The 248,829-nt window shown below is 46.7% G+C and overlaps 6 protein-coding genes and 1 long non-coding RNA gene across 18 annotated transcripts in view; 4 read left to right on the top strand and 3 right to left on the bottom strand.

The window, feature by feature from the left end:
• LOC132591760 (uncharacterized) overlaps window positions 1–4,277 on the top strand; it is a 4,546-nt gene extending 269 nt beyond the window's left edge. Inside the window, exons 1-2 of the long non-coding RNA XR_009557218.1 lie at window positions 1–1,644; window positions 3,231–4,277. The exon at window positions 1–1,644 is cut by the window's left edge and continues 269 nt beyond it. This is a non-coding gene — a long non-coding RNA (uncharacterized LOC132591760). The remainder of the gene's footprint in view (window positions 1,645–3,230) is intronic.
• Window positions 4,278–8,793: 4,516 nt separating this feature from the next.
• CD63 (CD63 molecule) lies at window positions 8,794–28,256 on the top strand. The gene is made up of 8 exons (XM_035103885.2): window positions 8,794–8,942; window positions 10,288–10,368; window positions 20,268–20,456; window positions 21,435–21,509; window positions 24,032–24,127; window positions 25,983–26,117; window positions 26,212–26,295; window positions 27,553–28,256. Exons 2-8 carry the CDS (start codon window positions 10,303–10,305, stop codon window positions 27,616–27,618), a joined length of 711 nt encoding a protein of 236 aa, XP_034959776.1. The 5' UTR covers window positions 8,794–8,942; window positions 10,288–10,302; the 3' UTR covers window positions 27,619–28,256.
• A 1,730-nt stretch (window positions 28,257–29,986) lies between these two features.
• On the bottom strand, window positions 29,987–45,206 carry RDH5 (retinol dehydrogenase 5). Of its 3 annotated transcripts, XR_004691849.2 has the most exons (6): window positions 42,947–45,206; window positions 36,940–37,275; window positions 35,429–35,687; window positions 32,207–32,370; window positions 31,187–31,396; window positions 30,208–30,339 (listed from the first exon to the last, which is right to left on the bottom strand). XR_004691849.2 is itself a non-coding variant. In XM_035103881.2 (5 exons), the coding sequence occupies exons 2-5, from the start codon at window positions 37,253–37,255 to the stop codon at window positions 30,116–30,118; spliced, it is 963 nt and encodes a 320-aa protein (XP_034959772.1). In that variant the 5' UTR covers window positions 37,256–37,275; window positions 42,947–45,206; the 3' UTR covers window positions 29,987–30,115. The 3 variants fall into 3 exon arrangements, 2 of the variants coding, with proteins under 2 accessions (XP_034959772.1, XP_034959775.1); XM_035103881.2 differs by lacking the exon at window positions 31,187–31,396 and having other exon boundaries at window positions 29,987–30,339; XM_035103884.2 differs by having other exon boundaries at window positions 30,211–31,396.
• A 117-nt stretch (window positions 45,207–45,323) lies between these two features.
• Window positions 45,324–56,794, bottom strand: BLOC1S1 (biogenesis of lysosomal organelles complex 1 subunit 1). Its single transcript, XM_035103886.2, has 4 exons — window positions 56,653–56,794; window positions 54,520–54,592; window positions 47,496–47,628; window positions 45,324–45,804 (listed from the first exon to the last, which is right to left on the bottom strand). The coding sequence occupies exons 1-4, from the start codon at window positions 56,711–56,713 to the stop codon at window positions 45,694–45,696; spliced, it is 378 nt and encodes a 125-aa protein (XP_034959777.1). The 5' UTR covers window positions 56,714–56,794; the 3' UTR covers window positions 45,324–45,693.
• On the top strand, window positions 56,789–128,250 carry ITGA7 (integrin subunit alpha 7). 7 transcript variants are annotated; one of them, XM_060271997.1, is made up of 27 exons: window positions 56,789–56,877; window positions 68,075–68,206; window positions 92,497–92,624; window positions 94,694–94,773; window positions 96,974–97,229; window positions 98,093–98,215; window positions 98,636–98,755; window positions 105,580–105,787; window positions 106,718–106,911; window positions 108,665–108,753; window positions 108,931–109,058; window positions 110,276–110,371; window positions 111,147–111,208; window positions 111,460–111,629; window positions 112,417–112,566; window positions 112,866–112,978; window positions 113,512–113,701; window positions 114,973–115,056; window positions 115,150–115,229; window positions 116,682–116,759; window positions 118,714–118,816; window positions 119,759–119,935; window positions 123,478–123,579; window positions 123,785–123,898; window positions 124,400–124,498; window positions 125,167–125,292; window positions 127,541–128,250. In XM_060271997.1, the coding sequence occupies exons 1-27, from the start codon at window positions 56,789–56,791 to the stop codon at window positions 127,718–127,720; spliced, it is 3,471 nt and encodes a 1,156-aa protein (XP_060127980.1). In that variant the 3' UTR covers window positions 127,721–128,250. The 7 variants fall into 7 exon arrangements, with proteins under 7 accessions (XP_060127980.1, XP_034959770.2, XP_034959769.2 ...); XM_035103879.2 differs by lacking the exon at window positions 98,636–98,755 and adding an exon at window positions 125,946–126,096 and having other exon boundaries at window positions 127,541–127,680; XM_035103878.2 differs by lacking the exon at window positions 98,636–98,755 and adding an exon at window positions 125,946–126,058 and having other exon boundaries at window positions 127,541–127,677.
• Window positions 128,251–134,972: 6,722 nt separating this feature from the next.
• On the top strand, window positions 134,973–151,264 carry MCRS1 (microspherule protein 1). 4 transcript variants are annotated; one of them, XM_035103887.2, is made up of 14 exons: window positions 134,973–135,058; window positions 137,017–137,146; window positions 139,893–140,031; window positions 140,281–140,439; window positions 141,445–141,554; window positions 142,241–142,349; window positions 143,831–143,969; window positions 144,064–144,139; window positions 145,511–145,539; window positions 146,403–146,495; window positions 147,717–147,799; window positions 148,907–148,994; window positions 150,072–150,199; window positions 150,775–151,264. In XM_035103887.2, the coding sequence occupies exons 2-14, from the start codon at window positions 137,037–137,039 to the stop codon at window positions 150,859–150,861; spliced, it is 1,350 nt and encodes a 449-aa protein (XP_034959778.1). In that variant the 5' UTR covers window positions 134,973–135,058; window positions 137,017–137,036; the 3' UTR covers window positions 150,862–151,264. The 4 variants fall into 4 exon arrangements, with proteins under 4 accessions (XP_034959778.1, XP_034959781.1, XP_034959780.1 ...); XM_035103890.2 differs by having other exon boundaries at window positions 134,979–135,058; window positions 137,033–137,146; XM_035103889.2 differs by lacking the exon at window positions 134,973–135,058 and adding an exon at window positions 135,942–136,754 and having other exon boundaries at window positions 137,033–137,146.
• A 1,930-nt stretch (window positions 151,265–153,194) lies between these two features.
• Window positions 153,195–219,732, bottom strand: KCNH3 (potassium voltage-gated channel subfamily H member 3). The gene is made up of 15 exons (XM_035103891.2): window positions 219,657–219,732; window positions 185,021–185,254; window positions 183,633–183,767; window positions 176,875–177,005; window positions 176,413–176,665; window positions 170,891–171,048; window positions 168,309–168,516; window positions 164,829–165,095; window positions 162,824–163,023; window positions 159,786–160,035; window positions 158,690–158,904; window positions 157,623–157,909; window positions 156,430–156,533; window positions 156,223–156,290; window positions 153,195–153,956 (listed from the first exon to the last, which is right to left on the bottom strand). Exons 1-15 carry the CDS (start codon window positions 219,730–219,732, stop codon window positions 153,354–153,356), a joined length of 3,189 nt encoding a protein of 1,062 aa, XP_034959782.1. The 3' UTR covers window positions 153,195–153,353.
• Between the last annotated feature and the right edge of the window lie 29,097 nt (window positions 219,733–248,829).

Raw genomic sequence — 248,829 nt, 5'->3', positions numbered from 1 at the left:
GTCTGTCAGCATCGCAATAGCTCACCTGTGCAAGATGTCTTTTCAAAGTGATTCCATGCTAATTGTTTTCATGCTTCTAGAGAAATAGACCTTGGAAATGGCTTCAGGGTTAGTTACCACATCCCAAGGCTGTAAACAGAGCGAGGAAACTTATAGCATAGGAGGTGTTGCCACAATTAGCTGTTGTATCTAAAAATAACAAAGCTAAGTGAGAACAAAGATTCACCCTGGCTACACACATTACATTTTAAACACTAGAAGGACATTATTTCCCTCAAATAATTCTGGGTCCTGCAGTTTGTTAAGGGTTGCTGAAAACCGTAGCTCTGTGAGGGGTAAACTCGAGTGACCAGAACACTTGGAAGGAAAAATATGCTTCAAATACTCTTTAAAGCTACTTATAACGAACAAGGCCTTCTTAATGTACTTGGCGTCTTTTGGAAATCTCTAATCGTTTCTGCCAGCTTCAAAGATGTCGGATATATGCAACCACAGGAGAGTTGCAGTAAATGTCTTCTTTAAATATTTCAGTTCTAATCTGCTGAATCTACCAATGGAAAGAAAATGCTGAAACCCACAATCGCATTAGATCTCCATTATAGATTAAAATATTTCGAAATACTTCAAGGGTAAGCACCCATATGGAGAAAATCACATTAACATGGCAGTCATGTGGAGTTCCGCAGATGGTCCGGGAATCGGCATGTTTTTACATGAGTAGAATGTGACCTTTTATTTAAAATGCATCTCTGGGTTATTTGTGGGGCATAGGAATTCGTTCATTCCCCCCCCCCCAAAAAAAATAGTCCGGCCCCCCACAAGGTCTGAGGGACAGTGGACTGGCCCCCTGCTGAAAAAAATTGCTGACCCCTGTCCTATAACAAGGGATACACTCCCTCACAGTACACAGCACTACAACACTATTTGCGATGCTGTTTGCTTATTAAGCAGTTTTGTGTTTTTTATATTGTAGCTTTATGTTGCGAACAGCCCTGAGATCTGCAGATGAAGGGCAGCATGCAAATTTAATAAACAATAGTAAGCGAGAGCAGCTACCGGTATGTGGGAAGTGTTGCGTTCTTACAGCGCAGTGCTTAGGCATGTCTGCTCAGAAGAAAGTAATTGACCGAGACAGGGAAATATTTCCTTATGGCCAAATAGTGTATTAATGGCAGAGGTGAGATTTGAACCCAGGACTTTGGGTTATCGTTCCATCAGCCACTATGCTACACTGCTTTTATGATGTAGAATCATATCATTGAAGAGTTGGAAAGGTACCACAAGGGTCATCTAGTCCAACCCTCTGCAATGCAGGAATCTTTTGCCCAATGTGGGGCTCGAACCCACAACCCTGAGATTAAGAGCCTCATGCTCTACCAACGAAGCTATCCCAGTTCCATTCTCAGAGCTGCATTGCTATTGCAAACAGAGGGTTCCCACTCTAGAGACTGTTAAGTGCACCCCACTTGCCTGAGCAGGAAGAAGTTCCAGAGGCAATGCTGCAGGCTTGAGTTTCCTTTGATGCGAGAGCACAGAAGGCTTAGGGTGTCTTCGTAATATTTGCTTTATTGATAAATACACACAGAGCATAAGCGGAGGCAAACAGACTCCTAAGCAAGGTTACAAAACCCTGGCCCTGCATCAGTAAGTACATTGATGATAAAGAGATTGTACTGAAAATCTGGGAGATAATTATTTGTATGGCTTTAATGTACTGCATTTTAATATATGTATATATAGAAAGTTTTGATTCTATCAATGTTTAATTGGGTTTTAAATATTTCCCCCCTATGTTTCTAGCTGTTCTTATTTTTATCTGTAAGCTACTATCTTGAGTCCCTGACAGGGGGAAAAATAGATGACACTGAGTACTAGATTATTTATCTGCATGATTATTATTCCTTCTTTGCTGCTTTGAGAGATTTTGCCATCCTATGTATAAAAGTCCAGTTGACTTTATAATACATACATCAGCATATGTATATTTTACCCAAATGTGTAGTTTGTCTTTTCACTACTAATTTTTTATTTCAGCAATTTGTATCACAGTTTTCTTTGAGTGGTGTACAGGAGAACCAATACAGCAAGACTAAAAATGAGCTAAAACTTTAAAATCAGAATTCAATAAAAAGAACCATAAATTCTTCTGGAACAACAATGGCAAAAGCCTTCAGTAAGTGCTGGGAATTCAGCAGGGAGCAGGGCCCTGTTTGACCTCCCTTGTAGACCTCACCAGTGGTGTATCCTGCAGGGGGGGGCAGGAAGGTCAAGGTCCTGGGCCCAAATTTATGAGAGGGCACAATGAGGCACCCCCACGACAGGCTCCTTCAAACCGGGGCCATGGGGAGGCAAGCAGTGTCCAGGTGGGGCTGTGGCAGCAGCAACACCACCTTTTCATGACCGATGATGCCGGCATGCGCCCCGCTGCTGGGCCAGCCAGGAGGGAGAGGGCACTGCCACTGCTGCCACCCGCCGAGAAAGGAGGGAGGAAAGCACCTGCAAAGACAGAAGGGTGAGGCAACACAGCAGTGCTCCTGGCTTTGTGTTTCTCGGCCTTATCTCTGCTCCTAGGTTGGGGCCAGTTTGCAAGGAGACACTCCCTTGATTAGACACTGGCCAGCGAATGGACTGACTGCTCCCCAGTCCAATACTTGTCCTGCCCTGCCCTCCGGCAACCCACGCTATGCCCCTGGACCTCATAAATTGAGTAGGGGTGTAAGGGGTCAGGTAGGTTAATAGCAAAACCATTCAGCAAAGTTCCTCGGCTATCTGCTCGCCCTAAAATAGTGTTAACATTTTGCAGTAGTTTAATGAAATCTAGTGAACCGCTTCTTAAACAAGAGTGAAACTCTGCCAATTAAAATTACACGCCGGTCAGGCTGGTTTACCCAGCTACTGTTCGATAACATTGGCACAGATAAGCAGATAACTTCCTCTTTGCATTCTTTATTTGCTTCAGCTTTTGTATTCTTTGCTGACCATATTACCAGTTAAATCTCAGTCTCACTTTCCCAGCTACACTCGTCATGCCTTTATTACATAGCTAGGTATGTAAAGGGTCCAGAAAACACCACCCTTAAAGATAACTCAGAGGGTATCTTGCCACGGATTGTGTGCTTTGCATCAATACCGTTCCCTGTCAAAGTATTCCACATATTTTGTTGGTATGGTTAGCAAGCATCCAAAAAGCTGCCCTGTGGCTCACTTTCCACCCACCTTTCATATTTCAGGTCTTTATCATTCCCCTCCACCCTGCATGCCACATTGGAATTCCTGAATGAGATCCCAGAATGCAGCTCACCCCCACACTTGTGAAATACCGAATTGTTTTGGATGGTAGTGGTGGCAGCCTAGAGTGGGTTTAATGCAGGTACGTTGGCCCTTCCCCTTCATATAGGGGAAGCTGTTCCATTCAGTGGCGTAGCGTGGATTGCCAGCACTTGGGGTTTGGTCCCTGGCACCTCCAGTTATGAGGATCAGGAAGCAAATGATGGGAAATAACTCTTCCTGAGATGCTGGGGAGCTACTGCCAGTAAGAGTAGGCAATGCTGAACTAGACGGACAAATAATCTCACCTGCTATTAGTTGGCTTCCTGTGTACAGTGTCCCATGCGTAGCCCAGCATCCCCATCCTTGATAGCATTGCTCTCTTCCTACATATTAGTGGTGGGGAACCACTGGCCCTCTGGATGTTGCTGGGCTACAACTCTCCCCGACTTTGTATGGGAGCTGCCCTGCTTGACCAACATACAGGCAGGGCCGCCTTAAGCATATCCGGCGCCGTAGTGCAAAGCTCCCTCCGGCGCCCCCCAGAGTTTTTTTTAGGGAGGACGGCGCTGCTGGTGGGGCTGGAGGAGGTGGGCAGTGGCTGGAGGGCAGCTCCTCCGGCGGGGAAAATGCGGAGGCTGTATGCGGCACCTCCCGGCTCAGCTGGCCACTTCATGTCGCAGTGGCCACAGCAGACAGAGGCTCCGGGCGCAGCGCTGCTTCGGCATGGAGGCGGGCAAGGGCAGCGAGCTGATGCCGGGAGGCACTGCGTCCAGCCTCTGTTTCTTCCCTGGCTCCCTCCAGAACTTGGCGTCCTGGCGCCCCGCACTACTAGCCTCTATGGGTAAGACGCCCCTGTATACAGGGTCTTTTTTGAGAGGAAAGATGGACAGCCTGTGACAACAAAGCCAAGGGATTCCAAGGGCCGACTCTAGGCCCTGGCGGGTGCCTAGCAATGCTGGCCGCTGCTACCAGCCCCACAGGTAGGTGCAGCTTGGGAAAAGCAGGTTTAAGAAAAGCTGCATGCAGCAAAATTCCATCTTCCGCACAACAGCTATTAATATACTGCTTTCATTCCAGAACGGCTTCTAAGCAATTTGCAAGCATAAAACCAGTTGTAGAATCGATACACAACAAAACAATCTCACCAGAACATTAAATATTCATATTTAAATTATACAATAAAACAAACCCATAAAAATCAACACTTTAAAAAGTTGGCTCAGGGTGGTCAGGGGAATGCTTGAGTAAACAGGTGCATGTTCAAGATACAAAAATAAGCTAGCTCGGTGTTCCCAAATAGTCTTCAAAAGGTAGAGAAAATATATACTAGCTCTGCCTTACTTTGGGGCAGGTCACCCTACCTATAATGATTTCTGATAACTTTCCGTACACCTGAAGCAAAGTTTTCTGCCAGAAAGCGGGGGAATCATTTTACGCACAGGGAAACTTGAAGCTAAATCTAATGAATACTTGATTCCTTGGTATGGGCAACTGAAAGATCAGACTTGTCCTCGCCTGAGACGGAAAAAATAGAACAAGCAACTAAAACTGCATCTGCACTATCCACACCAGAGGCACCACCCATAACTCTTCAGAACCTTCAGCAGACATTTCCCACAGGTGTTGCTTTGCAAACACATGTGGGTTACAAACTTGCCATTTTCAAAATGAAGGCCATGCTTTCCAGAATACTTACCGGTAGTTCTGAATGCAGAAGCCCTAGATTCCCCAAGAAACTCTGGCGAAATGGGTAAAACTGGAATCTGACACACTCTGAGGGTGCTCAGACAAAAAACAAGGGTAACCACCACCCATACCAACAGCATGAAGAAACTGTCTGGTGTTATCAGGGTAGGATTTTGGGGGAGATGTCCAGGGCCCTTGTTAGCAGGGACACCCCATCTCACAAGCAGAGCACATTTTGAAGTAAGCACAGCAATGCACGTTACCATCTAAAGCACAGCTTCCCAAACTTTTCATGTTGGTGGCACACTTTTTAGACATGCATCGATAAAGAAAAAACCAGAGCTCTACCTATTAGGTTTATTAAGTGAAGAGATCCCCCAAAAGAATAAGACAGTGTTCTTGTACGCGTGCACAGCAGCCAGGGTTCTAATAGCTACTTATTGGAAGACATCCAAAATACCAACAAAAGAAGAGTGGATAAACAAGCTTAGTGAGTATTTATTAATGGCCAAGCTGGCCAAGCTGACAGTAGCCTTGAGAAATCAACCGAAACAAATATTAAGAAGCGAATGGGAAAGTTATGATGAATATATAAAAAAATACTTTTTAAAAGAGGGCATGCTCACATGCTTAGAATAAAAAGATATGAAGGGATATAAAAATAAAGAGTGGAGATATAAGATAAGAGTGATAGAGGAATACAGGAAAGACAGAATGCATGCAGAGAATATATGTAAGTGATGGATTATACCTAGAAAATTGAAGCCGAAGTGAAAATAGAAGTCTGGTAAATAAAGGAGGGAAGCTTGTGGGGGAGGGGGGTAGGTGTTGGGGGGTGATTGGTATTTGGTGAAATTTTGTTGTTTTTTTGTTTGCTTTTATCGTTGTTATTATTATTATTTATGGATATTACGGATTATTCTTTATGTTTATTGGTTTACAGATTATTTGTTTATTGTTTATGTTGAATTGTATAAAGATTGATGCTCAATAAATATATATATATATATAGACATGCATCCTTTTGTGACACAGTAATTCAGTTTTACTAGAGAACTGGAGGTTAAACTAACCCCTTTCCAGCCTTGGAAGGCACGTGGGGAGTATTCACATGACACACCTACACCCTGCAGCCGACACACTTATGTGTCACAACACCCAGTTTGGAAAGCTCTGATCTGATTGCATATATACAGAAGCAATGTACAAAGGTTAATACAGTGGTACCTTGGTTTACAATCTGTTCCGGAGGCCCGGTTGTAAACCAAAACAGGTTGTAACCCAAGGCGCACTTTCGCCAATGGGGCCTCAAAAAAAAAAAAAAGGGTTGTAATAATAAAAAAGGGACATGCACTTCCGGGTTTGATGTGGTTGTAATCCAAAACGGTTGCAAACCAAGGTACCACTGTACATTAGCAGTATTTTAAAATACTTATAAAGACTGGACAATAAGTAATTTTAATGATTTTCTAATTTAAAATGGACATGCTGTATGATGACAAACAAATGGAAACAGGGAAGGGAATAGGGGGAAGTCAACTCTATTTTTTTCTATGTTTGAATATGTATTGTTTTAATTTTTTTGTTTTTTGGAAAATTAATAAAATAATATTAAAAAAGGAAAGCTCTGGTCTAAAGGGGGCAGCTCTATAGTGCTGGTTTTGACCTATAAAGCCTTAAATGGCTCAGTACCGCAATATGGAGTTGGATTTAGAGGAGTGCGACCATTTGGCCACATTGGGTGCAGAGCCTTGGGGACGCCACAACTACCGGTATGAGGTAGAATGAAAGGCGAAAGGCAGGAGTACCAAATTTTGGCGTCACACGGTGCTGGTGAAATTTGAGACCCCCCAGGTGTTCCAGTGTGCAATAGCTCAAGGACTGCCTCTCCCCATATGAACTGACCTGGACCCTGCGATCACCATCTGAGGCCCTTCTTTGTGTGTGCCTCCTCTGTGAGAGGTCCGGCGAGCGGCAACACAAGAACGGGCCTTTTCTGTGGTGGTTCTCTCATTTGTGGCATGCTCTCTCCCCAGGGAGGCTCTCCAGGTGTAAACATTTCTATTTTTCCAGGCCTTTGGCTAATTATCTTGTCCTTTTTAACTGTATGTGGGGGGGGGGGACTATTGCTTTTCTTTCTTACTATGACATGTATTTTAATGTTTTTATATCGTAAAGTGCCTTGTGATCCTGGATGATGGGTGGCATGCTGTTGTTGTTGTTTAGTCGTTTAGTCGTGTCCGACTCTTTGTGACCCCATGGACCAGAGCACGCCAGGCACTCCTGTCTTGCACTGCGTCCCGCAGTTTGGTCAAACTCATGTTCATAGCTTCGAGAACACTGTCCAACCATCTTGTCCTCTGTTGTCCCCTTCTCCTAGTGCCCTTAACCTTTCCCAACATCAGGGTCTTTTCCAGGGAGTCTTCTCTTCTCATGAGGTGGCCAAAGTATTGGAGCCTCAGCTTCACGATCTGTCCTTCCAGTGAGCACTCAGGGCTGATTTCCTTCAGAATGGACAGAAAATGAATTGATTGATTGATAGATAGATAATAATAATTAATATACAGCTTGGGACCAGGATACCTGAAAGATTGTCTCATCCCTTATATTCCCCCTCAACCACTGCGCTCTACAGACGAGGGCCTCCTGAAGAAACCATCTTACTGGAAGGTCAATTTTGCACAATGCTTTTAGCCTTGAGACACCCGCCCTGCCCTGTGGAATCGCCTCCCCACAAACATCCGCTTGCTGCAGACCTTCCTCTTCCAACAAGCCTTTCCAGCTGAGAATCGTTCCCAGTCTGTGCCTGGGACTGGTTTAATTTTAGTTTATTTTAATTGTTTTATCACTGTTGGAGATGCAATAGGGATAATGTTTCTCTACTGAAAGATTTTTGGCAGAAGGTAACTGTGAAACTATCAACAGAACTGTGCGGAGCAACCTTACATTTACAAAGCAAAATATCCTCTTGAATTATATACCCAGCACATGGAACCTTACAAAAGGACAATAGGAGTGGATTCTCCGCGCCCTTACCACAGCAGAAAGACTGATCCTGATGAATTGGAAAAATAAAAACGCGGCTCCCTTCTATGATTGGATTGAAGACTCATACAAACTCGGAACATATGAACAACTTGCATACAAACGCAGACTTGCCATGGGCAAATTCAACTATACTTTGAATACATTCTGACAAATACTGTAATTGGTTAGGATATGGTGAAGTACAATAACAACCCTGAAAAGTATAAAGTTTGGGGTCGTCCCCCCCTTCATTTTCCCTTCTGCAGGGTACTCTTTTCTCTTTCTCCTTTTCTTTTATTTACGTCTCACTATGTTTAGTGCACATATAATTATGTACTTCTTGAACTTTCAATATAGATGTTTACATTTGTTGTTTTGTTTTATCACTTATTTGTCACCCTGGGCAACTTTGGGAAGGCTCTCTACACCTCATCAATCCACAAATAAAACGCACACCTCCTCCTCTGGGGGAAGCAAATCCCATCAAGTGCAGAGGGTACAGAAAAACGGCGACACACACACACACACGCTCCACCGAGAGAAAAAGCAGGGGACTTTCTCGGGGGGGGGGGGTTGCTAAGGCGGGCGCGGGTGGCGGCGGCAACAAGTGAAAAGCGCAAGGGAAAGTGCGCGCTCGCGCCCAGCTCGCTGCCTGTGGGGCCCCTGGAGTCCCTCCTTTCCTGTTGACTCCAACAGAGCCGCTTCTGACTGAGCCCGGCCCCTTCCCCTTCCCCTCCGCCCCTCACACTTTCCCCCGTTTCCATCACATGACGAGCAGCTGTGTGTGTGGGGGGGGGGGGAATGACCCGAGTTCTGGAGAAGTGTGACGCGAGAGGCGGAGCCCGCCAGTATAAGACGCTCCGCCGACGCGGCGCTCCGCTTACTTGCTACCAAGTTGGGAAGCGCGCTCTGCTGTTTGTTGGCTCGACGGCCCTTGGGGACGAGGAAGTCGTTGGACGGTAAGAGAAGCAACCCCCCCCAACCCCCCCAAAAACCCCCAATGCAAATGACGAGAAGTTTCTCTTTGACGTGAGGGAGTGGAGCCTTTGCTCTGCGGGCGGGAAGCGCTTTTACGCGGAGAGGGAGAAGCGCGGACTAGGTAGTGAGGGGCCTGAGGTGGCGCCTCAGAGTTACTCAAAAACGGCCTTTTTGTGAAATTTCCAAAAGTTCGATAACTTTGGGCAAAACTATTTACAAAAAAAGCTCAACAACTTTGCGCCCCCACCCCCAAAACGAAAAACCTCAAAAACTTTCCTGTCACTGTTTGGAATATGGCAACCCTCCGGGTCTGGAGTTTCCTACCTCCCTTCGTCGCCACGCCTTGAAGGCTCTTGAAATCTGCTTTGCCTGGGGAGGAAGGGAAGGTGGGGTGAGGTTGGGAGAGAGGAGCCTTTCCCCGCCGTGAGCCTTCGACGAACCCAGAAGCTGTTGCTAAAACTGTGCGAAGCTTTTTTTGTGGCTAAGGAAAAGGGTGGGCTGCTGCACACCGCCTAAATAAGCTAAAGGAAGGGACCCTTTCCTCTTCCCCTACCCCTCGCCGTAACGACGAGTACTGTATAGATTTGGCCTTGTGTGTATTTTGCTGTTAAGGCTGGCCATGTGACTGGCTGAGGGGGAAAAGAACGGGGCGGACTCCGGGCGGCGGGGTGGAGTGGGGGGCAGCTGCCCCCACCTAAATCAAGTAAAATAAAAATAAAAATGCTTAACTAAAAGGGGAGTTTTTAATCTCTGTTTTATCGTGATTTTAATAATCTGTTGGGAGCCACCCAAAGTGGCTGTGGTTAGGTATAAGTAATAAAATTATTATTATTATTATGGAATTTGGAGAAATATTTTTGGTGGGTTTTTCTGAGCGCTTGGGGTCAGAAGAAAGAAATTTTAGCTTTTGAATCTGCTAGACAAAACCAGACAGAGGTTGGTGACAGGTGGGTGTCCTGCCTCCCCCCCCAACATAAATCCTGGCTACGCCCATTGGGTGGAGGGAATTGGGGCAGAGAAAGAACAGGAAGGCTGGGCGCAGTCCTACTTCCTTTTAACAGTATTTCTAGGCTGATGCACTTGTGAAGGACTTTCCCTCCCTGGAGGGAGTTGTGTCTACAATGACTGGGATCATATCCGCTTTCTTCTCCCCCCCCGTACCCCGTTCAAGGCTGACTCCTCCAAGCTTCCTGCTTTTCTGTGTGGTGCCCCCCCCAACTTCCCTTGTGTTCATAATCCCCACCTCCTCCTCCCTGATATGTACCTTCCGTGCAGGTTATGCTGCCTGAGTCTGTGGATTCTGACTTCCTTCTTTAAACTTTGCAGGGACAGATACGCAAAATGGGGGTCGACGGTGGTATGAAATGCGTTAAATTCCTGGTTTTTTTCTTCAACTTCATTTTCTGGGTAAGTTGATTTGGAGGGCCTTGGTGCTTCAAACAGGCGAGGAGTAGCAGTTACTTCTTGCCTGCTTAAGAAAAAAAAGGTGGTGTTCGTACAACAAAATTTATGTATCTTGACTGCTGGTATTTTCTATTTGGCAGAGAAGCTGGATAACGGGCTTATAGAGCCTTAACATGACTGTTTTAAATTCTGTTCATTTTCTTTTAACTTTTTTTAAATGGCTTGACTATACTCCTTGTAGGGGCTACTTGTTGCCAAAAGTCTCGGGCTTCAGTGAGCACTGGCAAACTTTCCTTCCGAGTCCTGCCAGACTTGAGAGGTAGTGTGTCTTGAAGAGTCTGGCTTGGCTTCCTTGGTCTGCATTACATTTTTATCGGGCTTTCCTGTCAATGATATAATCAGAGGCATATCTAAATTACATGGCTTAGCCTTCTCAAACCAGTAGCTGCCATGGCTTCCTCTCAAAGACCCTGGGAGTTTAGATTAAGAGCTGCTGATAATCTTTCTAAAGAAACAGGTAGGAGCTTCACTGAGCTTTAGTCTTCCCCCCATCCCACTTCTCCAGGATGGTTTGGGAGTCTGATAGACAAAACTGATGTTCCTGTTGATTGAGAAAACAATAGTGTGTGTTATTCATGTCTAAAGGCACTCATGGTTTCAAGCAAGTAGCTTGCTGGCACACAGGGCTTCCACACAGCTGGAACCCAGTGATGTGGCAAACCTAACTCCCATCAGCTGCTTGCAGTACTAGGGGCTCCCTTTTAGAGAACTGTGTTCCATGTGTGTTAAAGAGCAGAGCTAGTGTAGGATTGTGATGTTGGAGGAGGATGAGAAGCGTGGTTCCCCCCTCCTCTTGAAAACATAGGTGTCCTATGTGCAAGAAATGTGTGAACAAGGCTATGGCTCCATGACCCTGGGATGTTTTTTATCTGGGGTTGGTGATTGCTTGCTAGCAAATGTAATAAATGTCAAGGGGCAGTTCAATAAACAAGTACACTGGTTATCTGGCACTTTCTAGGAGGGAAAGTGTTAGTGGGTTCTTGTAATTCATAAAATCATAGAGTTGGGAAGGTCATCTAGTCCAACCCCCTGTAAAAATTGCATATGGAATGCAGGGTATGCAGCATATGGTGTGTATTAGAAAATAAAGAACAAACTTTCGTTAAGGATCAGTTCAGTCCTACTCCCACTTAACCAGAGATGTCAGCTCCTGGGGGCCGAGCCCTTTGGGGACCTCAAAATATTTTTGAGGTAGCGCCCCCAAATGTCCAAAAAGGGAAGCACGGCTCCTCCTGCTGCCACGGAAGGGAAGGAAGGTCGAAGCAGCATTCCACTGGTGGTGGTACCATCAGGAGCCGCCCACCTGCTGCATTTGGCTCTGCTCCAGCTCCTCCTGAAATCATGATGTCGATGCCACACATGGTGTCACACACTTGACATTGCTCCCCCTCCCAATCACCCTCAAAAGCTGACATCTCTGCTCTTAGAGCTGTGTTGGTGAAGGGCTTTGCTTGCCAGATGGGCGGGGTACAAATAATACTTATTATTATTATTATTATTATTATTATTATTATTATTATTATCCCATGTCAGCTGTCATGGCCATCTAGGACTAGTGGGAGCTGACATATGTACACATAGTGGACAGCAGCTTCTGGTGGTGGAGCAAAGCAGACAGGGTTCCTTTGCAATGCCTTCTGTACTCTGGAAGGTGAGGTCAGGGTCTTAATGCACTTTTAATGACGCAGGATGAATCACCCACCCACATGAAATTTGTGGAAACGGCCTTCCTGTTGCTCAACAGCAGTGCCAGTCTCACCTCACTGCTCCTAACAGACACCAGTTATTGCTCATTCTGATGAAATTCCTGTGTTGCATGGAGCCAGGGGTAGTCAGCTTGCTGCCTTCAGATAATTCCCACTTCTCATCAGCCCCAGCCATTATGACCAATGGTCAGGTCTATTGAATTCTTCTCACAACAGAATGTTCCAATGCAGTTTAGAAGAATAATTTACTTGGGGTAAAATGAGGTGACGAAAGGAGCTGTAGTCCAGAAACATCTGGAGGGAACCACATTAATTCTCCCTGCCATCAAGGTAGTATGGGAGCCAGGAGAGAGGATAAACGTAAAAACAGAGGATGGAACACTTCCAGTAGAATTGGAAGAGGTCTGACTTGGGTGTCAGGAATCATGGACAGAATTTTTAGTGATGCCCTGTGATGGGTTCAGCATACAAGGAAAATATTTTTCTCCTCTTTTTCTTGATTGTTTCTCCCATGTCACGAACAGCCTTTCTCAACCTTGGGTGCTCAGATGTTATTGGACTGCAACTCCCATCATCCCTAGCTAGCAGGACTAGTGGTTAGGAATGATGGGAGTTGAAGTTCAACAACATCTGGGGATCCAAGGTTGAGAGAGGCTTCAGAATGGCAGGTGTGGCAAGGGTAGGAGCGTCCACCGAATGGATGAGTGGGGTGAAAAGAGTGAGAAGAGATTGGAGGAGAAGATTTGCAGCAGGAGTGGGAAACTGTGGTCCCTTCAGGTGTTGCTGGGCTATGGGAAGAATTCAGCATCTCACTTAGATTATTGTTCCATCAAGGTAAGTATTTTGGCTTGCTTGATGGAAAACACACACACACACAGCCCTCTCCTGTCTCTGTGAACTGTTCCAGGGGCTTTCCCAAACCCCCCACCCTGAGCCAATTTGGGGGGCTGCATAAGGGGAGGAGGAGAAGCCAAATTGCAAAAGCAGAAGCCCTTCCACAGGGCTTCCATCGATGAGACTCGTTGGTTGAATCCCGCCCTCTAACTCCCATCCTGCTTGACATTGGCCATGGCAGATGAGGCTGACGAGAGTTGGATCACACCTGGAGGACCACTGGCTTCCCATCCCTGGTTTAGAATCTTTATATGCAGTTATTTTTGGCGGGTGGCCACTTTTAAGAAGAATTTGGTTGGGGTGACAAGGCAAGAACAATTTCAGTTTCAGTCTCTTAGTTCTGTAGCTATGATGGAAACTGAAGCCTAAGATTATGTACTGGCATCTTGACCTGATCTCTAGTGGTGTCTGTCTGTCTCTGTGTGTCACATGGTATATCACATGAATATACCAAACTGAAGGATGCATTCACCCAGCTATATTTGCCTACTTAACTTGCTTTCGTCAATTGACAAAGAAAATGTCTCACAAAGTAGTCAAGTCTTATTGCATAGGACCCTCACCTCTTTCTCTTTTGCTTCTGGGCAGCAACTGGGCATGGGAGCGGGCACAGCTGCCACCCACTGAATTGACTCAAAGGGCTCCCGTTGTTGTTCCCTCTAAACCTGGAATCTTTTGGAATTATTCAAGAATGTTTTACATCTGTCTTATTACACAGGGGCCAAAGTGTTCCTTGCCAGGTGCATCCTGTTGCTGCTATCAGGCTAATCACATTATTATCTGTAGTCAAAACGGCAACCCTGATGGGGAGCTATTATGCTGGGAAGAGGAGAACCAACTTTTTAAAAGTCACATGGCTTTAGTGTTGGAAAAAGATTGACTAGCTATGCTCACATTTTCACCTTTCTTTGTGTCATGCTGACCAGGTTCACAGATGCGAAGGTGAACCATGACTTGGCATGAACATGCAAGTCTGTGGGCTCTGGGAGAGTACACTGCTCTTCTGTCTTTTTGCTGTTATGTCACAATGAGATTAAGCCATGGTTTGGCTTAGCATCTTGCCCAGACCTGGGCTTGTGGTTTAGCTCACCTGAGAAACCATGAGCTGTAACCCATTGTTACAACTCATGGTTAGTCTGGAGAACACTTAAGTCATGAACCTGAATTCAGATAACACATTACTGTAATTCGAACCACAGCTTAGCTCAGTGTGGTACAGCAGCAAAATTTTGACTTGGGCAGAAGTGAAGCAGCTACAGTCTCCTCTCTAGGTGCCCATGCATCTGAGTTCAGCTGCGGTTTGGCTAAGTGTGACGTGCAAACCAAGCCAGTGTTTGTTTTGCCAGTCATAAAGATGGGCGAGTTAGCAACCTGTTTGGTTTCCCTTTTAAAGTGATCAGAATGGTAAATACAGCCTTTGCAAATGGAGAAGGGGTGGTGGTTACATGTAACTCTGCTGAAGATAATGGATCTAGAATCCAAGCTCCATCCTGGACCCTAGACTCTGAAATGATTTGTTCACTTGTTCCTAGTATACACACCAAAACTTGAATTCCCGAAACCCTGTTAATTCTAAGTTCTAAATGTGTGTTTCCATTAGTTTTAGGCAGTATATCTTGTGGACTCGGAATCCCATGCTTCGAAAACTATAAAGTATACATACAAACTCCAAACTCGTATTATATTTTAGGTCTTTCGAAATGTTATGTGATTAGTATTCGTTAGGATCCCACTATTCAACTAGAGCTGAAAGAACTGAGCTTTTCTCGCGTTTTCTGTTTTGCATGTAGAAACCATATGAAAATACAGTGGTACCTCGGTTTACAAACACAGTTGGTTCCTGTACTTAACCTGAAGCGTACTTAACTTGAAGCGAACTTTCGCATTGAAAGTAATGGAAAGTGGATTAATCTGTTCCAGACGGGTCCACAGAGTACTCAACCTGAAGCGTACTTAACCCGAGGTATGAGTGTAATTGATCCGGAAGTCCGTACTTAACCTGAAGCAAACTTTCCCATTGAAAGTAATGGAAAGTGGATTAATCCGTTCCAGACGGGTCCGCGGGGTACTTAAACTCAAAATACTCAAACCGAGGAGTACTTAAACTGAGGTATGACTGTATAGGCTGTTGACAGTTTCAATGTACCAAATAAAAAAGTGTTTATGCTTGCTATTGTTAGGATGCCATTTGGTGCGATCTGTGTTATGATACAAGCCAGGAAGTGGCAGAAACTGTGGCTTTGCCCCTGCTTGGGTAACGGAACAGCAGTGTGAAGCATTTCCTGGGTTCAGAGGGGGGAATCTTCTGTATGTGCTCATTTTATAGGCACCTCTCTCATATTTGGCCTAGCTGCTGCTGCTGTGCCTTAAATACCAGAGCAGTCAAGGTTGTTTTATACATGTTTCCTCTCTTCAATGGCAGAAGTGTAGCTATTTTAGCTATGACAGCCAGCTTAGCTAGAGTCCTGGGGAACCTTAAGGATTAACCACCTCACTATGTCACAATATTTTGTTCGGTAGAGCCTTATTTGCCACACCCAGAAGTCTTATCCTCAGGCTATTTATTTTGTTAAGCAATCACATTTCTATCCCTTCAAGGAGCTCAGGCAATGTCCGTGGTTCTCCCTTCGTTTTACCCTGTTAGTCATTCATCCCATACTTTTAAATGCATTTCAACGTCACTTTCCAAATTGCAAAATGTCTGGTTTTGTGTTTTTTTTTAATTTATATTCGTTGTACTAGGGTGACAGAGCACTTTAATGTCCCAGCATGCACTTCAATCCCTCTCACATAGCAGTGAAAGTCTGGAGGGACCCTATATGTTTAAGTTTATTCATCTCACCTTACCAATTCTTCACCAATGAAAAGTGGATCGCACTCACCTTGATTGGGTCTCATTTACACCTGTGTCTGTACACCTGATCTCTGAATTGCTGGACTTTCTGCCCTAATTTTTGTAAACATTTCCTCCTCTGTGTGTGAGTGAGAGAGATGAATATACCTCACCAGTTCAGGACAACTCTTCATAGTAGACTGCAAACCACAAAAGCTTATTTAAAGATGCCACAAGACCTTCCTTTCTTCTAATTGCTAATGTGAGAAATGGAGGGAACTGACTTGGCATTGCTTGTGAAAACACCCCCATGTTATAAAAACAATTATGCTTGGAGTTAGCATATGGCTTAGGAAGGATGAGGTGGGGAAATGAGTGTTTGGACTAGGACTACTTGCAGAAATTGGCTTAGACTGGGTTTGTTTGTTTTTTTTGTTGCGAGTGTACGGTGCGCTTAGCTGCCCTTCCCGTTTCCACTTCCTGTGCCTTGGGAAAGCATGCTTTCCCCAGAAAACATTAACCCGAGTCGGCATTCGATCAGTGGAGTTGATGGGATGGTTTGCTTTGGTCTAATGTAAACAGCAGCCAGGTGTCCTTTGGATCTGCGGGAAAAGACTTATGAAGGAACAAAGATATTAGCCTGAAGGGTGTGTCTTGGGGGCAGAAAGCCAGTAATTCCCACTTACTTTCTGTGGTGACTGCTGCTCCAGAAAAGGTTTCCAGCATAAAATGCCCTATTGTTGCGTCCAGGCGGCATCTTCTGTAACATGAACAGGAAAAGGTGTGACAGAAGAGATAGCAACTAATGAAACTGCTTAGTCTTCGGGTAACCCTTCCTGATTGTGTGAACAAGTGCTGTACTGCCTGCACTGTGGCCTGTTTGGCGCAGGAATCATGTGGAGGTTATACAGAACAGAACAGCTGCAGAGTGCAAGTGAAGTAGGAGGAGGGATTTCTGGAGACACCCTAAAGCTTATTCTCGCACACAGGGGAAAAAAAGGAAACTCACTAAAAGCTTTTGAACCGTGTGCTCCCCTCACACCTGTTGCAATGAGGCAAATAATAAAAACCATTTTCTTTTGACATTGGCTGTTTGTCTTCAGGAAGGAAAGGGGGAAATTGCATGTGTGGCTGAACCACTCCTGCAAGACAAACGGGCACCGCCCTGTTTCCAGTGCCTCCCAACAGTTTATGCATTCTCTGGTGCTCTTTTGTGAACACCCTTCCATCCATCCACATACCCACCTCGGATCAGAGTTAGCCGATCTTTACCCTCATATTGAGCCAGTGGGAATATCCAGAACTTGCCACCAGAGTTTTCCCCTGGCAAGTGATGGGGGTAATGGATCTCTGCTGATCTGCCTGCAAGTTCAAAGCTTGCTGTGGGTAATCTGGAAACTGGGCTTGGGCCTCTTTGCCTTAGGTGGATCCACCCTGCTGTGATAGGGCAAGGTAAATATCAGCTCCAGGAAACACAGCACCTATTTGGGAACTGGGTGGGAATTTGTCCCTACAGCTGTGCTGACTCAGTCCTGAGCTAGGTGCCTTCATCTGATCTTGCTTATAATGGTCTCCGTTTACTCTGACTCTCTTGGTACCTCTCCCTGATAAATAACTGCCCTGTTAAGACTATTTTGCTACAGCTGTCATTCTTCGGTTTTGGTCTCTCTTTCTCATATATGTGACCTGTTGCCAAGTCTACAGTAACTTTGTGGGTGGCAATTTGATGCTACTGCACGTGGTATCGGTGCCAAATTGCCATGTATTAACATACTCTGCCATTTTTAAACTGATGTATTTTATTGAATTTTCAAAAGTTTCACATAAACATTCCAATACATAATAGGTTTTTCTTTTGTTTTGTTGACTTCCCATCCCATTTTTCATGGTGTTTTCTTTATTTGTCCCCCTTGCTGCACACTCTGTCTTCTCTCTCTTATATCATAACAATAATACAATAATCTCCAATTCCTTCTGTTGCTCATAGTTCACGTCCTGCTCATGAATTCAACATGCTAGCATATTTCTTTACATAGTCCAAAAAAGGCTTCTGTTCTTCCATAAAACAATTCCCCATAATCCATAACTTTACTTATCCATTCTTATTTGGTGGGAACTTCTCCATCTTTCCATTTTTATGCATAAAGAATCCTAGCTGCTGTCATTACATACATAAACAGCTTAATTGTCTTTTATTGAACTTCTGTCCCTATAATCCCTACCCTGTCTTTTTTACAAACAAACAAACCCACAGCAGCTTTGGCTTCCTCTGGACTATTAATTATGGTGACCCTATTATCATAACTGTACCCTGCTAGTATATCTTTCAAGTAAAAGAGCAAGCAAGCAGGGTATTATTAAAAAGCACGTGACCAGGCCCAAACTGCATCCAGTTGCAACATACCAATGTGCTCCTTCCCTTCTCATTCCTCCATATTCACAGACCCTGAGAGTAAATGTCACTTAATGAGTTATCTTTTTTTGAAAGAAGGAAAGGGAGAAAAAGAAAGAAAGAAAAAGAAATGGCTTGGTCATGAAAGCCACAAGAGCAGGATATTGCAGAATAAGTGTACACAGTATCTGGGGTGGAGAAGCCTTTATTATAATCGTTCTGTTTTGATTAGGGGCAGGGAGACTGTGAGCTTTGTTGTGGAAATGAAGGTGTTTTTAAGAACACAAATGCGTCACTTTACCTGTGATTGTTGGGAATGTATGCCTTCAATAGTATTAAAACTCTAGGACAGGCTTCCTCAACCTCAGCCCTCCAGATGTTTTGAGACTACAATTCTCATCATCCCTGACCACTGGTCCTGCTAGCTAGGGATCATGGGAGTTGTAGGCCAAAACATCTAAAGGGCCGAGGTTGAGGAAGCCTGCTCTATGAGCTGAATTCATCCTCATTCCAGACCCCTATTCAGTTCTAAGCCTACACGCTTAGAACCATGTGAGGCAGGGATAGGAAACTTGTAATGCCCTCCAGATGTTACACTCCACCTGTCATCACTGGCCATGCTGGCTGGGACTGGAGGGCTGGAGGTTCCCCATCCCTGATGTAATAAGGAGAGAGCAGTGCAGAGGCACATTTGCTATCCCCATCCCCTTCTGTCATAGTGCCAGGGGCCTGGACCTGCAATCCCCCACCCCAGCCCCATGCCTTTGAGCCCCATTTATGCGCTTGGGGAGACCTGCTCTTATTTGGCTCCCTGCTGAGTTTAGAACTTCAGGCACACAGGCTTCTAAACTGTGTGGGGAACAGAGAACAGCAGGCTCCCTGCTGCAGATCTTCACCCTCTGAATACATGGTGGAACAAGACAATGAGGATGCGACATGAGTCCTTTAACACCTGATAGCACTTTCCACCCCTTCTAATTCAGATGCTTTAATGCTGGCAGAAACACTTGGTGGAACCTGCATTTAAACATGGATGCAGGGTTGGAAATTACCAGGGCGCCAGGCAAATTTCGTGCCTAAAGATTCTCCATTTGCGAATGCCTTAAAAAAGTGGCTGCCATTTTTTGTGCCTGGCTGACACTCAAGGATTACTGAAATGTATGTGCTTTGAAGCCTCAAAGTGTATGTTAAGGATAGGCAATATGTTAAGGAGTTTAACAATAAACAGTAGAGTGTTTTGACTACTGAAGTATGGTAGGTTTTTTTCAGACAGCAAATTAAACAGTATTAAGTTTTAACAATGTATGTTAAAAATGTCATATTAACAATGTGTCACTTGTATGAACTGCGTATTGGTACAGGGTTATCAAAATAAAGTGTTACCAACCCCACCCCCTAAATGGCGACTAGACATTCTGTTTTGGCGCCCCACAACCCAGGTCCCAGGAGCCATTTGGCTCCTAGCTTTTCTATCCCAGTTTCTAACACCGCATAGATGGTTTATTTAAGCCCAGCTTCAGTTGTTAACAGACTGTTTACCCCCCCCCCTTTATTACGAAGCTTTGCTGAAGTGTTGTCTTGGCATCTTCCTTTTTATTTGAAACCACGATGCACATCTTAAGGTCAAATCAATGGTGTTTTCACACTGCAGAGTAGCTGGCAGTGCAGGTTTTACTTCAAAATGAAAAGCAAATGTTAACTCTGTTCTAGTTTCTTGTATAATAAACAATACCTGTAAAGTTTTTTGTACTTTTACTTCATTATATGTGTTGGAAGCTGCCCAGAGTTGCTGGGGCAACCCAGCCAGATGGGCAGGTTATAAATAATATATAAATAAAAGAAACAGAATAAATAAAAAAATTATTATTAGTTGTTATTCCTTTCCCCCTCCCCTCACCCCTCTTTTGGGTAATTGTGAGTCTTGATGCAATATTCTGCCCGACTCCAATGGTGCAGTTCTTCTGTTGGTTATGCGTGGACAATTCCGCCACTAATGGTTGATTTCTCTTCCACACAGCTCTGCGGCATTGCTCTGATTGCCTTGGGCATTTATGTACAGATTGAACTCAAACACACTCTGGTGATGACCAGCGCCTCTGCTTCGGGCCCTCCCATTGTCATCCTGGCTGTTGGAGTTATAGTCTTCTTCATCTCCTTCTTTGGCTGCTGCGGAGCATTAAAAGAGAACTACTGCATGGTCACCACGGTGAGGAGAATGAAGGGGAGCTAGGCATTGGAATTGCAGGGTGGGAAACTGAACTCTTAGATCTGACTGGCTGGAAGGAGCTAATATAGCATAATAGTCGGGATCACAGCCTCTAAAGTTCCATCTAATCCAGGCATCTGAGCCTTTGGCACCCTATCCCACCCTTTCTAGAGCTTGAGAAATGGAAGGCAGTAAGGATAGCGAATAAACCGTGCTTGCCAAGTACATAAGTTACGCTTCATCTTACTGCTGATCTAAGACCTGTGTTGTTAACCTTGCCCGGCTACAGGTCTCAAAACCATCTTGCCCAGGGGTAGTCAATATGTTGCTCTCCAGATATTGTGCTATGGCTGCCATCATCATGATAAACGGTTTCATAATTTTTGACCTGGCAATATATCACGAAACATGGGGTGTGTGTACGCTATGCAAAAATCACAAAGCAGGAAAAACAATGGATCATCTTCATCCTTATTTCAGACATTGTGATACTTCAATGTATTGCAGTGTTTAGCTGGTGATCTTTCACGACAGCCAGCTATCACTCAGACGTGGCCTCGGTAAGCATGGCCAATGGCTGATCAGGGACATTGGGAGTTGGGGGGCACCACATTGGCAACTATTGTTCTAGCCTGGTGTCATCGTTCCCCATTTTGAATATTGGAAGTCAGGATGGGGCAAATCACTGGCTTCACAGTACAAATTTGATAGGCTTTGAATATGAATGGGTTCTGTCTCCTCTGGCTGGCTAGGCCACTGTAGACAACAGGGTGGGAGAGTTATTTAGGCAAAGCTCTCCTTTTCAGAGGTAGGGCTGCTTCTTAAGTGGACACAGTCTTTGGTGTCAGAAGGTGAGATTCATATGGGTGAGGGCGGACTATTTTCTCTTACCGCTAAGCCCAAAATGAAGGGTGGCAGTGAGGTTGGGATCAACAAGCACTCCATAGGTATTATTAATAACTGCATTTCCTTCAATAGTTTGCTGTGCTGCTGACACTGATCTTCCTGGTGGAGATTGCAGCTGCCATTGCTGGCTACATCTACAAAGATGAGGTAAGAGGTGCCTCTGGATCCCGTGGCTGTGGGCAAAGGGTGGTTCTGCTGTTATCTCCTGATGTTTGCTGCAACCCCCTGGAGTAGTGGTAGCCAACATGGGGGTCTCCAGAGGTTTTAAAAAAAACATTTTTTCTTCCATATTTTTTATTGATTTCAGAGGTTTTACAAATTTACTGTACTTAAATTTCAATATGTTTTATTTAAAATTTTGACTTTTTACATTTTTTATGCAATTTTCTGTTTTACAATTTAGAATATTTATTTAGACAACCTTAAAATATCAATGACTTACCTTCTCTTTCCATGGTTCATTTTGCATAGCATAAACCCCTGCCTGTTTTATATAAACTAAACCATTCAGTATTTCATTATTGCTTCTATCAAAACTTATTTACACTTGAATTTATCTTAACATTGCCAGCGTTTTCAAGTGTGCACGATTTCCCCCATATATTCAATAAATATTTTCCAATCTTCTTTAAATGTATGTTCTTCTTGCTCTCTAATTCTATACGTTAGATCCTCAAGCTGCGCATATACAATCAGTTTAAGTTGCCATTCTTCTTTGGTTGGGACCTCACTCGTTTTCCATTTTTGGACTAACAAAACACAGGCCACTGTATTGGCATACATAAATAAACCTTTTTTAAAAAATTTTTTTTACTTCCCACCCTTACCTCCATGATGTTTTTATTCGTACCCTTTATCTACTGCTTTATATACCTTTTTTTCCTGATGCAATTATCCTCTATTTCACTTATCACTGTTTTCATTCCACTGCTCATAATTCAAACCCGGCCCTCTTTTTAATTTGACTGTAGCAGTTCTTCATAAGGTCTCCACTCTTTCATAAACTGTTCATCTCTTTGATCTGCTATTTTTGCTTTCAGTTTCACAATTTCCACATAGTCCATTAACTTTTGAAGTCATTCCTCTTTGATTAGTACCTTTCCTTCCTTCCATTTTTGCACATACAGGATTCTGGCTGCTGCTTCTGTTGCATACATGAATAGTTGAACCATCCTTTTTGGGACCTCCATCCCTATTATCCCTTGGTAGAAAATCTTCGGGGCTTTTGGGAATAACCAATTTGATTTTTTTTCTTCAATTCATTATGTATCATGTCCCCAAAGCCTTTAGCGTTTAATACATGTCCACCACATATGAAAAAACGACCCTTCAGTATGTTTGCATTCCCAACAATTATTTGACACATTCTTACACATCTTAGCCAGTTTGTTTGGTCACCAGATGATCTTTAGCTAGAACATCCCTCAATTCTGCCATTGGCCCTCCTGGATGAGGTTGATGAGAGTTGGGAGTCCCAGCAACGACTACAGGTTGTATGTTGGCCACACCTGCCCTAGAGAGAGATAGGCAGAGGGAATATCTAAAGGGAAACACTTCTTTTGGATCACTGGATTGACCCTGAGATTGAAGACCATCACTAGAGAATTCATCAAGCAGTTCCTCATGTTCTCAAAAGGGGAGGAACTTCCCCCGGAATGCTTAATTTACCCATGTTTTTGGTCTTGGCTAAATCTTAAGGAGGCTTAATCACCCTTGTGACAGAACAGAAACTGTTCTGTTATATTTTTGTTTCGCAACCGACCTATTGAAGGGTTAACCCAAACTCCTGGTTAACTGACAGCAACATTCCATGGGAGGCGTGACCTGCCGAGGGTTTAAATAGAAAGGGCAACCGTTATGTCAGTTGAGAGGGATTTGGTGTGGGAGTTTGGGAGGTTGTGAAGAGAGTAGATTAGAGTAGATGTGGTATTTGTTAGGTTATCTGATATTTGCTTATTAGGAACAATACCAATGAAACTAAGTTTGTACTAATAAAACCCGAAAGCAACCATCAAGAAATAATACAATAAATGTGCATAGTTGAAGTGTTATACAAAGTGTGCATGCACACGAAAGCTCATACCAAAATATAAACTTAGTTGGTCTTTAAGGTGCTACTGAAGGAATTTTTTTATACAAACCATTGTCTGTGATATTTTTTCCAGCATAGGTATCCTGAAACTCATTTGGTGGGAATACTCTTTTTAAAGACAAAACAGCCTTCAGGACTAGAAGGATTAGTTTGTGTCTAAGAGTGCACCAGGAGGAGGGGACAGGAAGGAGACAGGTTCTGGGTTGTGTTCAAAGTTACCTCAGGAAGGAGGAAAGCTTTTCAGTAGGGGAGTTTCTAGTGGAGTGAACCTGTTATCTGTGTACACAAGGAACTGTCTCACTTATAGCCCTGGGTTCATTAAGGTACCTGGCCACGTACGTGCTGGAAATACTACTCGCAAATTATTCTAAAACCCCAAGAGTTATAGGGGTGTGTTGTAAGACTAAAGGGAAGCGTGGGAGGTTTTTTATTTTACCTCATAAACCCCTGTTAGTACTTCTTTTAATTTGAGAGGTTTGAAGAAGTAAAGGCGAAAGGCAGAGGCCAATCGTCGCAACCCTCATCAGATGTCCTTTTTAATTCTTCCCTCTCCTTTTCTGCTTGCTCCCTCTTCCAGATCAAAGCAGTGATTGACAAAGAAATCCGGGCAGAAATAGCAGTCTACAAAAACGATGGAAAGGTTGCCAAGGTGTTGGATGACTTGCAGGAGAAGGTGAATGTAACACAGAAGCCCTACTTCCTAGATCTGATTGTTGGCGAGGCAATGCTCGCAGGGGACCGTCCTTGTTTTCTGATGGCAACTTCTGCTAAGAGCTGGGAACAAAACCCTACCCATAATTTGAAGGGTAACTAAACATTTTCAAGGGCCAAGGTATACCCAATGGGATTCTTCACTTCTTGGCAGATCCCCATGTCATATCACAGACTCCTTTCTGAAAGTGCTCTCAGTATTATAATAGTTTTGCCATGTAAAGCTGTCTTGGAGATAATGGATCTGTCGGTACATTAGATCCTTCCATTTTAAAAATGGCATTGCTGCGTTAAAAGCCCACCTTTCCTCTTTAAAGACAGTAAGTCAACCACTGAAAGGTGGAATCAGTGCTGGGGTGGAATCAGTGGTTGTGGTGCATGTTGGTGTCAGTGACATGGGGAAATAAATGGAAGGTCCTGGAAGCGAAATCTAAGTTGTTAGGTAGGTTGTAGAAAGCCAGGACCTTCAAAGTAGAGTCCTCTGAAATGCTGCTGGTTCCACACAAGAGATTGCTTTCTGAAACCTTTGTCTACACAAACAAGCAGGTACAACCAGGCAGAAATGGCCCAGTTTCTTTTGGGGTGACAATAACAGCTTTGTACCCTCGGCCAATAACGCGAGATGAGCGCCGCAACCCCAGAGTTGGTCAGGGGTCCCTTTATTTTATTTTAACACTGCAAAATAATAACAATGAAAAAGGAGTTAGATTAAATCACTACAGTAAATTGGTGATTCATAGGTTTAATTTGAAATCAGGCTGGATTTGGTATCTCTGCTAACCTCTCTGTTAATGTTGGCTGTATGATCTGTATTGTTTTATTGGTACTGTTGCTGCAGATTTGTTATGGCCTTTGGCTAAAACAATAAACTTATATTGATATATGTAATGGACAATTGCCAACAAAGACCAATAGAAGTCACATTTGAATTCTAAAAAAGAAACTTCCCGAAAATGAGGGGTCTAGTAAAAAGACGGTGAAAGGGAACCTGGTGGAGATAGTTGTTCTTCAACAGTATGCTATTTTTATGGTTGACAATCTACATAATTGATATAGAGTATGGGCACAAAGCAGAATGGACAACAAGAAGAAATTAGACTCTTGTCAAGATGAATGACGTGACGGTGCAGGCCCTGTACCGGCTTTTGACGAAAGTGAAGCTGCCATCGGTGTAAATGAGATGGCGAAATAACAAAGAAATGTTATAGAAAAGGGCAACCAAAATTATCAAGGCAGTGGCACAATTTGCCTATGGTGAATGGTTACAACATGTGGTGCTTTTCAGTTTTGAGAAAAGGCAACTAAGGAGGAGGCATGTATACGTTGATGCCTGGTGTGGAGAAAGAGAATAGAGAAGCTTTTCTGTCTCATAACATTAGAACTCAAGAGACACCCAATGAAGCTGATCATTGGAATATTCAGGGTGGACAAAAATATATATATTCTGCATGCCTCTGAATATCAATTTTTGGGAATCACAAGTGGGAAGTGAGTGCTTGCCCGCTTCCTCTGGGCATCTGATTGGCCGCAGTGATAGTAGTAGGCTGTTGAACTATAATGGGTCTAGGAAGGCTATTATTATGTTCTTAAATGCTGTTGGACTAGAACCTGGATTCAGTGATTAAACGGGTAGTTTTGTGCAGATCACTACAGTTGCCCTCTGTTCCCTATTTGCAAAATGGGAGTGATAATGGATTACCATGCGGTGTACTTGGGTATGTTAAGGAAATGTTCTCTGTTCTGGGAGTTAACAATCCCTGTTGGCCTGGAAGATATTAATCTCTCTCTCTCCCACCCTCATATCTCTCCAATTGTAGTATAGCTGTTGTGGAGCCTTCAATTACACGGATTGGTTTAATGGAACGACGTCCTCAAATATACCTCCATCATGCTGCAAACGCAATGACACCGATTGCCGAAACAATCCAACCGTGGACAGAATCAACCAGGAGGTATGGATGGATGAGTGCGGGGAAAGGAGAGCTTTGTTCCTAGCATGAGGGTTCTGGCAGATGCTGTAAAACCTTGTTCCCTCTCTCCCTGCAGGGCTGTGTGGTAAAAATAGAAGCCTGGTTGAGAAAACACATCATAATTGTAGCTGGAGTGGCATTGGGCATTGCCTTCTTTGAGGTACCAAGAATTATAATAGATTATGGGGAACTGTGGCTGGGAGGGTGAGTGCGCATGCACGCACATCTGCACCATGATGTTACGCTGGGGCAAACTAGTAACTACAGATCTGTCTGTATTCAGTGCTTTTCTTTTTTAAAAAAGGAGTTTGACATTAACATCTTAATCTTTCAACCCAGATAAGTGATCTGGGTTAAATTTTTCATCATCCTGGATTTTAGTGTCTTTAGTTAGCAGCAATGGAATCTGCAGGACTCTAAAACTCAACTTTTGGCTTCTGGGCAAGCCTGCTTTTGGGACTTCACCCAAGCATTGCCCACCTATTTCTCCAGAGTTTGGTTCACAATCTTAAAATGTTTAGAAACAGCTCTCCCTGTCATCCAAACAAAAGGAGAATATACTTGAACTTGGCACCATAGGTCCATGTAGAACTTAGGATTCAGTAATCCAATGTGCGTCTGATGTACACAGAGTGTTGCATTGTATCCTGTGTCTCATCTGTACTGCTGACTAGCAGACTAGTGTGTAGTGTTAAGCTGCGAAGTAATGCTATTTGGTGTTCTGCAAAGCTCTTCCATGCCACTTTGCTCCAGCTCAGAATATTCCCCCAGCTTGTCAAGTCTATACTGTGGGTGGTAGAAATGTGTTGGCCCACGTTCGATTCACTAAAGCAAATTGCAAGCACTGGAGAGATACTGGTACTGCTTGCTGTCATTACAACCGTGGTGGATTGTGCCCTTCATTTGGCAGTCTAGTGCAGAGCTCGGGGCATGGGGATTGTTACGGGGAAATGGGCTATCTTTTCCTGCCAGACATGCCTGCTGCACTGAGTGAACAAAAGTAGCTTGTGAGCTATATAACCGGTTCTTGTGGCATGTGCATACCGAAGGAGGATATTGCAGGCTTGAGCTGTTTAGACTGTAGAGGGATTACCTTGCTGCCAGTTCCCCTTGCCTCCAGAGTTATGACTGCCTAAACAATCACCTGAAGTGGAGACTTAAAGGACTGTAGCTCAGTAGGAGAGTATCTGCTTTGCATGCAGAAGGTAAGCAAATAACGGCTCTGCATGTAAAAATTAAGCAAATTTGGTGGTGCCTTTCAAAGAGCTGAGCAGGAGAAATTTCTTGTACACACGCACCCTAGGAAGTGGTTGCATGGCCTCTATTCCTTGTAGGGTCACTGTGTAGTGAAACATTCTCTTACTTGCAAATTACACCTTGCAGCTGAATTTTTTTTTCTTGTAACTTCTTTCCTCAGCTCCTGGGCATCATTTTTGCTTGTTGTCTCATGAAAGGAATCCGCAGTGGCTATGAGGTTATGTAGCCACATCTCAACTTATCGCATCTGGTTACTGCAACAGCAATCACAGAAACCCTGGGATATTTCTGTCTCCTTTTCTGGGGGTGCAACTGACCATTATATATGCCTGTAGAACAGGCGCTGGGTGAATGTCTCCTCTTCTGTTGCCTTTCTTGAACACGTATGCCGCCCTCCCAAGGATTCACATGTTGCCTTATCTCCCCCCCCCCCCAAATCCCCTAATGGGATGTTTCCCTCAAAGTTCCTGTCTTCTCATTCAACACTCCATTCCTACTTCAAAAGTTGTATTAGCTTTCATGCTATATCACGATCTAGTGGGCATCTTGTGATACACGACTGCTTTTGTATTCCAGCAGATTTTTTTAGTCCCTTTCATAGGCCTGAGCGAGGGCCTTTGAACTTTTGCTTCTCCCAGATTCAATCTTCAAGACTTCTGGACTGCAGCATTTTCCCTGACACCTCACCTAATAAGTAGACTGCTATATACTTTAGGATGCTCCTTTTTCCCCCCTTGGAAAGAGTCTGTTTAATCAAGTGAGAATAGTTGTTTTGGAAACCACAATGGGATGGAAAATTGTGGGGATTTTGTTTTTTAGCCAGTAATTCACTATTTGGAAAATAAAGACATTGTTTCTCCCATGTGTTCTGGCTTATTTATGTGCTATCTCCATCCTGATTTGCATTTGTCTGCATTGTGGATAGGTGGCAAGCTACAAAAAGAAATTCCCTTGCATTTGTAATTACGTATTTAAATCTTCCTGGTACCTCTTTGATTTCTCTGGGAGCCAAATCACTCTATAACCTTAGACTTCTATCACCTCCTTACCTCTTCCTGGTTTTTAACTGGCCTTTAGTTCTTGGCAACGGATCGCTTTTGTTCCCACGTTCTGTCCAGTACCTTCCTTGTATTATATCAACTGTGTCAATATATTGCCACACTGACCTTTAACGTAGCCTACAAAAGCAGACAGAACTTGGGCTGAGTTCTGTCTGCTGCGATGAATAAGTAATTTGCAGCCTGCTAGGAGGAACTTCTGTGTAGCTGAAATCTCCCTTGGTTGAGGTCACAGGAAAAGGAACTATAGCTGTTCTGGAGAACACATGAGCTCTTATTTGCAAATAATAATAATAATCCCCTAGCCACCAGCTATTTCTCATGTGATGAATAACCATGCCTTCTTACGTGAAGCACAGTTACGCATTTATGGTAGGATTATTTATGCTTTTTATGCCTTTGGGTAGCCTGCCTCTCCAAAATTATGAATGAGTGCACACATGCTTCAGTAGTGATATCCCTCTAAAAACCATGCTCTTTGGGCTAACTTAGCTATTGATTGAGGCCCCAAATGAGACAAAAAAAAGCAAGCAGTACAGGTCTTGTTGCTTCCCCTCATTCTGTGCTTCACTGGTCCTGTTCACTCAGCACCTTGTAGCTGGGATGTCTTCACACCTTTGGGGGAAAGACCCATGTCCTGCTGCTGCAGTGGAGAAATGAAGGGCTTCAGCTTGGCTGGAAATTCCGACTCCCTAATTCTGCATATGTCAAAAGCAAGCTTGCCTTTAACCTAGTGGTGATATGCTCTGCCTCTGCACAGGATCAGCCCCTCTTGCTCATATTCAGCTGGGGTACAGTCTTTTTATGTGTGTTAGCCAACTTAAATTTATCTATCCCATTCCCAAGCAGATCCTGGCCATCTTAAGATGAGGTGGGGAGCCTTTTCTATATCAAAGGCTGCATTCTTTCTTGTGTGCTATTTCAACCACCCGCATGCATTTAAACGGCCCTGGGCCCCCACAGGTTTCCACTTGGTGTCTCACACGTGGCTGAAACATTGCCGCAAGCAGCTAACTTTCAAGCTATATTCCGTAGTCTGGGTTAATCCCTGAGGTCCTTTAAAAGTTTGAGGGGGGTGTGTGTGGAAGAGAAAGAAGAGTTTGAGTTTCCCTGAATCGGCTTCCGCACTCTGCAACTATTGCCTTGTAAAAGCCCACCACCCTTAGCAACTGCCCTGTATAACGTGTTCTTGATCCTCAACCTTCGAGGATTGAATGCCAAACTGTCAAGAGCACCTCTTGCAAAATGTTGCTTTAGAAACCTTTTTTAAAAAACCACTTCCCTAGACAGTTCAGCTGCTGCAATATCCTCTGCTTCTAATTTTGCACTGGTTGACCAGCTCACAATGAAAGCTGCAAGTGTGGATTCTCCCTAATCGTGCTTCCAGTCTGGATTATTGTTTCCTTATATATGGTTGGTACCTGGCTTAGAAACACCATGATCTATAATATCATCATGGTTTTTTGGAGTACTATTGAAAGTTTCCATAACACCCTTTGATCTGCGGAAGAGGAGCAAGTAGACTGGGCAAACAGCTTTTTTCCTACTGACAATGACACTTTTATTTGTTCATAGTTCTTGCGAAGAAATGTGGTCGGTCTGATTGACAGCTGGTCCACAGGCTTGGTCCTGGAGAGAGGCGAGGTGTGAGGTTCGGGGGGGGGTCTAGCGGGCCCGATGGGCTGGCTTGGGTAGGATGGTAGCCAAAACAATGTCCACCATGAAGGCAGGTAGATAAGAGATTGGCAGCCACAAAAACTTGGCATCCCAGCCAGCGCTATAGCGGGTGCGGGGGTATTTGGCCTGAAGGGCATGCTCCATGCAGTTGGTCACTTTGCTGAGGTCTGGGTCGCAGATGATGTTCATGATGAACTTCTGGACTTTCAGGTCTGTGGAGAGGCAGGTATGATTGCAGTCATTAAAAACAAAAAGAGAGGGACCATTTTATGAACTGCCTGCCTTTGCCTGCCCAGTGCATCCATTCCATCCTAATTACTATCTACCCTCTTCCTCCTCCTCCACACCTGGTTCCTGGTTTCCCTGGTCTTGGACCTAGTACTTCAGATCAAAATCAGAACTTTTAGGCACCTGCTTGGCATTTTTATTGATCTGCATCTATGTTGGAAGAGTCACCTGCACAATCCTCTCTCTCTTTTTTTGGAGTGCATGTAACACTATGGCTCCAGAGTACTTTGATGGCTTCCGGAACACTTAAATTCAGAGGAACTAGTAACTTGGCTCTACATGCATTATGAAACACGTATCTTGGATTGCACCATGTGTGGGTTTTGCCCAGGGGACATGACCTCTTCGTATCTGTGTGGTGTAATGGTTAAAAGTGTTGGACTGTGACCTGGGTGACCAAAGTTCGAATCCACACTCCGCCAGGAAGCTCACTGGGTGTCCAGTCACTGTCTCTTGGCCTAACCTACTTCACAGGGCTGTTGTGAGGATAACATGGAGATGGAAGAACCTTGAGCTCCTTAGTGGGGGGGGGAAGGTGCTATATGAATGAAATAAGGAAATAAATAAAAAATGCAGTTGCCCCTCCTGTAGCAGTTGATTTCCCCCTAATCCCATGCCTCTAAATAAGTGTACACCAAGGATTTGATCCTTTTATAAGCCCCATTATGAAACTGGCTGATACCACTATGCCTGAGCTGAACTGCCCAGCTCCACTTAGAAGGTGAAAGATTTGCTTGAGCTTACAAAGTATGTCTCTTCCCTCCTACCCACCTCATATGAGAAGCTGTGCATGCCAAGACATTACCACCAAAGGAAGGAAGGAGGGAGGGAACTCTGCAAGCGCCAGCCGTCCTAGCAGGTTGTAGTGTGGGTTTAGGGATCCAGCGCTAGCTCATCCCTAGCCGTATTGGGAGCCTCTACCAAGGAACTAAAGCAAATACTTGAACCGTGGAGAAACCATTGCAGGTTTGTGCTGCTTAGCTGACAGGTGAAAGATAAAAGTGATGGTTAAAAAGAAGCTGAAACAGGGTTGGAATTTGCTGCAAAACAGAAGTAATGGGGTGTGTGGGGGGGAACTATCAATAGGAAAACTGGCCTTCTGTGTGTTGTTGGACTCCATCCTCCATTAGTCCTGGCCGGCATGGCGGATGGTTTGGGTCTATGGGAGTTATAGTTGAGCAGCATCAGGAGGGTCTCAGGTTAGAATCATAGAATCTTAGAGTTGGTAGGGACCCAAGGATCATCTAGTCCAACCCCCTGCAATGCAGGAATCTCAGCCAAAGCATCCATCACAGATGGCCATGCAACCTCTGCTTAAAAACCTCCATGGAAGGAGAGTCCACCACCTCCCAAGGGAGACGGTTCTGCTGTCAGACAGCTCTTACTGTCAGAAGGTTTTTCCTGATGTTTAGTTGGAATCTCCTTTCTTGCAACTTGAAGCCATTGCCTCAAGTCCTACCCTCCAGAGCAGGAGAACACAAGCATGCTCCCTCTTCCATGTGACACCTCTTAAGACATTTGGAGATGGCTATCATATCTCACCTCTGTCTCCTCTTTTCCAGGCTAAGCATACTTTGCTCCTTCAAGCGTTCCTCATAAGGCTTAGTTTCCAGACCCTTGATCATCTTGGGTCTGGGAACTTAGGTTAGTCATTCTTGTGCTAGGGCTTGAATTAAGTTCTTGCTGTTCTGTGCCTGTTCTGTTCCTTTGTACAGCTAATGGCTCTGTATTTCAGAAACGAGATCTAAACTTGCTTTCCCTCCAGCAGTCAGTGACTGCACTGGTACTCACAGTTTGGAAAGAAGTCTTCACCGTAGCTCTGCCGAGTCTCGGGGCTCATTCGGTCCCAGAGTTGCCTTAAGGAGGCTTCTATTGTTTCAAGGTTGGTCACAGCCGTCTTGAAGAAGCCCGGCTCCACAATAGAGACCTTTACCCCAAAATGGTACATATCCCTCCTAAAAAAAGAGAAAAAAGAGAGGAGTTTCATATTCCATACTCACCATTGCAAGGATTAGGAACACGCTCCATGAGCTTGCCATGCAGGGGTTGAATGGAGAAGCCAGTATGTTGCAATTTCAGCTGAATTTGGGGAAACCGCTTGAAGCATCCTTTGTGACAAGCTATTTCAATTGCTTTTTGTTTGATTTGCTCATTGCAAACAGCTGAAAGTCTGTAAATTGTGACAATAAACCTGATTTGCAATGGAGGGGAGTTGAATAAATTTGATTGCAACTGTAAGGGTAAACATTAGCCTACATCAAGTGATCATGAACATGTCTTTGTGTGTACATATGTCTTCCACCTTTTTTTTTTACTGGCTGGGCTTCTACCTTTACTTTTCACATAAAATAAGTTTTAGAGCTCTTATTTCCATTATGGGGGGAAATGCAGCCGCTGAACCTATTATTGTGCAGTGGCTAAAAGTACAGGATTGCTGCCAGCAAAAAAATAACTTGGCAACTCCAATATGCAGCCAGCACAAAGAGGGAAGCTCAACACCCAAGCAGCTTCCTGTTGTGGGAAATCTGCCTCTCTGTGATGCCACATTTGACTTTTGTCATCAAAACAATTCCTTTTTCCTATATTACTTTACGTCACAGCTTAAAATAATTTGGAAAACTAGCGTGATTGCACTGCTAGAACCTGGATGAAAACATGGGTAAAGGCCATGTGAACCTTCTCCTTCCTAGCAATTGAAGCAGCTGTCGCATGGGGACACAAGATGGAAAAGGTGATGAAGACGTTTCTTGCACACTTCCATATCTTCTTTTTTTAAAAAAATGTGATGTGATGTTTGCATAATGTTGTAGGTCTTACCAGCTATATACTAAGAAGTTGTTATGTGATTTCACTCCTGCTCTCCTGTTAGGTTCTGGCTTAGCCCAGGATGGTGATGCAGACAATTGATACACTAATTAATCGGCAACCAGAATAGAAGATCAATTCCACCTGTTTGGATGGGGGTGCCATGCTGAGACTCGCTGAACTGCAGGATGGGAAGAGACTGAATTGGCTTCCCCTAGCTTGAAGGTGCGGAGTATGTAGAACGAGATCTGAAAAGGCATAGCTTGAGAGTGGGCTTTGTCTCAGCATCAAGTATGCTGAGGACAGGCACCAAATGGACTGATGCCTTTCCCAATTGCAGAAGTCTGAAATCCATGGGGTTGCATCCAACATTAGTCACGCTCATAGAAGACCTGTTGAAAATAACTAATTTAAGCCCATTAATTTCTTAATTAAGCCCATTAACACTTAGTTGGCTACAACCCATCCTTTCTAGATGTGGGACACTGACCGTGTTCAGATGTGATGTTAAAGCCATGGCTCGGAATGAGCTACAGCACATCAGAACTGGGCATTATCCTTTTAAAGGCAAATATTACTCCTTTCCCACCAGCAGGAGGAGCAGTTGATCTAAGGCAGGCATGTCCAAAATCCGTTTCGTGGGTGTAATCCGGCCCACTGGTCGGTTTAATCCGGCCTCAATGGCAGTTTATTTCCTGGGGTAAAAATCCTTTAAAAAAAGGTCAGCAACTTGAATCCTAAAAAAAGGTCAAGAACTTTGGTCGGCCCTCATGGCCCTTCACATCATTAAATCTGCCCCTCTTTGAAAAAAGTTTGGACACCACTAATCTAAGGTGTTTGTCCCCTCTGTCTGTCTGGCTGCTGACAACATGCAGCTATAAAAGGAGCTTGAGGCTGAAGGAATTGTCAAAAGCTGCTGAGGTGGCTTTTTTAAAAATTAAAAAATAAGGTTTTTGTTTTGACACTGCCGACATGGGTTGCCCTACATCCGGATTCTCCTGGACTTTTTTCTTTCTTTGTCTATTTCCACCCGAACACTGCTTTCAACTCCAGTAAAAAGGTAATGGTAAAGGACCCCTGAACGGTTAAGTCCAGTCAAAGGCGACTATGGGGTTGCGACGCTCATCTTGCTTTCAGGCCGAGGGAGCCGGTGTTAGTCCACAGACAGCTCTCTGGGTCATGTGGCCAGCATGACTAAACCGCCTCTGGCGCAACGGGACACCGTGACGGAAACCAGAGCGCATGGAAACACCGTTTACCTTCCTGTCACATCGGTACCTATTTATCTACTTGCACTGGTGTGCTTTTGATCTGCTAGGTTGGCAGGAGCTGGGACAGAGCAACGGGAGCTCAGCCCGTCAAGCGGATCGAACCGCCAACCTTCTGATCGGCAAGTCAACTGCAGTATTTCGGCTATGTTTGCGAGCTTCCAGCCGTATGGGGTGCCACAGAATTGAGCAGAACAGAAGGCAAGAGGTGGGGGTGCCAAGGGCAAGGACAGGGCACTGCTGAAATCTGAAAGACCAAAGTCCACCCCTGATTAAAGAAGAGAGGGCCCGGCTACCTCAGGACATTTTGTTGCTTGAGGCAACTATCTCTATGGCCTCTCTCTCTGCTCAGATCCATGCCCACCCTCCTCTGCCATTTCCTTCCCTGCCATACCTGTGTTGCTGCACCCCCAAACCACCCCACCCTCGCCACTGTGCTGTGGTAGCAAGGGGCAAGGGCATGGAGAAGGAGGCAAGCAGCAGTGCATGCTGCGTGGACCCGGCTCTGCCACCTGAAGCGACTGCCTCACAAGTGGGCTGGCCCTGCTAGAGGATGTCTACTGGATTAAAGTAGGCTTACCATGGAGGGCAACGTAGAATCAGTGTCGCAGAGTTGTTAGGGTGTCTGGCAAGGAGACCTGGGAAGCCCCTCCCTCAGCCATGAAGGTCATTGGGTAACCTTGGTCTCAGCCTAACCAACCTCACAAGGTTGTGGCAAGGATAGAATGGGAACACGGAATAATCATTTACATGAGCTTGAGCTCCTTGGAGGAAAAGTGATATAAATGGAGAGAGAGAGAGAATGTGAGAAAATGAGATAAAACAGGAGGAAAAGGGATGGAAGAGAAAATAAGGGAGCAAAAGGTCATGAGAATCGGATGTGGGAAACCTGACAGCAACTATGGGGTGAGCATAAGCAAAGCCCTACCTGTTCTCCTACCTGAGGCTGTCGGAGAAGGCCTCAACAGTGTATTTGGAAATACAGTAGCCACCGCCATTGGCTGAGAGGCGACCCAAGACGCTGGAGGTGTTGACCACTCGGCCACGTGCCCTCTTGAGCAAAGGTAGGAAGGCCAGTGATACCTCAATGACCCCAAAGGTGTTGACAGACATGACCTTGCGGTAATCCTCAATGCTCATCCATTCTGTGGGGCCAATGGGGTTGGCCACACCTGCGTTGTTCACCAGGCCAAAGAGCCCTAGAGAGGGAGAATTATTGGGGAGGTGGGAAAGAGACAATCACACCTTGGCTTTATAGAATCCTGTGTTTTCCGCTGTGGGGAAAAAGAGATTCTATGTGAAGTTGCCTTATACTGAGTCAGACTGTTGTCTCATCTGACCTACCGTAGTACTGTGTACTGTGCTTGCCAGCAGCTCTCCCAAAATTTCAGGCGGAGGTTTTATTCAGCCTTGCTACAACGCAGTGGAAGACAGGAGTGCCTGGCATGCTATGGTCCATGGGGTCACAAAGAGTCGGACACAACTAAATGACTAAACAACAACAACCCTTTTTTAATGGGTGATACCAAAGATTAAGCCTGAGATGTTTTGTATGCAAAGGTTTATTATGGGGGATAAAATGTTGAGTTGTTACCAACATCTTGTAGCCAAAGCTTAGAGATCTAGGTTTAAGAGTGCAGTCGTACATTGGATCTCGAATGCCTTGGCTCCTGAACAAATCGGTTCCTGAATGATTGAAACCCGGAAGTGACTGTACTGGTTTTCAAATGATTTTGGGAAGCCGAACGTCTGCAGCCAATCGGAAGCTGCACTTTGGTTTTCAAATGTTTTGGAAGTTGAACAGATGTTCGGTACGAATTCCATTTGACTTCCAAGTAATGTATGACTGTATACATTATTCTGTCTCACTTCCCTACCTGTACAATGGGTATATTTGTGGCCGATGTTGGGATCACAATATAATGAGTACACCACACTGTAAATTAAAGCTAGTACTAGTAAGCTGCAACTGGAGCATTAATGGGCATATGTCGTGCATGCAGAGTGACCTAGGTTCAGTCTCTAGCATATCCAGGCAGGAGACTGGGAAAATACTCCTGTCTGAAACAGTGAAAAGCCACTGCCAGCCAGTGTTGACAGTGTTGGGCTGTCAGCATCAATGGTCAGGCATAAGGCAACAGCTTAAGTTCACCAACAGCAGCAAAACAGCAATTATACTAGCAGTTGTGCTGCTGTCTTAATCCTTAAGCACATTGGTGCACAGCCCTGTGTTTTTGAGTAAGGCAGTCAAAACCCTGCTCTTTTCAAGAGCTTTTATTGTTCTGGCTAGAACTGCATTGGTTGAAAGCTGCAATTTTAGAAAGTTGACTTCAGTGTCCAGAACGTTGACCTTTCTCATCCGTGTTTTTGTAGAAGCACAACACACACTCAGACCTGGCTCCCCCCACTGCCACCCCCACCCCCGGATCCCTATTGGGGCCAGAGACTCACCTTTTTCGCCCACTTCACCTTTCACCCACTGCACGGCTTTAGAGATGCTCTCGGAATTGGTGACGTCCAGCAGGGTGGTGCGCAGGTTCGGCGAGCCGGACCGCTGCAGGTTATCGGCCCCCTTCTGGGTTAGGCATCCTGCCAGCACGTGGAAGCCCTTCTTGTCGAGGCGCTTGGCCAGCATGTTCCCAAAACCTGTGTCGCAGCCTGTGATGAAGACATACTTATCCTTGTAGGAGCTCAATGTCCGCCGGTCGCGCAAGAACCACACCACAATCCAGAGGATACTGAAGAGCAGAGCATAGCAACACAACATAGTAGAGTCTCAACGAAGACCTGTGGGGTAAGGGAAAATGGGCAAGGTGGGCTGAGCACAAGTCTCTCAGCTCTAAGTGCTGAATTCTGCTCCCCCCCCCCAGGGCAATAAGGAATATCCATCTCTCCTAATCAAGCTCTAGTGCAGGGGTGTCAAACTCAAATTCATCGGGGGCCGCATCAGCAGTTTGGTCACCCTCAAAGGGCCGGTTGTATCTGTAGGACTATGTGTCCACTCTTTATTATCATAAATTATTGTCACTGCATTCAATTATTACTGTTTTTTGTAATAATGTAAGTAATAACTAGCTCTGAAAGCAGAAACATAGTCAGAATAATGGCAAGTAGATATTCAAATGTACAATTATTGTACAATTTATTGAAAAATGATTTTTGGTAACTGCACTGGGTGGTGGAGGCTCGCTAGGGTTTCATGCAGGAGCTTTGCAGAGCTACTAGTACCTGGAGATGCTGGGGTCCTTCTGCATGCAGGACAGATGTTCTGCCAGTGAGCCACCACCCTTCACCAAAGGGACTGGCTGAGGTTGACTCACTGGAACTGCTCTCCTGGTTCCAGGGTTTAAGGGCCAGAAGTATAAAGCAGCATCCTATGTTTCTGAGGAGAGGGGGAGGGAGGGAGGGAGGGAGGAAGAAAAGAGGGAATGGGAGGGAGAGAGGAAGGAAGGAAAGAGGGGAGAGAAAGAAGAGTAGGAAATAAGGAAGGGAATAAAGAAGGAAAGAAAAAGAAAGAGGGAGAGAAGACGGAAAGGGAGAAATAAGGAAGGAAGTAGAGGGAAAGAAAGAATGAGGGAGAGGAAGAAAGATGGGAAGGACGGAAGGAAGGAAGGAAGGAAGAAAAGAGGGAGCAGGAGGGAGAGAGGAAGGAAAGAGGTGAGAGAAAGAAGAGTAGGAAAGAAGGAAAGAAAAAGAAAGAGGGAGGAGGAGGAGGAGGCTTGCCGGGTCGGTGCCTGGCAGCGCCATGCGGAGAGTCCCGAGCCTCTGGGACGCAGCAGTGCTCTGTAGCACTTTGAATCCTCCTCCTCCTCCACGCGGCGCTGCTGGGTGCTTTGTCTGTGCTTCAGCAGCAGCAGCAGCCGTTTCCAGGCGCCGAGCCGTGGCAGGAGGAGGAGGATTCAAAGTGCTACAGAGCACTGCTGCGTCGCAGAGGCTCGGGACTCTTCGTGCGGCGCTGCTCCGGCTGCCTTTCAACCCACCCCCCGGCTCCAGCTGTTTGTCGGCGCGGCGCTTCAGCAGCAAGGTCCCGCTGCTGGGTCCCGCTGCCGGGGGCGCTCGGTGGGCCACATGACGAGGTCTGGCGGGCCGGATTTGGCCCCCGGGCCTTGTGTTTGACACCCGTGCTCTAGTGGGAAACCTAGTGTGTTCCTGGACTACATCTCCTATTATCCTACACCAGGGTTTCCAGTTGGTTTTTTTGGACTACAGGTCCCATCACCACTGGATGATGGGAGTTGTAGTCCAACAGCTGGAGGCCCATGTTTGGGAAACCCTGTCCTAGATCATTGGCTGTATTGGAGGGCAGGAGATTCCCAACCCCTGCGAATCAGTAAACTTCTGAATCTAGAACGAAGCTATCTATTGATATCGTTCTAGTCTGCTGTTATCTAATTAGTCATGTTAATCACACTTGGGAGATTCTCAACCCTGGCCTTTGGTAGCTAAGGTATTTTGTTTTGTGAGGTCCACCTCTTTGGCTGAATTGTATCATTTTGTAATGGTTTAACTTGCTTTTTTTTAAAAAGTCACTGTTTTTATACTGGTATATAGTGTGGTTACATAACCCATCCTTGGACCTTATGGTGAAGGGCCAGTAAGAAATACATAAAATAGATTGTCCTTTATATACTTTGAGGTAATAGGAAGAGATTATGAGGGGCAATTCAGAAAAAAACAAATGCTTTAATTAATCCTCAACATATTTTAACCCATTTCAGGCTCTTCCAGAGAGGTAATTGTAAATGAACCAGCACACTAAGGGCCAAACTAAACGTAATGCTGCATTTTTCACCCTAATGTGACTAGTCTTTTATTTTATTTTATTTTTTAAAAAACCCAAATAACTGCAATTGAGGCATCTGTGCTGGCTTGGGAACATGATGTGGGAGGAGGGGAGATCTAATATCACTTCCTCCTTCATGGAGGTGAGGGAACGTGACCTAACCGGGTCTAGGAATACAATTCTGTGATCTTCACCCCTCCATGCATTAACTAGATTTAAGCTTGCTATTTATATTTGACCACAGTTTCCCATGTGGTTTAGTTCTGAATTGGTCTGGAGGGTTGAGGGGAGATCATTCCGTTGCACCCATTGTGCATGTAGTCTTAGGTTTCCTGTGGGCATGATAAGTTATAGCATCTGGACGAACTCTGCTCAACACAGGGATGGAGAAGCTAGAAGTCTCAGGGGAGCCAAGGATCGGGAATCTTCCAGGGCTGTGATCAAAGCCTGCGACTTGCAGTGCCCTCATGAGGAGGCAGCCTTGTCCTTGTCTATATATGACCACTTGACTGTCTCTCCAGAGCTATTGCATCTAGTGGGAGAATTTGGCAGTGCAGTCCAAGAACAATAAAACAGGACCAGGTTATCAGCCCTGGTTGTTCCCACAGCTCTAAGCAGGGGCTCGTACACACATTTTATGCCACACATTCCTCTACATCCTTCCTGCTCTAGCGATTGCCATGGTGACCTGCCCTAAACTAGGCCACAAGCCTGGGTGTGACTGAGATTAGATGGGATAACAGCAGCAGCAGCAGATTTCCAGCTTCGTGTCTTAGTTCTTTAGACAAACGTAGGCATAACATAGGGTTGTACTCTTTTATGCAGATATATTTGAGGCACAGAGCAAAAACCTCTGTTTTAAAATGGGCCAATTAATACAAACTTGTCGCAAAATAATATTAATGTACTTTAAGCCAGGGGCCTCTCCAGCCAGTCATCCCTGGCTGGAGCTGATGTGAGTGGAAGTCCAATAACATCCCTGCTTATGTAAAATATTAACATGACATAGCGGTTAGAATAGGCATAGGCAAACATAGCCCTCCAGATGTTTTGGGACTACTACTCCCATCATCACTAGCTAACAGGAGCAGTGGTCAGGGATGATGGGAATTGTAGTCTCAAAAACATCTGGAGGGCCGAGTTCCCCTATGCCTGGATTAGAGTCACCAGCTAAGGCAGGGGTGTCCCAGGTTCAAATCCCTTTTCAGCTATGAAATTCACTGGGTGCCTTTGGGCTAATAACACTCCCCAACCCTTATCTACCTCACAGGGGTGTTGTGAGGCGTTTGTGTGTGTTTCCAAGTCAGCCAAGCTCACCACCGGGCACTCTGAAGTTGCTTCAAAAAGCCAACTGTGTGAGGCTGGCTGGACCCACCTTTGTGGTAGACCCCCTAACGGGTATGAAATGAATTCCTCTGTGGATTTCACCAACTGCCGCATCATCACCAGCAACTGATTTATAATGCTTAAAATAAAAATCACCCAAACTATTCTTTCCAGCAATTACTAAACCACAGAATGTGTGTGCACATTTGGCCTCATACTTTACATGTCATGTGGTAAAAGCAACAACAGAAGCACAAGACCCTGCCATTCTTTGCATGCATATTTGTGGGTAAAGAGGGAGTTCTAAGCTGTGTTGGGAAACTTGTCAGCAAAGAAAGCTACTCTGGACTAATTAATGCAGAGTGCAAGGCTGTGAGTTTGCAAAAGTAGCTTGTCATTTGCTCCCCCCTTCAACCCCCAGGCAGTAGATGGGGAAGCAAAGCAGGGCATCCTAGCTGTAAGACTTCGTTTGGGATCGTGAAACAAAATCAACAGCCAAAAATGCAAGTGTGCCATATCCTTTGGAAAATCTCTGTCAGCAGCCACTGTGTTCGGCCTCAAGTCCAAATCTGAACTAATCCAGCAACAAACATGGTACCTATTTGACATCTGCTACCTGACATGGATGGGACAGTGGTACCTTATTAATGCCAGCTCAATTCTAGGGGAATTCGATGCCCGACTTTCTCTCACGCGGAAGCTCAGTCCATACATTTGAGACTCCAGTGGCTGGGTACTAGAAGATTTCCCCCTTGCTCCAGAATGCAAGGATCAGGGGAGCTTTCATAACCCACTTTTGTAAGTGGCCAGGTCCCGTTCAGGGTCAAGGACCATGAGGCCTGCATTACATACCATATGATGCAGCTCCATATTTTAATCTAGCACATAAAGGTCAGGGGAGGACTTGTGGGCTCAAAAACAATTCAAATGCATCTGTCTGCTATTCGCTCAGACAGGCCAAATAAGGGATGGTGAGTTAAGATTTCTTCCCTTTGTCCTAGCAGTTGTGGCAAATGATAATAATGCTTATTGGCCTTTATTTTTAATGTAATTTACATATAAGCACATTCACTTCTGCAGTACTTCTAGCACAGAGATCGCACTTAAACACCGATCAGTCTGAAGTGTGGCAGGCTTAGTAGCTTTGACTGGACTTAACCATCCAGGGGTCCTTTACCTTATACCTTTACTTCACCTGGTACAGAGTAGAGGTCACACTCTTTTTGCAAAGCAGAGGGTCAAAGGTGATTATGTCTAGAGATGCAGAACTAGCTAGGCTACTGTTCTTTAGTAGATACTATAACGAAATCTTAGGGCAGGGATAGAAAATCTCTGGCCCTTTGGGCATTGTTAGGACATGAAAGGTGATCACAAATGCTCTCTCTCACCTGTATCACTCTATTGCCACAGAGTTCTGCCACCTCATTCTACTGCATGTGTAGACCAGGCCAAATATTTACAAAAAAAATTCCCACCCCCTCTGAAGAGACCCTCTGCAGTCACTTTATGGTGCCTCATGTACATGCACCCAGGTCTTCTGCATAAACCTTGGATTGTGATCCGACACCATTTCAAGGAGAAAGGATGCCAAACTTGGATGCCAGTGGCTCTTTGTTCCAAGGCAAGTGTGAAGACATCCCTAGGGGAGGAAGAAAATTGTACCAATCGGGCTCAGGGTGAAAGATCTCGGGTCCAGTTAAAGGCAGAGAGACTTTGTACATGTTACTGGCTTAAAATGCAGCTAGGCTGATCTTTCTCCCCCTCAATTTGGATCAAAGGTAGTTTGGCGGTAGATGCATCAAACCACAATTGTTTCAGAACAAACAGCATAGATGTGGAATGCAGCTAATGCTGTGTGTATACCACTTCTCAAACCCAGTGGTGAGAGCCCACCAGATGCAGAGGAGATGGGCATCTGTGCATTGGCACAGCCACAGTGGCTGAAGCCAACACAGAACTCAAGATTTCAAAGAGCAAGCTTTTAAGACATTCCGTAACTGGCTCTCCTCTTCCAGAGTTGGAGCTTAGGAGGAGGCTGAATTCCTAACTCCACTCCTGTCTTTCACGTGCAATTTCAGCTCCCTCAAGAAGAGAACAGCTGCTACTTGCGCTGAAGCAGACAGTAAGTTTATTCAGGTGTCAAGACCATACTCGGATTTCAGCTCTTCCCGTTAGACACCCCCCACACACACACAGCTTTCTCAACTGCAATATGGACTGATCAGCAGCACACCTTGCCATTCACAGGGTTGCAGCCATGCAGAGGAAGATGATTCAGGTTTGTTCCGTTAAGTTCCTGGGACTTTGGTGGAGTGCAATACCAGTCTGCCCACCCATTGTCCTCCTTACCTTCTCACCAGATGCAGCTGTTGATAAACCTGGCAGACTCCAGCGGTAGAAGCAGCAGCTAGTCTCTGCTGGGTGTAGGACCCTTTACCCTGCTTGGCTTCTGCTGTACAGAGCAGACAAGAGTTTTGCTCCTAGCCAAAGTCCAGGAGGGCAAGAAGCCAGAGCTTTCACCAATCAGCTTCCCGGTGGACACCAAGGGGCAGGGACACAGCCCCAGCATTAACCCTTGATGCAGCTGCAAAGCAATCTGCCCGGTTAACCTCCACTCGGCTGAATTCCAGTTAAATCTCTCAGGAGCTGTGTATTGAGGAATCGGACAAATCTTAGACTTAAGGGGCTGGGCTATGATGAAGAAGCTGATACAAGGATACAAGAGTTGCATTTCCTTGAAACCCGTCCTCACGGATCATGCTCGAGGTGGAACAAGACTATTTGTTAAAAACAATTTCATTTATTATGTGATTACCACCCTTCTTCTTAAACGTTCCCCAAGGCAATGCACAGCATAAAACATACAATAAAAATCTTGAGAAGGGAAAACAACTGGAGGGTGTGGTAGGAGGAGGGCTGGTACTGAAAAATCCTTCCAGTGTTTAATCACGTCAGGGTAAATCAGATGCACATCTGAAGTTTATTTAAAGTATTTTGTATCCCACCTTTCCTTAGGGAAGTTCAAGTGTCCACCACCCTGCACCCATTGCAAATAGCATCTCAAGATCTGCTGCATCTGTGTGTGGCACACTCAGTGGTAAGTCATAGCCGCCTTGTTTATGGGACTGAGATAAGTTCGCATGCCCCCCACTTGTTGATGTCTTTTGGAGTTCAGTTTTTAAGAAAACATAGGGTGGTAATCAATACAATTGCTACTCAAGAGTAGAATCACTGAAGTCAGCAGCCATGTCTAACTTAGGTTCATTAATTTCAATGGGTCCTGGCTGAATATAGCCTGTTATGTTCTGTGTGGCTTTTGGACTGGAGATGGCTGGTTGGTCCCTGTCCACTGCCATTTTATGAATGAGCTATGAGTTGCATTTTATGGTATTGTTTGTATACTGCCCTGAGAACTTTGGCAGGAGGGCTGTCTACCAGTGAAGTTTATAAAATGGAGTAGAAATGGAGGATCAAGAAGACAAAAGAGGTGTGGGAAAAAGGAGACAACAGGGCAGATAGTCAAAGCTGGGGGGAAATATTGGAGAATTGTACGCTGAAAATGTTGTCTATAAGAAGAAAAGAAAATTATTATAAATTAATTTGGAGATGGTATTTAACACCAGTCAGGTTAAATCAAATAAACAAGGACTATTCGGTGTTCTGTTGGAGGGGATGCCAGGAAACAGGGAATTATGTTCACATGTGGTGGGGGTGTAAATAGGGCAGGAGCGCTGATTAAAAACAAAAGAACGCCACCAACATCCAAGCATGCAGCGTGGAAAGCGGTGTACCGATGAGCGTTAAGCATCTCCCACTCTGCCAAAGTGAGGCTCGCATGAAGGCTGCTTCCATGTGTGGACATCCTTCAGCTGGGAATCCTAAGCAACTTGGAGGAAATATCAGATACTGCCACTTCTCTGCTTTAAAGTGGGACAGAGCCTCCTAAGTCCAAGGGGGAACCTGCCATTGAGACCGTAAGGGGATGAGAAAGTATCAGAGCGCGCAGGATAAAGGAGTGTGTTGGAAGCTAGGATCCCATGCCTAAGCTCTGCCCCAAGTCTTGTGATCAATGGAATTGCTTGGAAGGAATGTAATGAAAAGGCATTGTTGATTCAAGAGCTCCCATCACTACAGTTATGAAATCTACTTGTAAGAGGTCAGTGGGATTGAAGAGACTGAACAGTAACGCATCTCACAGAAAAAGTAGGAGGGGTATGAGATGTCAAGGACTTTGCTTTCCTTGGCCTTTTATAGAAATTTCTGTCTCCTGTGCAGCAAGGTTGGGTAGTAGGGAGGGGGAAGGGAAGGGAGGCTGGAACTTGGGGGGCTTAACCCTCTTCTCATTCCGTTTCTCTCTCTCTCTCTCTCTCTCACACACACACACTCACACATACACACACATCGCCCCCTAACAAGCAGGCACTGCATGTTGAATCACAGTAGATTAGGACAAAACTAGCTGGAGAAGGGTTCCTTTGTTAAGGCATGAAAAGGACCTTCAGAGAAGGATTTAAAAACTAAAGAGGATGAGGAGGCCAGGCTGGGAGGCCTATCAGGCACTGGGCCAAACCTACACTGAAGTACTCAAGTCTCTGTGAGGTTGCCTGTTTGGATAAGGGGAGCCGGGATACCATCTTTGCTTCTCCTCTCCAAGATGGGCCTGGGCAGTAGATGTAGCCAGGGCACACGCTGAACTCCCCTTAGTGATTCATGCCAACACTTGCCATGTGTTTAAACCATTCGTTTTTATTCCGTTCTTTCTAGCTTCATCACAGCGAGAGGGTAAAAGCTGGTCTGCACAACCCCTTCTCCACCTTTCATTGTGTGTTTCTCCCGAATCAATACTGGTTTGTTTTTAATTCCCCAGAACCAGATACCACTACCACTCAGCAGTGACACACACAGGCCAACATGCCTTTCAGTCGCTGGCTGGGGGCGGGGGCAAGGGCAGATCTCGCCCGCTGCTACAAAAAGGCAGCCGCTGACCATTTAATAAGGGCTGGCAGACAAGGGATTTGCCATTTCTTTACTTGCGCCCCCACACTGCTGGCTGCATGGAGCGAGGGAAGGGGGTCCAAGGAGGAAAGGTGTTCATTTCAAGAGGTGGATGGCTGCAGCTGCCCTTTGTAAACGTACTCTAGGGCCGTGGCAATGGTCCGCATGTCCATCTCAATGCTTCGTGCCCAGTTTTCCACGTCGCCAATCTCCTGCCGGAAAGAAGAAGTCTCTGTCAAAACACTCATCTCTTTGCGTCTCAAACTACATGCACCCTGTTTCTCCACCTACCCTCAATCTTACTCCCAGACACCCAGTTAGGGCAGGGAGATTTCAGGCGAGTTCAAAGCACACTGTACAGTTCCGAGTTCTCTGATTTGGCCTAACTTCTCTGCGATCCTCCTTTGGTCCCTTCCTCTTTATGCAGTTTTTTTCTTTCTCCAAATTCCTCCTTGAAGCCCTCACTTTTTCCATCAAGCTTAAAACATTTGCCAAGTTTACCCTTGCCTCCTTGTTGTCTCCTACACTACGGACAAAAAGACTGCAGTCTCACTGGGGTGGAGACTATTCTCTATTGCTTATACCACTTGGTAAAATGCCATGTAAATTGACAGCACCCTATTAAGAATTACTCTTCACGAGCAATTCTCAATCATTTAAATAGCTTGCGACTTTATTTCAATAGATGAAACTGCTAACTAAGGTATGGGAGAAGAACCACATACCTGCCAGGATCAGGCATAACCAAACATGCTAATACTTCCAATTAATGTTCCAGAACGTTATACTCTTATCTTTGAAAACAATTCCACAAGACACTACAGCTATATATTGTGGGTTTTAAAACAGCTATATACGGCAGCTTTAAATAAATTTCTCTATGCAACACTTAGGGTGGAAAACTGTGCAGATATAAATTTCACACATACAATTTTGTGGGGCTAACATATTCTGATTATTTTCTCTCTCTTGCTGAGTTACCGTTATAACATGGGCAGCCCCATGCCCAGCAGGTGGAGCTCTCCAACTGATTATTACCTACGTACAACTGGAATCAGCTACAAAGTGTTCTCCATGACTAGAATCTGAGTCTATATTGTTTCGGCACAAAAGCTGTCAATTAGAATATGCAGGCTCTTGGGTTTCCCCAACGTGTCTCACTCTCCTTAATTCCAGCCAGGTGTTTTCTCATTCTCTGCTTCCCCATCCATACTTTCATGTTCTCCCTCTCATGTATAGGCTTAATACACAGCGGCATCCCTCACAGACAATCAGGAATAACCTCCTGACAGCAAGAGGAATGGACTCCCTTGGAAAGTAGTGGATTCTCCTTCCTTGGAGGTTTTTAAGCAGAGGTTGGATGGCCACCTGTCATGGAGGCTTCAGAATCATAGAATTGTCGAGTTGGAAGGGACCCTGAGGATCATCTAGTCCAACCCCCTGCAATGCAGGAATGTGCAGTTGGCCTATATAGGGATCGAACCTGCAGCCTTGGCATTATCAGCATCATGCCCCAACCAACTGAGCTATTTATTTGAGATTCCTGCATTGCAAGGGATTGGACCAGATGACCCTCAGGGTCCCTTCCAACTCTGATTCTATGATCACCTACTGCCTTGGATGTCAGGGACAAACTGTGACTACTCAGCAAGCCGCAATACTCAAGGGCTAATTTATTACTTCCAATTGTTCTGGCACACACCAAAGCCTGCCCAAATCCATTCTCCTTTATTGCCCATGAGACCATTTCTCTCCCTTGTTCTCTGTGCAAACCCAGCCCTGCTTCCCCATCCCCAAACCTCACCTCCCATCACCCATCAAGTCCTGTTGCAACTTTTAGGCTAATCTTGAGGTTACTGTGCAAGATATGTGCCTCCCCCGTATGAGCAGCTATCTCACCGACCTTCAGAGCCTGATTGAAGTTTTCCACCATGCTGATCCACTGGCTGGTCTGTTTGGCAAACTGGGCAGCCTGGATCTGCAATGTCTTCACTTCGTGGTCGAGCTTCCTTTGGTTCACATAGGCCTGCGCCACCCTAGAGCGGGAGAGGGAGAGAGAGAGAAAGAGAGAGGCTCAGCTATTAATTAAGACAAGTTGGGGGGAAACAGAGGATCTTTCTCTTTGCCAACCCCTCCATCGCTGTGTTTTCTGCTCGGCTCTTCGCCATTCCAAGTGGCTTCCCAGCTCGGAGCGAGCTAACCCCAGGGGCAGAGGCAGGCGCTGGGAGTCTGCAGCTGGGTAAGTTCCCAAGCTGTAGAGGATTTAATGGCTCAGCAACATCTGGCAATCATTATGCAGCAGTGGGAACATCTGGATCCTATCATGGCCGAGGCAAAGGCAGGTGAAGGGCTGGGCAATGATAAGGCGTGGTGTGTGAGTGATTTTTCTCACCAAGGGAGAAGAAGAAATCACCCAAACAAGGGTGGATAACAGGGAAGGGCAGGTCAGTTGCCCCCACAAAACAGTAAGGGTGTGGACAGAGTGGGGAGACTGCAGGCAGCCATGGTAGTTTCAAGATCTGTTGCTGCGCTGCTGTTATAGGAAGAGATAACGAGATCTAAAGCAATTCAGATTCAATTGGGTCGATCGCCTGCGTTTCAGGGTGGCAAGCTTCCATGCTTCCAGAACACTTTCAGAAAACAGTACAGATTTTCCTGCCTGAGGAATGGTTCTATGCAACTTGTACGTTTGACATCCAAACTTTTTTTTAAAAAAAATTACTGGCTCATGAGGCACTACCTGAACTATTTTGTATGCTCTAATAGCCATATGTGGGGTGGGGAAATGGATGGATGAGTAATACACCTAGTTAAAAACAGAACACTGGAGTGCCAACACCCCTCATCCTGCCCCATTTCAGTTCCAAGCCAAGAGAAAGTGATTTCTTGCCAAAAGTGGGCATAAAACCCAGGCCTCTGTTGGAGTAGAAGAAGTCGTTTTTGCCATAAGCGACTGGCAAGGGATCGGGAAGTCACAAATGCAGTCCTCTATTTGGTTTTATAAGTGTCCATTTGATTTTGTGTTCCCCATAATTCATACACAGGGTGCACTGTGGTTAACAGCAGGAAAAAAACCGGGAGGACCTTGCTCCACGGGACCAGCAAGATGCAAGTCGCTGTGTCCAGCCAGCACCTGTCTTGAAAATGAATGTCTTTTGCTTGGTAAACGGTAAAAGAAAGTGGAGCACCATGTCATTGTGGAAAGGCAGACAAATAAGCCCACCTTTGGGGAGCTGGAAGAGCTGTTGGAGCTCTCTTCTGCCATATAAATATCACCCTTGGAACGGAAACTGGGAGGGCAACTTTGCCTGTTCTGATCACATACGGTTTTATGACAACTTTAACGAGGTTAACTTGAGATATCCAAGTGAAGCAGATGAAACGGTTTTATACCCTGACTAGCTTAATAAGTAAACCGACTACGTAAGAGAGTGAAGAACACTTGCTATAAAGGCGAAGGCAGCTTGAAAGAATAGGAGAAACGCTCGTGGAAACTTTTGGCTGCCGGATTTGACTCATCCACCCGTATGCTGTTTACGATGCCAGGTGCTGGGCTATTACTGTCTTTCCCAGGGGAGAGGAGAAGGAAGCACTTGGCCAGCCCTATGGTCAGTGGCTGTTGGGTGCTTGGGAATCCCACGCAAGGGATTTTGACAGATGGGCAGGGTAACCCAGCTGTCAATCATGTGACTGTCAATAATAATGTTGTGTGACTGACAGCTGGGCAGCCCCGCCCAACTGTCAAGTTTGGACCCCTGAGGCTGATCCTAATAAGGATCTGGCCCAAGGAACCAAAAATGTCCCCCACACCTGCCTTAGTTGGATGAAACAGGTTCCTGAATGATGCATTATTTGTTCATGTAGTAGGAATTATATATATCCCTATTAATGCATTTACGGTTTGATAGGAATTTCATCTATGCCACTCTCTGAGTAAGCCTTTAACATCCCTTCATGAAATGTTTTTCTCATTTATTCCTGCCTAATGAATTGGGTCAATTAAGTTTCAGTAGCTTTTAATGAATTATTAATTGCGTTCTGATCCAGTCCCTTCTTTAATCAAATAGGCGTTTATTTGAGATTCTGCTGCTTAATCCAAGGTATTCTTTTGAGAAGACTTCCCTAGCCTTCAATGAATTATTATAATCCACCAAGTTCCTGTCTTTAATGAACTAGGCAATTAATAAAGTATTTTAATAGTCCTTGTTAAATTATTTAAAAATGTTCTTCAGTGAACTAATTATTTTTGTATTTTGTAAGGGGATATATTTTCTGGGAGGAAACCTCTTAATTGAGATAATGTATTTTCTTTTCTTACCTGACTGTATATATTTGGTTGAATTGTCACAATGGCACATATATTTGGCAAAAGACCTGGGTTAAATCTTTTTTTTAAATACGGTAATAATTTTCATTGATTTTAATATAAACAAAACAAGACAAAACATAATATATATACTCCATCCTTCTTCCCTCCCTTCCCCCACAAGTCCACTTCTGCCACCAGTAGACCCCGTGGGCGTTGAGAGCCAAAGGTGGTCCATTTTAAAGCTGAGTTTGTCCTCCCCCCTCCTCCCCCTGCCCCCCCTGCCACCAGGAGGCCAGGGGTGGAGGAGTACTGAGGTTTGGATTCCCCCCAGCTAGTCCTTCAACATACACACACAAACAAACAAATAGTTTAAAAATTCTCCAATTCTTAATTGCTTAACATTGTATTTGTGACTTCCTCGAATCTCTTCTTCCTGGTTTTCTTAGTTTCTTAATATAATTATAGCGGGTTTTCTATTCCTAATTCACAACCTTTTCCTTAAAATATTCACTTTATCCTCCTCCTTCTTCGTGCCGCCTCCCCACGGGCCCCCTCCTGCCACAAGAGGAACCCGTGAGGTGCGGCCTTCCAAAGGAGACCTGGGTTAAATCTGGCATATGGGACAGCCATGATTCTTGTGCAAGTAGTGAATCCGTTTGTTGGTATTGTCCTAGTGAGAGGTTTGTCATCAAACACTTCATTGCACACATTTTCAACAAATGTGAACAGTCTAACTCATCTGGTCAAACACGTTTCCAAAAGTCTCCTGTTATTCAACAAAATTTGCATCTTCTTACTAAGCTCTATAGTGAGGAAATACATTATGTGTGTAATAAAGTGTGTTAATTATATTAAATACTTTTGGGGGAATTTAAGGAAGTGTTTGAAGATTGTAAGATTAGATTATAAGCTTGTGAGCAGGGGCTCGCTTGTTTTAACTGGTTGTATGTAAGCCGCTCCAGGAGCCTTTTTGGCTGAAGAGAGGGGTACAAAATATGGTAAGGAAAGCTAAGTGATAGTTAAAGAGTATTTAGATTATTGTATGTGTCTGTGCTTCAATCAGGAACGGGCCAGCGGGGTTGGACACATTTGCTTGGATCTAGAGCTTGTATGAGCAGAATTCTACTTGTGTGATGCTCCTGCTGGCGCAGAAGTTGCCAACCCCACGGGCTGCATCTTAGCATCTGGAGTTGAACGCTGGCAAAAGGTGGACTGAAACAGAAACTCCGTTTGAGGAGCACACTTTACTCTTGATACAATCACACTGAGACTCTGGGTTTCCGAAATTAAGTAAGCTAATATTTATTGTTGGAAATAGGTGTGGAGATGCAATAAGCTGTGCTTGTTCTTGCATCTCAAAAGAGAGTTCCAAGTATGTCTGCTTTCATGAGGGAGGCACAAAGAATGGGAGAAAGGAAGTGAAGAAGTGAGGACAGCAACCCTAAGAATATTGGTCTAATGCTGATAGAAGATCACACAGGTCAGCACAAAGCGGCCCGTCGAGGATGCTTGGAGGTCCCCCTCTCCTTTCCAATGCAGATACATTAATCATATTTGATAATCAATTATGAGTTTTTTTCTCACCTGATATTCCTTTGAAAAAAAATTCCCACAGAGATGGGGATTATAATATTTCTTAGATGGAAGAAAATTAAGTCATTACATGAAAAGCTGGAGTGACAGTTAAGAAGCCTTGACCCACCAAAAATTAAGGATATAATGTATTGTAAATGAAGGACTAGTTGATACAGGTTTAGCATTGTGGGATTTTTTTTAAGAGGGCCATTTTAGTTTTTCAGCAGCTAGAAATGACAAGAGGAGGGAGCAGCTTGCTGTTTTCATCACAGCATTGGAAAACCAGGCAGAAATCTGGTCATACGATGGAGAATGAATCCTAACTTGGAAGAGCTGGATTCATGTACATATACATGGCAGAAAAATCATTTGCCTCCTTAAAACAAGAGATGTTTTGAAAAAGATACCAAGCAAGGAATGTTTTTAGCATGGCAACTGACAAAAGAGCAGCAGAATGCACCATTCCGTCTTTAATAAGCACGGAGCATGGAGAACTATATTTTTTCAAACTACCATTTACTGTATAAACACAATGTAGTCAAGTATGGAAAATATGGAAAATATTTTTATATCAATGGAAATTTCCTAGATTGAATTTCGAAGGAAGGATTACTCAAGCAATTATAGCTCAGGAGGTTATGTACGGATGTCGTGGGGCTGGGCGCCTTTAATTCTGCATTCTATCAAGCCCACATACAAATAGCAGCCAAGCTTTCAAAATTACTGTATAACAAAGGGAATTATTCCTCAAAGCTGAAAATCAAGCAAAGGTTGCCAATAGAAGGGAAGGGGCAGTACGGTAACTGCAAAAACATTATCATCTTAGCCCAGCAAAAGCCGTCACCATCATCTCTAGAGTGACCACAGGTGGTTCTCTGTGAGGGGGGCAAAGATCAGGATACCTTGTCCGCATACATTTTGCAAGGTGACAGTGAAAATGGCAGCACTGGGTTTTCACCTCACATTGCCTTCTAGCACCTGAACTGTGACAGACTCAGGAAGCTTGATTGGTCAAAGCAGAGGTTTTGTTTCCCCCCATCGCACCAGCCCTGGAAGTCATGCAGCTGGAATCCGAGTAACTCCCAGGGCAGCTAAATACAGCAAGTGTTTGGGAACAGTGAAGTAATCCCTGCTTTAAAATAGCAGGCAAGAAGCAGGAAGGTGAACAGGAGGCATGCTTTCTGTGCAGAAGTAGTGACGCCTGAAAGCTTACTTCAGATTTGTTTAACACGTAACGTTACTACTGCTTATAGACCTTGTTTTCTGTGTTCCCCTCCAATCTACACTGTGTGGCAATCTGCTTGGGAAAGAGCAAAGCAAGGGTAGCCATGTGCTCTCTCCCATCCTAAACAATCAATACAGACTTAGCAACGCTGCCAAAAGCCCCCAGGGAAGTGTGGGCCAGAAGAATGAAGCAGCAGAGATTTCTCATCAGCTAACCACAGAGCTGGATGGCGCCAATAGCAGAGACTGGACACCACTTGTCAAGGCGATAATAGGTCATGCTATAAAAATGCAGCAACTTCCACTTTTCATGGCAGTGAGAGGCAGGTCTGCAGCTTGGATAAAGCATAGGGTTATTGGCCCTTCTGTCCACTGTTTATGAATATTCTTTAAAATGCAACATGGACCACAAAGAGTTTAGCTGACCAAAATTAAGAAAGAATGCCCTTCTAATTAGCATGTTATACTTTGCTGACGTAAAAAGCTCTTGCCTTAGGGTGTTTTTCAGTCATTATTCCTGGCAATTATTCCTTCCGCATTGTGGATCTTAAGTCACTCTTCCAAAACCTTTGCAGTCAACACCGCAGGCTAGACACTTATGTTTTTTTAAAGCTAATATTCTCCCAATCATATCAAACTTTCTCAGGCTAAGGCAAATTGCTTTGCTGAGCAATATGGAGGTCTTGGCTAAGGCAAAAATCAAAGGAACTGGAAAGCTACTTCAGCAGACGCAGGAACTCTCTAGCCCAGTCTTCAATACTCAGCGCTAAGCAACTTAAAGAAGTGTACCAAGATGATGTTGGGATCATTATGAAAGGAAAAATAAAACTGCAAATATCATAATGCCATTTTACAATTTTATGATGCAACCACATTTGCAATGTTGTGTACCGATCCGACTGCTGTACTCAAAAAGGATATTACAGAACGGATAAGGACCGCAAATAGCAACCAAAGTAGCAACTTCCCTACAAGGAAAGGATGAAATGTTTGGGGCCTCTTAGTTTAGGAGTGGGGAAAGGTGACTATGGAGGGATGTGAGAATTTTATGCAATTATTCATGCTGTGGAGAGCAAATAGAGGTTTTCTTCCTGCCTTGTAATACTAGAAGCAGGAGTCATCTGATGAAGTTGAGTGGTGGGGAGTTTCAGGACAGATCAAAGGGAGTAGTTCTTCACATTACGTCTAGTTAAACTATGAAATTCACTGCCACAAGACATAGCATTAAAAAAAGTCTTCGAGATGCCTGGAAGTAAAAAAGCAAGGATGCTAGCTGAATCTGGGCTGGAGCAATATGGGGCTGGCAACATGAAATGCCCAACTCCTAGGGCAGGCCAGTTAGATGTTCAACATGCCGGGGGACGGGGGACGGGGACTAATAGCCTATGGATGGGGCCTGCATCACTTTTTTTTTGAAAGCTATGAATTCAATAGAAAGTGTATCATCATCTGCGATTGAGTTGGGCTCAGGAGATCCTTAAGGTATCCTGGACCCACATTTTTCAGGGCTTCGCATATAAACACAAGAACCTTGAACCTGACCAGGTAGGATACAAACAACCAGTGCAGATGTTTTAGCAAAGGTATCACAAGCCGTGAGCCGTTTATCACTGTCCGCAGTCTGCAGCAGCTGGAACTTCTACTGAGTCATGACTGTCCCCCACCACTATGCAGATTCTCAGTTGACACTTCCTTGTTAGGGAGCAATTTAGCAGCCTGAAGGTGGAAAACAGCTCACATGTCGAGATGGTAACATCCGCGTATGTGGTACTATTAACCAAAGATTTGTATGGAGCCATCATTACTCAGTACCGCTTACCCAACGTTCAGGTGGTCAACCAGGGCTTCAGTTAAGCTAGTGGCTGCAGCAATGGCCTCTCGCCTCCGCCGTTCTAGAGAGAGTGGAAGCAAAGGCCTCTTTAGTGTCATCTCAAAATGTCTATATGTTTTGTGCGAGCGGCACAAATCAAAGATGCATCAACACTAGCACTCTGTTTGCTTCATGCAACTTGGCCTCATAATGCCAGAACTAGATCGTCAAACATGCATGTGCTGTTGCCTTTTCTTCCAAGTTTGGTATTTTCATCTTCACTTCCCTAAGCAAACACTGAGGGCTTTTCCACACTTCCACTGTGCCCCCCCCCCAACTCGCTATTTAGCACTCAGTTGGAGCAAACCATTTGTTCAGATTTAAAGCTTAAGAGCATATTTTCCCTGGGAAAGTGTGGCAAGCAGCAAACCGATCTAGCCCGTGCTTTCTAAGCAGAGGACACGCAGGAGTGTGGCCGAGCCTTAAATGTGTGCACGAAGTTATATTTGTGCATCAATATCCTTCCTACTTAGGGACCCAGGTGGCGCTGTGGTTAAACCACTGAGCCTAGGGCTTGCTGATCAGAAGGTCAGCGGTTTGAATCCCTGTGACGGGGTGAGCTCCCGTTCCTCGGTCCCAGCTCCTGCCAACCTAGCAGTTCGAAAGCACGTCAAAATGCAAGTAGATAAATAGGAACCGCTTCAGCTGGAAGGTGTTTCCATGTGCTGCTCTGGTTTGCCAGAAGCGGCTTTGTCATGCTGGCCACATGACCTGGAAGCTATACGCTGGCTCCCTCGGCCAATAATGCGAGATGAGCGCGCAACCCCAGAGTCGGTCACGACTGGACCTAATGGTCAGGGGTCCCCTTTACCTTTACCTATCCTTCCTACTAATTTGACAGTGTGCTGGAAGGGGGACGCTGTGGCAGAATAATCAGAAGTAGCCTTTTTAAAAAATGAGTCTGGCAGTGCTCTTCAACCTCGGGTTGTTGTTGGACTACAATGCCCATCATCCCTGAGCATTAGCTAAGCTGCCAGTGGGTGATGGAAGTTGTGGTCCAACAGCAACAAGCCACCCAACAGATAAAGTGGCAGGGCACCAACGCAAACGGATGCCAAAGCGGAAAAACACTTTTTGGGCTTGGATAGCCCAAAACACTTCCCTCAGCATCCAGCAAGCCACATGTTCCCCACCAAACCTTGCTCCACAACTCCCCATTTCCTGGTTTTTATGGTTGCTGCGCTCAACGCAACCCTCGATTTCTACAAGTAAACGGCAGGAACCCAAAACCCTTCAAGTGTCCCTATTTTCCAGGAACAGTCCCGGTTTCTGGTTTGATCCTGGAAAGTCCCCCTTTCACTTAGGACGTCCCTATTTTCAGCTGGGAAATGTTGGGAGAGTATGGAGTTATCTCAACCCTGAGCCATTTGAAGGTAGCCCTGTATGGGGAAGTTTTTAATCTTTTATTGTGTTTTAATATATGCTGGAAGCTACCCAGAATGGCTGGGGCAACCCAGTCAGATGGGTGGGGCATAAATAGTAAATAATAACAATAATATAAAAAGTCCCTATTACATCGGATAAATGTTGGAGGGTATGGAGTTATCTGAACCCTGAGCCATTTGAAGGGGAAGTTTAATGTTTTATTATGTTTTAATATATGTTGGAAGCCATCCAGAGTAGCTGGGGCAACCCAGTCATATGGGTGGGGTATCAATAGTAAATAATAATATAGAAAGTCCCTATTACATCGGAGAAATGTTGGGGGGGGGGTATGGGAACCCGGAGGGCCCGAAACGCCATAGGTAAACAGCGTAACATTCCTATTCACAGCTGAGCTCAAACGTACACAAGGGAGTAAAGCAGAGGCGCCGGAAACTCCCGTTCGTTTGGCTCCTGACGGCCGGCAGGTACGCACTCCTCCCCCCTCCCCTTTTCTTCCCAATGACAGCCCTCTGGACCAATAACGACAACCCACAGCTGCCGCAAGGGCGTTTTCATTGGCGGTGGGCGGTTGCCAAGGCGACGCTCGGAGCAAGGCCCGCGCGCCGGGGACCCCGCGGTGCTTTGATTTTGCGTCCGAAGCAGCCGAGCTGCTACGCGAGCCCGGAGGCTTCGGAAGGGGCGCTAGGCCGCGCTCACCTTGCAGCTCTTTCCTCTCGCTCTGCTTCGCCTGGTGCTCCCTCAGCAAGCGGGAGAGCATGGCTGCGAAGAAGCGACACGGGGAGAGAGTCCTCTTCGCTCCTCTTCCTCGTCATATGACTCCAGCCGTCGTCACATGACTCGCCAAGCTCTTTCTTTCTCTTTCTCTCTCCCTCTCCCCCCTCCCCTCTTCCCGTCACTGGAGAAGCAAGATGTCGAAAATAGGTATAAATAACCCTTCGAGATATAGTTACCATCTCCCTCCCGCCATCTCGCCACGCCCTTTGAAGTTTTGCGTTTTTAGTAGAGGTATAATAGATACAGCTGAAATTGGAAAAGTGGGTGGGGTGAAAATTGTGTGCAATTGAAAACGTTGGCAGCATTATAAGACAGATCCAACAGTGTAAACAAGTTTTATTGTTGGATGCAATAATGGAATACTGAATGGTTTAGTTTAGGTAAAATATGCAGGGATTTACGATACGCAAAATGAACCGTGGAATGAGAAGGGAAGCCATTGACATTTTAAGGTGGTTTTCTGCTGCTCCAGAGAAGCGGACACGGAGCAATGGATTCAAGCTACAAGAAAGAAGATTCCACCTAAACATTAGGAAAAGCTTCCTGACAGCAAGAGCTGTTCAACAGTGGAATTTGCTGCCAAGGAGTGTGGTGGAGTCTCCTTCTTTGGAGTTCTTTAAGCGGAGGCTTGACAGCCATCTGTCAGGAATGCTTTGGTGGTGTTTCCTGCTTGGCAGGGGGTTGGACTGGATGGCCCTTGTGGTCTCTTCCAACTCTATGATTCTATGATTCTAAATGAATATTCTAAAGTGTAAAACAGGGGGGGGGTGTTAAAAAATTATATATAGTATATATATAAAAGGAAAAGGGGACGGGCTGGTAAGTTGGTCAAGTTACTCCGAAAACAACACTCTGAATATCTCCTTGGCTGTATCCTATTTTATCATAGGAACGCAGGGAGATGTCTTCTATATATATGTTGTAAGCCACTCAGAGTGACTGGAGGAAACCCAACCAGATGGGCGGGATATATATTAAAATTATTATTATTATCATCATCATACTGAATCAGACCATTGAGGCCATCTAGTTTATTGTACCTTGGTTCTTGAAGGGCTTAGTTGTCAAACAAATTGGCTCCTGAACACTGAAAACTCGGAACTGAGTGTTCCGGTTTTCAAACTTTTTTTGGAAGCTGAGCATCCGACACGGCTTCTGCTTGAGTGCAGGAAGCTCATGCAGCCAATCAGAAGCCGTGCCTTAGTTTTCAAACAGACTTCCAGAACACATTAAGTTTGAGAACCAAGGTACCAGTGTATTGTCTACACTGGCTGGTCATAAATTTGGGATTTCAGGCAGGGGACTGTCTCTGCCCTGCCCTGCCCTGCTGTTCTACAACTCACTTAGCCACTGCCCTTCCCCGTCATGGCCATCTGTCATGGATGCTTTAGCAGAGATCCCCGCATTGCAGCAGGTTGGACTAGATGGCCCCTGGGATCCCTTCCCGCTCTACGATTCTATGACCATCAACCATTCCACCACAAAGCTGGTGCTCTAGCATTCTTATTCCTTCTGGACTCCCTGCCTGCATTTAAAAAAAAAACATCCTGAGGACCATTTCAGCAAAGTAAACAGCTGGGTGCAACTTTAACATAGGGCTGTGTGATTCATTTATGCATCCCATGGTTGCTTTGTCGCAAGAATCTCCACATGTTTCTGCATATATTTTCCCTATTCCCTTTCCTACTGGAGGATTGCTACACATTTTCATGCACACAAATGAGACACTTTTTGCTCACAACAATTTATGTACGCTTATTTTTATAATGTAAGTACGGTTTTCCTATGCCCTCAGTCTGCTTCTTTTGAATGCGGATCTCCAGTTTTTGCAAATGTAAAATGCCTCTAGATCTCTTGGTTGGTAAGATATTTGACTTCTGTTAAGCAGTGTGAAAGCAAATTGCAAGAATGGCGCACTGGAATAGTGAGATGTGTAGTAACTTCTACAAAGTTATTTTTGAGAGTCTTACAAAGGCTCCTTTCATTGCCAGTGCTGCAGCATTCTCGTCAATCCAAGCTATGTCCTGGGCATGTAAGTCTTTTGTTTCAGTTCTCCTTTTCTTCAGATAGTTGCCATTTTGATTTATAAATTAAAATATAACTGGCCATTCATAGACCACAGAGTCCTGTTTTGTTGAATATGGGCAGTACAGTAGCTTCAAAATGGAAATATGGCATTCATATGAAAGAAGCCTCTCCTCTATCCCAGGTTATTCTGCTTTTACATGTTATCTCCCATGCATATTAAGCCTGCACTTAGAAGAGACCATAAGAAAAAAGAAGAATATGTTTTGCTGTTTACTTTATGATGGGCTGGAAAGATGATGATCTAAAATGAGCAATCAGTAAGGAGCTGGCTACGGTACAGGGATGAACTTAGCCGCTATTGCTAAGAGAACCAAGGAACATTATCGTAATCAAGGTTTGTTGGCTATGCCCTGTCATCGATAACTGTAGAGGGAGGGTGAGTCAGCAAACTCTGACACAGCATCTGATCTCACAGGATTGATTAGCGTGTGAATCAGAGTTAAGAGCTGGATTAAAAATAATAATGCTGCTTTGGGGCTGGATCAGGGACACTGCCATTTGTAATGGACAAGGTGGGGAAGAGCAACAGGAAAAAGATAAAAAGAACAAAGAAGTCCCAAGAATAAAGGCTGGACAATTGGATATGATACATTGAGATCTATGTAGCTGTGATATAGTACCCAGCTACAGACGGTGTGTGAGAATCTTGAGGAAATTTTCAGGAACTGCAATTGGGTTTACTTGCATATGCATATATTGAGGAGATGGCCATCCTGACATCTTCATCTAACTCAGGCATCCCCAAACTTCGTCCCTCCAGATGTTTTGGACTACAATTCCCATCATCCCTGACCACTGGTCCTCTTAGCTAGGGATCGTGGGAGTTGTAGGCCAAAACATCTGGAGGGCCCGCAGTTTGGGGATGCCTGATCTAACTGTTCAACATACCTCATTGATTCTAACTTTAATCGAGTCTTTCATTTCCCCTGCCATTTTTCTTATTTCTTTCAACATCATCAGCGGTCTCCTCTAACTACTTTCCCACTGCATTCAGGTGCCATTATATTCTTCCCAAAACCCTGTTTTAATCCATCCTCAGGGCAGGGAACTCTTTTCGGTCTGAGAGCCACATTCTCTTCTGGACAGCCTTTTGAGGGGGGTCGCATGTCAGTGGTGGGTGGGATTTACTCGCAAGTAAGTCTTGCTATGTACAGTGGAGCTTTGTTGTTGTTTAGTCGTTCAGTCGTGTCCGATTCTTCATGACCCCATGGAGCAGAGCATGCCAGGCACTCCTGTCTTCCACTGCCTCCCGCAGTTTGGTCAGACTCATGTTGGTGGCTTCAAGAACACTACCATCTCATCCTCTGTCGTCCCCTTCTCCTTGTGCCCTCCATCTTTCCCAACATCAGGGAACAACAATGGAGCTTACACCAAGATAAATAATCTTCATGGGATTGCACTCTTACAGTACAATAGAATACCTATTTTATGTAATAAAAGAAGTGTAGGGACAGGCTTGTACTCTTGTACCTGGACTAAGGAAAGGCCCTATGTTGATGTATTATTACCTTTGACATCTGGACTAGTGTTAAAATTTATATCAAGTCATATAACATTTATATTAAAAGGAGGAACATCTGGGGAAAGGGGTGGGATTTCCTGGGGAATGGAGCTGGGGCACCTGTCACTTTTTTGATGACATAAAGTAGATATTCAATTCTTCTTACACTGTTAAGCATGTTTATTCAAAAGTAGAACTCCAATGGAACTTATTTTGTTGTAAATGTATACAATTTCAGTCTCGGTCATGCACATGATACATTGTCTAACAGCTCTTTGACAGTCCTTAACAACAGTCAGCATTGGACGCTTTAGAGAAATATATAACAGAGGCTAGTGTAAATAGGTTCATTCCCCAAATAGCTTGATGCCTGTCCACTGGCTGTTTTAGCTAATGCCAGCCAGTGAACCCCTTTATCAATTAATTTTGCATCCTTTGAACATTGCAGTCCCAAGGGAACAACTGAGTTCTGCAGGTTGATAAGATTATTTAGCACTTAACATTCTGGTAGGTGCTGTGCAAAGCATAAAATTGATAGGTGGTTGCCAAAATGATTTGCAGTGTAACAGAAATACCAGAAAAAGGAAGATGGGACAGAAGCCAGAAACGTGAAACAAAAGAAATTTGAATACATTACTTAAATATATGGCCAGGTAGAATGGCCACTGACTGGTGGAATCTTTTCTTGGAGGAAGAAGCTTAATGGGAACATTGTTTTAGGGTTGCTAAAAAGAAGCAGAAAAATATGGTGTGTTGTGAATGTTTGGTGCTTGTTCTATGCGACTCCATTGATCTGAAACAATATATGCACATTAAAGTAGGAATGAGAAAAAGCTGGCACCACTTTCCTTTCATCCATGTGTAGAAAAATAAGAGGCTAGGATGTCCTGCATCATCAGGGGTTGAATTAATTGAGTCACTGAATCCCTTCCTACTTTATGATAATATGACAGTTTCTGGGGGAAATGTACGGGCTGCTCACGTAGCCAGCAGTTCTGATTTTAGTAGCAGAATTGTGTCAAGGGTGCCTGTATAAATCAAGATTGGAGTGGAAGGTTTCAGGGGCTGATGGGAGTTGTAGTTCAGCAACATCTGGAAGGCCAAAGGTTCCTTACGCCTGATATAGCCCCATATTAGTACTGTAGTTGAGAAAAGTATTTGCTTGTAGAAAGATGAAATCTGTAGCTGGAAGAAGGAAGGAGCACAAGAGTTGGAAATAATTTGAGAAGCTGAGATCTGATAGAGATACATTGGATAGATCATATAGTAGGGTTTGTGAACTGCGGGAAGGGAATGGAAACTTGGCCTGATTTTTAGAGTCCCAGGGACATAACAGATCAAGTTACACCTAAAGCAACTCTACATACAAGGGTGACTGATCCACCCACTGGTTCCCTGTTGGGGCTGGTTTAATTTTGACAAGCTCTGCACCACTTTGGTGACTTAAAAAATAAAAGTGGTATAAAAATGTAGGAAATGAATGTTCGTTTACAGTAGCTCAGTCTGCAGTGTGCTCAAGCAGATAGTTACTGTCCTATTCCAAAGATGCCTGCAGAACCAGAGGTGCAGATGTCCTTTTCTGATCATGGGGGAAAGGTTGTCATCTTAAATATCTCTCTTGCTACAACCTTCCACAGCCTGGGCTACATTTGTAGCCCAGATATTTTGGCCTATAGCTCCCATCAGCCCCAGTCTGGCCATTGGTTGGGGCTGATGAGAGCTGTGATCCAAAACATCTGGAGGGCACTAGGTTGGGGAAGGCTGCTCTAGTGTTTGACTTCCCATTTATTCACTGCTTGATATTTTAATGTGTACTTCTCGATAGTTGGATGTTATTATCTGGAATAAATAGTGAAGGTTAGTTATTCTCTTCCCCCCGCCCCTCAATGGAATAAGCATTCATAGGTGTGGCTCTTTGGACAATTTCTCTTTTTGCTCTGTCCTTCTTTACATATACTTGGAAAAAGAAACCAGTGGGCCCAGCTCCCTTGTCACTCACTTGTTCTACATTATTGTTCTACATTATACAGTGGTACCTCGGGTTAAGAACTTAATTCGTCTTGGAGGTCTGTTCTTAACCTGAAACTGTTCTTAACCCGAGGTACCGCTTTAGCTAATGGAGCCTCCCGCTGCCGCACAATTTCTGTTCTCATCCTGAAGCAAAGTTCTTAACCCGAGGTACTATTTCTGGGTTAGTGGAGTCTGTAACCTGAAGCGTCTGTAACCCAAGATACCACTGTATGTCTTTTTAGCCCCACCTACAGTACCTCCTCTTGAAAGAGGCAAGGATGGATAGCCTCCCCTAGGCTAGTCAGAGTTACCAAAGGAAGATTTCATGGCTGACTGCTACCTTGGCTGTCAAACCTCCTCCTCATAGTTAGTTGAAAGCTGACCAGATAGTTTGGCTGTTTCACAGAAGCCAGCGTGAATGGAGGTTTGAGTTTTTTAAAAAGATTTTGTTGATTCCAAGAAAGGGCTCAGAAGTTTACTGAATATTCTAAACAAGGAATTATTTTCACATGTCAAATTCTACTGCTAAGCTAGGGTTGCCATATTTCAGAAAGTGAAAGTCCAAATGCAAAAGTTGTTGAGCTTTTTAATGTAAAGTTGTTGAGCTCTAAACCTTGAGGTTTTAGAGCTATTTCCCCCCAGAAATCGCCACTTCCGATATGGGTTGCCATACATCCAGATTTTCCCAGACATTTCAGCGATTTCCACCCGGACGCTGTTTCCGATGGCCGAATCCCAGGCATGTCCGGGGAATTCCAGAGGTATGGCAATCTAGCTCAGCTGATGCTATCTCCCTGCCCCCAACTTAGTTGTTAAGGAAAAAGCTTCCCTCAGAATTAAATTTGGAGAAAGAGAGAGCTGGGGGGGGGGGTTGAGAGAGTGCCTTCAACCTAATTTGGAAGTTGGCACTCCCATATCAAGGAAAATCTCCCCAGCTACCACTTATGAAGTAACAACACCAGGGAAAAAAAATCTGTATCCGTTCCCAAGAGGGACGTACACACTTTCTGTCATCTAGAGTTAATGCGGAGAAGTAGCATTTATGTAATGCCTTTTGTTCTTTCCAAAAGGCCATCCTGAGACAGCTAGAGGGTGATCCCTTTACTCACCACCAATGCAGTGTAGTAGCCTCCGATACCAAACATGGCAATTCTGCTGGGGCACAAAGTATGATTTCGTAAAGTGGAATGATGAGTGCATAATAAAGAACTTGGAGAAACGGGTCGCAATTGTGAGAGACTTTATGAGACAGATAAGGAGGGAACCTTTCAGAAAAGAAAGCAAAGGTGTTTAAAGTACAGTGGTACCTCAGGTTACAAACGCTTCAGGTTACAGACTCCGCTAACCCAGAAATAATATCTCGGGTTAAGAACTTTACTTCAGGATGAGAACAGAAATTGTGCTCCGGCGGCACGGCGGCAGCAGGAGGCCCCATTAGCTAAAGTGGTGCCTCAGATTAAGAACAGTTTCAGGTTAAGAACGGACCTCCAGAACGAATTAAGTTCTTAAGCTGAGGTACCACTGTAGTCTCCAGTTTGTTTCTCTCTCCATTTCAACACCAGTTCATTGGTGCTGGCTGAAGCAATATGGCTTGCAGATATCCCTTTTCCACATATACATTGTAAAAAAAAAAAAGTTGGCTGTCTCTCTCATGTTGTCGGCAGTGACCTGTCTTCTGTATCTATTGTTGAGCATCCTGTAGCGTAAGCCTGCTTGCCTTTCATCTTACATACCTCCTGGTTGTATTTATTATTCTACCTGAGTAAATGTGTGGATTAAAAAAAATATATATTGGAGAAGAATTGTGTGCACCAGTCCAGCTGGGAAATGTAAGAAAAGGCAGGTATCAGTGTGCTCAGAGGAACTCAGATTCGCATAAATGCTTTGAAAACAAACAAACAATGTAAGGGAGCAAACAAACAAACAAAACCCAAGTGGTCTAAAAATTCTATGAAACATTAGTGGCTTAAAATGCAGCTAGGTAATTCCCCCCCCCTCAATTCAGATTGCAGCTGTTTTGGGGAAAATGCATCAAAACCCAGTATTTCATAAGGGTTGGTAGGATAGATATGGATTTTGACTAATGTCAGCTGTATTCTGTTTCCCAAAGCAGCAGTGTGAGCACACTGAATGCAGAGAAAATGGATGTGTGTGCACAGCCTAAATCTAGAATGAGCTTCTGATGTGTGGTATAAAGAGTCTGCATGTCTGGATATGGCATTAGAAGTTTGAAAAATGCCCAACAGAATGACTGCAGGGGAGGTTTCATACCCACCAAACACTCAGCTGTCAATCAAATTCAGCTCCAGCCCAATAGCTTCAGTGAACACCGCTGCAGATCCAAAGACAGTGTTTGTTCTCCTGTGTTTCCTAACTCCAGAGTCTGTTTATATTTATCCAATCTGACCCATGACATCCTCCCAGACAGGGTCATTTTAAAGATATTACCAAGTGGGAAGGGCATGCAAGCTGAAATCTTTTGCTTATGAGCCAAGCTGCCCGATATAGCATGGAGCATCTATTCATGGGTGTGGGTGTGTGCGTGCAAAATGGTGGGTCGCGGGAATCGAGAAATATACTCCCTGGGATCTTAAGAAGGAATTGGGTCAGTTCCCAGATTTTGTTCAGAATAAAGCACCCAGTTCCCAGCAATGATTATGCCCTGCTCATGACAGTCTAAAACTATGTCAAAAACTGGGAGGTAGCCAGGCAGGTGGAACATGAATGCAGATTTAGGGCACCAGAAAGAGTATAGAAGGGGGGTCCCCCTAAGTGACAGGTTCCCACTTTTTGATTAGTAAAGTTGCAAAATGAATCCTGAAAAGGACAACCCTGCTAAAACGAGAACAGCAATCCCGAGGGACTGAGGACTTCCAAGTTCCTGTGACTCTTGTGCTGTTCTTTCACCGCTGTGTCCTGCAAATAAGCTGGATTCCCGGGGACGAGGGGCCTCTGCCAACGCTCCAATGCCTCTTAAAGCTTCTGCAGCTGTTTAAAAATAGCCCCCATGTACTGGAAAATGTGATGGATGCTTTCCCTCCTGTTATGTGGCTCATGGCCGGGGTTGAATTAACAGGACTCTTGGTCTCTATTTTTCAATACGTTTACGGGCAACTCTGGACTGAGTTGGTTTGAACTGGGGTTCACCAGGTCTGAATCCCCAGAGCTTCTCAAGTGTCAGGGATCAACCCACAAACATCTGAAGCAAGTTATTCATGTGTCTACACTGATATATGCCCAGGCTTGGGGAAATATTTCCAATTTCTCATATCAAATTTTTAGGAGCATAGGCATTTCAGAGCCTGGGGTTTTTCAAGCTCTGGGTATTCCAGTTTATGAAATAGCTGCTTTCAGTGTTTCTGGTCTTTGCTGATTGCATTCTAAAGGTAAATTGTGGGAAATATGCATAGATGGTCCCTACTCAGCCAAGGGAAATTACTCTGCGAGTGTGGCTTTCTCCTGATTGAAGTGTAGAGTGTTTGAGGACCGGGACATCCGCAGAGAAACCAAAATACTTGTTTAAAAAGCTATTGTACTACCATCCTTACTATATGCTTGTGAAACATGTACCACTTATAAACGCCATCTCCAACTCCTCGAAAGATTCTATCAACGGTGTCTCCAAAAAATTTTACACATCACTTGGGAAGACAGGCAAACTAATATTAGTGTACTGGAAGAAGCAAAGATCACCAGTGTTGAAGCAATGATTCTTCAACATCACCTTCGTTGGACTGGTCATGTTGTGTGGATGTCTGATGATCGTCTTCCAAAGCAACTACTCTATTCTGAACTTAAAGATGGAAAGCGTCAACAAAAGAGGTTTAAAGACTGTCTCAAGGCAAATCTTTAAAAATGTAGTATAAACACTGACAACTGGGAAACACTGGCCTGCGAGCACTCCAGTTGGAGAACAGCCTTTACCAAAGGTGTCATGGGCTTTGAGGACACTCAAATTCAGGATGCAAGGGAGAAACGTGCTAAGAGGAAGGCACACTTGGCAAATCCACACTGTGATCAACTCCCACCCGGAAACCAAGGTCCCCACTGTGGAAGGACGTGTGGATCCAGAATTGGCCTCCACAGTCACTTACAGACTCATTGTTAAAACCGTGTTTATGGAAGACAATCTTACTTGGCTACGAGTGATCACCGAAGCAGAAGAAGAAGATCTTCCACGTACAAAGCATGTAAGGGAGGTTGTTTTGGGTGGCATCATCATAACAATTGCTGTCACTATTTCATTTGAAAATTGTTGTGCGGATTAATTAGGTGTTCCAGTGATGATTAGGTTTAGTGACCTGTTTTTCAATTTCATACTTAATAATTGAATTATAATATTGTTACTGGATAAGCATAATTATATGATTGCAATGGGCAGCGGCCAATATTGAAAAAGGAATTTATCATGCTTATACCCTGCTGCAATAAATATACATTTAGCTACTGACACAGTGCAGGCTGAACGGTCTGTGGTTTTTCAGGTTAAGCTTCCTCCTCCTTTAATTTCTCAGCCTTGAAGGCTTGAGGCAGGTGTTAACTTTTTTCCCAGAGAGTTGAAGGATCTAGTATGCAGACCAGATGTTAACTGCACTTGCAAGTTTTCTTTTAACAAATCAAGGTATTGACCTAATATGGGAATTTAGAATTTCTCTTGTGGGCTAAGACAGTGGTCTTTCCCTTTTTAAAAAAAACAAAAAAACACAAACCTGTTTGAGCATAGAAACAAACGTGGGAGAAAAAGAAACTCTTTCTGTGAGTTTGTGTACACCATTGGAAGTGATGCTTCTCTCAGAATCACTTTCAGCTGTCTTAAGAACAGGTATCTGAAGAAGTGTGCATGCACACGAAAGCTCATACCAATAACAAACTTAGTTGGTCTCTAAGGTGCTACTGGAAGGATATTTTTATTTTGTCTTAAGAACAGTTATTTGTCTTCAGCACTCTAAAGCAGGGGTAGGCAACCTAAGGCCCATGGGCTGGATGCGGCCCAATCGCCTTCTCAATCCAGCCCGTGGACGGTCCAGGAATCAGCGTGTTTTTACATGAGTAGAATGTGTCCTTTTATTTAAAAATGCATCTCTGGGTTATTTGTGGGGCACAGGAAATTTGTTCACCCCCCCCCAAAAAATAGTCCAGCCCACCACATGGTCTGAGGGGCGGTGGACTGGCCCACAGCTGATAAAGGTTACTGACCCCTGCTCTAAAGTATTTAATACTTGTTAAGAAGAGGAAGTTGCAATATCTGATGAGAAGTGGGCCCTTGAAGGTGGGGAAGCTCTCTTTCTTGCTTTTCACGGGAAAAGTTTTCCTCATAATAACCCCTGGATCTGCGGTTTCCCGATTCCTCACACCTGCTTCTTCTTTCATAGCTTTCCTCTCCATCATGTCCAGTAATGGATTGTAGGAAGGGGGCGTGTTTGCTGTTTGAAAGCTGTGCTCCTCCTAGCTGCAATACAGAATGGGAGAGAGAGAGAGGGAGAGGAGGGAGGGAGGGAGAGAGGTTTGACGGAGCAGGAAGGGATGTGAGGCAAGGTTGCCTGAGGATTTTTACAATCTCAAGCTGCCTAGGCAGGCAGGCAGGCAGCAAAAAGAGCAGGCGTGTGACAGGAGCCAGGCAACTGTCTCTAAAGCCACGGGAGGGAGACTGCCGGGAATAGTTGCAGTGGCATTCCCCAACCATTGTGCCTGCAGTGAGCCACCAAGCATGTCTGGGACACTCTACTTTTGTCTCTTCTGCCTCAGCCTCCACCTCCTAGGGAGTTCAGCCTTCAATCTGGATGTCACCGAAACCATCCTCAAGTATGGAGAAAACGGCAGCTTCTTTGGCTTCTCAGTGGCATTGCACCAGCAGCTCAGACCACAGCCTGTCAGCTGGTGAGTTCCGTGCCGTGCATGACGGTGCCTTATTCTGATTTCTCTCTCTCTCCATATGGCAAATCCAAAAGGTGAGTGTGAGGATTTGCGCGCGCGCGCGCACACACACACACACACACACACACACACACAAGGAAGATGAGGCACTGAAGTCTCTCCCGAGCCATCAAACTTGCCTGGTGGTCTTCTGAATTTGACGTGTTGGGTTTTAAGCACTGAAACTCTGTATGTGGGTGTGAATTAAATAATCTCTGCTTCGTTCTCTATTAGAATTTAAAAGTATGTCCATTGTGTCTTCCGCCTTGGGACTGAAATTTGTGAATTGTGTGACCTGTAATACTTCCTTTGCCACTGCTGAGTTATTTACAAGGTGTTCTGCACTGTGCTTTGGTTGTAGTTGGGATTTGTGGAAGGTGCTGATGTTGGGGAAAATTGTTTCTTCTGCCCCTGGAGTGGGTGGTGTTTTTTTTAAAAAAGGAAGCATAAATTCCATTCTTATTATGCTTTTGTAGTACATTGTTTGCAGGGTGGAAATGTGGACACACACAGACCCTCATTACATTCTCCACTGCCCATCCCTAAATATTTATAATATTTCTTTGGAGGGAAGGGAATCTTTGACCTGCAGCATTAGTTGCCAGACTTTGCTTGCTAACTATTGTCTTAACAAACCTTTTCCCTACAGCCTCTCCACCCCCCACTGAACACACCCCTCTGAATTTCACTAATGAACCAGCTGGCATATTTTGAAATGTTTTGTTTGTCCATGTGTGTGAGCTGTTTTCTGGAACGCACCCTGATATTTTATTTTATTTTTTTTGCTGCTTCTGCTTCTGCTACTGCATCCTGGCGGAGATATGAAAGGTCAAATTCTGATCAGTTTCCAAAGATGAATGCAGACTCATTCAGTGACCGTGCAGCTTGATCATTGCTGAATGTGGCTCTCCGTTTTCCAAGGATGAAATTCACAGCCAGCCACTGATTGCCACAAGGCTAGGGGTGGATTCTGATCGTAGTATCATCTTAATTTTCTCTAGGGTAAATGTAAGGTCACTATACTGAACTGAAGCTTGTGGAGCACAGCCATTCCTGCATCCCCGCCCTCCGCCGCCATGCCTTGTAGTATATGGGAGTCGCATAATTTTGAATGGACAGAAAGCTGGCCATGTGGCGAATGGTCAGGCGAGAAAAACCAGGGTGTGGACATATTAACCTCTCATAATGGTGGTTTTGCAAATGCATTAGGAAGGCTTGGCTGGAAGCATCACTATGAGGCCTGTGGTCCCAAAAGACCGGGGTGAGATTATCTGCCTTTAATCTGGACAAGTGGGGGAATTCTGGTGGCTTTCTTTTAAGTGTTTGATTTCTCCTGTGTTTTGCTGCGATGGCAATGTTGTAATCTGGGAGTGGTCTGCCCTCTAGCCCTGCCCTGAGGGTACCACACAGCATGAAGCTCCTAATTGCTCTGAATGTGCTCCTAAGACCCTGCTCTTCAACAGGCAGCCTATAGGCCACAACAGACCTCCTGAGCCGCTTTGGCAGACTCTTTGCCTGTCTGCGTCTTCCATTCACCCTTCACTGAATACTGTTGCTTGGAGCCTAGCTACCTTGTTTTCATAGGATAACTGTGATTGTATAGTGTCTTAAAGAAACATTGCACCCAGGACTGCGGCACCAGCAACAACTACAAACAGGAATTGCCTAGGATAAGGGATGGTCTCGGTCCCAGGTCAGCATCTGGGCTGGCTAATCCCACAATTTGAGTAACATTCTCTTAAGGCTAGCTTCCTCTGTAAACTCCCACAATTGATTTTGGAGCCACTCAAAGCCAGGGCCAGCCCAATACATTTTACTGCCTGAGATGAACGATGAGATGGTGCACCACCCCCAACACACACAACTTCATGCACAGAAGCAAACTGGATGAACCGTTGAATAATACTTCACATTTAATATTACTTCTACTTAAGAATGGCTGGCTTGCTTTGTTTTGCATTGCTTGGAGCCTCTCTTCAATACACGATCCTGGGCTGCAGAGAAAGAAGTTAGTTCTACTGCTGCCATTTAACGGCATGGTCCAGTGGCTAGGGAACTTGAGCGCTTGATTACCTTGTTTCAAGCCCTTCTTGTTTCATGAATCCATTCATTTGTCTTAAACTTCAGTTTCCGTCTGTAAAATGGGAATAATAATATCAGGATCATGAAAGCAAACCAAGTGCAGACTGCAGAGGACTCAGCAGGCTAATGTGCATCATAAATGATTGTTCATTATCAAACTAATATTTATTTACCTGGAGCTCAGAGAGGCTTATGTAGGTCTCCCAGATAACTTCCCATCCGGGCAGCTCATGTGACCAAATCTTTGGGCCCTCCAGAAAACCTGTTTATTTGCTTCCACAAAGCTTATGTGGTTGTTATAATATATCTAGTCTTTATTGAGCAAGTTCTGATGATTAATTTGCAGGGTGGTTGAATGGCAATGAGCCTTCACCCTGATTTTCTTGTGGGGCATTTGCATGCCTCTATGTGAATCATTTGCTTACCCTACACTTTTCAATGCATTTCCCTATCACTTTCCTTACTGCAGAAAACCCATTATATAAAAAGAAGCCCTTTGATTCACTTTAAATGTACAACCCTAAAGTTCCTGTGTACTTTTGAATTTCTCCTGCAAAATGTCATTATTCTGGAGGCATCCCTACTTAGCTTCAGCTGTAGAACAGTATACAGCCTTCAGGCTGTAGCACCAACAATGTGGTAGAAGACCAGAAAGGAAATGATTATCTTCTAGCAGGGAGAATACCTAGTACTTGAGCCCTGGTTCTCAAAGACTGTGTCTGCAGCTGAGGACTTGTGTGTATCCAGTGTGTATGGGATTTATCAGACTCCTGCCATCCTTGCTATGATTCACACGTCCCATTTTTCCATCTACCCTGCGGACAGAGCCAAGTACAACCAGCAGCAATGTTGGCATCGCGTTCTCCTGTGCCATGTTCATGCTTAAATGGGAACATACCATAGGGATACTGTTTCTCTTGCAGGAGCACAGAGAACTCTGCAAGTACAGCCATAATTAAATCACGAGCTTATAGAATTCCACTTGCCACACTTCCTATGGCATGTCCTCCCTGAAACAACCAAGCCCAGAGAGCATAACAATCCTTAGCCGCCTTCTTGCAGCCGAGACTTCCACATTCCTGAGGCTCTCCAAGCACCTTGGAAGCACAGGAGACCAGGAACCAACCCCAGCCCTCATCTCGAGCTTGAAGGTGTGGGGAGGGGAGGCGTTATTCCAGCAGTTGTACTGTGCTTCACAGGTGCTCAGAGGGCTTCTGTAGGGATTCCCCCCCCCATCCTTTCACCAGCTCCAAGGTTGAGAGAAGGGCTGGGGCTTGTTCTGTGTAATATAGCTGCAGGAATAGTCCCCCAGGTCCCACCCCTCTGCTTCAAATTTGAGAGGAGGACTCAACTTCTCGTGTACTGGCGCTGTACTTTTGCGACGCTCGTAGAAATTTGCTGGCAGAGCATGAGAGAAACAAGTACCAACCCTTCTGCCGCACTTGGGTTTGGTGCGGGTATGGATTCCCTCTGACCTCAAGCTGACATTTATGAGTTCAGTGTGAAATCAGGGACCAAGCCCTGCCTGCTCCCTGGTACCTACAAAGGTTTGCTTGGCTATGAATTATGAACAGGGCTGACATGGCCTCATTCTTGAGCGCCACTCTCTAGACAAGGGATGGGGAACCTCAAGCCAAACACAATCCTCAGAGTCTCTCTGTCTGACCCTTAGAACTCTTTCCCAGACCATGCCCTCTACCCATGCTTAACTCCACATCGGTCCTTCTTGATACACTCCTTAAGTGCTTTAACGTGGCCGGAAAGTGACTTTGAACATCAATGATACTTCTCGCATGACTGTACATGTATGTGTGTGCTGGTACTCCACCCAAGTCCCTAAGATGGTTGGATGGTGTCTTGTATGCCTCCTCCTGGCAACTCCTGCAGCCAAGCTGGTGCTGAACGTATTGCTTTCTGCTTTCCTTTGGACCACATCAGTGAGGCCGAGAGGGGGGTCTTGCAGTCTGGGCAGCCCAGGACCTCCATCCACGCTGCCCAGGCTTGCACCCCGGGGAGTTCACCTTGGCGCTGCTAATACAGTGGTTTGACTTCATCCCCGAAGGCACGCTCCATTGTTTCTCGAGACAAATGGATGTCAACAACAATGTACAAAATCAATTACAGTGTGATATAACGTTAAACTATGGACACTTGCAACTGGAAAACATTTGTTTTTCTTAGAATGGAAAGTGCAGCCAAACTTTAAAGAAAACCATATCTTGTTTAATATTTGGTAGAATTGCAAGAAGCCAGACAAAATTGCTTTGGGGCCAGTTCTGGCTCACACATCATCCATCATTGCAGACTAAGAAGATCCCTAAGGGAGACACAGGCAGTTTCTAGGGAAGTTATGAGCTCCTCCTCGACTCTCTATCCATCTCAATTTTTGTTAAAGCCAGTGAACCAACCCACTCTGCCTCCCACCCCCACATAATCTGTGCATCACAAGCGAGTTATTGATTGTGCTTGAGGCCAATGAACAGCCTCCTGTTCCTCACAGCATATTTCACTTGTCAGAGTCCAGCCCCTGCCTTTGTTTAAGAACCTTCAATAAGTTTATGAATGCACACGTTCCAGTTCCCTTTTTAAAAATCCATCTTAAATACAGTGTACTGTATGTGTACCGGGGGGGGGGGGGAGGTAGTTCTCAGCTTGAAGATCCTAAAAATGAGACGGGCTGTGCTCTCTCATCTCTATTGGTATTCTACTCATACACATCTGGTTGGCCACTTTGAGAACAGCATGCAGGGCTAGATGGGCCTTTGGTCTGATCCAGCAAGGCTTTTATTGTGTTCTTATGTTATTGGATGCTCTGTTCCTGTGATGTCTGCATGTAGAACTCTTGTGCAATGCATGGAATTCTGAGCCCAGTTTAAGATGATGGCACTTGGCTTTAAAGTCCTAAATGGTTTGGGGGCCCAAATACTCAGGAGTCCCTCTTCCCATGTCTTAAGGCAGCAGTGGGCAACTTGCACCTGTCAATATATTGTTGGACTGCAATTCCCATTAGTCCCAGCCAGCACAGTCAATCCTTAGGGATGATGGAAGCTGTAGTCCACCAACATCTGGAGGGTTGCAGGTTGCTCTCCCCATCTTGAGATCTTCCGTGGAGCCTGTTGTCCAAGTGTTTTCTGTAGTGGATGCTAGTTGTGTGTGCGCGTGCGAAGGAGCGGGGCCTTCTTTATGTTGGCACCTTGTCTTGGGAATGGCTTCCTCAAAGAGGTTTGACTGGCACCAACACTGCAAATTTCTGGCTCCTGGTTAAGACAGTTTTAATCACTCAGGCATTTAAATGTCTATGTTGCCTCAATCTGTTTCACAGTTTTGCACTTTGTGGTTTGAATGTTGTTTTCATGGAACTACATACCCTCCAAGTGCCCCTATTTCTCAGGGATGTCCCTGATTTAAAGAAGCCGCCACGTTTCTGATTTGATCCCGAAATGTCCCACTTTTCCTTAGAATGTCCCTATTTTCATTGAAGAAATGTAGGAGGGTATGGAGTTACCTGACCCCCGAGCCATCTGAAGGCCTTCTGTTTAGGGAAGGTGTTTTTTATGTTTTCTATATGTTGGAAGCTCTCTGGAGTGGCTGGGGCAACCCTGTAAGAAGTGTGGGGTATAAATAGTGAAATTATCATTATTTTCATGGGAGAAATGTTATGTGTATGTGGAACTATATCTGATATGTTAATGTTTTTATTTCTGTTGTACACTGTCCTGGATTCTTTTGGGATGAAGGGTGGCTTAAAAATAATGTAAATAAACAAACATAACTTTCCTCCTTTGGTTCAGCCTGTGATGCTCACTTCATGCTGACAAATAGAACCATTCTTTATTATCTTATATACAAGGCCACACTCTCCAACATTCCTCAGCTGAAAATAGAGACATTTCTCACTCCCCGCCAACTGACCCTCTATTATCCCCCATTTTTTTGTGCCCCCCAAAGCATTTCCTATCAAAGAAGGGGGAGTGCTACCACTACAGCAAAGGGACACAGCACAACCTCTGCCTTGAAAAACAACAACCCTTGATCTCTATTCTTTGGTAGATTTACAAAAAGAAAAACATATACCAATGCAGCAGCAGTAGCAGGAAAAATAGGGATATTTTGGGATCGAATCAGAAGCTGGGATGGATTTTGTAATTCCAGGACTGTCCCTGGGAAATTTGGGTGCTTGGAGGGCATGCAGGGCAACCATTTGACCTGACCTGGATTATTATAATTGGTCTAATTGAGTGTTGTTGCTTCTGATTCACAAAGTTTTAAACAACTTAGGTTCATTGCTGGAAATATTTTAGTGCTTATTATGTGTGTATAAGGGACCCAGGTGGCGCTGTGGTTAAACCACTGAGCCTAGGGCTTGCTGATCAGAAGGTCGGCGGTTCGAATCCTTGTGATGGGGTGAGCTCCCGTTGCTTGGTCCCAGCTCCTGCCAACCTAGCAGTTTGAAAGCACGTCAAAATGCAAGTAGATAAATAGGAACCGCTTCAGCTGGAAGGTGTTTCCATGTGCTGCTCTGGTTTGCCAGAAGCGGCTTTGTCATGCTGGCCACATGACCTGGAAACTATACGCCGGCTCCCTCGGCCAATAATGCGAGATGAGCGTGCAACCCCAGAGTCGGTCACGACTGGACCTAATGGTCAGGGGTCCCTTTACCTTTACCTTTATGTGTGTATATTCCACGCAGCATAATGTATGGAATATACCCATACATTAGTGACCACTGAAGAAGACCTTTTGGTCAAATCTCCCTCCCTGAAGCTCACCTTGGGCCACTCTCTGTCTCTCAGCCTAAACTACCTCACAGGGTTCTTGTGAAGATGCAATGGGGAGGGAGAGGACCATGTACATCACCTTGAACTCCTTTGTAATGCTATAATGATGATGATAAACAACAACATTCATGACTTTCCCCTTGGCCATATAAATGCTTCCATTTGGATGATACTGCTACTGCAACCCACCTAGGCTCTTTGTGGATATTCTTGTCATTGTCGCAAGGGCAGAAACGGATGCCTGCCACCTGTCTCCTTGTACAGCCCAGTTCACAGCCAGCTTGCTTCTGTATGTGATAACAGTTACACTGCAGTTGCTTGTGTGTAGGGCAATTCCAATCTGATTGTGTAATCTTGGCCTGGACCGCCATCATATCCCCTCTTATTTCTGAATGTTGATAGGGCATTACTGTTTTCCCACCCAGAAAGCTATTTGGTGTGGGAAAATGAATGAGACCTGCATTAAGGTCATCATCATCATCCATTATTCGCACATGTGCCTTTCCCATTAGATCTGTGCATGGTGACATGGTTTGAAGAGCCACAGTTCAACTGCAGTTTCTCTGGAGAAAGATGCGTGTTCGCATGTCACGCCATGTGGCAATCCGCATTTGTTCTGTGCATTTTTCTGCGATACCCTAATGCTTTTCTGTGTGAGAAAATCCAGGGGTTAAGCTCGCTTTCATTTCTCACTCAGCCTTCTCTGCCAAAAGCATTATAGTACTGAAAGGGGTTGTATAGAATTAATGGATGCAGTGATGAATATTTATAACACAACTCCTCCAGCCACTGACTACACGTAGAATCGCTAATGGGACATTTGAGCAGGGACACCCAAATCCGCAGCCCCCTTTCCCTCTTCCCTCCCCCACCCCACCTACCACACATATGCTCCAATCTGGCCTTCACCATGAGCCTCCCAGGGGGTGAAATGTATCCCCCCCTCCAGCAACCCAGGAAGCTTCTTCCATTCCTGATGTCTTTATTGCTGTAGACGGCCTACCACCCCAACCCCGCCCTGCCCCAACTCCTCAATTATTCAAAGGCAGCTGAAATCAATAATCCAGCTGGAAATCGGAAATCTGTGTTCCCCCTAGTAAGGCCCAAGGGTGTGTGATAAAATAAATAAAACCCTTATGGATAGTTTAAAAAAATGACCTTAGAGAGAGTTTCAGTAGGTTTTTTTTAATATACTCGTTTTATTTAGCCATTTAGTGTGGTAGTGGAGGGGAATATGACATACCTAGCACTATGTGCATAGCATCTTCATCATCATCATCATCATCATCATCATCATTATTTACTGTTGGAGGTGGGAAATCATCTGGCCTCTGCCATTTTCCACTTCTCCACTGCCGTGTGGGTCGTGAGTAAAACTCTTGCATCTTATCTAGTTTATATAACTACCGGTAGTAAAGGTATAGTATAGTATAGTCCGACCTTAACTGCTGAATTGAAGCTCAAGGTTTATCCACACTCATCTTTTACCCCATTATTTCCAGGCATGGGTCCGTGCTTAAAAGTTCCATTTCTGAGTGTCCCCCCCCCCAATCTTTCCCATCGGAAACCCATTCTTTAGTGCTTAGCTGCAGCAAATAGCAGTTCAAGTTTTCCGCAGATTGCTGTTTGCTTCAACTGAGCTTTAAAGAGCAGGTTTTTGTGGGGAAAGCTCTGGAGCAAAGAAGAGGCCGCTCGGAGACAGAGCTTTAAAGCACAGACCGTGCCCAGAAAGGGAGGAAATCTAAGTGTAGACAAGCCCTCAGTTAAGCAAAATCTGCTGAGATCTGATTCAGCAGGCAATACTGGATTTTCACAAGGCACAACCACAGAACAATGAGAATAGCTCTCGGACCCAGGGAAATTAATCGGCGCACAATATGATCAAAATGTGAGTCAAGCAAAAGTGTGGATGAGCACTAGCTGTCAGGGCTGGTGTGCGGCTTCCCACGACCAAAGACCTCCAAGGCTCAGTGATGGCTTTTCAGATTTTGATACTATATACATATGTACAGTTCAGAGTTCAGAAAGACATGACCGCCTATTCTGAGTCAGAATCCGGAACTGGCGCACGTCTCAATCTACGCCAGCAAAACAACCTCGGCCCGCCTCTTTTCCCCTCCCCCGAACTGCTAAAGAGCTTCCTCGATTCCCCAACTTCCGATACCTCCCCTGCTGCAGTACCTTCGGACGCCTCCTCTCCTGCGCACACGCGTAGCCCGATTTCCGGTGCCCAGACATGGGCAGAGCGGCACCGGAAGTCGCTGCGTAGAAGCGACTTCCGGTGCCGCTCTGCCTGATTTCTGGTGCCCAGACATGGGCAGAGTGGCACCCGAAATCAGTTCTGCACCTGTCGAGACATGCGCAGAAGGAGCCTCCCTGGCAGGTAGGAAATCAGGGGATTTATGGGATTTTTTCTATTCGGGATAACAGCGGGAAACGGATTAAAATCTGGGGGTTTCCCGTGAAAAACGGGAGACTTGGCAGCTATGGCACACGTCGGTAGCATCCCTAGACTCCTCCGCCTCGCTCAGAGCCCTTGCACCGCCTTCCGGCTCGCGCTCCAGCCAGCCCTCCTCTTGCTTGGCTGGTCCCCTTAGTTCCTGTCCCTGGGCGAACTCGCTCCCCACCCAGGGTCCCCTGACACTAACTAGCAGTAGTTTTCTCAATGAGTCTTTCCCAGTCCTTTCTGGAGATGCTGGACAGCTCAGTTAGTTAGGGCATGGTGCTGATATTGCCAAGGTTGCAGGTTCGATCCCCGTATGGGACAGCTGCATATTCCTGCATTGCAGGGGATTGGACTACATCAGGGGTCCCCAGACTTACTTGGCTTTGACAGGGGAGTGCGTGCCCGTGCGCCTGCGCACACACACTTACTGGCGCAGTGGCGCGCTTCCAGGTCGGAAAAATTGCCGAAAATCGTTTGTGCGCATGCATATGGGCCTCCCCCCGACCCGGAAGTGCACCGGAAATGACCTCTTCTGGGTCGGGAGAGGCCCATACGCATGCGCACAAACGATTTTCAGCGTTTTTTCCGATCTGGAAGCGCGCCGCCGCGCTGTGCGTTGTAAGAGCGGGCGGCGGCAGCGGGCGGCGGGGGTTGTCGCGGGCCGGATTGGGAGGCCAATTGGGCCGCATCTGGCTCGCGGGCCATAGTTTGGGACCCCTGGACTACATGGTCCTCAGGGTCCCTTCCAACTCTATTGTTCTGTGATTGAACCTGGGACCTTCTGTATGCACAGCATCTGCTTTACCACTAAGCAAAGATCCCAACCAATCCATCTGTTTGGATCAGTACAGTGATAATGAGGGTGAAGGAGATTTAGCCCTCCTTTCCTGCTGCCTTTCCTGCTGTATACCAGGAACTCTTGTTAAGTTTTCATTCAAGAGCAGAAAGCGACTGTTGGGTGTCTCTGTAGGACAGCATCCTGGGAGGATTGCAGTCCCTGCCTAGTGAAAATGCCCCAGATGTGATCACGCATTTACAAATGGGAGACCGTTTCCCTTTCTGCCCGTTGTGTCACTTCTGTGCCACTGCTTGCAGCCAGGGTGGGAACAGGAACTCCCTGTGGGCCCTTTCTTGTAAGCCAAACGAACACCTGCTGGTCAGCAACTGAATCGGAGAAGGCGCCATTTGCTCACAGTCCTGCTCATTGTGACTCAGAGGCCAAACTGGCAGCCGTGGAAGGAATGTGCGGGCAAGGGCACCTTGGTATTCCCAGCTCTATGTGTAAGCTCTTTGTTGGTCAGCCGTCAGGGTTAGGCAAGCGCCCACAGAGATTCCAGGGTGGTGTGAGCTGGCTTCCTGGCAGGACTGCTACGGACTCTGGCTCTGGCTGTATAAGCATTGTCCAATTTCCAGATCATGCCCACGGACTGTGAACCTCCTCCATATGCAATGCCAGTTCAATATGAATCCCTGAAGTGTGAGAAATGCTGTGCATTCTGCTTCACTCCAGCAACAAGTAGCCTTAGAGCTGTGCTCCTGATAAGGAAACCAGACTTGATGGGTAACATATAAAGAGTTGCCGTTCCCTTTGCTTTTGTGCTCCCCTCTTCCTTTCTTTCTGGCACCCTGACTTGGAACCAGATGTTCCCCTCCCCTCCAAGCTGCAGCTGCCTACCAACAGCCTGCCATCTCTTGCTGCAGGGTGGAACAACAGGTCCTTTCTGATATTTACCCGTGACTTTAGCTCAGTGGAGTGGTAGCAAGGAGCTTGGCTGGAATCAAGAGGGTTCCCATGCAGGGGCGTACCCAGGATCAAAACTAGGGGGGGGCAAGGGGCGGGGCCAAGGCACGGGAGGGGAGGGGCCACAAAGTGGGAATGTGGGCGGGGCTACAGAGCCCAGGTGAAATCAAAATAAACCTGAAGCGACGGCGGCGAAGGGGAGAAAACCAGCGGCCGCCTAGAGGAGAAGAGGGAAGTCTGGGGGTGGGCGGGGGGGGGGAGAGAAGGGAACCAGGCTTGGATCGGGGCCTCCGCGGAGGTCTGGAGCAAAGCCCCGGCCTCCGCGAAGCTATCCGAGGCTCCGTTGCTGCAGCGGTCTCAGGCGCTGAACGACTCCCGACGTTCGGGAGACCTTTGAGCACAGCCGCGCTGTGCGCATGCGCCCTGCACGGCGGCCGCCGGAGTCCACAGCCGCGCTGTGCGCATGCGCCCCGCTTTGCGCATGCGCAAAGGTCTCCCGAACGTCGGGAGCGTCAGCCCTTGCCCCCTCCCACACAGCGCGGCTGTGTGGACTCCGCACGGCTCGGGCGCAAGAGACTGCTGCGGGCGCCGAACTCGCGCTCCGCTGGGCTGTCCTCCGCCTCTGCCCACCAGCCCCGCCGGCAGCGCCACTCTTGCCCGCAGCTGCCCGACCGGCCCTGCCTCTAGAGTAGGGCAGCGGCCCCTCCCTGCCCCGCGGTGGGTACGCCCTTGTTCCCATGTGCTTCACAATCTCTCTCTCTCTCTCTCTCTCTCTCTCTCTCTCTCTCTCTCTCTCTCTATGTGTGTGTGTGTGTGTGTGTGTGTGTGTGTGTGTGTGTGTGTGTGTGTAAGAGAGCATCTCTTGCATTATTTTTCTCCATTATAAATCCCATCAAACATTCTCCGCATTCCTCCTCCTCCAGGGGATTTGCCGATACTTTTCTGTGCAACGGACCCAAGGCAAGGTGGCAGCTTAGCGTAAATAAATAAATGTCCTTACGAGCACTTCTCTCCAAAGAGCCTGGAAGGTTTGAACAGGGTCCCTTCTGTACCCTCTTGTACCAGGCTTGGTTTTCTAGCACTCTGGAGTGGAGCTATTTCCCCACGTGATCAGCTCCGGTTTCTCAGGGGCTTCTCATCTGATTCTCTGGGCCTGATTTAGCTTCTTGATTAGCCAAGTGGCTAGAGTGCTTTTCTGTTTTTATCTGACAGTCAGTTACCGTGGTGAAAACATGTCGGTTTGCATTGTCTGCTCTTTACAGAGTAATATCTACAGATCTCACCAGGGTATGATCTGAGCCCAGCATTAGTCCTGAATCTTGTTTTGAGTGCAAGTACATAACCCTGGCATGTGTTAAGTAATAATGAAGAATGCCTCTGAGTATGTGCAGAGGAAATTTTGTAATCCACTGAGTAACCCCAGCTGGTGCTGTGTAAACCTGGGATTAGGTTCTCCTATATCAAAAGAAGTACAGATGTCTGTATTTTTCTCTGATCATAATGCCTGTGTCATGTATAACTTATACATTTTGTAGTTAGTGAGCTTCTTGGGCTGTTTTACTTCGTAAAGCATGATATACTGTACTAAGGATCAGTGCTTTTTTCCTGGGGGGATGCAGGGGGACGCATACCCCTAAACATTTTTTTAAAGAAAAAAAGCACTGCTAAGGATTATAGTTAGTGAATTTCTTTATACTTTCAGTGATCTTATTGGATTACGATGCGTGTTCTGTTTTTGTTGCTGCCTGATTTCTTTTTTTAAAAAAATTCAAAATAAAATTCCATGAGGCAAAGATGGAGGAGGGAGAGGCTTCCCAGGAGATTTGAGCTATGACCTCTTTCTCCTTATTTGTTTCTTCTTTTTCTTAAGATCTTCTTCCCTCTTTGCTATAGATCCCATGCTGTGCCTTGAGCTGGCAGGGCAGCCTGCTGGAGTGACAGCAAGTATTGTAAAGTGCTAGGGCGTAATGTACTATTGAAGCCATTGCTAAACAGTTATGAAGTGCTGGACCACAGCACTCAGAAGTGGATAGAGAGCTTAAGAGCCCCTCCAGACAGGTGGCTTTTTGTGTGGGTGTGTTGTTGGTGCAATAATAGCTTAGTAGTGGTGGGTTTATAATGAACAGTTGTTGTCCACACAATATCCTGCTTTATTAGTTGTCCTGTGATGCTTTTCCAGTGTTAATAACATGTTGATGTCTCTGGAGGGACACACTATAGCACACAATAGAAGCAGCAAGACCCCCCCCCTCCAAAAAACCCCAGATCATTCACGGTATGAAAACTTATAGGGTTGCAGCCGAAGGTTATGGGACATGCACTGTTTGCAAATGAAGCAGTATGCCCTCATCAGACACAAACAGTATTGAAAGTAGGATTGCCTATAACCACTTCCAGGGCTGGCCGGCCCGCTGCGCTGCTGCGCCCACGGCGACCGCGCTACGCCTGCCCGCCTGCCACGCAGCAGCGCCTGTGGCAGCCACTGGGAAAGGGGCGGGAGGGCGCCAGAGGGATTCGGCGCACCACGGCGCCAGGGGCGCTTAAGACGGCCCTGACCACTACAAGATCATAGTGAGCACAATTCGTTGTAAATCACCATAAAACGGATACCTGGAAGGGCCCTGAATGGGAAAAAGCTGTGTGTGGCTTTGCACATCTCCAGGCTCCCTTCTCTTTGAAGTGAAAGATGTCTATGGCAAGCATGGATAAAGGCAGAGATGGGAATCAGTGGTCCTCCATATGTTGCTGGACTCCAACTTCCATCAACCCCTGTCAGCATAGTGAGTAGATTGAGCCAGAGTTAAACCCAGACATACAGCGCCGTCGCTAGCCTTCTGGCTGCCCGGGGTGGCAAACCAGAAGGCACCCTCCTGGGGGGGCGGGGCGTCCGTCGCGTGTATGTGTCGCACGTCATGCCGCATGCATCGGCTTTCCACGCGCTTTGTCTTCTTCGTACTCAGGCGGAGCAGCGAGGGGCGTCAGCGGTCACCGCTGATGCTGCTCTCTCGCCCACCCCATGCCTCTGCCCCACCAGGAAGAAGCGAGGGGGGAGGCCAGAAACATTGGGGCCTCCATGATGGCAGTTGCGCCGCTGCCACAGTAGCAAGGGGGCGCCGTGCTGCCCCCCGCAGAGCGGAGCCTGGGGCACCCCGCCCCCTATTGCAATGCCCCTGCATACATAGCCTTGCTATCCAAAAGGGGCAATCGGTGGGATACTGAAATGTATGTTACCCCTCTGGCCCATTCTCATGCACATCACAAGAGGCTGGTGACCTAACTGGGGCAGAACAAACAAGCACTCAAAATTCTTGTCATGTCTTTGGTTATTTTTGATTTCCCCTTGTGCTCCTGGTTGTCTCAGGCGGGTATTTGTGGCAGGGGCTCCTGTCTTCTGTCTCGCTCACTCATGGCCTTTGGGGGAAGGGCACTGTTTCATTTGCAAGAATCAGTGCTGCAGCAGCAGCACGATTTAGGGAAGCAGCCTGGACAGGGAAGCGGAGGTTCTGTTGCCCGGTAAAGTGGGATGACCCCAACACGTTTTAGGGCCGGGGGCAAGAAATCCCAACACTTACTTGCCCACATGATAGTGAAAATGTCATAATAAAATAAGCAAATTAAGACATCGTTGCTCTTTATGCTTATTCCAAAACCTGTTGCCTGCCTCACACCCTGCATAACGGTGGGGCTGATTTTGACTGGAGAGCACTGGGCTGGAGCATGTTGAGATGAGAGATTGGCAATAAGTGGCGCTAATGGAATTCTCTCTTTTTCCATGCGTTTTCCCCACCCTTGAATGGTTCTAGGGGATCTGAATGTGGGCAGCCCCAAGTTGGAGGGAAACATTTGCTGCTTGTATCCACTGAGAAAGTTGTGCAGTAATTATATCTTGCCTGCAAGTGGCCTTCATGGGGTTGGAACCTGGTGGTTATACCCCTGGGGCAGCACGCGCACACACACACACACACACACACACACACACACACACAAATATTTCTGGCCTCCTCCTTTTTTGGACATGCTGGATGCTGAGTTATTTTGAGTGAATTCCTGTTTATTTTTACCATCTCTCTCTCTCTCTCTCTCTCTCTCTCTCTCTCTCTCTCTCTCTCTCTCTCTCTCTCTCTCCCCCTTCATCTCCCAGACTCCTTCCTGCCTATGAATTACCCTCTTCCCTAAGCCAGATCTATAGCAGGGGCCTGCAGTTCCTGGCTAACCCAGTCGCCATGCAATGCTGTTTAAAAGAGTAGGGGTGTCAGTTATGGGAATAAGGGAGGGGCAAAGACTTCCTGGCTGCCCTTTTCACAGCAGGGAGCAGCATAGAGAGATGGCAAAAAGTGGGCGGCTCAAGCAAGCATTCTAGATGGTAGTATTTTAGAGGCGCTAATAATGAAGCAGCGTGTAATCCGATAGTCATATTCCAGGATTCCTTGCAAAGTGGCAGGGGATGTCGAGGCACTGCCCTCGGATGGTGCCATGTGTGCAGATGCTTGGTCTGGCTTTGACCCTGGTTTCTAATCTAGGTGACATCTAAAGTAGCCATGTTCCCATGCTTTTGTGACTAACTACTCTGAATTATAACTGTTACAATGATTTCAGCATTAAACAACCTGCTTTCATAGTACTGTATCCATGCATTTCAGCCCTGTTGCAATTTAACAACTTTGGTTCAGCCTGGCTGACCTTCAGTGTGCCAATTCAGACCTGCTCCATACTCTCTTGCTTTGTTTTCACCAGCTGCTCTGGGCTTTCCTGCTTGATGACATTTCACAGTTTGTAGGGCCTTCCTTCTCTATTCCCTGAGCAATGAGATGTTCATAACAGTCTTTGTAGTTTTCCCCAGTTGGCAAAGAGAATACCAGAGCCTATTGTGCTTGATTACATGGTTGGCTCCTGACCATCCTTTGTTAAGCTGATTGCTTGCTAATAGTCAGAAATGATTCACTGATATCTCCTCAGTGGGTTGTCTGGAATGTAACAACTGGAAGTTAACAAGGCCTTGATGGCTGAAGAATCTCTACGTATTCCCCCTCTGGTTTGGGGAAAGGGCAAATAATCCATTTGAAGCCAGATTTGCAACATCGTTTTTTAGAAAAAGCAAGGATCATGCTGGTAGCACAATACATTTCGAAACATGTTCTGGATTGGGGCGCCATTCAGTATAAAAGTGGCCCGTTTGAGCATGCCTTTAAAAGAGAGCATCATTAATGCAACAGGTAGTTTGGCCTCCAGGTTGTTTCTGACTGGCTGACACTGTGACACTACCTCATTAATCATTGCTACCCAGTTCCCATTTTGTTCACGGCCATCCCTCTCTGGTCTCTAATAATAAAACTGAGGATGAAAGTCTTCTCACTTTCATGGACCTTTCCTCTGGATTGCTTTGTCTTAAGTTGGAAATATTAATGTGCTGGTATTGGTGTGCACATACATGCTCCAGAAGCAAAAGCAGAAAATGAAGAAGAGCCAGTGCAATTGACAATATTTTCTCTTAACCTTTCCAGTTTTGTTAAAGGCTGTCGGGTGGGGAGGCCACACTGTGTAAGATACTCCACGTGGTAATGGAAAAGGGGGAAGAATTGAGGAAGGAAACTGTGCCTGAAAATAGTGACCGAGTAGCTACTTTTGTACCTGGAGAAGTGGTTAAAGAGTGTGTGTGCTCCTGCGTTTGTGTGCAAGTGCGCACACAACCCTATAGAAAAGAGGAATAAAAAACAGAGGACTTCGGATGGCACTCAGCAGAGAGGGGAGCCTGAGAGTGCTGCTGTCTTTTAAGTGGCGGGCTTGGACTTTCCTGCCAGCCGGCCAGCCCCACTTCCTTCACAATTTCACAATGAGAAAATACCCAGCACCTATTCTAGCTGATTCCCTTCAACCCAGGGCCCATTCAGTATACTCAAGTGCATCACATTCATTTTCATTCTGTTTAATATATGCATGATCTGAAGGCTCTTGGGGAGATGGTGTGTAGCTGATGGGGAACGGGCATAAGGGTTTATCTAGGGAGGATACACCAAGTGCTTGCAAGTGAAGGCACATTCATTTTCCCATGGGATTGCTTTTGCAGCTGTTCAAGGAAATGTCTAAGCTTGCATGTGCCAAAAAGTACCACCCTACATGTGTGTGTGTTTCTAAGCATGTTGAAGTTGGGTGGAATTAGTCCAAGGAACATAAGAAAGTAGCAGGGCACATTTACGCATGGACAGATTTCCACACCTGTTGTTTTCTGACTTGAAGTTAACCCAAATGCCCCTTTTGTGTGTATTTAGAGTTGCATGTGTTGAACTGAGGAGGGAGTGGTTTTTCCATTTATGACATGACGCACTCAGGTTTTTCCCCATTTTTCAACAGCTTCTGAGAATGAGCTGTATCTATCGCTATCTGGTTGCACCTCAAGGCTGCAGGAGCTCATGAAAAAAGCAAATTGTAGTGGTTGCAACCCAACTGAAATGGTGGTGTGAGTGCATGTGCAGAAAACTCAACAGCTGCACAATTGTTATGACCTCAATATCCACCCTCTCTGCTGAGAAAATACCTTCTAATTAACAGCCTGTTTAGGGATATGGTCAAGGAGCGGGGCGGGGAGGGGGGAGCTTGCTTTCAGAATATGTTTCCTTTTAACCTCTGTTCTGTAGTCATTCCTTGTGGTTAGAGGGCACTGCTCCCCCTTCTTTTCTTGGACTCTTCCAGGAAGCTACATGATTGTTCAGGGTTGCTTCTAGCTTGTTCTGTTGCTGTGGATACTTAAAAGTGACCACTTGGTTCCATTGTTGCTGTGTACATACAGCATGGAGCTGAAATGCGTGGAACTTGGTTTTTTCCACAGAGTATTTTTCTATGTAAAGGTAAAGGGTAAAGGGACCCCTGACTATTAGGTCCAGTCGTGACCGACTCTGGGGTTGCGCGCTCATCTCGCATTATTGGCCGAGGGAGCCGGCGTATAGCTTCCAGGTCATGTGGCCAGCATGACAAAGCCACTTCTGGCAAACCAGAGCAGCACATGGAAACGCCGTTTACCTTCCCGCTGTAGCGGTTCCTATTTATCTACTTGCATTTTGACGTGCTTTCGAACTGCTAGGTTGGCAGGAGCTGGGACCAAGCAACGGGAGCTCACCCCGTCACAGGGATTCGAACCGCCGACCTTCTGACCAGCAAGCCCTAGGCTCAGTGGTTTAACCACAGCGCCACCTGGGTCCCCTATTTTTCTATGTAGTACTTTGCAATTGTATATACTGTACCTTCATGTGATTTCTTTGCCTAAAGTAGGAGTTATTACTGTCTGTGTGTATGCAGGTGTGTATGCAGGTGTGAATATTCTGTTCATCAATATTCTGTTCTCCCTTCCCCACAATAAGTTTGTCCATGCCCCACAATGCTGGCAGAAATGACATAACACCTCCCTGCATCCTTCCTCATTTTAAAAAAAGTTACACTTTTTCAATGTACAGTTAAGCCCTCAACTTGCGCACATTTAACCTGTGCGCATTCAGCCTTCTGTGTGTGGCAAAAAAGAGAGAGAGAGAAATTAAAAGGGGGTGAGGTTCCCGGAAAAATTACTTTGGCAATCCCACCCACTATTGAACCCAATAGGTTTTGTCTCTGTGCAATTTTGGCTTTAGGCACAAGCTCCGGAACGTAACCCCCACATGCGTTGCAGGCTTACTGTGATGAAACTCTGGTAGGAAAGCAGGAATGGAGTCATTAGATCTGCTCCAGTAGGAGGTGACCTTCAGACTGTGCGTTAGATAGACCCAACCATGTGGGACAGGGATGACTTAGGGACATTGTCATGTGTCCAGAAGCCCCATGTGCCTGCATCACACCCTGTGTAGGTAAAAGGTAAAGGTAGAGGACCCCTGGACGGTTAAGTCCAGTGAAAGAAGACTATGGGGTTGCGGCGCTCATCTCGCTTGCAGCCCAAGGGAGCCGGCGTTTGTCCACAGACAGCTTTCCAGGTCATGTGGTCAGCATGACTAAACCACTTCTGGCACAAGTGGAACACCGTGACGGAAGCCAGAACAAATGGAAACACTGTTTACCTTCTTGCCCCAGCAGTATCTATTTATCTACTTGCACTGGTGTGCTTTCGAAATGCTAAGTTGGCAGGAGCTGGGACAGAGCAACAGGAGCTCACCCCGTCATGTGGATTCGAACCACTGACCTTCTGATCGGCAAGCCCAATAGGCTCAGTGGTTTAGACCACAGCACCACTCATGTCCCTATGCCCTGTGTCTTGTTACTCTTCAGGTGGAAATCTCTTTCCTGGACACCCAACCATATGGACCATGTAGCCCAACTCACTCTGGATTCAATCTAGAGCAGTTTCTGGGGTCAGAGCGAGTTCTTCACAGGCCAGGATTAAAACTCCCCTGGGACTTTGCTGAATTTTTTGCAGTATGGATGTAGCTGAGATCAGAGGGTGTGTTTTGCTAGGGAAGATCAGGGAAGAGGGAGCTTTCATCCTGACCCCGCCATCTTTCCGCTCTGCTCTCGGTGGCTCATCTTATCTCGATTAATTACTCAGAGGCAGCTTATTTATTGTACATGCCAGTTCCCGGCACTGCCGCAGCAGCTGTGCTCACCAGACATCATTCCTCCTTTATTACGAACGCAACCCTCAACTAGTTTGTCATTAGTTCCAGATCAGTGCCTGAGGTATAGTTGCTGCTGTATCCCTTGCCAGGCCAAGGCAGAGCTGCTTACAGAGGGGTCCCTGTGCCCAAAGCTATGGATAAAGTTTCAAGAAGGCTTCTAATAGCCAGGATACACCACCCTGTCATTGGGTACAGAAGCAATACCTCCTCTTTCTAACTATGGAGTTTTTAAGAAACATTATACATATTCATGCTGGTAGCATAAAGCTAAAAGTTAAGCTTTCAGAGACAGTCTCTGCTGGGGGGGATTAGGGAGCAGTTAGCACTTCTCTGTAATCTTCCCATATATCCTTAAGGAAGTTACCCTTCCCTTCTGAAGGCCTAGGTTTTGAAAACTATTTATGTCGTGATGTGTGTGTGTTTTAAAGAGAGGAAGTTATAAATTTGTAGTTTGCTGTACTAAAATGATTCCCTCTTTCATTTCTTTACTTCAAAAGCTCTCAAGTTAACCCATGTAAACTTGTGTGTATCAGGATCTCTCTTCTCCTCTGTGAATCCAGCAAAGCAGCCTTACTCAGCAATGAAGGACTGTGTGGGGTTTTTCCTCATTCCAGCACCAGCAGAGAACAACTTTAGAATTGTTCACACTTTTGTGCCTTCTTCTGTTTTGTATGTGTGCAATTGAGCAGGGGAATGCATAGCTGTTTGTGCCTTTTTATGACACAATGAAAGCTTCCCTCTGTGACTTCTTGAAAACTTCTGTAGTTGTGGCGATTATCATGCATTTATGCCCTGTGAATGTATTAATGTATATGGATGAATGTTGTGGAGGAATGAAGATCTAGGCTTCCTAGATTTAAGGTCAGAGAACAGATCCACCTAATTTTGTATTGTGCAATAGCTGTCCAGAGTGATGGCTAGGAACTCTTTTTCTTTATTTTTATTTTAAAAAAAACCCACCCTGAAATTCTCAGCTACCCATATTCTGTTCCAGATGCAATTTCCCATTCCACCCTCCAGGCATCCTTACCAAGCTGACAGCCCTGGCCATCATTCTTAGCTCTCCATCTTTGCTCTTCCCTTAAGTGTATATTCATCTTCACCCCTTCATTGTGAGGGGCATTAATCCATGAGGGTTTTTATTGCTTTGCATCTGGCATGAAGGCATCTGCGCAAGTAGGGGAGAAAGGTCATATGTGTGGACTGGCAGGTGCAGACGAGCCCTGCCTCCAGCTTTCCTTGTGCCCCATAGCCAGGAAACCTGGCAGCAGCTAACATTGGATGGGGCTTCTGCAGTCATAACAGCACCATAACAAAGATCACAGCTGCTCAGCATACTGTACTAAATTGTTGTATTGGCCATGGTGCGTAGGCGGATGCCTTGATCCGAGAGAAAAGGGAAGATGGACACTGGTACCCCATGATTGCCCACAACTTTTGCCACATTAAAGCATTCCTGTGCTAGACTTTCCCCTTCAAACCACCACTCTTCTCATGAGACCCTTTCCTGGTAAGCACAGTCAGTTGAATCTGACATTCTGCTTTGGCTCTCTTGGGGGAAATCATTTATGAAAGTATACCCCCCAACTGTTGCAACCCACTTGTTTGGCCATGTTCATGGAAAAATCTCTGTCCAGAAGCCATGGCAATCCAGTGGGAAGAGCCTCTAGGTCCCTGAGAGGAAGGGAAGCAGGATGTTGTGGATGTGGGGAGTAAGGAGAGTCCTTTAAAAGCTTCATTCCCCAAAGGAGCTGACATTCACAAGGGTTGGGAAGAGTTTGGGCCTCTAAAACAGTGGCATGCACGCTGGAGCTTGTAGACCATGGCAGGGTGTGGATGGATTATATGGGCTGCTACTTTAGGCAGCAAGGGGAGGTGAGAGAGAGAGAATCGATGCTACATCTTCAAAGTTGGTCTGAAAGAGTCAGGAAATTCTGGAAAAGGGATTCCAAGGTTTCACAGAAGCAGTTCAGTTTAGTTTTATTACAGCAAAAGCCAGCAATACAAAATACCATAATTCCAGACAAAGGATCAGCAATAACATCACCGGAAGCAAAACAATTACACAGAAGGAATTTGCAATATATTATTCAATAGAAGAGATTTACGTTTCTTAATAGCTAAAGTGCAGAATTTGGCCACATCATATGATACTGGACTTGAGGAATCTTCCAGAAGGAATTTTCGTAAAATTTCGGGGGAGAATTCCAAATAATATTTTAAGGGTTTAAATTTTGACAAGAGGGGTAAAATAAGTTGAGCTCGTTTCACAGAAACACCAGGCTAAGCAAGAGTGGGGAACCTGTGGCCATCCAGATGTTGTTGGACTCCAACTCCCATCAGCCCCAGCAAAGCCCAGTCAATGGTCAGGGATGCTTGGAGTTGTAGTCCAACAACATTATGTCCCCCCCCCTCACCCAAAATAAAGAAACATATAGGACCTTTCTTCTCCAGGGCTTCAGATTTTGATGTGTTCCTTGATAAGTACTGACTGAAATCTGTTCTCCTGTTCTGCAGCATTTAGACCAGGCACCCCCAAACTTCGGCCCTCCAGATGTTTTGGACTACAATTCCCATCTTCCCCGACCACTGGTCCTGTTAGCTAGGGATCATGGGAGTTGTAGGCCAAAACATCTGGAGGGCCGCAGTTTGGGGATGCCTGATTTAGACCAAATATACAAAAGTTACTAGCCTGATTTTTTTTTAAAAAAAACTATCCAGCTGGGGTTGGGAGCTGTCAGAGGACCAGCCCACTCCATTTCTCTGCAGGGCACAGAGGAGGCAACTTCCCTTCTCTGGCAGCTTGGTTTCTGTGCTGAGCACAGAGAGACAGGGCATCCTGTCCCTTCTCTGCCAGCCTGCTCACCCTTGTCTCCTGAGGCGACCGGGCAAATACTTAAATGGATAAGTCCTTATCAAACAATCTTGAGTATGTGTCTGGTGATTGCTGACAAAATAAGTCCTTCCCAGCCTTGTTTGGAGATGTTAAGAATTGAACCCAGAATCTTGTGCATGGGAATCATGTGTTCTGCCACGGAGCTACAGCCTTTCCCCTTAAGATTGTGTTGCATCACATTTATCTGGGTAGGAAGCAGGGTCTGTCTCATGCTACAAACTCTTTGCCATTTGTACTAATTTTTGCTTTGATTATATAAAATACAGCTTCATTATGATCAGAGGTGTGTGTGTGTGTGTGTTTTGTAGTACTGCCATTTTTCGCTTTATGCATCGTTAGGTATTTTATTACAGTAAGCCGCCTTGAGTTTTCATTTTCACAGCCAGTGTATATGCTTTTAAAGCAAGTGTGCAACTGAGTAAATATATAAAACAGCCACACAATACTGATTGGTGTAGGGCATAGCTGCCAAGTTTTCGCTTTTCTCGCGAGGAAGCCTATTCAGCATAAGGGAAAATCCCTGTAAAAAAGGGATAACTTGGCAGCTATGGTGTAGGGAAGCCTCAGGATATACAGGTAGTTCAGCCTGGTAGCCTTCTCTTTAATCTGTTTTGATGTTAGACTATAAGAGAGGGAGAGAGAGAAGCTGCCCTTGTTCCTTAGGGCAAGTGTGAAACAGTTTGTGGGCTGGCCGAAATCGCTTCATGTCCCTGCCATAAAGTGTTTCAAGAGCTGGAGGGAGGGCACGACAGCTGCTGTGGCGATCCAGGAACAGGTGATGGATGCAAATGTTGTGGTCCGAGAGGCACATGGTTGCTGGGGAGTGCGCTGCTGCTGCTGCTGCTGCATCTCCTTGCTGAAGGAAGGGATTGAAAGGTCTCCCCCTCTGCTCACCACCTCCCCTCCACGCTTCTCACTCCCCAGAAAACTGCTTGTGGTGGAATTTGATTTCATTTCCCCTTTTAACTAATTGGCGTTTTCATTAAGCCCCTTAGTGTCGTGGGGAGGGGGAGGGGTGAGATGCTCAAGGTCACTGAGGCACAGTGCATAATGGAAAGGAAGCAGGCGGCCTTAGCCAGCTCAGCAGAAATCAGGCCCCTCGGCGCTTTTTAGCCCTCTTTGTTTCGTTCTCCCATGCCTTCATTGGTGCTTTCTCCTATATATCATCCCTATGCTGGCAGACCCTCTCAAGTCCTGGAAGCAATCCTGGTTTCTGATTTGATCCCAGAATGTCCTGCTTTTCCTTAGGAAAAACCTTCTGAAATAATTTTCAGAACCCAGCGGCCAGAGACAGACTTTTGCCAGGCGGGAAGAAAGATGGAAAGGTGACCCTGCCATTGGTTTCGTCGTTTGGTGGTTTGGTTGCCAACATGAGACAAATTAGTTTTTGTCTAGCACGTGATTTTAAGGACCGATGTCAGGGAAAGTGTGTGTATGAGTACACAAGCCTTTGGCATTTTCCTTTGTATATAAATACAGGCAGAAGAGAAACTGCAGTCTATGCTTCTGAGATACGGGGTGGGGTAGAATGTGCCTTAGCTTAGGACCTCCCTATCTTTTAACATGTCTTAGCTCTCAGCATCCCACAGCTGCCCAGTTGCAGTGGGACCAGGGATCAGAGCATGCTTCTAACTGGTGCCCTCGCCACCCCAGGGACCCCTGTCACTCTCTCCCAGCTTTCTTTCTCAGTCCTGCTAACGCTTTGCTCCATTTCTTTCAGGTTGTTGGTGGGAGCACCACAGGCGGCTGCTTTGCCAGGTCAAAAGGCCAACAGGACTGGCGGCTTGTATGCCTGTCCCTTGACCCATGAGATTAATGACTGCCACCGAGTGCCCATTGATGAGGGAGGTAAGCTAGCAGCACTGTGAAAACACCCAAGGCTTTTCCTATGGTGTCATTCAGTGTCTGATTTGGATCAGGGTGATTAAACTGGAGTCAGTTTGGAATTGGAGTTGGGCATGATGATGATGATGATATTTATACCCCACCCATCTACCTGGGTTTCTCCAGCCACTCTGGGCGGCTTACAGCATATCTAAAAACATAAAGCAGGGATGTCCAACAGGTTGATCACGATCTGCTGGTCGATCCCCGGGAAGTTTTGGTAGATCACGGTCAATCACTGGCTTCTCCATCTGGCCCCTCCCCCTCCCCCTGCCCTCTAGATCGGCAGTACGAAAGACAGAGGTCTCGCTGCGAGGTCGACTGTTTCATAAGTGATCCCTTGGTGAATGGTTAAATTCATTTCTTCCTTTGCCCTGTTCCCCCCCAATGGGTTCCCCCCTAAAAAAGCTCATCAACTTTGCCCTGAACCCCCCCCCAAAAAAATGGGGTAGATCATTCCGTCCCTGACATAAAACATCAAGCATTAAAAACCTCCCAATACAGGGCTGCCTTCAGATGACTTCTAAAAGTTGTGTAATTCTTTATCTCCTTGACATCTGAAGGGAGGGCATTCCACAGGGAGGGCACCACTGCCGAGAAGGCCCTCTGCCTGGTTCCCTGTAACTTTGCTTCTCGCAGTTAGGGAACCAGCAGAAGACCCTCGGAGAAGGACCTCAGTGTCCGGGCTGAGCGACGGGGGTGGAGGCGCTCCTTCAGGTATACTGATACCATTTCCTGCATCCTGTGCATGGCTTAATTTGATCCTGCCTGGATTTTCCACAGTGTAAACCTGCAACCTGCTTTTCAGTCACCTGCTCACACTCTGAACATGTTAAGTAAGAATCGGTTGAGTGACTGAGCACGTATTGATTGCATTTCCCTTACCATTATGTAACAATACCGTTCTCACAAGCTTGCCTTGGCACCTCGACCTCCAGAAATTTAGTACAAGCTGTACTAAAGCTAGTCCGGATTATGGTCCCTAAATCTTATCTGGATCAATTCAGTTCTCCTTAGAGGACAACGAGGAGTATTCCTATGGACACTGGCTTGGATCAGACACCTTGGCATTCCAGCACAGAATTATGCTGCCAGTCTAACACCCTTTTCTGGGTTCTTACCACATTGTTACAAACATGCTTCCCAGAGTATTCTATTCCTTAAGACCATACTACATGTGATACAGGAGGTCTGCAATTAAATCTGCCAGATTTCTTAAAAGTGACTGGACGGGAGCCACAGCATTAGGTGGACGGGAGCCACAGTTCTATGTGAGGGAGATTTATGCTGCATCTCCAGCCCAAATTGCCTCCATGGAGCTTCAGAGAGAAACACAGAAATACTTGCATTGTACCTGCTCTTAACGGAGAGATCCTGTCAAGGCATGCTATGTAAAATCCTGGCCAGTGCACCAACCCAAATTAATTACGGCTGCTCTATTGAGTACATTAAACTTAGACACCTGAATATTTTCCCTCCAGTGCTCGTGGTTGCTTTGGGGAGGGATTTAATACCCCCCACCCCACCCCACCCCGCAGTGCTGCAGTCTTTATGCAAATCAAGCTCCGTATATCTAATTTTAGCTCAAGAGGCCCATTTGTGGATCTCCCAAGACACAAGTAGTCTGGCCCTCATTGGCCACCGGATTGGTTGAGGTTATTTTCCGTCCCAACGTACAGTGGTACCTCTACTTACGAATTTAATGCGTTCCAAACGCACATTTGTAAGTCGAAAAAATTTGTAAGTCTAATCCCATAGGAATGCATTGGGAGGAAAAAATCGTAAGTAGAAGCAACCCTATCTAAAAATTCGTAAGTAGAAAAAATCCTATCTAAACTGCATCCAAGATGGCGGACGGAGCTCCATTCGTAAGTAGAAACATTCGTAAGTAGAGTTATTCGTAAGTAGAGGTACCACTGTATTAGGAAAGGAGCAAATGCTCCGTATCCTGTCCTGCATAATGGAGGGATGAGCTTGAATCCATACGTAAGTTGAGATTGATATTGTCTCTCCATCTCCTCCATACCTTGCAGTTGACCTGAAGAAGGAGAGCAAGGAGAACCAATGGCTGGGAGTCACCGTCAAGAGCCAGGGGCCCGGCGGCAAGATTGTGGTCAGTGGCCGTGGATGGATGGGTGGGTGGTCATTCTGTTAACCTGTTTGGGTCTGGATTTCAGAATATAGGCTGCTGTCCTCTGTGTCATGCTGGCCACATGACCTGGAAGCTATACGGCGGCTCCCTCGGCCAATAATGCGAGATGAGCGCGCAACCCCAGAGTCGGTCACGACTGGACCTAATGGTCAGGGTCTTTACCTTTACCTCTGTGTCATATATACCCTGTTTCCCCCTTTTTAAGGCGTAGTCATAAAGTAAGCCATGGCAGGATTTTTAACCTTTTGCAAAATATAAGACATACCCCCAAAATAAGACATACCTTCATGCCATGTGGAGTGAGACCGCCGAGCGCCCCAGCCAGCCAGTGGGACCCAGTATGCCAGCTGCGGCAGCGCCCAGCAACTCGGAAGAACCCAGCAGCCACAGTAGCAGGAGAAGGAGCTCCTTGCTCTTTCCTCAGGGTTTTTTCTTTGGGGAGGGAAGGTTTAGTGCAGTGGTTCCCATTCTTCTTTTGGCAACGCCCCAGCTAATCATCTCTAAAATCCTGATCTCCGCCCCCCTCCCAGTGACATAAAAATTCTTATTATTCAAAAAGTGAACTCCTATTCACGTGGAGGAAGCTAATAACTCATTCTCGAATTGCCCCCCTTAAAAATCAGATTGTCCCCCCTGTGGGGCGTGTGCCCCATGTTGGGAACCACAGGTTTAGCGGATTATCGTGGAAAGAGTTATGTGGAAGCAGGTGGGTGGAGGGATATGAAAGGAGACAGATTTCAGATGAGCTGAGGACAGTTGGGATAAGGTGAGGTTAAGAAGAGACCCCCCCTTGCTGATTTTGTGTTCACATTAGGGCTGGGCGATATCTGGTTGTCAACATCACAATATATCTCCAGGTAAACATCACAATATACTGATAACATCGTGATGTCTGAAATAAGGATGGAGCTATGTAGAGGCCATTGGCTGGTTTCAGGGCTTTTCCCGCATCATGATTTTTGCCTAGCACACACAAACGCGCATCACGATTTGCGACACATTGCCAGGTCAAAAATTATGAAGCTGATAGTAGGGTATGGACTCTAAACCGGTTTTGGATGATCACAATGATACTGCATATCGTCCAGCCCTAGTTCACATCAGCAGTGCAAACCAATGCTAGGTCATTTGGTAGGTGGGGTTATTCAGAAAGGTGTATTTCACACAACCATTAGGGTCACATTCAGTGGAGTTGTGTGAGGATCTCTTAGATATAACTGCTCTGCTTCCTGGATAGAAAGTTTGGCATTTCTGTGTCTTGTAACTGAAACAGCCTGGGAAGGGGTGTATAGTTGGGGAAGGCTCAACTCTGATAACACCCACATGGATAAATCATTCTAGTGGTGTGTTTGCTGTTTTGTAAAGAGGAACACGCACTTCTGTACACCTGTGTCACTTGGGAACAGCCCAGAAGTCAGGATGTATTGATCTGATATAACAATTCATGAACATGGTCTGTGTCTGAGCCAATTTACACCATCAGAGAAAGCACACACTAAGTTCTTTGTGCACATGGAAAGCTAGTGTGTTAGGGAATAGGTTAGGCCAACCCTTATTAATGACACAATTGCTTTCTGAGTGCAGGGATTTTAAACGACACTGCCGACATGGGCTACCATATGTCCGGATCTATCATTTTTATTGTATTCTGTATGTGTTTATGACAATAAACCCTATATATACATAGATGCCGTTCATTGTGGGGGGAAGTTGTGCAAACTATGAGCTGCACCTTCTTTCCAAATGACCTTGGGAAGAGAAAGCACAACTCATTGATGATGCTTTCCTGCTTTTTGGAATCTTCTAACAGCATTATTGGTTTCTCACCCTGGGATATTCCCCTTCCACCTGTTTATGTGTGTGTCCTCAGTATGCAAGAAATCTTGGACTGTTTTGCATGACCACATGGCATTTTGCCCCCAAGCCTTTTTACCCAAGAACTGACTTAGCTTGGAGTAAATGTTGTCATATGGTCTTCCATATCGGGACATTTAAATACCTTCTGCTTAGATACCATAAGGGAGGAATTAAGCCACGTAAATAGCTTCCTGGGTTAAATGTTTGATATAACCATGCAGTTCTGTGCAGGGATGCCAGAAGGCAGCAGATTTTTTTTTCCTAACCCACTTTGCCATGTCCTTTCCCTTCCCATGTATCCCAGACCTGTGCCCACTTGTACGAAGCACGGAACCGGGTAAACGAATCTCTGGAGACGAGGGACGTAATCGGCCGCTGCTACATGCTCAGCGAGGGGCTGCAAGTCTCTGACGAACTGGATGGCGGCGAGTGGAAATTCTGTGAAGGGCGGCCACAGGGACACGACCGCTTTGGCTTCTGCCAGCAAGGAGTGGCGACCGGCTTCACTGCAGATAGGCATTATATCCTCTTTGGAGCGCCTGGTACCTACAACTGGAAGGGTAAGCTGCCACACATATGCCTGACCCAGGGGGCGTGGGGAGCGTTAAATAACACAGCTCTGACCTGACACCCATCAGTGTTATGTAAACCAACTGTGCTGGGTTTGGAGGCTATGATAGCTTCCAGCAGGTCAGTTGGTGAAGGTCCTGTTGCTTCCCCCAAAATTAGAGAATGGAGCAGGGCCAGAGAGCACCATCCTTGCGATTTCCATTTCCTTGGGAGCACAGGGAGCCGCCTGGTCAGACCTCTGGTTCATTCTGCTCAGTATTGTCTGCACTGACCGGCAGCTGCTCCCCAGGGTTTCAGACAGAATTCCCCCCTCCCCGGAGGATGGCAGGAGTGAAATCAGGACTTCCCGCATGTGCTTTGTCATTGAGCAAAGGCCCTTATCCAACATGACCAGTACTGCACCTCTGTGGCAGATGGAAAAGTCACTGGGTGCTCCCACCTTGATCAGCAGCACCCCTTGTGCATTGCTGGTGATTTACACCTCCTCCAAGGAAACGCTAGTGGGATGCATGGCAGTTCTGACCTTTGATTGCCTAGTAGTCAGGGGTGTCAGAACCACGTGAATCACCAATCGCCATGCTCATCACGCACCCCTGCCATCTCTTTGCCAATTGGAACAGCCCAATGAGCGTTCCAGTTCTGAGTACCTGCTGGGTTGTGAACCCACACACCCCATATGGACCTGGTGGATGAACCAGGTACAGCTTCCGAGTCTCATTGGAGATAGCTGGGAAAACTGCAATGTGCAATTCACCCACGCATTGCTGTCGTACTGTGCTGTGAGGCCGCGGATCCTCAACCCAACCTCTTCCTCCCCCCCCCGCCAATCACTAACAGGTGTTTGGTTTGGCAGGGACCATACGGGCAGAGCTGAGTGGCTTGAATTTGAGTTACTACGACGACGGGCCGTATGAAGCCGGGGGAGAGAAGGACCAGGACCCCTCGCTCATCCCCTTGCCTGCCAACAGCTACCTTGGTACGGGGTTGCGCCCAGCAGGCGAAGCATCGCAGAGCAATTGGACAGGCCACCCGCAGGGCAGGGTGTTGATGAGGCTAAAGAGCAACATCTGGAAAGGAGCTTCTGGCTTCAAGGATAGCCATAAATACAACCAACGATCATAAAAAATAATAACGAGAACCCTTATTTGTGGGATTCTCAATAAGCAGACATTTCATTCTCATGACCTTAGGGCAAACCTGGCTTAACCGATTTGCCAGTTGCCGACACTGGTGGCTCAGAGACAAGGCAATGCTGGAAAAAATCCCAGCCAGGTGCGACCCAGGCCCTGCTAAGTCTCCCCGACTCTGTGATGCTTCCCTGCCTGGGCGCCAAGGTTTCTCATACTGCTAACCTCTCTCTCTTCTCTCTCTCTCTTTCCTTCCGTTGGCCTTGCAGGGATATTGTTTGTGACAAACATTGATAGCTCAGACCCTGACCAGCTGGTCTATAAAACGCCAGAGCCCAGCGAACGGGTTCCCGGGAGTGTTGGAGATGTGGCCCTCAATAGTTACTTAGGTTTGTAAGGTGTTGGTGTGCCCGTCTCCTGTGATTTCTGCCTCTCGCCCTTTCTCCCTGGAAATCCCTCTTCTTCCTTAGCATTTCTTTTTTTTTCTGCTAGTGTATGTTGTTCTCCCCTTTCTGTTGTGTTTTGTCAGCCCCAGCAACCCCTCACCCCCCCAAACCCACCAATACATGAGTGTAGTGGAATAGAGCAGAAAGCTGCAGATTCTGATTTAGCAATAGTCAGGTAATTTAGGTGGCTATGACAGATTTAGGAGAAGCAGTTCTGGGTAAGTGGCTTCATAATAACTGACCTCTAGGTGCAGTTAGTTTCTGTATGCATTACCATTAGTATCTTAGGTATTAAATTGGCTTTTTGCCGTGGGCCTTTTCTAATATTTGGAAAGCCCTCCTTAAGGAGGCATTCTGGCACCAACATTATAAGCTTTTCAGTGGCAGGTGAATTCTGTTTATCTCTGTTTTTTTTAAGCTTTTGGGGTTTTGTTGTTTTTGATTTTTTAAACCTATGTCTTGCATTTCATTTATTTGTTGGTTTTAAATTCTGTTCATATGTCACGTGAATCTTATTTGCACTTTTGTATAGTCCCTGGAGTCTTTTTTTAAAAAATAAAGGGCAGCTTAAAAAGATTTGAAACATATAAACAAACGAAACCTATGTTTAAAACAATTAGAGAAGAGGTAGAGGAGCACAAGAGGTTTTGTGTGTGCTTTGAAGAACATGGGCTGCATTGAAGAAGTTTTCTTGCATAATGTTGGTATTTTTTAGTTTCATCCCAGTATTATCTGAGCTTCTGAGACAATATAGAACAGGCAACCCCCAAACTGCGGCCCTCCAGATGTTTTGGCCTACAACTCCCATGATCCCTAGCTAACAGGACCAGTGGTTGGGGAAGATGGGAATTGTAGTCCAAAACATCTGGAGGGCCGAAGTTTGGGGATGCCTGATATAGAATTTTCAATTTTGTGTGTGTGAAAGGGACAGTAGAACTGGAAAGGAAGCCAAATGTTGAGCTGTAAGCCTAGATTGGAGTGGAAAACGTCACAAGAGAGGGAGTTATAGCCATGTGAAGGGAAGGTTTGAGCTTGGTCACAGAAGTTCTACCTTCCTAACAGGAGCATCTTTTGCTGATACTGCAAAATATATCCTTACAACCCTGACAGCTAGAAACCTGAATCGCAGTCTCAACCAAGCTCTTTTACGGCAGAGTCTTCAGTGGGGGAGAGATAACCTAGGATGCAATTCTATGCACACTTATCTGGAGATGAGTCCCCAGTGAACACTGTGGGGACTTCCTTCTGAGTAAACAGGCATATGATTGCACTTAACTGGTTGACCTTGGGCCGGCCACCACCTCTCTGTGAGTAACCTACCTCACAGGGTTGTTGTGAGGATGAAATGGGGGAGAGAAAGAAGAACCATTCTCCTTGGAGGAAAGGTGGAGTATAAAAGCAATAATAAGAATTAAGAGTGGAGCACATGGTCAGTTCTTCCAGTGCAACTTAAAAGTGCTTTGCTTTTGGCTGGATTGTATTCTTGCTGTTTTCAAGAAATGAAAGATGAGATTCCTGGGAATGGGTGCCAGATTCCAGATAATGCACGGCATTCCACAAAAACAAACAAGCACCCAAAAAAAGAAGTAGCAGGCAAATTTCCCAGTGTATAAATAGCAACTTTACACACACAAACACACACATACACACACTCAAACATGCCCCAATGCAAACATTGCATACATGCACTCAGAACCAACTTGAATGTTTTGAAAAAAGCATCTTGCAATGTCTGCCTTCAGGTGGGGGGTAGCTCAGTCGGTAGAGCATGAGGCTCTTAATCTCAGGGCCATGGGTTTGAGCCCCATGTTGGGCCAAAGATTCCTCCGTTGCAGGGGGTTGGACTCGATGACCCTCGAGATCCCTTTCCAACCCTACAGGTCTACGATTCTAACAAGGACATGTGTGGGACTGCAGGCTTGAATGCTCTCCTACATCATAAGCTCTGTACCTGTTGGAAGGTAGCACATAAGAGAGAAGTCTGAGCTGGGACACTTCTCTCCGATGCACTCACTTTTTACATGAAGGCCATTTTTGACACAGAGGAGCTTTCCAAGATGCCCACTCAGACCTTGGCTTCACACTGCTGTCTGTTTGGAATGAAACCAAACCAAACCAAACCAAACCATGATACCTGGTTTGAGTTGTTAACTCCAAACTGTGGGTTGTGGTCTGTTGCTCCCTCTAGGGGAGGAGTGATGCTGGAGCAATCAGTGTTTTCATGGCCTGCTGTTAACTATGGTTTGCTCTCATGAGCAAACACAGGCTGCAAACCCTCCAGGTTCCTTGTGGTGGAAATCTTGCACCGGTGACTGACAGGGGATGGTGACTGCTCCAAGCCTGGCTACAGGCTCCTCTGAAGTCTGGGTGCCCTTTGGCCTGACCAACACCAGAGGTGCAGGGAGCTCTGAAAGAACATAAGAGTGTGATGTCTGGCCATAGATCTATGTGGTCTTGTCTCGGACAGGGAGCTCTCAAGTGGGGTGTGAAAAAGGTAGTTGCACTCTGTTATTAATATCCAGTATATATTAATTAGAGGTATCCTGTCTGCTTGAAGAGGATTCAGTTTCTTGATATTACAGCTACCAACTGCAGATAGACCTATGCCCAGTGAGCATGGCTAACCCTTTTAAGAGCTATTTATGCTAATAGCCTGTCCTCCCATCCTGTAGCAATGGACTCAGTGAGCTAATTTCACATTGCATATCAATTTGCACTTCCTTTTGCTTCTCCTGAATCTGCCTTCAGTAAGTTTCATTGGCTGACCCTGAGTTCTAGTGATTTGAATGGACACCTCTCCTCTGTAGAGCTGTGAAGGGCCCCTATTAACATTTGGCCCCCAACTTCACCCAGCTCTGTTGGCTGGAGGTGGCAGAGACATTTGGCAACTGGAGGTGATGGCGGCGTTGAAGGGGGGGGTAGACTGTACGCCTTAGGGACCGGCATCATCCGTTGCCAATCCTCTGCTGTAAATGCTAGTCAGCAGGGCACCAGCTGAGGAGCAAGGTGGGTCATTGTAAGCTGGGGGGTGGGGAGCAGTGGGGTGAAAAGCTGCAGGTGGGGTAGGAACTGCTGTGTGGCTCACAGATACATTTACCATAGCATAGACAAGAAAGGTAAAACAGGAGTGGGGGAAACTATGTAGTGTGAGAGGAGCAGGATTAGACTGCAGATGTGGGGGTTGGCACTTAGGGGAGCCTAGAACCACCCTTTTCCCACTGACTGCCCCTTGTTGCATGGTATCTGTGTTGCTTGTGCCTGTCTGCATGCTTGGTACTAAGCAGTGGGGAGGAATGTTCATTCTGGCTGATCCTACCTGATGCAGGAGCTTCATGCTTGGTCCATCATGTGTTCTCCTATATTCTAAGATGCAAGTGGCGCTGTGGTCTAAACCACTGAGCCTCTTGGGCTTGCCGATCAGAAGGTCGGCAGTTCGAATCCCCGCAACAGAGTGAACTCCCGTTACTCTGTCCCAGCTCCTGCCAACCTAGCAGTTCTAAAGCACGCCAGTGCAAGTAGATAAATAGGTACTGCTGTGGCAGGAAGGTAAATGGCGTTTCCATGAGCTCTGGCTTCCGTCACGGTGTTCCGTTGAGCCAGAAGCAGTTTAGTCATGCTGGTCACATGGCCCAGAAAGCTGTCTGTGGACAAACGCTGGCTCCCTCGGCCTGAAAGCGAGATGAGCGCCACAACCCCATAGTTGCCTTTGACTGGACTTAACTATCCAGGGGTCTTTTACCTTTACCTTTTACCTTCTAAGACAGGGATAGGGAACCTTCTGGCCTCCAAATATTGTTGGACTCCCAACTCTCATTAGCCCCAACCACTATGGTCAGGGATGCTGGGAGGTCCAGCAGCATCCGGAGTCCTCACCCCTGCGCTAATGCACCAGACCTTCCTGGGATTACAGTGGGCCAATCACTGAACAGGAACAGGGCTGTAGGGCACCTGTCTACTCATAGTTGTCCCCGCCCCTTGCTGTCCTCAAATAGAGCATCCTTTGTCTCATAGTAGGATAGGAACCTAGTGAGATTCAGCTGCTGCTGATGGAGGAGGACGAGGGGTGGCAAAGGACCAGCCCTGCTTGGAGAAGTGCCAGGGGTTTTGAAAAACCAGAGAACTATCCTGGGGCCCAAGATTTCCTGTCTTAGTTCACACCTGCTTCTTTCCAGCCCCACCTTCCTCCAACAGCCTGCCTCCTGCAACCCTCCCAGTCTCCCACCCAGCTTACGGACTGCTCTTGCATGCATGCCAGCCACAGTGTGCCTTTGCTTCCCACCCAGCTGCCATTTCACCCATTACAGCCCCTCCTGCCTGAGATAGCTCTTAGATAGATGGGGTATCCAACACGTTGCCCTCCGGATGTCACTGGACTGTAGGCCAAATTCAACTAAATAGTTGCGCTAGCAGAGACCAGTGCAATGAGTCCCACTGGCATTGCAGGGATTTCCCCTCTTTCCTCCACCCTGCTGGATCCAGGAGTACCCCCCCCCCAGAACAGCATGCGCCAGAAAAAGAGGGGAAATGTTTCCACCTGGCAAGCAAAGGTCACCTTAGCATGACTTTGAGTTCCACCCCAGAACTCTCATCTTCTCTAACCTTTGATCATGCTGGGTGGGGCTGATGGGAGCCATAGTCACCACGTTGGCCAACTCTGAGCAATGGCTGTGTCATGGGTATGGGTAAGACCAGATTTTAGTACTGGGGCTACAAAGTGCCTTTTCCCATTTCCCCTGCAACCTAACACCATCCCTTCGAAGTTTGATCTTGGTTCTTCAAGGGATATTTTAGAGCTACCCACTGTGGTTTAGTGCCAGCGCTTTCGTCGTTTGAGCCCTGCCACGCCAGCAGGCTTCACTGCTGCTCTGGAAGAGTCGTCCTGGCTGTTGCATTTTCCCTCCTTTCATTTATTCTTCCCTCTTTTCAAGTCCCATGTGCTTTTGGGGCTGGAAAATGGTTGTGGCTGAAAAGCAGAGAAGAGTTGTCATTCCAGCATCCTGGGAACAAACTGCAGTTCCCAGGATTCTTGGGGGACGTCACGTGCTTTCAATGTATGGTGGTACGTAGGCAGCCTATGCCTTGAGGGCTGCTTTCCGGGGAAAGCCTTGCATGCCCTATCAAACGCATCTATCGAAAGCCTTCTCCTCTCCAGAGCAGAGGCCCCAGGCCTCCTGCTGCTTCCCATCCCACCACGCAGAGGCTACTTGTAATGTATATATATAAGGAGTCACATTTGCATTCTTGGCCAGTGTCCACCCCTCAGCCATGGACTTTCTCCCAGTTCTCTGGCTCCCACAACACACAGTGGGGAAGGGGGTGACAGGGAGAGAGTGTGGGCGGGAAGCAGGGGGTGGAGAGTCCACGGGCTTTTCCTGCAGGAAGAACCTTTTCAGAAAGGCAGGGTTTTTTTGGTTATGAGAAGTCTTTAACTCCACAGCTATGAGAGGTGGTGGGAGGCATCCCTGACCCTCCTTCTGCAGCTGGTTGACATGTTTCTCGGTTGCATTTGTTAATTAATTAAAATGTGTATAAATTTTAATTGCCCTTTGTTGTGATGCTGAAGCCCAGCTTTAAAAAGCAACAGCAGCAGCTCTTTAGAGAACTAATAATAATAATAATGATAATAATCTTAAAGAAGGTGGCTGCTTTAAAACCAGTCAGCTGGACATCCTGCTCCTGGTCTGTGCATGTTTCGCAGTCCTTGGACAAAACCTGCTCCTCCTTTAAGAAGCCCATTCTTTAGTGCAGGCTTCCCCACCCTGGTGTTGGTCAGACATCGTTGGACTCCAATTCCTATCATCCCATACCATTTGTTCCGCTGGCTGGGGCTGATGGGAGTTGGAGTCCAACAACTTCTGGAGGTCAGCGTGCTGGAGGCTGACCTGCTGTAAATCATAATTAGGCAGACCCAAATTATCCATATTCATGGCTAGATATGCTACAAACCCCAGCTGCTTGTGACACTTGTGTTGTGGGTTGGCCATTACGAGCTTATCCCACACATATTTTGCCCTGCTCTTTCTAGCCACAGGTATGTGCTTAAAGCTCTGTGCCCAATTTTTTTTGGGGGGAGGGGGTGGTGTTACCTCTGAGCTTTCCCAGCAATAATTCACTCTCTAGCGGTCAATCGGACCAAAGTCAATTCCGGTTTTTCTCGGATTGCTGTTTGCTCCAATTGAGCTTTAAAGAGCGGGTTTTCATGGGGCAAGCTCCAGAGCAGAAAAAGAGGGTGCTCAAACACAGAGCTTTAAAGCACAGACCATGCCTGGAAAGGTAAGTGTGGACAAACCCTAAATTAGCCCAACTGTCAAGAAACATGAAGATATCCAATTCCAGCTCCAAGCAGCAGAGGAGGCAGATGACATGTTCCTTATCTTACCCACTGAGGCTAACATGGGATAGGTGAAAAGCAAGAAGTTGAGAAAAGGGAGAACAAATCTGGCTACCTAGGATTTAAGAAATAGCTTTGTTCACATGTGTAAGCAGTTTTCCAATGAAACAAAATTGCGAAAATAACAGCTTTCATTGACACCCTCGACCCAAATGAAATGGACAGTTTCTAAGCATTGGTGGTTCGTACAACGTGCATTGTGTACATGCGCATGTGCACACTAAGTTCAGAAGCCAAGAGTTGGACCAGCATTGAGATCTTATGACTTTAAAGCTTTTACTGGTGATTTGGGGACCGCATACGTCTTTTCATACTAACACCTTTCCATAACAGCCTCACCCTCCGTGATCATTAACATGCTTTTCTGTTGTTCCAGGGTTTTCCCTTGACTCTGGAGTGGGGATTACCAGGAAGAATGAGCTGAGTTTTGTAACAGGGGCTCCTCGAGCCAACCATACAGGAGCTGTGGTGATCCTGCACAAAGACAACGTCAACCGCCTGGTGCCTGAGGTTATCATCCCAGGAGAGAAGCTCACTTCATCCTTTGGCTATTCCTTGGCTGTGGTGGACCTCAATCATGATGGGTGAGCAAGATATGATGGAGGGAGCATTCTGCCCGAATGATGCTTGGGCCCATTCTCTGTTTTAAAGGCCACCCTGGTCTGTTGGGTGGTAATAAGAGCATAAGATGCCCAACTAGCAGGAGTTACAGCACAGGTGGGCAAGGGATACAGGAGACGTTAGAACTGGGTTTGGTTTACAACTTGCTCCAGTGATTTACAAGATAATGGACTCCTAACACACATTGTGAGAGCCACTATGGTGTAGCAGCTAGAACAGTGTCAAACTAAACTAGAGGTATGGAACCTGAGGCTCTCCTAATGTTGTTGGACTCCAATGTCCATCAGCCCCAGCTAACCATAGTCAGGGATGATGGGAGTTGTAGTCCAATAACATTTGGATGTGTTCTTCCCTCTTGGACTGTGGGTGGGGGTGGGGATAGGGTTGTCAATATTTCAGCTGGCTAATGTAGCATCTTGAGGTGCAGACACTACAGTACTAAGCAGTGCTGTTTATCTCCATGATACAAAAGGCTGCACCCACCTGGTTTCTGCACATTAAATTGCCAATAAATGCATAGTAACAAATCAGGCTGTTTTTCCCCCCTGGTGGATTAACAGTCCTTCAGAAAGTGAGCTGCGTGGGGGAAAATAGGAGTAGCTACATCCCATCTAAAATGTGGAATCCTATTATTCCATGGGATTAGCAATTCCACTCTTGGAAAAGATGTGGGCGATAATGTCTTCCCTGTGGGCTTCTGGATGCACAACCCCTAGCAGGGGAGAATACGACTCACAGCACAGTGAATGAAGAGTAGCAATGTGTTGGTTTTGCTATAAGAGGTTTTGAGTCGCTTGCTCTGTTTCCCATTCTGGGAATCCAATGTGGTTACGGATACTCTAAGAGCAATGGGTTTTTCCATGGCAGCCGAACTCACTGCATGTTGTCTCTAGCTGGATGGACCTGGTGGTCGGAGCACCGAACCTCTTTGACCGCAAGGAAGGGATCGGAGGAGCAGTCTACGTTTATATCAACCAGGCAGGGCACTGGGACAATGTCCTCCCCATCCGCCTCAATGGTTCCTATGACTCTATGTTTGGCATCACAGTGGGGGCTGTTGGAGACCTCAACCAAGACGGCTTCCAAGGTGAGAGAACTGAGAGAGCCTGTGGGGGCTCTTGAATTGGTCTGCTTGAAGTAGCTATGACTGTAGGTTTAGAGGCAGGGGGTGTCCTGTCAAGGGTCACAGGGGAAGCACAGTGGTATCCAATCAATGGTCTGAGTCAGCAATTCAAGGCGTAAGTCCAAGGTACCAACAGCACCTGCAGGACCACGGAGAGCTCCCTGTGGCAGCTAAACAAGCTGTTGCCTCTGCAAGCACCTAGCTAGAACTGAAGCCTTCTATATGTTGACTGGGCAAGTAGTGTAGTATGGCCCTCCTCCCAAGAGGGGCTGACTTGTTGTTAAAGGGCTCCTTTCCTTATTTTGCAGTCTTTGACTCCTGTAGCTTGGAGAGACAGGGCTACTATGGGAGACTCTTCTGAACTAGAGGAGAGCAGCAGGACTGTGTCCTACGGCTGAAAGAATCTAGGTTACTGTTTTGACATATCTCCACTGGTTTTGAAGTCATTGGGGGAGGCATAGCGAAGCTGCCTTATACTGAGCCAGACCATTGGTCTGTCTGGAAGCTCCCCAGAGTTTCAGATGAAGGACATTTGCAGCCCTACCCGGGGATTGAACCTGGAACCTTCTGCATACGATGCAGAGATGCTCAGCTGCTGAGTTAAGGGGTTTTGATGAAGTTCCTGCCAATTCTTCCCTCCAGGATGGAGCTATAACCTCATCCTCCTCTGAGACATCCATTATGCAGTGCATGGTTTTGGGGGTTTTTTTCGAAATAGTTTTTATTTGATTTTTACAAAGTCATTCACATAAATAATATTATTACAAATAACAAAAGTTGCACAAGATTCTTCTGAATCTTAAGACTTCCCTCCTCCGTGGGTTCTTAAGTAACTTTTTTTAACTGCATATTTTAACTCCACCTATTTTGCAGTCCTCCACTGAATCCAAAATCTATGTATCATTGCAAGAGTTATTTAAAACCTGCCAAATTCAAGTGTTTACAGTAGTCTTTCAGATACAATATAAATTTGTCCCATTCCTTGTTGAAGTTTTGATCCTCCCGATTTCTGATTTTCCCGGTTAATCTTGCCATCTCTGTGTAATGTAATCCAATAGTTTCATCTGCCAGTCCACCCTAATAGGTATCTTGCATCTTTCCAGCTCTGGGCAAGAAGCATGGTTTCTAGGTCATGGCTCATGACAAGGGAAATCTAGGAATCGAGCTGAGTGTCTGCATTTGAAAGCCATCTCCCTTTGCATCAGTGGAATGAACTTCCAAGTGTGCATGTTTATGACTGAAGTGTATGACTCTTGAGGATCAAGATGGGAGAAAAACATGGGCAGGTTAAAGGAGGGGGAGTAGCTGCGTACGTGCAAATGTGAAACAGGAAAAAAATGCAAGAGGATGTGATGATCTCAGAGGTGTGGATATCTTGTGCTGCCCTGGTTTATGTGATAAAGATAGGGCAAGGTGTGCCTGCTTTGTAGACTACTATGTACATTAAGATGATCTGTGGCAGTATGCAATTATGTGAGAGTCTGAAATTAGGTTGGCTGCGTGTGAAATGCTGGCAGGTGGGTCTGATGCACCTGCAGCCATTTTTGCCCAGGCACCATGCGACAATAGATGGGGCTTCCTTGATGTGGCATTGTGGCTCTTCAATATATCTGGGTAGAATTATACATCTCAGTTCATTTCTGAGAGCCAATAAGAAGTCCGTTAATGTGGGAGGCAGGGACAGTTCTTACCATTGCTGTTGTTCGTTTTCTTCCAGACTTTGCAGTGGGAGCCCCATTGGATGGCGATGGCAAGGTCTACATCTATCACGGCAGTAATTCAGGGTTTGTCACCAAACCTGCTCAGGTCAGTCTCCCTTATCCCCACCTTGCAGTAAAAGGGGAGCGATTTGGGGAACACTGCATTCCTGTGGCCTTCCTCCCATTTCCCTCTTGGCTGTGCATCCTTCCTTTGCTCTCACCCCAAATCATGATCCAATATATCACCACTACTACCCTGTTTTGCCCCCATCATCCTCTGCAGATTCTGACTGGGGAGAGTGTTGGCGTCAAGATGTTTGGATATTCCTTTTCTGGAGGGTTGGATATTGATGGCAACCTCTACCCAGATCTCCTAGTGGGATCTCTTTCCAACACAGTAGTCCTATACAGGTGAGCATTAAAAAAAAAGGACAGAGGAATGAATCCTCATTGATTTGAGATGCATAAAATACATTGCAGTACAGCAACTAGCCCTATGGATTCACAGTCTGACCGTATTTAACCCACAGTCTCACACAGCCGCTTTCCCTTAAGAAGGCATGGGGTGCTCCTCTTTCACTGGGAGATTCTCTTGTCCTGTCTTGTCCTGCTTGCAAGCAGAAGACCAGATAGCAGGAGGAGGTCCCTGTGGCAGAGCAGGTCCAACAATAGAGAGTCAGTACAAGTAGCAGATAAGGTCATACCGGAGTGTCAGAACCCCGGACAGCCCCATGCTGCCTATTTAATCCATCAAGGTCTGGCATAGCTGTACAATTTGTCATTTTTGCCAGGTTCAGTGCAGGAATTTGAGACCAAGGTGGGCTTAGTGATTGTATGATTCTGGCCCTGAGGGGTGCTGACTTGGGGGAGGCTTCACTTTAGGGCTCTCTGGGTGGCTAGGTTTTGGTTTCGTGACCACTGCCTGGTGCCCCCATTGCCATGCTCCTTGTCTCTCAGGTCCCTCTATTTCACTGATGCACGTTGGTAATTTTTTTTTTTAGACTCTGGACTTAATAGTCTTGCAGCAGTGGGACTCTTTAGATAGCAATGTGCACTGTTTCACTTCCTTTGGAATGGGATAAGCCAGGGGCCACGACACATCCATGGGCTCTGTACAGAATCTCCTGAAAGCTGCTGACCACCACATAATCTATGGTCACCAAGGGATGACACCGAAACTGTAGTCCAAATCCAGAACTCCTGCAGCCAAACCGTTCTGCAAAAGAGATTGCTTATGTCAGCACAGGAAGGTGGCTGGCTTCTGGACTCCATCACCACTGTGATGTGACTGTTCAGACTTTTGTAAAATGTCCTTTCCTTCTGCTGCTGCTGCTGCTGCTGCAATGTGTGTCAGAAAGAGGCTGATAGAAAGCATGGACGTTGCTGGGACTTTGTAGGGGGAAACAGAGAAAGCAAGACAGGGAAGATAAAATATCTCTTCGCTTACATCTGGGAGCTTTCCCATCCTTACTTGGATGTTCTGTTGGAGTTTCCTCGAATGCACAGCAAGCAACAACCTTCTTAAGAACACTGCATTACCAGGCAGGGTCCAATGACACACCCACCCACCCACCCAAATTTGTCTGCAAGTGATCCAATCTCTTATGCATGTCCAATCTACATTTTAGATCCCGACCTGTCATCCGCATCTCCAGAAATGTCACCATCTCCCCCCAGAATGTTGACCTGGAGGCTATGAACTGCCGCCACCATGTAGGCATTTGGTGAGAACTAGTCTTCTTAATGCACAGTCTCTTTCCTTGCTTCTTTGCCACTCTTCCCGTTCCCTTTCACAGGTGATGCCAAATGGTGCTTTCAAGAATGCGCCTATACACCTGTTGCCTTATCCTCTTGCATGTTGTTAGATATGCCCCAGTTTGAAATCACACCAGTGCAAGTAGATAAATAGGCGGTAAGATAAACGGTGTTTCCGTGCGCTCTGGTTTCTGTCACAGTGTTCCGTTGCTCCAGAAGTGGTTTAGTCCTCCTGGCCACATGGCCCGGAAATCTGTCTGCGGACAAACAGTGGCTCCCTCGGCCTGAAAGCGAGATGAGCACCGCAAACCCCATAGTTGCCTTTGACTGGACTTAACCGTCCAGGGGTCCTTTACCTTTTTACCTTTATCTGATCCAGTGGACCTAACGCTGTGCCAAACCCTTGCGTGGCTCTACGGGCAGGATTTTTACAGTCACCAGAGCAGAGCTATCTGATGGTTCGGGCACCTTGTTTTTCTGGCGCTGTTTGTCCAGTTAGCATATCTCCTGCCAGAATCCCACAGTGCAGGTGTGGTCTTTGGGGTACATCTAACGATTTGGGGGAAGTCTCGATTTTGCCTAGGGGGAGTGACACACTTCAGTGTTCATAGGCCTCTTAATCCAGGACTAGTCCTCTTTAAGTCTCGAAAAAGGAGCTACCCCATACCCAAGATATGTTCAGGCCTACTGAGCTCAGGAGAGTTCTACTGTTAATAAGAGTTTCTTCTCTGCTTCCTTCCTTAGCATGGATGTAAGAGCCTGCTTCAGCTACACTGCCAACCCCCCAAGCTACAGCCCATCCATCAGTGAGTATTGGCTGGGCCTCCCCAGTAATTACTTGTTGCCTTGTGGTGCTTAGCTAGGTTACAAGGCAGCGCACTGTGTTCCGCACCCCCCTGTTGCATCTGAACTTTTTAGTAGTATCTGTCTCTCAGCACTGAGATAATAAGCAAACCCAGGAGATGCTGAATCCTGACACCAATAGAAGCAGCTTTCTGTCTCTTCCTCTTTTGCCCTCTCCCTTGCCCCAACTCACAGCCTCCGCTCCTTCCCCCAGTGCTTGAGTACACTTTTGACGCTGATACTGACCACCGGAAATCAGGCCAGGCTTCCCGAGTCACCTTCCACAACCAGAAGCCCACAGACGCTGAGCACCAGTTCTCCGGGGTAGTGGAGCTGCCCCAGCAACATGTCCGTTCTTGTACCAAGGCCACACTACAGCTGAAGGTGGGTTTCTCACTGGAGCACCCCTGGGCTGCCAGAACCACCTGCAATAGCTTTGGGAGCTCAGCCACTTAAAAGTAATTGAGGAATAAAAGAACTTGGGAGTTGATGGGAGCGGTATGGCAGCCCTGTTTAAGCACTAGGCTTACAACCCACACTATCCCTTCCACACCCCCAGCTTTCTTGTATCCCTGAGTTAGAAACCTTGTTCTGGGTCACTGGGTGGTATACAAGCCAATGGGACGCGGGTGGCGCTGTGGTCTAAACCACTGATCCTATTGGGTTTGCCGATCAGAAGGTTGGCAGTTCAAATCCACATGACGGGGTGAGCTCCTGTTGCTTTGTCCCAGCTCCTGCCAACCTAGCAGCTCGAAAGCACGCCAGTAAACGGGGTGGTGTTTCCATGAGCTTTGGCTTCCATCACAGTGTTCCGTCACACCAGAAGCGGTTTAGTCATGCTGGCCACATGACCCGGAAAGCTGTCTGTGGACAAACGCCGGCTCCCTCGGCCTGAAAGTGAGATGAGCGCCGCAACCCCATAGTCACCTTTGACTAGACTTAACCATCCAGGGGTCCTTTACCTTTCTACCTTCATACAATCCCATGCTGCGTGTCAGGAGGGAGGAACATTTCTTTCTGACAAGGGCCACGTTCCCTTGACTGTAATCTGTTTAGGGGCTGGATAGGATCTGAGCAGCAGGGGGTTGGAATTTGTTGCTGTTTTGTGGGGGGAAAGGGAGTCATGGGAATTTTCTCTCTCCATACAAAACAACAATGCCCTCTATTGCAGGACCAAGTCCGGGACAAGCTGCATCCCATTGTGGTGATGATGAACTACAATATCAAGCATGCCCGCAGCAAGCGCCAGGCCCATGGCGCCACGCTGGGCCCACTAATGCCGGTGCTGAATGTTGTGCCACCCAGCACTCAGAGGACAGAGGTAGGCATGTGTGACAGCTGGTTCCAAGGCTGAAGCCTGGATCCCCTTCAACACGTGAGCAGCAAAGGCATGTTTCATTGTGAGAAACAAATGAGGAGCCTTATGTCTTGCCATTGCCATTTATTCTGTCTCCTCTGTGTATTTGGCTTGTTCAGAGATCTGCACTATGCATTGGGTGGCCCTATAGCAGTTTTTAAGTGAGTGCTTTCCTCCTGTAGGGGACCTTTGTAAGAGTGCCTCTGGAGCTGCACCCGCTTGTAGCTCTGCCATGCCCACCCATACCTTTTCTGTTCCCCCAGGTGAATTTCCTCAAGCAGGGATGTGGGGAGGACAAGATCTGTCAGAGCAACCTGCAGCTGAACTACCGGTTCTGTTCTCGTGTTGATAATGCTGTATTCCATCCCCTGCCCAGGTAAGAGCAGGGTATGAATTATTACCTGGCGGTAGCATTGGTATAATTGTTTGGTTTTGCTGTGTTTTCTGTTCTTGTAAATCATGGGGTAGGGGTGGGGGCTTGCTGGGGCTGAAAGGTGGTACAAAAATGTTTTTATAAAAATTAAAACAAATAATTTTAGCAGGAACATTTCTGGTGTCACACAGTAGTTGTGAGTGAGGAAACACACAAGTTGCTGTGCCTTACCGTGCATCTCCAACACAATGGCATCCCTCCTAGATTTTTGTGAAGGGATGCTGCAGAGGTCAGCCGTAACAGGGAGCTGGTTGAGACTGGGACCAGTTCATGTAGCCATAATCCAGGCATCTCCAAACTTCGGCCCTTCAGATGTTTTGGACTACAATTCCCATCTTCCTCTACCACTGGTCCTGTTAGCTAGGGATCATGGGAGTTGTAGGCCAAAACATCTGGAGGGCCGCAGTTTGGGGATGCCTGCCATAATCCCCAAAAGACCCAAGGCCTTCATGGTAACCTCTCTTCCTTTCCTCCAGAGGCGACGATGGCTTGGATGTTTTTTCCATGAGTGACCAAAAAGTCGTAGCCCTTGAGATCCATGTCACCAACTTTCCTTCGGATGCAGCTGAGCCACAGCGGGATGGAGACGATGCCCACGAAGCCATGCTGCTTGTCTCTCTGCCACCTACCTTGTCTTATTCTGCTTTGCGCCTCTATGATGCCATGGTACACATTGGAAACGGCTGTAATATACTGTATAGTAGCTGTAATATACTGTATAGTCCACAGAGGGAAGCATAGGAAAGAGCTGGTCTATGGGATTGGCTGAGATGGCACTCAGAATAGATGCTTCCAGCGGTGGCTGGTGCCCTTTGGGACTGGTAGGGCAGGCCAACAGTAGGTGGTGCCAGAACCAATGAGAGGCGGAGCCTTGGGGGAATCAAGACAGGTTTGTGGAACAGTGCCTCATTTACCCTAATAGACCAGCCTCCACCAGCTACTTCCGCAAAGGAGGCAGCTACCTCTGTGGTTGGAGGCTGACCAGAGTTTGAGTCGCTGACTTCCAAGGAGGTTGCTTTAAATATTTGTGCAAAACGCAATCGCCCTGCTCGTAAGCCAGAAAAGGCTACCAGAGCTGCTTACAGTCAAATGGTTTTTTTTTTTTAAAAAAAAATGCAGTCCCCACCCACGGGCTTACAAATACACAATTAAAATACACAATACAAAGGGAATGGCAAGGGGCAAGGGGAAAGAGGCAAATTCAAGCACCAGTTCTTGAAGTTCTTAACACGATCGTAAATAAAAGCTAGGGAACACGTTTGGCAACTTTTGATGGTAACTTAGAGTAGTATAGGCTATTGAGCTATTATTTATATAGTTCAGGAGTGGCCAACTCCCAAGAGACTGCAATCTATTTACAGAATTAAAAACTGGCAGTGATCCCCATTTTTTAGGGGTTCAGGTCAAAGTTTTTGAGCTTTTTATTTTTTTTTAGGGAGGAGGAAAACCCAATTTTTAAGGGTTTTAGGGGAGAAAGAGGAACAGCCACTCACCAACAAATCGATGGGGAAGGGAAACAAACAGCCTCACTGAGTAAACTCCGTCTTCCATCCTGCAGATCGTGCAACAATGAAGGGCGGGGCGAGGGGGAGGGGGCGATGGACCGCAATCTACCAAAACGTCCCAGGGATCTACCAGTAGATCGCGATCATCCTGTTGGACATCCCTGATATAGCTCAATGAGTGACAATTTCCATATCTTTCCATTGCTTCAATCCTTGCCATATTTTTCTGAATTATTTGCAATCTGATCTTTGGGGTGTGGAAATTGTTCGAGCCGAAAATATGCAGTCATTTATTCTCATCACATTGTTTGGGAACTTTGGTGCAGGATTTAGATCGGTGTGGGTTGGTAGGTTTTGTTTTCTTGTTAGCATAGATCAACACACAGCCCTGCAAACCTTCTGGTGATGAAATAAAAACCTTGTCTTTCACAGGAGAAGGCCCCAACCTGTATGTCTAACCAGAGTGCCTCTTATATGGAATGCGAGCTTGGGAACCCCATGAAACGTGGAGCACAGGTGAGGTTCGGATCGGCACCACCACTCCCTCCCCTCCATGCTTCTTTCGCAGCTCTTATTTTCACCTTAAACCCACTCCATTCCTCTCTTCAGGTCCGGTTCTACCTTGTTCTGGAAACCTCAGGCATTACCTTGGAGACCACCGAGCTGGAAGTAGGGCTAGAACTTAGCACGTGAGTAGGGCATCCCTTCCTCCCCAGAATTGAGCTTGCTAGATCCAAAGCAAAAGCACATTGCAGGAGCTCCTCCGCAAGCAATGCAAGACCTGTACGAGCTTATTTGGGTAAATTTACAAACGGTGGCCCCGAGCTCGGATCTTGCAAGGTCAGCCTCCAAAAAAATATAAACTGCTAAGCAACTTGGGTTTGCTTATGTTTTTGGAACTCGTTGATTAGGTATATTTTGCTGTCATCAGAGGATTGTAGAAATTCCTTAGGTCAGGGGCTACAGAGAGGCTGCAGTAGGTGTCAGGCAGTTTATCAAGGGAAAGAGAGGGTTCAGGTAGCAGAGATTGGCATGTGGTGGTATCAATCCCTGTCGGGCTTCTCCTGTCCAAACTGGTGTTTATTGCAGCTGTATTCTGCAAAATATTCTTGACCAGTGCTGTTTTTCAGGGGATACTCGAGGGTACGCAGTATTGGCACCACTTTGTGGTGTTGTTAAAAAGTGCGGCACTTACTGTAAACATGGTGAGTACCGGCACCTATTTTTCTAGGGGAAAAAAAGCACTGTTCTTGACACAATAATTGCTGGTTGGTTTAGCCTGCTTTATTAGTTGTTCTGCCATACTTCCCCAATAGGGACACGGGTGGCGCTATGGTCTAAACCACTTGGGCCTGCCAATCAGAAGGTCGGTGGTTCGAATCCCTGTGACGGGGTGAGCGCCCGATGTTCTATTCCAGCTCCTGCCAACCTAGCAGTTCGAAAGCATGCCAGGGCAAGTAGATAAATAGGTACTGCTGCGACGGGAAGGTAAACGGTGTTTCCGTGCGCTCTGGCTTCCAACACTGTGTCCTGTTGCGCCAGAAACGGTTTAGTCCTATTGGCCACATGACCCGTTAAGCTGTCTGTGGACAAATGGCCTCAAAGCAAGATGGGCGCTACAACCACACCGTCAGTCACCTTTGACTGGACTTAACCATCCAGGGGTCCTTTCTCTTTACCTTTCCTTTACTTTCCCAGTGCTACCACATTGCAGTCCAGAGGGGCTTTAGTACAACAAAATTAAACCATAACAGTTGTTGTAAAAAACCGTACGAGATGTCGGCAGCATATGCACTGATAGGAAGCATTGTGATTGCCCTTAAATCTTTTAGGCACAGACAATATTGAAAGTGAGCTTGCATATGATCACCATGATAGCATAACGAGCGCTAATCAGCATGAATGTGCAATAAAACATGCAGGGCCGGCTCTAGATATAGTCCTGGTGGTGCCGGGCGCCGGGCTGGCAGGCAGGGCGCTGCGCAGCAAAGCCGCACGGAAGCCGTGCTGCGCGCTGCGAGGGCGCCGGAGCGATCTCCGCGCCTCAGCGCCAGGGCGCCCGACCTGCTCGAGTGCCCTAAAAACATGGTGTCTGGAGGGACCCGTAAGCTGAACTCCTCCAACTCTCCTCTCTCCTACAGGATCTCGGAGCAGCCTGGGTTGGCCCCAGTGCTAGCACGTGCCCACGTGATCATGGAACTTCCTCTCTCTGTTTCTGGGTAAGGGTCACATGGAGATAGTTCACATCCAGTTCAAGTCAATGCAACTTCATTGTCAGAGTGTTAAAACGTTTTGCATCTGCTGTGAGATACATTCAGAACAGAAGCATGCATGATAAAAAGCCACCTGGAATTTAATACAGTGGTACCTTGGTTCTCAAACTTAATCCGTTCCGGAATCCGTTCCAAAACCAAGGTGTGCTTTCCCATAGAAAGTAATGCAAAATGGATTAATCAGTTCCAGACTTTTAAAAACAACCCCTAAAACAGCAATTTAACATGAATTTTACTATCTAACAAGACCATTGATCCATAAAATGAAAGCAATGAACAATGTACTGCATTATAACATAATTAAGACAGTATTGTAGATGATAAAAATTAAAATTATTTTTTTTTCTTACCTGCACTAATGAGAGTCATTGTTTGGATGGGGGGATTTTATCGATTTCCGCAATCAATCAATCAGTAGCTGAACTGGGTTCCACACAGTCACAAAAACAAATTAACCAAAAAAGCCTCAAAAACAAAAATGCAAAAAAATAGCAAAAAAAACACCCAACTTAATCCATTCCAGAAATCCATTTGTCTTCTGAAATGTTAGAAAACTAAGGCACAGCTTCTGATTGATGCAGGTGCCACGGAAATAATAGCCGACAGCCGCATTGGATGTTGGGCTTCCAAAAAATGTTCAAAAACCGGAACACTTACTTCTGGGTTTTTGAAGTTTGAGAACCAAGGTTTTTGAGAACCAAGGTTTTTGAGAACCAAGGTACCACTGTATTTGCTCATGGATCATTCTTTAAAAATCCACCTTGTATTTTAAATTTTGATATAACAATTCCTGCATGTCATTCTTCCATGAAGCCCATTCCAAAATGCTGCAATGGTGGAAAAGTTGCACTGTAAGAGGAATCACATGCAAATGTGTTAAATATGTGTACAGTATTTTGTTCATAAGAGTATGTTGGGCTAGCTTGATACACAAGTCAATCCCCACTCCCAGCCTGCCTTGACCTTCTCTGCCAATCTCGGGAACTTATTTTCTGCCCTCATGGGTAGTGAACTGCACACCAAAATAAATTGGTTCTGTCCTGAATCATTGGTACCAGGGGCAGTGCCATTTATGTCTCTTGCCCCCCCCCCCGAAAATTTAAATGGGGAGGGACTGGATGTACATTTCCAATATAGAATATAAAAAACAAATAAAATAAAACCTACATACCTATTAGGTCCATAAATTACTGTACAGCATATATTCAACAAAAAACAGCGACAATTTGTTGTTGACAAAGAACAGCTGGACATATAAAGGGCCCCATTACCTTCAGTAGCTTAGGGAGGGCCTTGTCAAACCTAAATCCGGACCTGACCAGGGGGCCTGTTCACATGGCCAAAGAGATTAAATCGAAAAAGCTACGCTGCTTGTGCAGAAAACTCAATGCACATCTATACAGAGCAGATTAACAGAGATTGAGGTCACGTCCACCCCATACATTTAAAGCTTTCTTATACCTCTTTGACCTTCATGACTTCCTCAGAGAATCTTGGGAACCCTAACCCTAACCCCAACCCCAACCCCAACCCCAACCCCAACCCCAACCCCAAACGATGTGGGGAGACCTGTCACAGAGCTGCAATTCCCAGCAGCTGTGATGTGGCCTGGGCTTCTGTTTCTCCAGCTTCCCATGCACTCTCATCTAATCTAATAATCTGTGGTGTAACAGTTAGAGTGTCGGACTAGGACCTGGGAGAGCAAGGTTCGAACCCCGCTCGGCCACAAAGCTCACTGGCCGACCTTGGGCCAGTCACCGTCTCTTAGCCTAACCCCACCTCGCAGGGTTGTTGTGAGGACGAAATGGGGACGACGACGACGACAACCACATACATCACCTTGAGCTCCTTGGGAGAGAATAAATAATCTAATTAATAAATGATCTCTTTTTTTCTGTAGAGTGGCCGAACCAAATAAGCTCTTCTTCAGTGGGGTGGTGCGGGGTGAAAGTGCCATGAAGAGGGAACGTGAGGTGGGCAGTCCTGTGCTTCTCCAAGTGACGGTAAGTGACACTTGTCCCCTCCAGATCAGAGAGTTTGCAACCACTTCAATCAGAGTATTTCTAGAGTATCGTAGCCAGTTACTGCTGGAACGCAGGAGGTTTGGAGGTGGGGGTCTGCTCTGAATAGGGAATGGGATCTAGGCTGTTTGAGATAAAGAGACTGTGGGTTTTTTTGTTTATGGTTGCTGTGTCCTCCCTGTGCAACTACCGATTTACTTTCTTCCTTTATATATCAATGGGAGCACGTCAAATATCCTGCTCCAATAATCTTAAGCAATCAAGCAATCATTTATTGTGTGTCACTAAAAGCCATTTCAAATTCAATTACAGACCCAGCAAGCCAATTAAAACCTGTTAAAAGAAACATTTACAATAAGTTAAATTAAAGAATCGCCTGCACAGTCTACAGCATTGTCTTTTGCATAGCTGGCACGAGTACTTTTTTAGTGACTTTAGGAAAATAGGGCTGCCATGCATGTGACAAGTGGATCACAGTCAGATAATAACCAACATATTTTCACCTCAGGGTTCTGTCCCTGTGGCGGTGCAAGCATCTGTTCCAAAAATCTCTTTCTGGGGATTTGATGGAGCTGACAATGGGGAATATAATGGGGGAGATCTTCTCCCTCACCTACCCCACAAATGCAAAGAATAGCAAAGAATAATCTTAATCAAAGTTACTTAGATTAATCACCAAATATGTATGTGCCTTTTCAATGCATATTTATGGATAGTGGGGATTTCACTCGTGTTAATAGTTATTAACAATTGGAGGGGGTACTTAGTCAAGCTTAATGCAAAGCACACAAGTGTAACCTTGTTTATATGGAGTAAAACCCAGGGGGTGGCGCGAGGTTGGAGGAGGAGTTTGCTTCCCTTCAGCACCCAGTTTCCCTTTCATTCTCCTCCAACACAGCTTGTCCCTCTCTGTCCACACACCAGGTCTCAAACCAAGGCCAGTCCCTGAAGACGCTGGGCTCAGCCTTCCTCAACGTCATGTGGCCCCATGAAATTGCAAATGGAAAGTGGCTCCTCTACCCACTGAAGCTGGAGCTATCATCCCAGCCTCAGCATCGCACGATCTGCAGCCCAAAACCCAACTCACTGAATCTGGCTCTGGTAGGTGTCGTGGGAACTTGACAAACAGGGGTTGCATGATAAACAGGCAATGTTGATGATAGCGGTTGCCCCACTCATCTCCTCTCTTCTGGGCAGATATGTCTTTGATTCTGTGGTACTAGTTGCTGTGGTGTTTTTTAAGGTTCATTTGTCGTTTTCATGGTGAACATAAAAATAGTAGTCAGGCCCACATGCTGCTGCCAGGTTCTTAATAAATACCTGCTGTTTGTAATAGTGAAAGCACAATTAATATTGTGTATTCATGATTTCTCCTCGGGATGTCCAAACATTGCCCATTCTTTTTTTCCTTTTTTGCACTTATTTTTGCCTTCCTGGGTGGAAAATTTATCTGCAGAAAGAGATGTGGCTTTTTGTTTTTGCGTTGATACGAAGTGCACAATTCCTGGTTTTTGTTGCACTCTGCGTCGTATACACAACCGGCAGGTGGAGCAATTCTAAGTGGGTCTGGGGAGGGGTCAGGGTAGCTATGTGAAGGGGTCTTTGTGGGCGCCTGTATGGAAGTTTTGCCAAGCTCTTCAGCCTGGTGGAGCTGAACATCTTTCATTCCCTCCCTCCCCCTTCATTGAAAGCAACTGGGTGGAGGAATATCTGTACCATCCCTAGGCTTTGGTGCCCTGGGCTTGCTATCACCAGTAAAAACACCTGTTGATTTCTTCCGCATGTGCAGCAGAAGCTCTGCAGCGGCATAACCCCTGTCAGTGGAGACTTGTAGGTTTCCCACAAGCATCTAGTCAGCTACTGAGAACAGGATGGAAAGTAGATGGGCCACTGGTCACTCATCTGTTCTTAGGAGACCAGTGGACAGACAACTCTGCCATAGCCTAACTCCTCCAGCAACTACCGTGTTTCCCCTTTTTTAATACGTAGTCAGAAAGTAAGCCATGGCAGGGTTTTTAACCATTTGAGAGCTATAAGACATACCCCGAAAATAAGCCATACTTCCGCACCAGCTAGCAGGACCCAGCATGCCGGCCACGACAGGAGGAGGAAGCCTGCCGGGTCGGGTCAGTGCCCGGAAGCGGCGGTGGCTGCTTTAGTGCCAATAAAGCGTGCAGCAGTGCCGCACGGAGCACCAGCCAGCAGGACCCAGCTCCTGCAATGCCGGCCGCGGCAGGAGGAGGAAGCCTGCGGGGTCGGGTGGGTGCCCAGAAGCGGTGGCGGCTGCAGCGCTGACAAAGCGTGAAGCAGCGCCGCACGAAGCACCAAGGGCACGAGCGGCAGGAGGAAAGAGAGAGAGGCTCGTTACTTGCGGCACTTTAAGAGAAGCAGCCAGAACCGATCTCCACATTCCGAGCCTCCCTTTTGCGCGTGCGGGCATGTTAAAGCCCCGATCACTTCACTCCCCACTTCTTCCTCGCCATCCCTCCCTTTCACGCGTTGCCTTGACCCCGCAGCCCCCCTCCCTGGCCATCTTCCCCTAAGTGCAGCGCTGCTTCGTGAGCGCTGCAGCCGCACGCTCTCTGTGTGTGCTGCAGCCGCACGCTCTCTGTGTGTGCGCGCGTCTCTTTCTTTCTCTCCCTGTGCGTCCGTCTCTCTCTGTGTGTGCGTGTGCGCGCGCGTCTCTCTCTCTCTCTCCCCCGTGCGTCTCTCTCTCTGTGTGTGTGTTTGTGCGCGTCTCTTTCTTTCTCTCCCCGTGCATCCGTCTCTGTGTGTGTGTGTGTGCGCGCGCGTCTCTTTCTCTCTCTCCCCCGTGCGTCTCTCTCTGTGTGTGTGTGCGCGCGCGTCTCTTTCTTTCTCTCCCTGTGCGTCCGTCTCTCTCTGTGTGTGTGTGTGCGCGCGTCTCTTTCTCTCTCTCCCCCGTGCGTCTCTCTCTCTGTGTGCGCGCGTCTCTTTCTTTCTCTTCCTGTGCGTCCGTCTGTGTGTGTGTGTGTGTGTGTGTGTGTGTGCGCGCGCGTCTCTCTCTCTCCCCCCCGTGCGTCTCTCTGTGTGTGTGTTTGTGCGCGTCTCTTTCTTTCTCTCCCCGTGCGTCTCTCTGTGTGTGTGTTTGTGCGCGTCTCTTTCTCTCTCTCCCCCGTGCGTCTCTCTCTCTGTGTGCGCGCGTCTCTTTCTTTCTCTTCCTGTGCGTCCGTCTCTGTGTGTGTGTGTGTGCGCGCGCGTCTCTCTCTCTCCCCCCGTGCGTCTCTCTGTGTGTGTGTTTGTGCGCGTCTCTTTCTTTCTCTCCCCGTGCGTCTCTCTGTGTGTGTGTTTGTGCGCGTCTCTTTCTTTCTCTCCCCGTGCGTCTCTCTCTCTGTGTGTGTGCGCGCGTCTCTTTCTCTCTCTCCCCCGTGCGTCTCTGTGTGTGTGTGTGTGTGTGCGCGCGCGCGTCTCTTTCTTTCTCTCCCTGTGCGTGTCTCTCTCTCAGTGTGTGTGTGTGTGTGTGTGTTTGCGCGCGCGCGTCTCCCCCCCCCCCACAGAGAAAAGGTTCCGCTTCGGCTCGTCATTCAGCCGCGCGCGCGCGCCAGGGGCATGGGCCCAAGCCTCGTCCCCCTCGCGCTTCCCTCACAAGCATCTCAGAGCGGGACGGGTCACGGCCTCCCTCCTCATTCCTCGGCCGGCGTGAGAGAGCCCGGGGAGCAGAAGGATCCCAGGTTTAACCCCCAGGTACCCCCAAGTTTGAAATTCTGGAGAGCTGCTGCCAGCCTGGTTGACAGTAAAACCTGGATAGCACAGTAGGCTAGAGTGTGGTGTTTATAATGTGCGCGGAAGAGAGCACCGAGTGTCCTGAGCCAGTGGGACCCAGTTGTACCAGCACTTAAAAAAAAAGACACCCCCTGAAAATAAGCCACCGTGTGTTTTTTTGAGGGAAAAAAGTTATAAGACGGTGTCTTAAAAAAGGGGAAACACGGTAACATGGTGGGAGAGGAGGGGGCCAGGATTGCTTCCTCTCCCAACCAATGAAGTTTTGTTAACTAAATCATAAATCAGTCCCTGTCCACAAGGATTTGTTCTATGCTGTTTCCCATACCAAGACACGGTCAGGTTCTAATCACTTCTGTTCAAAAGCTCCATCTTCTGTGTGCAAAAGCATAGGGCTGGCTTTGTTTCACATTCTTCTTAATTCAAAAGCACAGAACTAAAGTTAATCTAATTCAGGGATCAGCAAACTTTTTCAGCAGGGGGCCGGTCCACTGTGCCTCAGACCTTGTGGGGGGCCAGACTATATTTTGGGGAAAAATAATAATGAATTCCTATGCCCCACAAATAACCCAGAGGTGCATTTTAAATAAAAGGGCACATTCTACTCATGTAAAAACACGCTGATTCCCAGACCGTCCATGGGCCATATTTAGAAGGCGATTGGGCCGGATCAGGCCCCTGGGCCTTAGTTTGCCTACCCATGATCTAATTCATCAATTCACGTGTGTATCAGTTTGCTGGTGTTTTTTTCCTGCCTTGTGTCCAGTGTGTGCGTTTAATGGATCCTCGACAGTTGCCTGCAAATCCGTTGCCTGCCTGAGGCAGCGGTGAGGACCAGTTTTTGGTTTGTGATCAGAAAACGACACGTTTCTGAAGTGTCCCCAATCCCTTGCTCTTTTCTTTAGGAGCCTCTTCACCAAGGTAGGAAGAAGCGAGAGGCCGAGCCGCCTGAGGTGCCCACTAGCCGGCCACTGACTTATTGGGGAAAGCAAAAAAATGTCACATTGGTGAGTGAGATTTTTCACGTTCATAAAAGACGTTGAAAGCATTATGTCTGCTGCCCCTCCACTCAAATTTTGCTGTCTCTTAACCTGTTTTTCATTAAACAACCTTAAACACCTGGGTTTTGATGGATCACTGATGTGTAGGATATAATTTCCGGCAAACCGACTGGTACTAAAATCCTTGATGACTCTCTGCCTCATGCTTCAGGACTGTGCTGTGGGTACTGCTCATTGCCAGCTCTTCCAGTGTCCTCTCTACAGCTTTGACCGTTCAGCTGTGCTCAGCATCTGGGGCCGTCTCTGGAACAGCACCTTCCTAGAGGTTAGTTGGGCTCCCCCTGTTCGATATTAGATGAACAGCAATATGTGCAAACCTCTGGAGTAGACCTCGCAAATTAAGGACTTCTCCCTGCCCAGCTAATTTCAGGTCACAAAGAATATGTTTTAGGGAGTATCTCCATGAATTGTGTGGCTTGGCTCACAGCAGTAATTTCTTGCAGTCCTAGATGGGAGAGTTCCACTTAAAAGGGCCATTTAGAATCTAAAATGAAGTCACACATCGGATGCAAGGGAACCATTGCAATACTCATGGCAATGGTTTTCAGCATCCTAATTGCAGGCTTGTCCATTCCCTGGGATAACTCTGTTGGTAGAGCAGGGGACTCTTAATCTCAGGGCCATGGGTTGGAGCTCCACATTGGGCAAAAGATTCCTCCATTGCAGGGGGTTGGGCTGGATGGCACTCAGGGTCCCTTCCAACTCTACAATCCTATGATTCTAAGACTTTTGGTTATTCTGAGCCCTCTTCCCTTTTTGCCCTTAGGAGTACTATGACACGACATCGGTGGAAGTGATTGTTCGAGCCAGCATCACCGTGAAATCTACCATTCGCAACCTGGTTCTGAAGGATGCCACGGTGCAGGTACGGGAGCCTCGCGGCTTAGCTCATTTGCCCCTTGTTATTTTCCTTGCGCAATCTGAAATACTTTGCAGCCAAGGACAATTTGCATCTTTAGGTTGTGAACTGCCCTGTGATCTTTGGGCGAAGAGCGGCGTACAAATTTAATAAATGAATAAATGATTTCTACAGTTATGCCTTTCTCACTGTTCCCCCCCCCCCCCGTTGCTGCTGCCGGGTCAGAGAGAAGGGGAATCTTAACCGAAATCATAAATAAACTCAGTGCAGTTCCACTTCTCCCTGTCCCAGTAAAATATGCAATGCCCATTTAAAAAGGGAGGGGGGAAGGATACGAAAATGAGGAGCGAGATACTGTCCAAGAAAACCAGCCTTTTAAATCAGATATGGGCTTTTATGCACATAGCCCAGAGTGTTGCTAACAGTATGGGATGCCATGCAGACTGAACCTCCTCCCAAATAGCAGCAGCAGACTGTCCAAAGATACTACCAGTCTGTAAGCACCCTTAGTTTGATCACAGTCTTTTGTTTCAGAAAGTGCCAGCGATAGTGGTGCCTGTTCCTCAGAGAGGGAGGTGGTTTTACAGCCGAGCTGAGCAGTGGCTTAGGCTGCCATTCTTCACCACGTTTTGGCCTGCTCTCTCACTTTCTGCAACTTGCTTTCTCCCCCCCAGATCCCAGTGATGGTCTACTTGGATCCCAGCATAGCCGTGGCACGAGGCGTGCCTTGGTGGATCATCCTCATTGCAGTACTAGCTGGGATCCTAGTGCTGGGGCTGCTCGTCTCCATCTTATGGAAGGTGAGCTGGCCTGGAGAAAGGGGCAGCGGTGACCAGGGTGTTTCTGTGGGGCTTTGCCTCTCTTCCAGGGGTTGTGGACTCTCCTTCCTTGGAGGTTTTTAAGCAGAGGTTGGATGGCCATCTCTCATAGATGCTTTAGCTGAGATTCCTGCATTGCAGGGGGTTGGACTTAGATGACTCTCAGGGTCTCTTCCAATTCTACGATTCTACGATTCTGTGATGCTGGAGCAGAGTTTACAAGGTGGTTCCAGTTTACTTCACCACACTAAAATTTGAATCTGGGCATCAAGGGTCCATTATTGCAAATAATGGCCTTGATAAAGACCCTTGGAGATTATTCCCATTGCAACAAATGTCCAACCCCTAGACGCTATTCCCCACAGCCATAGAGCCCCAAGGTCACATCCTTTCAAAACGATTGAACCGTATCAGCTGGGATTTACATTTTGGAGTTAACTGCCTGGTGGCAGGCAACCTAAAGCCTCTACCCATGGATAATGATGGGAGATGGATTCCGCTTGAGGGGTACCCATGAACACAGATGAGTCTTAGGATGCCATCCTGTTGCTGCTGCTCAGGCCTTTAGACCCCATCCTTGGAGACAGATCATATGCAAAGCTGATAACGCCATTCATACTTCTCCTCGCTCCCAGTGCGGCTTCTTCAAGAGGACAAGCCGGGAATCCAAATACTCCGCGAACTATTACCGGGCTCGGCTGGCCATACAGCCGTCTGATGCCGATAATCAGGCCATGGAGGCCTAGCGGTAATGCCCGGCCTCGCCGCCTGACTGACCCCCTGCTTGTACGTGTGTAGGAGTGAGGGCACAGATGTGGGAATGGGAATAACAAGTGATGGAGTGCTCTTAATGTGAGCTCACTAAAAATATTAGTGCATGTGCAAGCAAACAGCAGGCCAGTGGACTTCCAAGTATGCCCTCAGTGTACCCGGGAGTGTGTGTGTGTGTGGAGGACTTTGTAGATCGTAACATACAAGAGTGATTACCATTATTTTGTGCATGTGGATTTCTTGGCGGGTTGCAAGGATGTTGACTGTTAAAAATACATCGCCATGAAATAATCCACGGATGGTCAAGGACTTCAAGAAGCACTAGCACCAAAAGCCTAAATGCTGTTGGAAATGACGGCATGTGAGAGTGTAGCAGAATATAATTCTGCAAATGCCTTGAGAGTCAGGTGAGTGCCTGCAAAAAAAGCAGGAGTGTGAAGTACTTAGCTGCTACTCAGGTATGTGCTCACAAGTGCAGATGACAGTCGACAAAATCTTCGGGCTAGTTAAGATAGCTGGTGCCTGGATGGCATTGCTGGGCACTCAATGAGTCCCTAAACCCACTGCAAACCCCTGAAGCTCCCTACCTCTATTGTATGTTCTCCTTAGCGTCACTGCTTGTTCTAAGTAAGTCAGCAGCTAGTGGCAAGGACAAGGAGCTGCTACCTATCCTCTCTCTCTCTCTGCATTGGGCCCATGGTTTTACTTTATGGGAACAGATGCCCTAATTCAGCACTTCTGAACCTCCAGTGTCCAGACATGCAGGTCCTTCTATCTGGTCTTGTTTTATCTCCTCCATCCCAGCAAGCTACCACAGCAGACAGGATGTGTATATTCAAAACACCTGGCTTCCCATTAGGACTGCCAGAGTATCTGCCTTTGCTCAGAATATTTCGTGTGCTGTAGTAGCACTGGGGAAACCTGTGACTCACCAGATGTTGATGGGACTCTTTCTTCCACCAATGGTAGCCAGCATGACCAAGGGCCAGGAATGATAAGAGTAGTAGTTCAATGAGATTTGGAGGGGCACAGATTCCACCCTACAAGCCCAGAATATGGTAAACATCCCCCTGGATGTGGTGCAAAAGTGCAAGATGCTTTTCAGTAATCGGCTAGCAAATGCACACAGGAGGGGAAATCTATAGACGGCTGCAAGGGGGTGAGAGTGCCCTGATGAATGAATCCTCACAAGTGTTTGTAAGTGTTAAAGGTGCATGCGAATAGGCTATGTCTTCCCGATGCATGGTGTGTGGTGAGCAGGCTCCACGCCAGGGGATGAAGAACGGGGTCTGGAGAGGACCCCTGGGAACATACATCATCACCGCTGGTTACAGCTGCAGGATGCAGCCCATGGGTTGGTGGCAAAACAGCGGGCATCCTGCCCTGCCTTCCAGCAGTTCCATTGGGGAATCTGTTCATTACTTTCATAGATTGAATATTGTGGCTTCTTCTTCCCCAGCTTGGCTTCTTCAAACGTACCCGCTACCATGAAGACAAAGTGCCGCAGTATCATGCAGTCAAGATTCCTCACCAGGAGCGCCAGCTTTTCCGTGAGGAGAAGACGGGCACCATTACCAAGAAGGACTGGGTCACTAACTGGAATGCGGAGGGCGATGGTCACGTTCCTGTCTCGGCCTAGATACATCCCTGCCCTGGCCTCCCTGTGGCATGCTTCTGATTGGCAGAGAGAGCTGCCACTGGATAAACCTTTGTGTTGGCACCAGCCTGGCTGATAATAGGGTTCCTTGCCTGCTCTCCTCTCTGGAAGATCTGCGGACACTGGACTGCCCCTTTCTTGTGGGGGATTCAGCAGAGATTCAGGGGGACACGTGCTTAGCCATGGAGGTTACGGTGACAGATTATGCAAAGCCAAAGGTTGCTAAGGATAATTTTTTTTCTGGTATTCTGCTTTTCCTTGCAAAGCTGGGCAGCAGCCATGTGGAAAACTGAACGAGCAGCAGGAGGAACCCTCTATTTCTAGTTTCCTAAAGCGTTTATCTGCTGGGAAAAGAACTTTGCATTTTGCTGCTGAGAGTTGGAATAGCATCTATCACTGTCTACTCTGCTGCAAATGGGGCATACATTTGCTACAAGACCTGATTCTTTGGGAAAGAGAAGAACCTGGATTCCTTGGGTGTGTTAGAGGGGTTCAGAGCCAAAAAAACCCCCCACACCCAACCACCCCTGGTGAAGAAGACGAGAGATTCCCCCTTCTTGAGCAAGATCGTTTTTTTCATGCTAGCTTTTTGTAATTTATTTTGTCTAACTAATATTGGAGAGCCTTGATGCCTGAAGTTGAGAACTAGGTTGGGTTTGAGACAACATGCTTTAGTGCAGGAGTGAATAACCGGCAGCCTTCCATATGAAGTTAGACTCAAGCTCCCATCAATCCCAACCAGTCCAGCCAAAATGGTGTGGGATGATGGGAAATTGTAGTCCAGCAGCATCTAGAGAACCACATGTTCTCCATCCCTGGTATAACAACAGAAGTTCTTCACTAACGTTGGTGGCTCTCTGGTATGGTTTGCAGCTTTCTCCAAAAACAAGGACGGCTATTGTCATTCTGGAAGGACATCCCTGCCAGTCTTAATCATATGCTAATAACCACAGCCTGGGTAGGGGGCAATGTGGCAAGGGCAGGGGCTGCAGGAAAAACGTTTTTTTAAAATTGTGCCACACAATGAATGCAGAAGGATACCTCCCAGCCCCTTCACTCTCTTCCTTGGTCACCAAATGGCAGTGGCAACTTCAGTTGAGTTGTCACACATGCGCACTTGCACACACACACAACCTCACAACCTCCTTCCTTGATGGCCTAGACAACTCCCCTGCCTCTTTGCCCACAGTTCCTTCTTTGTAACATTGGTATGCAGTGACCTGCCTCACTAGGGTAGTGTGAGGATGATGAGCAGGATAAGCAAAATACTTCACAGCCCTTATTGAGAACGTCACTGAAATTTTGGGTGATAAAAATGGCAGCCAGGGTCAAGCCCCCTACCCTTATCTGCCACACCCTCCAACATTTCTCCGATGAAAATAGGGACGTCCCATTCCATAATGATGATTTTACTATTTATAGCCCACACTTCTTACTGGGTTGACCCAGGCACTCCGGGCAGCTTCCAACATATATAAAAACATAATGAAACTTTTTTTAAAAAACCCCCTTTCCTATACAGGATTGCCTTCTGACAACTCGGGGGTCGGAAAACCCTCCAACATTTCTCCAATGAAAATAGGGACATTCTAAGGAAAAGTGGGACATTTCGGGATCAAATCAGAAACTGGGATGGTTTCTAAATCAGGGACGTCCCTGGAAAATAGGGACACTTGGAGGGTCTGATCTGTTGAACCACACTGTTGACATAGATGTTTAATGCAGGAACAAAATGGATTTCTTTAAATCATAAAGTATCAGAAGTTGGTGGGTGTATGAGACACTGGCTTCCCAGTATTCTTACTAAAAGGGTAAGCTCTAGAACCCCTTCTGACCACTCTTCAATAAGAACAGGTGCCTATAACCCCCTTTTTTACTGGTGTCCTTAGCTCCTACATTCAACTCCATGCTTTCCAACAAGCTGTGCCTTTCCCAAGGCCCGGGAAAAAATGTTAATGCTAATATGAATTTTGCGGGAAGGACCATCCCTTCCAGTCTCTTGTCAGAAGCAAATGGTGACAATTTGCAGACATTCGTTGCTTTCAGATCTACCTTTTTGTGATTGCTGTTTGTTAAATAACAAAACTACCGTTCCCAGGATTCTCCGCGACTGTTAAAGTGGTACAGTGCTTTAAATGTATGGCGTGTGGATGTGACCAGAATCACCAGTGGGTAGAATAAGGTGTGGAAAAAGCAGGGCAAGAGCTTTCCACCCTGGAGCATTTACTGAAACTCATAAAAGCAAGGCCTTGCAGCAAACCCATTAAACCCACTGTTAAATGGCTTTTGGAAGGGAGACCAGTGTTAATGCAGTGGAAACGACAAAGGACTATGGCGTCTGAAAAGACTACAGATCTATCGAAGCAAAAGTTCTCCAGTCCACACTCCAGTTTATGCCACGCAATAAATCTGGTAATCTTTACTGTATTGTGCTGCAAACCTTTTTGCTGTTAAATGACTGCTGTGATCAGGGTCTCAGCCGCAGTGGGTTTATGTTGCGTTCCTCAGTAGGTTGGCAGCAAACTGGAAATGGCTGGCTAATAAAAGGAGCACAACTCCCCTACTTGGGCTAAGCAGAAAAGAAAGGAAGCTCACAAACACAACCTCCTGTGTGATATTTGGATAACGCGAAGGCATCTGCAGATTGAAAACCAGCCTCCTGCTGAAGAGGTGTAATACATTAAGCATGAAACTTATTAATAACATATTTGGACAGAAATGTCTCAGGGTGATATTCAGTTGCAAGGGACATTGAGGAAAGGCTCTAGGCCAGGGGTCAGCAACCTTTTTCAGCAGGGGGCCGGTCCACTGTCCCTCAGACCTTGTTGTGGTGGGCCGGACTATAATTTTTTTTTTGGGGGGGATGAACAAATTCCTATGCCCCACAAATAACCCAGAGATGCATTTTAAATAAAAGCACACATTCTACTCGTGTAAAAACACGCTGATTCCTGGATCGTCCACGGGCCGGATTGAGAAGGCGATTGGGCCGCATCCAGCCCACGGGCCTTAGGTTGCCTACCCCTCCTCTAGGCACACTTGGGTTGTCACGTTTATTTTTCCTTGTCATGCTCCCAAACAACTGCATGTTATGCCAAAACACAACAGCTATGATGGAGGGGCTCAAAGCATTAACACTCCGAAGAATGCCTTGCGTCCCCCATAGTTGGAGCCTTGGATTCAAACAGAAATCAAGCATTGCACTCTCTCTGGCTTTCCGGCCTGCTGCTTCCAGCTTCCAGTTCTAAACAAGGGTCTTTGTCTTTCTAACTACCAGACAGTTTAAGGGAGGGGGGCCACCAATTTGTTTTCTGGTGCAAAGCCACACCCTTTGTTCCCTTAATGGAACCATTTGCTGGATCCAGGAACTACTCGTAGAAGGATCTCTGCGTAACAGCCCACTCCACCCCAAACAGATACACCATCTGTTTCCAAAACATGCAACAGAAGACGCTATTGAAACCACAAGCAATTGCACTGAGGATTTAGTCATAAATAAAATCAGCTCACGCGGTAACATCAGCACAGCATATGTCAGAGAGAGCAAATTTACTGCCCATACATGACTTGGGGCTGGGTGTGCAAGAGGGATAATCAATTAGGCAGACGGAGCAACTGAGGGACTTGAAGGAAGCGATTCAAAAACCTCAATTACCCTGATTTTGACACTTTCTCTATAGGGACCCAGATCTGTTATAATAGGGGTGGCCAATGGGGTGCCTTACAGGGGTTTTTGGACTACAGCTCCCATCATCCCTTGCTTTTGGCTATTTTGGCAAAGGCTGATGGGAGTTGGGAGAGCACCATTTTCGGCGGGCACCAAGTTTGTTTCAAAAAGTCTTATATCCAGGACTGTTTTTTCAGCTTGAGCTCACTAGAGCTCAGCTCCTGACCTCTCAGGTGGGCACCATGGTCATTCTAAGAGAGCTCCAGCACCTCTTTTTCTAGAAAAATAACACTGCATATATACATATTCACACTTTACATTCTTAATTAATGCTTAACATACCTTATATATACACAAACAAAAGTACTGTGTGAGCTGCCCTGGTGAAAGATTTTGAGGTGCAGTTGTGACATAATGCTATATCAAACCATGACTCAGTGCAAATGCAAGAGGTTTACTCCCTCAGACAAACCATAAGCTTTGTGAATGTGTTGGAAATCCTTGGAAACTACGATCCAAGTCTGGGGCAAGTACTCTGGTGAGAAAACCCCAGCAGAGTTCCAACATGGCAAAACAAGGAGCAAAGAAAAGTGTGGAAATATAAGCTGTAAAACCTTTAAAACGTGCCCTTTCCAGTGAGTTCCAAAATGTCCCCTTTAATAGTTATTTCCAAAGTATCCCACTTCCCTAGCATGTTTGATAAGTTATGAAATGGTTTACTTACAAAACTCTTCAAAGGTCAGTCATGTGCTTTTCCATACAGCAGTCAGAAAAGATGCACAGGCTTTAAAACGTAGCTCACTTTCCAAAACTATTGGTATAGAAAAGCACTTTTCTAGTCTGAAAAAGGCTGGTAAAAGCCAGGCAGCTGGAGGGAGCCAGTCCAGAGCTGCTCACACACCAAATTCACATGCAGATGTGAGCAGAAATGAAATAGGCTAAGCTTGGCAGGACAGCTGACTCTACTGTATTAACCCCTTATTGTATTAATTAGACTCAAGCATGCTACCAGTTATTAGAGGCTGGCTACCCTACAGAATGAACCTTGGTTATAACTTGTGGTTTGTCTGGAGGAACACACCAGCGACTCAGCTATACAGTGGTACCTTGGAAGTGTTGTAATATTTAAGCTGGTTCCTATGAACCCAGAGAAATGGATCTTGACCCAGGGAGAGCTCAAGGATCCAGGCAAGCAGACGAATTTAAGCGTCTCCTGCCCACCAAATAACAGAGACCAAACCAGGACGTACGAAGCAAGGCACTTTATTTTTGCTGTTGCAACAGGGTCCTTCCTCTCACACAGGAGAACAAGGAAGGAACCCCAAACAAAGATGTCTTGCCCTTAAAAAGAGATTTGAAATTGGTTTCAGCCCACCCCCCAGAAGCATCATCCATATGTCACAGAATGGGTGTAGTCCAAGACCCCCCCTCCCTAGATTCATCATAAGTACATCATGAACGGGGAGGTCTGGTGGCAGTAATCTGAGCATCCTGGACCCTGCCCCCAAAACCTAATCAACAAAATTGAGAGATATTTACATTTCCCTGTTTCCCAGCCAAGTTAATCACACCCTTTTGTCTGGCAGTCAGGTATCAGGATGCCAGGGATTATCACTTTAATTCCTGAGACAATGAGAAGGTTCCCCCCACCCCACTTCTTCCTTGCAGAGGAACACCTGGTCAGAGAGAGTCAAAATGGTGTCAGTCAGGCCTGTTTTCCTGTGCTGCTTCAGACATGTTTCTGTACATTCATGTACATGTTTTATGAACAATTATTATATATATATATATATGACCTCAAAATTCTTATAACAGAAGTCGAACAGAATCCGTTCCGGAAGTCCTTTCTACTCACAAAATGTTCAGAAACCAAGGCACAGCTTCCGATTGGCTGCAGGAAGCTCCTGCAGCCAATCGTAAGCCTCGGAAGTCGTGTTGGACGTTCGGGTTCCAAAAGAACATTCAAAAACAGGAACACTCACTTCCGGGTTTGCGGTTACAGGTAGGTAGCCGTGTTGGTCTGGGTCGAAGTAAAATAAAAAAATTCCTTCAGTAGCACCTTAAAGACCAACTAAGTTTTTATTTTGGTATGTGCATGCACACGAAAGCTCATACCAAAATAAAAACTTAGTTGGTCTTTAAGGTGCTACTGAAGGAATTTTTTTATTTTATTCCGGGTTTGCGGCATTCAGGAGCCAAAACGTTCGACTCGCAAGGCGTTTGGGATCTAAGGTACAATTGTACAGTCACAAATAAAAGGTTTTAAGTGTGTTCTAATATACAATATGATACCAGATGGCGATGGCGAGCCTCATGGAGAATTCAATGCATTTTTCAAAACGCTTTAAAGAAAAGCCTATTCAGAACAGTTTTTATATGTGTCTAGATTCCACTCAGAGGTTCAAACAACATGCTAAGCCAAACCTTGTAGTTTAGCTCAGAGCAGCACATTAGCAGGGCCGGACAGCAGAAAAAGCCGCCACAATGTTCTCCTTAGGAAGTTGCACGCTTGTGCTTTTGCACTAAGCCATGTTTTGGCTTAGTGTTATGTGTGACCTGGGCCTGACCGTTGCCAGGATTAACAGTGCAACCCTACAGCGCGGTCCTATATATGTCTCCTTAAGACCCACTGAGTTTAGGAATGCACCATAAAGAACTTGGGCACTACATAGCTTGGAGCCCGAAGACCGAGCTCCATTCACAAACTCAGTTTACATGAGCAAATCTAGTCCAACATCCTGTGTCCCACAGTGCCAATCAGGTATTTCCAAGAAGTCCCCAAGCAGCACATGAAGGCAACCCTCTTCTGCTGTTGCTCTCCAGGAACTGCCATTCACAGTTCTAAGCTGCTTCTAAACACGGAGGTTCTATTATTTATCATGCATAATAGCCATGGATACGTTTATGAATTTGCCTAATCCCCTTTTAAAGCGGTTCAGCACCTCACCTCTTTTTGTTTGTTCCAATCTACCGGGAATCAAAACCATCATGCCTAGCAGATGGCATGCAAATAAATCAGTGAGTTATTTTTTTTTAAAAAAAAGATAAGGAAAGAGAAAAAGGGAGGCCATTGATATCTTAAGGAAAAAATGTGAACAGCCTTTACCAAAGGTGTCATGGGCTTTGAAGAAACTCGATCTCAGGACGCGAGAGAGAAACGTGTTAAGAGGAAGGCACGCTTGGCAAATCCACACTGTGATCAACTCCCGCCTGGAAACCTATGTCCCCACTGTGGAGGGATGTGTGGATCCAGAATTGGCCTCCAAAATCACTTACGGACCCATTGTTAAAACCGTGTTTATGGAAGACAATCTTACTCGGCTACGAGTGATCGCCAAAGAAGAAGAATATATATAACAAATTAATGATGATGATGATGATGATATAATAATAACAATAATAATAATAATAATAAATAAATGTTTTCGCGGCACATTGCCATGGAAATGCCGTTTACTCGGTTTTGGGGAACCCCAAACGACTGTTGTGCCTTTAACAAAGAAGGCCGTCTCGGCTTCGCTTGGGCGTCTCTATGACAAACCGGAAGTGGCATCATGGACTTCTTCCTTCCCCCCGGAAGTGATTCAGCTTTCTTTCGCGTCTTCGAGATGGACGTCGGAGAGAGGCAGGAGCCGTCGTAACTTTCGGGAATGGTGAGGCATTGTCGGGGCAACCTTTCCTAGAACCTTGGAGGTGGGCGACAGTTAAGCGGGGGAAACATTTGCCACAGACAGCTAAGGTCGAAAACGGCAGGCCTGGGGTGGAAAGCGCATGCGCGGCAGCGGACGAGGAGGGAGGGTGGAGGCGCTGCGCAGGCGCGCGACGCCTGCGTTTCTCCCCTCGCGTCGGGTTCGAGCGAGATTCAGGGCGAAACCCTTGCAAGCTTTTGCCCACGCTTCCCCCTTCCCGCCGATTTAAAAAGTGCGTTGCCACACGTGCGGAATTTCCCGGACACAAGCAGAAATAGCTCAGAAACGACCAGTTTCTCCGAGATTTTGGAAAGCTCAGGAACTTTTGTGTCCGGATTTTCACCTTTTGAAAAATGGCAACCGTATAATGATTTAATTAACTGTCCATGACCTGAGTGGAGCTTTGAATTTTGGTCTCCCTGGAGCAAATTTGTCACACTACCTGCTACACCACAGAATAAGAGTTGGAAGGGACCACACGGGTCATCTAGTCCAACCTCCTGCAATGCAGGAATCTTTTGCCCAATGTGGGTCTCGAACCCACAACCCTGAGATTAAGAGCCCCAACTGAGCTGTCCCAGCTGTAAACTATACAACCACTTTAAAACTTAGTCGAAACAAAATAAAAAAATTCCGTCCAGTAGCACCGTAGAGACCAACTAAGTTTGTCATTGGTATGAGCTTTTGTGTGCATGCACACATGTGCATGTATCTGAAGAAGTGTGCATGCACACGAAAGCTCATACCAACGACAAACTTAGTTGGTCTCTACGGTGCTACTGGAAGGAATTTTTTTATTTTGTTTTGACTACGTCAGACCAACACGGCTACTACCTGTAACTAGAACTTTAAAACTTAGTTGCTATATTTCAAAAAGTGAAAATCCAGACACAAAAGTTGTTGAGTGATTTTTTTTTAAAAAAGGAATTCGCCAAAATCTACACTTTTGGCACGGGCTGCCATATGTCCAGATTTTCCTGGAGATTTCAGTGATTTCCGCCTGGGCAATGTTTCTGACAACCGTCTATGTCTGGGAAATTCCGGACGTATGGCAGCTCTATAAATGTTTGGACATAAACTGAGTGAATGTCTAGCAGCTACCAGCCACAGATACAGCCTTTGGGGTGTGTGTGTAAAGAGTGGGTGGTTGCTGTGCAGCTTCAGGTGGCCTGGACTGAAACTATCGTAGTTCTCTGGTGCTAGTTTAGTTGCAGGAGCCCCCAGGCTCAGTTCCCAGGGGATGTAAAAAGCAACATCAAAAAGAAAGTTCTGCTGGATCAGACCAAAGGCCTCCTTAGTCTCAGCCTCTGGCTTGCCCCAACAGCCAGCCTGTTTTTAGAATTCTAGAAGGTGGTGCTGGGAGACAACTGCTCTGCTCCACGGCCTTTGCCCTTAGTTATGTGGCTGCTAGATTTTGCACCAGTTGAAGCTTCCAAGTCGTCTTCAAGGGCAAGCCCCACATAGAGCATGTTGAATAACCACCCTTTTGTGTGTCCTGAACGTTCCAGCGTTCAGCTTCCTTGGATGGCCCCAAATGTTACTATTAACATTGTGGCAATAGATTTATGGAAGCCTTTGCCATGGAAGGTGTTCTATGTCTTATAAAGGGTCGCTGAGGACATTTTCTTAGAAGCAAGTTTCTCGGATGGTACATTTCCAGGTAAATGTATTTAGGAATACACAAACAAAGGGTTCTTGTGGAGCACAACCAAACTCAGTTGATTTATGAATGCCTGGGGCTGCCAGGTTATGGGTGAATCAATAGACAAATCTGTGAATGAATTGGGGGGGGGGACACCTTATTGCTTATCCTCTGCAGCATCCAGTACTGGCCACATGGTTAAGATTAGTCCAGAATGTTATTAAATCAGAGTAATAATGCAGCCAGTGATTCTGTTCCTTTTTTATTATTATTATCACAGACGTGTTGTATTCCAGACTGATGGCGTCGGGCACAGCGAGCCGCTCTGAAGACGAAGAGTCTCTGGCAGGGCAAAAAAGGAGCTCCTCACAGGTGTCGGGTGCCATTCCAAAACGGCGCAGTTCTTCCAGGTACCATGTTGGGCTGGGTTGGAGAGGCAACATTGGGCAGTGGTTTTCAACCAATGTTCCGTGGTACCCTGGGGTGCCTTGAATGATATTCAGGGGTGCTGCGGGCAACATTGTCCCTCCCTCTTTCATTCCCTCCCTCTGGTGCCCTCTCGTGTCTCTGCCTCCCAAAGGCTTGCACAGCTGTTTGTTGCAGCAGCCCTGGCTACTAGCTCCCTGGGTGAATGGTGCTTCTGGGTCTGGCCAGGAGCTGGGGTAAGCAAGCAAGTGGGCAAGGGAGCCCAATCTGCCAGTCCTTGCTGTTGGGAATGGACGGACAAGTGGGAGCCTGGGCAAGCAGGCAGGCAGGCACCGTGCTGGCCTTTCTTGCGCTTACAGTGTGCAAGGCCTGCCTGGGAGTTGAGTGCCCAGCTCCAAAGGGGAGTCTTTCCACCATGCATGACTGGCGGTGCCCGCTGCTGCCATTGCTGCTTCCCAACGTAAGGTGCTGGCCTCACATTCACCTTTGGCCAGTCTCCCATCAGGCCGCTAAGGCTAGTGGCATCCTCTTCCCAGGCCCATGGGGCAGCGTGAGAAGGCACCTCTCTTTGGGGCGGAGTGGGTGGGTCAGAGATCAGCGACAGCAGCAGCTACTCAGAGACTCCCAAGGAGAGGGGAGAGAAGGCTGAGGGAACATTGCACAAGGGGGTATGTTCGAAAAAGGGCGAGAGGATGCAGCTCTGCAGGCAAGGGGTGACATTACTGGGCTCCTGAGCCCCACAGGGGTGCCGCAGAAAGAATGTAGTTGGTCAAGGGAGCCATGGACTCAAAAAGGTTGGAAACCTCTGAGCTAGGGAAAAGGAGGACACCTGGTGCCTGAGCTTGGAGACTGGAGCAGCTGAGTAGAATAGAGATAATTGTGGGTTGGCGATGGTTCTCCCCCTGAAAACCAGGTGCTAAAGGGTCGATAAATAGTCTGGCTCCTTTTTTGCCTTGGGGTTTCCACTGTTCTGAAGACAACTGGGAAATTCACATTTGGGGTCATAGCATAAAACCCTAAAAGCTCTTAATTAGATGGAGGAACCCAAAACAATGTGACTACAATCCTCTTCACATATGACTCACATGAAGGGGCAACATGGCTCTAATGGAGCTGTGCATTTTACCCTATTCCTGAAGTTAAGCAGCTTCTCCTGGCCCCGTATCTGTGGGTTTTTTTTAAATAGTTGTTTTTATTAAAGTATTTTCATAGTTAATAAGGGTGCATACAACGTCTTTGTTTTCAATTCATCGAGTCCTTTCTACAGGTCAGTACATTTGGTGTGATACTGCTGTTATAGACATTGTGAGGTTGCGGGGGTGAGAAAGAAGTGGGCATGATATTTTTCATTCTTTTGCTTAGTGCATGTGCAGAGTTTTTTTGTCTCAGCATTGTGAGGATAGATTCTTTTATCTGTTTGTTTGATTTTGTTGGCAGTGTGGGAGCTTGGAGAGCCGGTAGCATGATTGGGTGCATTTAGTTGCTTGCAGTGAGTTTTCTTTGTGTAGGAGAGGGGTTGTTGTCTCAAGTTAGCTGTATCAATTTGTATGCTATTGGGGGGGGGAGGCTATGTTGTTTTGTTTTGTTGAGCTGTGATATGATAAAGGGGGGGACATACTGGGGTATAGGGATCCTCTCTTGCTGGTCCCTGTGCTAGTTTCAGTTTGGTGGTTAGCTTTTCTAGTCTGGCCCCGTGTCTGTTGAGGGACGGCTTCTGAAGTGGAGAGCCTTTTCTAGTTGTGGACAGTTTAGAACCCTGACTTCCAAATCACACAGGGAGCTTCCACAGGTGGAAAAGGTTCTCTCCTCCACTCTGTAAGTTACGGCTCAGCATAGGAGAAGCTAGGAGGAGCAGGGCCGCCCTGCAGCCCCTCTGTATCCGCCTTATTCGCAAAGGGCTCATATAAATACAGTAACTGCAAGTGTGGTCCTGGTGGGTTCAGAACCAAATATGCTCCATTCAGAGTTGTAACCTGGCACCTTATTCATTTCCCCTTTTACCATTTTTGTTTGATTTCTTACCTGTCTTTCGCACAATACAATATTAAAGTCAGTATAAAACAAATACAGGCAAAGGAGTGGATTGCTCCCTGCTGCAAGGCCCATTTCCTGGGGGCTGGGGCCCAGACTCGCCTCAAACAGCTAAAAAAGGCTCCTGGGAGGCCGGAGGGACATTGCTGGAACAACTCTTGGCTAAAATGTTTTATAACGTTTTAAACGGTTCTAATTTCTGTTCCTCTGTTTTGTTTTCGTTGGGTTGGTTAATGTTTACTTGGGGTTGACGGTTATTTTAATTTGGGTATAACTGTAAACTTTATTATTATTATTATTATTACTACTACTATTACAATTAGTATTATTAGTTTCTACTGATTCATTGGTTTATTTATAGCCTGTATAAGATATTCTGCTTTTTTATGTTTAATGTTTTATTAGGTTTTTATATATGCTGTAAGCTGCCCTGAGTGGTTGGGGAAATCCAGCCAAATGGGCGGGATATAAATCATCTCCTCCTCCTCCTCCTCCTCCTTCTTCTTCTTCTTCTTCACTGGACCTGTAAACAAATTCCGTTAAGTGGGGAAACCCCCCAATCATTCAGAATCCCTTTGTGGACTTCAGCCTTCAGGAAGTTCCATTGACAACCCATATTCATACTGTCTGTAGCAGTGCTGATTAGGCCATTGGTGAAGGTAACTTGCTGCAATATAACATGGAATTTCCTCATTCTAGGTTCATCAAGCGGAAGAAGTTTGATGATGAACTGGTAGAGAGCAGCCTTGCCAAATCATCCAGCCGGGCCAAGGGCCCCAGCGGGGTGGAGCCAGGGCGCTGCTCTGGGAGTGAACCCTCTTCCAGTGAGAAGAAGAAGGTGAGTTGGGTGACATATACCTCCCTCGATAAGAACCACCATAGCAGATAATGTGGCCCCATTATTCAAATTTGATGCTTTTGAAACCCTTGCAAACGTTTTCATCTCAGTGCTGTCCTGTGCTGTTGCGGGTGCCCCTTAAATAACCTTGCGATGCAATTTGTCAGCGGCCACGGCTCTCTGCTACATTTTGGCTTCGTTGTGTTGCTGTGCCTGTTGCAGTATGTATGCCAACTTCTGCTTCCGCAGGTGTCCAAATCCGTCTCTGCACCTGTCACTCCAAGCCCAGCTCCAAACCCCAGCCTCACCAAGCGGATGAAGAAGAGCAAGCAGCCCTTGCAGGTCACCAAGGATTTGGGCCGCTGGAAACCCACTGATGATTTGTTGCTGATCAACGCTGTGCTTCAGGTAGTAGAATGGGGTTAAGACATATAGATAGAGGCAGATATAGGGATGCCAGGTGTTCTTAAAATCAAGATCCACAGTGGATCAGGAACAGTATTTGATTTCAAGAAGCTCTTAGTGACTGAAATGAGGTTCCCAGCCAGCCTTCCATGTGCAGATGTTTAAGTAATGATATCCCTAGTGCCCTGAGCCCATTCTCTGTTGCCATATTGGCTTGGGTACTTTCCTGGGGCCTTGCATTCCCAAATTTTCTGGGGAGCTGCTGCCAGTTTGTGTAGATAGTGTTGAGCTAGATGGACCATATAAGGCAGATTCATATATATTCTCATGTGTTCTAATTCCATGCATTTTCAACATTGCTCAGTAATTACATTTTTATTTATTTATTGAATTTATATACCGCCCTTTTAAATCTCCATCTTACCCAAAAGGGTTCTTAATGAATCATCCCTCTAAGGCAGTGATGGCCAAACTCGGCCCTCCAGCTGTTTTTTGGGACTACAGTTCCCATCATCCCTGACCACTGGTCCTGTTAGCTAGGGATGATGGGAGTTGTAGTCCAAAACCAGCTGGAGGGCCGAGTTTGGCCATCACTGCTCTAGGGAATAGACAGGGTGAAACAGAACAATCAAGTGCTTTGTGACCCTCGACAGCCTCACTCCTATCCCTTTTAAATTTATCTTAGTAGTTTGTAATGCCAATAAAGGTATTTTTATTTTATTGTACTGCCCTATACCTGGAGGTCTCAGGGCGGTTCACAGAAAAGATCACAATATATAAAAACAAGATAAGAACAAGCACAAAGCAGTTGAAGCCAATGGGGTTCCCTTGTGCCTTTTTCTAAATAGTCTGCTTGCCCTATGCTGGAGCATGGTTGTCCACAGAGAGTTGGGCATCTCTGTGTGAGCGACTGTGATTCGGATGGTCAGGCTTCGCAGACGTCTGTTACATGCAAGGAAGAGTCATTATTCCCAAGAGTAATTTCTCTCTCTCTCTTTCTCTCTGAAGACCAATGACTTGACCTCTGTGCACCTGGGAGTGAAGTTCAGCTGCCGTTTTAATCTGCGGGAGATCCAGGAGAGGTGGTACGCTCTGCTCTATGACCCCGTGATTTCCAAGTAAGTTTTCTCCTCCACACAGAGTCATGCTTCTCAGAGTGGGAGGTATGGGGATTGATCCTATTAAAGGGGTGTCTTGTCTTCCAAGTTTCAAGTTCGTTTTCGGAATGGAAGGATCTGTGTATTGGTTAGGAAGTTCCTTTATTTTCCTTTCCTCTTTGTTCTTCAGCCCTACAGAGTAGGAGGAAGGGTGCAATGTTCTTGATTTAGTCTACTTTAAAAATAAAATAAAATCAGGCTTCTTGATGAGATGGCACTGAAAGATGGAATCTCAGCACTGTTTGTTTCCAAACAGCTGCTGAGAGCAGAGCTGATTTCCCTGGGAAGCGCTTGTTCTCTGCTTCCTCAGTGCCTGAATGTGAATTGCCTCTTTGGCATGTCCAAACCTCACCTAAGAAGGCAATTTTGCTTGTGTTTCTGGGGTTAAGGCATTTATGAGGCTTATTGGAAGTTTTAAGAACCTTGACACATGCGTTTACCCCTAATAAAAGTGGGTTTTGATTGCACAAATGAGACTCCCTATGGGTCCATCTTGGCACTTGTGAGGATAGAAAACCAACTACACACACACCTTTTTTTTCCTTTTTAAAAAAAGTTCTATATTTTCTTGGGTGAATGCCGCTGGTTGCTGTTTGGTGTGGGGCGACTGATCTCTTTTTCATTCTCTTTCCCCCTTCCTCCACCAGGCTGTCATGCCAGGCCATGCGGCAGCTGCATCCGGAAGCCATAGCCTCTATGCAGAGTAAAGTGCTCTTCAGCAAAGCAGAGGAGCAGCTACTAAGCAAAGTAGGATCGGTAAGGATCAAGATTGGGCTACTTCAACCGTAGCCCTGGTTAACTCAGGACAGGGTTCAGAGTAGCTATTTTTCTCCCTGATGTTTTTTGGTAGAGTTTTGCCATGCCCTGTATAGCAAGCGGCTTGCTTGATATAATAGCTACCCTGGCATTTGCCAACCTTTTCTTCTTTATGCTTGTAAATATTTTTTTTTGTGTGTGTGTGTGTGTATATGTTTTGTGTCATTGTAATATCTTGTATACTAATAGCACACTCTGTTTCTAAGTGTTGTCCTTTTGTACCCAAAATGACACCACTTCCTCATGAAAGAGGGTTATCAACAGGTTTGGGGGAAACCCTGAGGTTTGCAGAAGTGGTCGTAATCATTAGAAAAATGAGCCTGAAGAGAGGGAGATAACCAGAAGCGAGGGCGCAGAATGCCCTGTCTTTGAAACTGGGGTGGGGGATGCGACAAAAAGACCAAGGGATGAAGGATAATGGAACAGAGTTTCCGAAAGGCTTTCCCAAGCTAAACTTAAGCAGTCCACATAGCAAGAATTTCTTGAAGGCCTCCCTTATATAATTTTGAGATGATGGAATGGCTTCACAAAGTTTGTGGCCTGTAAATTTCATTCTCGTCTCTCTTGAAAACTTGACAGTTCTCTCTCTCTCTCTCTCTCTCTCTCTCTCTCTCTCTCTCTCTCTCTCTCTCTCTCTCTCTCTTATTAAATTTTCTGTTCTACAATTTTAAAGTACTCATTTTTACATCCTTAAAATATCAGTGACTTCTCTTGCCATGGTTCATTTCATTTTAAATATCATAAATCCCTGCATATTTTACAAAAACTATACCATTCAGTATTTCGTAAAAACTATACCATTCAGTATTTCATTATGACATCCATCAAAACTTATTTACACTGTTGAATTTACAGTGGGACCTCTACTTACGAATTTAATCCGTTCTGAATGCACACTCGTAGGTCAAAAACTTCGTAAGTCGAGTTTCCCATAGGACAAGCGGTTTCCCATAGGAATGCATTGGAAGCAGAAAAATTCGTAAGTTGAGGAAACTGCATCTAAAAACTCGTAAGTCGAGGAAACCGCATCTAGCCGTGAACAGGTTTTCCGTTTGGATGTCGAAAAAATGGTAAGCGCGCGGCCACTTTTTCCACTCATAAGTCGAAAACGTCGGATGTCGAGTAGCTCGTAAGTCGAGGTCCCACCGTATCTTAATGCTGCCATCATTTTCAGCTGTACACAGTTAGTTCCCATATATTCAATAAACGTTTTCCAATCTTCTCTAAACATATGTTCTTTTTGTTCTCTTATTCTATATGTAAAGTCTGCAAGCTTTACGGTTGCAAGCTTGACAGTTGACTTTTAACTTGATGGGCTTAACTAGAGTTAAAAATCTCTTCTTCATGGAAAATTAATGTGAGGAGCAACCTTTCCAGTGGTTCTTTTCTTCCTGCTTGAGCCTTCTTTCTCATACTCCTAGACCAGCCAACCCACCCTGGACACCTTCCAGGACCTCCTGCACAAGCACCCCGAGGTTTTCTACCCCTCCCGCACTGCCAAGGTCCTACAGACGCATTGGCAACTCATGAAGCAGTACTACCTCTTGGATGATCAAACAGGTATGGCCAGCTAATCTGTTGCCAGGTAAAGTCTGGAACCTGCTGCTTGTGCCAGGATTCTGAGCCATCCTTTGCCCTCTCTGGTCTCTTCCAGTGCAGCCACTGCCCAAAGGGGACCAGGTGCTCAACTTCTCCGATGCCGAAGACATGATAGATGACAGCAAACTAAAGTAAGTGAAAGGGGTGGGGCTAAGGCCAGCTGCGTTCCCTCTGTTCATTAGAAACACTCAGCCATCGGTATTCCTGGCCTAACTTTGTCTGGCTTAAGTGTCTGGAGAAACTTTGGTTCCAGCCTGGACATATGTTAGGCTAAGGGTTAGTTCAACTCACATCCAGTCCACACTTGAATAGGAATCTATCTTCATTTTTAAATTTATAACGTGAAGACAATTTGAATAGCAGCAGCTAGACTGGTGACTGGGAGTGGCCACCAAGATCATATAACACCAGTCCTGAAAGACCTACATTGGCTTCCAGTACATTTCCAAGGACAATTCAAAGTGTTGGCGCTGACCTTTAAAGCCCTAGATGGCCTCAGCCCAGTATACCTAAAGGAGTGAGGTCCAGCTCCGAGGGCCTTCTGGTAGTTCCCTCCCTGCGAGAAGTGAGATTACAGGGAAGCAGGCAGAGGGCCTTTTCGGTAGTGGTGCCTGCCCTGTGGAACGCCCTCCCATCAAATGCCAAGGAAATAAACAACTATCTGACTTTTAGAAGACATCTGAAGGCAGCCCTGTTTAGGGAAGCTTTTGATGTTTGATAATGTTTTTAATATTCTGTTGGGAGACTCCCAGAGCGGCTGGGAAACCCAACCAGATGGGCGGGGTATAAATAATAAATTATTATTACAGCAAACAACTTGTAAATGCAGATGATCAGGTAGGAGGGGGTTGGATCTGCCTGAGATAAAATTGTTGGCCCTTGAAGCTGCAACACAAAGTGACCGAGAAGAAGGCCAGAGAGAGGTTTTTTCCTCTAAACGAGTTGGTCTAAACCGGATTAGGTAGATGTTCAACGTGGGAGCAATTAATTGATGCATGCTAACTGATCCTAAGGCTTGATCAGATCGACACTGGGAAAACCAAAGCATTTCTAGATAGGGAGACTAGGCGGCAATAACATATAACATGGTGCCCAGTTGGCACACATCATCCTTAAACTTTAAAATCCGAGACAAGTCGCTGCTGCTGTCATTGTCCAGATGAGGACGCCGTGTGACTTAATGCCTGAAGCCACCCATTTGAGAGAGCAGATATGGGGCCTTTCAGACCTAGGGTAATTAATGAGTGGAGTCCATGGTGAGCTTTGTTTCTCCTAATTTTTCATCCAGCAGTCCGGCTCCTGCCGTGCTGCAGTTTTGAGCATTACTGTGGTTCTCTCAACATGCGCATGGCTGAGCCCTAATCCAGCCAACATGGGCTAGTGTTTTTTGAGATTATATATACATATTATCTGTGGCCCAGGCACTGGAATTGAGTGATCAGTTACCAATTCAAGATCTAACACCTCTCTCTCTCCTTCCCTCCCTCCCTCCTCTCCTGTAGGGATGTCCGAGACGAGGTGTTGGAGCATGGTGAGTTGGGTGCTGTTTGTTGCAAGAGGTGGAGCAAAAATAACACTCTTCAAATGGCTCTGTCTCCATAAAACTCTGAGAGACTCTGGCTGGTGTATCCCTGTGAGCCAGCTCTTGGGCGAAACTGAAAAAAACCTCTGACCTGTATTCCGGAAGTCTGTTCTTAACCTGAAACTGTTCTTAACCTGAAGCACCACTTTAGCTAATGGGGCCTCCTGCTGCCGCCATGCCGCCGGATTTCTGTTCTCATCCTGAAGCAAAGTTCTTAATCTGAGGTACTATTTCTGGTTTAGCGGAGTTTGTAACCTGAAGCATGTGTAACTTGAAGCATTTGAAACCCGAGGTACCACAGTATATTAAAATCCCTATTGGGAAGCTATGGGCAGGTAGCAGAACTCAGCTTCACGTATTCTATATGTAAGGGAACCGCCCCTTTATTGTGGATGCCAGCACTCTCAACATGGGTTGGGGAATGGATGCTTGCAGAGAGAGGAGCTAAGCTTTCTCTCTCCCCGCCCCCCCTTAGTATTGTCCTAATGGTCACAGGCTGGATCTACACTCGTGGTTTAAAAAACGCATTATTAACACGTGGCGCCAGAGGGCGCTGCAGAGCAGCGAGCCGCCAGCAAAGGGAAACTGCATTAAGCGTTATAGAATGTTAAATTTAAAAACGTTTAGAAGAACAATGTAGATCCAACCCTAGACAGAAGCGAGCTTTACCTGCAGTGGAATAATTTATCCAGCCCCAAGACCACTTCTCTCTCTTTCTCTTTCTCCTTGTTTCTCATGATTATTTATTTAAAGTTACTTTTGTTTTTCTTTCAAAAATCCATTCATCACGCTTGGGGCCTTTCTCCACACAGAACTGACGGTGGCAGACCGGAGACAGAAGCGTGAAATCCGTCAACTGGAGCAAGAGCTCCACAAGTGGCAGGTGCTGGTGGACAGCATAACAGGTGAGAGAAGAGTCACACTATGTCTCTTCTCGTGGGTGAGAAATCCCAACTCCTAGTGATGCAGTGCCTATTCCCCCGGGACTTCCAGCTAACATTAGGCAAGCGCGTTTGTTTATTGCTTTTGACGTCTGCTAAGAGCAGCTTTGTGGAGGCAACCCTATCCAGACAACGTAATGTTATTATGTGCGTTTGTTTTTGTTACGCCTTTTTTTTGGCCTCCATTTTCATAGTTTTATTTATATAGCGCTTTATTCTAATAAACCTCAACACAGTTTACAATTTTGTATTCTATAATAATAATATCGCCTACTTTTTTAAAAGTCTGCTGTTACTGCTATTTTTGAATGAATATTTCATAGAGGGTGGTTTTTTATTCAGTAATGTATAGATTTTCATTGAATAAACGTGGAACGCCCTCCCATCAGATGTCAAGGATATAAACTTCTATCTGACTTTTAGAAGACATCTGAAGGCAGCCCTGTACAGGGAGGTTTTTTAGTGTTTGATATTTCATATTTATAGAGGACTTTCTACATTTCTTTTTCTACTGCCCCATTTATGAGCCAATAAGATCTAAGCTCCTCCTCTTGATCCCGCCCACCATTATATCTAAGGAAGACTGTTTGAAATTGCTTCTTGTGGACGCAAATCCCCTAATTTCACGTGGGGTGGCAATCTTCATAGTGCGGGCTCTGAAACTCAGGGCTACCCTGACAGGGTAGTGTGTCCTAGACCTGGACCTGTTTTAATTCTCTCTTATTTCATTTTTAACTGAATGTGCCCAGCTTATTTTGGGCTATTTTATGCTTTACATATATCTGCATATTAGATTTTTGGTGCTGGCACCTAAATCTTTGCATTATTGTCTTAGGGTAATTTAAATGTTATTACACCAGCAATATCACCTTGAATTATGCTTTGTTGCTTGCCTCTGGCATTTTGTATTGTTTTTATTTTGCTATGGCTGTATGCTAACGCAATAAAGGTTTGAATTTGAGTTGAATATTTCATATTTTGTTGGAAGCTTTCCAGAGTGGCTGGCAAATAACAACAACAACTACTACTGCTGCTGCTGCTACTACTAAATAAAGGGCTCTTTTGGGGAGAGCAACTAAGTGAGTGTCCTGGAGACACAACCCACCTTTCGTGGCCCAGCATGCTTTGGTTACCCCTGCCTTCCAAAGGCCATGCCTGTCTAATCCCTCCTTTTCTTTCTCCCAGGAATGAGTTCCCCTGATTTTGATAACCAGACATTGGCTGTGCTGCGTGGAAGAATGGTGCGTTATCTCATGCGCTCCCGGGAGGTGAGTCCAGTCTATCATTTGGCTGCTTAAATTGAGACAGTGCAGAGCTTTTTCATGGTAGGATTGCATCAGAGAGAGCAAGTTGCATATACAGTGGTACCTCGCAGGACGAATGCCCTGCAAGACGAATTTTTTGCAAGACGAATGCGTCTTGAGATCGGATGGTGACTCGCAAGACAAATGAATTTTGCGAAAAATTCGTCTTGCGAATCGTGGTTTCCCATAGGAATGCATTGAAATTTAATCATTGCGTTCCTATAGGCAAAAAAAAAGAAATTTCAATGCATTCCTATGGGAAACCGCGATTCGCAAGACGAATTTTTCGCAAAACGAATTGACTCGCGGAACGAATTCGTCTTGCGAGGCACCACTGTAGTTCTGTCAGCAACAGAACTAACAGTAACAGAACATCGGTGTCTGGCACAAATTTTAAAACGTGTGTGTGTATATTTGCAGCCTCTACAGAATTCCCAACTATATTTCTAAGCCAAAAAATAACAGCTGTAAGGTTGTTTGTGTGTGTATTTACATTCAAGAGTTGGAGAACTCTCCCTTTTCCCAAACAGGAAGTATCTTCAGTATGCTTATACTTCTAAGGAGCTCTATTTTCCTCTTCTGCAAAAGACACAACAGTAGAATCCACCCACTTGCTATGGCGCAACTTTATCTGTAATGTGGAATCTGGAATCGGCCTCCCAAGAGATTGCAGGCTTTTGCTAACAGCAGCTTCAATATCTGTGTCAGAATGCAATGTGCAAATTCAGCTAGTTGAAGCCAAATAAGAAAACACAATGAGCCAGATTCAGTTAATGAGTCGTGCTAGCAGAAGCCCACACAGGGACTTTGGCTAGCGCCATGGGGCTTCCACTGCTCACCCCAAAATTGGTTCTCAGGAGTTCAGGAGAGAGAACCCCCATAACGGCACGCAAAGGGAGGAGAGGGGATTGTTCTGTTAGGCAAGGTAAAATGCTTGTGCTGATGGAACGATTGCCATAGCCATGTTGATTTGGCTAATTAGTTTTGATGGCTGTAGATTGCAATTTCCTCTGAGCAAAACGCTGGTCCCCTTGACACACGGTGAATGTTTCTGTTTGTTTCCTCTTCCAGATCACGCTTGGCAGAGCCACCAAAGACAATCAGATTGATGTGGATCTAGCGCTCGAGGGGCCAGCCTGGAAAATATCCCGCAAGCAAGGTGCTTGAGATTGGGCTACTGCCTTTGAGTTGCTCGGGGAGAAGGACTTAGTAGGACAAGGGGTGTGAAATTGTGGTAGGATGGGAAAGGGAAGGCAGCCCTTTGAGTGCCCGCATAGGGCTGATAAGTTACGCCTCAGTGTTTAGTTTCTCTCCATGGTTCCTGATGTGAGTGCCATGTGATATCAAGGTGCCTTTGGTATTTTGCTGTGTCAGAAATTGCAGGCGAGGTAGTTGCTGTTTCTTGCCCTAAATCAGGAATTGGTAACTAATGGCCACATGAGGACTTTGACGACATTGGATGGAATTCTGTAGACTTTTAAACTATACCTGAAGGAGCATCTCCACTCCCATCGTTCAGCTCAGACACTGAGGTCCAGCTCCGAGGGTCTTCTGGCGGTTCCCTCCCTGCGAGAAGCAAAGTTACAGGGAACCAGGCAGAGGGCCTTCTCGGTGGTGGCACCCGCCCTGTGGAACACCTTCCCATCAGATGTCAATGAAATAAACAACTATCTTGACTTTTAGAAGACATTTGAAGGCACCCCTGTTTATGGAAGTTTTTAATATTTGATGTTTTGTCGTGTTTTAAATATTCTGTTGGGAGCCGTCCAGAGTGGCTGGGGAAACCTGGCCAGATGGGCAGGGTATAAATAATAAATTATTATTATAGCAAACAACTTGTGAATGCAGATGATCAGGTAGAAGGGGGTTGGATCTGGCTGAGATTAAATTGCTGGCCCTTGAGGCTGCAACACAAAGTGACTAACAATGCTAATAATAATAATAATAATAATAATAATAATAATAATATATATTGGTGTTTAAAAAGGCACAATTAGGAAAGTCCAAGTCTGGTGACATTTCCCTGTTCGCACATTTTAAAATAGCCTTGGAAAAATTGGCTGGAGCTTCTCACTTTTGAGAGCCAAAATTTCAAATAAGGATATAGCAGATGCAGGGCCTCGAACCAGCTACAAAACACACAGTATCAAGGCATTCTCTGCAAGCAGTTGTGGCCAATTTTCTTCCTTCTGCTTGGAAAATCTAACTTCTCATTTCTCCATGCGTGCACACACAGGTGTCATCAAACTGAAGAACAATGGCGACTTTTTCCTGGCAAACGAAGGCCGGCGGCCCATTTATGTGGATGGGCGCCCAGTGCTTTGTGGCAGCAAATGGAAGCTCAGCAACAACTCAGTGGTGGAGGTGAGCTGTTGGAGGTGGGCAGGGCAGAAGGCTGTGCTGCTTTGTGGTGAAAGGTTTCACAGTTTTCTTGGTCGTTTGTTCCATAACAAGATGATGCCAGTATCCAGAGCAGCTGAACCCAGCCCTAAATCCATGGGATGCTAGACTCCTTTGCATGCATCCAGCTGTTGTGAATTTTGATTCCGCACAGAACCAGCAAACATAATAAATAAGAAGCGCTGAGATACAGTTTCTTCAGCTTCTGTCAGCCAAGAGCCTAGTGCTAGCTGGAAGGTAGACAACTTCCTTGAAGTCTGTTTATTATCTACCCAGAGAACCTCCGGTTTGGGAAGACATAGTTTCTTGCAGCAGCCAGTTTGGCCTCTCAGTGAGGTGGGAAAGTGGCTAAGCTATAAAACAGAGCTTTCCAAAGTGTGTTGTCGGCTGCTAGAAAAACTGAATTACTTGTGTTGTGAAATGTTGCATGTCTAAAAAGTGTGTCACCGACATGACAAGTTTGGAAAGCTCTCCTGTGAAAGATGCAGCGCTTTCACTTCTTCCCCACCCAGTCTGACTGCCTTTCTCTTTCCCCCTAGATTGCTAGCTTGCGCTTTGTCTTCCTCATCAACCAAGACCTGATTGCGCTTATTAAGGCAGAGGCTGCCAAAATCGCCCAGCCCTGAGGCTTGAATCAAACCCAAAGCTCCAGTGGACCTGTGTGTGGCTGCCCGCCCCTGCCCCGGACTCCTTTCGCCAGCAGGGACCACTATGCTTTATGATGAAGATGCAGCTCCATAGAGCCTGCCCTCCCCTAGGCTAGGACTGAAACTTCTTGGGGGCCTTTTCCTATGCAGCTGAGGACAACGGCGAGCTCTGCTTCATCAGTCAGCGGATCTATGTAAAAGAAAGGTATGAGCCAGGCCTTAAACCGGCACCCTCTTTGGGTGTTCTTGGCCGTGTGAGGCATTTGCTGGCTAGGGTTGTGCGGCTGTTGCGCTCGATTCTCTTTGGGACAGAGTGATGAAAACCAGATTAAGGGCTGGGGGAGTAAGTGTCAAACGAGCTAATAAATAGTTGCAAATCTCACTACTCTCTGTCGTGCTGGTGGCCTGCTTCTTTGTACACAACCATCTTTTCAGCTCTTGCCAAATAGATTCTCACGTTTGGGGCGAGGGAGGAACATGCTTTGAAGCAGTCATGCAATGATTGAGGTTCGTCAGTTGATACTCTGCTCTTTCTACATTATTCTGCAGCAGTAGTGATTAATGTTTTGCCTTGCCTGTCTCTCTCTGCAGTGTAGTCTAGAGTTTAATTTTCATAAAGTTTTTAAAGGAAGAGTGGAATAGCTGGTTTGCCTAACTATGTTTGGTAACATAAGATTCTGAAGGGTGCTGTGACAGTTGTCAAGAATGATTTCTAACTGTTTAAAAAGCAGTGGCAAAATCAGATCACGCCTAGTGTTTATAATGTGGGCTATAGTTTTGCTACCTGCTGCTTTTACTGAAGCTTCCAGTGTGGTGTTTAGAGTTGACTTTGGTCTGATGCTGCCAATCTTTTGGTAAACATCCTTTGGGTACCAGTTGTGCTAGTTACGTTTTGTTGTTTTGTGTAGCTTCTGCAGACAGAATTAGGGGCTCCTCTTGAGATGTGCAAGATGCGGTTCTTTCAGTATTGTAGAAGAGTCGGTGCATGGTGTGAATGTCTTTTGAACTATGAGGGTTTAATATTAGACCTGGGCGGTGTCAGGTTTTCAGCACTGCAATCTGGTGATAACACTGCAATGAGGCAGTTTCACCCTGGTGCCAGGATGTTCCCAGTGCTGGGGGCAGAGAGAGTTTCTCTCCCTAGCATGCGGAGTGAACAGGCTGCCTGACCCCTGTTTCTTGCCGGAGCTTCCTTGTGCTGCTCAGCTGCGGGGCGCAAAGGCTCCTGCCCCCAGCTGAATGAGCGCCGATGCCTTTCTGGCTTGTGTGCAAGGCATCAGGGCTCGCTCAGCTGGGAGTGGGAGCAGTTTAATGGGGCCCCCACTCTGGCTCACATGGTGGGAGGCTTCTTTAAACTGCTCCACTGAGGAGCATGCAGCTGCCTGTGCCTCTGTGGAGCAGTTCAAAGACGACAAGGAAGGAACAAGTTGTATCGGCCCAAGCGATGCAGCCAGCGCCTCCTGCTGTGGTATGATGGGCAGAGCACAATGGCGGCTTGACCCGACAGTAATAATTATTACAGTCGTACCTTGGAAGTCCATTCAACAGCCAATCAGAAGCCGTGTCGGGCGTTCAGGTTCCAAAGAACGTTCGCAAAGCGGAACACTCACTTCTGGGTTTGCAGTGTTCGGGAGCCAAAACTTCCGAGTACCAAGGCGCTCAGGATCCAAGGTATGACTGTATTTATACCCCGTCCATCTGGCTCGGTTTCCCCAGCCACTTTGGGCAGCTGGTGGAACTGCCGCTGCTATCGATTCCCTCTGCGACCAGCGGCCTGATGTTGAAATCAGCACTGGTGGCATAGAGCCTCGGGAGCGCCGTGGTTTCACCCACAATATACCACCGTGGAGCCGCCGTTGTGCTCTACCCCTGGGTGATGTATCAATACATCGGACAGGCCTAGTTAACATGCTACTGTTCAGTTAATCTCATTCACTAGGGGACCCCCACTCATCCCTCCCTCCGCATTGAGGACAATAAACCCCCAAGGAAGAGTAATTAGCTAGTAAACCATGAATGAGGTCAGAGTCCAAAACGTACCTTTATTTTATAAAACGAGCTCCCACTTTAGCCCAGCCCCAGTACTGCAGAGGGCTAGGAAAATCCTCTGCCCTCCCACCAGAGGAACAGCATGCACAGTGGGATTCACACTCTTATCTCCCCCGCCATCCCATGGCTAACAATCAAAGTGCCAGAAGGAAGAAGAGAAGCTAAAACTGGGGTGGGTGTATATATATATATATATAGTTGCATATTTCAAGCATCTGAGTTTGAAATGGATGTATTTCCCCGATCCAGACAGGATAGGTCCCGCTTCTGTGTCTGCTTATGCTCCAGCCTTCTGCAGAGAATTCCTAAGCTTGCGTTCCAGTTCTTTCCTCCCGTCCCTGTGTTGATAGCTGCTGCAGCCCCGTTAAAATGCTGTATCGGGGCTTTTCGACTCCCCCCCCCCCATGTTTCCAACAGCAGACTCACAGGCCCGTGCCTTCCTCCTCTGGCCAGCAGGGGGCGCTGCACACAGACCCATCATCCCCGGCACCAATCAGCACCATTTCGAGGCTTGAGGAATCGCAGGCTTGAGTCCTGGAAGTTTTGGTTTCCGTGAGGCCCGTAGGGTCCATGGGGGAGCAAGCTCGAGAAAGGGAGCTCACTCTTTGGAGCTGGCTTGGCAGCTGTGCGTTGCTTCCTTGGTCCTTGGATCCGTGCCCCGCCGGTGAAACAGGCACCGTCTCGGAGTCCTTGCCCGGTCCCCGTGCCCAGTACATGCCGGGCCAAGGTGAGCTCTGTCCGGCCGGTGGTGCCCACATCCACTGTACCCTGCCACAGGCACCGTTAGGGCAGGGGGCCGGTGGGACGCTGTGGGGGCAGAAGGCGGGCGGGAGTCCTGTGTCTACTCGGAGAGGACTTAGCAGAGGCGTGGCAGGAGCAGCATCCGCATGAGGAAAGGGTGCGTAGGCAGAAGGGTCGGCCCGCGAGTGCGTCGGCGTCTGGGAGAGAAGGAAGAGCTGCACGGCCTGGCGAAGGGAGTGCAGGCCTTCGCGCATTTGCTGAACCTGCCCGGAGAGCTCGGCCACCTGGGAAGCAAGGCAAGGAGAAACTGGGTGAGTATTAGCAGCCTCTGTTTGCTTATACTTTACTCTTGGGCGCAGTAGCAATTTAGAAGTGGGGTAGGGCTTGGGCCATACAAGTTGTACCTTGGAAGTCGAACAGAATCCGTTCCGGAAGCCTTCCAAAGCGCGGCTTCTGATTGGCTCCAGGAGCTTTCCTGCAGCCAATCGGAAGCCCGGTCAGACTTTTGGGTTCCAAAGAATGTTTGCAAACCGAAACACTCACAGCGTTCGGAAGCCAAGGTATGATTGTATCTGGTTTTCAACATTGTGATACATCCGCAGCTAAATACTGTGATACATTCCAGACATTGTGATATATTGGTGTACAGTGGTGCCTCGCTAGACGAAATTAATTTGTTCCACGGGTCAATTCGTCAGTTTCCCATAGGAATGCATTGAAACTTAATGCGTTCCTATAGGCTCTGGGGGACTGGCGGAAGCTTCTCCTGCCGCCGCTTCTCGCAGCGCAAAGCCGGCATGGGGTGCAGTTTCGGAACGCAGTGGGGGAACGCAAGCGGCGAAAACCCCCGCTGCTAACTGCCTTTGGCTGGGGTCTGGTGGCGAAAGCGGCAAGAAGGGGTCCTCCCCTTCTTGCCACTGTCGTCAAGCCAGACCCCAAGCAGAAGGCAGTCTGCAGCGGGGTTTTTTCGCCGCTTGCGTTCCCCCAAGGGGGAGGCAAACGATTAAAAAACCCTGCTGCAGACTGCCTTCTGCTTGGGATCTGGCTTGACGACAGTGGCAAGAAGGGGAGGACCCCTTCTTGCCGCTTTCGCCACCAGACCCCAGCCAAAGGCAGTTAGCAGCGGGGGTTTCGCTTCCCTCGGCAGCCGCCGCCTGGCTTCGGACGGCGGCTGCCGAGGCAAGCAGCTGTGTGCCAGGCAGCGCGGGAGAAGCGGCTCCTCCGCTTCTCCCACTGCCGCCTGGCACAAAGCCGACATCGGGCGGGGCTTCAGAGAGGCGCATCGCTTCTCCGAAGCCCCGTCCGATGCTCCCTGGAATCCGTGGCGTGGTGGTGGGAGGAGTAGTGGGGGAACGGATCAGTTCCTCCACTTCTCCCCCCTTCTTCCCGCGTTACAGCCCTTTGTGTTCCGCTGGTCTCTGCCGGTTGCCCCTCGCCGGCAGAGACCAGCAGAACACAAAGGGGAACGAACTGCAGCGCCGGAAGAAGGCAAAGGAAGATCAGCTGAGAAGCGCTGACAGCTGTCAGTGCTTCTCAGCTGATCTTCCTTTGCCTTCTTCCGGTGCTGCAGCTCGTTCCCCTTTGCTAGACGAATGCCCCTTTAGGTTTTGCAATCGGAGGTTTTTATGGCCACACTTCGCAAGACGAAGCGGTGGCCATTAAAAAACTCATCGTCTTGCGAGGCAACCTCCGATCGCAAAACCTATTCGTATAGCGGAAAATTCGTCTTACAGGGCATTCGTCTAGCGAGGCACCACTGTATCTTCCTGGTGTATCTCGACTGCTTCTTCCTGCCAGAGGGGCAGAAGGACTTCCTCAAAGGCATGGATGAGGGCATCGCCGGGTGAAGCCACCACATGCCGCAGAGGGTGGAGCAAGCTGCATTGCTAGGCTGTACAGCTTGTTCCTCCCTCCGCTTCTCTGAGCCTTTCAGAGGAAGTTGGGGTGGTTTCACCCCAGCACCTTATGGGGGCCGGGGGACTCCCTCAAAGGCGCCTGCCTGCTTTCACCCTAGCGGACGCAGAGTTTCCTTACTTCTGATTCCATGAGGAAAGACATAGCCCAGCCATGTGGCAGTAGCCAAGTGCACAGAGCCTGTCCATTTTCACATGGGTGGGCCACCTCTTTCTCCCGGGAGGCCTGCTCATGTGAAGGTAGATGAGGCCACTTCGTGAAGGCTGTGTTCACACAGCAGGGGGGGATGAGGCCATTGCATTAGCTGGAGGCGCGGGGCTTGAACAGCTGATAAGCAGGCTTGCTTAAACTGCCCGCTTCTCAGCTGATCAAACCCCCACCCTGACTTGTCAAACTGCTCTACTGAGTGGTGCACTTTGAAGAAGCTGCCTGCCAGCTGCTTCTGAGTCTCCCGCTGTGGCAGTTTCACCTGGCACCTCGCCGGCTGGGGCTAGTGCAGCTTTTTTCAACATCATGGTTTATCGCCATTTGGCTGGTGATAACTGTGATGTTGAAAGCCCTACTCTCTGGTCAAGCCACCATCACAGGCATTGCCCAGGCCTATATATGAAGACACACACAGGAAAAAAACCTTACCGCTTGACGCAGTTTCTCAATGGTGTCTGCACCAGATAGCTCTGGGGGGATTGTGAGCAGGCCGCTGTCTGTAAGAAGAGAAGCGGGCTTGTTTAGCAAAGGCATGGAAAATGAAGCCCACAGGAACTCACTGACCTGTGTGCTGCTATATCACATTTTCCTAATTGTCATGCCTTGTTCCCTGTAAGGCCACGCTGAATGGTTTACCTGTGCCAGGTGAAGGGCTGCTGTAGTCCGGGCCCGAATGACCGAGGCGGAAACTAAACATGGGTTTGTCGGAACCGGATCCGTCTTCGATGCCGTCTACAACCCTTCAGAGGGAGATAGGAAGTGGGGAAAGAGCAGCTCATATACCAGCCCTAGGAGGATGGAATTCTATATCCCAGATCCCCAAGCCTGTCCCTATTGGAGTAACCAGAAGACTCCCATGTGCAAGCTCATAGTCCAATAATGGGGCAGGTTCTTAGGGGACAAGTGCCGCAGGTATGCCAGATGGGGACTAAGAGCACATGGGCAGCAGATGTTTCCTGCAGGAGAAAAACCCTTCCATGCCCCCTCTCTGTGAGAACTCAAATGCTGGGAACTCTCCAGAGGTGTCTATAGAAGCACATTACTCATCTGTTATACTGTATCAGTCACATTTTACACTGAAGCATCTCAAAGCAACTTACAGGATAAAAATAGAAACAACAGGGATAAAAATAACAAGGAACATTAAAACCAAATATAAGAACAGCAATAAAACAAAACCTAAATTGTGTTTTTTTGTGTGTCTAAACAAATCCTACCACCCTGCTTAATGCCTGTGATTTCTTTTTATGCTCATCCTTTTAACTGGTGACCCTCCATATTAAATACCAAAAGGGCCTGGGTAAATAAAAGTATTTTTGCTGAAAGCATACAATAAGGGTGCCATGTGTGCTTCCGAAGGGAGGACACTCTGTAAGTTGGGAGCCACGACTGAAAAAGCCTCTTCTTGTGTCTTCACCCTCCTCAACTCCCTTGGAGACAGCCCACTGAGAAGGGTATCAGATTATGAATGCAGTGTCCGGTTTACTTCATGTGGGGAGATGGTATTTGCAGGTTCTGAGCTGTCTGCGGGTTTTATAGGTCAAAAGAAGCACTTTGAAATAAGCCTACTGTAGACTAAATTGGTAGACGCTGCGGTCATGCCAACATTGCTGCTACACCTGCAGACCATCTTGCCCTGATCAGCAATCTGGCTGCTAAATTCTGCACCCGATGCTGTTTCAAAGGCAGCCCCACATATGACTCACTGCAGTAATCTTACCCAGAGATTGCCAGAGCCTAGACAACAAAAGCTAGGCTATCCTACGCCACTGCCTGCATTCTCCATTCAACTGCTCTGTTCATCTTGTCTGTCTCTCTGTGCTCCTTACCTGGGGCTGAGGTCTGGGGGGCCACTGCAGGGAGCTGTATGTAGCCGCAACGCTGTGGGACGTGAGGAAGTTTCAGGAGGTGGGTGGCGTGGAAAGCCTGACCGTGGCGGGTGATTGCCGTGGCCTCCAGCGGAGGAAGGGATCAAGGGGCTGGAGGGCTCGTCGTCCACAGTCTCTGGGGGCAAGCATGGAGTTCTGCGGCGTGAAAGGAACGAAGTATCTGAGTCCTTCCCCAACGTGGAAAGCAATGCAGTGGGTGCCCTGTTGCTCAATGATGGGGTCTCGGCCTGCAAAGGAAGGAAAAGCAAATGCAGCCTTTTTTGAATAAATGCTTTCTAGGTTTATATACATATACACACTCGGAGCATTGTAACTCAGCTCCTTCCTTTTCAGCATCAGACAGCAAAGAGAAAGAACAACGGACAAATGTCCTACATCACAGAAACACAGTAATACAAACATCCTGTCTCTGTCACTTCCCACAATGTGGAATGAAAACATACACCATCATGTGATAAAAAACAATCCCATGACTGCAACACGGGAGAAGAATCCTAACGGAAAGGGCAATAGGCAGTGCCATGAAGAACAAGGAGCTCTGCCTAGTGACAGTGTCACAAAGGGTGTCTCCACAAAGCCACTGTTTTGTAGGAAGAATTCGAGTGCATGTTGGAAAACTAGGTTCGCACAGTTAAAGTGGTTTTGGGGATTCTGTCACCAATCTACTTAGAAGAAGAAGAAGAAGAAGAAGAAGAACTGGACATTATGCAGTTTTGAAAACAGGAGGGAAATGAATTGAACAGCATGGAATTAATGAATGACTAAAAGGCAGGCATGTAGACATCCCAGAAGTAAATCAGAATAAATTCTTGTCATATCACAGATCAGAACAAATGCTCACTAAAGACCCAGACACAATCCGACCCTTTGTGCAAGCAAATCAGGATGAATGCTCAATAAATGGGTCACATTGAAGGGCCTTAAAGCACCCACGACCCTTTCAAAGGCAATGGTTGCTTATTCCTTACAGTGCTTTCCTCCCTGTTGCAGCTGTTCTTTCCACTCACCTGGAAGCTGCTGCCTCCGCCCAGGTTGTAGCTGAGCTCGCACGGGAGCTCGTGGCGAAATTTGCTGGCAAATTCTGGGTAGAGCTCCAGGCTGGCGAGAAGGCCAGGCAAGCTCAGGCACTGCAGGTCACAGTAGGTGAGGCCCCGCACGTCCGCATTGGCCTGGACCACCTCCTCCCTGGATGAGATGTGGCAACCAATTAAGTCCCCCTTACCTGAAAGAACGAGAGGCAATTGGTGAGGCCCAACTTGCAAAATAGTACTAGAACTAGTTTTGAATGAGGCACTCTTCCCCCTTGGCATCAAAAGGTCTGTCGAGCTAGTTCTGTGGAACCCTGTTGTGGGGTGTGTGTGTGCGTGCGTGCGTGTGCACCTGGGTCAGCCAACCTGCAGCACCTACCTGGATTGCCTTAGCAAGAGAAGCAGGGTGCTGGTTTTCTAAATGAACTCCCGAAATGGAAAGTGGCATTGGCAGGGCTTAAGAGTTGGGGACACAAAACAGAACAGATCTTCCATCTTTGGGGTGGAAATGTTCCCGTTGTCTTGGAGGTGTATACAACTTCAGGATGCTGTTGCGGAGTGATATGCTTCCATTTCCCCTCCATATAAAAACTTTATTATTATTTATTGAATTTATATACCACCCTATACCCGGGGGCCTCAGGGCGGTTCACAGAATAAAATCAAGATACAAAACCACAAAATACCTAATAAAAATAAAAACAGCAACCCAACACCACCATCCCCCCCCCAAAAAAACCACACAAACAAAAATACATTTTAAAAGGGCATAGGATGTAAATCAGGTCAACCAAAGGCCTGGTTAAAAAGGAATGTTTTTGCCTGGTGCCTAAAGGTGTACAATGAAGGCGCCAAGCAAACTTTCCTGGGGAGCCACTGCAGAGAAGGCCCATTCTCGTGTTTATAGCATGTCAAGGAGAAGACCCTAGTCTGAACCTTTGGTTCTCCACATGCAGCAACTCTTAAGCAGAGGAGTCTGCTTGCCTGTTCCTCCCTCCCTCCCAAATGCCATCAAATTTCCCACCCCTTCTAGGAGGGAAGAGAAGGAGCAGGAACAAAAGAGGTCCCCCCGTACCTAGGATGGCGAGCACAGTGCCGTCTTTGAGCACCTCCATGGAGCCTGAGCAGACAAGATAGAGCGCCTGAAGGGCATCCCCCTTCCGGATCAGGTACTCCCCTGGCGTGCAGAAGGACATGCGGACGCTGAGCGAAAGGGAGCGCCGGCAGCCCCGGCTGGCCCCCTCAAAGAGGGGCAGCTGCAGGAGGTCCTTGTGCAAGTGGAGAGCGATGTCTGCGCGAAGCTCATCCGGGAGGCTCTGCAGCAACTGGAGGGAGGAAAGGGAGGCAACAATGGTCAGGGTGGCAGCATCAGGACTGGGACCATCATCAACACATGTGGCCTGGTGGCGCACTCCCCACAGCTTTTCCCCAAAAGCACATCACAAAAGTGAGAGAAGAGAGTCTGGTTAAATGGGCCCAAAGACCCACCATCACCACTAATGGCACCGAGTGCATAAAAGTCAAGTGTAGAGACCACATCACAATGGAGGACAAAATGAAAAATACAGAGTAGATTCTACGGTTTGTGGTCTCTTACCATAGTGACTTCCTTCCCTACTCCCTCCCTCTTTCACACACATTCTTTCCCCTTCCTTCCTTCCTTCCTTCCTTCCTTCCTTCCTTCCTTCCTCCCTCCCTCCCTCCCTCCCTCCCTCCCTCCCTCCCTCCCTTATACAGACACACACAGACAAATACAAATTTCTTCCTCTCTTCCTTACACACACACACACACACCAAGTCCCCAAAATGGATGGCCTCTATGGCTCTACCCTTTAACTCCAGCTTTTGGGACGAGACTTTTGGAAAGAATGATTCAGCCCAAGATTTAAAAGGAGCAGCAGATCTTTCTTCCTGAATGCAGAGAGCCAGTTTAAGCCCCGATTAGCATGCAAGATTTGGACTGGGGTGATCTGGATCGAAATCCTCCGTCGTTCCTCATTGTGGGGCCCACAGCCAGTCACACAACCCATTGCTGATGCAGTCACACCTTGGTTCTTGAACGGAATGCGTTCCGGAAGCCCGTTCAACTTCTGAAAACGTTAGAAAGCCAAGGTGTGGCTTCTGATTGGCTGCAGGAGCTTCCTGCACTCAATCGGAAGCTGCGTCGGACATTTGGGTTCCAAAGAATATTAGCAAACCAAATCACTCATTTCCGGGTTTGTGGCATTTGGGAGCCAAAACGTTTTGAGTCCTAAGGCATTCAACAACCATGTCATCATGACTCATGAGGATAACACTACCTACATTGCTTTGAATCCCTTGGGAGTAAGGATGGGATGCCAATGTGACAAAACAAACATACTGCTTAATTCCACCTGCATCTGCTACATTTCCATCTGAGCTCAGAGACGGTGCGGAATTTTGCAGTGGGCACCAAACGGCACCTGATGAACAATGGCTTGTTTTGTTTTGAAAGAAATAAGATACAGGAAGGTTTTGTGAAACCTCATGTGCCAGAGGAAGAAGTTTCCACTGGCCAGGACACTGCTGCTGCTGCTGCTGCTGCCCTCCCCTCTCCATGATCAGCAGAATAAAACCACATAAAAACCCAGCACACAGGCTTGATATGAATGTCTTACACAAGCCGCAGAATTCAGCTGCTCATTTTGATGTCTCCCGCCTTCTGTTTTAGCACCATGTGCACACAGCTCTTCCCACACCTAAGAAGTCTTGGGTGCCGGAGGCAGCAATCTTCCTGAATACCAGTTGGGGGAAGCCAAGGGAAGGGAGAGAGCTCTTGTGCTCAGATCCTCCTTGTTGGGTGACCACTGGGATGGACAGGACGCTGAACTAGATGCAGGGCTCATCTTACACTCTTATCCTTGGAAAAAGGTCTCACAGGTGTCCTCCTCCTCCTCCTCCTCCTCCTCCTCCTCCTCCTCCTCCCCTCCCCCACCAGGCTCTGATAGGGCAGTTTGATACAATGGACTCTCAGTGATTTTCCCAAAGTGGGCAGTGGGATTCCCTAGGGGGGCACTAAGAGGCAAGGGGACAGCAGGGAAACATTGGAGGTGTAAGTGACTATAACACTTTGAAAAGCTGGCATAACTGGATCGAGTGAATAAATTAAATAATTTTAACTGGATTTTGAATAAATGTGCAGTTGTTTCTGTGATGAATTTTATTCTGCTATCCTCAGTGGGTCGTGCAAACTGCTCTTCTGATTAATGGTGTGTGGTTTTTTTTTGTTTACAGGGTAGGGGGTGCTGGGGAGGAGCTCATGGAACCAAGGCGCCCCCCCCCCCAAAAAAAGTTTGGGAACCATTGATGCAGCTGTTCCACAATGAAAGATGGCCAGAGGGGAAGATTCTGAACGGAATGCAAGGTTTAAGGCAGGCACCCCCAAACTCAGCCCTCCAGCTGTTTTTGGACTACAGCTCCCATCATCCCTAGCTAACAGGACCAGTGGTCAGGGGTGATGGGAATTGTAAGTCCCCAAACATCTGGAGGGCCGAGTTTGGGGATGTCTGCTTTAAGGTTAAAGCACCAACAGTGTGCACCAACGAGGGCGGATTTCAGCAAGGACTGAGGGCGAGCGAACATTTCCATTAGTTTATGCTCCTCGCCTACTCTTATTTCCTTGACCCCCTTAATAGCCAAACCACCTTTTCTATGCATTCATTGCTATGTCCCTGTATTCCACTCTTACTATCATTGCTCAACCCCCAGGGGAAAAAACCCAGCTGCCTGCTTCTGTTGTGATCCGCATCCTCACATGTATTCAACGCTTATTGCAAGGAGTTCAGTGTGGCGCATCATGCTCCTTGCCCAATTTATTCTAATCACAACTGTGAAGCAGAGAGTGACTGGGACTATGCCATTCCCCTGAACTGCATGGTGCTCAGGAGTTTAGCCTTGGATTTGATATTCACAAGTGTTCAGTAGAACAGAATGCTTCACCGGCTTTCCTGAGGCACCTGTGCACTGCTGAGATGCCCTGATCTCCTTCCTCACCAGCTGCCCTCTCTGCCTCCTCCCAATCCCCTGCCCCCCCTGGGTGGGAAAGCTTCCTCGTGGTTCGGACCCACACCCCGCCCAGGCCTCCCGCCTCACCTCACGAGTATCGATGCCGTTGCTGGCGCTCCAGGTGGCCTGGAAGTACTCCAGCATGCGCTGCTTCAGTGGCGGAGGGATGCGGTGGATACGGATATAGTCGCGCAGGTCGCGCGTGCGGCTGTGGTAGAGGAAGCGGCGCGCATACATGCGCTGGATGATGGCGGTCACGTTCCCGAAGACTACCGCGTGCATCAAGGCTGGGGGGAGGGAGGAGAGGAAGGAGAACGGCGTCAAAGCTAGTCCACCAAACATGGAGCAGAATGTCCCCTCCGCCACCCCTTGCTGCGGGATTAATGGCTACCCTGTGCTGCCTACCTGTGCAAAGTCCAAGCAATATATGTGACCTAAAAGCACAAGCCAGGCATGGCGGCTAAGACACTGGTCTTCCCCGCCCTGCCTTTCCCTGAACAAAAAATCCATTGACCTGCAACCTACGTACATTGACTCCCAGTACGTTTCCGAGCACAATTCAAAGTGTTGGTGCTGACCTTTAAAGCCCTGAACGGCCTAGGCCCAGTATATCTGAAGGAGCGTTTCCACCCCCATCGTTCAGCCCGGACACTGAGATCCAGCGCCGAGGGCCTTCTGGCGGTTCCCTCATTGCGAGAAGTGAGGTTATGGGGACCAGGCAGAGGGCCCCTGTGGAACGCCCTCCCGTCAGATGTCAAGGAAATAAACAACTATCTGACTTTTAGAAGACATCTGAAGGCAGCTCTGTATTGGGAAGTTTTTAATGTTTGATGTTTTCTTGTGTTTTTAATATTCTGCTGGGAGCCACCCAGAGTGGCTGGGGAAACCCAGCCAGATGGTAGGGGTATAAATTACTACAACTACTACTACCACCACTATGCAGGTTGCAGAATTCTGAGGTAGTAGAATGTACCTCTTCAGGCTGCAGGTGGTGGGTCACCTTTATGAAATGTCAACCCCCCCCCCCCAATTCCCTGCAAGTAATTAAATTCCCTGCTAGTAATTTTTTAAAAAGGAGCACCACTGTACTCGTTTTCTACTTGTGGGGTGCTTTTCACATAAGGGAGCATTAAAAACACAACTTCACCCCCCCACCACCACCACCTGCAGCGTAAAGTAGTACAGGCCATTCTGCCACCTCAGAAATTAACCCATCTCACTCCAGGCTCATTCTGCTGCATATGCAAGCCCAGAAAGGCAGAGTTGTCCATTCGAGGTTATCAGTCTCAAATCAACAGGTGTAGAAACAGAGCTGCAGATGAGACCCTGTACTGCGTATTTCTCTTTTAAAGCCTCCTGGGGGGGGATCTGGCATTTCACCTCCAGTTCATTAACTTTAGCGACAGCTGAAGGTGTTCCCTGATTTTGTGACTGCTCCACAGACGCACAGAAACAGGTCCTGGGTGCAGAAGCCAGCACCCCGAGACTCTCTGCTTTCGTTTTCTAGGGCAGCAGGCATGAGTGCAGTAGGCCTTGGCTAAGCTCATGGACATTCCTGTCCCTGTCCAAGAATGCCACAAGCTCCTAACACTTGGGCCAACCTGCATCCTCCTCGCTGATGGTTGGCCACAGTGGATACTAACAGCAGGTGCTCACGTTCCCCCCTCCTCGCTTATTTCCTACCTTCTTTCATCTAAGGGCAGTGGGTCTGATGTTGGACTGCAACTCCCATCATCCCTGACCATTGATCATGCTTGCTGGGGCTTGCTGGGAGTTGAAGTCCCACAACACCTAGAGATTAGGCCTGTATTGAACCAACCATTTTTAAGAACTGGGGCCCTCAAGCTACCTTCCTGCCGTAAGGGAAGGTTCTCAAAACACCAGCACCGCGCCTTGCTGGAGTTTTGGGACGGTACCAAAATAAAAGCCATATTTATAGAAGGTGCTTGCCCCACGGTTGTCATGATAACCAGATTGCCCAAGAGCTGCAAAAAGCAAAACGAGGAGGAGGAGGAAGAGAAGAATGACGTGTTGTTGTTGTTTTCTTTTTTAAAAAAGCCCACTGCCGCCCCAGGCTTAGGGCCTTACTCACCCCCCACCAGCATGGTGCAGATGGAGAAAATCTTCTCCGAGTCGGTGTTTGCCGACACGTTGCCAAAGCCCACACTGGTTAAGCTGCTGAGGGCGAAGTACAGGGAGGTGATATAAGCGCTTCTCAGCGAGGGGCCCCCTAAAAGCTCCCATGTGCTGCCGTTCAGAGCCGGGCTGGTCCCGTTGGTGGAATCGTCCTCAGCGCTGCTGTTCCTCTGAGCCAAGTAGTAGGGCGTCTCGAGGCGACGGGCCAGCTCCTGCAGCCACCCTGGGAGGAAGGGGAAGGGGGAAAGCAGGTTATTAGAAAGAGCCCCTCCTCCCGAAAGCTAGCCGGCGAAAACCTTCAAAGAAACCAAGGATCTGGAAAAGGGTGCAGCATCACACACACACAAACACACACATTTGCATGAGCACTCCTGTGCCGTTTACAGGTAAGCACTTTCCTTTCCAGAAATAAAAACATCAGAACTTTGGAAATAATCATGTTACATGGGCAGAGCGAGACAATGCCCCTTGCTTGCAGCTCCACCTATCACAGGAGCTGTGTCTTTGCAAGCAAAAAGGTTCACCCCAGTAAGAGCCAGTGTGGCGTAGTGGTTAGCGTTCGTGTAGGACATGGCGACTAGACATTCTGATTTGGCGCCTGCAACCCAGGTCCCAGAAGCCATTGGGGAGCTTTTATATCCCAGTTTTAACATGGTAAAAAGTAAAGGACCCCTGGACGGTGAAGTCCAGTCAAGGCGACTATGGGGTTGTAGCACTCATCTTGCTTTCAGGCCGAGAGAGCCGGCATTTGTCCACAAACAGCTTTCTAGGTCAGGTGGCGAGCATGACCAAACCGCTTCTGGCACAACGGAACACCATGATGGAAGCCAGAGCACATGGAAACGCCACTTACCTTCCTGTCGCAGCGGTACCTATTTATCTACTTGTACTGGTGTGCTTTGAAACTGCTAGGTTGGCAGGAGCTGGGACAGAGCAACGAGAGCTCACCCCGGGATTCGAAACCACCAACCTTCTGATCGGCAAGCCCAAGGGGCTCGGTGGTTTAGACCACAGTGCCACCAGTTCCCTCCACTACTGCTCACAATCACAGAATCTTTGCTCTGGGGCTCCTTAGCTAAGGCATTTGGTCCCATTTTCTGCCACAAGGAAGAACCCGTGAACAGAAGGAAACGCTTCATCTGAACAGGGGGTGTCGTTTCCAATAACAGGACAGTCAAATGGCTCTCAGCAGCTCAGGGTACGAAGGGGACTGGCATCCCCTTTTGCCCTGTGTGTCTGTGCCCAAGGTCTGCAACAGGAGATTGCCATGTGTACAAGCTTGCACCACCAGGGTCCAGATTGTGCTGAATCCCTTGTGTGTGCAGTTGTACAGGTGAAGGCTGCCCTCATGGGTGTAGCCAGGATTTATATTGGGTGGGGTGGGTGGGGAGAGGTAGGACTGAGCTACCTGAGACAGAAAGCGCCACCCAAGTGACCTCAGCGAGCATTTGAACTTCAAACATTCTGATTATTTCTACTTTTAATTACCGGCAAGTATTTTTAAAAAGCTTGATATGTGGGGGGCAGCTGTCCCTCCACCCACACGCCCCCTGGCTACGCCCATGGCTGCCCTGCTGCAGGCTTTCGAGCTGAAGGCATGGGTGAATGAGGTCAGAGAAGAGCTAGTCTCAGCACATCCCACTCATGCGCTTATTCAGCAGGCGTGTGGTACTTGCGGAGAGCAATGGCATGCTGTCTTCAGGCAGCAGAAAGGAGGAGTCGCCCTGGATCCAGCAGAAGAAGCACCTTGCCAGTTCCCCCCTCCGGACTGTTGTGGGGCTGGGGGGAGATCAGGGGGTTGTCCTATCGGCCAGCAACTTTTGAATGTCAGGGTGGGCCCAGAATTAAATCTCTCTCATCCATGATCTGATTATGGATGAGGAGGCTGATCTGGCATGTATCACTGAAACCCGGGTGGGTGAACAGGGTGGAGTTGGTTTCATCCAGCTTTGCCCACCTGGGTACTCAGTGCAGCACCAGGCCAAACTCGAGGGTCAGGGAGTGGGAGTTGCTGTGGTCTATAGAGATTCTATCTCCAGGCTCTCTGTCCAGTTGGGGGGAATCTAGTGTGTGCATTCCTGACGTTGGGGGACAGATTAGGGATTCTGCTGGTTTACCGCCTGCCTCGCTGCCCAGCAGTCTCCCTTCCTGAGCTGACAGAGGCGGTGTTGAGGACTCCCAGACTACACAGGTTGAAGAGACCAGTTTTTCTGGGCATGGAATTCCTTTGGTTGTGTGTGTGTGTGTGAATATTCTGTCCATCAATATTCTGTTCTCCCTTCCCCACAATTAGTTTGCCCATGCCCCCACAATGCTGGCAGAAATGACATAGCATTTTCTCCCCACCCCAGCTACTCTCAGGGTTACCCTTTACTTTCCCGTTTACTGTGGATTCAGGGCGTTTTTACCCATTCTTGGAATCCATGGCGGATCTACTGGTTTCTTCCGAAATAATGCACTGCGTTTTGGTGTGGCTTCCCCTAAGCCAGTTTCACTCTTACTTCAAAACTTTTTGGAAATCCCAGGAGTATATACAATGCGAGGGTTTCCTGGGGTTTGTCCTACAAGTCTGACGGGGAAGGGGGAGGAGAGATAACGTATTTTGGAGGAGCACCCCACAGCCTGTCCACTGCAATCCTACCTGTGTCTACTCTGAAGTAAGCCCCCACTGAATTCAGTTGGGCTTACTTCCTGGTTAGCACCTCATTCATTTAAAAACACGAGGAGGGGGCACGAGATCCCTGCTCACCTCTGCCCATCATACCTGTGCAAACGAAAAATGAGCGGGGGGGGGGGTCGGATCTGTTTCCTTTCACTCGCTTTGGTTTCCCAAAGGGCCAAGAGAAGTTGGGATCTTCAGGCAAGCTCCATAGAAATCCCTTTCCCCTCTCTTGCCAAAAACATCTCAGCGCACACAAAAGAGCCCAAAACATGCCCCCAAACCACCTAACATCAGTTGCGCCAGCTGCAGTTATCAAGGGGAAAATATTGCTTGCTTTTTTAAAAAAGTGACGGGGGGGAGGGGGAGGAAAACGGTGTGCGTTTGTGTCAGTAAATCCCACACCGGAGATCAATTAAGCGAGGGGTTTGGGAGATATCTCCCGACTGTGCGCTAAGTGGGAATAAGCGCCACCTTTTGAGCACCGAGGACCCGAGTCAAGGTAAAGAAAGTGGTTGCTTGCTAATCCTGCCGTCACGCAGTTCCAGGAGTCGGGCAGACAACAGTAATTATAGGAGAACTCATCGCCCCCAAAGTGAAAGCGAGCGTGCGCGCCAGGACTATTATTTATGTGGCACCAGCAGCATCGGCTTGCTTGCACGCGCGTGCACGCACGCGCACACACGTGTGCCACGCCCCCACTGACTCGCACAATCCTTGCTTATGTGGTGGGAAGAGCAAAGACACACACACACCCCAAATAAAACAACCACTCACCGATCCCCGGCAGCTGAGAGGGGCTGCTCTCGACTTCGCGCTGCCCGATGAAGTACCAGACGCAGGCGACCCAGTGCGCCAGGAGCGCAAAGACGGTCATGAGGAGGGTCAGCACCACGGCGCTGTATTGCGAGTACCGGTCCAGGTTGGGCAGCAGCCGCAGCAGGCGCAGGAGCCTCACCGTCTTGAGCAAATGAGCCCCGAAGTACTGAGTGGGGTGGGAAGGAGAGGGAAAAGGAGAGAGAGAGAGAAGTTGCGTCAACTTGCATTGCCCCCTCGGGGAGGGGAGGGGAGCTACAATGTGGATGGCCCGGGTGGGAATCGAACTACGGAAGAAGAGGAAGTCCTGGAGGGCTGACTGAGAGGAAGTTGTGGGAGAGTGGTGCGCATAGGTGCCAACTACCTGGAACCCTGGGTGCCCGAGCACCCACAAAATTTTCCATCAAGGGACTAAGCACCCACAAATATTGGTGCCAGGGCAAAGCATGCTGCATGACACCCAGGCCCCAGGCACCCACGGTTGTGGGGACAGGTTGGTCCTCCTGGTGATGGGATCCTCAAGAATGGGGCTGCAACCAGATGTGGGTGGGTCGGGGAGGGGGGAGCTTGCCCCTTCAGAATGCCTCTCCCTCTGAATTAAATGTAAGTTCAGACCTTCCAAGTGTCCCTATTTTCCAGGGGTGTCCCTAATTTAGAGAAGCCATCTCTGTTTCTGATTTGATCCCGGAATGTCCCACTTTTCCTTAGGAAAATGTTCTCATTGGAGAAATGTTGGAGGGTATGGAGTTATCCGACCCCTGAGCCATCTGAAGGCAATCCTGTACAGAGAATTTTTTAAAAAATGTTTTCTTATGTTTTTATATATGTTGGAAGCTGCCTATAGTAAAAAGGGCGGGGTATAAATAGTAAAATTATTGTTATGGAATGGGATGTCCCTATTTGCATCGGAAAAATGTTGGAGGGTATGTAAGTTTACTATCTTTCCTCCCAAAATTTAAAGCATGACTTTTTCGGGGTGGGGTGCGGTGGGCAGAGTAAGGGAAAGAATAGCAATAAAATATATACCGGGTCTGCTAATGAATTAGCTTAATTAGCTAAACAGCTTTAAAGTGCATCACGCTTAGATTTAGCTTTTTGCCGTTTCCACCAAGACACCAGCGAACAGCCCAAGTGGCCGTCTCGTTATCACATTTCTGGATATAGGCCTGCCATAAACTGGGAGGTCATCTGCAAAATGGGGGTGGGGGTGGCTGGGTGGGTAGAGCTCAAAACTGGGTTGGAGCCCAGGTACCACGACAGCCCCCTAGCAAAGAGGAATAACTATGCCTTAATTTAAGAGTGAAGAGTTCCATAGGAGCTGATGGAAGCTTCTGGCCTAGAGCTAACAGCAGTTTTGAAGTGGGGAGGGGTTTTAAGCAGAACCACACCACGGAGGCGGTGGGGGAAGAGGAAGCTTGCCTCCCCACATTCAATGTTTGCAGTCCTGTTTGTCCTCCCACACACACACAGCGCTGAAGCTGTTATGGTTTGAAAAACAAAAAACAGGTGCATTCAGTGTTTTCATGTTTTTAACACTGGGCAATCACCTAAGAATCTTCTGCAAGTTGGTTTATTTTTATCGTTGCATTAATGTCTCCTGCTAAGGAGGCCACGGGTGGCGCTGTGGGTTAAACCACAGAACCTTTGGCTGATCTGCTTGACATCCTATGTGGGTTAAACCACAGAGCCTAGGGCTTGCTGATCAGAAGATTGGCGGTTCGAATCCCCGCGACGGGGTGAGCTCCCGTTGCTTGGTCCCAGCTCCTGCCAACCTAGCAGTTTGAAAGCACATCAAAGTGCAAGTACATAAATAGGTACCGCTACAGCGGGAAGGTAAACGGCGTTTACGTGTGCTGCTCTGGTTCGCCAGAAGCGGCTTAGTCATGCTGGCCACATGACCTGGAAGCTGTACACCGGCTCCCTCGGCCAATAACGCGAGATGAGCACCGCAACCCCAGAGTCGGTCACAACTGGACCTAATGGTCAGGGGTCCCTTTACCTTTACCTAAGGAGGCCGTACATCCCCTCAGAGGTGACTCTACCAATCCCATTGGGCATTGCCGAGCTTGGAAGGACATGCCAGCTTTCCCAAACTGTTTAAGCTCAGATGCTAGTGATTATTAGCCCTCACTGGGCCCTGAAGTGTGTTTCAGACAATGTTGATACTGTAACTTGAATCAACTCTATGATGCATTAGCATGGGCTATTTTAATTCACGCCTGGGGTGAAGAGCACCTCTGAGCATATACAGAGTAGATTTCTCTCATGCCTGATGAATCACGGTTCTTGTAATCCATAGGGATGGAAGGCATGACTCTGCTGCAGAAACATATTCTAGGGTTTCGTTTTTGCTTACATGTAAATTAAAGGTTGAGGAAGAGGGAGAGGGAGAGAGACTAGTCTCAGTTACCCAACTAGGTTATAATGCCAGCTTTGCCCAGCAAAATGGCACCAGGCTGCCAGCGGGAGATCTATGGGCAGCTGCAGACTTTGCCCCTCCCCTTTTTTGCATCCTGTAAAACAGCGCCTCACCAAAAACTCACCACATTGACCTTGAAAGCATAGAGGAGGTCGAACGGCAGTGCTGCTATGAGGTCCAGTACAAACCAGCGGGTCAGGTAGTGCAGGAAAATGGCACGAGGGTCAAACACCACCTGCCCTGACTTGCTCACAAAGGTGGTGCGGAAATTCAGCACGATATCTGGAAAGAAAGGGCGGAAATGTTAAGGAGCAAGTCTGCAGCAGTTGCACCAGTGATTGCTGTTGGACTACATTTCCCATAATTCCTGACTGTTGGCCATGTTGGCTGGGGCTGATGGGTGTTGGAGTCAAGCAGGGCATGTGAAGGGCTAGCTGTAGTTTCCCCATCACCGCTGAGCTAGACTATGGTCTGCCGTGAAGCTAAATGGAAATAAGGAAAGAAACACAGCTTTAATCAGGATTGGCTGCCTCCTTTCTCTGGGAAGTACAACATTCCTTGTAATGCTAGAGAAGATATGCAAGGGAATGTTGGATCCAGCCAGTCAAAACTTCCTGTCCCTGTTCCTCCTGGCTGGAGCATCCTCCCTTTTGCATGTGATAGAAGGTGGGCGTGACCCTAACCTGTCCAAGTAACAAAAGGACGAGTCACGCAGCACACCTCACTCTTTTTCACTTCCTTCCTCATTTGACCAGCTTCTAGCTAGGACTGCTCTGCTTGCTTCCAGCTAGCCGAAGACTGGGATCATTCCTCCCTATGGGATTGATCCGCATGTACATATTTGTAACTAAGTCTGCCTTCAGGGATCACACTGTGCTCTGCCTGATAATGTGTAAACCTTCTTTTTGTTACTTATCAATAAGACTGCGGTGTCTTTATTCTTTTAAGAGGGATTCAAGGGAACTTACCAGGAATGTACAATTCAATCTGAGACAGTGAGAAGCTGGCATGAGCCTGCAACCAGCTATCTGCTGTGTATGTAAAAAGGGGAATGTAAACTCTGCGAAGTAAAGAAACTTGCTAATGCAAGTTAGGAAGGATATTAATAAACAATATATCCTCTCCTGCCACCCTGAACATTCCCAAACTTTCAGCTCAAACGCTGAGGAAGGCATAGGAGCGGAGACTGCGGGCTGAAAGGCACCATGAATAGTAAAGGAGGTGGCTCTGCCTTAACTGCTTCACCTGATAAATGGGAGCAATTAATGACTGCACACTAAAGTGTTGTATCGTGTGTTTGTTTGTGTGTGTGTGTGAGTGAGTGTTATCAATTGACCTATCATTTGATGACTCAGAAATGAATGTGGAGACAATGTCTGTTGGGAATTACTCAATTGAAGTAACGTGAGGTAATGAGAGCTATAAAAGGCGCCTGCTGGTTGAGGAGGCAGTTTGCTAGGCGGAATCTCTGCCTGATGCTGTGATAGAGGAAGGAGGGAAACTTTTACACCTTTGCATGTAAGGACTAGGAGGTAGTGTGTTGTTGTTGTTTAGTCATTTAGTCGTGTCCGACTCTTCGTGACCCCATGGACCATAGCACGCCAGGCACTCCTGTCTTGCACTGCCTCCCGCAGTTTGGTCAGACTCATGTTGGTGGCTTCGAGAACACTGTCCATCCATCTCATCCTCTGTCGTCCCCTTCTCCTTGTGCCCTCAATCTTTCCCAACATCAGGGTCTTTTCCAAGGATTCTTCTCTTCTCATGAGGTGGCCAAAGTATTGGAGTCTCAGCTTCACGATCTGTCCTTCCAGGGAGCACTCAGGGCTGATTTCCTTCAGAATGGATAGGTTTGATCTTCTTGCAGTCCATGGGACTCTCGAGTCTCCTCCAGCACCATAATTCAAAAGCATCCATTCTTCAGCGATCAGCCTTCTTTACGGTCCAGCTCTCACTTCCATACATCACTACTGGGAAAACCATAGCTTTAACTATACGGACCTTTGTCGGCAAGGTGATGTCTCTGCTTTTTAGGATGCTGTCTAGGTTTGTCATTGCTTTTCTCCCAAGAAGCAGGCATCTTTTAATTTCGTGACTGCTGTCACCAGCAGTCGGTAGTGTGGTAGTGTGAGGTAGTGCGGCAGCACCTAAACTTTGGAACTCCCTGCCTAGTGAGAGGGAAGCAGGCGCCTTCACTGTATTATTACTTGTGCCTGCTAAACTCATTTTTGTTTAGGGAAACCTTCCCAGATATCTAGAATGCTGGTGTGCTTTTCAGTTTATTGTGGGTTTTGACTTATAACGTATTAAATAGTTTGTTTTACTTGCTAGGATTTTTTAAAAATAGTTTTATAAGTTTTGTGTCTTTCTTTCCCAATTTGATCCTTTTACATGGTTTTGTATGTATTGTGGTATTTCATGCAATTTGACTTGCGTTTAGTTTTATTGACCATAGTTTATTGTAATTGTTAAGAGTGAATTTCTGTTTAATTATTATTTGCTGATGTTCTGAGTGTTAATTTTATTGCATACTATTATATTCTAATAGACTGCTGCAGATGCCCGATTATCATCTTCCAAAGCAACTATATTCCGAACTTAAAAATGGAAAGCATAATGCTAGTGGTCAACAAAAGTGGCTTAAAGACTCTCTCAGGGCAAACCTAAAAAAATGTAGTATAAACACTGACAACTGGGAAACACTGGCCTGCGAGTGCTCCAATGGGAGAACAGCCTTTACCAAAGCTGCCATGGGCTCTGAAGATGCTCGAACTCAGAACGAAAGGGAGAAATGCGCTAAGAGGAAGACACGCTTGGCAAACCCTCACCGTGATGATCTCCCACCCGGAAACCTATGTTCCCACGGTGGAAGGACATGTGGATCCAGAATTGGCCTCCACAGTCACTTACGGACTCATTGTTAAGACCGTGTTTATGGAAGACAATCTTCCTTGGCTACGAGTGATCGCCAAAGAAGAAAGAAGAAGATCTAAGTCGTTCCATTTTAAAGTTATGTTTTATTATGACTTTTTGTATTGATTCAGATTGTTATAAGGTGTGTGTTCTTCGCTGTATATTTTGTTGCTATAAACTGCCTTGTGCATAGCAATATAGAAAGGAGTTATACAAATTTAAAGCGAAATGAGAAGAAAAATAATAATTATATAGTCTCAGTTTTTTGTAAACTACTTTGAGGGTATAGTATCAAGCAGTATATTACTTTTATGAAATAAAGAAATGGAGAAATCAGCCACGGTTGGCAGCTGGCAAGCATGGCGCTGCATATTGCATTGCTTCTTTGTTGTTGAAAGTTTGATATCTGTTACATGCACACACACATGTGAACAAAGCCGTTTTGCTTCTTGAACTTGGCACAGGGATCCTGACATCAGCAAAGGCGGGCAGATTCAGTCCCTTGCAAAGCAAGGGTTTAACAAACAAAGGGAGCTATGTATCTGTATAAAACTTGGAACAAATCACACAGCTGGATACAGGAAGAGGTCATGTTGTGAATAAACTCTCTCTTGTGGATTAAAAGAGGCTGGAGATCTTGCAAATACTGCTATTCAGTCAACAGCGGTGTGCTTAATGACTGACTGCGGAGACCTCTGGCTCCACCTCCCAGGTAAGGGTAGGAACCAGGAGTTCCCCACCCTTTCTTCCACCCCTGTCTCCCAGAACCAGAAGGGAACAGAAGAGAGAAGAGCAGAGGCAGCTTCCAAGCAGGCATAGCCTCCGGTTGCATGTGCGCTGCCCCCGTTGGGGTTATAAACTGCTGGAGTGGTCCTCAGTTGCTGCAAGTGTTACATGAAGCATGGGCCTGGGAATAGCTGCATAGACTCTAGACTGGTGCGTGTGGGTATTCGGAGCCAAGGAAACAATTATAAGTGTTCATTCTTAATAATAATAATAATAATTTATTATTTATACCCCGCCCATCTGGCTGGGTTTCCCCAGCCACTCTGGGCGGCTTACAACAGAAAAATGAAATAAAATAATTAAACATTAAAAGCCTCCCTAAACAGGGCTGCCTTCAGATGTCTTCTAAAAATCTGGTAGCTGTTTTTCTCTTTGACATCTGATGGGAGGGCGTTCCACAGGGCGGGCGCCACCACCGAGAAGGCCCTCTGCCTGGTTCCCTGCAACTTGGCTTCTCGCAATGAGGGAACCGTCAGAAGGCCCTCGGTACTGGACCTCAGTGTCCGGGCAGAATGATGGGGGTGGAGACACTCCTTCAGGTATCCTGGACCGAGGCCGTTTAGGGCTTTAAAGGTCAGCACCAACACTTTGAACTGCTCGGAAACGTACTGGGAGCCAATGTAGATCTTTCAAGACCGGTGTTATGTGGTCTCGGCGGCCGCTCCCAGTCACCAGTCTAGCTGCCACATTCTGGATTAGTTGTAGTTTCCGGGTCACCTTCAAAGGTAGCCCCATGTAGAGCGCATTGCAGTAGTCCAAGCGGGAGATAACTAGAGCATGCACCACTCTAGTGAGACAGTCTGCAGGCAGGTAGGGTCTCAGCCTGCGTACCAGATGGAGCTGATAGACAGCTGCCCTGGACACAGAATTGACCTGCGCCTCCATGGACAGCTGTGAGTCCAGAATGACTCCCAGGCTGTGCACCTGGTCCTTCAGGGGCACAGTTACCCCATTCAGGACCAGGGAGTCCTCCACACCTGCCCACCTCCTGTCCCCCACAAACAGTACTTCTGTCTTGTCAGGATTCAACCTCAATCTGTTAGCCGCCATCCATCCTCCAACCGCCTCCAGACACTCACTCACGACCCTCACCGCCTTCACTGGTTCTGATTTGAAAGAGAGGTAGAGCTGGGTATCATCCGCATACAGATGAACACCCAGCCCAAACCCCCTGATGATCTCTCCCAGCAGCTGCATGTAGATGTTAAAGAGCATGGGGGAGAGGACAGAGCCCTGACATTTGACAATGAAGAGTATGTAAGCGACGACAGCCGCACAGATGCTACTGGCCCAGAGATGGAAAGAAGATAAAGCCCCTACCGGAGAAGAATGGCAAACTAAACTCTTGGATTATGCCGAAATGGCAGAACTGACCGGAAAGCTCGGGAACCAAGGAGACCAAAACTTTAACAAAGAATGGGGGGAAATTGTATTTTATCTTGGCGACCACTGTAAGCAGATGGAAACTTTAGCAGGATTGCAATAACACTTGTAATGTAGCAAGAACTATGGAGATAATGGAAACACAGACTATTGAAAAAATATGCAGTTGAAAAGCTTAATAATGGGACCCATGGAGGGGAAGGTGGGAAGTTCAGAGATTTCTGTAAATGTGGATGTGGATGTTTGTATTGTTATAATTTTATACTTGTAAAATAAAGTACAAAATAGTTCAAAAAGAAAAGACATTGAAGAGTAAACTAACTGCTTATATGCATTCCTTTGGCCATGAAGCATCCTTGACTGGGAACTGAAGCTGGAGGTTTTTAAGCAGAGGTTGGATGGCTATCTGTCATGGATGTTTTAGTTGCAGGGGGTTGGGCTAGATGACCCTTGGGGTCCCTTCCAACTCTGCAGTTCTACGATTCTCTGATTCTACGGCCTCCTGCTTGTTCTAACCGTGAGTAATGGCCCCTTCCCAGTCTTTTCATCCGATTCTGATCTCCTTACCTAGGATAAAAAGGATCTCAACGGAAAGATCACAGATGCTGGGGGGTGCCCGAGCGGACTCCGGAAGCCCCTCATCTTTGGTGCCGCTGAAGCAAACGCTGTAGGGCACGGTCACAGCCACGTACAGGGTGGCCAGCAGGATCAGGCCATCCCATCCGGCCTTGAAGGTCCCATAATGCAGCAGGATGAAGGGGGACTTGCGTGCTGCAGCCACCTTGTATTCGGGGAGGGCAGGCTTCTCCCCAAAGACACCCTGGTTGGGGGGGGGGGAGAGCGAGAAGGACAAGAGCGGTCAGCACACCAAATCACAGGGCTTGCCCTGAAAAGGAGGGCTGTCTCCTCCCATATCGGCTGCTCCCGCATCAAAACCCACACGGTCCAGGCCACATAGTAAAGTGGACAGCAAAGCACTGCGGGCAGCCCAAGCAATCTAAAAAGGTTCCCTTCCCCATGCAAACATACCTTGTGGAGCTTTCGCTTCCCTTTGCCCTGCTTCTGGAGATGCCCGGAGAGGTGGTAGAGCACAGCCCGGCTCCTGCGACGGTTGGCATTGAAGCCTTTGGCCCCAGCTCGGCTATAACGTCGCCGTCCACCTGACAAGGGCAGACATTTGGTGGGTTAAGACAAGAGATGCTCCTTCTTTTGGAAGGGGCAATTCTCATGTGTGCATGTGCCCAGCAGATGATAACAACAACAACAACAACAACAACAACAACTTATTACTTATACCCCACCCATTAGGCAGAGTCTCCCCGGCCACTCTGGGCGGCTCCCAACAGAATATTAAAAACACGATAAAACATAAAACATAAAAAACTTCCCTAAACAGGGCTGCCTTCAGATGTATTCTAAAACTCAGGTAGTTGTTTATTTCCTTGACATCTGGTGGGAGGGCATTCTACAGGGTGGGCGCCACTACCAAGAAGGCCCTCTGCCTGGTTCCCTGCAACCTCACTTTTTGCAGGGAGGGAACTGCCAGAAGGCCCTGGGAGCTGGACCTTAGTGTCTGGGCTGAACAATGCGGGTGGAGATGCTCCTTCAGGTATACTGGGCTGAGACTGTTTAGGGCTTTAAAGGTTAGTACCAACACTTTGAAAGATCTCAACACACTTGCATTTCTGGGTGATTCCACACACTCTTCTCTATTGTTGCCTAGAGTGGATCTCCAGTTCTGGTGAATCTTGTGCATATGTCCCTTCCAATTCTATTATTCTATGATCATGTTTATCGGCTCATTAACATCACATTACCAAGGGGTGTGCATATTTATGTCAGGGACCGTGTTGATGAGGACAGCGCTGAGAAGGAATGGTGGGAGCCTCCCCCTGCTCCTGATCCACATCCTCAATCTTCCCAGGAGCAGGAGGACAGTATAGATTTGGAACAGTGGTTTGAAGAGGGGCATAGTTCAGAAGACAGAAGCTGCGAAATACAGCATGAGGACCAGCTAGGAGAAGAAACACTGGGATGGGAAAGGGTTAACCGATTCACTGTATTTGGAAAACATTCATCCGTTCTCCCCAAGGTTAAGAAGAGCTGAGAAAGTGGCAGAACAGAAAGCACATAGGATAGAAACTCAGATTTTGAAACGTAGAAGTGATGTGGATTAATAGCGACGTAAGCGGGTGGAACCCTTAATTGGAAGCACCGCCATTTCTAGGAGATGCGTTCTTTGTTCTCTTGCTGTGATTATTAAAGTTTCTAACTGGTAAGAAGACTCCTTTTCCTTTGTTCTGCTTATCTACTGCAAAGCAGGGTGGGGAAGAAGCCAATTCCCTGAAGCCTGACAATGTGTGTGTGTGTGTGCGCACACACACACACACACACACACAACATTTCCTACAAAAGAGACACAAAACCTATTGATTCCTTAGCACTCTGATATGCTAAGTCTTTAATGGTGATAAGAAACTTTACAGGGCAATCCAAAACGGAATCCTATAGCTCAGTTCTAAGCGCTATGGAATTCAGTGAAACTCCTGCTCAGATTTTGAATGCAGGTGAAATTTCTCTCCTGTGTGCCTGCATGTCTTGCTGTATGTCTTCTGTCTATACTATACCCTCCTTCTACGCTGGCATGCATACGCTCTTTACCCATTAGCTACGACAATGCACAGGCAACAATGCTAATCTTGCACACACACAAAGGGGTTGTCAGCAATTCCATCTAGCAGAGTAACTCTGCCAGCTAGCAGAACTAATTGGCTGTAATGCCATCTTCTGTGTGGCATTGCTCCTCTGAAGGAGTATAAACACAGTATTTTAGACATGCATCTCCAAATGTAGGAGAAGAAGAAGAAAAAACATCTCTTCCTGCACACACAAAACCCAGGAGCACAATTCACAGAGAGTTTAAACAAATGCCTGTAAAGTTAATGGGAGACCTAGGTGAAAAATTAAATGTTTCTATACAAGCTCAGCCTTGCGAAAGGCTGGACTAGATGAATCCCAAGCCGGAATTAAGATTGCTGGAAGAAATATCAACAACCTCAGATATGCAGATGACACAACCTTGATGGCAGAAAGCGAGGAGGAATTAAAGAACCTTTTAATGAGGGTGAAAGAGGAGAGCGCAAAATATGGTCTGAAGCTCAACATCAAAAAAACCAAGATCATGGACACTGGTCCCATCACCTCCTGGCAAATAGAAGGGGAAGAAATGGAGGCAGTGAGAGATTTTACTTTCTTGGGCTCCTTGATCACTGCAGATGGTGACAGCAGTCACGAAATTAAAAGATGCCTGCTTCTTGGGAGAAAAGCAATGACAAACCTAGACAGCATCTTAAAAAGCAGAGACATCACCTTGCCGACAAAGGTCCGTATAGTTAAAGCTATGGTTTTCCCAGTAGTGATGTATGGAAGTGAGAGTTGGACCATAAAGAAGGCTGATCACCGAAGAATTGATGCTTTTGAATTATGGTGCTGGAGGAGACTCTTGAGAGTCCCATGGACTGCAAGAAGATCAAACCTATCCATTCTTAAGGAAATCAGCCCTGAGTGGTCCCTGGAAGGACAGATCGTGAAGCTGAGGCTCCAATACTTTGGCCACCTCATGAGAAGAGAAGAATCCTTGGGAAAGACCCTGATGTTGGGAAAGATGGAGGGCACTAGGAGAAGGGGACGACAGAGGACAAGATGGTTGGACAGTGTTCTCGAAGCTACGAACATGAGTTTGACCAAACTGCGGGAGGCAGTGCGAGACAGGAGTGCCTGGCGTGCTATGGTCCATGGGGTCACGAAGAGTCGGACACGACTAAACGACTAAACAACAACAACAACAACATACAAGCTCAGGGGAAGAGCACATGGTTTGCATGCAAAAAGAGAGTCCCAGGTTCAATGCTCAGTATCTCAAGGTTGGGAAAGACATTGCCAGTAAGTGTGCCCAAGGGTCAAGCTAGCGTTAGTTGCATGGTTGTGTTAACTGCATGATTCTGTGCACCTTTGGGCCGACAGAAATGTGCAATTGCTGTGATAGTGCCTGCAAGAGATGGGATTTTGCAGGTGCACTTGTGACCTGCTGCCCACCAGCTTCTCTGAAGTGTGGCTCTTCTATAAAATGGCCGGACTGTTTCACCAGAGTGGTGCATGCTCTGGTTATCTCCCGCTTGGGCTACTGCAACACGCTCGACATGGGGCTACCTTTGAAGGTGACTCGGAAACTACAATTACATAATCCAGAATGCAGCAGAAAGACTGGTGAATGGGAGTGGCCGCTGGGACCATATAACATAATGATTGAAGTTTTATTTTGTTTTTAGTGTTCTGTTGGAAGCCGCCTAGAGTGGCTGGGGAAGAAGAAGAAGTTCTGAAAGAACTACATTGGCTCCCAGTACATTTCTGAGCACAATTCAAACTGTTGGTGCTGACCATTAAAGCCTTAAACGGCCTCAGCCCAGCATACCTGAAGGAGCATCTCCACCCATATTGTTCAGCCCGGACATGGGGGTCCAGCTCCGAGGGCCTTCTGGTGGTTCCCTCCCTGCAAGAAGTGAGGTTACAGGGAACCAGGCAGGGGGCCTTCTTGGTAGTGGTGTCCACCCTGTGGAATGCCCTCCCATCAGATGTCAAGGAAATAAACAACTATCTGACTTTTAGAATACATCTGAAGGCAGCCCTGTTTAGGAAGATTTTAATGTTTGATATTTTATTGTGTTTTTAATATTCTGTTGGGAGCCACCTAGAGTGGCTGGGGAAAACCAGCCAGATGGGCAGGGTATAACTAACTAACTAACTAACTAACTAACTAACTAACTAACTAACAACTAACTAACTACAGTGGTGCCTCGACTTACAAATTTAATCCGTTCCGATGGCACCTCCGTAGTTCGAAAAATTCGTAAGTCGAAAAATGCCATTGGAAACGCAATTTCCCATAGGAATGCATTGGAAACGGAAAAATTCGTCAATCGAAGCAACCCTATCTAAAAATTCATAAGTCGAAAAATCCCTATCTAAAACCGCCACAGTTTTCTTTCGGATGTCGAGACATTCGTAAGCGCGCGGCCATTACCCCCATTCATAAGTCAAAAAATTCGGTTGTTGAGTCGTTCGTAAGTCGAGGTACCACTGTATTACAGTCGTACCTTGGTTTTTGAACAGCTTAGTTCACAAACAACTTGGAACTCAAACGTCGCAAACCCAGAAGTAGGTGTTCCAGTTTGCAAACTTTGCCTCAAAAGCCATACGTCCAACGCAGCTTCCATGGTTTCTGATTGGCTGCAGGACACTCCTGCAGCCAATTGGAAGCCGCCCCTTTGTTTCCGAATGTTTCGGAAGTCGAACGGACTTCCGGAACGCATTCTGTTCAAAAACCATGGTGCGACTGTATTATTATTAACTCCACGGCCCCCACCCGCAAGTTGCTGCTGTCCAACCATGTTTCCTTTCAAAATAATAAAAAACATAGGAAAGAATGGCCATCAGGGAGGCTGGAATGGGCAGTTTCCATGGAATTTCAGGTGCCAGAGAGGGCTGTGCAGGGTTCCCCAGGTGCAGGGCAGGGATCCAATTCTCTACACTGTTCGCTGTCCCTCTTTGCAGCTTGCAAAAGCAGCATATATTATGCAAAAATATGTGTAACTTTTTTCAGAATGCAGCGTTTGGCTTCCCTTGGCAGGGGAGTTGAATGTGGAGGCAGCAGAGAACAAACAGCACAGGTGCATCAGCAGAAGGGCTTGGGCAGCAGATGCCGCCGCCATCACAAGTTATGTGTAGCACTGCATCTGCCCTAGTGGACAGGGCCAGAGCATCAAAGTACACTGTACTTAAGAAGCTACAATAAGCCAAATAAGCAGGGTTGCCACTTCGCTGCAGGCAGGGCTCCCAAACAGAGCTGTTTTCCCAGCACGGAGATGTAGGAATAATAATAATAATAATAATAATAATAATAATAATAATAATAATATATTATTATTATTTATACCCTGCACATGTGGCTGGGTTTCCCCAGCTACTCTGGGCGGCTTCCAACAAAAGATTAAAAAATACATTAAAACACCAGTCATTAAAAACTTCCCTAAACAGGGCTGCCTTCAGATGTCTTCTAAACGTCAGATAGTTGTTCATTTCTTTCACATCTGATGGGAGGGTGTTCCACAGGGCGGAACAAACTTCACCTGCTGAATGTCTGCCTGTCACGCTGCTGTTAAAGGCACAGGAGCCAGGCTTCGGACAGTGTGGGAGGGGAAGTTGCTAACTCTGTTGCAGTGTGTGTGTGTGTGTGTGTGTGTGTGTGTGTGTGTGTGTGTGTGTGTGTGTGTGGAGGGTTCTACTGGTAAAGTTGCAAGTCATTTGGAGCAGTATTTTTTATTTATTTTCTCTGTCGTCTCCTCCTCCTCCTCCTCCTCCTCCTCCTCCTCCTCCTCCTCCTCCTCACCTGTCCTCATTCACACCTCCTTTAGCATCTGTTCAAGGAATGCTTGCCTCTCACTTTTAGAATTGCGGACTAAAAATGGTAGCATGTTTTGGTAGTCAGAAGGAGGGAAATCTGCTATAATTATCTCACATGAGGCCCTGCTGAAGATGTAAAGGCACAGGAAAAAATAGGGGATGGTGTGGGATACACTCCCCACACCAGCAATTTCCCTAGGATTTCCTATCTCTAGCAGCTACTGAAATATGACCTTTCTCCATCACACAATCGCTCAGAGCTCTCAGGCCTCTAGTCCAACCATGCCTTGGGGGTGTGGCACTCTCCTGAGGTTGATGGACTACAACTCCCATCAGCCCCAGCCAGCATGGCCAATGATCAGGGATGATGGGACTTGTAGTCCAGCAGCATCCAGAAGGCATTGTGTTAGCTACCCCTGCGCAGCCCAATTCGGGCGTGTCGGATTTTCCATCTTTTGAATTCCAAAAATGAAGGGTCCCTAAGAAGTTGTAACAGGACTTGGGAATTCAAAAGATATTTGGGTCAAATTAATATGTAATTTAGTTTTGCTTGGTAAGTAAAATGTTTCTCAAATTGCACAGAAATCATTTGAAACGATTGCCAAGTACTTGTAGTTGTATTACATATTAATGTTATTTTCTTTATTTTTGTTGTTGTTGTTATTATTTCACATTACCTGATTTTTTCAGAAGGAAAAATTAAAATTCTATGGTTTCCCAATTGCAGCTTATTTCTTATTGTCCGCAGCATGATTAGTGGTAGCTCAGCAATGGAAGAGCCAGATTGAAATACCCCTGAACCTATAGGAAAATAATATCTGGGATACAGCAATGTCTGAGCATCTCACCAGACACAGGAGGGCAACCGATGGCATAATGAATAGAGACACCTTCCAAGAAACGCGGACCCCTTTCTTTAACTATACTAATGACCAAAATCAATACACCAACCACTCAATATTCTCAGTGGAGCGGTTATGTTACGGTAAGTAATATGTTGAACGTGGAAGTGCATGTCTAGACACAATGGATAAAACGAACACCATTAAGATATACTGCTGGGTAAGTTGTTTAATGCTTATTGTATTTGTTTAAAAACCAGTAACAAATTTGTTTTTAAAAAGCAGTTTATGTGCTTCTTCATCAAATGAAGACTTACCAAGCTAAATGTTATCCAATCACAAAAAAATAACCAGAGATTGAATTCCTCACACCCAACAACTTATTTTTAAGACCCCCCCTCGCTGAAGAAACCGGCAAGTTTCACTCTCTAAAAGGACCTGCCCATGGGACAATCTCTGCTCTCCCTAGCCAGAGGGTCTCCTCACCTCCTTCCTTCCAGTTGTCTGCAGATGCTCTGCTCTTGGTCTCTGTGATGTCTTTGTGGGAGACTAAAAAAAGAGCCACTTCTCCCTTTTCATTCTTGATAGGCACCACATCCAGGAGACACCAGAAGGGGACACCTAAGAAGACAAGCAGTCGTGTTTGTCAGGTGATAATAACTGTTTTAGCAATTGTAATGCACTGTGCTAGATGCTGCATGGGTTTTAATTATATTCTATTGATCATTGTATTTGGCTGCATTGCATTTCATTGCATTACAGTTTGAATCCTGTAGAATTCAAATTGTAAGTGCTCTTCGCAGACGTGCCGTGGACCACCTGGATGAAAACTCAGCTCAGCTTGGGAGCCCCTGGTCTGGATTACAGAACAGAGGAGGCGCTACTTGGACAGATAGGTCAATTGCCTTGCCTTGCCTTTCACCTTCTCTTCCCTTGGAGCCCTTAGAAGAAGAGGAAGAGTTTGGATTTGATACCCCGCTTTATCACTACCCGAAGGAGTCTCAAAGCGGCTAACAATCTCCTTTCCCTTCCTCCCCCTCAACAAACACTCTGTGAGGTGAGTGAGGCTGAGAGACTTCAGAGAAGTGTGACTAGCCCAAGGTCACCCAGCAGCTGCATGTGAAGGAGCGGAGACGCGAACCCGGTTCCCCAGATTACGAGTCTACCGCTCTTAACCACTACACCACACTGGCTCTCTTAGGGTTTGAGAAGAGCTGCTAAACAGCCTGTCTGTGCCTCACCTACACTTTCTTGCCATTACTGGGATGCCTGGTCCAATAGGTAAAAGGTAAAGGTGAAGGACCCCTGGATGGTCAAGTCCAGTCAAAGGCAACTATGGGGTTGTGGTGCTCATTTCGCTTTCAGGCTGAGGGAGCCGGCATTTCTCCACAGGCCAAAAAAAAAAGGGAGGAGAATGACACATTCGACTTCTACTTTTAACTAGGGATCGCTATGACGGCTTTCATTTTACATACCCATGCAAAAGAGGACATGTCCTGGAAAAAGAGGGGCACATGACAACCCTAATTGCCAGGACGTATAGGAGAGATGGAAAAACCACACTGGGAAAGGGCTCAGGGCTCAGGGCTCAGTGCTTTGCATGAAGGAGCTCCAATCCCTGGAATCTAAAGAAAGGGGCAGGTAGCAGATGATGGGAGAGCTGCTGCCAGCCAGAGCAGTCACTATTGGGCAAGATGGTCTGCTTTCTATGTCCCCCCACACCCAAGGCTCCACTTTGCTGCTGTGAAAGGACCAGTCCCCGCCCTAGACTTCAGCCTTCTACACCCCAACATATGAGAGACACCTCCCCGCCAAGCCCCACAGAGCCACGAGGCCCTTACCAGGGCAGCCCCTTCCGTGAGAAAAGGACTCACCGCTTTTCCTGTAGAGGATGAGCTCCGCCTTAAATTCCTTGCGCTCGTCCAGGGCCTTGCGGATCTGGTTGCGTACGAGTTCGCTGGTGTCAGGTCCGTAGAGGAAGCTGCAGGCACAGCAGCGCTGCATGACCTCGGCCCGGGAGAAGCCGGTCAGTTCGCAGAAGCCGTCGGAACAGTAGACCACAGGGAAGGCACCACGGACTTGGGCATTGCCCAGTACAAAATTGCTGTCTGCAAGAGAGAGAGAGGGAGGGAGAGATGCCTACTGGGTGACTTTGGTTCTGGCAAAGATCTTAGTTCAAGAACCTGCCGCCTAAGCCAAATAATTACTTGGGCAAGTCATTACTCCTTAGCCTTTGGTCTGGCATTCACACCACTTGGGGCCCTTCCAGGCTGCTGCTGCTGTTGTTGTTGTTTACTGAATTTATATACCGCCCTATAACCGGAGGTCTCAGGGCATTTCACAAAAGGTCACAATATATGAAATAAAAATAAAAACAATACAGGAATCCAATAACACTCCCCAAAAAGAGCCACATTTTAAAGGGTATAGGACAGGGATGGCGAACCTATGACACGCGTGTCAGCACTGACACGCATAACTATTTTCAGTGACACATGGCCGCATGCCAAGACCTCACTTCCGGCCGGCGGCAGAATGCCACAGGCAACGCATCTCTGGGGGCCTTGTGGAGGCAAGATGGCGGTTGGCACAGAGCCGTGGAGCTCCTGAAAGTGACCAGCGCTGCAGGAGCTGCTGGACGGGCTCCTGAGCCACCGAAACAGCCACCGCCACCGCCCGGACACTGGGGGACACCAGTGCAGCAACCGGGGAGCTGCCGGACCCCACCCCATCCCGCGAACCTGACGGACAGCCTCGAGGCAGAAAAGGAAGCCCTGGCACAGGCCCAACCCGAGCCCACCTCCCCACCGGCAGACCTGTTGGAGGAAGGCCTGAGCCCAGAAACCGGTGTTTGTCCACAGACAGCTTTCAGGGTTATGTGGCCAGCATGGCTAAACCACTTCTGGACACCGTGACGGAAACCAGAGCGCACGGCAATGCCGTTTACCTTCCTGCCATGGTGGTACCTATTTATCTACTTGCACTGGCTTGCTTTTGAACTGCTAGGTTGGCAGGAGCTGGGACAGACCAACTGGAGCTCACCCCGTCGCAGGGATTCGAACCACCGACCTTCTGATCGGCAAGCCCAACTGGCTCAGTGGTTTAGACCGCAGCGCCACCTGCACTGTGCATACTGCACAGACACCAAGCCACCAGTGACTCTCAAAATGCACGGCATTGCGACACACCCCTTTTCAACTGTTTGCACAGTTGCAACCAGCCCTGGATTTCAACAGCGATCATCAGAAATGGATTCATGGTGCAACATGTGCAAGAAAAGGAGTGCGCATGTTTGATGCATAAACAGTGAAACTACTGAAAATGCATGGCTGAGTGAGATATAGGGAGCAGCACCAGCGGCAAGGCAGGAAACTCCTGGTACTGTTGGAAGGGGACCTGGGAGCTGTGCAAGGTTAGGAATGCAAGCATTCACGAAACACTGGCATCAAGACAGAGCGGGGAAATAATCTGGCAATGGAAAGGAAGAAGGTGCGTTGGGGAACCATAGATTGTAGCATGGAGTTGGGAATGTAAAAATGCTTTATCATGATCATGTCCCATCCTCCAGATGCCCAGTATGGGGTGGAAGGGGGGGGGAGTCAACATTCCTAGTTCCTCTTCCCCACTGTCTCCCCAGGAGTTGGCGCCATCTGGTACATCCCCAGTTTCTGACTATTTTTACCCTGTTTGTTCCATGCAGAGTTTAGTCATCGCCTGCAGCATCTGGACTCAAACCCCCAACTTCTCACCAGTGGAGAGCCAGAGTCCTCCCCCCCCAATCACCTTGATTCATTTGCATAGATTTGAATAGGAATGTTGCTGGAGTGGCATTTTTCTTTGTCCCTCCTATATCCAGAGGATCAGTCCGTGGGGGGTGGGGGTGGGATGCTGGAAATGGATCCTAGAGAAGGCTGCTTGGTGATGAGAAGGATGAAAGAGTGAGGGCTTTGCCAGAACAGGCAGAAGAGTGAAGCCTAGTGGCTACAGCGGAATAAAGGGGGCGGGGTGCGTGGAAAAGAGGGTTGGCACTGGGGCAGTTTGCAAACAGCAGGGGAACGGGACAAGCCAATTTAAGACACACACCAGGCCATGCCTAAAACCAGAGTGAGCGAACCCATTCATATAGGAAGGTTTATAGCCACTGAAAAAGGCTAGGTAAAGGTGATTAGTTGATTTGGGACAAGCCTTTCTGTGTGTCAAAGGCCAGACTACACATTACACAAGTTTCTGTGGAACCCAGAAGTGGACAACCAGGAGCCTTTAAAGGAAGGCTGGTTCGTGGCATCTTTACCCCTACAGACAAACAAAGATGTTTATTCGGCTTTATGCCCATCATAAAACACAACACAACAAAACAAATCAAATAAAACAGCGGACTCGTACAAGCCACAAATAATATAACACAATTCACAGCTCACAAGGACAAATATTAACAATTCAAAAAGAAAAGTTTAAGATTATGATTAAAAATTTAGGCACTACGCTAAAATCAATATCTGATGTCATTATAGAAAATTCTTATAACTATCAATAATCAGCTAACATTCCATTCCGTCTCTTGTACGAGAGGACGGCTGTTAGGCATTTAGCAACCTGTAGAGTAATATAAGGATCCACATCTTGAAGAACCCAGGCAAGCTGTAGGTCAACTGGTTTGTCAGCCATAGGCTGGATTATGGAGTTTAGTATACTAGCACGAGCCGAACTGTACATAGGGCAGATAAACATAACATGATGTAGAGATTCAGATGTTTTAATTTCACAAGCACACATTGAAGAGACTTGGCCCTTAGTAAATCTATGTCTCAGCACGTTTGTTGGAAAAACATTGAACCTAGCTTTATTGAAGGCATATCGGTGAGACGCGGCCGTAAGCGATGTTAAGTACCGTGTTTCTCACATTTTAAGGCGTCCCTATAAAATAAGACATGGCACGATTTTCTGGAGGCAATGAAATATAAGGCATCCCCCAAAAATAAGACATGCTGACTGGGAGCAGTGGTGGGAGCAGGTCTGCATGGCGCTTTTGCAGCGTGCGCCTCGCCGAGCGCTGCTGTTTCTCCCGGGTCCCGCTCAGTCGGGACTCTGCGCGGTGCGCGCTACTGTCCTTGCCGGCTCCCGCTGAGTCGGGGCTCGGCACAGCGCACGCAGCTGTCTTTGCCGGCTCTTTCTTGAATGAATCCCCCACCCCGAATTTGACCAAGCCCAGAACAGCCTGCCAATCACACCAACGAGCAACCGACGTCGCTTGCTCCCAGCGGCCGTGAAGGGGCGGGGCTCCGCTCGTGAGCAGGCCGGGGGGAGGGTGAGAGCAGAAGCGGCCATTGGGTGAGAGGCGTTTCGCGCCTGAAATGGCCGCCGCCGCCGAACAATGGACGAGCCTATGGCGGGAGCAGGGCCCACCGCGGCCGGTCCTGTCGCCATGGGTGGGGAAAACGAGGCTGAAAGCCGGCAAGGCCCCGCGGACCGGGCCGACGGAGAGTCGCGGCTCAACCTGTTGGACACTTGCGGGGTGTGCGGCCAGAACATCCAGAGCCGGCGGCCCAAGCTGCTGCCGTGCCTCCACTCGTTCTGCGTGCGCTGCCTACCCCCTCCGCATCGCTACCTCATGCTGCCGCCTTCCGCTGCACCTTCGCCGGGCGCTGGCGGCCCCACCGCTGCCTCCGCCATTGCCTTTGCTTCAGCCTTCCCCGTCGCCCGTCGCCACGCCGCCCTCGCCGCTGCACTGCAACCCGGGTAAGGAAGCCCGCGCGGCGGCCGTGTAACGACTGGGGGGTGAGGAGGAGAAGAGCTCGTACGGTAGTTATCTCAGAGAGGGAGAGCCCCGACCCAGCGGGAGCCGGCAAGGGCAGCAGCGCGCGCTGCACCGAGCCCGACCCAGCAAAACTCTGAAAGCTTAATACCAGTAAAAAATTAAAAAGCTTAACAAAAAAATAAGACATCCCCTGAAAATAAGCCATGGCAGGTTTTTTTGGAGTAAAAATAAATATAAGACATGACTTAAAATGTGAGAAACACGGTAGGACGGAGCACGGTAAATAGGGGTTATGCCGAAATTTAACGGCGAGCAGACTCCACCACCAGCTAAGAAATTTTGGTATAGCTCCGCATCATCGAGCCTTTGATTTACCCCTACAGAGAGAAAAACACCTTGAGGGGGTTGGGTTTGAAAGGGGAAACAGCTGGCAGGGAAAGGATTAAGCACTTGCTCTCTGCTTTACAGTGGAGTTTGTTTAATGGATTGATTGATTTCACAATATCTACATAACAAGTGAAACTGATCCGTAGAAATTGTAACTTGGAAAAAAAGAGATATTGCACATAGTTTTGTAAACCAAGAAATCTTTAATTAAAAAAAATACTTAAAAAAATATATCTACGTAACGCTTTATTGTAATAAAACCCCAAAGTGGTTTACGAAAAGAGCCGAACAATAAAAGTATATGTTAAAGGTAAAGGGTAAAGGGGCCCCTGACCATCAGGTCCAGTCGTGTCTGGGGTTGCGGCGCTCATCTCGCTCTATAGGCCGAGGGAGCCGGCGTTTGTCTGCAGACAGCTTCCGGGTCATGTGGCCAGCATGGCAAAGCCGCTTCTGGCGAACCAGAGCAGCGCACGGAAACACCCTTTACCTTCCCGCCGGAGCGGTCCCTATTTATCTACTTGCACTGTGATGTGCTTTCGAACTGCTAGGTGGGCAGGAGCTGGGACTGAGCAACGGGAGCTCACCCCGTTGCAGGGATTTGAATCGCCGACCTTCTGATCAGCAAGCCCTAGACTCTGTGGTTTAACCCACAGCGCCACCTGGGTCCCTTAAAAGTATATGTTAAAAACAGTTAAAAACGACTGTTTAAAACATTCAAAAATAATTAAAACCAGCAGAAACCAGATTAAAACAAACGATGACATTCTATACGTCTGGATAGGGTTGCCTAAACAAAAATGTTTTTAGTAGCTAGAAGTTTCCCATCTATTTCCAAAGCAAAACTTAGAACCTAGAAATAATTCTGCATTTCCAAAAGACCGGCACTGGGGAGATGTCCCTTCGCCCTCCCCCAATAAAATATTTGAGGGGGCCAGACACACACCCCAAAGTTGATGGGCATTGCCATTCAAATGGGGTGGGTATGCCCCATCGTGTGATATTTTATTTTTATTCAATATTTTATTCAAGTTGGCACCCCTGACAAGGAGACCAACACCAACAAGACCTGCTTCTCCAAGGCTCAAAGCAGAATTCACTCAAGCCCAGGGGTGGCGGCCTGTGTGGCTTTCCTTCTAGAGATCCCTCTCTTGCTAGGAAAAAGTGCTCCGTCCGGCAAAGCCAGCAAGTTCAAACCTTTGCATCTCTAGCTAGGTCTGGGGGTGTCCCCTGCCTCAAACCCTGTTGAGAATCCCTGCCAGTCAGGGCAGACAGCACTGAACTGGATGGATAAAATTACCCGACCCAGTAAAAGGCAGATTTCTTTGTTCCTGAATTATTATTATTTTTTACACCTCTCTTGACACTCCTTATTTCAATCTTCTCCCTCCTGCCATTTCTGCTAGAACAGTTCAGACGATGCGAATTTCATATCCCTCTGAAACCGGGCCTCCCCTGCCCCTCCTCGACTCCACACCAAAGGGAGAGCTTATCCCCGAACCTGTGGGCAAGATGTGCTCATCTCAAACCTCTGAGGAGATGTTGTGTGGGTACCAAGGCAATGAGCCACCAGGGAAGGGAGGGGGGTCATGCAATCAAGCAGTGACAGTGTGCAACTGAGCTGTTTCCAGGAATACACATGTGGAGCCAGCGGTGACAGACTCTCTTGTGGGCAGGACCTGCAGATAAGGGACCTCTCGTGATACATTAGGGCTATAGACTTAAACTGGCTCCAGAATGATCTCCGGTCCTCATGGAACTCTGGGAATTGTAGTTCTATGAGGGGTATGTGTGCTTTAAGGATATTTTCCAGGGGGTTCTCAGCATCCTCACCAATCAAGCCCATTAAACTGGTATAAGCTTGTAACAACAATTTTATTATTTATACCCCACTCATCTGACTGGGTTGTCCCAGACATTCTAGGCCAGGCACCCCCAGACTTCGGCCCTCCAGATGTTTTGGACTACAATTCCCATCTTCCCTGACCACTGGTCCTGTTAGCTAGGGATCATGGGAGTTGTAGGCCAAAACATCTGGAGGGCCGCAGTTTGGGGGTGCCTGTTCTAGGCGGTTTCCAACATATATAAAAACTGAATACAGTAGAAGCTCGGTTTTCGAACGTAATCCATTCTGGAAGACCGTTTCGACTTCCGAAACATTCGGAAACTGAAAACTGAAGCCTCTATACAACAGGCAAACTCAGCGCGGAAGCCATGAGGCATCTTCGGCTTCCGAAAATCGTTGGAAAACCGAAGCAGTTACTTCCGGGTTTTCAGTGTTCGAAAGCCGAAACGTGCGTCAATGGAGACATTTGACAACCGAGGTTCCACTGTAAAACATTACACATTTAAAAGCTTCCCTATACAGGGCTGCCTTCAGATGCCTTCTAAAGGTTTATAAATTATAGTTACTCATCTCCCTGACATCTGATGGGAAGGTGTTCCACAGGATGGGTGCCACTACCAAGAAGGCCCTCTGCCTGGTTCCCTGTAGCTGAATATGCCCCTGCCTACGAGACCACTGGGGGCATCCTTCCTCGATGAGCAGGTAAAAGCACTACCCAGTGTGGTGTAGAATAATAGAATCATAGAATCATAGAGTTGGAAGAGACCACAAGGGCCATCCAGTCCAACCCCCTGCCAAGCAGGAAACACCATCAAAGCATTCTTGACATATGTCTGTCAAGCCTCTGCTTAAAGACCTCCAAAGGAGGAGACTCCACCACACTCCTTGGCAGCAAATTCCACTGTCGAACAGCTCTTACTGTCAGGAAGTTCTTCCTAATGTTTAGGTGGAATCTTCTTACTTGTAGTTTGAATCCATTGCTCCGTGTCCGCTTCTCTGGAGTGGTTAAGAGCGATAGACTCGTAATCTGGTGAACTGGGTTCGCGTCTCCGCTCCTCCACATGCAGCTGCTGGGTGACCTTGGGCTAGTCACACTTCTCTGAAGTCTCTCAGCCCCACTCACTTCACAGAGTGTTTGTTGTGGGGGAAGAAGGGAAAGGAGAATGTTAGCCGCTTTGAGACTCCTTCGGGTAGTGATAAAGCGGGATATCAAATCAAAACTCTTCTCCAACTCTTAAGCAGCACTGCCACCAGCCTGTTTATAACTCCCTAAACTTGCAGGCTTCGGGGACATCCACAGCCTTCAGGTTTTTTTATTATGGCAACTGAGAAACAGCCAGCAAACTCTCTCCATCATCACTGGAAAGAAGAGTTAGCCCACCTGACCCCCTGTTTGCTCATACTTTAGTGTGTGTTGCCCAAGCAGCCTGGTTCGCGGGAGATAAAACCACAGTGACCTAAAGCAACCAGCCAACCTCTGGCACAGTATTCCAAAATAATAAAAACTTTATTTGAAAAATAATGAAGAAGGAAGGTGTGTGGGCGGGAGTGAAAGATTAGCAAGTACAAAAAAAAAGCAAAACCCAAACTTGGAACATAGGAAACTGACATATACTGATTCAGACCATTGGTCCATCTAGCTCACTATTATTGTCTGCAAGGGCGGCTTTCCAGGGTTTCAGAAAGGGGACATTCCCAGCCCTACCTGAAGGAGTGTCTCCACCCCCATCGTTCAGCTCAGACACTAAGGTCCAGCTCCGAGGGCCTCCTGGCGATTGCCTCCTGCAAGAAGCGAGGTTACAGGGAACCAGGCAGAGGGCCTTCTCGGTGGTGGCACCAGCCCAGTAAAACGCCCTCCCATCAGATGTCAAGGAAATAAACAACTATCTGACTTTTAGAAGACATCTGAAGGCAGCCCTGTTTAGGAAAGTTTTTAATGTGTGATGTTTTACTGTGTTTTTAATATTCTGTTGGGAGATGCCCAGAATGGCTGGGAAAACCTAGCCAGATGGGCGGGGTATAAATTCTTCTTCTTCTTCTTCTTCTTCTTCTTCTTCTTCTTCTTCTTCTTCTTCTTCTTCTTCTTCTTCTTCTTCTTCTTCGTCCCACCACCTGAAGAGGCCAGGTACCCTGGACCTTCAATATGTAATGCAGGTGCTTTGCCACCAAGAGTTATGGTTTCTCTCCCCTAGCAAAGTTAATAAAACGCAATGACACAAGTTTCTCATCTAGCTAACCTAACAACTGAGCAAGCTGCAAGCACATGGAAAAACAGGAGTCTTCAGAATGCTCCAAAGAAGACAAGAAGCTAGTAAAATAAATAAGCCAGCCCACCTATCTTTGGGTGGCAGTGGGGTAGGTAGTAGGGACTGAGCAACGGGGAGGGAGAATGTGGGAGAACAGGAGGGGCACACCTAGGCAAGGAAACTTCAGAGCTGGGCACCTGGGGAAATTGTCATTTGCCAACACAGGGGAAGAAATGCAGAGAGTGGGCTCCTGTCGAATCTCAGAAATGCTATTCCGCAAAACGGGCAAGCACACTAAAGGCCCTGCTCGAGTTAAGGTGCACTTGCCCCAAACATCTAAGGGACCCCACTCCTTTCTATAATCCCAACTGGCATCCGTCTGGCTCCTGCAGCAAACCCTCATTCTGAACAGCGCCAGAGCCTGCGCTCTGTTCCATATTCCACAGGCAAGCCAGTACGATAGAAGGTATCACCTCACCTACTACTCCACGTTTCAGCTGCTGCTGAAGAGCCCCCCTCCTTGCAATTCAGCTGGAAGGACTCTCTTCTCTCCAAACTTGCTTATTTCAATTAGCCTGCCTGTTTGCCATCACTGTCCTTAATGGCCTTCCCTTCACAATGGCAGCCCCACCAGGGGGCAATCTCAAGAGGCAATTGCACATACTCTCACCTAGCACATTCCAAGCAAAGCACAGTCCCCCTTTCCTCAAATCTTGGCTGCTGCGAGAGCAGGGAGGGAGCGCAATAAGGAACCAAAAATAGCATTTCCGAGGCCGGTCCTTCCTTGCAAGTTCGGCAGTTTTGCAAATCACAGAAACGTCCTGGGCATTTGGAAACTGTCACAGAAATCTGACTGCTGCCAGAAGGTTTGACAACTCTCAATTCCTACAGGATCCTTCATCATATCACACAGACAAATAACTCTGCTGGGATGCTCTGTATCTGGCCCTTGGTACACCTACCGTCCTAATAAATCCACTCAGAATAAAGGCAGAAGTCCACTTTTGCAGCCAAAAGTATGTAAATCAGTGTCTCCCCCCCCAGTACTATATTCCAGCCACCCAATCCATGATTTCTGTTTGGCTTTCCCACCCTTTCACTCAGCCTCATAGGTTGCAACACTATACCAGAGGGGTTGGCTTGTTAGTGCAAGTTACAGTAAAAACAGCAAAGGCTGCGTACACTCCATACGTTTAAAGCACATGTCTTCTCCCAAAGAATCCTGGGAACTCGCTTCCCCTCGCAGAGCTACCATTCCCTGCACCCTTTAACAAACTACAGTCTCCAGGATTAAGGGGGGGGGGCTATCGGTTTTGGGTGTGATTTAAATGTGTGGGCATGTGTGCTCTCTGATTTTTCTTCCTCCTCTAACAGTTGAAAGCACAGAGACTCAAGGGCTGCATGCATACCGCAGGTAAAGGTAAAGGTCCCCTGGATGGTTAAGTCCAGTCAAAGGCGACTCTGGGGTTCCAGCGCTCATCTCGCTTTCAGGCCAAGGGAGCCGGCGTTTGTCCACAGACAGCTTTCTGGGTCATGTGGCCAGCATGATTAAACTGCTTCTGGCGCAATGGGACATGGTGACAGAAGGCAGAGCACCTGAAAACACCGTTTAAATTCCCGCCACAACAGTACCTATTTATCTACTTGCACTGGCGTGCTTTGGAACTGCTAGGTTGGCAGGAGCTGGGACAGAGCAACGGGAGCTCACCCCATCGCAGGGATTCAAACCACCGACCTTCTGATCGGCAAGCCCAAGAGGCTCCATGGTTTAGACCAGTAGTCCTCAACCCCCGGGCTACGGACCGGTACCGGTCTGTGGATCGAATGGTACTGGTCTGTGAATCAAATGGTACCGGGCCACCCAAGGAACATTAAATTAAATTACCGTGTATACTCGAGTCTCTTCGACCACAGTGCCACCTGCATACATATCAAACACTTTAAAGCCCACAACTTCCCCCAAAGACTCCTGGAACTCTAGTTTATTGCACGCAGTGCTACAATTCCCAGCACCCTTAAACTACAGTTTCCATGGTTCTCTGGGGGAAGTCGTGAGCTGTGCATGCAGTCTCTATGGGAATTGGTTCCTACTGTTCACTAAAATCTCTCATCGGACTTCTCCCATCCCAACGTGTTGCTAGGTTGCCTTTGCCCATTGCCAAGCCTCCTGATACTTCACTGTCTATATAGGATTCCTTTCTTCCTTCCTTCCTTGTGGCACTTTGCAGCGAAGGGCCATTCCACCTGCTCCTGCAACAGAGGTGCTAACCTTACAAATGATTGCCCTAGGCTGCTACCTATAATTGCCTATATGCTTGCGGCTGCAGCTGTAATCAACAGCACCAGATGAGGAAATGCTTTATAAATAGCAGCTCCTCCTTCCAAGAGACAGCGGCTTCATCTCAGTGCCCGGGAAAGATCCCAGGTACAGAAAGAACATGCACCACAAGGCACTGGGTCCCTTAGTTCACAGCTGCATGCACTCTTGTGTTCTTCACAACAAAACGGAAACCACCCAGACATTTAGAGCCAAGGGCAGCCCAAACTCTGTATCAAGAAAAGCTGGATTCTGCAACCATTGCTCTGATTAAGTGCAATTGAACTGATTTGCTTGGTCACTGAGGTCCAGCTCCGAAGGCCTTCTGGAGGTTCCCTCACTGTGAGGAGTGAAGTTACAGGCAGGGCCGGCTCTAGGTAGACTCCCGGTGGCACCGGGCTGGTAGGTGGGGCGCTGCGCGGCGAAGCAGCGCGGAAACCATGCTGCGCCCTGCGAGGGCGGGGCGCCAGAGCGATCTCTGCCCCTCAGCGCCAGGGCACCTGACCTGCTCGAGACTGCCCTGGTTACAGGGAACTAGGCAGAGGGCCTTTTTGGTAGTGGCACCCGCCCTGTGGAACACCCTCCCATCAGATGTCAAGGAAATAAACAACTATCTGATTTTTAGAAGATATCTGAAGGCAGCTCAGTTTAGGGAAGTTTTTAATGTTTGACATTTTATTGTGCTTTTAATTTTCTGTTGGGAGCCGCCCAGAGATTAGCTGCGGAAACCCAGCCAGATGGGCAGGGTATAAATAATTATTATTAATAATATTATTATGAAGCCCCTCCTCTCCTCAGGTGACCCTAGTGGTGCAGCGACAAAACTGCTAGCACATTTGCAAAGCTAAGCAGGGTCTAGTCTGGTTTCAAATTGGATGAGTAACCACTTGTTGAGATCGATTGGGTGACCCAACTCTACAATTCTATGATTCCTGGGGTTTCATGTTCGTTTGGAACCCCGATCTGCTATGCCAGGCACGTCCAACAGGTAGATTGTGATCTACCGGTAGATCACTGGATGCCTGTGGTAGATCAATGGTAGATCACTGGCTCCCCCCAAAGAAGCTCAACAACTTTGGCTCCCCTAAAAAAAGCTCAATTTTTTTGCCCTGCACCCCCCCAAATGGCGCTCTCCGTCTCCCTAAAAAAAACTCAACAACAACTTTGATCTGAATGCCTTTTAAAAAAGGGCCTTCCTCCTCCCAAAAAAAGCTCAACAACTTTGACTTGAACCCCCCAAAAGGGGGTAGATCACTGCCAGTTTTTAACTCTGTAAGTAGATCGTAGTCTCTTGGGAGTTGGCCACCCCTGTGCTATGCAAAAACCTGCTTCTAAAGACTGCAGTTTCTGTGCCTAGTGCCATTCTGCGTTCTTGTTCCGTGCTTGCACCAGATTTCAAAAGGCACGCCGCCCTTAGCATGGAAAGGCGCCAGCCTACACGATTCCTCTCTCGTTAGGGTGAAACAAGGCCTTTCTCTCCCTCCCTCTGCCACCAAGTGAACTTGCCATGGTTGCATCATACCCTGGGCTGCTCTTTTCAAGCGCTCTCCTCCTTCCCCACTTTTGGCCCGGCCCTCTCTACAACGCCACAACCCCAGCCCCTCACCCTTCACCCTCAAGGCGGCCTTGCTTTGTGCGAGCATCGCTGTTAACATGCAGCTCCGAGGGCTCACCTCCCTACTGCTCTGTTGTACATCGCCGCAGCTCTTTTGAAATTAAAAGGCAATTAAGACGAGGGGTGGCAGGGTGGCGGCGGCAGGCAGGAGCCCTCCCCCGCCTCCTCCTGGCTGTTTTAACTGTGCTCCCCATCTCCTCTCTCCCCTCTAATTATACCCAGGGTGACAGCAGATTTCAGGCTTCGCATGCACCCGTTAGATCTGCTTGAGTTGGTGCCTACGAGAACGCCGAGACCTGCTCTGTAATTTGCCTGCTGCTGTTACTCACTATTAGCAATGTGGGATGGGTTAGGTATTTATAGAGCAGCCGGGTTTCTGGGATCCTCGGGGAGTTATCTGGTTAAGTGCATCGGACGAAAGCAAAAGGGGGGAGCAGGCACCCTGAGCGACCCACTCAGCCCGTTGGCTCCTTGTACTTAACCTTACTGTTGGCCCTGCTTCCCCACCACCACCCAGTGTGCAGTTGGCAATCCTGTGTGCTTTTTCAGTTCCAAGCAAGGCAGGCAGCCAAAAGCAGCAGCAGCAATGAGGGGTTTAGCAAGGCCCCCCTGGTGGGTCAAATGCATGGCTGTGCTCAGCAATGGTGAGTCACCAGGTCTGGTGCAGCGAAGGATCTCCAGAGGTCCCGAGAGAAAGAGAGAGTGAGCTGGGATCTCCTGCAAGCCCCTGCCACAACTTCCTCCTCTTTCACCGCACACTTCTGCCTCCTTTATTCTTCCTGTCAAACTGTTCTCTACACTCCTCTGTTTCCAATGCAAGAAGCACTTCCCTCTTCCTCTTCCCCCTCTGTGCCTTCCTTTGACCATCACTGTTATTCAACTCCTGTGTCAGCTTCAGGCAAGACGCCTTCATTGGCACCCCTCCCCTCCCGCAGCCAGGCAGCCTCCTCACTGCAGCAGGACCTTGTGGGCAGATTCCCAGTCATGCTGGCCCTGCTTGACCCTCCACTGCCATGGTGGCTCATTTGGCCTCTCCCTCACCCCACCGACTTCCCCATCTACTGTAAGCTATTTGGACAGAAGTTGCGCCGCACGTTGGCTTGGAATACAACTTGATTGTATACAGCTAGGGTGGGAAACATCAGAAACAATTCAATGTTCTTTGCAGCACGTTGGGCCCAAAAGAATTGCAAAAATACCAGCCAGCGATTTGGACTCTGCATCTGCTAAATTAGAACATTAGCTGCATACTCTCCAACATTTCTCCCATGAAAAGAGGTACGTCCCATTCCATAATGATGATTTTACTATTTATGCCCCGCACATCTGACTGGGTTGCCCCAGCCACTCTGGGCAGCTTCCAACATATATGAAAACATAATAAAACACTAAACATTAAAAAACAACTATACAGGATTGCCTCCAGATAGCTCGAGGGTCGGATAACTCCATACCCTCCAACATTTCTCCAGCGAAAATAGAAACATCCTAAGGAAAAGCGGGAAATTCTGGGATCAAATCAGAACACGGGATGGCTCTTCTAAATCAGGAACATCCCTGGAAAATAAGGACACTTGGAGGGTCTGAAGTTGTGCCTGATGGTGTTAGATATTTTTGCACCTGGTGCGAATCACAGAATTTCCCCTCCAATCAGGGAAGAAAAGGGGAAGGGAAGATGTACACTGGGAACAAGGTGAGAATGAAGATATACATCAGGAACAAGTACAGTGGTACCTCTGGTTAAGAACTTAATTCGTTTCGGAGGTCCATTCTTAACCTGAAACTGTTCTTAACCTGAAGCACCACTTTAGCTAATGCTGCCTCCTGGTGCTGCAGCGCCGCCGGAGCACGATTTCTGTTCTCATCCTGAAGCAAAGTTCTTAACCTGTGGTATTATTTCTGGGTTAGCGGAGTTTGTAACCTAAAGCATTTGTAACCTGAAGCGTTTGCAACCCGAGGTACCACTGTAGAGGTGAGAATCACATCAACCTGACCTGATGGTTGAACTGGGAATCAAAGGCCACCATGGGGGGGAAGTGGCCCGTTCTGAATCACTTTGGGCAGGTACAAAGCTCAGGAGACCCCTGAGGGCAGCTCCTTCCATTTCCTCCCTAGGGGTCGGGGAAGACCAGCAGTGCCCCCTATTCACTAAGAGCCGCTGTGGAAGAGGCATTGGGTGGGGCTGCCAATTAGGTGACAGATCTGGCATCCAATGAGAGTGCTGCAGCTCCTGCTGCCGTTGCGGCCCTGGTGGCAGTAGCTGGGGTTTCTTGGCGGCCAGATCTGCTGCCCCTGTGGATCCTGCCGCCCGAGTCCGTCACCTCAACTTGCCTTGTGGGTGGGCCGGCCCTGGCTGCTATAATACTTCTCCTTGACATTCATGCATCATGCGCCCTGGGCATTCAAACAGAGAATGACAGATTGGTTGAAAATTGATTGAAATGAAGTTTCCGGTCCTCGGGATTGCAGAAAGTAAATCCCGAACGTGAATGCCATCTTCAGAGAAGCTGTGGCACGCATGTAACCTCTGCATATTTGAATGACTACAGTGAATGAAGAGCAGCGACAAGTATTTCAACTATGATGGGGTTTTGTTTTGTTTTTAAAAAGAAAGAATGTGTGAAAAGTTCTGATGTTGCAACCAGGTGGTGACGTTGCAATGCACATCTCGGCATTCCTTGCAAAATGTTGTTTGAGGTTGCAGTTTTCTACCTTGCTGCTCATCTGTGACACATGAGCTCATTCCTATGAATGGCGTGTCCATACAAGGCAACCGTTCACCGTCTCAGCTGTTCATCTTAATCTAGTCAAAAGGGATCCCCCAATAAGGGGGCAGTCGCCAAATTTGGAGCTGTATAAATTTTTGAGGTATACTCCTCCGAATGCAACTAGATAGGACAGAGGGGAAGCCTGTGATCAAACCTCTGGCATTATAAAAGGGTAAATGAAGCAGAGGGAGAGGAACAATTTGGATTGGGGCCATGGCCTTAGAGGGCAAGGGTGCTTCCCACTTTCCCCCCCATGCTGGGGTAAACTACAACTAATTAGTTGCAGCTAGACTGGTGACTGGGAGTGGCCGCCTGAAAAACCTTCATTGGCTCCCAGTACGGTTCCGAGCACAATTCAAAATGTTGGTGCTGACCTTTGAAGCCCTAAACGGCCTCAGCCCAATACACCTGAAGGAGTATCTCCACCCCCATCATTCACTGAGGTCCAGCTCTGAGGGCCTTCTGGCAGTTCCCTCACTGCGAGAAGTGAGGTTACAGGGAACCAGGCAGAGGGCCTTCTCGGTAGTGGCATCCTCCCACCAGATGTCAAGGAAATAAACAACTATCTGACTTTTAGAAGACACCTGAAGGCAGCCCTGTTTAGGGAAGTTTTTAATGTTTGATGTTTTATCGTGTTTTTAATTGGGAGCCGCCCAGAGTGGCTGGGGAAACCTGGCCAGATGGGTGGGGCATAAATAATAACAACAACAACAACAACTTTATTATTATTATGCAGACAAGTTGCCCCTGACAGCTGAGGTTCCCATCAGATCATTGTACTATAGGACTGGGACCCTACGCTATGGTACCCTTAACCTAATGAGTAACGGACAGCCACAAACCTTGCACAGGAAATTCAGAGTTTTCCCTCTGTATAGGAGCAACACACACAACTAAATCTATACCTTCAGGGGTACGCATGTGGCAACGAGATGGGGAGAGCTGACACCAGCTCCCCTCCTGCATATAGGCAACTTGTTCCCAGCACAGGTGGCGCAGCTATTGTTACAACTCACGGCTGGAGCTATTTATACCCCAGGACACCGTGTGCTCCTTCCTCTTGCGATGTCCCTTCGCCTACTCAGGGAAAGTAGTCTGTCGGGGAGTGCAGCTCAGGGGAACAGTTGCTATTGGTGGGCTGGGGGTGTGGGTGTGCAAGAGGTAAATGCACATGCTAAAAGCTCAGGGGTATACCGAGTTCAGCTCGAGGAAGGAGAATTTCCCTTTGGGGCCAGCAGAGAAAGGGTAGGGAGATTTAAGAGTTGCTCAGATGGGGGAGATTGTCCCCCCCCCCACTGTGGGCTCCTTCCTATTAACAAACTACAGTGCCAGGAATTATTATTTTTAGGGAGGAAACATGCTTTTAAAGTTTAGCATGTACACAGTACCATTCAGCAGGGGTCAGCAAACTTTTTCAGCAGGGGGCCAGTCCACTGTCCCTCAGACCTTGTGGGGGGGGCGGACTATATTTTGAAAAAATAAAATATGAAGGAATTCCCATGCCCCACAAATAACTCAGAGATGCATTTTAAATAAAAGCACACATTCAACTCATGTAAAAACACCAGGCAGGCCCCACAAATAACCCAGAGATGCATTTTAAATAAAAGCACACATTTGACTCATGTAAAAACACCAGGCAGGCCCCACAAAAAACCCAGAGATGCATTTTAAATAAAAGCACACATTTGACTCATGTAAAAACACCAGGCAGGCCCCACAAAAAACCCAGAGATGCATTTTAAATAAAAGCACACATTTGACTCATGTAAAAACACCAGGCAGGCCCCACAAAAAACCCAGAGATGCATTTTAAATAAAAGGACACATTCCACTCATGTAAAAACACGCTGATTCACGCGGGCCGGATTGAGAAGGGCGATTGGGCCCCTGAGTCTTAGTTTGCCGGCTACCCATGATTCAGAGTGATACCATTCATCCATCCCCCATTCTGATTTGACTTCATGACCATGTCATGTAGTTAAAATCTGGTTTGTTGGGATCACTTCAGGAAGAAGCCCCTGCTTATAAATGAAAATAGCACCGAAGTAACAGATTGGAGAAATAAGCAGCTTTGAATAGGTGGTGAAACAGCATAAGAGGGAGGATCATGAAATGCTTCCCTCCTCTACCTTTTTGCCCTGGAAATGTTCATGGGCAAAAATTCACCACAGCTCTAATATATCCTGTTCTTGATTTAAAGCCAGATGATGAACTCTTTTTTTAAAAAAAAACTTCAGTTGTTTGGTGCCTTTAAATTTTGAAATTGCAACTAAAACACTTTGACTGAAGGGTATTTATTGGTAATCTGAGAATCTGAACTAAATTTACACACACACACACACACACACACACAGTTTCTTTTAATTTCTTTCAGCCTAAAGTCTACATTCCCATGGAGATACAAAGGGCTCATTCAAGCAATGGCGTCACACGCTCCTATCTCAAGAGACTCTGGTGCACCAAGTAAGTGTGTGAGAAATATAGAAAGGAAAGGAAAGGCCCCCCCCCAAATCTGGGAAAGTCATATGTTAAGCAATATGTGGTAACACATTAGAGTTGTTGGAAGTTAAATGCTGAAAGAGTGCTCTGAGCCTCCGTAATAAAAGTAATCTGGAATATTCTTAAAAGTAACCACTAGGGCTGTCAGCCAATCCCAGTTTTAGTTGATTAAAAATTAACTCTTTTTTAACCGACCTATCGCTTATTCATTGATGATATTCTCCCTGTTACCAATAGCTCAACACGAGTGCCCTATTTCGTATGTTAAAGGAAGCATGAGATAACTTGCAGTTAAAGAAAAAAACAACCCATCTTTTAACATTTTCTTTTCCGCTCCCTGTTCTAATAAAGAAGCTGGAACCAACGTAACATTTTTTTAAAAAAAGAAAGAAAATGTGCCTTTAACTCTCAGCCGCACCAATTAAATTTTCCTACCGCCAACTAATCAACTAAAGCTTTAGTTGTTTAATCTACTGATTGAACCAATTAAGGCTTGCACCCCTAGTCATCATGCCTGAAAACTGTACCAAACTTTTTATATTAAAAGGTGCTGCGGTGGAAAACATTTAAGTGGCCTGCTTGCCTAGGAGCTGTAGCCTTGCTAGCAGCTAGAACTGGGGAAAACATCACACACAAAAATTTCAGTTCAAGATCTCTCAGGAATGCTGGGGTGGAGCTCTCCAAGGTCCTGAACCGTTGTATTCCACTGAGCCCATTGTGGTTTTCGTTTGATTCAAGGAAAGAGGTCTTTGCCAAGGCCTCTTGCTTCACTTTTTGAGGCATCCCTTCCTTTACAAATGGTTGATTTCTTTAAGACAACATTAAAAAGAAAAATATCAGCATGCTGCTACTAACACTGAAATTAGGCTTGCTGATCAGAAGGTCGGCGGTTCGAATCCCCGTGACGGGGTGAGCTCCCGTTGTTCGGTCCCAGATCCTGCCCACCTAGCAGTTCAAAAGCACGTCAAGTGCAAAGTAGATAAATGAGTACCGCTCTGGTGGGAAGGTAAACAGCGTTTCTGTGCGCTGCTCTGGTTCGCCAGAAGCGGCTTAGTCGTGCTGTCCACATGACCCGGAAGCTGTCTGAGGGCAAACGCCGGCTCCCTCAGCTTAGAGAGCGAGCTGAGCGTCGCAACCCCAGAGTCAACTACGACTGGACCTAACGGTCAGGGGTACCTTTACCTTTACCTAAATGGACTGTGAGTTTCTATCCAACAGCATAAGACTTTTTTTAAAAAAACAGTAGGGCAAGAAAATAAGAACCATTCTCCTGGATCAAACAGAATGGTCAGCCTAACATTGCATCACACAGTGGCCAATCTGATGGTGGTTATAGATTTCTATTCTTTGTTCCCAGCAATTGGCACTTGGGTGGCGGAGGCGGCAGGTGTGGAGGCCAAGCACCCGCAACAACAATTTTGTGGGTGCCTGGGCTCCCGGGGGCCCCTGGAATTGGTGCCAGTGGGGTCAGGTAAAGGTGCAGCTGGGCTAAAAATTGGTTTGTAATCACAGCTAATTGACGGTACCTGGGATGCCCTATGAAAATCCTTCTGGTTGTTGCAGCAGGCAGTCCTTTCTTTGTGGGTAGTGCCACAAAGCAGGAAGAGGCAATTCATTAGCACTGACTAACAATGTACAGTGGTACCTTGGTTCTCAAATGGAATCCATTCCGGAAGCCCGTTCAGCTTCCAAAACATTCGAAAACTGAGGCGTGGCTTCTCATTGGTTGCAAGAGCTTCTTGCACTCAGTGGAAGCCATGTCACATGTTCGGGTTCCAAAAAAACGTTTGAAAGCGGAAGCATTTACTTCCGGGTTTTTGGCGTTCGAGAAATGAAATGTACGACAACGGAGGCGTTCGGGAACCGAGGTTACCACTGCACCACCTATTCATCTACCATGCATATCATGCGACGGTGGAAAATATTTATTTCAAAACATGTACGCCACATCCTTTTCTCTGCCACCCCAACAGCACCCAAAAAAGCAACACAGAACCATGATTTAAAAAAAACCAAACACAAAGCATAATACTAAACATTTAAAACCCAGTATCAAAAATAGAGCAAAGCATAAATAAAAACACAAAGATGTTTTTCTCAACCTGCATTCTGGCAGGCAAACACACACACCCAAAAAAGCCCAACACCAACTGCCACCAGCCAGTGTTATTTATTTATTTCTTTTAACAGCCTTCCAGAATTAGCCATGTTTAGAACTAAATGCCAGAAAGCCGACAGTGAAATGGCCAGACGCTCCCCTGTCTGCAAAGTTTTCTGGAGTGTGGGCACCACCACAGAGGAGGAGGAGGAGGAGGAGGTGGCGGCAGTGGCGCTGCCATAAAAGGTGGCACATGGAGCAATGCCTCCCCCACAGATCTGAGGGAGGAGGGAGGATGTGCTCCCCAAAGAACACATGTCATAGTGGGCTATGTAAGGAAATTTCCAAAGGCTTTAAAAGAGAGAGATAGAAGAGAGATAGAGGAATATAGGAAAGACAGAATGCACGCAGAGAATATATCTAAGTGATTGATTATACTTACAAAATTGGACTAGTAGTGAAAACAGAAGTTGAGTAAACAAAGGAGGGAAGTTTGTGGGGGAGGGGGAAAGGTGGCGGGGATGATTGGTATTTGGTGAACCTTTTGATTTTTTCTTTTTCTTTTTTCATCGTTATTATTATTATTTATTGTTATTATTATTATTATTATTATTATTATTATTATTATTATTATTATGGATTATTTATTTATGTTCATTGGTTTATACATTATTTGCTTATTGTTTATGTTCTATTGTATAATGATGGATATTCAATAACAACCTTTTTTTAAAAAGGCTCCGCTCATGTGTAAGCTCTCAAGGCATGAGAACACATTCAATCGGTCTTTACCTAACGGAATGCACATACCGTTTGACTGTAAAGAAAATCTCCAAGTGGATTATATAAAAATAGCATTGTGCAGCATTAAAACAGGGGAGATGGGTTTATTTACACCATATGTCCCTGTAATGGATAAGAATACTACTACTGTACTTAACATTTTGATAGCACTTTCAAGCATTCAAAGGGCTTCATGTACATTAACTTGCAGTAATCCTTAACAACACCAACAAAACACCACCACCACCACCAACAACAACAACCCTGGAAGGTAAGTCAGTATAATTATCCCCCCACAATATTTCACAGGGAAGGACTGAGGTTGAGAGGGAGTGTCTAAGGCCGCAAAGTTCAGGTTATAGCTGAGGTAACATTCAAACCGGAGAGTTTCTGATGTCTAGCTCAGTCTCTCAAAGCTTATCCACATTTTGTGTTGCCCTGCACTTTCCCTCCAGGGAAAACCTCTCTTTGGCATTCAACTAGAGCAAAGGGAAATTTGGATTTCCCCCAGATTTCCATTTGTTCCGAGCTACCACTAAAGAGTGAGTTTTCCCTTGGAGGCACGGGGGGAAACTGCTCAGACCCAAGCCTAGAAAGCGAGCAAAGAGCACAGAACTGTTCCACAGTACGGAGGGTTCCACAGCAGTTACTAACAATTTTGCCTGCAGTTCTATGCACACTGAAAGTCAAACTCATTAAACACAGTGGGATCTTCTTCCAAGTATACATGCATAGAATTGCACCCATTGCATCTGTTTTATGTAACAGGTGTGCATTTATGCCTCTGCATATGCACACACACATATTTAACATAGCAGATGTATCTTCTTTAGGGAGATATGGGTAAGTATCAATGTTGCAGAAATCTGACTAATTTAGCCAATGATTAGGAAGGGAAAGTGTGAGCTAATATCAGCTCATCTCAAAGTCGAGGCACATTTGCAATGCCAGCTAATGAGGGAATCATCTCTCTGCATCTAGCAGAGTTTAACCCTTGTGATAATGATATGTGAGGGGGAAACAGAATAAAAGACCCCAAAGCCTCTCTTTCTGAAATACTTTTATTTTCCCACTTCTCATCCTCCTAGGATTTAAAAATATACCAGCAGGTCAGGCTAGCAGCACACTCGTCTCATTCAAAACTATTACCCCCCCCCCTTTAAAAAAATATATATCCAGAAAGACCATTAGATACAAACCACACTGTACAAAGCAGGCATAGAATGCCAGAGTTCAACGTGTGTGTTCATGTCACTGCGGTAGAGTTCTAATTGCACCCAAAATAACAGGAAAGGGTGCAGGAGATGGACCCAGATTGGCTCAGTCAATGCTCAAATTACACAGCAGCCCAACTGCAGCGATATTACTAAGTACTACATGGAAGGATCATTTATTTATAGATTGATGCAGGCATTGTCGTCGCATGTGTCGTCCCCCCCCCCCCCCGGCTTCCATGCCTAGAGACATTTGCAAATGTATTCCGCTCAAGTTCCGTCTCTTAAAATGCCCAAATTGATTTAAATAATCTTATACGTGCTACAGAGGTATGCCCTATTATTAAATTTTTTTAAAAAGAAAACACACACAGTACAGTAGTATTGTTATAGGAACTGCTTAAATTGCTTTAGAGAAGGAAGAAAAAAAGGAAAGAACATGCATTTTTTAAATGCTAGGATGCTCAAACCAGCAGCAGAATGCAAGTAGAGTCGTGCCTTTAACAGTAAAGTAGGCAGAAGACCGGCAGGTGCAGCTTTTCACACTACCGTGTCGCTGGGAAATGGTCACATGACTTCTGGATTTCCACCTAACATGTGGCTGTTAAAAGGAAACCAAGCCTCTCCCAGGACATGGATGCCAACCCTAGATGTGGCCCTTAATACACACACAGCTTCATTGCGGTCCATAGACCCAAAATATACACAGTACCTCAATAGTATATAAACCTTAATATACCGGATGGGGCATTAAGGATTTGTGAGAAACTGTCTTGACCCGACATTTTCCATAGACCTTAATATACTGTGGATCCTGAACGCTTCATCCAGCAAGGGAAACTCTTTGAAGAAAGGGACACACAAAAACAGTGTTGCGGCATTAGCGGAAGGGCCAGTCCTTTGATAACTCTGCAACCATTTATCAGTGACTAAATCTGATTCCCTCCACAACCAGGACATGAAGTCAAAAGCTGCCCCCATTCTTTGTCCCCCAGCAACTGCCTCTGAAACTGGACGTTCCATTTAGCTAGCATGGCTTATCGGTTGCTTGCATGTTGGAGAATCCTCAGCAAGGCCGGTGATGGGCAGAGAAAATCATGGGATGGGGTGGTCCTGTATGAATTTTTATGCTCCCCCTTTAAAGCCATCTAAACCAGAAGCCTTCTCCAAATCCAGATGTTGTTGGACTTTAAAACCAAAAACCCCACCCCAATCCCAAAAAATTCAGAAACCTGCATAGTCAATGGCTAGGGATGGTGGGAGTTGTAGTTCAAAACATCTTCTCCATCGGACAATGGGTTCATCTGGTCCAGTACCCAAAGGATTTAGACTGGAAACTTCAGACTTCAAATCTTAGCTCAGACAGCCTTGCTAAAGCCAGTGTCTACCTAAAAGCACATTAGCCTGAATGTACCTAACTTGCTTTTGATCTAAAAGAAGAGCAAGTGTGAGAAGCGGGGCTTTCCCCCCCTGTGGAATACCCCTCTTGGAGGAATCCCCTCCCTAGGCATTCCGGCAACCGTCTCCCAAAGCAGTTCACATCCATTAAATGGGGCAGGTCCTGCACTCAGGCTAACAAATTAAAAAGAGAAGCCATACAAGGGAAGGAGAGCGAAGGGGAAAAGTGGAGGAAGGACACCCGTGTGACAAATTTAAGCAACAACAGTGGTGCCATTGCCCTTTATTCCTGGTAAGCTTCCATGCAATCCTCTTCTGCATGAGACTTAAGAACCAAAGCCCTGCATGGCTTCCTATGCTCCCTGTTTGGAGCTACAGCCCTCCAAGCAAGGAGATAAGGCAGTAGAACTCAGCAAGACCACTGGCCTCTGTCATCCAGCACTGGGGTCTCCGAGGGTGTCTCCAGATTGTCACTGTTTTGCAGGAGGGATCCAATTGCAATTGCATGGTTAAAATGGATTTAAGCATTCTGTTGCCCTAGCATAGCAAATCCACTTAAAAAGAAGAAGAATCAGTCTTTTGGTGGTTTGGAAAGTGATGGGGTGTATAAGCAACCTTGCGGACAAATCAAAACAAATGCTCAACATAGATTGGGCATAGTCTAACCCAGCGTTTCCCAACCTTTTTTAGGCCATGAGCCACCTAAGCGTCTCTAAAATCCTGATCCTCACCCCCCCCCGCTCGTGACATATAATAATAATTCTTATTTTTCAAAAAGTGAATTCCTGTTTATGTGGAAGAAGCCTAAAAGGCCATTAACTTTGTCTAAACAAGCTCGAATTGCCCCCTTGTGCAGCATGGGAACCCTGGGTCTAACCACTCTGTAAGCATTGCACACGCAAAGCAATATGAATGCTGATTAAGCAGGTCATCTGGAGGGTTCTTGAATGGCAGAGGCTCTCCAAGATCCTGCTTTTCAAAAATTAAAAATAAAATTCAGCTACTATCCAAGATAAAAAACCAGATTCTTTTTTAAAAAAATTAGGGGTAAACCATTGAATGTTTCTCCTTGAAATAGCACCTCTTAGAGCCTGCTACCTCTTTCCACATTCCACCTTAAGAGGGTGACTGGATGCAAGAGACTCCACTGCTTAAACAACAACCCAAGTTCTCTCTCTCTCTCTCTCTCTCTCTCTCTCTCTCTCTCTCTCTCTCTCTCTCTCTCTCTCTCACACACACACACACACACACACACACACACACACACACACTCCCCCCACACTCCCACACACACACACAGAGGGGGGGAGGGGGGAAGAGGAAACCAAAACTTCATAGTATCTTGTCAGTTTCCAACCATGGGCACAGGAGTTCTGAAAATATCCTCCCAAAAGATTTATGTGACCAAGTTGCTTTTGCGAGGAAGGGGGGGGGGGTGAGTAGAAAGAAAACAAGGGGGAGAAAGAGGGCTTGTTGGTACACTACAGCCCACACTAAATCTGTTCTACATCTTGATATCAAGCCCTGTAACCCAGGTTTCCTAAGAGTACCTTTCTCTGCGTAAGCAGGCTAGCTACATAATATGAAAATAGAAAAGAGCTGAGCCTGCTCAGAGGCATTCGCTTCTACAGCCAGCCGGCTTGTGCTCTTCTTTCTCCACTGTGTTGCCACTGCCTGACCCAGGGACCATGACTTTTGCTTTAAAAGCTTGGGGTCAGAGACAGAGAGAGGAAGAGAGACAAATTGCATTTGGGAATAGTTTCTCCCAATCACACAGGTATTGATTTTCCTTCCTTCCTCGGTCCATTTTTCTCTGTGCTGTAGTGATGATATAACGTAAGATTTGGCCCCCAGGCAGAGGTCTTCCCTAACCTTTCAATGGGGATCTCACCAGCTACACCCAGGAATCATAAAGTTGGAAGGCATCCTGAGGAACATCTAGTCCAGGCATAGGCAAACTCGGCCCTCCAGATGTTTTGGGACTACAACTCCCATCATCCCTAGCTAACAGGACCAGTGGTCAGGGGTGATGGGAGCTGTAGCCTCAAAACATCCGGAGGGCCAAGTTTTCCTATGCCTGATCTAGTCCAACCTCCTGCAATGTAGGGATATGCAGCTGTCCCATACACACAGGGGATCAAACTTGCAACCTTGGTGTTATCGCCACCATGCTCTAACCAACTGAGCTATCCAGGCTAGTGAAAAGCAGATGTTGGACTCCTGGGCTACAGACTTGCCATCCCCGCCATCTCATTATTCCTTTTGGATTTCTGCCACCCCTCCTTTGGTACTGTGAGTGATTGTAGTGTAGACTGTTTGAGGACCGGGATATTCATAGGGAAAACAAAATGCTTGTTTACAAAGCTATTGTAGTACCAACCTTACTGTGTGCTTGTGAACCATGGACCACTTATAAATGCCATCTCCCACTCCTTGAAAGATTCCATCAATGGTGTCTCCAATTTTTTTTACACATCACCTGGGAAGGCAGGCCAGTGTACTGGAAGAAGCAAAGATCGGGAGTGTCGAAGTGATGATTCTCCAACATCAACTTCGTTGGACTGGTCATGTTGTGCGGATGCCTGATTATCGTCTTCCAAAGCAAGTACTCTATTCCAAACTTGAAAATGGTAAGTGTAATGTTGATGGTCAACAAAAGAAGTTCAAAGACTCTCTCAAGGCAAATCTAAAAAAATGTAGTATAAACACCGACAACTGGGAAACACTGGCCTGCGAGTGCTCCAACTGGAGAACAGCCTTTACCAAAGGTTTTCATGAGTTTTGAAGACACTCGAAATCAGGACAAAAGGGAGAAATGCGCTAAGAGGATGGCACACTTGGCAAACCCTCACCGTGATCAACTCCCGCCTGGAAACCTATGACCGCACTGTGGAAAGACGTGTGGATCCAGAATTGGCCTCCACAGTCACTTACGGACTTATGTTAGAACCGTGTTTATGGAAGACAATCTTACTTGGCTGCGAGTGATCACCAAAGAAGAAGAAGAAGAAGACTGGAAGGGTCTGGTGCAATGGGTGGGAACAGGCTAAGCTGCTGATATGGGGCAGCAGCTCTGCAGAACGTAGGAATGGGGGGAGAGACAGAGAGAGACCGTGATACATGTGTGCCTCCTGTGGTGTGGAAAGCAAAGCAAAGCACAGCACATGGGCAAGAGGTAGATAGATGCTGCTACTGTGTCATGGAAGCTGACCTTAAGGGAATAAGATGCAAGAGTTTCTTCAGAACTAGAAGATCAAACTTGTGAAGGGGAAAGAAGCCTTCTGCCGGGTGTTCGTTTAAGATACAGTAAGCTCGGCTCGGAGCAACTTCTCCCTCCCGCACCCCCACAACTTCCCTCAAAATACACAGAGCATTTTCTCAGAAACTCCTAGCTAGCCAAACTCCTCTGTATAGAATTATAGAGTTGGAAGGGACCCTGAGAATCGCCTGGTCCAAGCCTCTGCAATGCAGACATAGGCAGCTGTCCCATACAGGAATCGAACTTGCAACCACCACCATGCTCTAACCAACTGAGCTATCCAGGCTATCCTAACACTGTGCAAACTGCATTCCCAAGAGGGCTGTTCTCAAGTAGTTTGTGCTTGGGTCAAACAAACAAAACCACCAAATGGGCCACAACCACTTTAATCCGTTGACCAGAAATGAAACAGAAGAGAGGTGTCTTTAAAGATGGGACATTTTTTTTTATAAGAAAGGCACATAATTTGCAAACTCTATAGAAATGTGGCTGCTGCTGCTAATCATTCCAATGCGACTTGCGTGGTAAACTTCCTAGTGGGCCACAGCCCCATCCAGCCATGCTTGTTATTGTGCATTCATGATTATTTGTGCTCAGGATGGTATCAGGGTCTATACAGTGGAACCTTGGTTCTCAAACGGCTTAGTCAATGAACAAATCAGCTCCTGAATGCTGAAAACCCAAAAGTAAGTGTTCCAGTTTTGCAACATTTTTCAGAACCCAAACCTCTGATGCGGCTGTCAGCTATTGTGTCCGGGGCACCTGAACCAATCGGAAGCTGCGCCTTGGTTTTCAAACGTTTTGGAAGTCAAACGGACTTCCGGAATGGATTGTGTTCAAGAACCAAGGTACCACTGTACTTGGTTTTGATTTCAATACTATTTGCACCTGCAAAAGTTTTGGGGCAGGCATGCTGCTTCTCTCCCCCCCCCCCAAAAAAATTAGTGCACATCACTTGATTTCCTCTGAAACCCTGTATTTTTTCAAAAAATACAACAAATATTCCAGCTTAGTCTTGTCCCACTTTTGTTGCACTATACTTCCAGACAGCAGCAATGCATTGACATTGGAGAAGCATCAAAGAACCACTAATAAAGCAGTAAATAGATCAGTATAATATACCACAAATGCACTATTATTGCATCAATGACCTGTTGCAGAATACACCCAATTAAAAGGCCAAAGCCGGTCTAGAGGGGCCCTTTGCCCTATACTGCAGGGGTCAGCAAACTTTTTCAGCAGGGGGCCGGTCCACTGTCCCTCAGACCTTGTGGGGGGCTGGACTATATATATATATTTTGGGGGGGGAATGAATGAATTCCTATGCCCCACAAATAACCCAGAGATGCATTTTAAATAAAAGGACACATTCTACTCATGTAAAAACCCACTGATTCCCGGACCATCTGCGGGCCGGATTTAGAAGGCAATTGGGCCGGATCCGGGCCCTGGGCCTTAGTTTGCCTACCAATGCCCTATAGCTTGGATATGCTCTTTAATTCGGAACATTAATTATGCTATCCTGCACTGCATCAGATTTCATGGTAGTGTGCTGATACTCTTAGATAAAGTTTCCCTGTAGATTTTGGGTGCTTCTTTTAATTTCTCCTTGGGTGTACCCTCTCCTTGCTTCTCTGTAAGGCTGCTCTCAGTCCCAAATAACCAACCTGCAAATGATTCAGTTTGGACATTGACTTGGAGACGAGTAAAACAATAATTTGCTTAGGGGCAACTGCAAAGTGATGGTAGCTCCCTTGGTAGTACAGTGGAACCTCGGTTTATGAACACCTCGGTTTATGAATTTTCGGTTTATGAACGCCACAGACCCATCTGGAACGGATTAATTCATTTTCCATTACTTTCAATGGGAAAGTTCGCTTCAGTTTATGAACGCTTCAGTTTATGAACACACTTCCGGAACCAATTACACCCATGCTTCAGTTTATGAACGCTTCAGTTTAAGTACTCCGCGGACCCATCTGGAACAGATTAATCCACTTTCCATTACTTTCAATGGGAAAGTTCACTTCAGTTTATGAACGCTTCAGTTTAAGTACTCTGCGGACTGTCTGGAACAGATTAATCCACTTTCCATTACTTTCAATGGGAAAGTTCGCTTCAGTTTATGAACGCTTCAGTTTATGAACAGACTTCCGGAACCAATTGTGTTCATAAACCGAGGTACCACTGTATTGGAAACATTCAGAAAAATGGATGGCTGAGAGGTGGGAGGGAAAGGGAAAGGAGAAAATACTTTTGGAAGTGTATAGGGATCATTCATACAGTAAAACGGAACAATCTAAATGCATTGTGTCAGATGAGAACTTGCGAGTTACACAGAACGCTTCCTCAGATTCAGTGTTTGGAGAAAGAGATCTGTGTATCTCAAAAGCTTACAGGCGATATTGTGAAGGTTGGTTGCTCCTGGGGTGGGGGTGGGGGTAATCTTACTATGCATTCCTTTACTTCAGGCTCTATTTGGTAAACTTTATTTAAGCATGGCACAAAAGGAAGCGTGGATGAGCCGTTATTCCAGAAATATTCAACTGATTATTCCCATGCCCCACCATCACAAACCAACAAAAACTAGCCCACACCAGGGACCACTTTACTAGCCCACACCAGGGGTCCCTTTACCTTTACCCTTTTAAAATGTGGATCTTTGGGGGGGGGTGTTATTGGGTTGTTGTTTTTATTTTTATTAGGCATTTTATGGTTTTATATCTTGATTTTATTCTGTGAACCGCCTTGAGACTCCCGGGTACAGGGCGGTATATAAATTCAATCAATCAATCAATCAATCAATCAATAATACTGCTTCAGGGCTGGCCCAATACATTTTACCACCTGAGGCAAAGGACAAGATGGTGCCTCCCCCCCCCCTTCACCACTAAGTATTCCAGGAACTGGACTGGCCGTTATTTCAGTACTAGTGATGTCCTAGTATCCACCACCACCTCTTGCACCTGAGGGTCACAGGCTAGTCCGGGGGGGGGGGGGGCACAGCTCCGTCCTCTGAAGAAGGGAACAGTCAAGGACTGCTCCCTTGCATCTGCTGTCTGAGGAGGTCACAACACTGCCTAATGGCGGCAACGGCTAGTGGCCATTGGGACTAGAAGGCAGGGAGACCCGAGCCAATGACTGACAGAGCAACTCCTTCTACATTTGTCACCATCCTCCTCCCCTCTGGGTTCTACAAGGGCTGGGGTTAAAGAGGAGAGCAGGCCGAGGCTGGTGGGAGCAGTACCCCATTTGTCCTAATGGGCTGAGCTCCACTGCCCAACGGTAGGGCTGGCCTCTGTGCTTCTCCCATAGGAAAAGTCAGATGGAGATACAGCAAGAAAATAGTAGAAAAGGAATTGGTGCATGTGTGGATGCACACAAGAATGCAGGGTAGGGAAAGCTCTCCCCCCCCCCAATCCCTTCCCCCTCCTCTCATAGCTGCCAAGTTATCCCTTTTTTAAGGGATTTCCCCTTATGCTGAATAGGCTTCCTCGCGAGAAAAGGGAAAACTTGGCAGCTATGCCTCCTCTCATCCTTTCCTATTAACTCAATTAAAACCAGAGCAAGGCAAGGAAGCAGACTTGAGGGTTCCTTGCTAAAAAGTGGGATAATTTAAACCAAAAACCACCACCTACTAATTGTGGGATAACCAGCCTCATATACCAACATGCTTAATTTATGCACTAAGGGGTTAATGCCATAGAGTAAGCTGTCCTGCCAGGCTTAGCTAGGTCTCTCTCCCTTGCCTTCGGAGGAAGGAATCAAGCCTATTGTTGTACCTCAGTCTACCTGATGAACTCAGCGTGTGAGGTCTAAACTGGTTGCTCCAGCTTAGCCACATGGCTCTAACAAGTCTTCCTTGAGTTCCTATATGAATAATTTAGGAACTTTCACCACTGTAACTAAGGCAAGTTTTACTGCATGTGCAACTTGTTCCTGAATGCTGGACGGAAAAGCACATGAAACTGACCTTCGGAGAGTTTGGAATGAGTAAGTAAATGAGTTTGGAGTAAGTAAATGATTTTAAACTTACCCAAACGTGTGGTCTTTTTCTATGCTAGGGGAAGGAGGAAGCTTTGTAACTCACAAGAGCATATTCTAAAGGTCTAATAGCCTATATCTCCATACTTTGCTGCATATTTTGTGATTTAAAATCTCTGCTGGGGTTCTCTCACCAAAGTATACTTGTCCCAAACTTGGATCTTGGCATCCATGAATTCTCCTTTTATTACCCACCCCCTTTGGAGTAGTGTGGGGAGGAGAGAGGGGAAAGTCCAACTGTGCAACTAGAATTTATTCCACTCTTGCACTTATTGAGATGGATACTACCCACAGTTGGAAGATATCTTGCAGATCTAGTCCAACCCCCTTGCTCACTCCAGAATCTGCAAGGCAGGCACCTGCTTCAGAATCCCTGAAAGTTGGCTGCTCAACCTCTGCTTAAATGCTCCCATCAAAAGAGAGCCCACCATCTCCTGAGGCAGTCTGTTCCACTGTCTTGCCTGTCAAAGATTTCTTCCAATCTTTACCCTAAATCTGCTCCCCTGTAATTTCTACCCCTTGGTCCTGTCCTCTAGAACAGTGTTCAACTTTGGGACCACAGATGTTGTGAGACTCCCATTCCCATCATCCCCAGCCAGCTTCAGCTATTGGCCATGGATGATGGGTGTTGTAGCCCAACAACATCTGGAGACCAAAGGCTGAAGAACACTGCAGAAAACCTGCTCCATCCTCTGTGTGGCAGCCCTTCCAATATTTCAAGTCTGCTCACTGTCTTCTTCAAACCATTGGACACAGGATGCATTTAGTACTAATTTAGGAGAGCACTTCACACCATTCCTATCCAGAAGGTACTTCCATGGAGCAACTGATGTGCAACTTGGATGTAGAAAGGCACATGTGATGATCACACATGCAAGCCTTCTCTGAAATGAGAAGCCACAGTTATTGGGAAGTCATAGCCAAGCACAAATTCCTAGCTTGGGCTATTGTGGTGAAAACTCAGTATGTCCTTATCTTTTCTGTATGTGTCCATTTGAAAGCGGGGAACCTCTGGCCTTCCAGATGTTGTCAGACTACAACTCACGTCATCCCTGACCATTGGGCCATGCTGTCTGCAGCTGATGGGAGTTGGACAACATCTGGCAGGCCACAGGTTAGCCACACACACCATGGTCCACACTCAAGTTGTGCATTATTTTCTATATGGTAGTGGTGCATTATTTTATATATACCATATATACCATATATATGGTTTATATATATCATATATACAGTGGTGCCTCGCTTAATGAATGCCCTGCTTAACGAAATTTCCGCTTAACGAAAGGTTTTTTCTAGCGGAGGTTGCCTCGCTAGACGAATTCATTTTATGAAAAATTCATCTAGCGAATCGCGGTTTCCCATAGGAATGCATTGAAATTCAATTAATGCGTTCCTATGGGCAAAAAAAAAAATTCAATGCATTCCTATGGGATTCGCTAGACAAATTTTTCGTTATAAGAAAAGACCCGTGGAACGAATTAAATTCGTCTAGCGAGGCACCACTGTACCACATATATGGTGTGTGTGTGTGTGTGTGTGTGTGTGTGTGTGTGTGTGTGTATATACACCCCATATATATGGTAGTGGTTTCTTTGTAGGTTTTTTTTTTGCAATGAATAGATGTTTGTACAATATACAGCTTTGAACAGAGATCATGAGCTGCGAAGTGGTGAATATATTCAAATCACCTGTCATCACAAGTCAATCCAAACTTGCTCAACTGGGGAGAGGGAGCCAATCTGGTTTCAGGGTGATGAAAAAGTCTCTCCAAAAAGGTTGTGTGACTCAGTCCTTCGTCCCAGAACCCTTGCTTCTTCCCCATAGTACAATGAGCCATCTCAACAATGCCTGAGTTATTTAAGGAAGGGGAGTAGGGGGACCTTACTTAAATCTACATGGTCCATCCTTTGAATCGCCCCCATTTTAGCAAAAGTGTGGCCTTCCAAGCTCTCCAAAGGAAGGCCACTAATAAAGTTGTAACAAAGGGTAAAGAGGATACTTCCCTCCATCAAAAAGGACACCCTGCCCCTTAGCAAACACACACACATCCAGCCATTTCAGTTCACCCCTGCCCTTTAGGTTTTTATGTTGACCATAATAATTTTTTGCAGTGTTGTTTTGAAAGGCAGTGTGGTATAAAAAGGTAAATAAATAAATAAAGGGCCCCTGGATGGTGAAGTCCAGTCAAAGGCAACTATGGGGTTGCGGCGCTCATCTTGCTTTCAGGCTGAGGGAGCCGGCGTTTGTCCACAGACAGCTTTCTGGGTCATGTGGCCAGATGACTAAACCGCATCTAGCGCAATGGAACACTGTGATGGAAACCAAAGTGCACAGAAATGCTGTTTACCTTCCCACCGCAGCAGTTCCTATTTCTCTACTTGCACTGGTGTGCTTTCAAATTGCTAGGTTGGCAGGAGCTGGGACAGAGCAACGGGAGCTCACCCTGTCATGGGGATTCGAACTGCCAACCTTCTGATCAGCAAGCCCAAGTGGCTCAGTGGTTTAGACTACAGCACCACCTATGTATAGTGACTGCAGTCGTGGGCTTGGAATGAGAATCAGGGGTAAACCATTGCTCAGAGGAGAAGCTCACTGGGAGATATTGGGCCAGCCAGTCATCACCTCTCAAGCCCAACCTACCCCACAAGGCTGTTGTGAGAGATAAAAGGAGGGGGACACTGAGTATGCCATCCTGAGCTCATTGGAGGAAAGTCAAAATGAAAAATCAGATCTCTGGCTACACCCTTCTGACGCCGCAGAACAGACCACTCTTATCTCCATCACTTGGACTGTCAACCTTTCCACAGCCCAGTCCTGTTTTTTTAAATAAAAAAAACCCTCTTTGCCCAGCTCTCCATTTCACACAGAATATGGATGACAAATGAAGGTTTGTTGCCAAGCATAGACCCAGCAGGGAACCGCAACTTGTAGAATACCTAGTTGTTGTATTGTCACATTTCACATGCCACACAACCCACAAGTGTACAACCCAACCTGAAAGTGCACTCTCGGCAAGTGGCAACAGTTCATACTGGCCCCCTAAGGAGTGTATCTCATGACACACAGGTTTGCAAACACGTCTATCACATTCACACATTGCATTCTCAGGTTTATACATGAAGGAAGGAAGGAAGGAAGGAAGGAAGGAAGGAAGGAAGGAAGGAAGGAAGGAAGGAAGGAAGGAAGGAAGGAAGGAAATGGCATATTCATCCCCTAGGAATCCTAGGGCTAAATTCTGAAAGAAAAGAAAAGATCCTGGACACAACAAAAGAAGAAGAAGCTATTTTGGATACCTGATCACTTGGGTCACCAAATGGAGACTCCAAGGACTGCTGTAAGTGACATAAAAGCCATGATTTACACTAAATGCTGCTCTCCTTAGCCACAGTGGCGCAGTGATGGGGGGGGGAGGGAGCTCCACTTGATGAAATTCTCCCTTTAGCGCTAATCTTAAAAGGCATAGCAGCCCCCTCATGGAGAGTGTGCACACACTTCATACCTTTAAAACACATTCTTTCCCTCAAAGGATTCTAGGCACTGTAATATACCCCCCCAGCAACCCTTAACAAAACTACAGTTCCCAGAATTCTTTGAGGGAAAGAATGTGCTTTAAAAGGTATACTGTGTCTGCAGCCACTGTCTGTAGCTGGCAACCCCCAGTGGTAAGCCATTAAAAAACAAAAACAACCCAACAACCTTTGTATAGGTTTTTTGAGAGTCCATTGAGATTTGGGGGAGATAGAACTGACTGAATTTGCAGCCCACTAAAGAATAGCACACAGCCCATACGTGGCTTGCACCACATGTGATAAGTGCACAAGTGTGTTGCATATACATCACACCCTGGGGAGCTACAGTTAGTTGCAGATTCCCAGCATGTGTCCTCTTGCACGATGCACACGCACGCCGTTTTAATTTGCTCTGCTCTTCCCCACCCAGAAGGACCGCTTTGAATGCAGGAATCGTGTTGCCTCTGAAACAGGCCTCTAAACTCGAATGAGTGCAAAAAACCACTACCACCACCACTTCCTTGAGCAGCCCATCCAGGCTGGCTCGGATTAAAGGTTTCAGGAATGAAATTGTGAGTGGTAAGAGTGAGGGGGACCTGAACGTATTTTGGAGAGAGGTTTTCCCAGCGAGTGGAGGTCTTCTGCAGAGGAAACAACTAGACGTGACAGCCCTCAAGCTTCCCTACTGAGGCCAAGACAACAAGGTTGGGATTTGGGGGTGGGGGAGGGAAGAGGACTTTAAAAAAGAGAGGGTGGGAAGTCAACTCACGCGTGCCATCAAAGCGGGTTGCTATGGTATCCAGGAAGGTGTTTTGGGGAGCCAGGAGGCCCCTCATCACCGGCATTTTAAGACTTGCTCGAGGACCTCTCCATCGTCCAATGGTTGGGAGAAAAAGAGATGCAGAAGTCGTGGGGGTGGGGGGGGGAAGGGGAAGAAACACCCTTAGTCTCCCCAAGTCAGAGGATTTCTCCACCCACCCAACTCCCACTTCTTGTGGGGCGCAGGGGGGCTCGCTGCCAAGTCTACAGCTGCCCCAGCCTTCGGATCTCGCCCGTGCCCAGACAGCAAGGTAAGCGCATCCGGCAAAGAAACGGCAAAAAGGAGAGGGGGGCGCCCTCCCTTCCCAAATGAGCAGCCACTCCAAAGACGGACGGACCCTAGTCCCCTTCGGTCGTGGCCTGGCGCGAAGCCCGGCTCAGCCCTCCAGGTGGCCGGACTGGACGGAGCGAGAAGAAGAAAAAAGCCCGGGTCGTGGTCTGGAGATCCCGGCTGGAAGTCCCCCGACGGCTGCCTCCTGCTTAGGATGCGTCCCCATCCGCGGAGCCGTAGGGGCTCGGGGCTTCTTCCCCTCCGGCTGCCCTCTCCTCGCGCCCCCATCTGGGACCCGGCAGACCCCGCTGCAGCAGCGCCAACATCTTCCTCCCCGGCTCGCTCCGGTCTGTGCGCCTTCGCAACTCCGACGGCAAGTCCCAGAAACTGCCAGGCGTCGCGATCGCCAGCAAAGCTTTGGACGCCCGGGGCATAATTTCCAGGCGCTGCCTTTATCAGCGCAGAGCCGCCTTCGCCGCCGTCCTCCTCCTCCTCCTCCTCTTGCCGTCGCCACTTCTTCTTCTTCTTCTGCAGCTCCCCAAACCGTCCCCGAGCCGAAAGTTGCTCCGCTTTGTCATTCGCGTGACTTGGCAGCTCGTCGGGCAGCGGTTATTCGAACCCTCGGAAAGAAGCGGCTGTTAAGTGAAGCCCACTCCCTCCCCTCTCCGAACCATCTTTCGTCAATTTCAGCCACCCGGAGCATCGCACAGCATCCTCAACTTGAAAGTTACCATAGCTACTTAAGACACACCCGGTGGCTCTCCCTTAAAGGGACAGCCAACCTGTAGAGCTGCAAGTTTGGAGTTTTGTTTTTGTTTTGTTGTTTTGCTTCGGCTCCCGTGCAGATTAAGAAGCTACACGTATCTCAGAGAACACACGTACATGCACACAGGCACAAAAACTGGGTCTGTTATTTTGAAGAAAGAGAACTGAAACGGACTGAGGATGAAAAACACGCACCCTCAGGCGTGCCGACTTGAATAAAATACGGGGGGTGGGGAAGGGGAGGTAAGCCTTGCCCTGCATAATCGATCCCATGACGTGATGCATGTGCACCATTTGAATCGCAATGCCCGTCAACTTTGGGGGGGACCCCCAGCAATTGGCTCCAATGTGCACTCTTTAAAAGCATTAGGTCGTCACATGGGAGGCTGCCATAAATGCACTTCATGTGACTCCACCAGGCCATAGCATCTTCAAAGCGCCCACAGTGAGAGAGGCCGTGGAATATTACAGAGGTATCCAGAGCTAGCAGGGAACAGATTCTCCAGTTTATATGGCGTTTTCAAATGTCAGAATGCCACTCTAGGCAGTGGGTTTTGACAGGCTCTGTATTGCAAGCCATAAAGCTGAAACTGGACCAAATAATTTAACTTTAGGGTTTGCACCTTATATGTCAGCTCTGTGCCTTTAGTAGCAGGTTGGTAAAGGTAAAGGACCGCTGGACGGTTAAGTCCAGTCAAAGGCGATTACGGGGTTGTGGCGCTCATCTCGTTTTTCAGGCTGAGGGAGCCGGCGTTTGTCCACAGACAGCGTTCTTGGTCATGTGGCCAGCAGGACTAAACTGCTTCTGATACAACGGAAAGAAATTGGCTGAAGTTTTGCACATCACAGAAGCAGCTCACCCACTAAGTCTAAGTGTGTCAAACTTTTTAAATTGAGTTAACTAAAACTAACCCCCCCTTTCCTTACAGTTAAAGGGAATGGGCCGAGAGAAAGGCGACAATGTTTGTTCACGTTTGTTGCATCAGGAAGGTCTGAGGCATTGCATGGCAGGGAAGAGTCTCAAATGTGTTCTCTCCCCAGCCTACATCCCCAGCATGTTTGCGCACTCCTGTCTCAGTGGGGTCTGCCCTGGGTTGGTCAAAATTTAAGATGGCAGGATCCTCAAGGACGTGCTCAATGGGGAGCTGGCACCAGGCCTGTTGGCAGACCAACTCTGTATTATAAAGAGTTGCACCTCATCTAGAGCCATATCGAATCACCTCTGTCTGCACTGTGGGAAGGGGCTGATTTAGATTTGGAGGGAGGGAATTTATGCTGCTTTGAGACTAGGGCTGCCTGGCTGCATGCTCGTTTCTGCACCCAAGTAATGCCTGTTCAACCTGTACACTTTTAAACAGATTATTACAAAGGCGCTGGAAGTCCCTACATCTCCCCCCCCCCCAAATCACCCTATAAAGGTTGCCCTGAAGTTTCATCTGCTTGGGGGAGCCTGTTAACAGAATCAATGCCTGTTATTTTCCTCTTCCAAAGGGAGCAGTTTAACTCAGCAGGAAATCCCTTCACTCTCTTCGTGTGGAATAATACTTAGTAGAGCCCCTGGTTGTATCAAACACCCCCTCCATCTTGCACTCAATAGAAAGAAATTTCAATGGCAACACCTGTATTTAAATTAACTCGGCTTGAGTAAAGAGATTCAGCAGTGGTGTTTGCTTTGTTTTTTTGGTGGGGGTGGTGTTTTTTTTAAAAAAAACTAAGGTAGGGATACTAGCAAAGACAATGACTCTATTGCACGGTTGTTGATACTGCACAGATGAGGGTCCTTAACCTGTATACCTGCTGCACACACACATACACACCCTCCAATAAACAATCACATGCAATAAATTGAGCAGGTGTGTCCTTTGTGGACTCCTGTTTATTTCAATGGTCTTGCCGGATACATTCAAGTGTCCTGCTTCTAATATGCCGCAGGTAAAACACACTTCATATCGCAATATGCTACTTTCCCCAAGTGCTCAAAACTCTTCACACACATGATTTCAGTAATCCTTCCAACAACCCTGTAGGGTAGGCCAGTATCAACACCCCCAATAATACTAGAAAAAGGGGGTAAATGACCCCATGTATGGTTAAGTCCAGTCAAAGGCAACTATGGGGTTGCGGCGCTTATCGCACTTTCAGGTCGAGGGAGCCAGTGTTTGCCCACAGCTTTCTGGATCATGTGGCCAGCATGACTAAACCACTTCTGGAGCAACGGCACACTGTGACGGAAACCAGAGCGCATGGAAACACTGCTTACCTTCCCACCGCAGTGGTACCCATTTATCTACTTGCCCTGGTATGCTTTCGAACTGCTAGGTTGGCAGGAGCTGGGACAGAGCAACGGGAGATCACCCTGTCTCAGGGATTCAAACCGCCAACCTTCCAATTGGCAAGCCCAAAAGCCTCAGTGCTTAGACCACAGCGCCACCTGCTCCCAGAGCACCCTTTTATAAGCTACAAGTTCACAGGATTTTTTGAGAGAAGCTGTGGCAGTTTAAAGTGATATGATGCTGCTTTAAAAGCATACCGTGTTTCCCACATTTTAAGACACCGTCTTATATTTATTTTACCCAAGAAAATAAGCCTATGGCTTATTTTCGGGGGGGTGTCTTTTTAATTTTTTTTTAACTGTAATTACGGCAGCCAGCGTTGCTGCTGCTGGGTTCCGGAGGCAGCCTGCAGGGTCGGTGCCCAGCTGCGCCGGTGCTGGACACTGGAGAGAGCAGGAGACTGAGCAGCCACTGCGGCATCGCGCTGCCAGAGACTCGCAGCCACTGAGGAGCTTGCGGCGCCGGGGCTTGCGGGCGGCTCTCGCCTTTCCGCCCTTTCTCCTGCTCCCGGGGGAGACGTGGCTTCTATTCCCCATTGCCAAGGAAACAGCCCGGGGGAGAGACGCCAGAGCTGAGGCGCCCCCCGCCCGCGGATCCCACGTGCCGCCGAAAACGGCAATGCTTAGGGCCCCCCACTCCTCGCCCGAAGTGGAGTAAGGCCCCCCGAGCGGTCCAGGGCTTGCTTCCGAATGCGCAGGGACAGGACTGCGCTGTTAAACTCTTTGCAAACTCCTTGCCCAAAAGAAAGCTGTCCTGCAGAGTGCCGGATCGAGGAGCCGGTCTGCAGAGTCAGCGCCCAGCAGCGCGGCGCTGGATTGAGGAGGCGGTGCTTCGTGCGGAGCTGCTGGGCGCCGACCCGGCAGGCCGCTTCCTCGATCTGGCGGCCTCCCGGGTTGGCGCCCAGCAGCGCCGCGCGGAGCACCGCCGGTCTGTAGAGTCAGCGCCCAGCAGCGCGGCGCTGGATTGAGGAGGCGGTGCTTCGTGCGGAGCTGCTGGGCGCCGACCCGGCAGGCCGCTTCCTCGATCCGGTGCTCCGCGCGGCGCTGCTGGGCGCCCACCCGGGAGGCCGCCGGAGAAAGGGCGGCAAGGCGAGAGCCGCCTGCAAGCCCCGGCGCCGCAAGCTCCTCAGTGGCTGCGAGTCTCTGGCAGCGCAATGCCACAGTGGCTGCTCAGTCTCCTCTCTCCCATGCCCAGCGCTGCTGGGAGCCGACCCTGCAGGCATGGCTTATTTTCGGGGTATGTCTTATATTTTACAAAGGCTTTAAAATCCTGCCATGGCTTATATTATGACTCCGTCTTAAAAAGGGGGAAACACGGTAGTACAGATGGGGTCTCAGTCGCATAGGGCTGGTTCATATGATGCCCCTGCTCTTGCACCCATGGAGGCCTACTCCCGAGTAGTGCCAAAAAGATCATTTGACTCGCTTTCAATGAACAGATCTATTTTTTCCAGTAGCACCTTAGAGACCAACTAAGTTTGTCATTGGTATGAGCTTTCGTCTGCCTGCACACTTCTTCAGATCTATTTTTGCAAGCCTTTGTTAAATCTACAATAAGGAAGTTTCAAAAGCCGTGAGGGCTAGAAACTTCTTTTTTATAAGCTGCACTGAAACAAAGAAGATGGAACAGATACAATGTACAGCACACGTAAGTTGTAAGCACTGGAACCCTCTGAAAGAGTTTATATAAGCAGCCTGGTTGTTCAAAACATGCCCATCCCAGCCTTGATTTCTTTCATAGCAGTTGACTCCAGCTGTCTCACTTCGATGCCTCACCTGCTGCTATTCCTGCATGACAAAGACACAGACTTGGCCTTCAAGGTTGTTTCTCGGCAACAGGTCCCACAAGAGAAGCACAACCAGCTCCCTCCAGAATGGTTCAGGATTGAAGCCAAAATCTCTCTCTCTCTCTCTCTCTCTCTCTCTCTCTCTCTCTCTCTCTCTCTCTCTCTCTCTCTCTCTCTCTCTCAGCAGCCCTTGAACCTAGTGAGGGATTTGAGAATAAGAGGATTCTTTCAAAGGGGTGAAGGACATCTCGAGGAAAATTTCCCAGCTCAATTTGCTTATAAAATTGTTTAATTTATATTTACTCATAATCCTTATTTTTTTTAATAAAAAAACCCCAACATTATCTGCCTTTATAGTGGATCTTGGATTTTTTTTTTTTAAGGAAAAAGGCAAGGTTAAAAAAAGAAAGGATTAAAGAAAGGGAAAAGGCGAGGTTAAAAAAGAAAGGATTAACTAGAGTAGGTCATACTTTTTCACCCAAAACGTTAAGATTTGTTTGCTGTTTTTAAAGGACCTCTCGAAGTTTCAAAAGCAGGATTTGCAATTTACTCGGTATAAATCTTAATCAAATAAGTGTTGGAAATGTAAAGAGAAAGGAGGTTCTTTTTATCATATGTGGTGGTCTTGTACTAAGGTTAAAGCTTACTGGGAAATGATATACAATGAATTGAAAAGGATGTTCAAAATAACTTTTGTTGGGGGGGGGGGACCAGAACCTTTCTTCCGGGAATTATAGGGGCAGAACTACCCAAACTGTGCAGAAAGTTAATCATGTAGGCTACTACAGCGGCAAGAATGTTACTTGCCCCAAAATGGAAAGAAGCAGAAGTCCCAGCAAAGGAAGAATGGATACAAAAACTTCTGGAATTTGCAGAAATGGCAAAACTGATTGAAGAATAAGAAATCAAGATAACAAACTTTTTATAAAAGAATGGAAATGGTTTATTGAATATTTACAGATAAAATGTAAACAGATAGGAACATTGGCAGGATTATTGTAATAACCTGCAGTTTTATAAGAGTATTTATTTAGATGAATAAATGAGCTAATTAAGTTAATTTGGATATGCAGAAGATATTAAAAATAAATTTAAAGAACCACAGAAAGAGGGGGAAGTCAAGTTTTGAAATGTTAAAATGATTGTAAAATCAGTGAAATGTATAAACTTGAAAAGCATATATATATATATAATCAGGAGTTGCAAAGGTTTGAAACGAAACACACTAAAATGCTAAAAGTTTGCTTCATTTCATTTCAAGTTTACAAGGGGGTGCTTCAGAAGCAGAGGAACTGCTTGACGCAGAATTGTTTGGGGGAAATGATGTGACTCAGTGGCAAAGCATCTGCATTGCTTGCAGAAGGTCCTCGGTTTGGTCCCCAACATCTGCAGATAAGGCTGTTTTGGACTATAATTCCCATCATCCCTGACCACTTGTCCTGCTAGCTAGGGATGATGGGAGTTGTAGTCCAAAAAAATAGCTGGAGGCCCAAGTTTGGGAAACCCTGGTGTAGACTATACTGCGGTAGACGAACCAATGGTCTGAATGTGTATAAGGCAGCTTCCTGTGTTTATCTTATTGCTCTCCTGGTCTTATGATTCTTGATCTTTAAACCCAGCAGCTCTTCAAATATAGGGCCGTCACCCACATGTCCTTCACAAAGACAGACACTTGGTCCGCCGCCCTAATCTGCTGAGATCTTTGAGAAACCCCTGCCCTGTGCCCCATGCCACTAAAGGTAAAAGGTAAAGGTAAAGGCCCCCTGGATGGTGAAGTCCAGTCAAAGGCGACTATGGGGTTGCAGTGCTCATCTCGCTTTCAGGCCAAGGGAGCTGGCGTTTGTCCCCAGACAGCTTTCTGGGTCATGTGGCCAGCATGACTAAACCGCTTCAGGAGAGCGTGACGGAAGCCAGAGAGCACGGAAACGCCGTTTACCTTCCCACCACAGCAGTACCTATTTATCTACTTGCACTGGTGTGCTTTTGAAATGCTAGGTTGGCAGGAGCTGGGACAGAGCAATGGGAGTTCACCCCATTGTGGGGATTCAAACTGCTGACTTTCTGATCAGCAAGCCAAGAGGCTCAGTGGTTTAGACCACAGCACCACCCATGTCCCATGCCACTATCACAAGTGCAGCTGGCGGGTTTGCCGGGCAAGGCTTTCTTGCTTGCGGTGCCCAACCTATGGGGCTGATTTGGTTTCCCTCCCCAGTGATGGTTCAACGCCTGGTTAAGACTGCTTTATTTCAGTGTGCTTTCGGTTCATTTGCCATGTGGTTCCCAGGCGATTTTATTACACTGGCTTTGATTTTGTTGCTGCTGTTTTAAATTACTTGGCTTGTTTTGTAAATTTTTATTAATGTGCTTTAAATGACTGTTTGCTGCCTTTGGGGCTGATGGTCAAACAGAAAGGCAGGATAGCCCTGTTTTTTAAAAAACAAATAGATACTTGCCAGGTTAGAAACTGCACAAATTTGGATTTCCGTGCCATTTCTGATGACTACCCTTCCCCCATCCTAACCCTGAAAGTGTGTTTGGGAAGCAGTGAAATGCAAGAGGTTCTATTCTGCTGCCTGGGTTTACTTTGCTATAACTGACCCTGCCTGGGTTTACTCTGGAGTAACACCTGATGGGATCATTGTGCATAGCCTCTACTGGAGCAAATTGTGATTGGCCAGTTGTAACAGAACAGACTGTACACTTCACCTAGGTAACCCAATTTTTGCAGCCTAAGACACAAAAATAGCAGAGGGGTTTATAGTTCCTTAATTTACTTTATTTATTCTGCTATACATGAGGGTTTTTAAAAACCTTGTAACTAAGGCCCCGATCTGATCACTGGATATCCTAGTTAGGTTATTCTCTGGCTTGTGAAATGTAACCAGCCTTTGTTTGTAACTAAAGGGGATAGAAGCCTGTCTTTCAATTTCCGCTTTAAAAAAAAGAAAAGAGATTCTCTAACCACTGCCAAATTCACTGCTTCTGCAGAAACGTGAAGTACACACAGCTCTTGTGATCGTCCTCCACACAAGTACAGTTAGTAATAAGTGTCGCCTCAGAACAAGGTCTGGGTCCATTGCTCACACAACAGCCTGTTTCAGATAGATAGGTCTTGGGTTTATTATAATTGTCCCCGTCCCACTGACAATTAAGTAATCTAAGGAGTCTTTAGCAGCAATAGAAGTGAAGGCAAGTTTGATCTACACATCAGCAAAAGAAGACAGAGTGACAAGGTCGGGGGTGTTATCTCACTGTGTACCTGCTTCTCCAGTACCATCTCCTACTCTTGTGTAGGCGAGCACCCGACCTATTAAGCAGTGCCTTTGTCTCCAGCACAGCATGTGTGGGATGGGCGGTGAAAATACTTTCTGGGTACAATGGGAAGGTAAAAAAAATGCGGCAAGGAAAGAAGATGGAATCAGGAGGAGAGAGAAACGGCCAAGGAGTGAGCGTCTAAAAGTGCTCATTTCTGTATTCATCCTTCAGGTTCCATGGAGAACCCTAACTTTCATTTCTAAAAATGTATGCGTTTCTAGCCCTCGTGGTAGAAAATTAAGAGGTAGCTGTGAAAATGTTATGCTGAGGGATGAGCACCTGAGAGGCGAGTAAAAAATAGCAAAACAGAAATCGTGGCAGTTTGAAAGATAATTCAGATCCATTCATCAAAACTTTCAAATGCCTGACTGCTCTTTTCCATGTCTGAAAAAGATTAGAATAAAATGTTAGGTCCTTCTAGGAAAATCAAGCAACAAACACATAATGCTGCTGCTGTGTGTGTGTTGTGTGTGTGTGTGTGTGTGTGTGTGTGTGTGTGTGTGTGTGTGTGTCTGCAGGAACTTTCTCCAAAGAATAAATTGTTTCTCTCTCTCAATCCAAGACTTTCATGGATATTGGGATATTGCATTCTTCCTCCAGGCCAGCATTCAAAATGTAATGTTCTTTTCACTGGGGAAAATGTGATTCATTCAGAGCCACTGTGATTTGAAGTGCTGTATGGAATGTAGTTCTGTGGTGCCATGGGCTGCTATTAGACAGAGTTTGTGAGTCACCTGATGATGGGGTATCCCAGCCCCATTTTGCCTCCTTCTCCCCCTCTCAATAGGTGTAGAGCATTTCTCTTGTAATACTTAGCATTTCTCTTGAAATACTGTATATTCTGGCATATAAGACGACTGGGCGTATAAGACGACCCCCAACTTTTCCAGTTAAAATCCAGTTTTGGATATACTCACTGTATAAGAAATACGACCCGGCGTATAAGACGACCCCTGACTTTTGAGAAGATTTTCCTGGGTTAAAAAGTAGTCTTATACGCAGGAATATACTGTACTCATTTCTCTTGTAATACCCCTGTCATTTCCAGGGAGCATTAGTAAAGTTTCCTGTTTGAAAACACTGATCAGCCACTGCCAGGAAGTGTAGACAACACTCGACTAGATGGGCTGGGGGGGGGATTTTTTTGGATTTATAATTTATTTACCAGTGCAGGCCTCTGCAAAGTCTACTCAGGAGAAAGTACCATTGAGTTGCAGACTGAACCGAAGAAGCTTACAAAAAACATAATCGTATTTTAGAAAATCAGATAATTTGACTCCCTCTGCATGGGCTCAGATATTTACATAGACCTCTTAAGAGGAAGAATGCATTCACCGAGAGAAGTTTCATGTGCCGAATTTCTGTTCTCATCACACAGCTGTTAAAGCAGTAAAAAGTAAGGGAGGTGGAATTGACATTACAACATTCTGACACCTGCTAAAACTGTTTGCATACATTTATATCACATTAAATAATGGAATAACTATCCTTCAAGTTGTTCATTACCCAGAAGATTATAATTATTGTGCTGAAAGCAAAAAAAAAAAAGGAATGAGAGGAATGGTCTTTTTATAGACTGGATGTGGAGCTGATCTCTTATGGATGAGAAGCTGGTTAAATAGTGGAAACAGACAGTAAATGGGAAACCCTCACAATGAAGGGAGTTAAACAGTGGGGTTCCCCCACCCCAGGTCACATATGAGGGCTGGTTTTTTTAAAAAATATTTATACATTATGCATAGCTAGGACTGACCAGTGATGTGGACAAATTTGCAGGTTTGCAGAGGACACCAAATGATTGCAACCAAATTGGTTGCAAAGAACACTAAAGGGATCTCTCCAAACAAGATGAATGGGCTACTAACTGGCAATAAAGATTCAATGTATTTTATTTGTTTATTGAATTTGTATATTGTCCTTCATCTCTAGATCTCAGGGCGGTTCACAACACAAATGGCAATGTAAGTGAAAAGTGAAGCACTTGGGATAAAATAATAACATATCTAAACGGAACTGGGTGTTAGGATCCAGGGCGCAGAGCTCTGTAAGCAGCAGCAATGAAGATGGGTTTGGAAAGATCCCTCCTCTTCAGGGAGGGGGAAATTTGCAGGCGGGACCCGCTCTACGCATCGAGCAGGGGGGGCGAGTTCAGCCCCCTGCTCAGCCTATCCTGCTGCCGCACGCAGAGCCCTGGCTGGCCAATAGGGCCAGGTTGTGGGCGGGGTTACCTGACTTCAAATAAGTGCGGCAGCCTCCCGATCGCCCCTTTTCGCTGCTGCTCCTCATCCGATCTCCCGCCCACCCTCCCTTTAGGTCTTCCCTTAGGGTGTTCGCTTTGACCTTGCTATGGACTTCGGTTGGTCGTCTTGGTTGCCCAAGGGGCCTGGTAGGAGTTTTTTCTCCAATTGGCTAATTGGCACCGGCCTCTTGGTTTTTTCGCCTACCTCGTAGCAATTCGTCACAACTTCTTCGGTATTTGGCGGTAGGCATTGGAATATGGAGTTGTCTGGTGTGTTTGAGGACTGGTTGTGGCCATCATCCAACCCTCCTCTTATAGGGGTATCCCCTTAAAGGGATCCGGCGGTCGTGGATCCCGTCCTACGCCCTGCTGGTGGCTAGGGCCATGGCACGACCCCCGGTGACACCAGGGGGAGCTTTCAGTTGTATTTGCATCAACAAGCTCCTTCCTTGGGGTGTTAACCTGATATGACCCCCCGCTGAGCGGGGTGGAGTCACGCTTGCTAGCAAGTCCAATGCCTAAGCCAATACCTCTCACTTGCTCTAACCAATAAAGTTGTGGCCTTATTCTACCCATTAACTCTAATACCATGTGTCACTGTGTCTTTATTTCTCGCGGGGGGTGGGTTCTTGAACCGCAATAAGGTGTTAAAATCCAGGAATGAGATATTCAGGCTTGCAGAATCAACTTTGGGTTGTTGTTGTTGCTGCTGCTGTTGCTGTTTTAACAACAGAGATCCACCAAACAGAGCGTGGTTAATGATTGTGAGCTCAGGAATTTATTTTGAATGTCAGAATCGAACTGAGCTCACTGTCATGCCACATAAAAACCCACTTATGGCTGGTTACTCCTTGGCAACACAAGATATCTTCATGTCAGCAGGATGAGGTTTTTTGTTTTGGTTTTTTTGGAGAGGGGAAGATTAAAATTGTTGTTACTGCCATTAGGAATCAGAAACCTTCGGTGATCAGATCACCAAGAGAACCTAATCTACCTTCCCACCCAGTTATTATAATCACTATTATAATGCATTTATGGCCTGGTCACATTTGGAATACTGTAGCAATTTGGGTTACTCCTTCTCAGAAAAGACACCCAAGGATGGAGCTGGGCAAGCAAAACGATAAAGGCTTGAGGCACTATCCTATAATGACTACCTAAATTTTTCCTTGTGGGGTTTATTAGCTTGTAAGGTTGCAGGAAAGTCAACTGAGCAGGCAGGGGAATGATAGAGGTCTATAAAATCAGGCACAGTATGAAGCAAGTTTATAAAAAGACGTTTTCCTACTTCTCTCATACTTCCAGAGCACAGGGTCGACCAACAAAACTGGCTGGTGGGAGAGCCAGGACAAGCCGAACAAAATAATTGCACACCTTCACCCAAATACACAATTATTTTATGGACTATGCTACCATAAAACATCCTGGTGGCCGCTATCTTACATATGAGTGAGAGATGGTTATACCGATTTGTAGAGGATGAGTCGATCAACAGAGGCTTAGAAATAGGCAGTATTCTGGGACCCAGGTGGCGCTGTGGGTTAAACCACTGAGCCTAGGGCTTGCTGATCAGAAGGTCAGCGGTTCGAATCCCTGTGATGGGGTGAGCTCCCGTTGCTTGGTCCCAGCTCCTGCCAACCTAGCAGTTCGAAAGCACGTCAAAATGCAAGTAGATAAATAGGAACCGCTACAGCGGGAAGGTAAACAGCGTTTCCGTGTGCTGCTCTGGTTCGCCAGAAGCGGCTTTGTCATGCTGGCCACATAACCTGGAAGCTGTACGCCGGCTCCCTCAGCCAATAATGTGAGATGAGCGCCGCAACCCCAGAGTCGGTCACGACTGGACCTAATGGTCAGGGGTCCCTTTACCTAGAGGATGAGCCGATCAACAGAGGCTTAGAAATAGGCAGAATTCTGGGAGATTAAGTAAAGGTAAAGGGGCCCCTGACCATTAGGTCCAGTCACGGACAACTCTGGGGTTACGGCGCTCATCTCGCTTTATTGGCCGAGGGAGCCGGCGTACAGCTTCCGGGTCATGTGGCCAGCATGACTAAGCCGCTTCTGCCAAACCAGAGCAGCACACAGAAACGCTATTTACCTTCCCGCCGGAGCAGTACCTATTTATCTACTTGCACTTTGATGTGCTTTCGAACTGCTAGGTTGGCAGGAAGTTGACGTTTCAAAAACACACATACACACACACACACACACACACACACCAAAAAACACAACACAACACAACACAACAGGCCTTTCTTTTAGGAATAACAGAATTGGAAGTACTACTGAACTCAATGAAGTTTACTTCCAGGTAACTATGCACAAGATTACAAAACACATTGGATGTTATGCTACGGTATGTACTGCCTCTGCTTTGAGATCTGTAAATGTGCCCTATTCTAACGCATAGTTAGCATAGCCCCCCCTTTTTTTCTTTTGGAGTGCAGAATTATTATCTGTGCTGCTTTTAATAGTTCCACCCCTTCCGCCCACAACAACAGTGATTTTGGGGAGAAGGGATAGAAAACTCCAAGAGTATTTTGGGCCACTTTAAGAGCTTTCATGAGCTTTCATTATCTAAGTGAACAAAACATAGTTTAAAAGCCTGATGCTCAGACAATTATGGTTGTGCTTACAGGCAGACTTGCTGTGAAAGGATATGAGAACAAATATATGTGAATAAAAAAAAAGGCATCTGCATTTCAAAGCAACAGAAGTAGCAATCGGAGGTGGCAATCGAAAAAGGTCTATCTGTATTCAAGAGTGCGCGCACACACACAAAATCAAAATCTTCTTAGCTTAGTAGGTGGAAAAAAAGCAAAACCCAACAGTATTTAACCTTCTCCCAATTCCTAAACATGAAGAAAATGTCACTTGTACCGAGTGACACACCACCATCCTAATAATATCTGCTTTTAGAGATGCTGTTATTTCTATGGCACTGGCAATATCTGTTAGCGCTCTACAGACCAAGTTAAGCAAAGGAGAGCGAGGTTAGAAAGGCTATAAAAGTATTGGATGGATGTGTAGGGATGCAGGTACGAGCTTGGTTTTGGAAAGTGACTAGAACTCCAATCCTACTCAGTTCCTATTTGATTCAACAGGGCTTACTCCCAGGTAAGTGAGGTTGCCATCTTAACCTCACCTGGAAGTAAGCCCCTTTGAATTCAATGGGGCTTGCTTCTTGTAGGATTTCATTGTTGTTTTGTGGGTTGTTGGTTTTTTTAAAAAATTTTTTAAGGAATATACCCCACGTGTCTCAAAGCAGCTTACAGAAATAATAATAAATAATAATAATAATAATAAATAATTTATTTGTACCCTGCCCACCTGACTGGGTGTTTCCCTAACCACTCCGGGTGGCTTCCACCATGTATAAAAATGCAATATAAAAACATTAGCAAGGTTGCAATAACACTTGTAATGTAGCAAGTACTATGGAGAAAATGAAATTGTATATAAAATATAGACTATTGAAAAATATGCAGGTTACTAAAAGGAACCATTGAGGAGAAGTCCAGAGATAGGAAGAATCTTTAAATTTGGATCTGTACAGTGCTTTTTTCTGGGGGGGGGGGGACGACGACGCAGGGGTAAGCATACCCCTTAACATTTTGTGAATCTTTGTACTTTTGTCCATTTATTGTATTTATTTTTCCCAATTTGAACTAAAAAATGGTGATTTTCTAGAGTGAAAAAGAGAGTACCCCTAAACATATTTTTTTTAAAAGGGGAAAAAAGCACTGGATGTGTATGATTGTATTGTTACAATTTTATACTTGTAAAATCAAATAAATGTCATTTTTAAAAAACACACAACGTAATAAAACCTTAAACCTTAAATGAGCTTCATGATGCAGTATTCCTAAGACGCTTTGCTTTTGTTACTCAATTGTCACCGATTCACCCATTGTGATCTTAAAATACAGCACCAGATTTGCAAGCCTCTTACAGCAGAACACAAGGCCCAGCTATATTAATACGCAGATTTCAGATTTAAATTTCCCCCCGTTTTACACCATGCACCCGGCTCTTACCTATTAAGGAAGCACATCAAGGCCTCATGCATCCTGGACTTGATAATCCACCAGGAGGTAGTGATCTGTTGTTCTGAGAAAAACTTAGCAGCGAAGTTTAGATGGCGATCGACTCCGGGACTAAATTGAAACAAGTTATCTCTCTGCCCCAGCTCGTCATTCGGCCCGGAGAATATTCTGTTTCCTAATCTTGGCCAAATTTGGATCTTGAAACCAAACCTCAAGGGCGGGGGTCTTCAGTTTAATTAGAAGCTATCGAGGGATAAATATTCTCTCTGGTTTAACAGGGCTGCCACCTTTCTCAGTAATGGAGAGATTAATAACGGGTAACAGCTGAGGCTTCTCCACAAGAAAGAAGTGCATTAGTGGAAAAAGCTTCAGCTGTGACAATTGCAGGAACCTGACACAGAAAAAGGAAGCCTCTCTAACTGTTCCAAACCCTGGGGGTTGCCAAATATCAAGAAGTGAAAATCCGGACACACAAAAATGTTGAGATTTTTATTAATTAATTTTTAAAGTTGCTGAGCTTTTTTTGGGGGGGGCAAAGTTGTTTTAGAGGTGATTTAGAGCAGGGGTCTCCAAACTAAGGCCCGGGGGCAGGATGCGGCCCAGCCACCTTTTAAATCCGGCCCGCGGACGGTCCGGGAATCAACATGTTTTTACATGAGTAGAATGTGTCCTTTTATTTAAAATGCATCTCTGGGTTATTTGTGGGGCATAATTTGTTCATTTTCCCTCCAAAAAAAATATAGTCCGCCCCCCCCACAAGGTCTGAGGGACAGTGGACCGGCCCACTGCTGAAAAAGTTTGCTGACCCCTGATTTAGAGAAGGCATCCCTATACTTCAGCCCTCCAGATGTTTTGGACTACAATTCCCATCATCCCTGACCACTGGCCCTGTTAGCTAGGGATCATGGGAGTTGTAGCCCAAAACATCTGGAGGGCCGCAGTTTGGGGACGCCTGATTTAGAGGACAATTTAGAGAAGTCGCCCTGGTTTCTGATTTGATCCCAGAATGTCCCACTTTTCCTTAGGACGTCTCTATTTACATTGGAGAAAGGTTGGAGGGTATGGTGTTATCTGACCCCTGAGCTATCTGAAGGCAATCCTGTATAGGGAAGTGTTTTTCATGCTTAATGTTTCATTATGAATTCTTACATAATATGTAATTCTTACATAATGAATTCTTACATAATGTTGGAAGCTGCCTGGAATGGCTGGGGCAACTCAGTGTGTGGGGCAGAAATATTAAAATTATCATTGTTGAACGGGGCATCCTTATTTTCATCGGAGAAATGTTGGAGGGTATGCAGACCCACACAACTTGTGACCAAACATGCTAGCTATAAACCACCAGTCCTATGTCTTGCTTGCGAGGTGTTTGTCATGCAAACTCCAGCCTCCTGAAATTCACAACCATTCAGAGGTGCAGAAATCCTCTCTCGCATCTGGCCATGTTAGTCCGAAGTTGCGGGTTTGTTTGTTTGTTTGTTTATGCTTTTCTGTTTTATCTCATCGTCAACACATACTATGTTATAGGCATACATAAAATAAGGGGGGAAAGCATAGATATGAATCATAAACATATGATAGTAACAGCAACATATCTATATTCTTCCAAGGTTATTTAAATCCATTTTATCTTGAATTAAACTTCCCTTCCACGGTTTCCCATTTCCTATCCTTTTAACTGCGTTTTCTTTACTCTACTAAACGACTCTGGACCTCAAAGAGGGAAAAATTGGAAATTTGTTTATAGAATATATCAAATCCCAGGTAGAGAAAACAAACCTCTTTCCAGTTTATTAAAAGCTCAAACAAATGTGGTATAAAAGAAAGACAAATTAAAAATAGTAATCTGCAGACAAATGAAAGGAAAAAAATATAGCGTAGTATAGAGATGGCTGAGAAGTAAAGGGAAAGGGGGGATGGGGGAGGGCGTAAAAAACATGGACTATAGGATTTATATTCTGTTTAATTATTTGTTTATATGTTATCTGTTTTTATATTTATATGTTATTATTTCTGTATATTTTTTGGGAAATTAATAAAGTTTGGTGTTTTTTTTAAAAAAAAATACCTCAAGGACCGCCTCTTCCCAAATGAATCTACCTGGACCCTGAGATCATCTTCTGAGTCCCTTCTTTGTGTGCCTCCTCTTTGAGAGGTCCAGAGGGTGATAACACAAGGACGGGCCTTCTCTGCAGTGGCCCCCCTCCTATCTGTGGCATGCTCTTACCTTCCAAGTCCCGGACTGCAGAATCCGGGACCGGCAGCCGTGTGACACCGGAAGTTGAGCCGACGTAACTTCCGGTGTCGTTTTGCCCTTCTATGGGCACAAAAAATGGCCGTCGCCGGCTTTGAAAGTCGCTTCTACGCATGCCAGGAAGTGCGTCGGCGCAACTTCCGGTGTCGCTCTGCCCATCTATGGGCACCAAAAATGGCCACTGCCGACACCGGAAGTCGCGTCTATGCACTTCTGGATATGCGTAGATGCGACTTTTGAAGCCGGCGACGGCCATTTTTGGTGCCCATAGAAGGGCAAATCAGAAAGAAAAAAAATGGCTGCTGGCAGGAGAAAATAACGAAGAAAAAACGGGAGACGAAGTGATACGGGGGACCACCGGGAAAAGGTAAGTAAAAACGGGGGTTTCCCGGGGAAAATGGGGTACTTGGCAGCTATGGGCATGCTCTCCTCAGGAAAGTTCACCTGGCGCCGTCATTATACACCTTTAGGCACCAGGCAAAAACATTCTTTTTTAACCAGGCCTTTGGTTGACCTGATTGACATCCAACACCTTTTTAGAATGTGGCTTGGGGGGAGGGGTTATTAGGTTACTGCTTTTGGTTTAATTTTATATGTTGTGGTCTTGTCCTGAACCGCCTTGAGACCTCCGGGTATAGGGCGGTGTATAAATTGATTAAATACTACTGAATTATTTTCATTGTCTTACATAATCTCATGTACTGCTGAGTATTTTTTTCAGCCTGTTATGATTTTCTTGTTACAATATTTTTCCATATAATCCATATATAATATCCAGTCCTCCTTCAGTCTCTTACCCTCTTTATTTCTTAATCTATCTGTCATACTGGCTAGTCCTTTTTACGTATTCTAATATTTTGACATGCCATTCTTCTTTCGATAGTACTGTACTTAAATCTGCTCTCCATTTTTGTGCAAATAGGACTCAAGTGTCATGTACATCCAGGGCCGGTGTGTCCATTTAGGCAGACTAGGCCATTGCCTAGGGCGCGAAAATGGAGGGGGCGCTACCGAGCCTGCCCTGCAAAAACCCCGTGCCACCGCCGCCCTCCCAAGGCGCGCGCTCGCGCTCCTCCCGCCTATGGAGGGGATGGCGAGAACTCCCCAGCGGCGGTAGTGGCAGCAAGCGCCCGCAGCCGAAGCCTTCAGCTATGGGTGCTGCCACCGCTGCTGCCCGCCCGCCCAGGACCCCCCAGCATCCCCTCCACAGGCGGGAGGAGCGCGAGCCAAAAGGAGAGCTCAGTGCCCTCCCGCCCACGGAGGGGACGCTGTGAGCTCCCCAGCGGTGGCAGTGAGCAGCCGCCGCCGCTGAGGAGCTCAAAGTGCCCCCTCCACAGGTGGGAGGTCAGTGAGCTCCCCCCTTGGCCCGCGCTCCTCCCGCCAATGGAGGGGACGCAGGGGCATCAGCGGTGTGCGTGCGTGCGTCATGACGCATGCGCCCGGGGGGCACCAGAAGGTGTTTTTGTCTAGGGCGCAAAAAGCCCTAGCACTGCTCCTGTGTACATCCATAATGTTATTCATTTCTTTGGGATTTCTGTTGTTACTATTCCCAAAAGAAAAGCTTCTGGATTTTGGGGGAACACTCTTTTAAACATTTTCTTAACTTCATTATACACCATGTCCCAAAATTATTTTATTATCCTGCACAACTGCCAGAAATGATAGAATGTACCAACTGTGGTGTATTTATAGGAGACACACATGCCTGGCTTTGCCAAGCTGGCAATTTTTACACCAGAGTTGCATGAAGAGTCCTGCCCCCAATCCATGCACGCAGTTGTCCTGGCTCAAACCACTCGTGTAAATAGGAAGCTCTGCTCAGCGCCTCAATCTTCCTTGTGGGTTCACCCCAGGGCTTCTTTCTCTCCAGTCCCAGCACAACAACATGACAGCCCTCTTTCCTCCAATGCCTTTCTTGACTCTGTAAACCTTAGTGGGAGTGACAGGCCTAACAGAGATGGGAAGGTGTCTAGGAAACTTGGCTAGAACGGGGGGGGGGGGGGGAATGCGTGCTTCGCTTGCCGGCAAACCCACTGACTCAGCACTCCCTGGGGCACTGTCACTATGCGAAGAATAATCATTTAAAAAGTAATTCGCTCTGTTTGCTCAATTGGTTATCGGGGGGGGGGGACTGGGGTTTGGCCCTTCTGAGAGTGCGGCTGTGCTAACATGGAAACTCATGGCTATACCTCAGCATCAATAGGCTTACATGCCTTCCAATATTCCTCTGATGAAAATATGAAAATAAGGGTAAAGAGATCCCCGACCATTAGGTCCAGTCATGACTGACTCTGGGGTTACGGCACTCATCACGCGTTATTGGCCGAGAGAGAGAGCGTACAGCTTCCAGGTCATGTGGCCAGCATGACAAAGCCGCTTCTGGCGAACCAGAGCAGCACACGGAAACGCCGTTTACCTTCCCACTGTAGTGGTACCTATTTATCTACTGGCACTTTGACGTGCTTTCAAACTGCTAGGTTGGCAGGAGCTGGGACCAAGCAACGGGAGCTCACCCCGTCGCAGGGATTCGAACCACCGACCTTCTGATCGGCAAGCCCTAGGCTCTGTGGTTTAACCCACAGCGCCACCCGCGTCCCAAAGATGAAAATAGTCAATAATAATAATAATAATATCCTGCCCATCTGACATGGTTGCCCCAGCCACTCTGGGTGGCTTACAACATATATAGAAACATAATAAACCTTTTAGAAAAACTTCCCTATACAGTATTCGAAAAAGGCTTTGGTTTTCTTAATTGCTGCCAATTCACAAATAGTGATCTTAAAATACGGCACCAGATATGCAAGCCTCTTACAGCAGAACACAATGCCCAGCTATATAAATATGCATATTTCAGATTTAAATTTTCCTCAGTTATACACTCTTACCTTATTAAGGAAGCACATCAAGGCCTCATACTTCCTGGACTTGATAATCCACCAGGAGATAATAAAACCTTAAACATTTTTAAAAAACAAACCCTTCCCTATACAGGGATGTCTTCTAAAGGTTGTATAGTTACTTATCTCCTTGGCTCAGAGGTTGCATAACTCAATCCCCTCCAACATTTCTCCGATGAAAATAGGGACATCCTAAGGAAAAGCAGGAGAATCCGGGATCAAATCAGAAACCGGGCCGGCTTCTGTAAATCTGGGAATGTTCCTGGAAAATAGGGACCCTTGGAGGGTCTAGGCTTACTGTTAATGCACACACCTTCATATGGGTGGGTGCACACTAGAATCGAGGTGTGGCTGCTCCCCCTCCTAGAGATTCAACATTTAAGGACCCTGCTGGAAAAGGCAGCTAGACAACGATGAATTGCAATGTTAGCGACATTAACAATAGTTACAGGTAGGTAGCCGTGTTGGTCTGAGTCGAAGCAAAATAAAAAAATTCCTTCAGTAGCACCTTAAAGACCAACTAAGTTTTTATTTTGGTATGAGCTTTCGTGTGCATGCACACTCGTGTGCATGTGTATCTGAAGAAGTGTGCATGCACACGAAAGCTCATACCAAAATAAAAACTTAGTTGGTCTTTAAGGTGCTACTGAAGGAATTTTTTGACATTAACAATAGTCCAACAAGCAACAAATAAAATAGGGACAGGAGTTTACCAAATAGGGACTTGTCTGTGGCCTGTGGGATCAGGCCCCTAGCCCACCTAGCTCAGCATCCTGTACTCGCAAGTGCCTGCCTGTGGGAAACCCTCTCCCCTCCTGTGGTTTCTAGCAACTAGTATTCATAAATACAGTGAAAATGCATGCTGGTGAAAAAACTGGGAAACTGGAAAGCCAGGTTTTAATGCCCACTTAGGAACTAAGCACACAGTGTGATTTTTGAGGAAGCCCCATACTTGCAGGCTGACTTAGCGAACTGGGTCAGCTGTTGTTCTGAGCTCCTTGGTATATTTACGTTAGTTTATTCATTTATTAAATTTCTATACCGCCTTTCATTCAAGGAGCACAGGGCAGTTAACAACACGAAAGCACAAAAAATGCGCACCACAGTAACAAACAAAAATAATACCCGCCCCCATTTAAAAGGACATATATTGATGAGCACATTCAAACCTGCCCTGCATATGCAGAACCTGTGGCTTTAGAAATGCCCTCTTTTATAAAAACAAAACAAAACAAAACACCAAAATATTCAGTGGCCATTATTTTTATTCTGCTTTTGTACAGATAAGCTTATTCTTAGCCTTTGTGTATGAGTTTTTATTGTGTTTAACACTTCATTACAAGCCGTCCCGAAAATAGGCTTGGAGGACAGAGTCTAATAATTCTTAGCAGAGAAATAAAGTACGGCGAGTAACCTCTTATCTGCTGACATTTTGAAATTAAGTACAAAACGGAGGGACACGTCTCTTAAAAAGGGAAACCCAAATTCCCCCCTCACCTTTTGTTCAGGAAGGTACAGCCCGCATCAAATTAATGAGTTCTGCTTACTGCTTTGAAAGAAAGAAAAAACAAAACACACCATCCACACACCTTTGATCATTTCAACATGCTGTTACAGTATATGATTAAATGCTAGCTAAGAGACTTCTATGTAGTCAAATTCTTATATGAATATTTTGTGTTCTTTGAACCTACTTAAGATATTATTGTCTGTGCAATGGATCACATATCAAGGAAGTTTGCTTTTTAAAAAAGTGTGTAATAATGTGGTGGTGGTGGTGGGGTCTTGTACTCACCTGCTACTGTGGGGTAAAATGAAAGAAGGCTGCTTGCTGCAACAGGCGGAAAGCCCCCCCCCTCTCTCTCTCTGTGTGTGTGTGTGTGTATAAAAGGATTGCAAAAGGAGGGGAACAGGAAAAGGAGGAGCTGCTGCAAAACTGTTAACAATGGATTTTGGAGGGGGCGCCTAGTTAGGTTTTTGCAGCATAACCCACTTTCACAGCACCTTAAAGCAGGGGGATCCCCCCCCCCAAGCCACATTCGCTTAGGTGCTGCATGCCAGTGAGCGAGCAAGGCCAGGGGGGAAGTGGGTGGAGCAATAGAAGGGAGTCTTACTTCTACAGTCAAGCTGACAGATGAAAAAGTCAGAGGTTTCTGCACCCACACTTCTCTCACTTTAGCTTCCCGCTCGCATCAAGGAATCCTGGGAACCAAAGTTTGAGAATTTTAGCTCTGTGACATTGAGCTGTTCTCCTCACCGCTATGTCATGATAGATCGCAACAAAAACTGGCTCTTTCATTTAGTGTTCATTCACTCCACGCCATAGACCAAGCATCCCCAAACTTCGGCCCCCCAGATGTTTTGGACTACAATTCCCATCTTCCCCGACCACTGGTCCTGTTAGCTAGGGATCATGGGAGTTGTAGGCCAAAACATCTGGAGGGCCGCAGTTTGGGGATGCCTGCCATAGACATTGATGCAGGAGTCCCCCCCCCCCAGTGGAACCATACTTGTACACATACAATTCTCTGCCTGGGTTCAAGTTCAGCAGAAGCCAGTTCTACAGTGGTACCTCGGGTTACAAACGCTTCAGGTTACAAACTCCGCTAACCCAGAAATAGTACCTCAGGTTTTTGCTTCAGGATGAGAACAGAAATCGTGCTCCGGTGGCACGGCGGCACCAAGAGGCCCCATTAGCTAAAGTGGTGCTTCAGGTTAAGAACAGTTTCAGGTTAAGAACAGACCTCCAGAACGAATTAAGTTCTTAACCAGAGGTACCACTGTACTTACTAGCTTCCAACCGAAGCCAGCCATGCATAAGCCTGATTGGCCAGTGACTAGAATGTCAGAACCTACATCTTTTCCTCCAACTTCTAAGCCCTTTTAGAGATCTTTTAAAAATAATTTTCCCCTTCCTTGTTGTAAATGAAAATAAAGCCACACATAAATGTGGCTTAGCGTGACGTACGATTAAGGTCACAGTTTGTTATGAAATAATTTAAAACTGTTTACTTTAATGATCAAAACACAATTGAGGTCCAGTGTCTCTAATTATGCTTAGCCATCTTAACAGCAACCAGCACCAGGGTTGCAGCGAATGACGCCTCCTCTAAATAATAACACTTCACTCGCTACAGGGCTGTTCCCATGCACTTTACCATATTGGAAAACTTTCATTTTAGTGATTCTGGTTTATATTCCTGTGGCTTTCTAAACGGGGGGGGGGGGGGGAAGCTCCAGCTTCTTATGTAACACTTGCGGCTAAATGCACAATTATACAAAGTTGGAAAGCAAATACCCTGCCCAATATAGACAGATGACTCAATTCCACAACTGATTGGGCAACAAGGGAATATGTTTGGGTTGTCTGTGGCACACTTTTCTTGTCTGCAACTCCTTGGGGAAGTGAGAATTTTCGCTTGGTTGTATTTTCACACAAAAGTAATGCTAATAATGATTTCTAAAATAGCTGAATTATCAGTACAGGAACACAGGAAGTTGCCTTATCCACCGATTCAGACAAATGGTCTATCCAACTGGTTGCCCTCCAGATGTGGTTGTTCTGCAACTCCAACCAGTCTTATAATCTACCCACCCTAGGCAACATGGACAATAACCAGGAATGGCAGGAGCTATATTCCAGCACAATCTGCAAGGCCACAGGTTGGAACCAGCCCAGGCCGGTTGGAACTGGTTCAGACTGGTTGGAGCAGGTCCAAGCCAGTTGGAACCGGTCGAAACCGGTTGGAACCAGTTCAGACTGGTTGGAACCGCTCCAAGCCAGTTGGAACCAACAAAGACCGGTTGGAACTGGCCCAGACCAGTTGGAACAGGTCCAAGCCAGTTGGTTCGGCCAAGACTGGTTGGAACTGGCCCAGACCGGTTGGAACCAGCCCAAGCCAGTTGGAACCGGTCCGGTTGGAACTGGTCCAACCAGTCTTGACCTGTTCCAACCGGCTTGGGCCAGTTCCAACCGGTCTGAACCAGTTCCAACTGGTCTGAATCAGTTCCAGGTTGGAACAGGTCTGGGCCAGTTGGAACCAGCCCAGACTGGTTGGAACCAGTTCAGACCAGTTGGAACCGGCCCCTGCTGGTTGGAACCAGTCCAGACCAGTTGGAACTGGTTCAGCCACTCTGGGCGGCTCCCAACAGAATATTAAAAACACGATAAAACATCAAACATTTAAAACTTCCCTAAACAGAACTGCCTTCAGATGTCTTCTCAAAGTCTGGTCGTTGTTTATTTCCTTGACATCTGATGGGAGGGCGTTCCACAGGGTGGGCGCCACCACCGAGAAGGCCCTCTGCCTGGTTCCCTGTAACCTCATTTCTCACAGTGAGGGAACTGCCAGAAGGCCCTCAGAGCTGGACCTGTGTCCAGGCTGAACAATGGGGGTGGAGACTCTCCTTTAGGTATACTGGGCCAAGGCAGTTTAGGGCTTTAAAGGTTAGCACCAACAATGTGAATTGTGCTCGGAAACGTACTGGGAGCCAATGTAGGTCTTTCAGGACTGGTGTTATATGGTCTCAGCAGCCACTCCCAGTCACCAGTCTCGCTGCCGCATTCTGGATTAATTGTAGTTTCCAGGTCACCTTCAGAAGTAGCCCCACATACAGCGCATTGCAGTAGTCCAAGCAGGAGGTAACTAGAGCATGCATCACTCTGCCGGAACAGTCTGCGGGCAGGTAGGGTCTCAGCCTGCGTACCAGATAGAGCTGGTAGACAGTTGCCCTGGATATAGTTGGACCACACCTCCCATGACACCTGACCATTGGCCATGCATCTCGAGGTCCACAGGTTGTCCATCCCTGCTGGAGAGGCAGTAACGTGGTAATAGCCCTGTCTGTACCTACTGGAGATTAGTTAACTCGCCCACACTTAAACTAGGTTACTGATTAACATGTTCTGAAATCTTAGCAAAGCAACAACTTCAGGAATAGCCTGAAGGCGAGTTTCAAGTTTAAGGAGCCCAGAGTTATTTAAGCATAAAAGTGTCAGAACTTTTAAAGCTCAAAAGTAGCGGGCGGGGTGGGGGTTGGCGGAAAAAGCTGCCTGAGAAGAGCTCCATTTAGCCACACACCCGAAAATATTTTACTAAAAATGTTTTACGTATAATCAGGGCTTATTTTTTTCAGCCGGGACTCGCTGGAACTCAGTTCCGGCACCTCTCAGGTGGGCGCCATTGCCATTCTAAGAGAATGAGGGAGGTTTTCATGGTGAGTTCCCTCTTTTTCTAGAAAAATAGCATTGCCTATAATTTACACTGAGAGATATGCACACAGTTCTTTGCTGTCACATTAAGCCAACCTCTGGCTTAACTTGGACACGTGAGCTAGCCGCTGCACTCCTTCCTGCTGCTTCGCTGCCGTGAGCTAAACCATGGTTTGTCTTAGTCAGGGGTCCCCAGACTTACGGAGCGGCGGGCCGGTGCCCGCCGCGCCGACCGCGCGGTGGGCCGGACTGCAGGGGAGTGCGCGCGCAGCGGGCCGGAGGGCGGGGGAGTGCTCGCCCGTGCGCATGCGCACACGCACACGGGCGGAAAAAAAAATCGGCGAAAATCGCTTGTGCGCATGCGTATGGGCCTCCCCCGACCCGGAAGTGCACCAGAAATGACCTCTTCCGGGTCGGGAGAGGCCCGTACGCATGCGCACAAAGGATTTTCGGCGATTTTTTGCCGATTTTTCAGATCGCCGCTGCGCCGCGCGCCGTGAGAGCGGGCGGCGGCAGCGGGCGGCGGGGGTCGTCGCGGGCCGGATTGGAAGGCCGATTGGGCCGCATCCGGCCCGGGGGCCGTAGTTTGGGGACCCCTGGTCTTAGTGTTATGCCTAAACTCAGGTTCACATTTTAGCCCTTTCCAGAAAAACCACAAGCTATAGCCAAGGTCTGTTCTTGAGTTTGAAGCTTATCGTTTGTCTGGAGGAGATGAAACATGAACTTTGGTTCAGGAGTAATGTTGAGCCGAACTATGGCTTAACTAACGGCAGCTGCAATCTCCTCTCAGAGAATGCTCCCATGCTTGTGCCAAGCTATGTTTTGTGGTAGAACAGAACAGCAAGGCACTCCCCATCACCAAATCTCCCTTGCTCTTTTCCAAAATACGACGGTTCTTTCTTCACCGCCCATAGCATCCTACAAGCTCCTACAAGAAATAAACACACGACCCAATGATCCAGGTAAGATGGGCATTGCCACGCTGGAATTGACCTGATCGCTTATGCAACTACCGGTACCTGATCTTGTATGCTCTCCTAGAAGCGAGGAGGATTTTAAGGATGGAAAAGCAGGCTCTGCGAGGCAAAACTTACCTTTTCGAGCTCTGGCTAGCAGTAATTTTAGACAGAAAAGGAGGAGGCAGCAGGAATAGCATCAGCACCTCCCACTCCACAGAGAAGCATCCCAGTCACAAAAGCAGAAAGGAGATAATCTCATAGTGGGTATTTGTGGCCTACCAGGAGCCTAACGTAAAACTTACCCTCCCTGTAATATTAACAATAATTTTTATTATTTATACCCTGCTCATCTGGCTGGGTTCCCCCAGCCATTCTGGGCGGCTTACGGCATATTTAAAAACATAATTAAAACATCAAACATTGCAAACTTCCCTGTATAGGCTGCCTGTATGTTCCTAATCATATAGACTGGCAAAAAAAAAAAAAGAATTTACGTAGAACTGGGGAACAGTCTCAAGAGATGGCAGAGAAGCTGCTCCCATGGACTCACAGGTGAAAAGGCTTTGAGACAGATGCACCAACCACCAAGATATCCTAATGGAGGCTGGCTAGTTAGGCATTATCAAAAAGTTGGTTTTTTTAAAAAAAATATGTGCAGGCTGCCTAACAAAATATAATATTAATGACAAGGTGTCCTGTCCTGGAAACAGCCAAGGATGACAAGGTTGCTGTTTGCCCCTTAATGGGAATCATTTTTAGCAAGTGGGGGGCAGCTAAAACACCTAAAGCTTTTGCTGAATAGCAGTCAAGCAGCAATTTGAACACAATACCAAGTAATGTGGTTGATTAGCCCACTTTTTATTCTAGCAGGACCCCTGTGGCTCTGAGAGCTTGTGGCAGAATAACAGGTGTTGCTTGCCACATCCCTGAATGATGCCGCTGGTGGGAAAGGCAGTGCCCGTTACATCCATGCCACCTTCCCAGAGCAGCTGCCCTCCTGATATTGTTGAGCCACACACCTCCCATCCGGCCCAGACAGCATGAGAGTTGCAGATCAGCACCATCCAGAAGGCAGCAAGTTAGAGAAAGCTGCATTCCTGTTTGCCAAGCGGCGCTCATAGAGGCACAGCAGCTCTCCTGGAACACAAAATCTTCCCAACTATTACCAAGGAGCAACGGGCTTCCTCACTGGCGGAGACCTTTGCTAGTGGCTCTGCATAGCATGGGGGGGGGGGAAGGGAGAAGAGGATAGGAACCCTTGCTTCTGTGCATTAGCAACCCAGTTGCCTGTGGGGACAAGGGAGTTATTATGAGTAGTAAGCTACAACCGACAGTCCTTATGAGTTGATGAGGAACCAGAGAGGTGACGTCACCTTTTCCTCTTTCTCGTTCTGCATCCCCCAAGCCCAGCTACCCTCTCCTGCACTTGGATGCACAATCACCTCCGCCACTCATTACTTGCCCATCGACGGGGAGAAGTTGCAGGCAGCTTCATCTGCAATTCCAGCTTGCCTCCTCTGCGGATCTCCTAGCTCTTAGCCCGCAAGGAAAATATCTATCAGTGCGGCCATTTGGCAGTCGGTACCAAGAGTATCTCAAAGATTTCAAAGGCAGAATTGCCGTCTGGAGGAAACTTCCAAAATGTGGCGCCTTGTCCTGGATCTTAGGCAAGTCAATCGAAAAGTCACATTTTTGGGGGGACCACTTGGGGTTTTTTTTGGTCTAACAAAAGCTCAACTATGTTGGGGTTTTCTCTAAGAAAAGCTGAACAATTCTGGGGTCTTCCCCAAAAGATTTAAGTACACACACTGACCTGAATGCAATGGTATCTACTGAGAACCATTATTTGGGTAGCTCCTTGACTAGATGACTCTTGGTGCCCCTTCTAACTCTACAGTTCCAATTTCACAGCTGACCACTATAAGGGAAGCTGTTCGAAAGCCTTCCAAATGAAAGCCCAACTGCTGCAGATCCTCCGCTGCCACAGTTCAATAAAGCTACGTGTGTAACATATTTTTTTTTTGGGGGGGGGGAGAGATATGCACACAGAGGTGGTTGTTTTTTCTTCCAACCATTTCATTTTCCACTGCAGTCATTTACACAAATAGAGGCAAGCTGCTCCTAGGGGTTAAATTGAAAAATAAACTGCCTCTCCAGCACGTGGTGCAAACTTCTGAGGAACCACCCTCTGTGGCAAGGCTGAGTGTTTTTATGCTCAGGACTTCCAGGATCAGGAAGACTAAACATTTAACTTTATTTTAAAAATTGAACGATGCCACAGAGACATAGGCACGCTCCCTGCTCATTTTGTCACCGTCTTTCTAAGAACTTCGTTAGCCACTCTAAGCTTTTTTTTGAGTTATATGATGGTCAAAAGTCTGTGTTGCAGTGGGAGCATATTTGGATGCATTCCTGCAAACTTTTGGCACAGGACCTAAGAGTTAATTCATTCATCCCTGTAGAGCAGGTTATTCTACCCCCTACACCTGCTGTGGGCAAGCAGCAGGCAAGCAGAAGAGACAGTGATATTGGGGGGGGGGGAGTAGAGGAGGAGTGGGTGATCTGGAAACCTGATATTTGCCAAAATGTGTCCAATTAAAAATGCTTAGGCTCACCAGAGTAGTAAATTTTCAAGACATTTGTAAGACGAAGATTATTCAAATCCACTTCACAAAGCTAAAGGCTTTGTTTATGGATAGACTTATTTCCACGTACTTCATTTTTCATTTCAGCTTAAGTATATTCCTAATTATATGAAGCTGAACCAAAACAAGCTACTCCAGGGATTATATTCACCGAGGAAAACACCTTTCTCACAGCATCTTCCTAATAAACGAGTCAGTGGATCTCTTTTACTTTCAAATGTGTGGCTTATATACGGCAGGGGACAACTAAAAGGCTTCACTGGGAAAATCAGGATAAGCTTGCTTGCTCTAGCTCTGTAAAACATGAATTTTCTGCTGCTGAATTTTAGGAGGTCACCTGCTCTTAGCTCCCCTCTCCCCCCTTACAAGTTGAACACTGCACTAGGAGAAAGGATTTT

This window comes from Zootoca vivipara, chromosome 2 (genome assembly GCF_963506605.1).
Source record: "Zootoca vivipara chromosome 2, rZooViv1.1, whole genome shotgun sequence".
Taxonomy (NCBI): domain Eukaryota; kingdom Metazoa; phylum Chordata; class Lepidosauria; order Squamata; family Lacertidae; genus Zootoca; species Zootoca vivipara.
This window is presented reverse-complemented; position numbering and strand designations above follow the sequence as displayed.

Coding starts and splice junctions, on each gene's coding strand:
- MCRS1 (XM_035103887.2), top strand. CDS start 137,037: ATGGCGTCGGGCACAGCGAGCCGCTCTGAAGACGAAGAGTCTCTGGCA. Junction 137,147..139,892: donor AAACGGCGCAGTTCTTCCAG/GTACCATGTTGG, acceptor TCCTCATTCTAG/GTTCATCAAGCGGAAGAAGT. Junction 147,800..148,906: donor ATCTCATGCGCTCCCGGGAG/GTGAGTCCAGTC, acceptor TTCCTCTTCCAG/ATCACGCTTGGCAGAGCCAC.
- RDH5 (XM_035103881.2), bottom strand. CDS start 37,255: ATGTTGTGTTGCTATGCTCTGCTCTTCAGTATCCTCTGGATTGTGGTG. Junction 32,371..35,428: donor GCCTTCTCCGACAGCCTCAG/GTAGGAGAACAG, acceptor CTCTTTTTTTAG/GAGGGATATGTACCATTTTG. Junction 30,340..32,206: donor TGAAGACTTCTTTCCAAACT/GTGAGTACCAGT, acceptor GCCTCTCCACAG/ACCTGAAAGTCCAGAAGTTC.
- CD63 (XM_035103885.2), top strand. CDS start 10,303: ATGGGGGTCGACGGTGGTATGAAATGCGTTAAATTCCTGGTTTTTTTC. Junction 10,369..20,267: donor TCTTCAACTTCATTTTCTGG/GTAAGTTGATTT, acceptor TCTTCCACACAG/CTCTGCGGCATTGCTCTGAT. Junction 26,118..26,211: donor TGGACAGAATCAACCAGGAG/GTATGGATGGAT, acceptor CTCTCCCTGCAG/GGCTGTGTGGTAAAAATAGA.
- ITGA7 (XM_060271997.1), top strand. CDS start 56,789: ATGACTCGCCAAGCTCTTTCTTTCTCTTTCTCTCTCCCTCTCCCCCCT. Junction 92,625..94,693: donor AGTGCCCATTGATGAGGGAG/GTAAGCTAGCAG, acceptor CATACCTTGCAG/TTGACCTGAAGAAGGAGAGC. Junction 112,979..113,511: donor GTATTCCATCCCCTGCCCAG/GTAAGAGCAGGG, acceptor CCTTTCCTCCAG/AGGCGACGATGGCTTGGATG.
- BLOC1S1 (XM_035103886.2), bottom strand. CDS start 56,713: ATGCTCTCCCGCTTGCTGAGGGAGCACCAGGCGAAGCAGAGCGAGAGG. Junction 54,593..56,652: donor CGAGAGGAAAGAGCTGCAAG/GTGAGCGCGGCC, acceptor CACTCTCTCTAG/AACGGCGGAGGCGAGAGGCC. Junction 47,629..54,519: donor GTTGACCACCTGAACGTTGG/GTAAGCGGTACT, acceptor CTCCCGCTCTAG/GGTGGCGCAGGCCTATGTGA.
- KCNH3 (XM_035103891.2), bottom strand. CDS start 219,732: ATGCCGGTGATGAGGGGCCTCCTGGCTCCCCAAAACACCTTCCTGGAT. Junction 171,049..176,412: donor TGAGATCCTTTTTATCCTAG/GTAAGGAGATCA, acceptor CTTTCTTTCCAG/ATATCGTGCTGAATTTCCGC. Junction 160,036..162,823: donor ACGGCATCGATACTCGTGAG/GTGAGGCGGGAG, acceptor TCCTCCCTCCAG/TTGCTGCAGAGCCTCCCGGA.